This window comes from Loxodonta africana, chromosome 9, assembly GCF_030014295.1.
Source record: "Loxodonta africana isolate mLoxAfr1 chromosome 9, mLoxAfr1.hap2, whole genome shotgun sequence".
NCBI classification, from domain to species: domain Eukaryota; kingdom Metazoa; phylum Chordata; class Mammalia; order Proboscidea; family Elephantidae; genus Loxodonta; species Loxodonta africana.
In genome coordinates, this window is record NC_087350.1 from 82,172,371 (window position 1) to 82,390,917 (window position 218,547).

General features: G+C 41.0%; 2 protein-coding genes and 1 long non-coding RNA gene across 11 annotated transcripts; 2 read left to right on the top strand and 1 right to left on the bottom strand.

Moving 5' to 3' along the window:
- The first annotated feature begins 15,437 nt into the window (after positions 1-15,437).
- On the top strand, positions 15,438-17,943 carry CIMIP2B (ciliary microtubule inner protein 2B). Its single transcript, XM_064291763.1, has 6 exons — positions 15,438-16,202; positions 16,573-16,796; positions 16,886-17,082; positions 17,270-17,321; positions 17,467-17,596; positions 17,834-17,943. Exons 1-5 carry the CDS (start codon positions 16,147-16,149, stop codon positions 17,574-17,576), a joined length of 639 nt encoding a protein of 212 aa, XP_064147833.1. The 5' UTR covers positions 15,438-16,146; the 3' UTR covers positions 17,577-17,596; positions 17,834-17,943.
- Positions 17,944-18,015: 72 nt separating this feature from the next.
- On the bottom strand, positions 18,016-88,161 carry RUSC2 (RUN and SH3 domain containing 2). 9 transcript variants are annotated; one of them, XM_064291761.1, is made up of 16 exons: positions 87,933-88,161; positions 77,338-77,521; positions 72,784-72,915; positions 70,839-70,974; positions 66,972-67,056; positions 28,908-30,998; positions 23,725-24,330; positions 23,266-23,451; positions 22,958-23,098; positions 21,668-21,744; positions 21,282-21,456; positions 21,086-21,191; positions 20,336-20,382; positions 19,053-19,896; positions 18,820-18,957; positions 18,016-18,736 (listed from the first exon to the last, which is right to left on the bottom strand). In XM_064291761.1, the coding sequence occupies exons 6-16, from the start codon at positions 30,928-30,930 to the stop codon at positions 18,535-18,537; spliced, it is 4,545 nt and encodes a 1,514-aa protein (XP_064147831.1). In that variant the 5' UTR covers positions 30,931-30,998; positions 66,972-67,056; positions 70,839-70,974; positions 72,784-72,915; positions 77,338-77,521; positions 87,933-88,161; the 3' UTR covers positions 18,016-18,534. The 9 variants fall into 9 exon arrangements, with proteins under 9 accessions (XP_064147831.1, XP_064147824.1, XP_064147825.1 ...); XM_064291754.1 differs by having other exon boundaries at positions 23,689-24,330; XM_064291755.1 differs by lacking the exon at positions 77,338-77,521 and having other exon boundaries at positions 23,689-24,330.
- Positions 88,162-88,345: 184 nt separating this feature from the next.
- Positions 88,346-159,608, top strand: LOC135232463 (uncharacterized). Its single transcript, XR_010323068.1, has 3 exons — positions 88,346-88,465; positions 158,827-158,880; positions 159,342-159,608. It is a non-coding gene; the product is annotated as an uncharacterized LOC135232463 (long non-coding RNA).
- Positions 159,609-218,547: the final 58,939 nt, after the last annotated feature.

Consider the following 218,547-nt stretch of genomic DNA (forward strand, 5'->3'; position numbering starts at 1 on the left):
CCAGAGCCAACAGAGAGAGAAAGTCTTCCTCTGGAGCTGACGCCCTGAATTTGGACTTTTAGCCTACTTTACTGTGTGGAAATAAGTTTCTCTTTGTTAATCCCATCCATTTGTGGTATTTCTGTTATAGTGGTACTAGATGACTAAAACAGCTACTAACCTAAAGGTTGGTGGTTTGAACCCTTCCAGTGGTGCCACAGAAGAAAGGCCTGGCAATCTGCTTCTATAAAGATTATAGCCAAGAAAACCCTATGGAGCTCAGTTTTATTCCATAATTACTCTATAATACGTCGGGTCACTGAGTCAGAATTGACTTGATGGCAGTGGTTTAAGGCTGTTTCACTTCCTGGAACTCCCTGTTTAGTCTGGTGGGCAGATGTTTGCCCCAAACAGGCCCATAGTCTCGAGCTAGCAGAGCCACTGGTTCTCCTTGCTCTCTTGTCACTGAGATAGCCAGTTTAACTGACAGTGCTTCAAATCAAGTGAGTACCTTTCAGCAGCAGCAGCAGCAAAGTACTTTTGAGGCTATCTTAGTAGGTACACATACATACAGAATTGCTTTTTGTTCCTCGTGAATTGAGTCTTTTATCATTATGAAGCAATCACTTTATCTTTAACCATGCTTTTGCCTTAAAGTTTATTTTGGCTAATAGTGTATTTTACCAGTTCTACAGCACACTTTTTTTTTTTCTTCACATTTCCCATCTCTGAATTTGGGATATGTCTTATAGTTGAAGTAACGTCATAGATTAATTACTGGCATTTTTTTTCTCTTAATGGTTCACAAAACAATGGGACATCTTATAGTTAATGGTGTATTGAATTTGAAGAAATACAGTATCAATGTAGCTACATTAGTTTTACTGTTTTCTTTTGGTTAGTATTAGTTTGGTATATCTTTTTCATCCTTTCTCTTTCAATTCTCTGTAGCCTTAGTTTTGAGATGTATCCCTTGTAAACAGCATATAGCTGAATTTTGTTTTTGTATTCAAATTCGATCATCTTTTTCTTTTAACTGGAGCATTTAGTCTATTTACAATTATTACAATTACTTTTATATTTGGTTATATTTCTACTGCTTTATTTTGTGGATTCTATTTGTCCGCCCTATTCCTGTTTCCTTTTCATTTTATTTTTTCTTCTACATTTGAAAATTGTAGTTATTTTCCCCTTTACACTGGAATTGCATATTTTGTTTCCTTTCTTTCAGTTGTTACTATAGAAATTTTAACATGACAACTTCTTTACTTTCACTTTTGGAACCCAGCTGCCACCGTGTAAGAAAATCCAGATGATCTATTGTAGAGAAAGGACATGTGGAGAGGCCCTGGAGGATGAGATGCCAAGTGGTGAGAGACCACAAGGAACAGAGCTGTGGCACCTTAGCCAAGAGTCAGCACCAAAACCCCAGAGATGTGAGAGAGGCTTTCTTGTATTTGAGACCACTGGAAGTGCTTTAGGGGTACTTACTCAGTGTCATGGCGGGCAGCAATGTCCTGTGGGCTATTATAGCCTCCAGTTAGACCCTGTGGATTGGGGGTACTCCCCTTGCTTTAGAGCAGTTGCCACCACTGCCTGGCTAGTGGAAGCTACTTCAGAAATAATACTTGGAAATTTTCTTAATGTGTATGTAGACCCTGTGGATTGGGGGTACTCCCCTTGCTTTAGAGCAGTTGCCACCACTGCCTGGCTAGTGGAAGCTACTTCAGAAATAATACTTGGAAATTTTCTTAATGTGTATGTCCCCCATGCAGTCTCAGCTATTTTGAATTCCATGTTAATACAGCACCTGTCAGCCAGTAGGCTAACCTCTTATAAGGTCCTTCTGCTAGCTGCCTCAAATATTCAGTTGCGTACAGTGACCTTCTTAAACTCTGTTACCTTGTTGCCCTTTCCTGGAGATATTGAAACTACCTCTCATGACTGCCTTGACCTAACTGATTAGCCGTGAACTCCCAGACAGGATTTGCAAGAGACCTCTCCCTAACCCTTCTTTAATCCTTTTTTTCAGTGGGTCTCACCTTAAACCAAACCCTTCTAGTCTTCATTACCAGGGAGGATATGCTGTCACTACTTCTACTGAAGTTTTGGAGAGCAGCACCCTTCTTAAAATTAATTCAGCTCAACAGCCTGAGTTAATCTGCTTACCAGTGTTTGCAGACTGGCCTCAGGACAGTCAGTAACCATTTATACAGATTTGAGGTGTGGATTCGAGGTTGTTCATGATTTTGGAATGCTAAAAAAAAAAAAAAAAAATTTTTTTTTTTTTTTTTTTATAGAAACAAGGGGGTTCCTCACATCTTCTGGAACCCAGATTAAAAATAGTCATTTGGTCTCTGACCTCCTAGAGGCCCTTTTGCTCCCTTCTGAGACCGCTGTACTTAAGATACAAGCCCATCAGCCTAAAGGAGTCCCTCAAACAGAAGAAATTAAAGGAAACAACTTAGCTGATCAAGCAGCCAAACTGGCTGCCTCTCAACTTCCCCCTCTCATTCATGATCGTGGTAATTCTATACACAGACATGATGAAAAGGAGGGAATTAATGAGAAGGAAACAGATTCACAGCCAATAGTTAGGACACTCGCGCAGTGTGGCACCAAATTAGGCAAAAGAATAGATTTATAGACAGCTGTAAAATTTCTGCATACCTACCAGAAGGTGGCATCCGAGACAGATTCAAGTGTGGAAGGATTCAGGTTGCCAGCTGGATACCGTAGCCAATTTTTGGTTTGGACCAGATGGTAGTGTTACCACAATCTTTGCACTGTTTTATAATTAAAAATTAGTATCGGGATATTCACTTGAAACCAAAAGAGTTGGTGACACCTACAGAAAGATAATGGTGGAGTGGCTTTCTGGAAGCAGCCAGGTTCGACCTGTTCAGCTTCCTTGTTTTCTTTTGTTGTTTTTGGCCATTAATGAAGAAAACCTCTTCCACAATAGGAATGGTAGTCATTGCCACATTTGTGACAGCTGTGGCATCCGCAATCCTAAAGCAGCAGATAACTTACTAGTTGAGGAAAAAACTGTTCATGGAATTTTTTTTTATAATTTGATTAGTCACCAAATTTTGGCTTCCAAAGAGGAAAAGAAAGCTTGGAGAAAGGAAGAGTGCAGGCTAAATTGGGACACTGATCTTTGGAAGGCTCTTAACTGGAAGCCTGTCCTTTCCAGATCCCTACATGTTCCTCTTGCCTGAGCTTTACATTCACATAATCATCTAGGAAGATACAAAGTAATAGCAGTGATGTCCAAAATTGGTGGTGATATTTCTGGAGCACTGCTGACTATGCCACCAGGCATTGTTCAGTGTGCTCCAAGGTCAATCCAAGCAAGGCAGTTCAAGCTCCCTCCCAGAGATGCCTTTTGCCCATAGGCCCTATGCCTGAATGGCAAATGAATTTCATGCAGCTACCACCCTTCCATGGGTATAAATTTGCACTGATAATGATCTGCAAGTTTTCATGTTGGGTTGAGGCTTTCCCCAGCCATCACACCATGGCCAGTTTTATGGCTAAAACACTTTTGGAAAACATCCTTACCACCTGGGGAGCCCCTAAGACCCTTTGTAGTGACAGAGGTACTCATTTCACTGGACAATTTTTCAAAGACTTCACTGTCCTTAACGTCCCCAATTGTCTGGATTGATGGAAAGGACAAATGGAATCATCAAGAACCAGCTGGTTAAACTTTCATCTTCCTTGAATTTGCCATGGCCCCAATTCCTTCTCTTTCATTGATGAATCTAAGATCTCTGCCCTCTGGGCTGAATAAATCAACCCCACATGGAGTAATTACTGGATGGCCGACGACTGTACCTTACTGGTCAGCTTTGGCTGACTTTAATTTGATTCATACCAGCATATTGAAGTATCATCAGGCCTTGATCCAATATTCTAAAGAGCATCCCTCCTTAATAAGAAACACCTACAACTCTCAGAAGTCAGATAATTCCAAATTGCTTTCCATTTTGCCTGGTGATTATGTCTATTGGAGAAGGCATCAATTAAAACAGCCTCCTGAGCTTCAGTGGAAAGGACTTTACCTGTTCCTTCTCACTAATCCATGTGCCAATAAACTACAGGGGGTTAAAACTTGGATCCGCCTTTCCCAGTTGAAGAAAGCTGCTGGTTCTGTTTGGAGAGTTCAACTGACCGGAGGACTCAAACTGAAATAAAAAAAACACCACCAGGACAAGAAGCAGACAAAATCTGGTGTAGATAGCTCCTCCCAAGATTCAGGACCAGGTCCTGTAAACCCTTTATTCGTAAACACTGGACCATGTGAATAGAGATAAAATTCTCAGACTTTGCATATTTCTTTTTCTAGTATTTGCTATCCTTTTGTCTTACATGCCTTTAAGGACTGTGGACTAATATCTTTCTCTTGGTGAACTGACTTTTTTGAAGTTGTTGCTTTGTGCCTAATCCCCATTATTTTTGAAGTAGGTTTGTTCTATCAACTAGAAGTTATCGATTGGTAAGACAAATTTATATAGGTGAATCTTTCCATATCTTTTAACCTTTATAGTTTTCTTATTAGTATTTTGATAATTGTTGGGTCATTTGCCGTATCCATCCTCGTTTACTTATACATGCCCTTGTTTGAGGAATTCTATTTCATTTTCTTGGTCATTTGTATGCTAATTGCTCTTGTTTATTTCTTCTGAGCAATTTTCTTCCATTATGAAGCCTTTCTTTTTTTTTTTATTAACTTTTATTGAGCTTCAAGTGAACGTTTACAAATCAAGTCAGACTGTCACATATAAGTTTATATACACCTTACTCCATACTCCCACTTGCTCTCCCCCTAATGAGTCAACTCTTCCAGTCTTTCCTTTCATGACAATTTTGCCAGCTTCCAACTCTCTCTATCCTCCCATCCCCCCTCCAGACAGGAGATGCCAACACAGTCTCAAGTGACCACTTGATATAATTAGCTCACTCTTCATCAGCATCTCTCACCTACCCACTGTCCAGTCCCTTTCATGTCTGATGAGTTGTCTTCGGGGATGGTTCCTGTCCTGTGCCAACAGAAGGTTTGGGGACCATGACCGCCGGGATTCCTCTAGTCTCAGTCAGACCATTAAGTATGGTCTTTTTATGCGAATTTGGGGTCTGCATCCCAGTGATCTCCTGCTCCCTCAGGGGTTCTCTGCTGTGCTCCCTGTCAGGGCAGTTGTCGATTGTGGCTGGGCACCAAATAGTTCTTCTGGTCTCAGGATGATGTAGGTCTCTGGTTCATGTGGCCCTTTCTGTCTCTTGGGCTCTTAGTTGTCATGTGACCTTGGTGTTCTTCATTCTCCTTTGCTCCAGGCGGGTTGAGACCAATTGATGCATCTTAGATGGCCGCTTGTTAGCATTTAAGACCCCAGACGCCACATTTCAAAGTGGGATGCAGAATGTTTTCATAATAGAATTATTTTGCCAATTGACTTAGAAGTCCCCTTAAACCATGGTCCCCAAACCTCCGCCCTTGCTCCGCTGACCTTTGAAGCATTCATTTTATCCCGGAAACTTCTTTGCTTTTGGTCCAGTCCAATTGAGCTGACCTTCCATGTATTGAGTATTGTCCTTCCCTTCACCTAAAGCAGTTCTTATCTACTAATTAATCAGTAAAAAACCCTCTCCCACCCTCCCTCCCTCCCCCCCTTGTAACCACAAAAGTATGTGTTCTTCTCAGTTTATACTATTTCTCAAGATCTTATAATAGTGGTCTTATACAGTATTTGTCCTTTTGCCTCTGACTAATTTCGCTCAGCATAATGCCTTCCAGGTTCCTCCATGTTATGAAATGTTTCATAGATTTGTCACTGTTCTTTATCGATGCGTAGTATTCCATTGTGTGAATATACCACAATTTATTTAACTATTCATCCGTTGATGGACACCTTGGTTGCTTCCAGCTTTTTGGTATTGTAAACAGAGCTGCAATAAACATGGGTGTGCATATATCTGTTTGTGTGAAGGCTCTTATTTCTCTAGGGTATATTCCGAGGAGTGGGATTTCTGGGTTGTATGGTAGTTCTATTTCTAACTGTTTAAGATAACGCCAGATAGATTTCCAAAGTGGTTGTACCATTTTACATTCCCACCAGCAGTGTGTAAGAGTTCTAATCTCTCTGCAGCCTCTCCAACATTTATTATTTTGCGTTTTTTGGATTAATGCCAGCCTTGTTGGAGTGAGATGGAATCTCATCATGGTTTTAATTTGCATTTCTCTAATTTTTTAATGGCTAATGATCAAGAGCATTTTCTCATGTATCTGTTAGCTGCCTGAATATCTTCTTTAGTGAAGTGTGTGTTCATATCCTTTGCCCACTTCTTGATTGGGTTGTTTGTCTTTTTGTGGTTGAGTTTTGACAGAATCATATAGATTTTAGAGATAAGGCGCTGGTCGGAGGTGTCATAGCTGAAAATTCTTTCCCAATCTGTAGGTGGTCTTTTTACTCTTTTGGTGAAGTCTTTAGATGAGCATAGGTGTTTGATTTTTAGGAGCTCCCAGTTATCAGGTTTCTCTTCGTCATTTTTGGTAATGTTTTGTATTCTGTTTATGCCTTGTATTAGGGCTCCTAAGGTTGTCCCTATTTTTTCTTCCATGATCTTTATCGTTTTAGTCTTTATGTTTAGGTCTTTGATCCACTTGGAGTTAGTTTTTGTGCTTGGTGTGAGGTATGGGTCCTGTTTCATTTTTTTGCAAATGGATATCTAGTTATGCCAGCACCATTTGTTAAAAAGACTATCTTTTCCCCGATTAACTGACTCTGAACCTTTGTCAAATATCAGCTGCTCGTATGTGGATGGATTTATATCTGGGTTCTCAATTCTGTTCCACTGGTCTGTGTGCCTGTAGTTGTACCAATACCAGGCTGTTTTGACTACTGTGGCTGTATGAAGCCTTTCTTAAGTTGTTTGTTACTATGCCTGATAAAACTATAGGGTTGCTATGAGTTGGAATCAACTTGAGGGCACTGGGTGGGTTTTATGCCTCATAAAAACTACTGAGGCCTAGAAGGATAATGGCTTTTGCCAGATTGGCTCAGTCAGTAGCAAGTGCCAGTAAGTTAACTGAATGCTGGATCTGTCACCTTTCTCCACAAACTGCACATGAAAATTCTGATTCATTAGCATTGCCCATTTTCAGCTATAACCTTATACCTTCCACCGCTGTTAATGTCAGTACTATTGCCAGATGAGGCATCCATGTTAGGTATGGCATCTTTCTAATTCCCCCTTGCCATGGTTAAGATTGTGTGTCAACTTGGCTGGGTCATGATTCTCAGTGTTTTGGCAGTTGTATAATCACTTCTCTGTTGAAATTTGATATGTGATCACCCCCATGATGGAATCTGAGTGGTATTGGCAGGGGTAGGGCCTGTAGTGGCTCACTGGCCCCTCAGCCTTTATCTCTCTGCCTTCCTCCGCCTACTTTCTTGCTCGCCTTGCAAAGGTTGTTGGCATGTTGACCCAGCAGCTGTCTTTTGTCTAACTTCTGGTTCTTGGGACTTGAGCTAGCAGCTTACCTGTCTATCTTGGGATTTGTCCATCTTCATGGGCTGCAAGCAAGAATCCTGCTCCCCAACCTGCCTATCTTGGGTTCGTGAGCCCCTGCAGGTATGTGAATTAGGAGATACCTTCCAGTCTTGCCTGCCGACCTTGGGGGTTCCTTGACCTTCACAGTCTGTGAGCGGGATCCTTGCTTTCCTACCTGCTCATCTTGGATTTACCAGCTTCTGTGGCTCTGTGAATTGGAAAAGGCCTCTATGCTAATCCAAGGACTTGGGACATCCCAACCCCTATAATCGTGTGAGCTATTTCCTTGATATAAATCTCTTTATATATATTTATATGCTTTACTCGTTTTGCCTCTCTAGAGAACCCAGCCTAAGACACCCCTGTTTATCCTTCAGTACCTTGCTTTTATCTTTCCCATGTATTCACCTGTCTCGGTCTTGTTTATGATCATGGATGTCCCATTCCTTTTGTCATCAACAACAGGTTTTATACTGCTTTAGTAGATTTTTGTAGTTATCAGAATTCAAAGGCTCCACTTTGCTCCCATGTTAAAAAATCAAAATTAGGAAGGTTGTCTATTTGTAATGACTCTCTTACTGAAAAATTGCTTGTAAAAGCAAACCAGACTATTCCTTTTACTTCTACTCGAAATGGAATGGGAGTGTATGTGCCCGTCATGGGTACATGTTGTTATGTGGAGAGGAAAATTTGTTTAGATGGGTAGGGTATGAATGGTCAGTGCACCCTGAGAATCCTCGGAGTCCCATTAACCCTTCATTCCTATAATGAAAGTATACGTTGGACAAATGATTTAAAACTCTTCTCCCAATCCCATAGAGAAATTGTTGGATCTGATAAAAATACTACAATGGAAAAGTCAGGAGATGGATGGGTGTTCCTCCAAGCCCTTCTACCAGCCTATGGCTTTCTTGAAAGAGCTATTCGCAATTTATCTGTTACCATGGAAAATGTAGCCACCAACATTGGAAATGGAATGGCAGCTCAAGATAAGTCTTTAAACTCCCTTACTAAGGTAGTATTAGATAGCAGACTAACTCTGGACTTTTTGTTGGCACAGCAGGGTGAAGCCTGTGCCATTGCCAACACTTCTTGTTGTATTTGGATAAACACCTCATGAGAGGTAGAACAGGATATCAAGCAGATTTACCAGAAGGTAACCTGGCTTCACATTCCTAAGCAAGCAAGCTCCCCATTTTTTTTTTTTTTTAAACATTTTTTATTTTTTAGCTGGTTACCTAGTGGAATAGGTTCCTGGATAAGATCTGTATTGCTTATTGGAATATTAATACTCATTATTGTAGTTGTCATCTTTGGAATAATCAAATGTACTATGAAATGTGTCATTAAAACTGTTACATAACCTACCAGTTTAATGTCTATGAAAAGAATAATGCACATAGATTCTGCCCATTTATATAACAAGAGGGAGGGGGCTCACACCCCGGATTAGGCTTTTGAAAAGATTAATTTGTTTCCTCAATGTGGCCCTGCTTCATTTGTTTCTCCAAGATCACTGAAACAGGATTCTAGAGCTATGGCGTGGTGAAGAAGACTGGTAGTGTCCAACTGTGATGTCAGAAGCCTTAAAATACTAATATGCATGCCACTAAAGTCCTAAAGAGAGTCCATGCAGAAGAAAGCATGCCTTTAGGTGTGACCAGAGGATGGTCTTTGAAATCCTTGATCAAAAGGAGGGAATGTCATGGAGCCCCCAAAATTTATAGGACACTTGACCAAAATAAAATGGCTGATCCAGAGCCTGGTCTCATATCCCATCTTAACTCTGCTTTTTGCTAACAGGCTGTTAATCTTTTACACAGATTCAACCTTATCACTAAGGAACCAACCTTATCACTAAGGAACCAACCCTGTCACCAAGGAACATAAATGAGCAGAATCTCATTTATATAAATGAGCAGAATCTACCACTAAGGGACAGTTTTTCTTTGTGGTTAAGCTAAACAGTGTAGGGTTGGGGGGTCTTGACTCAAATGGTAATCGAAACCCATTGTGTAAAATGTCCTCAGAATATTTTCACAATCTGTTCTCAGAACATGTGCTTTGTAATCATCCTGTGAGTACCTAATGACCCCTCCCCAGCACTAACTTCTGCAATTTGCTCTGTACAATTATGCTTTGTATCCAATCTCTAAAAGCCAGCTATAATATGTAACCCAGGGCATGCAAAGTGCCCAGTGTAACCAACGGCATGCAAAGTGCGGCTTCTCAATGTCCTGCCTTTGATTTTCTTACCTCATTGTCCACCAATCAGTTTATTGTGAGTCGTGCCTTCTAATTTTGTACTGTAACTGTTACAGTCCCACCTTGGATTCATGGGCTTCATGTGCTGAGGTTTCCATGACTTCCCATTTGAATGATTCTTGGCTTTCAATAAATGCTTTTGTTTTGCTTCAACAGAGTCTGAGAGTTTTTACTCTACAGCAAAACTAATAGTGAATTGGTGGGGGGATGGAGAGAGAGAGACACACACACATAGATATTGATTGAGCTGATGCATAAAGAAAAGCACGTGGCCCTAGGGAGAAAGAAAGAGTGCAAATAGTTCCCTTAGCTCTTGTTGGTTTTCAGGTTCTCAATTAGAGTTTCCATGAGGCCTGGCCATACAGCAGGCTATTCAGTTCTTTCCTTGGATACCCATGAAATCTACTCATCTTTAAGATATCCTCTCTACCTCTCATTCTTGACCCTGGTCCTCTATTTAGGCCAGACAGTTGTTCCTTGTTAACACAAATAGCCCCCACTAGAACACTTGTATAATAATAATAATTATTATTATTATTGACAATTTATTTTACAATATTACCATTCGCATTTCATACATGAGGGAAAAAGATATACCAATTTGCCCAATGTTGTATGGCTAGTAAGTGATGGAACCAGGATCGAGTGTCCACTTTCTTAATCATGATGCCAGTACGCATTCGAGGCTAAAAATTGCCTCTGAATTCAGCTTTGGCTGATTGTCAAACTTTTCAAGATAATGGTATTCTTATTTTTCTACTTGTTTCTATATGGTGTGTAATTGCAGTTTTTTTCCTTTGCCCCAAGAGTTATTTAAGAGGGTATTTAAAAAATGTCTAAGTGTTTTTTTGTTTCCTAACTTTTATTTATATATTTATTGTGTTTATGTGAGAAAATGTGGTGTGTTTATTTCTGGTTGTTGGAATTTTTGTGTGTGTGTGTGTGGCCAATTGTGGCATTTATTTTATTCTGCCTTTTGCTGTACCCCTGTCTCTTCTTTAAAATTATAAAATCTTTGTCTTTTTGTTGTAGAGGTGTTGGATTTTCTTGTAGATTTTAGAGATTAGATCTTTGTCTGATTTGTAATAGCCAATCTTTTTTTTCCCAGCCTGTATTTTCTCTTTTTACTCTTTGGTGAAGTCTTTTGATGAGCGTAAGTGTTTAATTTTTACACTTTATGCTCATCAAAAGATGAATGGATAAACAAACTGTGGTACGTACACTTAATGGAGTATTATACAATGATAAAGAACAATGATGAATCTGTGAAGCATCTCATAACATGGATGAATCTGGAGGCATAATGCTGAGTGAAATAAGTCAATCACAAAAGAACAAATATTGTATGAGACCACTACTGTAAATACTCATGAAAAGGCTTACATACAAAAAGAAACAATTTCTGGTGGTTATGAGGGACGGGAGGGTAGGGATGGAAAAACACTTAATAGATAAGTGGAAACTTTGGTGAAGGGTAAAAGAGTACACGATACTGGGGAAGCCAGCACAGTCTGTGCAAGGCAAAGTCATGGTAAGCTCCATAGACACATCCAAACTCCCTGACAGACCAAATCACTGGGCTGAGGGCTATGGGGACCATGATCTCTGGGAATATCTAGATCAACTGGCACAACAGTTTATAAACAGTATGTTCTACATTTTACTTTGGTGAGTAGCATCTGGGTTCTTAAAAGCCTGTGAATGGCCACCTAGGATACTCCACTGGTCTCACCCCTTTGGGAGCAAGAAAGAATGAAGAAAACTAAAGATACAATGGAAAGATTAGTCCAAAGGACTAATGGACCACATCTACCATGGCCTCCACCAGACTGAGTCCAGTACAATGAGATGGTGCCCGGCTACCACCACTGACTGCTCTGACAGTGATTACAATAGAGGGTTCCAGACAGAGCTGGAGAAAAATGGAGAACAAAATTCTAACTCAAAAAGAAAGACCAGACTTGCTGGCCTGACAGAGACCGGAGAAACCCTGACAGTATGGCCCCCAGCACAATTTCAGCTCAGTAATTAGGTCACTCCTGAGGTTCAGCCTTCAGCCAAAGATGGAACAGACCCATGGAACAAAACAAGACTAAAGGGGCACACCAGCCCTGGGGCAGGGACAGGAAGGCAGGAGAGAATAGGAAAGCTGGTAATAGGGAACCCAGGGTTAAGACAAGAGAGTGTTGCCATGTCGTGAAGTTGTTAACCAATGTCATAGAACAATGTGTGTACTAACTGTTGGATAAGAAACTAGTTCTGTAAACCTTCATCTAAAGTACAATAAAAAAGAAAAAAATATATTAATGATGGGTATATAAAAAAATTATAAAATCTTTGAGGTCAGGGATTATGCATTATTCATCTATTCACCTCTGTATCGACCATAAGGTAATTGAATAGCAGAGATATTTAAGCAAAGTAGACTAGATAAATGAATATTGATCCTTGTGAATTTGAAGACTGTTAAAAAGGAGCCCTGGTACATCTAGCTCAATTGGCATAACATAGTTTATAAAGGAAATGTTCTACATCCTACCTGGTGAGTAGCATCTGGGGTTTTAAAAGCTTGTGAGCAGCCATCTAAAATACTTCACTGGCCCCAGCCCATCTAGAACAAGGGAGAATGAAGAAAACCAAAGACACAGGGGTAAGATTAGTCCAAAGGACTAATGGACCACAACTACCACAGCCTCCACCAGACAGTCCAGCACAACTAGATGGTACTCAACTACCTCCACTGACTGCTCTGACAGATATCGCAATAGCGGGGTGTCAGACAGAGCTGGAGAAAAATGTACAACGAAATTCTAACTCACAAGAAAAGACTAGACTTATTGGTCTGACAGAGACGAGAAACCTGGAGGGTATGGCCCCTGGACACCCTTTTAACTCAGCAGTGAAGTCACTCCTGAGGTTCACCCTTCAGCCAAAGATTAGACAGGCCCATAAAACAAAATGAGACTAAATGGGCACAGCAGCTCAGGGGCAAGGATGAGAAGCCAGGAGAGGACAGGAAAGCTGCTACCAGGTAACCCAAGGCTGAGACGGGGAGAGTGTTGACCTGTTGTGGGGTTGGCAACAAATGTCACAAAACAATATGTGTATTAATTGTCCAATGAGAAACTAATTTGCTCTGTAAGCCTTCATCTAAAGTACAATTAAAAAAAAAAAAAAAAAAGAGGTGCCATGGTGGTGCAGTGGTTAAGCTGCTAACTGAAAAATTGGTGGTTCGAATCCACCTGTTTCCTAACTTATATTATAACTCATACCCTGATTCTAACTGCACAATCTTTTTTGCTGTGGTTCAGATCTCCTGGGGAGAAAAGACCTGGTGATCTGCTTCTCTAAAGATTACAGCCTAGGAAACCCTATGGGGAAGTTCCACTCTGTCACAGAGGGTCGCTATGAGTTGGAATTGGCTTGACAGCACCCAACGACAACATACATGTAAAAAAGGCCGAAATAGAGACTGCGACATTTTCTTTGCTATGATGCCTCTTCTATGCACACAGCAGTGATATCCAGATAGTGGCCTATGTTTAGGAAAACTTACAGTTGAATAAGGCACTTTTGGAGTTGCATCCTAGCAGGAAAAATACATATTTTAAAGACCTTTAGAAACAATATAAAAGTCTTTAAGTATAGTTGCATTTTGAAATGACTCTGAAAGCATGTCAAATTTACTTTGTTTTTAAAAATTTGTAATTTTTTTGGCCCATACATTTTTATTGGTTGACAGAGAAGGGAGTTAGATCTTTCATTTTACAAATGTAGACACTGAAGCTCAAAAAGAAAACACCTTAGGTCATTTGTCCAAGCTTGTTAGTCCATCCATGCTCTAGTCAGGGCTAGACTATATGGTCAGTTTTTAAAGTTCTCTGTGAACTCTGGAAAGGAATGGTATATAGCCAATAAATGATCCATATTCATATTGTTTTTTAATTTTTTGACTTCTTGAGCTATTGAAAACAAAATTACATTAAAGTCTACCAATACCACTCTTTTTGATAATTTCCACTTGGATTTCTCCCATTTCCACCCACTCCTTTGGACCTCAAATGCAAGATTATAATTCTTGGCTTACGACACACTCATCATTGGTCCATGAATGGGCTGCTTTGTTTATTATAACATGTAATAATAAGCACTTATGAAACTATCAACCCAAACAAAAACTGAAACCTTGATAATAATATACGTCTAACTTATGGTTTCCCCCCCTTTCCGATCCATTTCATCTTACTCCATCCAGGGTAAGCATCTGAAACACATATTAATCATTCCTTTGCTTCCCTTTTTATACAGTTTTTTTAGTCCCATGATTTTCTCTTTTTTATGCATCTTTATGAGGGAAATTATGCTTGTCCAATGTTGGCTTATAATTAAGTAATTGATCTGAGATCCATATGAAATTTTATAGCAATTCCTGGTCAGGATCAAAGGCAGAACAACAGAAGGTTGTAGGCTGCCATTTTGGAGGCCCAGTAGGCTGTGTGGGTGGTCAGGGTGCTGTTGTGGCATTCCTAACTGGACCTTCATCTTGATGTAGATGGCTGTAATCTCCAGTTAGACATTTCGCTCTGCTGTCACATCCAACACTGGCCACTCACTGGGTGCGGCAGCTCCCATCAGGGGCAAGTTGTGGTTGGGTTGTCATGATGATTGTCCCCTGGAAGGAGGCACAGAGGCAACGAGCACGGGCCCCTCAGCTAGCTCTGTCACCCTTTTCCCAGGTAAGAACACCTTTCTGACCTCGAGGAATTTAGAATAAAAACATTCTTTACGCAGATGGAAACAGTAATAGTAACAGGGCATTCCCACCAATAGGAGTGGACTGTTTGTTCACAAACCATGAATCTAAAACTAATCCTGTTTCCTAACTTGTATTATAACTCATACCCTGATTCTAACTGCATGATCTTTTCTGCAGAATTTCTTGTAGTCCCTACATCTTAATCTATATCCCAACTTCAATTTTTAACCTTTCCATTGTAGTTGAAACTTCGCTGACTCCCCTGAACCTCCTTCTTGTTCCCGCCCTTAATTAATTCTTTTCCTTTCTCCCATTTCCACCAAATTCCAACCAAACACTAGGAATTGCTTTTTGGTTAGCACTTACCATAAACTAGACACTAGGCATCCTCTCATCTACCTTATCCTACTCCATAAGTAATGACATTAGTTTCCCTGTTTTACAGATGAGAAAACAGGTTTGGTGAGACAAATCTGGCCAAGGCCCTATCTCTAGTGAAGCTAGGATTTGAGCCCCCCCCAAAAATTGTTTGTAAAAAATTTTTTTAGTTATGATACCTTTGGCTCTAAGAAAAAGAAAACTTCAAGTGGCCTTAACAATAATCAGGTTAAGGTCTGCTCAAGGCAACAAACTATTATGAGCCTGTGACTGACAGACCTCATGCCCACGTCCTCCCTTACACTACCATTTTGCCTTCATAGTCTTTAGTTACAAAACACATTTGCATACATTATTCAATATGTGTACCTGGTGGTCATCACTCTACTGCCCCCTCCTCTCTCACCTCCCTTAGCCCTGCCTCCTTCCTCTGGCTCTGCTCCACAGCCTGGGACATAGTACACACAGCCCCAGTGTATGTGTATAATAGTAGCAGGGTGAGGAATAGTATCTGCATTTGATAAATAAGGCAGTGGGGTTCAGAGATGTTAAATGACTTGCCCAAAGTCATGTGGAACTTAGCTTTTCTGACTCCTAAAGTGTGTACATTCTGCCACACTGTAGAATGTACCTAGCAGAGCTTAGTATATTTGTTAAATGGATGATTCAGATTATTGTACGTATTCAATAAATAATTCTTGTCATATTATTGAAAATAAACTTAATGTCACTGCCAGAAGTCTCTAGGTTCCTTTTTTCCTATCACTTTTCCTCCATCTCCTCCTTTCTGGGCTCTGGCCAGTCCTCTCAGAGATCCTCTTCCCAGGAACTCCATTGTCCTGGACCAAGACTTACAAAGAGCAGACTCCACATCTCCTCAGGTGAGGTGCGAAGGCAGGAAGTCTTTTGAGCTAGAACTGAATGGATGGGCTAACAGTATTTTCTCTCCCACCTCACACTTCAGGACTTCCTTAGGTCCTGAAGTGGGGAGGCTGTACTCCTCGGACTTTTGGAACTGAGTTTATCCTGGGGTAGATCAACCAGCGAGCCTCTGCTCTCCAGTTCTGCTAGTTTGTGCTAGTACCCCCTCCCCTACCTCCTTCCTTAGCCCCGCCTCCTTCCTCTGGCTCTGCCCTACTGCCCTGGACACAGTACACACAGCCCAGAGCCTTGGCTCAAAGGAAACAAAAGGAACTGCCTGGGTTCCCAGGGCTATGGCCAGCACCTTCATACCGGGGCTGAATCCTCAGAACCCGCATTATATCCCTGGGTAAGACTTCTACCCAGAGTACTCTCCTGCTCATTTCAGGGAACAAGGGTATAGGGATATAGGACTTTTGCTGCCTACACCTTGGGGGCTTGCTGGTTTGGGAGGTCCAGGGCTGGAGTATTTATGGTGTTGGATGAAAAATAGCACAGGAATAGTGATAGCTGGGCCAGCCAAGAAGCTTTGTGTTATCTTCTGTATGGTAACAACAAAGAGAAAGGATTGAAGGCCCAGGCAGAGAACTTAGAAATGCCTGCTCCACATACACACACGAGTCCAGGAAAGATCAGGGCTTTACAGGTCTCTGTTTCTGTCTCAGGGGATGGTGGGGAGAGGGGGCTCTGGGGATGAGTGGTTGAGTACTATGCTACAGGTACACTGGACACTGTCCACTACTTCGGTTCAGCATGGGCCAGACCTATGGCCAGGTGACTGGTCAGCTACTTCGAGGCCCTCCTGGTCTAGCCTGGCCACCTGCCCGCCGCACACTTCTGCCTCCCATTCGGCCTCCAAGATCTCCTGAGGTTCCCAGGGGGAGCCTACCTCTCAGGTGTGGGCATGAAAGGCTCAGCTCCAACATGATCCCTGGATACACAGGTATGTACACAGGCATGAACAGGTGCCACCATCCCAGAACAAGTGTTCCAAATATTAATACGAATCTTCCATGCTCTCTTCCCGCCCAGGTTTTGTACCTCGGGCACAGTTCATCTTTGCCAAGAACTGCAGCCAGATCTGGGCTGAGGCTCTGAATGATTTTACTCCGTGGCACGAGGGGCAACAGAGTCAAGAACTGCCAAGTGAGGCCCAGGGAGAAAAAGATGCGGAGAAAGACCAAGAGCCAAAGCCACAGCTAGAGGTGGAGGCAAAGGAGACAGAGCAAGTGAGACCAAGAAGGCTGATGGGGAGTGAGTGTTGGTGGGAGTGCAGAGCTTTGTCTTTTCTGTTCAGACCTGGGGGTGGCCATGAGTCCAGGGGTACGGGGGATATGGCCTTGACTGCCAGCTGCACCTCCCTGGGAGCTTGTGTCTGATAGCCCTATTTTTCTTCTGTCGACTTCCCTTCTCAAGGCTTCTCCCTATTCCATGGATGACAGAGACCCTGGGAAGTTCTTCATGTCAGGTGAGAGGAGGTGGGTAAAGACCAAAGGTGTGGGAAAGCCCCCCCGGATGTTTTGACTCAGTATCCCCATCCCCCAGGCTTCACTGGTTATGTGCCTCGTGCCCGCTTCCTCTTTGGCTCCAGCTTTCCTGTGCTCACCAACCAGGCACTGCAGGAATTTGGGCAGAAGTACTCAAGGGGCAGAGGTCAGAAGAATCCCAAACATCTCCCCCCACTTTCCGGGACCTACTCTCAGAACTTGTAACTTTTGCCTAACTATGGGGGCTATGTGCCAGGTGAGGACAGCCCCGGAGGGAGGCAGCTTTGGGGACTGGGTGTTTGTGTGTGGGTGGTGCTGGTCTCAAATATTAGATGTGGTGCATCATCAGGCAAAAAGGGAATTGAGGTGGCTTATGGTCAGCAGTTAGGGCCAGATTTTGGAGGGCAGCTTGGAGGATCTAGGCAACTGGCTGAGAAATAAATGGCTTTTCCATGCTACTGGCTATACATGACAGATTCTCTTGGCCACACAGGGTCCAAGTTCCAGTTTGGACACACATATGGGCATCTCACTCGTGATGCACTGGGCCTCAGCACCGTCCAGAAGCAGCTCCTGGTGTAGGTACCTGGACTTCAAGTTATCCCTTTCTTTTGCATCCTATCCCAGCCATCGTTTTTGAAGGGAGAGAGGTGGACGGGCATAAAGAGAAACCGGTTTGGAGGCCGAGCACCTTTTTTATTAATAGGTATAATAAATAAATAAATAAATAGATAAACAGAAGCCTGGGCTCCTCCTCCCTCTTCTGATGACCAGGGCACTGGCCACAGCCTATTTACAGCTGGGGGGCTTAGGGATCTGGCCCCAATACTGTTCTCCACCCTTATCACTGTCAGGCCTAGGGAACCCTGCAAGTGGGCCTTCTAGGCCACCTCCCTCCATAGGGGCTTGTCTGTACCCATGGAAGGGTTGGCCCAGGTGGTCTGGGGGAATCCTGGTGGCCCAGTGCTGTGTCCCTTCCCTCCTTTCCTGGGTGGAGGTCTGGACGAGGTCACTGGGTCAGTTAGGAGGGAGTCATTAATACTGAGCACAGCGAGCAGGTGCCAGCACAGGGATATGTGGCCCCTCACTCTCAGTCTACTCTTTGTAGCCCAGCCAGATGGGCTTGGGAAGGGCTCTCAGGCTCTGAGTCTGGGGGTTATGAGGGCCCCTGAGGCCACCAGCATGCACAGGGCCTCAGTTTTGGCTGCTTCCAGGGGTTGGACTTGGAGTTGGGGTCAAGGTCACATAGGCCAGAGGCACCAGGCCAGTGTCGGGGCCACGGCTGCAGCGCAACCAATCTCCTTTGGCTGGCCCCAGTACACGTAGGATATCTCCCTTGTGGAAGCTCAGCTGTCCAGGGCCTGTGGCCAGATGGTGGCACAGTGCCTGCACCTCGCTGGGAAAATAACAAACAGAGGTCAGAAAACCCCATCTAAAGCCAAACCCAGCCCCCTAATGCCACCATAGCCCAGGGCTCACCATGGAGGCTTGGAGGGCAGGGCTACAGAGTGTGGTTCCTGCAGGCTCTCCTTAGGCTCTGGCTCCCAGCGGGCACCCACTGTCTGCGCCACTAGTTGGAACATGGACTTGTCCAGGCTCAGCCAGTCCGAGGGCAGCCTAGGGGAGAGCAGCCAGGGCACTGACTCTGTCCATGCCCTGGCCTAGATCAGATTCCTCCACTCCCTCCATCTACATCATGGGGTAGCTCTCACCTGTTTGTGGGTCGGGCCTCCCGCTGAGCTTTTCGGGAACCAAAGAGATGTCCCCACTTGATGCCCCCAGGTGAAGGCTCTGAGGCTCCTTCCTCATTTTCTGCTGGAGGGGCAGTGGGCCCCTCCCTCTCCCGACTGCGCCTCAACTCAGCCAGCACAGAGTCAGGGGGGCTTCCCATCCAGAAAGGCCAGCCCCTGTCCCGGCCAAGGGCTTCCTCAGGGGCAGGGCAGGCCTCAGCTCCCTCCACGACTCCCTCTCGGGGGGGTGGAGCCTGGGGAGGCCCCCCGCCTCCTGCCCCTTTCTTTTTCTCACTGCTGCTGCTGCTGCTGCTGCTGCCGCCACTGCTGCTGTTGCTGCCACCACGAGGGAACCTAGAACCTTCGGTGGAGCCATCGATATAGACCTGGGAACTCTGCATGAGCTGGTACCACCAGCCAGCCTGCCCACCTCGGGCCCACCTGCCCTGCCCTGAGCCTTGAGCTGCCTCTGCCACCTCTTCTGTCTCCTCCTCCTCTTCTCCACCTTCTGGGGCACCCACACCCTTTACTCGCTCCCCATGGGCTGTTCTGTCCAAATCTCCAGGGCCTTCCTGGCCCCGGGCCCGGGCCAACTGTAGTGTTGAGTGGGCAGACAGCAGCAGGTCCTGGGACACCCGCAGCAGTTCCTTGTGCTGCCGCTGCTGCTGCCCACTTTGCAGCAGCCGGTGCTGGAACAGTAAGTCGAGGTTGAAGGGCAGCAGGGCCAGGGGCTGTAGCAGCAGCAGCAGCTCCTCAAAGAGGCCAGGGCACACGGTATGAGCTGCACTCAGGAAACCCCATGGCTGATAGTGGGTCTGGATGATATCTAGGGGAGAAAGAGAAAGGTTCTGATTCACACAGACCAGCACCGTCTGGCCTGCGTGTTCAACCCTGAAAGGCATTCTGGGCAGAGCCACTGCATACTGCTATACAGGCTGTGTGCTACGTAACTTCTGAGCGTTAGAATGTACACAATGCCTCCTGAAGTTGTGTAGTGCATAAATTCTACAGCCACAGTGCTGGCCCTGGGCTCACAGGAACTGAATTCCAGATTGCCTGAGTATCCTGTTGACTCCAAGGTTCTAACTCAAGCAGGAGCTGGGAAGGATTTGGGTAGAAGCCCAAAGCTTTGAGGACAAAGCTTGTGTGGTCCCCTCCCCTCAACCTCTAGCATCCGAAAAGAGAGCTATGGCTCCCCCTCTTTTGAACCTCTAAGGTTTGGCCTATACAGAGTTTGCAAAATAGGGCTGGGCTCTGGGTATTACCTTCATGGTTATAGAGGTGATTAAACCAGAACTCCAGGGACCGGATGCTGTAGGGAGACAGGGGAGGAGAGTTGAGTCTTGCGTAGTGTGGATATAGCCAGATAATGAGGTACAAAGGAGACAGATGCAGGGGGTCAGACACAGGGCAGAGGTATAGATGAACACCTCCCTTTTATGGCAAGGATGCTACCTGTTTCATTTCGTGTAATATAATTCTAGAAAGTCAATAGGGATGTTGGTGGGGGAAGGTGGTGAACATGCGATTCACAGACCAAGCACTTCTTCCTAGAATGGAGCCAGCTTGCACAAGACCCAAGAAGTCAGGGCAGCTACTCAGTGAGAATATGGGGCAGCTCAGGGCCAAAGAGAATGACCTGGGCCTGGACTTGAGAAGAATATTACGATGTGGGTCCCAAGATGGATTTAGGGTCAAGCAGGATCTGGAAGCAGTGCTGGAGTTGAGGATCAGTGTTTACAATACCCAGAGAAATTGAGAAACCAGATTCATTTCCAAATAAGCCAGATTACGGGTCTGTAAAAGCAGAGGACCATGTTGACGATCAGTGCCAGAGGGCTCTGAGGGCAGTCGGAAATGAGTGATCTACTGAGAATGTAGCTAGGTGGGGAGAAAGTATGCCTGAGCCCTGGCCACAGGTCCTACAGATCTACCACTGCTGTCTCAGTCTAGGGAGTTGGTTCCTCAGAGGAGTTAGGGCCCAGGGTAGAAAGTCAGCTGATTCACACACTCACTTGAGCAGGCCGAGGATGAAGGCATTGAAGCGCATGGTATGACTGGTGAGCTCCGGGAATTGACTGACTTTGTTGCAGAGGCCGTGTAGGACCTTGGTGGATGGGCCTGGGGGGAAGCCAGGGTTGAAGGTCACATGACCAATCTCTGGAATCCTAAAATTCAGCCAGAATCTCCATCTTGCCATCCAGCACTTACCCAGCTGTGTGGAAGCCTCAACCACACTCCACGGCATGTTCTTACGCTGCCCAATGATGACATCTAGCACGAAGGCCTTGAGCCCATCCTCCAGCACAGCCCGGACCGCAGGACACAAGTACTTCAGAACCAGGTGGCCTACATTGGGGCTCACAGAACTGTTCCCCAGCTTTGCCTGTGGATGCAGATAGGGAAGTGCAAGAAATCATTTGAAGCCTTATCTTGGTCCTCTCTGACTCTCAGTCCTCATGGATCCCCTCCTCTTGCCATCCCCATCACTCAGTATCCCACTCTGGGGTCCAAGTACAACAGAGCAAGAGAAGGTGGTAGCACAGAATAGATAAGGATCTCAGGGTGGGCTTCAGCTCTCCACATTTCTTGCCTACCTTTACCCCAGGATCCCGGCTTGTCCCAAAATGGGCAACAATGAGGTCCACAGCAGTGTTAACAGCTTTTACCAGTCCTGCAAGCAAGAATTTGATGTGTCAGGTCCCCAAGCATGTTCCTAGCCAACTCGGCTGGGGCTGAAGCCTCTGTGGGGGAGGGGAAGGGTTTTCACACTTACTCTCTGTGCCTGCACATGGGTCTCATCAAGACGTCCAGGCCCTGGACCTTTTTCTAGTTTTCAAGCCCCTCTGGTGAAAACTAGACCCATCTCCCAGCCTGGACCCATCTCAGTGATACCCTTGTAAAGACCCTCAATGTCCTCATTTCCTTGCCCTCTTATTTTAATCCTAGATCAATACAACTACCAGTCTTCTCCACTGTGGGAAACCAGGCCACTAACTGCTATTGGAGAAAATCCAGGGTCACTCACACCAATGCAGAAAAGGGCAGTTCTTTGATATGTGCCTTGTCAGCATCTTCTCCTATGCCCCCAGTTGCCATGCCAAAGCTATACTCCTCCTCTCAAATCCTTGGTTCTACCACTTCCCTCCTCATTCGCCACAGATTATCTTACCTCCTCCTTCACACAGAGAACAGAGGCTACCCATCAAGAATTCCATCAGTTTCCCTATCCCTCCTAAAAATATACCTATATTACATCCATCCTCCTTCCCTCCCTTTCTGCCTTCTCTCACTTTCTTCTCATCTTGGAGGAAAGTGGGTATTCCTTTTCCTGATCAAGGGTCTTCCCTCTCCCCAAGCTTTGATCTCCCCTTTGCCTCTGCAAGGAACTTCAGCTTCATCTTTCAACCTTTTCACAGGCTCCTTCCCTTTAGCCACAATTTTGCTCAGTTCTTTTGCCATCAACTCACTGAAACTACCCTCTTAGTTCAATGGTAGCTTATTTGCTAAATAGAGCATTTCCTTGTCAGTCCTCATTTTACTAGATGTTATCATCACATTTACCCAAGTCACTATGTCCTCTAGCACCTTGAGCTACTCCTACTAGGGCACTTAGGCATTTATCTGTTACACAGCACCCCCCTCTTATATTTAGCTCACTGAGAGAGGTAAGGAGAAGGGATTGAGACCTGATTCTTAAGCATCTGATAAATGACCCCTGCTCATTATACATACTCACAACACTCAGTACAAAGATTTCTACCTTTTTCCCCAATGTCTAAGCTCTTCAACTCCTTCCCAACACCTTGTAGGGCTAGATAGTAGGGCTACAGGTGCAAACAGATAGTGAGAGCAGAATCCCTGGCCTAAGCTGGGACTACATTCACCTTTTTTCTGAAGCAGGTCGATAGAAATGGCCTCTGAGTTACCATCTGGGGATAGACAAAACTCAGCTGGAGGTTTCTCAGTTAAGGAAAAGGCGTCTTGGAAGTCAGGGCAGGTCAGTGGTAACGGCTTTACTACTTGACCTAGAGAGGAGAGAAAAATCAATCTGGAGCAACTCTTTCCAAAAGTTCCAGTCAGTTCTGTGCCTCATACCCTCTGAGACACGTTCCTTCGGGACTGACCCCTTCTCTAGCCCTTCCTAGCTGTGGCACAGCCCACCCTGGGTGTACTGGGGACCTTGCTCACACACCATTTAGCCGGCAGTTCAGATGGCTAGCAGCACTGAGGGAACCAGGGAACTCAAAGATGGGGTTTCTTCGGGATAGCCGGGCCTCCTGCGGCCTTCGGTCTAGGCTCCCTGCCAAACCAGGTGGCCCCAGTGGGTTCTTCCTCCTGTATTCCCGCCACTTGAGTGCTTGAGGGGACAGGTGGTTGGCTGGAAGCAGGACAGATAAGTAGAAGTGACAGACAAGCAAGAGTTAGCAGGAGACAGCATATCATATCCACCCAATGGGCCCATATAAAACACTAGGGTTGTGAGTGCAGGATATTATCTACAGATGCCGGGGGAAGAGATGCAAACATTTTGACCTCTGACCCCCCACTAGAGTATAAACCATTCAAAGGAAAGGTAGAAGTGGTTGAGGAGAGGGGTAGGGGATGAAACTCATACCATTACTGGGCCTGGAAGCCATGCTACCCTCACTACCTCCCCGGGTCAGGCTCTCTGCTCGGCTAAGGCCAGATCTCCAGGAGCCCAGAGGTGGCAAGCTTCCTGTTCCATGGAGTCGATACTCAGCCAAGGTCAGTATCTTCTGATCCTCCTTCTGTGGCTGCTGGAAGGTAGCAGGTCGGGCAGCAGGAGGACAAGAGTGGCTCCATAGGGGTGGGCTTTCTATGGCTGTGGCCTGCTCTGGGGGAGGGGAGCACGAAGTGGAGGCAGAAGAGTCAGTGCTGGGCCCAAAGGGGCCAGCACTCCGGATGGGAGAGTAGCTGCCCAGGGGTGATGGCCTTGAGGTCTCTGGCTCAGGCCCAGCTTTCTTGGCACCTCTGTCAGTGGTTCGGGAAGTAGATCCCAGGGGTTCCCCTGAGGGAGCTGGGGCTGGGACTTGAGCAGTGGAGGCAGCCAGCGGGGCAGGCTGCTGTGCACGGCTGCAGCCCGAGAGGCTGTAGAGCTGGGAAAGGCCGTGGAGGGCCCGGGCCTTGGCCAGTTGCTTGGGGAAGTGGTGCTGGAACACGAAAGGCTGGATGGGCAGCGTGGTAGGTCTCTGCTCCTTGCTGTAGCGAAGGACTGGTCGGCTCTCAGCACCACCCCCTGTGGCAACAGGGATGGAGAAGGAATCAGACAGACAGACACTGAAACCCATGGGAAGCAAAGAGGCAGAGACAGGAAATGATGCCCACAGGGGAAAGGAAAGAGAGGGGGGCCGGACCTACAAAGGTCTGAATGGGTAGGGATAATCCAAGTATGTGGAATGTGACACTGCTCTCCCTCCTTCTTTTATAAAACGTTCCCTTATGTAATGATACTGTCTTATACCTCCTGGTTTTTAGGCCGTCTTCATTTTCTTGACTCCCAAGGGGGTGTATCTTAAGGGTCAATTCTTATATTTCACTTTGCACTTCCTCCCTTGCGTAGCTTAAGTTCAGACTTTGATACAGTTGATTTCCAAACCCACAGCTCAGTCCTGACCTGCCTCTTGATCTCTAGATCACTCTGCTTTAGGCTTCTGCTTTCACTTAAATTTGCTATTTTAAACAGTTCATCCATAGTCTTTCTCATTTTTCCCAATGACTTCCATTTCTGTCAATGGCAGGATCACCATTTTCTTTGTTTCTAAGACCTAAAGACTTGAAGTCAGAGTCACAGACTTTCAGTGCCAAGAGCTTTTGCCCATCTTCCTCTGCCTCCACTCAAGCCAGTACATTTTCACTCTTGAGCAAATATAACCATGGTAAACTATTTGCTCGAAGCTAGTCTCAGCTTTCCTATTATCCTTACCTTCCCCCGCCCTTCAGCCCTTTCATGACTCTGGCCCTTGAACCTCTGAATCCACATTTCCTCCCTGTGCACAGGGATGTGTTCCCCAACATTATCCCTCTCTTGTTCTTTCAGGTTATTTTCAGATCACTGTCCCTCAAACTAAGGGGCTCAGAGCTAAACACAAAGCTCCTGGACACAGTGGGACTGGCTTTGTATATGCATTGTGCTTCTAATCAAACATTGTGCATACTGTTGATAGCCGAATGAACAGGAGGCGGCGCTATACGCATACACATGGCCTCAAACCCTGGGTGTGGTACCAATCGCTCAACTATGTGAGGCAAGAATTAATATCCTTACCTGACTGATAAGGAAGTTTGAAATTTAGAGAGATTAAGGAATTTGCCCAAGGTCATGCAACCCAGAAGTATCTAAGCCTGAATCCTGTCTAACCCAGAGTCTGACTTTGGGGCCAATGTTCTTTTTACACTGCAGTATACATGAAATGGTATCAGGCCAGGTTCCCCAGTCCCTCATCTTTTTCCATCAGTGAGTCTTAAGGGGATGGGGGACCACAACTCCATTAGGGAGGTGTTTTCAGAATCACTTCCAGGGAACATTTTCAAACTATACCCTCCTGCCATCCCCAGTCAGTGCAAAAACAGCAACCTGTATCATTTCTTGTCATTTTCCCTTGCTCACTCACTATGCTGCAGCCATACTTCCTTCTGTCCTTATACACTGGTATCAGCTCAAATGTCACCTCCTCAGTAAGAACTTCTGACCACCCCATCTAATATGGTGTTCACTCCAGCCCCTCTGGCAAGTCACTCTCTATCCCATTACCCAGCTTTATTTTCTTCCTAGTTTTTTTTTTTTTAACCAGCATAAATTATCTTCCTTATGTGTTTATTGTCTATTTCTCCTCCTAAGAGCTCCAGAAAGCAGAGATCGTATATTGCTTTTTTTTCTTTTGCTGTATCCCCAGTGCTTAGAACAGAGACTGGTACATAGTAGGTACTTGATAAAGGGACTTGTTAAATTCCCACTGTTACCTCTGGCTCAGGCTAGTTTCACTACATCCAGAATCAACTGACTTCCTAAAATACCAGTTATATTTAGTCCCCTGTAATCCCTACTGTCCTCAGAATAAAGTCTAATCTTTCCAGGTAGGTGCCCACACCTGCCACAAATTAGGCTGCTGTCCCTTCAAACTTCTCCACCTGCCATCCACATTTACTCCGCTTTCCCTACCCCACCCCAATCTTTCAACACACTGCTTTTTCTGCTGGGAATATCTTCTTACCGTCCACTTATTTAAATATCAGTCACTTTACAAGGCTTAGATGATCCTGGCTGTTAGATTAGGTCCTCCCAACCACAGCTTTATAATATCCCCTATATATAAAATATGTCTGAATTAGAATATTTATTCCCTCTTTTTAAAATCCTCCCTGCTAAATTCCCAGAACAGGGATTGAGGCAGAGGAATAAGATCAGGGAAGAGGAGAGGGTCACTGTGGAGAACGTGTCTTAATTCTGCTCTCAGGGAATATATAGAGAATAAGGTTTTTCACTTTTTCTATTCGACAGCTCTTCAGAAAGCTGGACATACCGATCCCATTCACCTGAGTCTGCTGTGCTCTAGGTGGGATAGCTCCAGTTCCCCAATTCCTTCTTAAAATGGTGTGCCCAGAGCAGGACACTATATTCCAGGTGAGCACTAACTGGTTCAGAGGAGTGGGGACTATCGACTTCTTCCTTCCAGATTCCATGAATGAATCCGGTTATTTTAACTTTTTGGAAGCCCTTCCAAACTGCTGACTCATTCTGAGCTTGAAATCAATTAAATAACTAAAAGCAACCCAAGTACAGCGCACATATCAAACTTCACATTGGTCCATTGCTTTATTAGTTTTGTTCCTTCCAGATTTGGTAAGATCCTTTTAAATCTTTATTCTGCCATCCAGGATCACAAATAACCTTCTCAGCTTCTTATTGTCACTCCCAGATTGGATCAACCTAAGTGTCTTCTTTTTCATTCAATTTTTATTAGAAAAATCGTTGTACAGAATCAAGATAAGAGCCCTGAGGAGTCTTGAGACTTAGGAAACTGAGCAGCATCTCAGTATGCAAAGTCTTGTCTGACAGAAAAAACCTTTAAGGCTTCTCCCACTTCTGAGCAGGATTGTTTTTGCCTTCAGAATGCCAGCCACAGCATCCCTGTGCCTAGATATACCCACTAGATACTGCCATCTAAGGAAGTGAGATACCAAAGGGTTCTGGCCGATCCCTGCTATTTCTGACTCCACCTTTTCCCTAGAAGTTTCCCTCCACCTGCCCCAATGGGCAGCTCTTCTCTTTATGTTTCAGAGTGTGAAGTCTTCTGAAGAACTGTGATTCCCTAAAACAGGGATAATACCATTTATGTTTTTTTAAAAACCCATTTCCTTGGAGGAGACAAGAGACCCAACCTAAAGTAGCCGTGGAGGAATTTGCTGCCCGTGCTTCTGCCCTCACTGCTTCCAGCTATTGCTTTCAGGACTCTTCAGTCTTAGGTGATTTCTCTTCAAAATTCATTTGGTTGAATCTAACTCTTTTTTTAAAAAAAAAAGTTCTAAGTTCTTGTGATTTCGCTCTCTGCTGTTTTTTCTTCTATTTTTCTGGCTTTCTTCTCAGTCTCCTTCAAGGGTGGCTCTGCTTACCCCTTAAGTGATAGTAGGCCCTGGGCTCTGTCCTTGGTCTTTTTATAACTCCACACATTCTCCCTGGATGCTTTCATCCACTCATATGGCTTCAACTACTACTTTTATTCATATGACTCTCATATCTATATAGTGGTCTCCTGACTTCCAGGGAGATACCCCTTCTAACCCATCCTCCACCCAAACAAATGAGTGATCTTTCTAAAATGCAAATCAAAGCATGCCACTAAGCTGTTATAAACAAACCAAAATGCCACTTCCCTGACTAAAATCCTTAAATAGTTCCATCCCCATCCCACTATAGCTATATCAAATTATTTACAGGTCCTGGATAGCATCAAGCTATTCTGTGCTTTAGTGGTTTTGTATAGTCTATTCTATGAGCCTAGAATGCTCTTCTCCCAAGTCTCTGCAAAGCCTATTCCTAATCATGTTTCTAGGCTGTATTTATATTTAAGCTGTGTTAGCAGTCCTTCCACAATATTTCAGTTTGAGTTAGATATTCCTACCAAAGTACGATATACTACCATTTCTGCATTTTTATTATGTTTCCGTCTTTAGTCTTAACTTCTTGCGGACAGTGTCCCTCTCATCTCTCCATCACCAGTACCCACTTAACATATGGCCTGGTGTAAGATATACTTAAAATTACTTACAAATTAATAAAGTAAATAGAGAAAGAGCTGGCCTACAGAAGCTTCTTGGAGCTTAAAGGCCAAGTGTCAAGTCTCAGGCTCTTTGGAGTGTGGTCACAATCACTGATCAAAGAATAACTTCATAGACTCTCAGTGTGGTTTGCCCGTTGGATATATCTCTTGGCTCTCCCTGAAGCACTGCAAATTCCTAAATGTTCAAAACTGAACTCATGACTTGTTTCTCTTCCAATAAATCTACCCCTGTGTTCACAGTTCCTAACCATGGTATCATCATCTTTCCAGGCAATCGGACTGAGAATCATAATCTTCTGAATACTTCCTTTCCCAACACACCAGTCTCTATGTTCTGTTGATTTCACCTCCTTGGTATATTTTTTATTCTCTACCCTCTTCCCCTCATTTTAACTACAGGGCATACTCTGGATTGGAAAGGTGATAGCTCTAGACTGAGAAACCTCTAGTGGTACGGATAGGGTGGTTGGCAGGGACCTATCACTGAGGAGGCCATGCACAGATCCTGGTATTCTCCAGCCCCTAGGTTCCTTACCGTCAGCTCTAGCTCTTGCATCCCTCTGGGTATGGCTGTTGGTTGGGGTCCCTGGAAGAGCCGGCCCTGGATCCATCAGCTGAGCTACAGGGTCTTGCCCAGCAGCTCTCAGGCCAGCAGGTGGCATCTCGCTGGACTGGGGACCCTGGCAGACCTGGGTGGACCAGGACTCTGGGCCAACTAGGTCCACGCTTGGCCCCAAGGGGATGGGTGGTAGGCTATGGCTACAGCGAGTACCCTCATCTGGTGGGCCCACTCTATCTTGTTGGGCTTCTTGGATGGGTGAGAACTCCTGGGAGGAGTCTCCAACGCTCACCCGAAGTGGGGGAGACCCAGAGCCTGCAGCTTTCTTCCGGCCCTTGGCCAGCTCAGCAAAGGAGGTGACCCGCTTGGGTAGGGAGCTAGGCCCAGCCAGGGCTGCAGGGCCCTCACTCAGACGCACTGGGCAACTCAACATGCGTTCCAGTGAGCCCAGGCGGACAGGAGGGCTGCGCTCGAGGCTGCGATCATAGCTGCGAGAGCGCTGACGTCCAGTGCTAAGGTTGGGGGGTGAAGTATTAGTGTACACTTGTCCCTCCATCACAGTGGGGCCCACAGCAGCCACTGCTTCTGCTGAGGAACCCAATGCTTCTTGTTCTTCTGGCTGGATTTCTGGCTTCTGAAATAGGTAATACTCAGAGGGCTGGCTGGGGCCTGGTTCTGGGCCAGGACCTGGTGTGGGACTTATCTTTGTGGGTTCTTCTGAGCAGCTGGTGACGGAAGAGCCAGCTGGGCTTGGGGATGACTGGGAGGACAGGTCACAGGTGACAAGTTTATAGTAATTCTGTGTGGCTACAACAAGACGGGCCTGGCTCTGAAAGCAGGCTGTGAGGTCAGCCATAGCTGGGCAGGGCTCACAGTGTGGGTGGTAGGAGTTGCAGTTGGCATCAAGCTCAGGAGATGAGGCATGAGGACAACCATAGCCCCCTTCTCTTCCTCCACTGTCAGGGAGGTGGGACTCACAAGACATCTTAGATTCAGCTGGAGAGGGTTGTAGGTCCAGGTAGAAGGTGCCAGGGTCTGAGTGGCTACAGAAGGAAGAGTCGCTGTAGGTCTGTGGGGCAGAGTTGAGATTGGCACGGGAGTTGCCATGCATTTTGTTGTAGAGGGTGCTGAAGGTGACCAACACACCATCTGAGCTGTTGCAGGAGGAGTCACTCACATAGCCCATGGATTGGTCAGCCGCCTCAGACTGACTAGATGTGCTACTGCAGCGGCAGTGCTGGCGTACTGACCCTGAGCATCGAGGGTTCCTTGGGGATTCATCTGAACTGAGCTTCCATTCCTGGTCAAAGGAAAATCCAGAGGTATCACTGGCTCCACCCCCACTGCCACCAGGTCCCCCACACTCATCTAGCTCCATGGTCTCTGCTTCCAGCTCTGGCCTGCAGCAGTGGCGAATGCTGCAGTGTTGGGTATCCAAGGTTGTCACTGGCTCCTGTTCCTGCCCCTCCACCACTCCAGCTCGACTGCGTGTTGTCCCCCATGGCCTGCCCACTCCAGGGCCAGTTGGTGGTAGCTGAAAAGATGACAGATGGAAGGGGGGCTGGCCAACTCCATGAAGGTGGAAGGACTGCTGGGTGGTACTGTCACCAATGCTGTCATCATATAGGTCACCAAGTCCTGGCTCACCCACACCTTCCTGCAGCAAGAAGGGATTGCGTCTCTTAGGGGCCCCGGAGCCTCGTCCATCCCGACCCCTACTCTTGGTGCTATCTGTAGACCTTGCCAATCCCCCTGGAGCAGAGTGCAGACTGTTGTATAGTAGGGAGTCTGCTTGTACTAAGTCTTGATCAGGCTGGGTGATGCCCAGCTCAGATGGGCAGAAGGGGTTGGGTCTTGTGCTCCCACCACCTCCACTTGCCCCAACACAGCACTGCCTGTCTGGGACTTGACAGTGCACCAGGGGAATGTGGTGGACGATGAGGGTCTCTCCAGTCAGCTTTGGGGGACTATCCATTCTGGAAAGTTCGAACAAGGGCATCAACAGCACCAGACACTGCCCCAGGAGCCCAGTGGGGTAAAACACATTTCATCAGGAGAGCTTGGCACCTGGAGAGAGAGGGAAAGAAAGGGAACCTAGTGTCACCTCCCTGGAAGTCAGAGACACGCCCTTTGGCATATAATTTTCGCACGGAGAAGAGCCCAAGAGGAGAAAAGGCTTAGTCAAGATGGCGCTCTGGTAAGGTGGTAGCCCACCACAACTTTCTGCATTGCACAGGTCCAGCTCTTGATCTCCCCCTTCATTTTAAGTTCACCACTTATCCATTTGTGATAAAAGGCCAAGCCCCTTTTCATGCCACATATGAAGGTCCGAGGACCTGAGGGACAGCACTTTTCTCTTTCAAGGACCCCGTCCTCACCAGTAAGCAATGACTAGCCCCGAGTATAAGAAAACTATGAACAGTGACATCACTAAGATAGAAACATCTAGGATTTTTGAAAGTGTGCTGGCACTGAAGGGATACACAGAAATGTCTTAGACATAGCTATAGCACACAGGTTTATAGACTAAAGAAAAATCATGAGTAGTATATCATGTCCTCAAAGCAATAAGCTATAATTTTTCAAGAAAAGTATTTTTAAATATACTATTATCACTTGACCAAGTGACTGGCACCTCTGACCCCCTTTCTCCTCCTCTGAGCCCCAGAATATATGTTCCTCTCTGATTGGCTGTGAGCTAAGTATTGTTACTATCTCCATTACTACACTAGAGCTTCTTGAATGAAGGATGACTGATAGTATGGCTGATGTCAACCTCATCCTACTCAATGGATGTGGGGGTCTATTTTTATCTCTTTTGTATCACTCTAGCATAACATCATATAAAGCCTGGCAAACATGAGAGGCATAATACATGCTTACTATTTATCTGGCTCAGGATATAGACCTCCTGATGAGGCAGAGCTCACAGTGTTGCATTAAAAATCCTGTTTCCTTTGTTTGGCTTCTCCCCCACAGTGCTGCATTAAAAATCCTGTTTCCTAGGATAGCTGATAATAGGGAACCCAAGGTTGAGAAGGGTGAGTGTTGACACTGGTTGTTAACCAGTGTCATAGAACAATGTGTGTACTGACTGTTTAATGAGAAACTAGTTTGTTCAGTAAACCTTCATCTAAAGCACAATAAAAAATTAAAACAAAACAAAATAAAAAGAATATTTGTAAGAAAAAAAAAATCCTGTTTCCTTTGCTAGGCCTCCTCCCCACTAGCTTTGCATTTGAGTCCTGCCTTTTCTTGGAGGTTATATGTAAACCCCATTGCACCTGCGTAAAAGGATTAAGGATGTTGCTGATGTAACCTGTATGAACCCCCTATCTGTAAACCCCTTTAAAAGAAACTTGTCTCCTCACCTGTGGGGAGCAGTCTTGGCAGCAGCATCTCCGACTAACTCCTTTTCTTTGTGCAACCAAATAAAGGTGACTTTCCTGTTCTCCCACCTCAGTCTCTCATTTATTGGTTAATACGAGTCATGCTGAGCAAGAACCTGGGGTTTCCACCCTCTTAACACTGAGGTACCCAAATCTGCCCAGTTCTGGCCTAGAGCCTTTACTACTGGGATCCTCTAGAAATAGTCTTCTCTTCCCAGTTTTACCTCTGATAGGCTAAAGTTCTCTCTTTTTCAAGGTCTCCTAGCCCCAAGGATACAGAGACCATTTTAGCCTCTCTGGTCTCTTGGCTAGTTTGTGGCAGAATGGCCTCCTCAAGTTCTAGTCTCCTGTGCTTCCAAGCTCAGGTTCCAACAGTCTTCACTCCCTTAGACTCTCACATCTACTAATTTCTCCTAATTAATTCATTTATCTTCCTTCCCTTTTTATTCCTGTCATTTCCCTTACACCCACCCTGAGCTTAAATTCCATATTAAAAACCAAACCAAACCCAGAGCCATCGAGTTGATTCCAACTCATAGCGACCCTATAGGACAGAGTAGAACTGCCCCATAGAGTTTCCAAGGAGCGCCTGGTGGATTTGAACTGCCGATCCTTTGGTTAGCAGTCGTAGCAGTTAACCACTACACCACCAGGGTTTCCAAATTCCATATTACCTTTCTCTTATCCATCATTTAGTTGAGCCCTCGATATCCCAATTTCTTAAAATTTAACTCATTTAGAACATAGGATCATAGCTATTAACATAAATAGCTAAGCAAGTCACATATGCTCAAGGACATGGACAATACATAAAAGAAAAAATTAAAATGGCTAATTAAATACATGTGTGAGGGACAAAGTATTAAAACAAAATTATTTACATTAAATTAAAAAAGCAAACAGGAACAATCTTTCTTCCTCCTCCTCTTTCTGAGAGGGAGGCTCCTTTACTGGATTTCTAAGACTTAGTGTGTTGACTGGAGTAATGGGTGGAGATGGAGAGAGGCAGAAAACTAGAGAGGCTAAATGGAGCTACAAGATTAAGGGTTAAAGAAAAAAACATAGGAGTAAATCTTTGTGATCTTGGATTAGGCAATGGTTTCTTAGCTATGACACCAAAAGCACAGCGACAAAAGAAAAAATAGATAAATTAGACATCATCTAAATTAAAAACTTTTGTACTTCAAAGGATAAGATCAAGAAAGGGAAAAGACGACCCCTATCATGGGAGAAAAGATTTGCAAATCATATATCTGATAAAGGACTTCTATCCAGAATATATAAATAAAACTCACAACTCAATAATAAAAAGACAAATAACTGAATTAAAAAATGGGCACAGGATTTGAACACATATTTCTCCAAAAAAGATATACAAATGGCAAAAAGCATATGAGAAGATGCTCAATATTATTAGTCATCAGCAAAATGCAGATCAAAACCACAATGAGAAACTTCACGCCCACTAGGATAGCTAGAACCAAAACATCAGATAACAACAGGTATTGGTGAGGATATGGAGAAACTGGAGTCTTCATACATTGCTGGTGGGATTGTAAAAGGTATAGCTCCTCTGGAAAACAGTCTGGCAGTTTCTCAAAATGTTAAACATAGAGTTACTGTATGATCCAGCAATTCCACTCCTGGGTGTATACTCAAGAGAAATGAAAACACATGTCCAAGCAAAACTTGTATAGGAATGTTCATAGCAGCAATATTTACAAGTAGCCAAAAAGCGTATGCAACCCAAATGTCCACCAACTACTAAATGAATAAACAAAACATATAATATTGAAACTATGGAATATTATTCAGCAATAAAAATGTAGAAGTAATGATACATACTACAACATGACTGAACCTAAGAAAGATTATGCTAAGTGGAGGAAGCCAGTCACAAAAGATTTCTTTTTGTGTAATACTGTATGAGTCCATTTATATGAAATGTCCAGAATAGGCAATTCCATAGAAACAGAAAGTTGTCAGGGGGCTGGGGGCCTGAATAAATAGGGAGTTACTGCTAATGGGTATGAGGTGATAAAAATGTTCTCATATCAGACAATGATAATGGTTACACAATTCTGAATATAATAAAACTATGGACTTACACACTTTAAAAGGGTGAATTTTATGGCATGCGAATTTTATCTCAATAAAAGTGTTATTAAAAAAATTTTTTTAAACAGGAAGAAAAAAGGATTACGGTTTATGGGAAGAGGAAAGAGGGGTGAGGAAGAGATCCAGTTTTGCGCAGTGGAGAGAATTAGGTATTTGCAGAGACAAGGTGAGAAAGAGAAAAGACAGGAGCAGCTGCATTTAAGCGTGGGATTCTGTGGAGAGGGATAAGGGATTTTCAAGAAGTTTTGCTTCAAGGTACATGAGATAATTTTCCCTTCACTCTTTCTTCCCATCTCTTCACCTCTTTAACCAAGAAAACTATGGGCTCAAATAAAGATGCTACAAGGATAGCAGAAAGTGGAAAGCTGGTAACACCCTAAAATTCCAATAATCAGACTGTTATTTTATTTATTGGTCAACCAACAGAGTATCATTAAAAAGTTTTGTGTTAGAAGTCAGCACAACTGGACTAAACCAAAAGCTAAGAAGCTTCCTGAATACAACCAAACACTTCGAGGGACAGAGTAACAGGGGCAGGGATATGGGGACTATGGTTTCAGGGGACATCTAGGTCAACTGGCATAACAAAGTTTATTAAGAAAACGTTCAGCATCCCACTTTGGTGAGTTGAGTCTGGGGTCTTAAAAGCTTACAAGCAGCCATCTGAGATACATCAGTTGGTCCCAAACCACCTGGAGTAAAGGAGAATGAAGAACACCAAAGCCACAAGGAAAATATTAGCCAAGAAACAAAAAAGACCACATAAACCAGAGACTCCATCAGCCTGAGACCAAAACAACTAAATGGTGCCTGGCCACCACCAATGGCTGCCCTGACAGGAAACACAACAGAAAGTCCCTGACAGAGCAGGAGAAAAGTGGGGTGCAGAACTCAAATTCTAGTAAAAAGACCAGACTTAATGGACTGACTGAGACTGGAGAAACCCCAGGAGACATGGCTCCCGGACTCTCTGTTAAGCCAGAACTAAAATCATTCCCGAAGCCAACTCTTCAGACAAAGATTAGGCTGGACTATAGGACATAAAATGATACTCATGAAGAGTGTGCTTTTTAGTTCAAGTAGATACATGAGACTAAACGGGCAGCTCAGGAGGCGAGGTGAGAAGGCAGAAAGGGAAAGGAGCTGGCTGAATGGACACGGGAAATCCAGGGTGGAAAGAAGGAATGTACAGTCACATTATAGGGATAGCAACTAGGGTCACATAACAATGTGTGTATAAATTTTTGTATGAGAAGCTAACTTGAGCTGTAAGCTTTCACTTATAGCACCCAAAAACCAAACCAAACCCAGTGCCGTCGAGTTGATTCTGACTCATAGCGACCCTGTAGGACAGAGTAGAACTGCCCCATAGAGTTTCCAAGGAGCGTTTGGTGGATTTGAACTGCCGACCCTTTGGTTAGCAGTCGAAGCACTTAACCACTATGCCACCAGGGTTTCCCACTTAAAGCAGAATTAAAAAAAATTGAAAACCAGTTGTGTTAATATGATTATTGACTTGGAAAGATGCTCACAAAAAGGATTCAAGTAGGAGGGGATGTAATATCATCTAACACTAATTTCAGGAGTATCTATGGGTCATCACTTGATCTTCAATTGGTACTACTTTTTTTCCCCTTTTTGGATCACCATTTTCAAGAGACATTCACAAATATACACACATAAGAATTTATGATTCTGATCTATGAAACCGTTACTGGAATATATATGCATGCATATGGAAAAACAGTGACACAGACAGTTTGGAATGCTGATCCTCTAAACCAAGGATGAAGAACCAATGGACATGAGAGGTAAAGAAGCAGCCTTTGGCTGAAGGGCACCCACAGTTGTTTTATAATGTTATGTTTATATATCTCATCTCCCAGACTAGAATGCAGTTCTTTGAGGTCAGAAACTGTGACACAGTCAACTCTATGTTCCTAAAGCCCATTACAGACAACTCCTATCTAGCCTTCACTTACTTAGAAGACAGTCCTTGGAACACAATACCCACTCAGTTTTTTGTTGATCTCTATTTTACAAATTGGGTTGTTTGTCTTTTTATTATTTAGTTGTAGGATTTCTTTATATATTCTGGATACAAGTCCTTTGTTAGATATATGTATTGCAAGTATTTTCTCCCAGTCTGTGGCTTGCCCATTTGTTTTCTTAAAAGGGGTTTTAATGACTAGAGGATTTAAATTTTGATAAAGTCCAATTTAAGTGTAAAGCTCTTCCACGAATTGATTTCATTTCCTTTCATATTTTTGTATCTCAGAAGAGGTCTTATTCCTACCTGATCTCCACACATCTAAGGGAAATGCCCGCCAATAGTTCCGTCACAGACAATTCTAATTCAGTCAACTAAAGGGATGTTCTGCAGGCATCTCATGAAGTTTTGTATTTATGCCTTGCTCCTGATACCTTCACATTTTTTACAAAGTATTTTTTTGGTCTGTTATCTCATTGATCCTCATAGCAATTCACCAAAGCAGGCAGAACCACCTTAATTTAGCAAAATAAGAAAATCGACACCTAGAAAAATGAAATGGCTTGCCCAAGATCACTCAGTGAATAAATGACAGAGTTAAGATGGGACTCAGGAATTCTAATTTTTTATCTTTTTTTTGACCAGTTAAGAATGTAATGAGAGTATATTGCACGCAGCTTGATTTCAAACACCACAGAGAACATTTAGTGAAAGCATAAAAACAAACAAACAAACAAAAAACCCATTGCCATTGAGTCGATTCCGACTCATAGTGACCCTATAGGACAGAACAGAACTGCCCCTTAGGATTTCCAAGGAGCGGCTGGTGGATTCAAACTACCGACCTTTTGGTTAGCAGCCATAGCTCTTAACCACTGTGCCACCAGGCTTCAGTGAAAGCACAGCTCAGACTTTCTCCCGGGAGTGACTTGTTCTATATCAAGACAGATTAATGCTGTGGCTCATAAGCTCAAAGAAAGATAAGAAAACACTGAGGTGGAAGAGCTCATTTCAGACTATTTTCTACCACGATTAAATGGAGAGACATGGGAGATGAAGACGAGGAAGAAATGGGGGATCCAGAATGAGAAGTGGAGGAAAGCTCTTTCAGAGGATGGACTCTCTAGCTATGCCTACCAGATAGATTGTGGAGTGGGGAGGCTCAGTCAGTATAAAGTTATGAAGTTTAGCTCTCCAAGAACCAGAGAAGGCTTTCTATGAGAGCCCTTTTCCTGGCCCTAGTCCAAAATGGATGTCTCTTGACCTATCGTAATAACAGCACTCATTAATGATCATTTATGGAGTACTTACATGCCAGAAGATTTACACATACCCGTAGCCACTGAGTTGATTCTGATCCTATAGCGACCCTATAGGACAGAGCAGAACTGCCCCATAGGGTTTCCAAGGCTGTAATCTGTACACTGCCTCGTTTCTCCCTTGGAATGGCTGGTGGGTTCAAACCTTTGACCTTTAGGTTAGCAGCTGAGTGTTTAACCACTGCACCATCATGGCTCCTCTGTACCAGCAGGGCTCCTTGATCTACATATTCTACGTCTAATTCCACTATAAACCTTTAAAGTAGACATAATCACCCCATTTTACAGATGAGAAAATGAAGCTTAGCGTATATAAGTAGTTTGCCCACAATTTTACAGCTGAGATGGGATTCAAAGCCAGAGCTGCCCAATTTTAACTCTTTTTACCACAATAACTGCCTCCCAAAAGAAAACAGTCAGGGCCACACCCTTTTCCTAAAGTCCCTGCATTTACCCTGCTACCAGAGCAGCTGCTTCCTATCTTTACTGGGTAGGCCTCCACTTACATAGTTTCTATCTACCCACCACTCTATTCTCTGAATCTACAGTCCCTATCATACTACCGTCCCCATGCTCTAAGAACACTCTTCAATCCCATCTTCTGCCCCAGTTCCCAGGCTCATTTTTCTGTTCTATTCACAGACCCCAAGCCCCTTTTCCCTGCTTCGGTGTTTACATTCCTAGATGTTTCCTGGGAACTAATACTCTGTCACAACTTCCCAGCGTATTCCCCAACCACCTATTTGCACAACGTGGAACTACATACTGCCTTTTATTATCATATGTTTTTGAATCTTCCACCAGTGTGGTTAGTGGAAATGGGAATTTAAGGAACTCTTTTTTCCCCGCTCATCAAAAGGGAAACTCTGGACAGGAAAATGTTCTAAACTCAGGAAGAAAGGTTTTCCCCCTGTCATTGGTCATTGGTGTCTTTCTGCCAGCGATACAACCCTTTCTCTCTTTTTTGGCCTCCTTTTTTTTTTAAATGAGGATGGAGCAATCTTACCTTGACCTGAGGTCCTGATAAGGAGCATCTATAGGACTGATAATCTTTCCTGTCTGGGTCCTCTCTCAGATAGGACTAAAGGGAAGAGGACAGTCAGAGGAATTCAGAAATATTAGTTTAAGCTTAGGTTTTTTTCTGCCAATAATCTAAGTCTGTATAAGAAGACTAATTATAATAAGTCAGGTGCCCTAGGCATTATGATGACCTTCTTCACTGCTAAATACTGTGGCACCACTTGGTCAACATTTTTCTTACTCCATCCTTTCCTGCAACCTTTATATAGCACCACAAGATATGGTATGTATGTCTACGTGCCTGTGTGGAGAGAAAGGATGGGCTTGATTCTTGCCAGCCCCTCCTCTTAAAAGCTGTGTGGACCCCTGCATGTTTTCCATCATAAACTTATAGCAGCTTTAGGACTGTCCTCTCCAATTAAGCCTTTGTCTCTTAATGTGACCCCTTCCACGCTGACCCACACTATATATCAGCTTCATTAGAGATGCCCAGCACGGATCTTTAAACCAAAACAAGAACAAGGGTTCTGGAGAAAGGAGGGAGGGACCTTCAGCTTCTTGACAAAAGCGCATGAAGACCAAGCCTCTGCTTGTCCCCCTCTCTGCACCACAGCATGTCTAATGTTCCCTTTCTCTCTCTTTCTGTCTCCGAAAGACAAAGCCAACCATCATAAACCAGGGCCCAAACGTGCTGACCAGTTATTCTGGCGTTTCTGCCCTTCCCCTCCCCCCAGCTCTGCTGAGCCATACCTCTGTAAGGAGCCTTGAGCTGTACCTGGAGGCTTCGGTTTCTTTTTGCACTCCTACGAGCTCTACCTTGACAGTTCCAGCTGAGGCACTGTTCCACAGGACCACACAGGGGCAACTGGGCTGATTTCCTAAGATCTGATTTCTGCTAAATACAATGGCATCGTTGCTGATGCAGGGAGGCTGCGCAATCCCAGCCCCAGTATCCTTGCCACTGCCGCTTGTGCTGCGGTGACGTTGCTGCTAAGGGAAGGGGGAAGGGAAAAGAGCCGGCATGCCCACAGTACAGACTCTCAGCCTCCCTCCCTGCCAGTCCCTGCGGGCCCTTTAGCCTAGGGAAGGGGGAGGGTAGAGAAAGGAGTCAGCCACAGAAGGCAGTCAGAGCTGGAAGATGGGGAACTCTCAAAGCAGCAGAGGGAAAACAGGTAGCGCTGGGCCTAGCTCCTCTCATCTTTGAGAATCTCAGGGAGAAAGAAAGTCTGGGCAGAGGCTTAGAGCTTCCTTCCTTTCTTAAGCCCCTCCTTTTAGATCTTAGCCAGAAACCTCGCCCTCCTCTACTCACCCGCTCTGAATGACTCCTTGTTTTCCCATTTTTTTCCTCTCAATAGGATTCCAGACTAGCCTCAGGGTGGAGCAGCCAACCTGGGAGGGGGTTCCTGAAGCCCTAAAGGGAGGCTGCAGGGGCCAGTCATCACTCTACCTGCAGGACACCAAGCTAGTCCTGTGGATGCCCAACTAAGGGCTAGGCTTCCCAGGGTGTGCCTCCTCAGGGAAGCGGGTATGTCTCAGAAAAAAAGAGAGACTGGGCCATAGGCAGTCTTCTGTATACAAGGTGGCAGTGAGTCTTAGGACCACACTGGCTGCAAGCCCCGTTCCTAACACAGGGTCCAAGTCCTAACAGATCCAAGAAGTCTGAATCTTCAGAGGGTCTGCTAGCTGTAACTGTAGCAGAACCTGCCCGCTCACATAAATCAATTATTGGTCAGTGCTGAATGGAGTCCAGGTGAAACTGTGGAAAGGCACAGTCCCTTTAGCCAGTCTGAGAGGCCAGGAAGTCTATCTTCCTAGGGAAAGGAGGGGTAAGGAAAGGGAGTTGGTTCTCCTAGGCTAGAGAAAAATCTCAGCCATCCTGGAAAGCCTACTGAGCCCTCTGCCTCTTCCTCACACCATTCTTCCCAGGTTCTAGGCCAATTCTGTAGTAGTAAGTAAACAGTGGAGAAGCCACAGCCAGAGCAGAAGCCAGTTGTATTGTACAGCAAGTAACAGCACTGTCCCTGTCCACTTCATGCCACTGCTCCCTGATGTCACCCTTCAACACAGAGATCATCTCAAGCTAGGCTTGGCTCCCGTCACAGATTCAATTGTGGCCCCTAAAAATATGTGTCAACTTGGCTAGGCCATGATTCCCAGTATTGTGTGATTGTTCACCATTTTGCCATCTGATATGATTTTCCTGTGTTGTAAATCCTACCTCTATCATGTTAATGAGGCAGGATTAGAGGCAGTTATGTTAATGAGGCAGGACTCAATCTACAAGATTAGGTTGTGTCTTAAATCAACCTCTTTCGAGATATGAAAGCAGTGAGTAGAGAGACAGGGGGACCTCATACCACCAAAAAAGCAGTGCAAGGAGCAGAGTGCATCCTTTGGATCCAGGGTTCCTGTGTTGAGAATCTTCTAGATCAGGGAAAGATTAATGACAAGGACCTTCCCACAGAGCTGACAGAGAGAGGCTTCCCATGGAGCTGGCACCCTGAATTCACACTTATAGCCTCCTAGGCTGTGAGAGAAAAAATTTCTCTTTGTTAAAGCCATCCACTTGTGGTATTTCTGTTATAGCAGCATTAGATAATTAAGATAGCCCCCAAGAACTAACACTGCCTGAGGCTCCTCCCAGTGTCAACTACTATGTGGACTCCATAGTCCAGCCCTTGGATTTCAGGCCCCTAGAAAGAAGCCTTGTGGAAAACACTGGCCAGGACCACAGCAGCTAACTCTCAGGGTCTCGAAGAGATGTAGTCCCTTTCCCTTCATTGTTTCTTCTATTCCCTGTGAGACCCATGTGCCCACTGATGCCATGCTAAGATGAGTTTAACTGTGGAGAGAGCAGAAGTGGCTAAAGACCTCAAAGCTCTATATTCAACACTGGCTTGTTGGAGGGACCGTGGCCTCTTGACCCCACAAAGCAGGGAACAATGAGGACAGGAAGCAGGGAAGAAGGCTGTTCATAAAACTAACCAACACTAGTATAAGTCCTTTCAGGGAGAGTGAAAGGAACAGAAATGGTATCACTGTACTTTCCTCTCTGTTGCTGATACAGACCACAAACGGGATTGGATAAATGGCTGTAGGATAGGGCAAAATCATTCTCCATGACCAAGTACATGGAATTCGAGCTTCTCATTGTGAGAGCTCTAGGTCTTTTGTCTGTGAAATTTCTGTGAGGCTAAGCCATGTATTGCACCTGGCGAGCTAGTAGTTAGGAAATGTTTCCAGTTGCCTACGGAAGGCGGTCACTTTTATACTTTTAGTGCTTAGCTACTTTACCACATCTGTCTTAGGCTGGGTTCTCTAGAAAAGCAAAAACATAAGCAATATATATATTTCACTGGTGATATATATTTATATCAAGGAATGGTTCACATGGTTGTAGAGGCTGGCAAGTCCGAAGTCTGTGGGTCAGGTGTCAGGCTGGAGGGTCCTCCTGACTCATGTAGCTGCAGGGGCTGATGACCCCAGGATCAGAAGGTCAGACAGCAGGCTGCTGGTTCACAGACTGTGGAGGCTGACAAATCCCCAAATCGGTAGGCACTATGGCAGGCAGCTGGCTCAAGTCCCAAGAACTGGAGGTCAGATGATGATGAGCCAGATACAGTATCCAGAGCAAGCAAGTGAGCTTTGCCAGAACCTCCATATATGTATTGGATGCAGGCCACACTCCCAAAGAAACTCCCCTTATAACTGAGTGGCTGGTCACATCAGATCACATCATGGAAGATGACTACATCATTACATAACTGCCAAACCACATCATTACATAACTGCCAGACCACTGAGAATCATGGCCCAGCCAAGCTGACATACAAACCTTAATGATTACTACATTATAGACCACATCATCACCTACTTCCCAAACATCACTGTCAAAGGCCTATATGGATTTTGATGAAAGATCAAATTATTTTCTGGCCAGAAACAAAATACAAATACTGACACATTATAAACCTCAACTGCCTCCTAACTAATCTCTCCACCTGTAATTTACCTTACATGACTACCAGATCCATCTCCTTAAGTACCATCAATCTGCATCATGTGACTCCTTCTGCTCCTTTTAGAGGCCTCCCATCACTCAGAGAATCAAGTTCAAACTACTCATTTTGGCTTTCGAGTCCCTTTATCTTGGTTGTCTACTCCCTCACCACCCAACTTCACCTCCCAGACTCCATCATGCAATCCTTCAAACTTGTTTCACCAGCTCATTTCTACTTTGCTGCCTTAGTTCATTCAGATTCTCCTGTCTGTTGCACTTGGTCATATTCAGGATTATCCAAAACCTGTAAGGTCCAAATCAACTCTTGCACCAAGTCTTCCTTGATTGTTCCAGAGCCAGAAATGATCTCTTTGCCCTCTGAACCAGTGATTCTAGGTTGTAGATTTTATGAACAAGATATCCCACAAAAACTAGGGGACCAACATAGGATTTCCAACCTCTTATACTGCTGAGTAGCATCATTAAAAGAAAAAAATTCACTTACATCATCTACTATCATCAGTTTATAAAAGGAAGCATACTGTCATTATTTTTCTCATTTCATTGCATACTGATCAGAAAATAGCATTAGTCCATGAGAGTTTTGATTAAGTAAATCATGCCACTTAACATGGTTATTATTATTATTTTTTGCATATCTGCCTTAATGTTTCTTCTAGACTGCAAAGTCCAAGCTAAATCTATCTTTTTATCCCCAATATCCAGGATATAAAACAGTATCATTTTAATTTCGTGTTGCTTGGCTTCTAATTTCGTGTGCTGCCTTCGAGCTGATTCCGGCTCATGGTAATTCCATGTATGTCAAAGTAGAAGTGTGCTCTGTAGGGTTTTCAGTGGCTGATTTTTTAGAAGAAGATCACCAGGTCTTTCTTCTGAGGCACCTCTGGGTGGACTTGAATCTCCAACCTACTGTGTAGCAGCTGAGTTGGTTAACCATTGCACCACCCAGGGACTCCTTTGGGAAACAGAAGGTGTTTAATCAAAGTCTTGTTGAACTGAAGCAGACTACAAAGAGATGTTCCTTGAGTGTAAATAACTGACTCAATAGGCTGGGAAGAGAAGACCCCTGTTGCTCACATGAGAAAAAGTTTTATTAAAAAGAAGCTTAGAAAACAAAGGAGTAACTCTTCATGACCTTGGGTTAGGCAAAGCCTTCTTAGACAGGCCACCGAAAGTATAAGCAACAAAATAAAATGTTAATAATTTGGATTTATCAATACTAAAAACATTAGTGCTTCAAATGATACCATCAAGATAGTGAAGACAACCCACAGGATGGAAGAAAATATTTGAAAATCATATATCTGATAAGGGAATTCTATCCACAATATATAAAAAACTATTACAACTCAACAATAAAAAGACATATAGCCCAATTAAAAAATGAGCAGACTATGAATAGATATTTCTTCAAAGAAGACATTTAAATGGCCAACAAGCACATGAAAAGGTACTCAACAATATTAGTCATTAGGTAAATGCAAGTCAAAACCACAATGAAACACCACTTTGCACTCACTAAATCCATTGGCATCAAGTTGATTCTGACTCAAAGTGACCCCAAAGGACAGAGTAGAACTGCCCCATAGGGTTTCCAAGGCTGTAAAGCTTTATGGAAGCAGACTGCTACATCTTTCTCCCATGGAGTGGCTGGTAGGTTTGAACCTCAAACCTTTCAGTTAGCAGCCAAGTGCTTAACCACTATGTCACCAGGGCTCCTTACACACCCACTAGGAGAAATATAATAAAAAATATGTCAGCCAATAATAACTGTTGACAAGGATGAGGAGAAATTAGGACTCTCATACATTGTTGATGGAAATGTAAAATGGTGCAGCTGCTTTGGAAAACAGTCTGGCAGTTCTTCAAAATGTTAAACAGAGAGTCACCATGTGACTCAGTAATTCCACTTTTAGGTGTATACCCTAGAGAACTGAAGACTTTATGTTCACCGAAAACTTGTACACAAATGTGCACAACAGCATCATTATTCATAATAGCCAAAAAGTGGAAACAACCCAAATGTCCATCAGCTGATGAATGGATAAAGAAAATGTGGTATATCCATACAATGAAATATTATTGGGCAATAAAAAGAAATGAAGTACTGATATATGCTACAATATGGACAGATCTTGAAAATAGTGTGCTAAGTTAAAGAAACCAGACATAAAAGGCACATATTGTATAATTCCATTTATATAAAATGTCCAGAATAGGCAAATCTGTAGACACAGAAAGTAGACTAGTGGTTGCCAGGGATTGGAGGGAAGGGGATTAGGGAGTTACTATTAATGGATATGGGGGGCTTTCTTTTCAGGATGATGAAAAGATTCGAAAATTAGACTGTGGTGACAGAAGCACAACTCTGTGAATATACTAAAAACAACTGAATTGTACACTTTAAATGGGTGAACTGTATGGTATATGAATTATATCTCAAAAAAGCTATTAAGAAAAGGAGAGAAAGAAGCTTGAATGGTGTTGCTCAGCTCCACAGAGGCAGAAGTCTTTGAATGCCCTGTAACTGGGTGAGTTGGAGGGTCTCAGGCATACCAGAAAGTGGAAGAAAGCACTGGCACGTCAATCCAAAAAAAAAAAAAAAGACCTCAGAAATCCCCTTTCTTCTTCTACCTGTCAACCAAAATTCTTAAATGGACTATGTTAACTTTCTCTGTTTTCCTTAACCATTTCTTAGCCACCAGAAATCTGCCTTCTCCCTTAATTATTATTCTTAAGTTATTATCTTTAGGTCATCAATAACCCGCTTTCTCTGTCCTTAAAATACTTGAACTGTCTGAAGCAGTTATAACATTTTAACTTACAATATGTGAATTGTCTACACTATTAGCCATCCGCTCCTACTTGAAACCCTCTTCTTCCTTTGGCTTCTATAATACCAACCCTCATGGTTCTACTTCTTAGATCATTCTTTCTTCACTGTTTAATAAAACAATACCTGGCCCATATTTAAATGCAGATTTATAGCAAGGTACAGATCTGAAGACTTTTCAACCATTTCTGAGAAGTGCTTAGCCCTTTCCATTATCTATGCTGTTGATTTCCAAAGCTTAATTCTTCCTGAACTTCCAGAATCACATATCCAATAGCCTAGTAAATACTTTTTGCTATTACCTTAAATTCAACACATATAAAGCCAAATGCATTTTTCTATTCCAAATCAGTTCCTCCTTAGGACTACCAGTAAAAAAGCTTGAAAATGTAAGAGGCATCCAGATTCCTCTCTTTTTCCCCCCTCACATTCAGCCAATCACCAAATCATGCTGGGTCTTCCTTCCAATGTTTTAGGCACTGATCACTCTAAAAATAATTTATTACGCTTTTACTATAAGGTGATGGAGCCCTGGTGTCCCAGCAGTTAAGCACTTGACTGCTAATAGGAAAATTGGCAGTTCAAACCCACCACCTGCTCTGCAGGAGAAAGATGTGGCAGTCTTTTTCCATAAACATTACAGCCTTGGAAACTCTATGGGACAGTTCTACTCTGTCCTATAGACACGCTATGAGTCAAAATGAATTGATGGCCAAAGGTTTAGGTTTTGGGTTACTATATGCCAAGCATTATGCTAAGCACTTCAGTCACATTATCTCATTTAGTTCATATAACTATTCTCTAAACCAGTTATCCCTATGTTATGGATGAGAAATCTGAGGCTCATGGATAGTAAATAATCTATCCAAAGTAACACAGCCAGTAAGTGTGCTGGGATTCAGCTATAGGTCCACCAGATTCCAAAGTCAATGTTCTTAACTACTTGCTATACGGCCTCTGAATTATTATAGTCTTTTAACTAGTTTTCTTGCTTTCATTATGGCTCTTTCCTCCTCTATCCTATATATCGGAGCCCTGATGGCACAGTGGTTAAGAGCTCAGCTGCTAACCAAACGGTCGGCGTTAGAATTCACTAGCTGCTCCTTGGACACTCTATGGGGCAGTTCTACTCTGTCTGATAGGGTTGCTTTGAGTTGCAATCAACTCTACAACAATGTTTTTTTTTTTTATCCTATATATTGACAAAAGATTAATCTCCCTAAAATGCTGCCTTCGGTATGTCACTCTACTACTAAAAAGTCCTCGGTGGCTCCCTACTGCCTACAGGATAAAGTAAAAATTCTTTAATGTGGCATTCAACATTCCTTCCTACCTATCCAACCATGTTTCAAATTCTGAGTTTTGGCTCACTCCACCGGGAAGATATCTAGATTGCTTCCCCCTATATTTCTCTCTTTTAGGATCTAGTGCAAATTCTACCACCTGTGGAAGCTTTTCTCTATCATGGAAGTCTTTTTTCTGAACTTCTTCAATATCAGTTGTTTGTACAACTCATTTGGCACCAAGCCTTGGGCATTTTATTTTGTCATGTATCTCTCGATGACAGTACACTTTTGAAGGGTAGGACTATGTCTTATACCTTTATAAGTAATTCTGAACACAGGGCCTTGGTACATAGTAGGGCACCAATGATGTTGTCTGATAAAGCTACTAAATGGCAAGTCCAACAGGCTACCTAGACCCAAGCCTAGGAAAAGAGGCAGGCAGGTAGGAGGAGGAGGAGGGGGAGAGGAGAAGAAAATCTGAGGCGTAGTAGAGTGCTTAGTAATAAATTTTCAAGCCAAGATCTTAAACTCTCTTTTTCTTTTAATTTTTATTGTGCTTTAAGTGAAAGTTTACAAATCAAGTCGGTTTCTCACACTAAAACTTATATACACCTTGCTACGTACTCCCAATTGCTTTCTCCCTAATGAGACAGCCCACTCTCTCCCTCCACTCTTTCTTTTCATGTCCATTTCGCCAGCCTCTAACCCCCTCTACCCTCTCATCTCCCCTCCAGACAGGAGATGCCAACAAAGTCTCAAGTGTCGACCTGATTCAAGAAGTTCACTCCTCACCAGCATCCCTCTCCATCCCATTGTCCAGTCCAATCTCTGTCTGAAGAGCTGGCTTTGGGAATGCTTCCTATCCTGGGCCAACAGAAGGTCTGGGGACCATGACCATGGGGGTCCTTTTAGTCTCAGTCAGACCATTAAGTCTAGTAAGATCGTAAACCCTTGATCTCTCATTTTTCTTCATTTTCATAATGAGGATGGAAAGATGACTGAGCAGCTGTGTCTTCAGTCAGTACATTCCCTACTATTTATTCCCAAGTCATGCCATAAAGCAAAGGTTAAAAAGTGACACACTGATGGTCACATCTAGTGTGTTAACAGATTTTATATGGCTTATACAGTATTTTTTTTTTATACAGTATTGGTCCATGCACTGTTTAAAATTTTTTTTTCTAGTTCGTATACTTTACTTTTCTTTTTTAAATAATTTTTATTGCGCTTTAAGTGAAAGTTTACAAATCAAATCAGTCTCTCACATATAAACTTATATACACCTTACTACATACTCCCACTTACTCTCCCCCTAACGAGTCAGCCCACTCCCTCCTTCCAGTCTCTCCTTTCGTGACCGTTTTGCCAGTTTCTAATCCCTTCTACCCTCCCATCTCCCCTCCAGACAGGAGATGCCAACATAGTCTCAAGTGTCGACCTGATTCAAGAAGTTCACACCTCACCAGCATCCCTCTCCATCCCATTGTCCAGTCCAATCTCTGTCTGAAGAGCTGGCTTTGGGAATGCTTCCTATCCTGGGCCAACAGAAGGTCTGGGGACCATGACCATGGGGGTCCTTCTAGTCTCAGTCAGACCATTAAGTCTAGTAAGATCTTAAACCCTTGATCTCTCATTTTTCCCCATTTTCATAATGAGGATGGAAAGATGACTGAGAAGCTGTGTCTTCAGTCAGTACATTCCCCACTATTTATTCCCACAGTCATACCATATAGCAAAGGTTGAAAAGTGACACACTGATGGTCACATCTACTGTGTTAACAGGTTTTACGTGGCTTATACAGTATTGGTCCATGAACTGTTTAAAATTTTTAAAAATAAGTTGCCATCATAAAAATTTTAGATATTTCTTTAAAAAAAAAATCTGGATTTCCAGCTTGTCTTGCTTGAAAAATCAGAAGAACTGACCCCACTGGGCCCTCATTCTTAGATGATAATAATCAGCTGGAGCTGAGAAGTAGCTGCTCTCATAAGATGGATATATGCCCTTCAGTTTGACATGCTTCCACTATTCCTTATGGTCTCTTATACCTGGCCAGCTTCATTTGTTCAATTTATTTGTTTGTATTATTTGCCTGGCTCCTACAAGGCATTTGAATTTGCAACTCTTACCCAGAGTAACAGCTGTGCTTTTTTTTTTTTTAATGCCTCTAGCCCCCCTATTTTACCTCACATTTCCACAAAGACGTTCACAGCAGCCTTGGTTGTAACAGCAAAAATGGAAAATATTCCAAATGTTCAACAATAGAAAACAGCTAATTAAACTGTAGTCTAGCCATGCAATGGAATATAATGGAACCATAAAAAATTATGTTTACAAGGAACATTTAATGGCATGGAAAAGGCTTACATGTTAATTAAAAAAACTAGGATGGCAAATTGTATAGAGAGACTTCTGTCGCCTGCGTTATGGTGAACAAAATATTAAGGGGTCCCTTCTAGATCCTGTATAGCATACACTTTAAAAAACATCTCAGGGCTTTAAGTATGTAGGGGAAATCTCCAAGGCTACTCCCTTTCCAGCTCCCTAGCCCCAAAGGGGATTAAACCATGAGTGGTGGAGTAAGCAAGGGGGAGGACCAAGGTTCCTTGTGCGCCAATTCCCAAAGCATCCCTGCAGTCAGGATGACAAACCATGCACCACTAGAAAGGTGAGGGAGATAAACCTGAGACTCCTGTATTAAGTAAGGATTCTTGAAGGAATCACTTGAATCAAGTGATTCAAGGCTGGTGGTGCCCTCGCCAACCCCACCAGCTTTTGGCAGAAGCAGATACAAATCTCTGGAGGAAGATATCCTCCAACTTAATTCAATGGGATACTCAGATTAAAAAACAAGCAAATATTAGTTTACAATTAAAGATCACAAATACTCATGGAGACACCATGAGTGAATGACAGAGAAAACAAACAACAGATTTAGTCTGCAAGGATTTCAGATATTAAAAAATGTCAGATATACATTTCTGATCAACGCCTGATCTCTAAAATCTACATGATACTACAAAAACTCAACTGCAAAAAGACAAATAACCCAATTAAAAAATGGGCAAAAGATATGAACAGACACTTCACTAAAGAAGACATTCAGGTAGCTTACAGATATATGAGGAAATGTTCACAATCATTAGCCATTAGAGAAATGCTGATCAAAATTTCATCTCACTCCAACAAGGCCGGCATTAATTCAAAAAACACAAAATAATAAATGTTGGAGAGGCTGTGGAGAGATTGGAACTCTTATACACTGCTGGTGGGAATGTCAAATGGTACAACCACTTTGGAAATCGATTTGGTGCTTAAAAAAGCTAGAAATAGAACTACCATACGATCCAGCAATCCCACTTCTTGGAATATATCCTAGAGAAATAAGAGCCTTTACACAAACAGATATATGCACACCCATGTTTACTGCAGCACTGTTTACAATAGCAAAAAGATGGAAGCAACCAAGATGTCCATTAACAGATGAATGGATAAATAAATTATGGTATGTTCACACAATGGAATACTACGCATCGATAAAGAACAGTGAGGAATCTGTGAAACATTTCATAACATGGAAGAACCTGGAAGGCATTATGCTGAGAGAAATTAGTTAGTTGCAAAAGGACAAATATTGTATAAGACCACTATTATAAGAAATTGAGAAATAGTTTAAACTGAGAAGAAAACATTCTTTTGTGGTTACGCGGAGAGGGGGCGAGGGAGGGTGGGAAAGGGGCATTCGCTAATTAGATAGTAGCTAAGATCTACTTTAGGTGAAGGGAAAGACAGCACACAGTACAGGGGAGGTCAGCATAATTGGACTAAACCAAAAGCAAAGAAGTTTCCTGAATAAACTGAATGCTTCAAAGGCCAGCGTAGCAGGGGCAGGGGTCTGGGGACCAGGGTTTCAGGGGACATCTAAGTCAATTGGCATAATAAAATCTATTAAGAAAACATTCTGCATCCCACTCTGAAGAGTGGCATCTGGGGTCTTAAACGCCAGCAAGCAGCCATCTAATCTAAGATGCATCAACTGGTCTCAACCCACCTGGATCAAAGGAGCATGAAGAACACCAAAGACACAAGGTGATTACCAGCCCAAGAGACAGTAAGGGCCACATGAACCAGAGACTACATCATCCTGAGACCAGAAGAACTAGATGGTGCCCGGCTACAACTGATGATTGCCCTGACAGGGAACACAACAGAGAACCCCCAAGGGAGCAGGAGAGCAGTGGGATGCAGACCCCAAATTCTCATAAGACCAGACTTAATGGTCTGACTGCGACTGGAAGAACCCCGGTGGTCATCCCCCCAGATCTTCTGTTGGCCCAGGATAGGAACCATTCCCGAAGCCAACTCTTCAGACATGGATTGGACTGGACAATGGGGTTGGAGAGGGATGCTGGTGAGGAGTGAGCTTCTTGGATCAGGTGGATACTTGAGACTATGTTTGCATCTCCTGCCTGGAGGGGAGGTGAGAGGGTGGAGGGGGTTAGAAGCTGGGGAAATGGACACGAAAAGAGAGAGTGAAGGGAGAGAGCGGGCTGTCTCATTAAAAGGGGGAGAGTAATTGGGAGTATGTAGCAAGGTGTATATGGGTTTTTGTGTGAGAGACTGACTTGATTTGTAAACTTTCACTTAAAGAACAATAAAAATTATAAAAAAAGTGTCAGATATAGAATACAAAATAGCTATATGTGAAATGTTTTAAATAAAGAACAGAATCTGTAAGATATGCGAGTAGCAAAAGTTTATCAGAAAACGACCTGACAGATCTGAAAAAAGCCAAACAGAACTTTCAGAAATTAGAGACATAATTATTGAAATAAAAATTCAAGGATGACTTCATTAGTAGTTTAGGCAAAGTTGAAGTGAGAATTAGTGAACCGGAAGACAGATCTGAAGGAATTACACAGAACATAACACAGAAAGAAAAGGAAACAAACAAAAGAGATAAGATGGAATGAGAAGACCTAACATACTCCTGATGAGAGTCCCAGAGTAAGAGCAAAGAGAATAAAGGAGAGAAAATATTTGAAGAGATGTTGTTGTTGTTAGTTGCCATCAAGTTGATTCTGGCTCATGATGACCCCATGTGTTACAGAGTAGAACTTCTCTATAGGGTTTTCTTGGCTGTAATCTTAATGGAAGCAGATTGCCAGGGCTATATTCCCAGGTACTGGTGGGTGGGTTTGAACTGTCAACCTTTAGGTTAACAGTTGAATATAAGTTGTTTATGCCACCTAGATCCCTTTGAAGAGATAATGGCAGATAATTTTCCAGAAGTGATAGAAAACATGAATCCATGGATTGAGGAAGTACAACATATGCCAATCAGGAGTTTGAAAAAATCAGTAACAAGTAATGATTTAGACTGTATACCAGTAAAACTGTTTTGTGAGGATTGCACAGGACTGGGCAGCATGTTCTTCTATTGTTGCTATGAGTCAGAACAGACTTGACAGCACCTAACAAGTATAACAAAATTGTTTGAATATAATAAACTTAGTTACTAGATGAGTGTCTCGGTCATCTAGTGCTGCTATAACAGAAATACCAAAAGTGGATGGCTTTAACAAGGAGAAATTTATTTCCTCACAATAAAGTAGGCTAAAAGTCCAAATTCAGGGCCTCAGCTCCAGGCTAGGGCTTCTCTCTGTCAGCCTTTTCATCAATCTTCCCCCAGGCTAGGAGCTTCTCTGCACAGGGACCCAGGGTCCAAAGGACATGCTCTGCTCCAGCACTGCATTCTTGGTGGTATGAGGTCTTCCCATCTCTTTGCTCACTTCTCTCTTTTATATCTCAAGAGATTGCCTCAAGACACAATCCAATCTTGTAGACTGAGTCCTGCCTCACTAACACAACTGCCGCCCATCCTCCCTTATTAACATCATAGAGGCAGGATTTACAACATATAGGAAAATCAGGCAATACGCAGAATCATGGTCCAGCCAAACTGATACACACATTTTTTTAAAAAATGATTTTTATTGCGCTTTAAGTGAAAGTTTACAAATCAAGTCAGTCTCTCACACAAAATCCATATACACCTTGCTACATACTCCCAATTACTCTCCCCCTAATGAGACAGCCCACTCTCTCCCTTCACTCTCTCTTTTTGTGTCCTTTTCGCCAGCTTCTAACCCTCTCCACACTCTCATCTCCCCTCCAGGCAGGAGATGCAAACATAGTCTCAAGTGTCCACCTGATCCAAGAAGCTCACTCCTCACCAGCATCCCTCTCCAACCCCATTGTCCAGTCCAATCCATGTCTGAAGAGTTGGCTTTGGGAATGGTTCCTGTCCTGTGCCAACAGAAGGTCTGGGGGCCATGACCACTGGGGTCCTTCCAGTCGCAGTCAGACCATTAAGTCTGGTCTTATGAGAATTTGGGGTCTGCATCCCACTGCTCTCCTGCTCCCTCAGGGGTTCTCTGTCGTGTTCCCTGTCAGGGCAGTCATCGGTTGTAGCCGGTTGTAGTTCTTCTGGTCTCAGCATGATGTAGTCTCTAGTTCATGTGGCCCTTTCTGTCTCTTGGGCTCATAATCACCTTGTGTCCTTGGCGTTCTTCATTCTCCTTTGATCCAGGTGGGTTGAGACCAATTGATGCACCTTAGATGGCTGCTTGCTAGCGTTTAAGACCCCAGATGCCACTCTTCAAAGTGGGATGCAGAATGTTTTCTCAATAGATTTTATTATGTCAATGGACTTAGATGTCCCCTGAAACCCTGGTCCCCAGACCCCTGCCCCTGCTACGCTGGCCTTTGAAGCATTCAGTTTATTCAGGAAACTTCTTTGCTTTTGGTTTAGTCCAATTGTGATACACACATTTTTGGGGGGACTTAATTCAATCCGTGAAAATCATGTAATATCTGTTGGTATGTTGTGTGATCCTGGGCCAATTACCTAGTTCTTCCCTGCCTCTAAATAACAACAAAAAAATCTGTTGCTGTTGAGTCGATTCTGACTCACAGTGACCCTATAGGACAGAACAGAACTGCCCCATAGAGTTTCCAAGGAGCACCTGGCAGATCTGAACTACCATTCTTTTTGGTTAGCAGCCATAGCTCTTAACCACTATGCCACCTGGGTTTCCTCCCTGACTCTATTCCCTGTAAAATGGGGATGACAATAATACCTACCACAGTAAATGAATTAATACTATAAAGTAGTTAAAATTTTGCCTGACACATACCAAATATTTAGTAAAAATAAAATTTTTTTATTGTCAAGTGATAACTTGTTGATTAATACTTAAAAATTCCACAAAAGAGGCTACACCTATGATCAAAATGGGAGAGTAGCCTTTGACAAGTCTGAAAAGACTGGATGTGTACCTTCCTCCACTCCTTAATTCTAGCATTCCTGAGAACCCAGTGACTGCCTGTACAACTTCCCTGAGCTATATGGGAGAATCTAGGGGTGCCGAAAATAAAATATATGGGAATATAACCATTATCTAGTGAGCATTCCTGTGCCTGGACCAGGTTATTTTATAGGGAGTCATTTGGTAAAAAAAAGGATCTAGAGGTTGGGAGACACAGTATACCTCTTGCTACAGATTTGAGTAGTAGCCTACTTAAAATAGTGTGTGAATGTGCTCTATAAACTAGTAATTTTTTATAGAAATGTAAAGTATTGTTATTACTCTAAAAATTCTAGGGGTACATTTTTAAGAGTTATATATGAATAGGACTCTGTAGTTCTATTGTTAGAGGCTGGTTTCATAAGTTAGGAGAGCCAAAGAGTCAGTGAAAGGGAAAGGGCTCAAGACGAAGCAACAGGTATTGAATAGACATGCCACAAATCTTTAGAGAGCTGGGCACTAAATTAATTAGAAATTTACACTCTCATAAGGAGACTGAGAAAAGAGGGAGAGAGAAATACATATTCAATAACTCGCTGGACATGTCCATTTGAATATTCCAGTGATATCTCCAATCATCAAGGCCCAAAATAAACTGATCATCTCCCCAACCTTCACTCTCCTCATCTTCATCCTCACTGTCCACTGTTACCCGAAGAAGGGATCTGGAAGTCATCCTTAATTCCTCTTCCTTCCCCACCCCTGATTAACAATCAGCTCTGAACACTTAATCCATATTACCTCCTAAATTTGTCCTAGAACTTTACAGTCTTCTAAAACATAAATCTAATCGTATTGCTCTGCTGTGTAAAATTCTTCAGTAGTTCCTCCTCACCATCGGGATAAAAACCCAAATTTTTGAAGGAAGCATATAAAGGTCTTCATTGTGTGGGCCTTAACTATGTTTCAAGCTTCATCTTCTTTTACTACCTAACCTCTAGCCATATATAAAATTACCGTGTGTATGAATTCTCAAATTTACCATGTTCTCTTCCATCTCTATGCCTATGTACATTCAGGGTTAGATTTTATTCTACGTGCCCATATGACTCAGTGAAAGTCACTACCACCAAATTTATATTGTATTAATTTACTTGTCTGCTTCACTCAAACAGAATTTGAGCCATTTAGGATCAAGAACCATGTCTTTCATTTCTGTATTCTCAGTGCTTTGCATATATCTAATTGAGTGTAATAGTTGTTCAGTAAGTGCTTATGGAATGAAATTATACATTCTAAAGAAATTTTGAAGCAATAGGAAAGACTAGTGAATAAACTTTAAAAGAATTAAGAAAGGATTTTACAGTATTAACTTTCTCAAGAAAATAATCAAGGGATACTGGTGTAAATAGAGGTGGCTGGTGCTAACAGGCAGCACCTAGGCAGTACAGTGTATAGGAAGACACATGGGGTCTGCTGTGCATGCAGTTTGCTGGCTGGCCAAGTTATAACTTGTTAACATACAAGCTCACCTTTGGTGACATCCTGCCCTGTAAAAATATCAAAGCATCTCTACTAGTTGGGACTGAGTAACATCTTTTCTCTATTATATGGGCTAGGCTAATTGTTGGTAATATTAAAAAGTCTCTATGCCATAGGACTAGACTGATTTGCTAAAATATGTTCAGAATAAGAAATTTCGTGTATTTGTGAAAATAGGGGAAGGACAAGAGTAAAAGAAAGATTAAAGAAAAAGAATTCTAGATGTCTGAAAAAAATGCTGTGCTTGGGACTTGAGTAGTCTGCAGTGGCAGCAGAATCAGAATCTTACATGGAATTTTCCAAGATAAGGTATCACTCTTTCTTAATAAAAACGACAAAAGAGAACAAAGATTAGCAACAAAAAACTTAAGTGCCTACAGAGAGGGTTATCATCAAAGAAGCAGCAGATTTACCCTGTGTAGAATTCCAGAACGGCTTAACAATTGGAGATCAAAGCACCTCTGAAAGTAGGGGTGGAGTACTAAACCCTGTTGCCGTTGGGTTGATTCTGACTCATAGCGACCCTGTAGGGCAGAGTAGAACCGCCCCATAGGATTTCCAAGGCTATAATCTTTACAGAAGCAGACGTGCCACACCATTCTCCCACAGAGTGTCTGGTGGGTTTGAACCACTGACCCTTCAGTTAGAAGCCAAGTGCCTAACCACAGAGCTACCAGGGCTCCTCAGTGGAGTACTAGACAGTTAAAAACAGGGATGTTGTTTTAAGTCTATAGAAGAAGCAGTTAGACTCCTACTCTCTGCCACAAACCCCATACTGCCAGGAGACTATACTTCTACTCCTTCTCCAGAGAAACTGACATGGAACTGCATCAGATTCAGAAAAACAAGGCACTGGAGAAAGTAGGATGAGGGGCCAGTCTGAAACACTGGGAAAGTAAAAGAAAATCTCCAAAAAAGAATCCCTGGATTCCTTCCTTCTCCTATTTCAGGAGAATACTAACGGCCAGACTTAATCACCCCTGCCCCATCTGGCAGATTACTTCTCTGCAGAAGCTGAACTACCCCAGAAAAAAGACTCTCAGATACAGACATTTGGGGGTTCCCCACAAAAAAGTCAGCTTGCTGCAACTGCCCACTAGAAAGTTCACCAGCTGATATGCCTATCCGCTCTCACAGAATTTCCATTGGCTTTTTAATGCCTCATTCCAAAATACAAGTCAGTAGCCAAGGACTTTTGAGGATAGTTTCTAACACGAAGAACAGTGACCAGAACAAAAGCAGAAAAAAGGAGTCTGAGAGAAACAAAATGCAGAGAAAGAAAAAAACAAAACAAAAACAACCAAAAAACCCAACCTATGAGGTCATTTTGCTGCTTTATTGATGATGCTAACTTTGAACTCTTGGTTCAGATGGCATCTGCCAGTTTTCTCCACTTTAAAGTTACGCTTTTATCTTTTGTAAATAATAAGAAATCTATGGACAGATACTTTTAGACTGTGTAAATATCCTGCTCCCTATCAAACTTTCATCTAATCTTTTTAGCATCCACTGATGATTTTTGTCTGAATAAGTTATTTACTATCATAGTTGCAAAATAGTGATTTTCTATTATTCCTTCTACATTTACTAGTTGGGATTCTAATGTAAGGGAAAGCTTTCCCCTTTTCTTCCTTTCTTCATTTGTTTATTTGGTTTCAGTATGGACTCACGGATTAATCTTTTTTTTTTTTTAATTCAGTGGGTCATAATCCATTTTTGTTATTGATTTTGAGGCTCATATTGTCCCAGACTTGGCATTTTTTTTCAATGTGAAGCTCTTTATTATCATGTATATAAAAAAAAATTGTATATATTTTTTAAATTAACTTTTTCTTTTGGAATAAATTTAGATTTATAGGGAAGTTGCAAAGATAGTTCAGAGGAAAAAAAAAAAAAAAAACCTGTTGCCGTCAAGTCGACCCTATAGGACAGAGTAGAACCGCCCCATAGGGTTTCCAAGGAGCACCTGGAACTGCCAACCTTCTGATCAGCAGCGGTAGCTCTTAACCAATATGTTACCAGGGTTTCCACAGTTGAGGAGCCGTGGTGGCGCAGTGGTTGAAAGCTTGGCTGCTACCCAAAAGGTCAGCAGTTTGAATCCACCACTCCCTCCTTGGAAATCCTATGGGGCAGTTTTATTCTGTCCTATAGGGTGGCTAAGAGTTAGAATTGACTTGACAGCAAGGGTATAGTTCAGAAAAAAAAATAATAAATTAAAAAAAAAATAGTTCAGAGAGTTCCCTTATATCCTTCAACCAGCTTCCCTAACATTAACATCCTACATACCTATGGTACATTTTATCAAAACAAAGAAATTAACATTAGTACATAGCTAAACTACAGACAATTTGGATTTTACCAGTTTTTCCACTAATATCATTTTTCTGTTATTTCGCTTTTAAAAAAATTAAATGTGTATATCTACCATCTGTCAGCTTGTCATACTGTGGTGACTTGCATTTTGCACCGATGCTGGAAGCTATGCTACCAGTATTTCAAATACCAGCAGGTTCCCCCATGGCGGACATGTGTCAGTGAAGCTACCAGACTAAGACGGACTAGGAACAAAGGCCTGGCAATCTACTTTTGAAAATTAACCAGTGAAAAACTTAGCGATCACAACAGAACATTGTCCGACTTGCTTGCTTTGGAGATGTTATCAGGAGGGACCAACTGTTAGAAGAGAACATCATGTTTGGTGAAGTAGAGGGCCAACAAGGAAACATGAGACCCTTGGTGAGATGGATTGACACAACAGCCGCAACGATGAACTCAAGCATGCTGGCGATTGTGAGAATGTCACAGACTTGGCAACATTTTGTATATAAGGTCACAATGAGTCGGAGTTGACTCCACGGCAGCTAACAACAAAAACAAATGCTTAGGAGGCGGAGCCAAGATGGCAGAATAGAGAGACGCTCCCGTGGAGCCCTCTTTACAACAAAGACCTGAAAAAACAAGTGAAAGGAGTATATTTGTGACACGCTGGGAGCCCTGAGCATCAAAGGCAAGCTTAGACAATGAACTGAGGGGCAGGGGGAGGAAGAGACCGTTCAGAAGCGGAGAGGAGTTACCGGACCTGAATCGCGGGGAGCCCTCAGACACCATTCCCTGAGTGGCTGTGGCGGCAGCAGCAGCAGCGGCCTGCTGGTCCTAGCGTTCCACCGCAGTTTCCTCAGGGAGAAGCAGCCAGCTGCGCAGCCCACTCACACCTCTGGAACCTGAGCAGAAGGGCGCTCTTGGCAAAAGCTAAGTACTTGCGTATATTTTACCGCACCCCCCCACCCCCAAGCTGGCTTCAGCAGCTGAATCCCCAGGCCTGAGATAGACCCTGGTGAGCACCTGGAGCCGTCTTCCCGGCCTTGGGGAAGGAAAAAATTTGCAACTGGGGGGAAAAGATAATTTGCCAGCTCCATTAACTGGGGGAGCTCAGGACAGAAGCGGCTCCTGTCCAGGCATAAACCGTCCGTGGACCTTGAGCACCTTTCCTTTCTGCATGGACCTGTGTGGGCCTATTTCGGAAGAATAGGCCCTTGTTGGCAAACTCCAACCATTTCAGCTGTGCTGTGGAGAGGTGGGTGTTTGAAGTTTGACATTGCTTTGCCTATTAAACAAGGTCCTCACCTACCCACAACAGGGACCTAAGAACTGGTGGCTCCACTTGGGTCGCCCAGCCACCCACGACAAGGGCCCAGGGATAACTGGTACCTCCCAGTCCTTACAACAAAATCTTTGGGTGCCCATGGTCCCTCTGCAGAGCCCACCCACCAGCATGCTCTAAGGAACAGAGACGCGTTTTCCTCAGAGACACTTGGGGGTCGGTTCTCAGCCCCCTGCCTTGTTCAGAGCGTGACCCCCTGCTGCAATCAGATATGGTATACACGCCAATCACCCCTGCCCCTCTAAGACTGTAGGACAGAGCCTGTACCACACACTTGATGATCAGCTACCTGGACACCTGAGCTGAACTCATACAAGAAAACTGAATGGACTCCTAGATTGATATACCTGATAACAGCTCTAGCCAGCTGGGGACAGGACACCAGAGCTCCAAAAGTAAAAATAATCAAGCTAGCTCACTCAAGCAACCCATAGGGGTATACCAAAACAAAACAAAGCAAGCAGCTATGACACAGTAAGCAAGCATAAACTGATACAATAACTTATAGATGGCTTGGAGACAACAGTCAATATCAAGTCACATAAAGAAACAGGCCATGATCACCTCAACATGCTCTCAAAACAAAGAATCCAGGGATCTTTTAGATGAAAGTGCATTCCTGGAATTACCAGAGGCAGAATACAAAAGTTTAATATACAGAACTCTTCAAGGCATCAGGAAGGAAATGAGGCAATACACAGAACAAGCCAAGGAACACACAGATAAAGCAACTGAAGAACTCAGAAAGATTATTCAGGAACATAATGAAAAGTTCAATAAGCTGGAAAAATCCATAGACAGACAGCAATCAGAAATTCAGAAGATTAACAATAAAATTACAGAATTAGATAACTCAATAGAAAGTCAGAGGAGCAGAATTGAGCAAGTAGAAGCTAGAATTTCTTAACTTGAAGATAAATCACTTGGCACTAATATATTTGAAGAAAAATCAGATAAAAGAATTAAAAAAAATGAAGAAACCTTAAGAATCATGTGGGACTCTATGAAGAGAAATAACCTATGAACAATTGGAGTACCAGAACAGGGAGGGATAACACAAAATACAGAGAAAATTGTTGAGGATTTGTTGGCAGAAAACTTCCCTGATATTGTGAAAGATGAGAAGATATCTATCCAAGATGCTCATCGAACTCCACATAAGGTAGACTTGAAAAGAAAGTCACCAAAACATATTATAATCAAGCTTGCCAAAACCAAAGATAAAGAGACAATTATAAGAGCAGCGAGGGATAAAAGAAAAGTCACCTACAAGGGAGAGCTAATAAGAATAATCTCAGACTACTCGGCAGAAACTATGCAGGCAAGAAGGCAATGGGATGACATATTTAAAAAACTGAAGGAAAAAAACTGCCTGCCAAGAATCACATATCCATCAAAACTGTCTCTTAAACATGAAGGTGAAATTAAGACATTTCCAGATAAACACAAGTTGAGGGAATTTGTAAAACCCAAACCAAAACTACAAGAAACACTAAAGGGAGTTCTTTGGTTAGAAAATCAATAATATCAGGTATTGACCCAAGACTAGAACACTGGGCAGAGCAACCAGAAGTCAACCCAGACAGGGAAATAAAAAATAAAATAAAATAAATAAAGCAAGATTAAAAAAAAAAAAAAAAAAAGCCCAACACAGGGTAACGGCGATGTTATTATATAAAAGAAGACAACATTAAAATAATAAAGAGCAACTAAGAAATGTAATCATACACCTTCCATATGGAGGGGAAGATATAGCGATACAAAGAAATAAAAATTAGTTATAAATTTAGAAAAATAAGGGTAAATAATAAGGTAACCACAAAGGAGGCAAACTATCCTACTCATCAAAATAAAATACAAGGGAAAAATACAGACTTAGCAGAAACAAAATCAACAACAACAAATATGAGGAAAGGACAATATATAAAGAAAATCTACTCAGCACATAAAATCAAGTGGGAAAAAGAAGCTGTCAACACACAAAAAAAGACATCAAAATGATTGCTCTAAATTCATACCTATCCATAATTACCCTGAATATAAATGGACTAAATGCACCAATAAAGAGACAGAGAGTGGCAGAATGGATTAAAAAACAAGATCCGTCTATATGCTACCTACAAGAGACACACCTTAGACTTAGAGACATAAACAAACTAAAACTCAAAGGTTGGAATAAAACATATCAAGCAAACAACAATCAAAAAAGAGCAAGAGTGGCAATATTAATTTCTGAAAAAATAGACTTTAAAGTTAAATCCATCAGAAAGGATAAGGAAGGACACTATAGAATGATTAAAGGGACAATATACCAAGAAGATATAACCATATTAAATATTTATGCACCCAATGACAGGGCTGCAAGATACATAAAACAAACTCTATCAGCATTGAAAAGTGAGAGAGAGAGCTCCACAATAAGAGTAGGAGACTTCAACACACCACTTTTGGTGAAGGACAGAACATCCAGAAAGAAGCTGAATAAAGACACGGAAGATCTAAATGCCACAATGAACCAACTTGACCTCGTAGACATATTCAGAACACTCCACCCAACAGCAACCAACTATACTTTCTTTTCTAGTGCACATGGAACATTCTCTAGAAGAGACCACATATTAGGTCATAAAGCAAGCCTTAGCAGAATCTAAAACAGTGAAATATTACAAAGCATCTTCTCTGACCATAAGGCCATAAAGTGGAAATCAATAACTGGAAAAGCAGGGAAAAGAAATCAAACACTTGGAAACTGAACAATACCCTGCTCAAAAAAGACTGGATTATAGAAGGCATTAAGGATGGAATAAAGAAATTCATAGAATCCAATGAGAATGAAAACACTTCCCATCAGAACCTTTGGGACACAGCAAAAGCGGTGCTCAGAGGCCAAATTATATCAGTAAATGCACACATCCAAAAAGAAGAAAGGGCCAAAATCAAAGAACTACCCCTAAAACTTGAACAAATAGAAAGAGAGCAACAAAGGAAACCCACAGGCACCAGAAGAAAACAATAAAAATTAGAGCTGAACTAAATGAATTAGAGAACAGAAAAACAATTGAAAGAATTAACAAAGCCAAAAGCTGGTTCTTTGGAAAAATTAACAAAATTGATAAACCATTGGCCAGACTGACTAAAGAAATACAGGAAAGGAAACAAATAACCCGAATAAGAAACGAGATGGGCCACATCACAACAGACCCAACTGAAATTAAAAGAATCATATCAGATTATGATGAAAAATTGTACTCTAACAAATTTGCAAACCTAGAAGAAATGGATGAATTCCTAGAAAAACACTACCTACCTAAACTAACACAATCAGAAGTAGAACAACTAAATAGACCCGTAACAAAAAAAGAGATTGAAAAGGTAATCAAAAAACTCCCAACAAAAAAAAGCCCTGGCCCGGACAGCTTCACTGCAGAGTTCTACCAAACTTTCAGAGAAGAGTTAACACCACTACTACTAAAGGTATTTCAAAGCATAGAAAATGACAGAATACGACCTAACTCATTCTATGAAGCCACCATATCCCTGATACCAAAACCAGGTAAAGACACCAAAAAAAAAAAAAGAAAATTACAGACCTTTATCCCTCATGAATGTAGATGCAAAAATTCTCAACAAAATTCTAGCCAATAGAATTCAACAACATATCAAAAAAATAATTCACCATGACCAAGTGGGATTCATGCCAGGTATGCAGGGATGGTTCAACATTAGAAAAACAATTAATGTAATCCACCACATAAATAAAACAAAAGAGAAGAATCACATGATTTTATCAATTGATGCAGAAAAGGCATTTGACAAAGTTCAACACTCGTTCATGATAAAAACTCTCAGCAAAATAGGAATAGAAGGAAAATTTCTCAACATAAAAAAGGGCATTTATACAAAGCCAACATCACCCTAAATGGAGAGAGCCTGAAAACATTCCCATTGAGATCGGGAATCAGACAAGGATGCCCTTTATCACCGCTCTTATTCAACATTGTGCTGGAAGTCCTAGCCAGAGCAATTAGGCTAGACAAAGAAATAAAGAGCATCCAGATTGGCAAGGAAGAAGTAAAAGTATCTCTATTTGCAGATGACATGATCTTAGACACAGAAAACTCTAAGGAATCCTCCAGGATACCACTGAAACTATTAGAAGAGTTCAGCAGAGTATCTGGATATAAGATAAACATACAAAAATCAGTTGGATTCCTCTACACCAACAAAAAGAACATCGAAGAGGAAATCACCAAATCACTGCCATTTACAGTAGCCCCCAAGAAGATAAAATACTTAGGAGTAAATGTTACCAGAGATGTAAAAGACTTATACAAAGAAAACTACAGTACGCTTCTGCAAGAAACCAAACGAGACATAAGTGGAAGAACATACCTTGCTCATGGATAGGAACACTTCACATTATAAAAATGTCTATTCTACCAAAAGCGATCTATACATTTAATGCAATCCTGATCCAAATCCCAAGGACATTCTTTAATGAGATGGAGAAACAAATCACCAAGTTCATATGGAAGGGAAAGAGGCACCGGATAAATAAGGCATTACTGAAAAAGAAGAACAAAGTGGGAGGCCTTACTTTACCTGATTTTAGAACCTATTATACTGCCACAGTAGTCAAAAACACCCTGGTACTGGTACAACAACAGATACATGGACCAATGGAACAGAATTGAGAATCCAGACATAAATCCATCCATATATGAGCAGCTGATATTTGACAAAGGCCCCAAAACAGTTAAATGGGGAAAAGACAGTCTTTTTAACAAATGGTGCTGGCATAACTGGATATCCACCTGCAAAAAAATGAAACAAGACCCATACCTCACTCCATGCACAAAAACTAACTCAAAATGGATCAAAGACCTAAATATAAAATCTAAAACGATAAAGATCATGGAAGAAAAAATAGGGACAATGTTAGGAGCCCTAATACATGGCATAAACAGTAACAAAACATTATAAAGAATGCAGAAGAAAAACTAGATAACTGGCAGCTCCTAAAAATTCTACACCTATGCTCATCCAAAGACTTCACCAAAAGAGTAAAAAGACTACTTACAGGCTGAGAAAAAGCTTTTAGCTATGACATTTCCGATCAGTGCCTGATCTCTAAAATCTACATGATACTACAAAAACTCAACTGCAAAAAGACAAATAACCCAATTAAAAAACGGGGAAAAGGTCACACGACAACTAAGAACCCAAGAGACAGAAAGGGCCACATGAACCAGAGACCTACATTATCCTGAGACCAGAAGAACTAGTTGGTGCCTGGCCACAATCGATGTCTGCCCTGTCAGGGAGCACAACAGACAACTCCTGAGGGAGCAGGAGACCAATGGGATACAGACCCCAAATTCTCATAAAAAGACCATACTTAATGGTATGACTGCGACTAGAGGAATCCCGGAGGCAATGCTCCCCAGAGCTTCTGATGGCACAGGACAGGAACCATCCCCGAAGACAACTCATCAGACATGAAAAGGACTGGTCAGCGGGGGGAAGAGAGATGCTGATGAAGAGTGAGCTAATTAAATCAGGTGGACACTGAAGAGTGTGTTGGCAACTCTTGACTGGAGGGGGGATGGGAAGATAGAGAGAGAGGGAAAATGGCAAAATTGGCACGAAACGAGAGACTGAAAGGGCTGACACAATAGGGGGAGAGCAAGTGGGAGAAGGGAGTAAGATGTATGTAAACTTACATGTGACAGACTGATTGGAATGGTAAATGTTCACTTGAAGCTTAATAAAAATTAATTAAAAAAAAACAACGGGCAAAAGATATGAATAGACACTTCACTAAAGAAGACATTCAGGTACCTATCAGATATATGAGGAAATTTTCACGATCATTAGCTATTAGAATGTAGATCAAAACTACAATGAGATTTCATCTAACTCCAACAAGGCTGGCATTAATCCAAAAAACACAAAACAATAAATGTTGGAGAGGCTGTGGAGAGATTGGAACACTTCTGCACTGCTGGTGGGAATGTCAAATGGTACAACCACTTTGGAAATCAATTTGGCGCTTCCTTAAAAAGCTAGAAATTAAAAACCTAGAAATAGAACTACCATACGATCCAGCAATCCCACTCCTTGGAATATATCCTAGAGAAATAAGAGCCTTTAAACCAACAGATATATGTACACCCATGTTTATTGCAGCACTGTTTACAATAGCAAAAACATGGAAGCAACCAAGGTACCCATCAATGGATGAATGGATAAATAAATTATGGTATAGTCACACAATGGAATACTACACATCGGTAAAGAACAGTGAGGAATCTGTGAAACATTTCATAACATGGAGGAATCTGGAAGGCATTATACTGAGTGAAATTAGTCAGTTGCAAAAGGACAAATATTGTATAAGACCACTATTATAAGAACTTGAGAAATAGTTTAAACTGAGAGGAAAATATTCTTTTGTGGTTACGAGAGGAGGGAGGGATGGAGGGTGGGAGAGGGGTACTCACTAATTAGATAGTAGTTAGAAATACTTTAGGTGAAGGGAAAGACAGCACACAGTACAGGGGAGGTCAGCATAATTGGACTAAACCAAAAGCAAAGAAGTTTCCTGAATAAACTGAATGCTTTGAAGGCCAGCGTAGCAGGGGCAGGGGTCTGGGGACCAGGGTTTCAGGGGACATCTAAGTCAATTGGCATAATAAAATCTATTAAGAAAACATTCTGCATCCCACTTTGAAGAGTGGCGTCTGGGGTCTTAAATGCCAGCAAGCAGCCATCTAAGATGCATCAATTGGTCTCAACCCACCTGGATCAAAGGAGAAGGAAGAACACCAAGGACACAAGGTGAATCCAAGCCCAAGAGTCAGAAAGGGCCACATGAACCAGCGACTACATCATCCTGGGACCAGAAGAACTAGATGGTGCCCAGCTACAACCAATGACTGCCCTGACAGGGAACACAACAGAGAACCCCTAAGGGAGCAGGAGAGCAGTGGGATGCAGACCCCAAATTCTCATAAGACCAGACTTAATGGTCTGACTGAGACTGGAAGGACCTCGGTGGTCATGGCCCCCAGACCTTCTGTTGGTCCAGGAGAGGAACTATTCCCAAAGCCAACTCTTCAGACATGGATTGGACTGGACAATGGGTTGGAGAGGGATGCTGGTGAGGAGTGAGCTTCTTGGATCAGGTGGACACTCGAGACTATGTTGGCATCTCCTGCCTCGAGGGGAGATGAGAGTGTGGAGGGGGTTAGAAGCTGGTGAAAAGGACACGAAAAGAGAGAGTGGAGGGAGAGAGCGGGCTGTCTCATTACGGGGAGAGTAATTAGGAGTATGTAGCAAGGTGTATATGGATTTTGTGTGAGAGAGTGACTTGATTTGTAAACTTTCACTTAAAGGACAATAAAAATTTAAAAACAAAGGTGCTTATACAGTAAAACCTGGGAAAGCTGGAACCTGTCTAAGGTGGAAACCTATCAGGGAAGGAAAATTAAAATATTTTCCACTAATAGACAAAAAAAGACAGCAAGAAAAAAGTGGTAAGCCTGTACCTTGGTAAAGGTGGAAAGCTTTCAAGCCCCAGAAAAACAAGGCAGTCTCGTCCAGTTCTGGCTCTCAAGGTTTCACTCTATAATTCTTATAAAACATAAGTTAATTAGAAATAAAATAACAACAAAAAAGACACAAAGATGTGTACTGGAGGCTGCAGATAAACAGTTTAGATAGTGCTGTAAGTATAGTTTAACAGAGAAAAAGACCTGTATTTCCCATAATCAAGACACCAATTAGTTTTAGAAACTATCCAGGCAGGTAATTTTTAGCAAAAACCAACAGTACTAAAAAATAGATTTAAACTATGTGACTTGGATACTTCTGTTTCTGATTTTATCTAATAATCACTCTGCTTACCTTTCACCTCAGGACACTCTTCTTTGGAAATCAACAGAAAGTACTTTAGCTTTTATTGATCTAGTCAGGTATGTTTTCGGTCAGCAACAGCCTGCGTTGGGTAACTCCTTTTGGCTGTGTTTTCACCTCAGACTGCATGACTGATTCCAGTAGCAAAGGGCAGAAATGCTCAAATCATAACAAATCAAAATAAACTGTGATATATTGTACTCTCTGATCGAGAAGCATCTTGAGGCCATTAACTAATATCATCTCATGAGTCCATTACGCAAGCAAGTGAGCAAGCAAGCAATCCTCAGGCATCTACTGCACTCTTATACTCCACAGTGCCAGAGTGTGTACAAGGCACTGTGCTGGCTAACAGGCCAGCCTGAGGAGCTTATAATTTTGTTGAAATCATTGCCAGTATGCCTCTGGAGAGGTCCAAGACAGCAAGAAGAATGTTTTAGGGTGTGAGATAAGAGTTAGAACAATGGTTTCAAACTTTTTTTTTCAGTCCCAATACATAAAATGGAGCTAATCTGGTTGAAGCAGGGAGGCCTAAAGCTCTGTACACTCCAACTCCTTCGCCCTACTGTGGGAGCCCCCAGAGGCACTTCCAGTGGACCTTAGGGCTCAGAGGAAGAAATTATGAAACCTATGGGGAAAGGCAAAAGCAGGACTGAGTAGGGCTCGATGGGGGCAAGGGGGAGTGGTGAGTGAAACAAACGATTATCTGACAGAAATCATTTCTCTTGACTCCAAAATCAAATATGTTTAGAAAGTGATATTGATTAACTGCAGTAGCATCAGACTTACTTCGCAGTATAGAAATGAATTCAGGAAAGTCAATGACCAGTTTGTATAACTACCTTCCATCCCCTCTTAAGGTTCAATGTCTTTATAGGCCGTGAGATTAGACGGAAACTCTGAGTTTCCTAAAACACAAGCACTTCTCCCTGAAATGTGCAAGGCATGCTGAAAGAATTTGGAGATTTGAGAACTGGTGGTAATAGTGACTCCTGTAAGAGTCTGGGGCTGAGTTGCAAGGAGAGAATAAACAAGCTCTTAGATGCCGAGAGCACCTGGCTATGGCATCAGGAATCTGATTCCACAAATGGAATAGCAGCCAACGCCCAGGAGGTCATCTGTTTTTCCCTCTGGGTAGAGTTAGCTGCTCCCAGCTGAGGAAGCTGCTGTTCCTAACTGGTATGTTATCTGGGCTCCAAGTAAGGACAGCTAGCATTCTGGGAAGAGGTTTAGCCTGAAGGACTGTCCCAGACACACCCAGCTGCTTCCTTAATTAGGCCTCCCAAATAAGAGTCCTCTTTCGAAGCACAGGCTTTGCTTTTGGCCTCCCAAATCGTTGCAGAAAAGCTTAGCCAAAAGTCCACCCTCAAAAATCAAATTCAAACACTCTAGAATTAGCCTGGTTCTGAAGCAGAATGGGCTCTTTCCTTCGACCACCCGGTGTGGGCATAAATTTCTTTTCCCTAAGTCTATGCCCTCCCTTATAAGCTGTGCCTCAAGTGCCCAAGGCCCCAAGTCAGTGGATAGAGACTGCAACACTGGAAATTATGCCCAGGAAAAGAATAAGCTAGAAGCCACTGAGCCTCACTGAGCCATAAAGGGTTGCTTTCCTTTATTCCATAAAAATCTCAATAAACCCAGCCTGGGCCCAGTAGAGATTACATCTAGAAAAAAACTCTTCTCTTCTACTTATCCAGCCAGCAAGTTTATGCCTTTCTCCATTAGGCCAACCATTTGATTATTCCCTCCTTAGCTCAACTCATAGCACCTGTTTGGAGGCTGAGGCCCGAATCAGGTGACCTCTTAAGGTCCCTTTCAGCTCTAATTACAAACGAAGTCAAATTAAAACTTGGGGCCCAAAGGAAAATTCCTATGCAAGGTGCTAATAAATACCCTCCCTCTTACCCTCCTGACTTGCAACATAAATACACATACACACCTATACTCCCACATGCCCAGCTTCTAACTGCTACTGTTAGAAGTCTCTACAGATTGAGAATATGCTGTAAACCCTATGTCTTTTAACAGTGTGGTGTAGGGGAAAAGAGGAAGACCATAGGGAATTTTAACAAAACAAAAAATTGTTGTGTTTTTTGTTATAGGGAATTAGGAAAGATTTAGTTCCTACCTTGACAGACTGAATTCTTCAGATGAGGGGATGGAGAATATAAGAGTGGACGAGGCCCATGGGATAAAGAGATGGAAGGATAGAGCCTCCCAAAGCTAGGTGCAGGTGAGCAGCAAGACAGCAGGAAACCAAGACCAGAGACAATGTATCAGGGGTAGATGCTGAAAGCAGCAGCATGGCTCTCCTTGGAGGACAACTCTCAAGCTTGTCCTTGCAGGAGCAAGTCAGCTGGAACAAAAAAGCCCCTGTGCTTTTCTCCTTGACTGTTCAGTGTGGTCAGTCCTTGCTTTCCCTTTGTTCCTTTTGGCTCCTAGGCTCCAGGAAGCAAGACCAAAATATTCTCTGTCCCCTACCCCTACTAGGCAATGGACTGAAGAGTGCAGATTGATAAACCGTTATCCAATCAGTTTGTTAAAAGCTGTAAATAAAAGGCTACATATGTACAGTCAAGTAGGCTATGAAAAGAATCTAGATTGAATTACACAAACCAGTTGTGGGGCCAGGGTCGGGGAGGTGGGAGAAAGAGAGGAGAGGAGCTGGCTGCTCTTTAAGGAAATATTTTCATTCAAGCCCACTCCTCTCTAAGTATGACTGCCAGAAGCCCATCAAAGACTTGTTGCCCAAGGGGCCCAAGGGGACCCCCATCACAGGGGTCATAGTTCCTGAGACTCCTCGGTCAGATGACAGTCTCCTGAGCGCGGCACACCATGTTTAGTAAGAGCACAGGGACCGCCTTAGTAGCAGGTGGCAGCAAAGACCATTTCTGTATACCAGTAACTGTATTTAGTTATAAGACTAAAGTGGGAGTAAATTGATGTTTATGTAAATAAAAATTTTAAAAAGCAGGTGGCTGGAGTCTGTCCTGGGTCCTAAGCATTCAGGAGTCTAGGTTCTGTAATGATTCTCAGGATGAATTTTGGTGTTAAGACAGGTCTGGGATCAAATATGACACACTACTTGCCAGCTGTAGAACTCTGGAAAGTTATTGAGTCTCACTGAATCTTAGTTTTCTTATTTGCAAGATTGTAATGATAATATTTTCCCTCAAAGACTGGGGGTGAAATTAAGTAAGATATTGTACGTAAAGTGCCTGACACATGGTAAGTGTTCAGTCGTGGTTACTATTATTATTATCTTTGGCACATGACCAATGGGGTCCTTTCCTGTCTCCTACCCAGAAAACCAAAAGGCTCTAGGTCCAGGGAACTGACAAAAACCTTTACAAGAGCCAAAAGAAATGGAAAGAAAGGCATTTTCCTTTTTTCCCTCTCCTGTATTCGGATTGAATCTGTCATTCTGAGCCCATTACACTCTGGACTGGCAGGCTCACGGCTCTCCCAAACCAAAGATACTGATCCATCTCTAGTATTACCTGTTGCAGGGCATGCTCCCAGGCTGATGGTGCTTCTCCTGGGCCCCAGATCAGATCCCAGTAGATGTAGGGAAGAAGCAGTCTGATCCCAGGTCTGTCCAGGCTGCTGTCTGCCCATCACAGCTGCCTATGAGGCCTATGGGTTAATAATAGCAACTCTGATGCCTATGGATTAAGACAGCACTGTAGGAGGTGTTTATTTTTACACTCTGGCGTCAGTATCAAGTTCTACTGGTTACTGCCCAAATCTAGGGCAGTTTCCTGCTACAAGAGTGGCCCAAGCTCCTTCAGGTTGCTAAGTTGGATTCTGGAGGAAGCAAGCCCTGTTGAAAATAGTTCGGCATTAACCGGGACAGAGAAGGGGAAGGGGTATAACTGAGCTACCATATGTCCAGTTGCCTGAAGCAGGATAGAGGCCTAGGATCAAGCCCTAAATCTCTGAGACCAGGTAGACCTCAGACTGAGAGCTGTTGCTTATAGGATTCTCCTGAGTCAGGCAGATCCTGGACAAGAGACCTAACATGTTGTTTTGGGCAGGGCACACATACACAAAAACTGGTTGTATTAAAATGATTGGAACAATCAAGGGAAGACTGCTGCTCAACTAACCGAAGCTCACCCTTGTCAGCTGAAACTCCCAGATTAGTGCAGTAAATGTTGATGTTGTAAAGAAAAAGAAAAAGCTTGTCTGGAGAGTTTTATATTTGAGACAAAGGATGGGCTACACTGGTTCTCAACTGATCTGCATAGTTTTTAGCAGGTATTTCAAATTTCTTGAAAATATGTTTCTAGACATGGCATGATAGGGACAGGAACACCAAGAAACAAGCCCGCATTTGGCCAGGAGCCAGTGCCCAGATAAATATTCCCAGAAAGCCTCTTTATCCCCCAAGGCCTGGAGACTGGGGTCCCAGGGCCTTATACTTTGACCACAGTATCTGGAACTCTTTGGATATCTCACTCATGCCCCTGGAAGGCAGCTCTTGACACAGATTTCTTCTTCCCCATCAGGCAGACAGGAGTGTGAGGAGACTGACAGCTGGAAAGCTGACGTATATAGATGTAGGCTGACTTACTGAGGGGCCACATGCAAAGCAGACTGCTGTGGAATGACAAAAATGTAACATACACCAGGTAGGAATGTTGAAATGCAAAGAAAACAACCAGGCACATAGTAACAGTGACTCCAGCATCTTCCTGCCTGTGGCTGACTCATAACCATCTTCAGTAATACAACATAACAATATCTTAAGGAGTCAGAGTGCTGGCAAGAAGGCAGGTCAGCAGATCACTCATTCAATATATATATTTTTTCTTTGTTATTCCAGGTTTATCCACCTGGTCATCAGAGCAACAATGCAGCCTCAGAAACAACCAGATTTGATCACTGGAGATATGGGGTTTGACCTCAGCTCCATTTGGAAGCTACTCATGCCTAAGATAGTGGCAGGGTGCCCAAGGATAGGAACACTGCTTTCATTATTGGCTTTTCCTCAGACTTGCTGGGTCATCTGGGGCAAGGTACCTGTCCTCTAATAGCTCTAGGTTTACCATCTGGAAAAGGGGCTAAATATATCCACACTCTGGTGTTGTGGCAAGGAAAAATATTTGAACAATAAAAATAATAAGTAGCAGAAAATGTAAATTCTATAAATCCTTTAGGCCAAGTATTTAAAAAATACAGTTGTCATCCATACATATAGGTAGAAAACTCTGGCCTTCTGGGTTTTCTATCTTCTAGGTCACAGAGGTCACGTTGGGAAGTGGGTCAGGTCTGTGCCTAGAAGTGCAGTGCCCTTATTTCAGGCCTATAATCCTTACCTTTGGTTTGAAGGATAGTTGAAATAGTTAGGACTCTGCTTACCTAGACATAAAGTATTAATTTCCACTAACATATAATACAGAAGGTAGGAATATGCAAGCAAAAAGAAACACTTTCACTTACCTGCTTGCTCTATCTAGGAGTTGCAAGCCTAATTCTCCCCTAGGCCTGGGTCCAGGACACTGATCTGAGGCTTGTATCCCACTGAAACAGCATTCAGCAGCGGGACTTACCAACTGGACCCAGCCTAAAGGCCTGAGAAAGCAAAGTTAATGAAGGGATGTATTTCACTGCCCCATTAGAACAATGGCAATACTGTATTCTAAACCCAATACAAGCCTCTACTCTTCCTAGCCAGCAATCCCTCAGATTGGGGTTAGTTTGCCGAGTCTCCAGAACTCTCGGAGAGGAGAAATAGAAATCTACCCTTTATTGATCTGATACCTCTTTTTCTGCAAGTGTGTCTACCCTGGAATTCAAAACAGATGTTCCTACCTCCTGTAGTCCCTTTCAAAGAAGGGAAAAGATAGTAAATATTTACACTTTGTGGTACATAGGTGTGTCACGTGTTCTTTATTTTTTAACAACTCCTAAAAAATGTAAAAACCATTCTTAGTTTGTAGGCTGTACAAAAGCTCTGGCATGGGCCATAGTTTGCTGACCCCTACTCCAGACCTTAAAGGCCTCTCTATTCAAGGTCTATATCCCAAAATTCTGACTCTGTTGGGGTTGCCTAACATTTTAGAGGCAGCTCCCCTCTAAGGAGCCATGGAGGAATGTAAAGAGAGAATTCTGAGGTTATTTGTCTTTGAGTTGACAGACTGGCTAATTTCCCTCCTATAAAGTGCTTCAAAAGGCATCTGTGGAATTTAGCTTATTGCATTATCATTCTGGAGTGCAGACTGAGCCCTATACTATCTTTATCTTTCTATTTCTGCTTAATATACTACCCCATGCGTCTACAAGGCCGTTTTCCCCCCTGCTCTCAGGTTCCAAATTCACACTTGAATTGGCTCAGGCCCCAACTCCCTCTCTCCTCCCTACAATGTCTATATGTGGTATGGTTGTGGATAGCAAGGAAATAGTATCAACAGACAGATGGGTTTGGACACAGTAAATATGGATGGAAAGGTGTGAGGACAGGGGTGAGCTCAATGAGCAAAGGTTTAGGTCCAGGCATTATCACAAATAGTTACAGGCTTTGTAAACCGGGGCCAAACTGCTAGAGAAGGAACATGAGAATAATATGCAAAGGGCTAGGGATCATTGGAGTTAGACCTCTTCACATACCATGAACTAGAAGGAAACTTATAACTTGTTGTTGTTGCTAGGTGCTGTTGAGTCAGCTCTGAGTCATAGCAAACTTATAGATAACAGAATGAAATCTGGCCAGTCCTGTGCCATTTTTTTTCTTCTCCTTAAATAATATTTTATCACGTTTTCGGTGAAATTTTACACAGAAAATTAGGTTCCCATTTGACAACTTCTACACAAATTGTTCAGTGACGTTAGTTACATTTTTCATAAAGTGTCAACATTCTCTTCAATTCCGTTCTGGTGTTTTGTTTCCAGTACTCTAGTTTCTCTGCCCCCTTATCTTCCTATCTTTGTTTTAGGGTAATTATTGGTCTTTTGGTCTCATATAGACGGTTTTTTAATGGAGCACCATACTCACGGGTAATATCCTTTCATTTTGTATGCCAATCCTGTGCCATCTTCACAATTGTTACTATGTTTGAGTCCACTGCTTTGTTTATCGTGCCAATCCATCTCATTGAGGTTTTCCCTCGTTTGCACTGATCTTCTACTCTACCAACCACAGCTAAAGACTAAAACTTGTAATAATAGCTATTATTTATTATCTACCATTGTTAAACATGGATCCCTGATGGCACAGTGGCTCCTTGGGAGCCCTATAGGGCAGTTCTATTCTGTACTGTAGGGTTGCTTGACAGCAAGGGGTATGGTTAAACACTTGGCTGTTAACCGAAAGGTTGATGATTTGAAACCACCCAGCAACTCCATGGAAGAAAGACCTGACGATCTGCTCCCACAAAGATTACAGTCTAGAAAACATTATGAGGCAGTTCTACTCTGTTGTATGGGGTTGCTATGAGTTAAAACTGGCTTGATGTTTCCTAACAACAGTGCTACTCACTGTGCTAGATGTTTGTCATAAATGCATTTTCTAACCTTCACAATAACCTTGCAAAGTGGATATTATTATTATCCCTATTTTGTAGATCAGGAAACTGAGGCTGTTATAGAAATTAACTTTATCCAAGATCGCAAAGCTAGAAAGTGGGAGAGTTGGGCTTGTGACTCTGGTCTGACTCACTCTTTACACTATAATACACTGCTAATATCCTTGGTAGAGAACAGCAAGCAAAAGCCTTAATTTGGGGCCTGTTTAGACTTTGTTCTAAATGTCAGCCATCTATTGGTCTGCCTTTCTGTATAGTCTGAATGTTAATGAATGAATGTGTACTTAAAATCACAAGCATGGCAATTTCATGTGGTAGAGATTCAGATCAAATCAATACAGCTATATTCACACTTAAGGTAGGGTGTTATTTGAGCTAACACCTGTTTATTCTTTACAACAAGAATAAAACAGGATCTTCATATGTTAAATCTTTAACATATTTAATGTATTATTTAAATCTAAACATGTATACCTTTTTGTAATTTATGTTATCTTGTAAACTTTTTGGCTTTACTCTGAATAAAACTGTAGTTTTGCATTTTCCCAGGCCCCAGATTATTAGTTGCCAATCAAATATATATTCTCCCTTTCTCTTTCAAATGAATTGCCTCACAGAGTTTCCAAAGAATGCCTGGTGGATTTGAACTGCCGACCTTCTGGTTAGCAGTCGCAGCACTTAACCACTATGCCACCAGGGTTTCCTTCAAATGAACAGAACCCTAATATTCAGCTGCACACAAGGTTCCCCAACTAAAATTCTACATTTCACCTTCTTTGTCACTAGGTGTGGCCGTTTGACTAGGTTATGGTAGAGATGTGGTGTAGAGCTTCTGAAAGTCTCCTTATAGTAAGCAAGCATCCTTCTTCCATCTTGCTGCTAGGAAGATAGATGCAATGACTAAAGCTAGAGTAGCCATCTCGGACTATACAAACATGGCCTAGGGATGGCAGAGCAAAAAACTCATTAGGGACTCTGAATTTGTTGTTGTTGTTGTTGAGAAAGAAATAAACTTTCATCTTATTTAGTCATTATTTTTGGGTTTCTGTTACTCATATTTATTTTTACCTATACATCTCACCCTGGTGGCGTAGTGGTTAAGAGCTACAGCTGCTAACCAAAAGGTCAGCAGTTCAAATCCATCAGGTGCTTCTTAGAAACCCTATGGGGCAGTTCTATTCTGTCCCATAGGGTCACTATAAGTTGGAATCGACTTGAAGGCAATGGGTTTGGTTTTTTGGTGTTATACATCTCACCAAATCCAAATAATCACCAAGTCTTACTCTACCCATTCCTCTCCATTCCCACTGTTACTACCCAAACGAAGCTATACTATCATTTGTCTGAATTCCTACATCAACTTCCCTCTGGTCTCCCTCTCTTCCTTTTCTGTAAGCACCTAGAGTCATCTTTTGAAAATGCAAACCCATTCACATCCTCTTGCTTAAAAATCTTTCAAAGGCTTTCCATAAAATCCAGATTCCTTTAAGGGTATAGTCTGCCCTTCACGATTTATCTCTCTAGCCTCATCTCTTGCCACTCCCTCCTTGCCCTGTAATTATACCATCACTTCTGTACTGATTGGAACACTGCTCCTCCATTTATCCAGCTAACTCCTAGCCATCCTTCAGGTTTTCAGCTAAAACATTACAAGTTCAATGGCTCTTCCTACATTAGATTATGTGCCAGCACATTAGTCGACCTAAGGCTGATGGTTACCTTTATACGTGAGTTAAGAATGCATGAATTACATAAAGCAAAAAGGACTATAAAGCAAGGAAGTGTATCATAACTACTTATACACATTTTCTCTTTCCTTCTTGGTTGCATGTTAAGGACAGAGATTGTGTCTTGTTCATCTTTGTCGTCACTTAACCTAGCTCAGAACCTGGTACATGGTGGATGCTTAAAATGTTTACTGAACTGAACTTAAAAAACCAGTTGACTCCAACTCATGACAACAATCTTCACTAAGCCAAATTGGAAAAATTTCTTTCCTCAGAGCAGAATTTGCCTCTTTATATCTGTGGACATGTTTACACACACTCACTTAGCTCTTGTCCTCCTTGTTGTGGCATGGGGTGCTGAATAGGTTAAAGGAGTAAGGTGGTTCGCTTCTAGAACATACAGGAGGAGCTGTAACTCTTTTCCCAGTGTTCCTGCCACACCTGGTACTGCTCTCCATTTATTGCTAGAACTCAAGAGGGAGTTGCAGCATGAGAAACAGGACAGTATGTTCCAACCAGAATGATAGACGTCCCCTTTTCCCCTCTTTCTTCATATCTCCCCCCCACCACCCCCTTAACCTCATCAGTCTTCAACTCTGTCTTGTTAGCTGTTTCCAAAGGGGCTGCTGAGCAGCTAGGAAAGAATGCAGGATGTATCTCAAAAAGTTCAGCACTAGCTGAAGAACAGTTTGTTTTTCCCTAAAACGGGCAGTCTATAAAGTTACGTAAGACCCAGCCTTACTTACTGGGAGCTTTTCCAGCTCCATCTGGAGAGACTCCTCAAGCTGCTTGGAGTTTCAGGAAAAGGGTTTGGAATTTCCTGCTTGGCTAACCTAGATGACAGTCATCTCTGGGTAGAGGTGGGAGGTTCCAGCAGAGAGAGCAGTAGCTTTATGCTCCCTTTTCCATTCGAGGCCCCTCTGAGTTAACCTAGGGACAGGAAATAACATGAACCTGGTGGTGCGGTGGTTAAGAGCTACAGCTGCTCGGTTAAGAGCTAAGGTCTGCAGTTTGATTCCACCAGGCACTCCTTGGAAACCCTATGGGGCAGTTCTAGTCTGTCTTATAGAGTTGCTATAAGTCGGAATTGACTTGATGGCATTTTTTTTTTTTTTTTAATAGTCAAAGCACAAGCACAAGCCCCTCTGCCAAAACCAAAGTCCATCTGGCATCAAACTTTTGGGGTTCCACCCAAAGGAGGCAGGACCTGGGAAATCTAATAGCCCAGCCCAGAGGCATATCAATAGGGCTCTGGAAGGTCCTTCTTTCCCGCCTTAGATGCCACAGTCTTGCCCAAGGACTGGATGAATCAGTCAGTACATATTAACTGAGCACCTATGATGTGCCAGGCACTGCACTATGCGAACAAAATAGATCTACCATATTTTTAAGCAAATAACGTGTACGTTATATGTTTTTGCCAACCGCGCAACCCCCAGCACGTTATTTTCCTAAGTGTGCTATGTGCGTTGTGTGTGTGCATTACCTGTGAAAAATACGGTAGTCCCTGCCTTCATGGAGCTTACAGTCCACCTGGAAATATTATACAAATAATTAAGTGACTACAACTACACAAACTATTAAGTAGTCCTGGTGGCATGGGTGGTTGAGTGGTTGCTAACCAAAAGGTCAGTGGTTTAACCCACAAGTCGCTCCATGGGAGAAAGAAGTGGCGGTCTGCTTCAGTAAAGATTTACAGCCTCAGAAACCCTATGGGGCAGTTTTACTTTGTCCTATAGGGTTGCTGTGAGTTGGAATTGACTTGATGACAGTGGGTTTTATACAAACTATTAAGCAGGCCTTTGGAATGTGTTACATATCATGAAAGACAGCTCTGTCTGGGGAGGCAATTAGCATATTTATTAATCAGGGTTCACTTTAGATTGTATTGGTAACAAAAACTATCTGTATTTGAAAAATCTGACCCTTGAAGAATCATTAGCATATTTATTAGTTAGGGTGCAGTGGTTATGTGCTCTGCTGCAAACTGAATGGTTGGTAGTTTGAACCCACGAGCCACTCTACGGGAGAAAGGTATGGCAGTATGCTTCTGTAAAGATTTAGAGCCTTGGAAATGCTATGGGGCAGTTCTACCATCCTACAGGGTGGCTATGAGTTAGAATTGACTCAACGGCAGTGGGTTATAATGTACTGGCAACTAAAATTATCTATACTTGAACTGAAAACTTCGGCCCTTGAAGAATCACTAGAATCTATTAATAGCCTGCTCTCAGTTGAGCTCCACTTTTATTCCCAATCATTTTGCTGTAGTTCAGTACCTATTTACACTGTTGTTGTTGTTGTTAGGAGCCATCAAGTCAGTTCCGACTCATTGTGACACTATATGACAGGGCAGAACTGCCCCATAGGGTTTCCAAGGAGTGGCAGGCGGAACTGGACTGCTGACCTTTTGTTAACAGCTGAGCTCTTAACCACTGTGCCACCAGGGCTCCCTATTTACATCACACACTTTTATTTGAAGCACAGGAACTCACTTCAGCTAACAAATTACTGTCCATTAAAATGAAGAAATAAAACACAGATATGCTCTTCCTAGCTTCAGGCAATTCATTTTTCTTTGTTTCTGGTCAACACAGAGAGTTAAGAAAAGGTTGGTATATAACTCTGCTGTTAAGGACTAATTCTGTAGCACCAGGCAAGTTATTTGATCCCACCAGCCTCAGTTTCTTTATCTGTAGAGATAATAGCACCTCTCTTATAGGGTGGTGGTGGGAGCTAGGGTTCAGTATATGGCAACTGTAACTGTGAATTAGGAATTGTCTCCTCTTTTCTTGAACCTAAATCTCTCCTATCCCCTTTTGAGACTGTGCTACTGCTCAGTTTACAAAGAACATAGTCACTGCCACATACCGTGTTTCTCTTTTCAAGGTGGGTATACCACCTCAAATTCTTTAAATTATCTTCATGGCTTTGTTCTTTTTTCTCCTGTAAGTGGTAAAATAAGTGACTCTGGCCCAGGAAATATACCAAGGGAATACATATGAAGAAGGCTAGAGAGAATTTTCAAGTTATCTGTGAATCAAGAAAGAATTTCCCAACCAGTGAACATGGTGACTACTTAAAGTCCTCATTGTCAACAGAACATACCTTTTTCAAAGGGTATTTAATCTTTGGGCAAAGATTCCTATGGGCCAGGAATTGCTAGGAATATATGATGAACAAAATAGATATTATGTAAGCCCTCATGGAGTATACAATCTAGTGGGAGAAAGCAAACAAGCACACAAATAAAAATATAATTACAAATTGTAATAAGGGGTGACCCTGGTGGCATAGTGGTTAAGTGCTACGGCTGCTAACCAAAAGGTCAGCAGTTCGAATACACCATGTGCTCCTTGGAAACTCTATGGGGCAGTTCTACCCTGCCCTTTAGGGTCGCTACGAGTCGGAATCTACCTGATGGCAATGGGTTTGGTTTTCGGTTTGGGTAAGGGGATTAAGAGGACATGATTAAGACTGGGTGAGTCAGGAAAGGCTTCTCTGGTAAAATGATGTGTGAGCTAAGACTTAAAAGGTGAGAGGAAATTAAATAGGTGAGGAGTGGGGAACAACATTCCCAGAAGAGGGAATAACATGTGTGAAAAGCCCTGAGGCAGAAAAGTGGTTGGTATCTCAGAAAAACTGAATGAAAGCCAGTGAGGCTGAAAGTGTCCATCATATATGATTACCTGAATTTCAGTGGTGACCTTGAAATAAACAATTTCAGGGGTGTGTTAAGAACTGAAGCGAGATAGGAGAGGGTTCAAGGGTGAATGGAAAGCTGAGTAAGCAGGAATAAGATGGGTGACCAATGAATGATGGCTGTTAAACGGAGCACAGAAGTGGGACGGTACCCAGAAGGTGATGTGGGGTCAGAGGATTTATTTTTAAATTAACATTTAATTTATCAAATTAGTTACAAAGTCAAAGAGTACTATAGAGTTTATGATGAAAAATAGTATTCCCTAGTTCCACCCTTTCCATCTCTGTGCAGCTCTGCAGAGACCACTGCTTTAAAATCTTTTAGCTGTTTCCTCTGGCATTTATGTCAATGTCTCTAAATAATATGCTTCTTTAGTTATTTCTTAATTTTAAACATGATCTTTTGACTTCCCAGTATCGAAGACAAAAACTTAGCATTTTTATACCCACCTTTCTCACAATTTCTCATTAAATTAATATCTAGTGTTCACTCTGACTTGGTAGTTTGTGGGCCCTTATTATTACTATAAAACAAAACAAAAAAACCCACTGCCATCGAGACAATTCCGACTCATAGAGGCCCTATTACTATATAATTTATAACATAACTTTTAATACATGGCTGTCTTTTGTTTTGTTTAGTTTTCTGTATATACTTTCCCTAATGCTTCCAAATTCCCTAACAGAGCTGTAATAATTTCAATACATTTTTCTAAATGGTCAAACATGGCTCCATTTTTTTTTTTTTTTTCCTGTAAAACACCTCCTTCTGGAGCTTTCTGTCCTTCTGCTCCATCCTGAACTGACTTCTCTCTGGACTTCCTATACCATTATCATGCTGGGCTTGTCTCTTTATCATCATCATAGGAATTTATTTGCCTCTCTCCTATGTTAGGTTGCCTGTGTTCTAGATTCCATGATTTCCTCATTCTTGTTCACTCTCATTTTGCTGAAGCATATCCTCTAGTAGCTTCCTAAGAAAGGATACACAGGACGAACATTTTTGAAATGCATGATCTAAGTTATATTCATTTGAACTTTCACAATTGATACTTTGGCTCATATAAAATCCTCTGCTACAAATCAATTTCTCTCAGAAATTTGAAAGCACGGCTACACGGTTTACTAGTTGGATTCCAGTATTAAGGTCACTGCCATTCTGATTCCTGATATTTGTATATACAGTACTAACTTTTTCTTGATCAAATCTGAAAACTATCAATTAAGATACTGGTATTTGGGTTTGGGTCTAAGAAGAGTGGTGCTACTCCAAGTGTGGTCCATGGATGAGTAGTACCAGTCTCACTGGGAGCTTATTAGAATGGTAAATATTTGGGCCCCATCTTGGACTTATTGAATCAGAATTTCTTGGGGTAATCTAGGTATTTCTATGCATGGTTAAGTTTAAAAAGCACTAGTCTATACGGCAGTGGTTTTTTTGTGGTAGTCTATGGAATGGGGTGGAGGCCAATGGTACTCAAAGGGGAAAGGTGCAGTGCTCCCCCAATTTTCAGGAAGCCCAAAGTATGTATACTTTTTAAAAGCATGTACCTTATTATAAAATATTCTAAAAATGATTGCTTTCATATTATAAACTAGAAAGTATGCTTAGAAAAAATTTTCTTGGCTGTGGACTTAAAAAAAATGTTGATAAACTAGCATAGGTCTTAAGACTAAAAAGGCAAAAGGGATTTATTGATATTTCATTCCTGGTCCCCTCAGTTCACTAAATTAAGGTTAATAGTTTCACACAGGAATCTGGGGACTATATACTATATGTATAAAGTGTGGTGCTTCGTGGCACAGTGGTTAAGAGCTACAGAGAGCTACAGCTGCTAACCAAAAAAAGTCAGCAGTTCGAATCCAATAGCTGCTCCTTGGAAACCCTATGGGGCAGTTCTGCTCTGTCCTATACGGTCGCTATGAGTCGGAATTGACTCGATGACAACAGGTTTGGTTTTTTGGTTTTATGTGTGAAGTCCACTACTTGACTGTCAGTTTGTCATGCTGTGGTGGCTTTGGTGGCTTATGTGTTGCTATGATGCTAGAAGCTATGCCACTGGTATTTCAAATACCAGCAGGGTTACCCATGGTGGACAGATTCCAGCAGAGCTTCCAGACTAAGACAGGCAAGTAAGAAAGGCCTGGTGATCTACTTACAAAAATTGGCCAATGAGATTCCTATGGATCACAGCAGAAAATTATTCAATATACAGCTAGAAGATGAGCCCCCTAGGCCGGAAGGCAACAATGGACTCAAGCACGCTAGTGATCATGTAGTTGGTACAGGACTGTTTTCTTGTACATGGGGTCACCAAAACAAACAAACAAACAAACAAACAAAAAAAACCATTGCCATTGAGTCGATTCTGACTCATAGTGACCCTATAGGACAGAGTAGAACTGCCCTATAGAGCTTCCAAGGAGCGCCTGGTGGATATGAACTGCTGACCTTTTGGTTAGCAGCTGTAGCACTAAACCACTACACCACTAGCATTTCTAGGGTCGCCATTAGTTGGAGCCAATTCAACAGCAACTAACAACAACAACAACATACATGCAATACATATTTTGGTTACATTTTTCTTGAACCTTGGTTGCCTACTTGACGGGTAGTAAATTGAAGATTACGGGATCCCATAATCCCAACCATTTCTCTTAACCTCTTTCTATGGGGGAGTCAAGACTCAGTAGGAGAATCATCTTTATCAGTAGCTTTCAAACTGTACTTTACAGAGCTCCTTCAGGGGCCTGTAACAGTTAATGGGGGGACAGAGAGGAAAGCAGGAAGAGGAATAAACAGGTTAGACCCTACTTTCCCCAACTCTGTGCCTTCAGGCAAAAACAGCTCAGCTTTTATCTCTTGTGTCTACGTTCCTGTAGAAAATATTTAAACAAACAGCTCTTCTCTAAAAAAAAACAAGTTGAGATTCTCTGTTCTCTGCTACAGATTCTCACAATTCAATAAAAAGTCTTTAATTGACTCACCACTACTGGTCGTCAGCAAGGACTCACAAATGTATAATAGGGGCATGTGGCCCTGCTTCCAGGCCTTCTTCTCCAACCGCTATCATTAGGGATGAATAAACTAACAATGTTGTATGCAAGGTACATTATATAATTCAGCATATAAACTAAAATAGATACCATGACACCTAAGAAGTCAACTATACTTACGAACAGAATAATTTTTTTAAAGAAGTAGAACAGCTCTTGTATGACCAATAAGAGACAGTCTTCAAGTAGTCATTTTAGGAGACTTTTTCATTCTAATAGTGCTTCTATTATTCAAAACATTTCTAGAACTTCTTCTGGAACTGCAAAAAACCCCGCCCAGGCAACCTACTGAATCATGAGAAATAATAAATCATTGTTTTAAGCCCTAAGTTTTGGGGTGTTTTGTTATACAGTAATAAATAAGAAAGGCAGCAATGTTTAAATCATTATTCTTTAGGGGAATTTTTAAAAGGAAATCATTAGCCTTACAGAAAAACTCTAGCTATCTGGAATCCTCAGAGAATAACTTGTTCTGAATAATGAAGTTGTGCTGCATCCTTATATAAACAGAATATAACATCCTTCAAACAACAAATAAAGAACATTTTGGAAGAGAACTAACTCCAGGATGAATGGGACTAGCAATAGGGCCTCAACTTTCTCCTCCTGAGTTTTTGTTTTTTCCCTTAAAAAAAATTTTTTTTCCTTAGGGTCATCTAAATCCTATCCATGCTGCCTTTAGGGGTACTCTGCTCTCTCTTTTTCCTTTATCTAAGCATAGGTAAAAATAACTTCCCATTTTTTCCTAAGTACACTAAATACTAGGCTGGGTTTTCTTTTTTTTAAAGAATTATACATGAAAGGAAAGGAAGTACAAAAGTAAAAAAACAGATAAACAAGTTAAATATAGATTTTTTAATGTAAGCTAAACGAGTTAAATACAGATTTTGGATCCTAAGATAACTAAAAGGAGCCTTGGTGGCGCAGTGGTTAAACAGCTGGCTGCTAACCAAAAGGTTGGTGGTTCCAACCCACCAGCTGCTCGTGGGAGAAAAACGTGGCAGTCTGCTTCCATAAAGACTACAGCATTGGAAGCCGCATGGGACAGTTCTACTCTGTCCTATAGGGTTGCTATGAGTGGTATCGACTCAACAGCAATGAGTTTGGTTTGGATTTTATGATAACTAAATTCTAGCCAGAGGTTGGCTGACCCTGTTTTTCTCTCTACTTCGCTATCAATCTGTTGTCCTTGTCTACAGGACCTCACACAAAAAACCAAAACACAATAGACATTTCAGAACTCACCTCTCATCTTCCTGAAGAAGATAAAATACTTCCTTATTAAACTAAGAATTCCAGAGAACAGGGTTTTTCTCCTTTAAGTATCAAAATTAAATTTTAAAAACTTTGTGTTGTGATAGAATTCTTTCTAAAATACATTACACATTCTTGTCTTACATGCAATACGTGGGCTGTAACAACTTTTTCTTGATGATTCACTGTTAATATACTAGGCTAAAATACAGTCTTGTTCTCAGTGCCTATGAAGGACTTGCATACAAAATCATCAAACCTATTAAGGATTGAGTGTTAAAAGTAAATGTAGCGCAAGGGAGGTTCTGCTATGAGCTATACTTTTTTTGTTTGTTTTGTTAAAATTCTCTCTCTTTCAGAGCAATGCTGACATCTGGAAATAATGCTCTCATTTTTGCATGATGGATTCATTTGACAGGAACTACAATCTGTTTGAGTGGGTGTTTTTCTGGGTAACCTTAACACTGATCAATCAGACCTTCTCTCCAGACCCTGTCCCTCCACTAACATGCAGTGAGCCATCTCTTTAGTCAAGTGACTCTTAACAAGGCGCTCAGTCAGTATGTATGAGTAACAGGAAGAAAACGATGAGTTATTTTCCTAAATTTAAAGGCAGGTCCTAGAGAGAAAAACAGAACACATAAGCCTCCACCCTGAACTAGAGTTGCCAGATTTTGCAAATAAAAATACAGGACAACCAGTTATTTATCTGAAATTCAAATTTAACCAGGTGTTCCGTATTTTATACGGTAATGCCCTGAAGTAGTAGAAGTGAGGAGAAATAAATCAAATAATCCAGGGTGTCCTGGGGTTACTGATATCTTAACCACACTAAAGCCTAGACAAGGAAAAGTAGAAAAGCCCATTAAAAATATATTGGTTACAAACAACCCAAAAAGGTATTGGTCTCCAAACACCATGCCCATGTTTAATCCAGCCAAAGAGCCCCTTCTCACCATGAGGTTCTGTGATTCAAAATTTACTTTACAAAGGCAGGTCAGAGGGTGGGAAAAAGATAAAAGTAAAGAAGAAGAAATCATAGCTAGAATGGGTGAGTGAGAACATACCCAGCTTCCAGTTAGGTAGGTTGGGCTTCAAACAGGGAGGAAATTGGCTTTTGACCTGGCTCAAGCAGCGAAGAAACAATGGTGCCCCATGGCCAAAGAACAGAAGTAGGGGCACAGGCAAAAGAATAAGACAGCTAGTGGCTGGATTTGCTTCTTCCACTAAGCTCTATCACTGCTTAATTTCCAAGGAGGCTCCTAAGAAACTCCATTCACTATTTTTACTTGAGAACACTCTGAGCCCCAGTTACAATAAGGCCACTAATAGTCAGGCAACTACTTCTTAGTTTATATACTCCTACAGCTTTCCAACCACTATTTCACTACTGAGTAATACCACCCACTTCCACCCAGACCTCGTGCTAATACTAAGATCTCTGAACCCTGTCTTACTCTAAGCAAATTAAATCTGCTCAGATCATCCTCCTAGGAATCAACAAAAACAGCTTCCAGCCTCTCTGTTCTTTGAGAATTCATCTTTAAAAGGTTTGTGTTCTTATTTATTAATGACACTGTTCATACTGTTCACAAAATAATCCTTGCCTGACTGTAGTCTAAAGAGATATAAATGGGGGTGCAGTGCTTAAGTACTTGGCTGCTGACCTAAAAGTTGACAGTTCAAACCCACCAGCCACTCCACTCACTGGAGAAACAAGTGGCAGTCTGCTTCCGTAAAGATTTACAGCCTGGAAATCCTATGGGGCAGTTCTACCCTGTCCTATAGGGTCACTCACTATGAGTCGGAATCAACTTGATGGCAATGGCTGGTGGGTGATGGCTTGATAATACTACAGTAGCATTTAGGAATTTTTTAGATCTCTATCACACTATGGCTGCCTGTGATGTGTACCCTTCCAGTCTCTGAGAGAAGTGGGTTATCCAGGAGCTAAAGTTCCCATGGGTAAAATAACTAAGGTCATTCATTCCTCCAACCTGTCCTGAACCTCCAGGTGACCAGCCACACTAAGTCAGCTTTAAAGGCTGTATGTGGCCTACATAATTCTTCCCCAGAGGGAGCAGTTACTACCTAAGGGAGAAGGAGTGGTCACCTGGGCAAAGCTCTTTCGGCTATCTGAAGCCTCTAAAGCACTAATCCATAAGAACTTCTGCAGCCCTGTGTTTTCCTGTCCGGTGCGATGAGTCAGTTCTCACTCACAGTGACCTGATAGGAAAGGGTAGAACTGCCCCATAGGGTTTCCAAGGAGAGGCTGTTGGATTTGAACTGCCGACCTTTTGGTTAGCTGCCAAGTGTTTTTTTTTTGGTAAAAAGAATATAAACAAAAAAAAACAGCTGATACATAGACGCTCCTATGTAAATAAAACTAGATGAATGACTTTAAAGACTGAATATATTCCATTTTATGCCCCTAATATGAACACCACAAATAATCTCACAGATTTTTTTTCCTTCGTATAACTAGACTTCTTTCCACTAAAGCAGTCTGCATTGAGCTCATTTATTCATTCATCCACCCATCAAATATTTACTGAGTGCTACCATGTGCCAGGAACTGTGCTAGGCACTGGGAATACAAACATGATCAGTGTATGATCCTTGCCTCCAGGGCAGTCTCCCGATGTGTGCAGGGCCGGCCGGGGTGGGGGGGATCCTCAGCCAGCCTTGGGCAACGAGATAGGGGTGCCCTTCGGAGCAGATGCGTGCAATGGCAAGGTATGGGCAAACTGCCAGGCTAAAGGTTTTTCCAAGATAAAACGGAATACCAAGGAAAGATCCAATCCCCGCGGGCAGATGCTAACTTGGAAACCAGGGGTCGTCGGGGCGGAGGGCGCAGAGCACCCAGGGTTGGATCTGGCAGAGTGGAGGCCCCCGCTGCAGTAGCGGGCCTGGGTCTGGCCGCGCTCCCCCAGGGACGTCACAGGAGATTTGGGTACAACGATGACTCCTGGGTGCGAATCAGTTAGGAAGGGCGGATGTCTCCGAGGGGACAGTTTGGGGAGACGGTTGAGGGTGGGTCTGGGGTGGCGCCCAAAGGTGTTTAAAGGTTCAGTGAACGATCGAGTTGAAGGGTCAGGAGAAGGACGAGGATGAGGTCGGTCCAGAGGGTGGGTGCGGACCGGGAAGGTGGGGCTGAGGGGACAAGCGGGAATGGCTGTGGCGACTCGAACCTGAGGGGATAGGCGGGGGAGGGGGCACCGAGGGCTCGCTAGGTGGTCAAGCGGAGGGCCTTCTCCAAAGGGCTCCTTTGGAACGTGGAGCCAATAGGTTTCTGGGACCCCGTCAGGCTCGGAAGAGGAGCTCCTACCTGGTTTCTCGCCTCAGTCTCGTCCTTCCGTGCAGGCGACCGAGGAGGCGGTGTTGTCTCGCGTCCTCCAGAGGTCGCGCTGCCGCGGGGATAGGCCGGCGCTCCCCTCCTCTTCAGACTGGTTGGTAATGCCGGTCCTCCCTGCAACCGTGGCGCTGATGGTCCAGTCTGAGTTGTCCTCGGGCCGCCCCTCCGGAGCAGCGCGTTGGTTCGGCTCGTGGGGTTTGCTGACTTCCCCCGCTTCGGCAGCGATGGCGCAGCCGGAGTCACGCGCAGTGCTTTCCCGCGAAGGAAGTGGCGAGGCTTCGGCCCGGGCCCAGGCTTCTGCAGGCCGTGCTCCGCCCCTGCGGGATGATCCTCGGTGACAGACCACGCGGCTCATTGTGTGCTGGGACCGAGAGAACCCTACTGGCCTTGAAGGCAGGTGCATTTGGGCTCCTAGCTTCGCCTAAAGCTGAGATTCTCAACCGTTGCTCCACAATAGAACAACTTGGGGAAATTAAAAAGACAAAAACAAACAAAAAAACCCTAAGGTCTGCCTCACCTGAGACCAATTGAATCAGAATCACTGGGGTGGAGGTTGGCTTTGGTATTTTTTAAAAAGTGCCCTTGTATAGCCAGGATTAGGCAGCTCTGGTAAAGCCTGGAATCCCTGCGCCTCCTCTCCTCACGGTAGGGTGTGGAGAGGATACCGAAGCTGCCTATTGTCTTTTGATTCTTCTAGCCAAAGAGGTGGTACCTCCCTCTGAAGCGCAAGGAGGGTGGGGGCAGGCGGTCAACCGGCAAACAATTATTGGAAGCCCACTACGGAGAGTCAGCTCTAGGTTTCGTGCTTGGTGAAGGAGGCGCTCCCGTCTTGTCAGGTCACAGTCAAGGAAGCAAATGTCATACTGTGTATCTAATGCATCCTCAGGCTTCACAGAAGTGGTGTGAACTGAGTTTTGAGGGATAAGTGAAAGGTAAAGAAGACAAGGATGTGGGGGGAATCAGCACATGCAAAAGAACAGAGGGACAAAATAAAACAAAAAAAAAATTTTTTTTTTATTGTCCTGTGGGACACAATGTGGAGAGCACAGGAGAGATGGTCAGGAGTTTGGTGATGAAGCTCGTCCAATGACATACTAAGAAACTCGGCCTCATTCTGTAAGCTGTGGAGAGACACCGAAGGGCTTTAAGCCGGGAGCAGGAATGGCCAAATGGGTTCAGTCCAGTTGATTGCTACTCATAGTGACTTTATAGCACAGAGTGGAACGGCCCCATAGGGTTTCCAAAAGCAGACTGCCACATCTTTCACCCACAGAGCATCTGGTGGGTTCAAACTACCCATTGGTTAGCAGCTGAGCACTTAACCACTGCATCACCAGGCTCCTTGGTGGGAATGGCCAAAAAACCCAAAACCAAACCCACTGCTCATTGATTTCTGACTTACAGTGACCCTACAGAACAGAGTGGAGCCCTGATGGCTCAGTTGTTAAGAGCTTGGTTGCTAACCAAAAGGTCAGCAGTTGGAATCCACCAGCTGCTCCTTAGAAACTATATGGGGCAGTTCTACTCTGACCTGTAGGGTTGTTATGAGTCTGAATAGACTCCACGGCATCGGATTTTTTTTTTTTTTTTTTTAATAGAACAGAGTAGAATTGTTCCATAGGGTTTCCAAGCTGAAAAGCTTCAGGGAAGCAGACTGCCACATCATTTTCCTGCAGAGTGGCTGGTGGGTTTGAATTATAAAATTTGTATTTGAATTTCCAAGACAGGAAATTCAAATACGAATTTTATAAATAAAATTCTGGGGGCTGACAGTGGAGAGGGCTAGGATGGCCAGCAGGGGGACCCACGAAGAGATCCATGTTTGTACAGTGTGATCCCTCAGTTAAATGGTCCAGGGTGGGGACTTAACCCAATCTAGGCCAACCAGAATCCCTTCCCTGAGAACTTGGAATTGAGAGAGAGAGAGCAATCCGTCCTCCTCATGGTTGGACTTAACCAGAAGTGAGTGGCCATCTTCTACCTGCCCCATGGCCTGAGTAGCAAAGAAAACCAGTTTGCTGAGAAAGAAGAATCAACCTGTTGCACAAATAGGCCAAGCCTAGACACAAAGAGACTACTCCCTGGGTTCCTGGGGCCTTCCAGCAGCTGGTTTCACTTTTTACTGAGGCCCAGTTTCATTCCTGCCCTGGGTTTACTCATTCATATAGTCTTCTTTTCATTCCTGCCCTGGGTTTACTCATTCATAGTCTTCTTTTTGGCTTCAGCAAGTGCGGATTACTTCCTGTTGTGTTCAAGGATAATTTTCAAAAAGATAAAATCATGAATCTCACACAAATATAAAATGAACATGTTTCAAAGATTTTATTAAACTCACTAATTAAGGAACCAGTAAAATATTAAAACTTAAAATGAGTTCCAATGAGAATTTGACTTGTAGGAATTTATATTTTCTATAGGTAATAGGTAAAATTCATTTACATTGCCATAAACAGTAATTGTGTGCACTGTTATAGGAACATTTTGCATTATTATCAGTTCTACACGTTAACTTCTAACTCTAAAGAGTTGTAAAATAACCTAGTCAAAGACACCAAAGACTCATACCTCTAATAGAATCAAATAATCCCAAGGGTTCTTAAGACAGTACTCAACATTCCACTGAAGGGAGACCCAAAATATCTTTTGCCCATTTAAAAGTCTTTCACAGTTTTTCTTGACACTTGCAAATCAAAGCATATTTAAAAATAGACACGAAACAACAGGATGCATTAGAGAAACTGCAAGTAGTTAAGGATGGGTGAACTGTAGGGGAGGAAGACGGGTGAGTTTTTGAATGTTTAGCAGTTTAGATTTTATTCTGAAGGCTATGGGCACTATTATTTAAAGCAGGTAAGTGAATCGATCAGATCTTCACTTCAGAAAGTTCACTCTAGTAGAGTGTGGATATTGAATTAGAGGAAAATAAGGAGACCAGTTAGGAGGTGCTTTGGTAATCATGGTGAGAAGCAAGAAGGGTTTGGATTAGGGCAGTGCCAGAAGGGCTAAATAAAAGGGGATGGGTTTAAGAGAGATTTAGGGGATAGAATCTACAAGATTTAGTGATTAATTAAATGTGTGCATCTACATGTGGACACTTGAGACTCTGTTGGCATCTCCTTCCTGGAGGGGAGATGAGAGGGTGGAGGGGGTTAGAAGTTGGCGAAGAGGACATGAAAAGAGAGAGTGGAGGGAGAGAGCAGGCTGTCTCATTGGGGGAGAGTAACTGGGAGTGTGTAGCAAGGTGTACATAGGTATTTGTGTGAGAGACTGACTTGATTTGTAAACTTTCACTTAAAGCACAATAAAAATTATTTAAAAAAATGTGTGCATCTAGAAGAGCGCACAGAAGATGGTAGATGCTCAATAAATATTTGTATGTATGGGTAAATGGAATGAAAAGGAGTGAATGAACTTTCCAGAAGGACCTGGAAAGTTCTATCCAAATTGTGCTTTGAAGCAAACAGGTCTGAAGTAGCTCAAATAGTGCTGATTTCTAGATCTAATCAAACAAAAAACAAACTTGTTGCCGTTGAGTCGATCCTGACTCATAGCGACCCTATAGAACAGAGTAGAACTGCCCCATAGGGTTTCCAAGGAGTGCTTCGTGGATTCAAACTGCTGACCTTTTGGTTATCAGCTGTAGCTCTTAACCACTCTGCCACCAGGGTTTTCAAATTGTAAATGTGTGTGTAAAACTGGAATCTTGAAAGTGGAATTTTGGGGGGTGAGGTATAATTTAGTTTGTCTTGCACTGTTCGTTTAAACCCACTCCATAAGACTGTACTTCTGTGAACTTTCTTGTCATTTTTAGGTAGCAACTCATACTCATCTCTTTAAGTTTCATTTTTATAATTAAAACATCCAACTTCATCTATGAGACCAAATGGACAACAGTTACTCTAAAGCATGGATGAGAAGTTTAGGAGACAGACTAAGTTTATGGGAATGGAACAACTAGAACAGAAAAAATGAAAATTTTGACATAATATGAAGAATGTAACCAATGTCACTGAACATTATATATAGAAATTGTTGAATGGGAACCTGTTTTGCTGTGTATATTTTCACTAAAAATACAATATTTTTAAAATTAATTAAAGGCAAAAAACAAACAACCCCCCAAAACAACAACAAAAAACAAACCTCAGACTTTCAGGTGATTTCCCATCTGTCAGCTTGACACTATTGAAGGTGGCAATGATCAGTGGGTAAAGAGGATAGGGCTTAGTAGAGTCTGTCTTTGCTCACTTATTTCTCCTTCCCAGCTTTCTAATTCTGCTTTCTCCAGGGCTTGAGCAGGGAGCGGGTAGGGAAAAGAGATGAAAAAAGTTCTGACTTAACTAATACTGTCATGAACTAGTGTTAGTGCTTGGCAGGTATCTAAAGCTGAATCTTTCTCAAGAAGCCCTTTTGCAGGTACTTTGGAGATTTCCTCCCCATTGTTGGCAATATCTCTCCTATAGCTAGTTACTTTAATGTAGGTGAATCCAGCTCCCCTAGTTTGTCACTTACAACTCCTTTAGAAAATCTTCAGGCATTTTAAAAATCAACTTTATTGAGGTATAATTTATATACAATAAAAATTTTTTTTTAAAATGCACAGATTTTAAGTGTACAGTTTGATGAGATTTGACAAATGTATATACCCATATAACCACATCCAAAATCAAGATATAGAATATTTACCTCATTCTCCTTCACAGGTAATCCCACCCTCAGGCAACCTATCTAATTAGAAATCCCTAAGCATTTGACAGAGCCCCGGTGGCACAGTGGTTAAGAGCTTGGGCATTTGACAGCATATCTCGCGCTTCCTTCTGCTGAGGTCTCCTCAACCTTTCAGATGGCCTCCTTGTAAGATAAAGAAACCCCCATTATGCCTTTTTCTTACATGGCCCCTATCCGGTCCATGGGGAGCACCTGTGCATCCCATGCCCCGAAAAACTATAGAATTACAGGCTCATCTCACCACAGCTGCCTCTTCTTGCTCTGGCTAAAACAGATAACTAATTGTTCTACACTTTTTAGATTTTCCAGGTATGAGTCAGGCATCAATCTTCTGTGTCCCACAAACACAGTAATTATATTAATCTCTCCAAGTAGTTTCCTTAAAGCCCCTCTCTCAGCTTGAAATAACTGGGAGTTGGAATAGGACTCAAAGCCCACTAACAATTTTCTCCAAAGATCCCTTTATAGTATTTGGATTTCTGGCCCCTTTCTCAAGATGGGCAAGGGAGTTAAGACTTGCAAACTTGTTTTTCACTACCCCTTTTTTGCTAGTTTTGCATGGTCATCTTGCACCTCACTTCTGAATGTGGCAGCTATCTAAAGTTTTGGATCCTCAGCAGACACTAAGAGGCTGAGACTCATACCTCCCAGGATGCATAAAAACCACCCAGAGAGGATTGTGATTATTCAGGAGCTTTGGGGGAATATTACTGGTCAAAGTGGTATTTTACAAATGTCTCAGGTGACCACGTTTCATAAAAAAGCCTTAAAGTACAACCGGAAATTAGAGACAGAAGGGTAAGAATCATTTTGAAAGGATAGGGTAAGAAGTAAGTTTAAGAGAAATAAAAGGTAATAGATTGCATTCATTCACTCGCTCATCGAAAAACATTAATAATCGAAGTGCCAGCACTCTGCTGGGTGATAGGAATACAAAAATGAGACAAAGATCTTGCCTTCAAGGAAATGGCTCATTGCCTAGCAGAGAAGGCAGGGAAGTAAACCAGTTAGAATGGGTGTGTGAGTGATAATGCATTCAGATCCTGGAAACTGAAAACAAGAGATAATTACAAGGTACTCTATCTAGTGCAAGGGGAAACCCTGGTGGCGTAGTGGTTAAGTGCTATGGCTGCTAACCAAAGGGTCGGCAGTTTGAATCCACCAGGCGCTCCTTGGAAGCTCTATGGGGCAGTTCTACTCTGTTCTGTAGGGTTGCTATGAGTCGGAATCGACTCGATGGCACTGGGTGGGTCTACTGCAAGGAAGAGGCACCCAACTCAGAATGGGAGGTTGTGGTGTCAGTGAAGGCTCCCATAAGAAGTGACACAAGCTGAGAAGAAGAGAAGATAGACATCAGCTAGGCAAAGGAAAGAGGGAAGGGAAGGGTACTCTCAGAAGAGAGAATATAAAGATCCAAGGCTTCTGAAGATAATGGAACCTTCAGGGAACTACAAATAATTTGGTATGGCAGGAATGCCGATGTATGCATCAGAGAGTGGTCAATAAAGCTGGAAAGGTGAGCAATACCAAGGTAGGGAAGCCATCACAGCCACTAAAGGATTTTAAACTGGCAAATGACATGACCTGATTTGTATTTTGGAAGGTTATTCTCTGTGGTGTGGATAATGGATTGGAAAGAAGCAGAACTGGAGGCAGGGAGACCACAGGGGAGGAGGTTGGCATAATCTAGGCAAGAAGCGCTGAGAGCAGTGGCACTGGGGATGAATAGGAAGGGAAAGATTTGAAGACACTTCTGAGACAGAGTATCGAACTTGGTAACTGAATAGATTGTTAGAGCAGTGAAAGAGAGGAGTCTAAAAGACTTCCAGGTTTCTGGCTTGAGCTATTAGGTGGTCATGCTACTACTTATGGAAATAAGTAGTATAGGCAGAGAAACAGATTTCAGTATTCTTTCATTTGTTCATTTATTTGACAGACATTTATTTAAGACCTATTATATTCTGGGAATAGACAAATCAATGATTAGTATAATGCCCTGTGACAAGTGTCATTGATAGAAGTGTATGAACAGGGGTGCAAATGAACAAACAGAACAGGTATATAAATCACACTGAGGGGATCAGGGAGGTTTCCTAGAAGAAGACAATGCCTGATATGAGTTTTTTTTTTAACTGAAGTGACATTCACATTACATAATATTAACCATTTTAAAGTATACAATTCTGTGGCATTTAATACATTCACAATGTTTTGCAACCATCATCTTATCTAGTTTCAACCTAATCTGAGTGTTTCAGGATGACCAGGAGTTAGCTAGATGAAGAAGGGAGTGGGGGGAAGCATTTTAGAATATGAGAACAGCATATTTGAGAGGACATAAAGATCAGAAATAGCATGACTGGAGTGAATGCAGATGGAGTAGGAGGAGACAAGACTAGAGAGGGCCCAGTAATAAAGTGTCTGCATTTTAACTTGATCCAATAGGCTTGGGAAGCACCTAAAGCATGCTAAGCTGGCCTGACATGATGAAACTTGCCATTCAGAAAGATTACTCTGGAAGCAGTGTCAGTGATACTTTAGAAAGAGAAGAACCCAGGAGATGAGTTGGAACATTTTATGCAGTAATCCAAGTGAGAGGCGATGAAAGTCTGAACAAGGGCAATGGTAGTAATAATGGAGGGAACTGAAAACAAGAAAGAATGAGGATGCAGAATTTACATGAGTTAGTGACTGATTGGAAATTAGGCTAGGGGAAGAAGTACGGTAATTCTGCCTTGGGTGACTAGGATGATGGTGGTGGCATCTGTGGTGAAATTTCGGTAAAAGTGATTAGTACAGTTGGATCGGTTGAGTTTGAGTTTCTTGAGCTTCAATATGTGAAGTGTCTCAGAATCAGTTTGGTATATGAGATAGAGTTCAGAATCTTCTTTCTGTTGGTAAATAAAGTCATGAGTTTGGACGAAGTCATTTTGGGAAAATGCACAGAGATGAGCAGAGAACCTAGCAGTGAGCTTTAGGAATCAGTTTTAAGTTTTTTTTTTTTTTTTTTAAGAGGATAGAACTATATGGTTAAAAAGAGATGGTCACACTGAGGCCAAGATGAGTTTAGCAGGAGGGGGCAAAAAGTGGGATGGAGCTGAAAAAGGAGAGAAGGGCAGGGATATTGGTCTGATTTGAAGGGGTAGAATATTGGGGATCTGTGGGCCAATGATATTGCTTGGAGTATATTGTCACTGGGGCCCCAACAGATCATACGAATCTCTTCACTCCAAAATAAACAATTTATTACTCCATAAACAATTTCCCAAGTACATATAATTCTTTTATTAAAATAATTTTTTTTTGGTGAAAATAAATGTTCACAAATTATGGCTTACGTCTCCTCAAAAAAAGATTTAAAAATCCCTTGCAGTTTTCCCCTCTCAGTTCTGAGGCCCGGACAGATGTTAGTTTTTGGGTCAAAGGGGTCAAAGAGAAGGGAAGAAGGCAAAACCTTAGCTGTCCTATCCAGGCAGGAATCACCTCCATTTTTTTTTGGTCCAGAAACTCTCCTTCGGCTTCTTAAGACCAACTCTTCATAGCTGCCTTTTCCTGTTGCTACCCAGGGCTGGCGAAAAACTCACCCTGAATCCCCAGATAAACCTGAGAAGGGTGCCTGGGTAGGAGCATGGTCAGGTGGGGCTCTGGGAGGACTATGGCTGCCCTGGGTTTGGGAAATAAGGCCCAAATTAAGATTTTTTTTTTATCTTCTTTACCCTTCTCCATCTTCTCCTCTTCACCCTCTACTTCCACATTTGCTTATCTGGATTAAAACTGGGAAGGATTGGTGGAAGGGAGGCCTGAGGTTGTTTTTTCTTGATATGCTGAAACTCTGGCAGATATCTAGGGGCTCTTTCTTTACCTTTCCTTACTTCTGAGGAATGAAGAGGCTGAGCCCCTGTAGCGAGAGTGGAGGAGGAGGTTTATGCTGCTTCCTCAGGGACTCTAATGCCTCCTTACGAAGTTGCATGAAACAAGGAGGAAGAGCAATGACTGACTCCTTTGGAGTTTCCCTAAGGGCCTTTATTTTTTAAGGAAGTGTTGCTTTTCTTGGGTAACTTGAACTTCATGGTCTTGCCAGAGGTGATGAGGGCTCCAAAGCCCTGCTTGTGGGAGAACGCATAGGCAGAACGTCGTCGACAGTGTGTGTGTCTCATTTTGGCCTGGGCTGGGGGTGGCAGTGGATGTTTCATGCATTCACGAATTCTAGATAAAGCCTACAGTCAGAGCAGGGGAACAGGGTTTTCATTCACAGGGGCAAAGGCAAAGAGGGTCATGAATTATATGTGGTTAGATACTCTGTTCCTCTTACCTTGTCCACGCTGATGGGGCAGAACAGCGGTTTGAGAAATTGGTACCCAATCACAGGCAACACACAGAGGGCCACAGTGAGGGTAACATTCAGCCACATCTGCGGCTGGTTTAGAGTGTTTCTGGCCACTCCTGAAAACAATCAGCCAGAAGAGAAAAGGCTGAAACATAGTGGGAGTGGGGTGGGGTAATGGGTGGGTGGGGGGGATGGGGCTAGGAGTAGGGGTACAAGCCAGAACTTAAATACCATTCTGGTCCAAAGAAAACAGTTATTGATTTGGAGATAATCTAGTCTCCTGGGACATAATATAAATGCACAAGAATTGCGGTTGGGTGCTTTTTGGAGCCAAAGTCACTATGGATTTAGATGCCTTTGTCTCCCCCTAAAGGCAGGGCAGGGGATTGGGGGTAGGTTATGGGGGAATTCTAGAGCACTGGCCTGGACATAAAAATGAGATGCAGGGCTTTGGAGGAGGAAAATGATTTAGCGGCCTGGCAAGAGGTAGGAGCCAGTTACATCTACATCTCTAATCCCTATGCATCTTGTCCTCAGAAGAGTGGAGATGGGAGAGAGGGAAATTAATATGGGAGACAATAGACAGTATGCCACAGTGTAAAGCACATTGTACTGGGAGTCAGGACACCTAGATTTGAGTTATTTAATTTTGAAAACTCTGTCTTCAGTCTCTAGAATGGTGCTAATAACTCTAATCCTGCCTACATCATAAAAATGCTGTAAAGATCAAATTAGGTAAGAAATCTGAAAATATCTTGTAAATACTAATAAGGTAAAATATTTCCCCTAGCTAGGTTTTTGAGTCCTTTGAATCCAGAGGCCATGACTTATTCATATCTTTATCTACAAAGCCTAGCACATAGTAATAGCTGCTCAATAAACATTAAACAAATATACTTGGTTAAAAACTCCCATCTTACCGCTTTTACCTCCTGCACATACCCTCACTGGGTAGGGCCTTACCTAGGAATTGGAAGACGTTGGGAAACAATAGGCACAGGCCATCACTATACAGGAAGAATATGATGCAGAAGTAGAAGCCCAGGCTACCCCAGATGAAGAAGTGGTTTATAAGCGTCCAGTAGGTTGTCTCCACGGCAATCTGAAAATTATCCTCTTATGTGTAGTACTCTGTGTCCTGGGACCTAGCAGCCACCTCCCTTCTCCTCCTCCACAATGAAGGATGCTCCCTTCTTACCCTCCTTCCCTTTTTCCCCCTCTTCCAGCCAGGCTCCCCACCCAGTTCCCTTACCCCCATCTGCACTAGTCACACCTGCATTGTGACCACGCAGAGTAAGGAGGTCTGCACCATCATGGAGAAGGACTGGTAGTCAGAGATTTCTGTCCCATCATTGCGCACTGAATTATAAATGGTCTCCATGGAAACAAAGAATAGCACAAGGGAACTGTAGATCCCATGCATTAAACACTTCACAAATTCCTTCTTGTTGAAATAGAGGTTGTGCTGGCCTGGCTCATACAGCTCTGGGCAACGTAGGCTCCATGTTTCATTCACATCCTGGAAATAGCAGAAGTAAGGAAGAAGGCTCAGGGTTTCTCCATAGAAGGTCCCGTCGGCAACAGAGGAGAGGCTTTTCCCCTCAGTGAATCCTAGATTATCTGCTGCCAGCTCCCTGGGAACCTCATGGATTACGTGAGAAGTAGAACCAGAGAACAGAGCAGAGACCACAGACTCTTCCTGAAATCCTACTCTTTAGTGAAGGACATAGGCAGTTGAGGAACACTAAGAGAGGGTAAAGATGGGGGGAGGACTTGGAGTCAATTAGGATTAGAGGGTTAAATAAGAAGGGAGCAATTAGGATTGGGGTAGCTGGAAGGGAAGGCTGGAGCTTGATTTGTGGCAGGCATCTGGGACATGAGTTTCCAGGTTTAGGTATTCCTTTAGTTGAATGTTCTGTATGTCAAAAGTCAGGGGTAAGAGTGAGCCAGTAGGGACCGGTCAGTCCCTTGTAAGTATCCACGTTCTGTGATTTTCCCTCCATTTCCATACTGGTGAACTCAAGTGGGAGGATTCTGTGTGGGTAACACAGGATCATGTTTATCTCTGAAGTCTGAAACTTCAGATAACAAAGATTGGGGCTTGGCTTCAGAGATTATAGATCCCTAGAATTAGACCACTGAGGCTGGTTAGTACTGTTGAGTGACATAACCCTTCCCTCTTGCTGCTCTTAGGTTGGCAACTACTTCATGGAGAAATTTCTTCAGAGTCACTACCCTGATGAAGACCAGGAACCCTGTTCCCATGATTTTTCTTTTAGCTACTTTATTCCTCTTTGGAGGCTCCTTTTCTACTCCATGTGCTCAGGATGGGAGGTAGGGGTAGAAGAGAAGTGAGAGGTGGGGCATCGGGACCCTCAATGCCCAGGGGAATTTCTAGTGGGGACAGATGGTATCACCTAGGCTGGCTCCCTGTGACTCACAGTATCATAGCCACACTCCCATGCTTGGCCTTCAAGATCTCACCTAGGCCTCCCTGCATAGGTTTATTACATCCTCATTATTTTTACATTGGTCTCTCCTTCCTTGAAGGCCCTTGCTTTACTCAGTCTAGCCTCAGTAACTCTGTGTCTTTTCAATATTTTGTACACAATTTACCATATAGTACAATTTCCATATGCCTCTCTACAAGGATAAAACTGACATGGGAAAACTTGGGAAATGGGATTTTAAAAACTGATGATTCTTCTCTGTGGAGAAAGATTCTTTATAATACCCATCTAGGGTAATGAGCTCTCTTCCCTGCTCTAGAAATTATTCCATTTACACTTGACTTTGTAGACATCAGCTCTTGCTGAACTTCTCACTTTTGGGAATACTCCTCAAGGGACTAGGGGCTTCAGCAGTGACTGATAGGCTTTCGCCTGGTCTTACCTGATCAAACAGACTCAGGCCCAGAACAGGGAGGGAGGTGTAGACCAGGTTGTAGAAGGTAATGAACCAGTCATCATACACTGTCTGGAAGGACAACAAGGAGATTTCTTAGGTTCCTCTCTTCTCCTAAACTCTAGCTCCACCTCCCAGGCCCAAAGACAGCCCCATCCTCCCACCACTGCTACCACACTAACCTAGAGCAGCATTTTGATTTCAGAAACTTGACTCAGAAGGTTGACTCCCAGGCTGGGGCAAGGCCACATCAAACTTTCAAGGTTGATCTGAACCAACCCTACCATGACCTGCCTTGACCCTTTCTGTACAGAAAGGACCCAGAGTGCCTGCTAGGGAATGCTGGCTGTACTCCTACACTTCCAGGCATGTAAGCCTTTGGACTCTTCTTTGTGGCATGCAGTAGTTTCTGTAGTACTGGCTACCTCCTGATGTTGGCAAGGAGAATAGACCAAATGACCCTTCCCCAATTGGGTGTTCCATCCTGGAGCCTTGAGAGGACCCCTTTCCTTAACAGCCATAAGAGTTAAGTAGGCAGACAGACCAGACACACACACACACAGCCAACAAACCCGACTGGTTTGTTTTCCCTGGAGCCATGGCAACAAGGGTAGTAGGGATCTCCCAAGGTAATCGTCCCTGCCTTTGCTTCTCTTGGGAATCCTTAAGAGACTCCTGAAATTCTTCTTATAGGAAAAAGGATTCCTCTTAGAACATCAAAATCCAGGTGTACCCTTCCCCCACTATGGTGGGAGAGATTTCATATTCAAATGTGGAATTAATTCCTCAGAGCAAGAATTGTGTATGGGGGCAGTGGGGGTGGGGAAGACATAGTAAAAGGAAGCTGTGTTTCCAAGTATGATTACAGATGAACATCATAACTGGCCTGGCTGGCATGGCCCAGAGGCTCCTTGAGGCTTAACCTGTCCCATAAAGATTACTTGGGATGCTATGAAAACTCGCACATCCAAGAATTTTCCCACATAAGTTTGGAAGCTCTAGGTCTCAATGTCAGGGGAGAAGGTAAAAATAGCTAATGGGAGAGTTCTAAAATAAGGGTCGTGGTCAAGTCAGAGCCAGGCCAGAAAAGTTAGGGTGGGAGATGGGATCAGCCTGGAGCCAGGAACTTGATGGATGGATGGCAGCACATCATACACTGGTCTGTAGAGAAGAAAAAGGGTCTGAGCTGGCTGAAGTGGTGGGTGACTAGAGAAGACCCAGTTGAACAGAGTGGGGATTGTCACCTGTCCTCCTACCTGTGCAGAGAACCCGCTGAAGAAGGCATACCAGAAGTGCACCAGGGTGAAGGCAAAGTTTTTGTAAAAGAAGTAGCTGAGAAACTTGCACATGCGATTATAGGACCAGCGGCCATGGACCAAGAGCAGACGCTGGAGATAGTGGAACTGGGAAAAGGTGAAGTCACTGCTGAGCATGGCCTGCATTCCCTCCTGGCCACTGATGCCGACCCCAACATGGGCAGCTGCAATGAAATCCCAGAAGCTTCTCAGCCACAGAGCTCATTTATTAGGCTCCCAGCCTGGAGAGAAGGCTGAGCTCATGTTATACAAACCCCTTATTTATAGTTGGAAAATACTGTTAGGCCCACCTCAAAAAAATTTTTTTTTTTGATGGGGTATTTTCTCCTTAGTGGATTGTCCCTTCCCTGCAAGTCAGAAAATAACTCCTTCATTTGCATTTTGGTTTGGATACTGCCACTCAAGAATGCCTGGCTGGGCCAGGACTAGAAGGCTGTCCTGGATTGTCTTTGCCCTTACTCCAGCCTTCTAGGTGCTTTCCTACTGTCCAGATGCTAACATTTTATTGTTATCCCTGGAAACCACTTAAATCAATTAAAGATGCAGGATGGATGTAAGTCTAACAAAATATTTAATTACCTGAGTTTATCTAAGGGGCTGACATCCAAATGTTGGGAGGAGTATGTGATATACATACTTTGTTAGTGAGAAACAAGTTCTTCAGGAGGTCTATGGTGACTTTTTTCTGGGTAAAGCAAAGGTCACACTTGATGGGAGGTAAGACTGAAGTTTCTAAAGGCTTTAATTAGTTTTATTGTAGTGAAGATTCATTGATCTTCTGGTATATACTTATTATACTGCTTAATGGGATAACTGAAGCCTCTAAGGGCCTAAAAAACCGAGAAATTCTATGAACTGGAGCAGAGAGCAAGACCACTTCTCAATATTGAGGCTGAGGCTAGAATATTGGCCAGTGTTTCCTGTGTGGGGAGAGAGGTTGGAGTAGAGGACAGCTAGATTTTGTTCATATTTCACAGAATCACTAGTTACTGGAGGCTACCACATTCAGCTGAAATGAAAACTGGTAAATTTCAGCCATTTGCCTCTATTGGTTCGAAGCTATCGGTAAGTCCCCTGCTCTCCTCCAGCCAGCAGAGTCCCGGCAAGTTCTTGGAACACTGCCTCAGGGAGGAAAAGATCCCTGCATTGGGCCTTACAGATAACTCCCTGGCTGGGCAGTTCTGTCTTCTGCCTACATTGCTCAGGCCTATAGCCTTCAAAAAGGAAACAGATTAATATCCCAGGGATCCTTTCTGTGGGATTTGGTACCATCTCAGAAAGATGGTGCCGGTTGTTCTGTGAATGTTTGCATGTGTTCTTGTGGGAGCCAGCTCTATGTGTGTACAAGTATAAATGCATGAACCTGAATATGTGTGCAAGCCTGTGGATATGGGATGATGTATGCATGTGCAAATAAATGTGAGTGCAGGTATAGGGGAGCATGAATGTAGCTGCAAAACAGTATAAATGTATAACACATTCGATATGCAGGAGTGTGAGCCAGAAGCACAGTGCCACCTCAAGCAGTTTTGCCCATGAAAGAAGGGGTCAGCTTATGGCTGGGGGCTCCTCTCCCATTCCCTCACATGCCTTTGATCATGCCAACGTCATTGGCCCCATCCCCGATGGCCAGTGTCACCACTTTCTTGTACTTCTTCACCAGGTCTACCACTTGGGCCTTCTGAAGAGGTGTCATCCGGCAGCAGATCACCCCCTTGCACATGCACGCTGTTCGTAGCAGTTCCAATTCCAGGTTCCCTTCTAGAGCACAGGCCTGCAGCACCAGAACACACCCACTCTTCAGGTTGCCCAAGAAGACCCTTGGGGCAGGACATCCCCAGGACCTTCCCCTCCCCTCTGTACTCTTCTGTCCTTTATAGGACAGGCACAGTTGTGCGCAAGGCTTTCTACCCCCAAGTGAGGACAAGCCCCCCAAATTGGGTCTGGGTATCCTAACATGTGACTTAGCCTCTGGTGGGAAACTGTTCAGGGCCCCTCACTAGGTCAAATCAGTTGACTGCCTATGAGGGCAAGTGACTTCTTAGAGGACTTGCTTCTGCTTGTTTCCTCCCTTCCCATAAGCGACAGTCTACCATAATTAGTGAGTAATTTGGATAAGAAAGAAAAATGCCCTTGGCTTCTCTTTTCTCATTTACTCCTGTCTATAGAAGCTTGGGGATAGGTGTCTGTTACAAAAGGGCACCTGAAGGGAGGGGGAATAGGGTGACTCATGGGATATGGGGAAGAGGTCTAGTAATTTCCCTAAAGTAGGTTAGGTTGGACCTAGGAAGAAAGTTCCTTGCAAGAAGAGAACAGAATTGCAGCTCTGTGTTGCCCACCAAACTGCAGCCATTGATGACCAAGCCATAGCTGCCGCTGGGCTCCTCCTCAGGTATTCTGAAGGGCTTTTTGGGCTTCAGAGTGAGAGAAATGTTTACTGGATCTGTTTCCAGTAGAGACTCGGGTTTCATCCGGTTCCTTGCTGCCCTGAAAACCAAGAGTAGTTGATCAGAGTCTGATCTGAAACTCCCTAACTTAGGAAAGAAAATGTGTCCCAAACTGACAGTGGACAAGGTGGGTATAGGGCCTCTGTAAAGCAGCAGCCAGGAGCTCGGACTTGACTGCCTCCTGAGACCTGCCACTTCCTTGGGTCCCTGACCATCCACACATTGTACTACTCCACCCCCCCACACTCCAACTTCTTTAGCCCTAATGTTTCTTAACAAAGTTCTCTCAAATATTTTAGGTTTCTTGTTTTCTTCTCCTCCATTTCTTCTTTGCTCCTTCTGGTACTGTGGGGGCCACACTGGGTGAAGAGATGGTTGAGAAGTCTTGGGTCCAGTGACTGGCTATGGCAGCGCTCTCATCTGTACCTGAGTTCCTTCTGAACAGTCTCATCATCCCTGCCCTCCACGATGAACACCCCATCCATTTCTTCATTGAATATGTTACAGGAGTACGCAATGTTCACAGCAGTCTCTGCAGGGAAAGTGGAACACAGGTCTTACTTTGGCTGCAGCTATGTACTGGAGCAGGGTCTTCACAGTATACAGGTATACAGAAAAAATCTCCAAATTTTCCCACTTCTTATCAGTAATAGACTGGTATCATAGACTCTAACAGTGGGCTGCAGAGGCTATTTGTCTAGATTTTCCATGGATGCAGCCAAAGTGTAGTTTTTACTAGTCAGTGGCGACAACAGTCACATATCTGCAGATGACTGTCTACTGGGTATAGACTCTCAAGTTATTTATCAATAGCTAGGATTGTTCTGGCTAAGCCTTCCCAACAAAGCCTTCACCTGTTTCTTAAGGCAATTCCAGCCTGTATTCACTTCTCTAGGCACATAGGATGTATTCCCTTAATAGCACTGTGCCCATTTCTATGCTAGATTTTATGGGGGACTGATCTGAAAGTTTAGGTTGTAGCGCTTCCTTTATATCAAGAAATCTAGAGTTTGAAGTAAATTCACACTAAGAAAAAAAAATTAAGTCCTGAACCCTGGATGCAAATAGTATCAGAATTCAGAGGGAAGATTGCAATGGTCATAGAAACCTCTTGGAGGAAGGCTTTGAAGGATGAGTAAGCCTTGTTTAGGGCAAAGAAGAAAGCATTTCAAATGGGGAAGCAACATGAACAGAGGCCCTAGAGTAGGACATACTGAAGATAATGGTCACATTAAAACGGAGATAAGAATGTATAGACAGCAACAGATTATTAGGGTTTTGAAGGCCAGACAGAAGAGTCTGACCTTTACAACGTGTAGTCACTATAGATCCCTAAGCAGGAGATTAACATCATGAAAGTAGTATATTTTAGGAAAATTAAACTAATTTGGTTGTGTGGGCTGTGCTGAAATCAATAAGGGCAAGAGACACACAGACCAGTTGAGAAGTTTTTGCAGAAGTACAGGGAAGAGGAGATGAAGGCTGAACTAAGGTGGCAAGCATAGTCAAGAGGATTTACAGAATAACTGGCAGGATGTGGTGAGAGAAGCAATCTTTGGGACAAGAGAAAGGGTGTAGTCAGAGGCAACTCTAAAGTGTTTAGCTTGTGAGTTCTTAGATGACAGGGACCATGTCTGATTGATTCATGTCTACGTCCCCAGTGCCTAACACAGCATCTGGCATAAAGTTTATGCTCAGCAAAGTGTATACAAGACTGAGAATGAAGGTGTCCTTTAAGGACTTGTTGTCCTGAGTTATAAAATATTTGTCAAGAAATGGCGGAGGTGCGCAGCGAAGAGGATTGGTTAGGCTAGGAGCTCCTCTTTACCTTGCTTATCTCCAGTTAAAACCCACACTTTAATTCTAGCTTTGTTCAGGGCGATGATTGTTTCAGGTACTCCATCCTGCAGCTTGTCTTCTATGGCTGTGGCCCCTAACAGCTTCGAACAAAGATAGCAGGTGAGTGAGGAAAAGGGAGGGAGTCAAAGCATTTAGTGCTACCCAGCAAAGGAACTGGCATCAGCATCCCCTTTAATAAGCTGACTCTATCCTGATATAAGGACCCCAATGATAAAAAACTCAGCACAATCTACCTCTCAACACATGCAGATTTTCAACCATACACTGAAATCAAATTTAGAAACACAGAATATTAGGATCAGAAAGGGGAAAGGGGCTTGTTCAAGTTATGCACAAAGCTATGTGTCACTTCTAAACTTTAAGTCTCTGTTTCTCAACGCACCTTCACTTCAGCACTCCCTTGCTTCATAGCACGCTTCCTGGCTTTGGTCTCCAAAAGTAGTGAGCCCCAGACAAGGGGTCCCTTTGTCCCATTCTAGTTCCTTCAACCCCACAAGGGCTTGGGTGTACTTGATTCGTTTATACTCACTGGGGCCCTCTAAGGTTTTCAAGGCCTTTTCCTACAGTAAATTAAAAGCATCTTGGTCCAATATCATACCTCTCTATAGCATCCTAATGGTGCCAACCACAGGGATGGGCATCACAACCGAAAGACTGAGGAACTGACAGACAAACCACATCTCTGCTAGGCCTCTAGAAGGACAGTCTAGAAATACACCACAAACTATGGGAGGAGATTTGTGACCTTTGGGATCTCCAAATTTTCCCACTTGGTATCAGCAATTTATCTTTTTATAGTAGAGCCAGCTTGGATCAGTCTGGTAAAAGACATGGATCATCCTTCTCTTTCTCTCATACTTTATAATCCAATCCATCAGCCAATTATGTTGGGTCTACATTTTTAAAATATACAGACTAACCATTCTTCACCACCTTCACTACAGACCCAGACTGGCTCTGGACCAAGCCATCATCATCTCTCACCTGTACTATTGCAATAACCTTCTAATTGGTTTCCCTGGGTGTTCCACTGCAGCCAGTATAATCTCAACACAGCAACCCGAGTGATTATTTTTAAAAGCCATCACATCACTTCTCTGGTTAAATGCTTCAATGGTTTCCTATCTCAACATAAATCTTTAGAGTGGCCTATGAGGACCCCTTACTACTTCTCTGTCTCATCTCCTATTATTCACTCTTCCTCACTGTTCCAGCCACACTGGCTGCCTTGCTGTTCAACTAACAGGTTAGGCATGTGCCTGTCTCAGGGCATTTGCACTTACCATTCCTTTTGTCTGGAAAGCTAATGCCCCAGAGATCTGCCTGGCTTTCTACCTCCTTGAGATCTCTTCTCATGTGTCTCCCTCATAGTAAAGACTAACCACCCCATTTAAAAGAGCAGCTATGCCTCTGACCTCTCCAAAATGTGCGCGTGCACGTGCACACACACAGGCACACACTCACACACCCCAGCTTTATTTATCTTTCTCCATAGCACTCTCACCATCTGATATACTACAGGTCCCCCACTGCCTTCCGTGAGGGCAGGGATTTTTGTCTGTTTTGTCCACTGCTACTTGCCCAGGGCTTAGAACAGTGCCTGGCACATGGGAGGCACTTAATATGTTGAATGAATGTGTGAATGTTTTTTTGTCTTGAGTACTCGATCAATTATCTCTGAATTATCTAATCTGTGCATGATTCACATCCTGATTTCTGCTAGATTACTGAGTTTCTGGCGAGCAGTTTTGAGAAAAGAAACACTGCCCGAAAGATAAAAATTACATCCAGTGCATTTTTCATTATTTATTAATTTTGAAGGTCCAGGATATCCTGAATCAGCTTGGATTCTAGCATCCAGCCTCTAGCCCAAAGTTTGGTGCTTTCCTGCCTTCCCTGCCTCTCAGAGAAAGCCTGCATCTACCTTCTGCTAAGCCACTCTCAAGAGCCCTTCCTGAGTCTGCTGGCTGACACCCCTGTCCCTAACCTCTGTCTGTTCTTGGCTTCCTCACACTAACCATCAAGTCCTTTTCTATTTCTTCATATACATTTGATAATTTATCTTCCCTATTCTCCAAAGACAGGCAGGCTGCAGAATGCTTCTTGCTCCAGTCCCGGAAGAATGCATCGTCCAGCTCTCGGTAGGCCACCATGAGTGTGCGAAGGCCTTCCCTGGCAAACTCCTGGAAGACATGTATGTGCTTTTAGTAGGCCTGGGCTGAGTTAAGGCTGAGTTAAGGGAATGGCAGCCCCATCTATCATGGGGCTAGTTCCTAGCCTAAGCAAAAAGCAACTGTTGAGCTTTCTCAGCAAAATGTCCCAAGGATGGGACCAGCATAGCTGGGGAGAGAGTTGGAGAGCTTGACTCTTGTAGGTTTGTCATCAGTGGTCAACAGATTGGCCCTACCCTAGGTGTCTGTTAAGGCTGGTAGCAGGAAGCAGGAAGCAAGGTCAAAATATCTGAAACAGTTTTATGATCCTTTTTGAAGCCAGTCTGTGGAAATGCTAAGAAGATACCCTAATTCATGTGTTCTGAATGGTTAAAAGATAAGAGAAGTTTTCAGATTAGCTCATAGAATACTGCAGCCTCTGGGAACCTGCACGAGACTAACAGCTGTTCCACGTCAGACTCTTCTCTGACTTCTGCTTTTTTTAAAAAATTGAGATATAATTCACATACCATAAAATTCACCCTTTTTTAGAATTCAGTGTTTTTTTTTTTTTAGTATATTCACAAAATTGTGCAACTATCACTACTATCTAATTATAGAACATTTTCATTACTCCAAAAAGACATCCTGTACCCATTAGCAGTCATTCCCTATTCCTTCTTCCCCAGGTCCTGGCAACCACTAATCTAGTTTCTGTATCTAGAGATTTGCCTACCCTGGATATTTGATATAAATGGAATCATACAATATGTGGCCTTTTGTGACTGGCTTCTTTCACTTTGCATAACATTTTCAAAGTTCATCCATATTGCAGCATGTATCAGTACTTCAATTCTTTTTTTTTTTCCAAATAATATTTCATTATATGGCTATGCAATATTTTGTTTATCTATTCATTTGCTGATAGACATTTTGATGGTTTTCACTTTTTTTTAATTAATTTTTATTGTGCTTCAAGTGAAAGTTTACAAATCAGGTCAGTTTCTCATACAAAAATTTACATACGCCTTGCTATACACTCCTAATTGCTCTCCCTCTAATGAGATAGCACAGTTCCCTCCATTCTCTCTCCTCATGCCCATTTGGGTAGCTTCTGGCCCCCTCTGCCCTCCAGATAGGAGATGCCAACATAGTCTCATGTGTCTACTTGATCCAAGAAGCTCACTTTTCACCAGTATCATTTTCCATCCCATAGTCCAGTCTAATCCCTGTATGAGGAGCTGGCTTTGGGAATGGTTCCTGTCTTGGGCTAACAGAAGGTCTGGGGATCATGGCCTACGGGGTCCTTCTAGTCCCAGTCTGACCATTAAGTCTGGTCTTTTTATGAGAAATTGGGGTCTGCATCCCACTGCTCTCCTGCTCCCTCAGAGGTTCTCTGTTGTGTTCCTTGTCTGTTTCCGCTTTTTGACTATTGTGAGTAATGCTGCTATAAACATTCAGTGGGCATAGGTTATCAATTCTCTGAGGCACATACCTAAAAGTGGAGCTTCTGGGTCACATGGTAACCCTAAGGAGCCCTGGTCGCCCAGTGGTTAAAGCGATTGACTGCTAACCAAAGGGTTGGCGGTCTGCTTCCGTACAGATTTACAGCCCTGGAAACCGTATGAGGTTGCTATGAGTTGGAATCAACTCAACAGCAGTAGGTTTTGGTTTGAGGTATGGTAAATCTATGTTTAACATTTTGAACATCTTAAAAAAAGAATTGAAGTACTGATACATGCTGCAATATGGATGAACTTTGAAAATGTTATGCAAAGTGAAAGAAGCCAGTCACAAAAGGCCACATATTGTATGATTCCATTTATATCAAATATCCAGTACAGTTTTTCCAAAGTGGCTGCACCATTTTATATTTCCTCCAGTAATAGATGAGGGTTCCAATCTCTCTTCATCCTGTCAACACTTATTATTGTGTGACATCTTTTTGATTGCAATCATCCCAGTGAGTGTAAAGTGTTATTTCATGGTGGTTTTGATTTGCATTTCCCTAATGACTAATGATGGTGAGCATCTTTTCATGCACCTGCTGGCCACTTGCACTCCAACTTCTGACTATGCGTTAATGTAGAGTCAAGCCAAAATGGTCTAGTAAAATTTCATTTTTTCCCATCTATTTCTTTTATGAAATCTTCTTTTCTGATCTGTCCGCTACCTCTTCCTGGTCCTCCAACCCTTTGTATATCCAGGTTTATGGCTAGAAACACCAGAGAGTATGGATCTTGTTTTCCATTTTCGTGCCAGCTGGCTAGAGTCTCTTTCTGATATATCCTAAATCCTAGAGGGTGGAAGAAAGGTGTGGTAGAGAGGGGGAAGTGCCCTTGGGGATTCTAATCCTGATGACAGCAGAGGGAGGTATCAAGCAGCCCCCTACTCCATACCCTGAAAGCAGTCTGTTCTCATTATGGCTGGTAGGACAGTGCCTCTCACATCAGCAAGCCCCATTCTGAAGCAAATTTTAGGTCTGACTTAGATCTCTTGACCCAGGAATCATAAAGACAACTATTTTGGTTGTAGTAAGTGTTCCCACAAACATAATCCTCATCATTCCTCTGGGGTCCTGTTGCATTCAACTCTTTTGACACAGAAGTTGGCAATGTGGTCAGTGAGGATCCCACAGAATAGGGTAGTTTTTATTCTTCTACCGGTTAAAGAGACACGGACACCAATATACACCCATACAGAAACACATGATAGAGACACACATGTGGACACACCCCCAGATACACAGAACTACCCACAGTCTCCCTCCCCTGCAGCTCAAAACACTCACATCTAAATGTTCCATGGTGATATCTCTGAGGGATCTACAGGATGGATGAAGCAGCTGACAGAGGATGGTGTCAGCACCCTTGCAGAACAACATTACCCGATTTTCAGGTGTCCGCACTGAGGATAAGCAAATTAAGCAAAGTAACTGTATAGGTCTATTGTTATAAGAACTTGTCTAGGCCTATGAGGGATGGTAGGAGGCTGTTCCCCATGGCATTTGTTTCTTCTACTTTGGGGGCTAAGCACTCAATGAGTGGTCAAACAGGGCAAGTGAAGTGGTGAGGACTGGTGAGAGTGAGGGATAAGCAGTTCTTCCGTAGGTTCAATATCACCTGTGGAAGACTCTGATGCAGAATCACATTTTGTTTCTTAATTTCAAGTCCCAGACCAAGGCCCACACCTAACTAAGGACCAGTGATAATTACCTTCTTTCTCTTCAGTCTGAGGCCCAAACTAATTGGGAGCAAGACAGCATGAATTTCAGCTGCCCCCGACCCCTCTCTCATTCCATGTTCATCCCATATTCTGTCTTTGTCTTGGCTTTGAGTGCTGAGAAACCACTACCAGGAACGCTAAAGTAGGTCCCTCTCATTTGGTAGCAAGCCTCCGTATATGTATAAGAGAAAACATAAAGCATATGTGAAAGAGAAAGTGGGAATGGCTGTGGTTTGTATTTGAGGCATAGTACCTGTGAGGAGGCACGTGGGTGGGAGAAAGCTTATTTGTGTAGATAAAAAAAGTTAACACGTGAATGTGCATGAAGGAGAAAGAAGGGGAGAGGGATGAGTAGGACGGGTACCCACCAATAACAGACATCCGCTTGCGCACGTTGTTGAAGTCCAAAATAGCCAGCAGTTCGTAGACTTTGGTTTTCCCCATTTCGACCATCATGATTGTCTCAGACGTGCGAGAACGGAACACAAAGCCAAAGTTCCTGGCAGCAGTGACCAGGGCACCTTCATCTGGGGACTGAGCCTGGTATACCAGCTCACCTGACAGGAGAGAAGAGGGCGGCCAGAGCCCACAGAGATGAGCAGCTGAAGTCCACCCAGAAGTGACACTATCTTCCAAGTGGCTTCCATAAAAATGGAGCCCAGGAGGGGACATCTTTCTTCAAAACTTCCTCACAAGTCTGACTCTAAAAGGCCAGGTTGCATAGAATATCTCACTCTCTTTTCTTTCAACTCATTTCACAGACCTGATTTACTATTACAGAGGTACATGGTACATGCAGTGTATATAAAGAAATAAAACATAGTTACTCTCAAACTTTAGTGGGTAAAGATGCCTTAGGGATCTTGTTAAAAATGAAAGTTCCTGGGCCCCACTTATACTTACGGAATCCAGAATCACAAAATTTGGGAGGGGGCCCCAGGAAACTGAATTTTTAACAAGTCTCCAGGGTTATTCTCATGCAGGTGGTCCTGCATAAGGTAGTCCTGCATAAGACTGGCCACACTTTGATAAACATTGCTACAAGATAATGACACTGATGGTTTAGTATACAGTTAAAAATATATACATGAATGAGTGTCGTCACCTTTGAAACTCACTCTGGGACACTAAATAACTCACTCTGTTGAATCAGCCTTTTAATCTGATATTACTCAAGACATTTCTAGAACTCTTCTTTTGGAATGTCATCACTAGCTGAGGTGTATTTTGGAATATTTCCCTTGTGAAGGTCAATTTGATTTTTTTTTTAATTGTGCTCTAAGTGAAAGTTTACAGTTCAAGTTAGTTTCTCATACAAAAATTTATACATATATTGTTATGTGACCCTAGATGTTCTCCCTGTAATGTGACAGCACGCTCCTCCTTTCCAGCCTGTATTTCCCGTGTCCATTCAACCAGCTCCTGTCCCTCTCTGCCTTCTCATCTCATCTCTGGACAGGAGCTGCCCATCTGGTATCATGTATCTACTTGAGCTAAAAAGCACACTCTTCACAAGTATTATTTTATGTCTTATAGTCCAGTCTAATCTTTCTCTGAAGAGTTGACTTTGGGAATGGTTTCAGTTTTGGACTAATAGAGAATCCACGGCCATGTCTTCTGGGGTCCCTCCAGTCACAGTCAGACCATTAAGTCTGGTCTTTTTACTAAAATTTGAGTTCTACACCCCACTTTTCTCCTGCTCTGTTAGGGACTCTCTGCTGTGTTCCCTGTCAGGGCGGTCATTAGTGATAGCCGAGCACCATCTAGTTCTTCTGGTCTCAGGCTGACGGAGTCTCTGGTTTATGTGGCCCTTTCTGTCTCTTGGGCTCATATTTTCCTTGTGTTTTTGGTGTTCTTCATTTTCCTAGGCTCCAGGTGGGTTGGGACCAATTGATGCATCTTAGATGGCTGCTTGCTAGCTTTTAAGACCCCAGATGCCACTCACCAAAGTGGGATGCAGAACATTTTCTTAATTAACTTTGTTATGCCAGTGGACCTAGATGTCACCTGAAATCAGGGTCCCCAGGCCCCCGCGCCTGCTACTCTGTCCCTCGAAGTGTTTGACTGTATTCACAAAACTTCTTAGCTTTTGGTTTAGTCCAGTTGTGCTGACATCCCTGGTATTGTGTGTTGTCCTTCCCTTCACCTAAGATAATTCGTGTCTACTATCTAGTTAGTAAATACCCTTCTCCCTCCCTCCCCACCCTTGTAATGATCAAAGAATGTTTTCTTCTGTGTTTAAACCTTTTCTTGAGTTCTTATAATAGTGGTCTCATACAATATTTGCTCTTTTGTGACTGACTAATTTCACTCAGTATAATGCCTTCCAGATTCATCCATGTTGTGAGATGTTTTGTGGATTCATCATTGTTATAGATGCATAGTATTCCATTGTGTGAATATACCACAATTTGTTTATCCATTCATCCGTTGATGGGCACCTTGGTTGCTATTGTGAACAGTGCTACAATGAACATGGGTGTGCATATATCTATTCATGTGATGGCTCTTATTTCTCTAGGATATATTCCAAGGAGTGGGATTGCTGGATCATATGGTAGTTCTATTTCTAGCTTTTTAAGGAAGCGCCAAATTGATTTCCAAAGTGGTTGTACCATTTTACATTCCCACCAGCAGTGTGTAAGTGTTCCAGTCTCTCTACAACCTCTCCAACATTTACCGTGTTCTTTGGATTAATGCTAGTCTTGTTGGGGTGAGACGGTATTTCATTGTAGTTTTGATTTGCATTTCTCTAACGGGGAATGATCATGAGCATTTCCTTGTGTATCTGGTATCTGGTAGCCACGTGAATGTCTTCTTTGTCTGAATGTCTATGAAGTGCCTGTTCATATCCTTTGCCCATTTTTTAATTGGGTTACTTGTCTTTTTGTGGTTGAAGTTTTGCAGTATCTTGTAGATTTTAGAGATTAGATGCTGACTGGATTCGTCATAGTCAATTTTTTTTTCCCAGTCTGTAGGTTGTCTTTTAACTCTTTTGGTGAAGTCTTCTGATGAGCATAAGTGTTTGATTTTTAGGTGCTCCCAGTTATCTAGTGTCATGGATTTAATTGTGTCCCTCCAAAATATGTGTCAACTTGGTTAGGCCATGATTCTTGGTATTGTGTGGTTGTCCTCCATTTTGTGATTGTAATTTTATGTTAAAGAGGATCAGGGTGGGATGTAACACTCTTACTAAGGTCACATCCCTGATCCAATGTAAAGGAAGTCTTCCTGGGGTATGGCCTGCACCACCTTTTATCTTACAGGAGATAAAAGGAAAGGGATGCAAGCAGAGAGTTGGGGACTTCATACCACCAAGAAAGCAGTGCAGGTAGCAGAGCTTGTCCTATGGACCCAGGGCCCCTGTGCGGAAAAGCTCCTAGTCTGGGGGAAGATTGATGAGAAAGCTGACAGTGAGAAAGCCTTCCCCTGGAGCTGGCGCCGTGAATTTAGACTTTTAGCCTACTTTACAGTGAGGAAATAAACTTCTCTTTGTTAAAGCCATCCACTTGTGATATTTCTGTTATAGCAGCACTAGATAACTAGACCTCTAGTTTCTCTTCTGATGCTTGTGCATTGTTAGTAATGTTTTGTCAATTTGATTTTTAAAACAGCCAAGCATTATTAGAGTCTTACTCTTGGTAATAAGGTGTAAGGGAGTATCTAATTTTAGGTCAGACATAAGATGTATTTACCAGACAATGAGAGAATTTTTCTTGTCAATTTCCAACCTTGTGACTAAATAAAGATGAAGCCAAACATACTTCAAGTAGTAGCACCGTTGGAATGGTAGGCTCAGAGAGGCATGTGGTGGGGTAGGATATTATAGGATCAGGAGACATGAAACTTAACTTCTTACCTAATTTCTGCCCTTCTTAGCTATAGGATTTTAGGCAAGTCAATCTCTTTTAGCTTTAGTTTCCTTCTCTAGGAGCGCTGGTTAAGCATCTGGCTGCTAACCAAAAAAGGTTGGCAGTTTGAATGTACCAGCTGTCCTTGGAGACCCTAGGGTACAGTTCTACTCTGTCCTATAGGGTTGCTATGAATCAGAATTGACTCAACTACAGTGGGTTTAGTTTGGTTTTGGTTCCCTCTCTGTAAAAACGGAATCATTTTTCTTGTTCTGCCTACATTAGAGGGTTGTTAAGAAGATTGTGGGAAACAATATAAATAAAATCAATTGTAAAACTGTAAAGTGATATACAAATATGAGGTGTTGCTACTGGTAGTATTAAGAGTATATTGACTGTAAAGGACATGATTCATTTGGTTTTCTAAATTCCTGTTTGTTTAAAAAAAAAGTCTTAAGTTTATAGTCAGTCATTTTTCATTCACTGTTTCTAAAAAGGCTTGGATAAATTCATGGATGAAGTAGCCATATTTGGTTACTAAAGAAATTTGGATATATGGGGATATCTTTAAATTATGAAGCTACAAGAGGACATCTCAACTCATCCTTCAGGAAGTCCTGTCAGAGATAGTGGGGCTGATCTTGGGGACAATTCAGATGGACTCAGTGTCAGAACATCACAGAGTCCCAGGATGAGAAGCCCTTTAGATAACATCAAATTTGACCCCTATTCAATGACTGTATCATCTTTAAAACCAAGAGGTTGTTTTCCACTTGAATATTTCCAGTGACTGGGAGCTCACTACTTATCTTAACCATTTATTCCATTGCTGGCCAATGCTCCCTATTAGAAAGTTTTTTCTTAGATTAAAGCCATTACAAATCATATCAAAAAAACCCCACCTTCAACCAGCCTAAACTGTATGACATATTCTCAGTCATGTGGCCTTGGGCCCTCCTTACCTTCCACTCTCTCCTCTGACATCACGGTATGGCACAATGAGAGTGAGAGGAAAAACAAGCGCACCCAGCGATCTCCCTTTTTCACTGCCTCCACCAAAGTCTTGTCATAAAATGAAAACTTAGGATCAGCGAGTTTGTTGTAGGAGAAGTCGACTTTTTCTGTTTTCTGGAACACAAAAATCAAGATAAACTTCTAAGCAGCAGCCTGACATTTAACAGAAGGTCAATTTGGGGACAATTTCCAGAATATGACAGCAACCCTCAAGGAAGGTAGGAAGAGAAAAGTAAGATAAATGGAGGAGAGTCTGCTGGTCTCTAAGGCCTTTGTAGCTCTGACCTGGACCATCTACTCACTTGGGCCAAAAAAGATCCATCCCACAGGGGACAAGCTAAGCACATCTTTGCAGACCCTTCTTGCCCCCTTTGTACCCTTGGCATCTTGAGTGGCATCTTTAGGTTCTACTCTTCCAAGTCCTAAATCCGTGAGACTAAAAACTGGAAGGATATGAAGAGGTAACTACTCTGTATTAATAACTGCAGTCTGGAAATTGTCTTGCCTCTGGCTGTCCTCTGTCTGATTTTGTGAGCTGAAAAGGGAACGCAGTCCTAGGTACAGTGGTTAATAGGGGGCTGGAGAAGAATTTGTAAGACAGAGGCAAGCCCATATAGCAAGGCAGTTTCAGTACCTATTTGCTGTTCACAGACTTAATTTTGAATCATTATATTTGACCTGTCAGCATACCTAATTCCTTCCTCTGATAAGCCTCATGGTTAGTGACCTTAGTGACCTTGCTGCTTGTGTTCTTATTTCAGTCCTTGCCTCAATCTAATCAAATTACATCTTAGGGCCTAATACTCATTACTGTTTTTCCTGTCCATGATCTTTAGACATTGACTTTTATTCTACAGTTCATCCAGGCTACTTGCAGTCATCTTGGGTAAATACTTTTTTTCTGGCTGAATTAGGCCATGGGACTTTCTTATCCTTGTCCTGGAGTGTGATGTTATTAACAGTTTCACACCCATACCAAAACAATCAAGGATCTTTCTACAGTTTTCTGTAGTTGTAGTTGGGCTGAGCCCCAATATGTCAAGTACAGACATAACTGTCCTGTTTGGGGCAATGCTGAGGAAAGGGACATTTATAATGAGCTATATTGGTTCTTTTCTATATTCCATCTAGAGGAGTCTTGTCATAGCAGGGAGGAAGTACACTCAAGTCTAGGGCCAAGCCTTGAACCTGACCAACCACAGATTTATGAGCTCTGAGAAGTGTGTAAGTTCCATAACTTAAGATAACTCATTGCATATCCTCTCCTGAGGCATTTCTAGAATTGAGCTGTTGTACTGGTACATTCTCTGAAATCAGGGGCTGGTGAGTGATGAGAGACAGGGTTGAGGAGGTAGGCATGAGCCAGATCCTGAATTACCATCCTATATGTAATGGAGAATCACAGAATTTTCCAGCTAGAAGTCATACAAGCTAATTTGTATTTCAGAGAAAGTTCTCTGGTAGCAGCACAGAGGATATATTGTAACTAGCATGACAAGAAGCAAGGAGACCAGTTAGGAAGTCACTGCAGTGATCCACAAGAGAACTGATTCAGTAGTGGCAATGGATATTTCGAATGTATTTAGAAAATTAAGGGACTAGAATTGATAGGATGTGGATATACAGAGTGAAAGAGAGAAAGAGCTAAGAATAATTTTATATTTCCTAGTTAGGACCCTGGGTAGATATGTGAGACCATTTACTGAAATAGGATACTAAGAAGGAAGAAGACCTTTTTGACAGACTGAGTTTTGAAGCTCAGGAAAGAGAGCTGAGCTAGTTTCTGATCCCCCTTTCCAGAAAAGTAATGTTCAAGAACACTGAACCTGGCTGGGTATAGGACTGAGGCAGGGTTGGACTGGAGCTGTATGTAGTACAGTATGCTCTGACAGGGATAAATCTGAAATTAAAGCCAAATAATCAGTTAAGGTTGAAAGGCAAAATCCAGGTACTAGATGAAAGGATGGAAACTGGGGATATCAGATGACAAGAAGTGGATTCAGAATGGAGGGTAGAAGGTGGCAACTGAGGAAACTCTTTGAGATGCTGTGTCATAGTTATAGACAGTTTTTATAGAATGTCTTTAGCCTTGGCTGTGGATGAGGAGGGAGCTATCAAGGCTTCTCTCTTCATCAGTGAGTAAGTGGCAGTTAAAGCCACACAGATACATGAGGTTATCCAGGGAGACTATATAGACAGAGAAGAGGTACAATGATAGAGCCCTGGGGAACATCAGCACCTATGGCAAAGAGATGAAAAAAAAGCAATCAAACGGGAAGAAAAAAACAAGAAGAAAGTTATTTAACAGAAGCCAAGGGACAGGAGAGCTTTAAGAAAAAAAAAAAAAGGTGTTTAAGAGTATCAAAATCTGCAAAGGTAGTCATTAATGACCTTGACTAGGATAGTTTCAGTGGACACGACAGGACAGTCTGACTACATAGAAGAAACTGAAGAATGAGTGAAAAGTGAGGAATTAGAGACTGCTGTAATTGCCTGTTTAACTTACATGGATTCTCTTCTAGTCTTCCAACTGTTGAAGGTAGGAATCAAGTCTATTTTGTTTTCCCTGAACCTTTAGCACTTGCTCAGAGCCTGACATATGGCAGACACTCAATAAATATTTTGAATTGACTGACAGAGACAGATAATGGCTAGAGGGGGATATGGGATCAAGGAAAATTCCAAGTGTTTTTTGAAGAAAGGAAAGAGTTGAGCTGAGAGGAAAGAATCACATAAGAAATAAATTTTAGATATATAAGAAAGAGAAAATACAGGATTGACTGAAGTTCCTGAGGAAGTAGGAAAGGATGGAATTTAGAATATAAAAATTCAATATATTGTACTGAAAGAAAAAGTGATACCTTTTTTGAGACTGAAGGAAAGGAGGTAAAGGTGGATTCTGATATATGTATACCAAAAACACCAAGCCAGTTGCTGTTGAGTTTATTCTAACTCATGGCTACCCCATGTCTGTCAGAGTAGAATTATGCTCCATAGGGTTTTCTATGGCTGATTTTTCAGAAGTAGATCACCAGGCCTTTCTTCTTAGATGCCTCTGAGTGGACTGGAACCTCCAACCTTTTGGTTAGCAACCAAGTACAGTAACTGAATCATTGAGGAATGACAATATATAGAGGGAGATATTAGCTGATAGTTGGATTTTTTCTCAGAAAGTATAAGACAACATCATCTGCTGTACGCTGGGGAGAGAGGAATGTGGCAGAGGGCCTGAGAATGGTTAATGTTTGGAATAGTTGATATGGGGACTAAAGGATAAAGCAGACCAAAGGCACATAAAAAATGTGCCAAGTGGCACTGGGGGCCCAGCAGAGGATAGAGTCTTGAATTTGTAATGGTTTTGTGACCTGCAAAATAGTGCTTGGAACTCTGAGATTAGAAACAGAGAAGGGTAGATGGTTTGGTTAATTTAAGACTGAGGTTTGTTGGGTGATTAGAGAGAAAAAAGGAGGACTAGCTAAGGTATTCAGGATGCTTGTGATCCTAGGTTACAGGCTAGGGAGGAAAGAAGTGAAGCCATAAGGATTAATAGGCCCTGGAAAAAGGAAAGCTGAGAGTTTGTAAATCTTGATGAGATAAGAAAGCAGGCATCATAGCAGTCAAGTAGTGTGAGAGGTAGAGGATAAGGTTTGTGATCAGCTATCGTGACAAGGGAGTTTACAATTTTAGAGTAGTACAATTTTGGATGATGACAGGGTGACATAGAAATGGGTGGTATAGACTTTTGGAATATAGGAAGTCATGAACCTTAGAGTCTAAGGTGATAGATCATCCACAAAGATGCCAGTACCACCCAAGATGGTAGCAGGGGTTGGATAGAGAGGGAGAATATGTGCTAAGTTTCAAAGTCCTCAGTCAATGAAGTGAAGAAGACAGACAATTCATAGATGGCAAACACAAGAAGGATTAAAGAGGAGTATAGCCAGAAGTTATAAGCATCACAGGAAAAAGAATGTATGAGGGAGAAAAAGTAATGACATATTGGAACAGAATAATGAGGAAATACGTTTGGGCTTATGGTATGCAGAGTAGGAGAGAGGTGGAGGGAAAGGAATGTTCTCAGGGAGAGTCATATTTCAATTACGGCAGGGAGGAGAAGAAAGCATTTTTATAAGGCTGTAGTAAATTTGTTTACAAAAAACAAAAATTCCAGTGATTCAGTGGAAAATGTGTTATGGTCTCAATCAGTATTGGAAGGAAGAAGGGGAAAGAAACTCCAGGGTAACAATTTACTCCCTAGGCATAGGGAGAAGCCATAACTTTGTTTATATTTCTAAGGTCATTAGCAGAGCCCCTGGAAGAGGATCTAAGGCAAGACACTGATTTTCTTTCCCCTTTCCAATCTCTTTGGGTAGATGGGGGAAAAGTGGTGAGTGGGAGCTTGAGTCGGTGGTCTGGCACATAAGTCAAGTAGCTAAAGGCTGGAAATTGGGTCTAGCAGGATAGGATGAGGGTAAGGATGCAGAGCACCCTGAGGGCAATGAATAATGCTCTATGAAAGGATGCTTAAAATCAAATCCATAAACAAAAGCTGAGGTCCAGTACTGGAGAAGACAGTGAAAACAAACCAGCTAGACATAGGAAGGACATATATAAAGATATTTTTATAATTATGGGGTGGGTAAGGACTGTTGAGTATGTCACAAATTCTGAGGCTATAAAGGAAAAAATCGACAGATTTGATTACATAAATCAAAAACTTCTACACAGAAAAATTTCTACATTCAGTTGGATCACCTTTCCAACTGATCCAACTGAATATGGAAATCATTGAACAATATCATTAATACCATACACAAGTAAAACTTTGTTGATCATTCAAAAGCAGTTGCAGCAGTATATCAACAGGGAACTGCCAGATATTCAAGCCAGGTATAGAAGTGGATGTGGAACCAGGGGTATCATTGCTAATGTCAGATGGATCCTGGCTGAAAGCAGAGAATACCAGAAAGATGTTTACCTGTGTTTTAATGACTATGCAAAGGCATTCAACTGTATGGATCATAACAAACTATGGATAACAATGAGAAGAATGGGAGTTCCAGGACACTTAATTGTGCTCATGAAGAACCTGTACACAGATCAAGAGGTAGTCGTTTGAACAGAACAAGGGGATACTGCACGATTTAAAGTCAGGAAAGGTATGTGTCAGGGTTGTATCTTTTCACCATACCTATTCAATCTGTATGCTGGGCAAATAATCAGAGAAGCTGGACTATATGAAGAACAATGGGACATCAAGATTGGAGGAAGATGCATTAAGAACCTGCGTTATGCAGATGACACAACCTTGCTTCTGAAAGTGAAGAGGATTTAAAGCACTTACTGATGAAGATCAAAGACCACAGCCTTCAGTATGGATTATACCTCAACATAAAAGAAAACAAAAATCCTCACAACTGGACCAATAAGCAACACCATGATAAACAGAGAAAAGACTGAAGTTGTCAAGGATTTCATTTTACTTGGATCCACAATCAACTTTTACTTGGATCCACAATCAACACCCATGGGAGCAGCACTCAAGAAGAAATCAAACGACGCATTGCATTGGGAAAATCCGCTGCAAAAGACCTCTTTAAAGTGTTGAAAAGCAAAGATGTCACCTTGAAGACTAAGGTGTGCCTGACCCAAGCTATGGTGTTTTCAATTGCCTCATATGCTTGCCAAAGGTGGTCAATGAATAAGGAAGACCAAAGAAGAACTGACATATTTAAACTGTGGTGCTGGTGAAGAATATTGAATACACCAAGGACTGCCAGAAGAACAAACAAATCTGTCTTGGAAGAAGTACAGCCAGAATGCTCCTTAGAAGCAAGGATGGCGAGACTACGTCTCATATACTTTGGACATGTTGTCAGGAGGGAACAGTCCCAGTCCCTGGAGAAGGACATCATGCTTGGTAAAGTAGAAGGTTAGCAAAAAAGAAGAAGACCCTCAAGGAGATGGACTGACACGGTGGCTGCAAAAGTGGGCTCAAGCATAACAATGATTGTGAGGCTGGCACAGGACCAGGCAATGTTTTATTCTGTTGTACATGGGGTCGCTATGAGTTATAACAGACTCAATGGCACCTAACAATGACAACACAGAAAAAAATCATAAGCCAGATTAAAAACCAAAAGACAAAATGGTAAAAATAATTGTAACAGATGTTCCAGACAAAGAAAGAATTGTTATTTTTACTACATAAAAAGCACTTTCAAGTAAGAACAGAGGGCAAAGAATGTGAACAGGCAACTCACCAAATAAGTGTAAATGGGAAATGAAAACATGAAAAATGATTGAACCTAATTAGTAATCAAAGAAGGGTAAATTAAATAATAAGAGAATAAGTTTTCACTAAGTTTCCAAAGATTAAAAAATTGCTAATACCCAGTATTGACATGGATATAGAGGGGAAAAAAAAAAAAAATGGGAATTCTCATATACTTTTGGTGGGATTATAAATTGATGCAATCTATCAGGAGGGCAATTTGGCAATATTAAATGCATTAAAAATGTGGCTATCAATTGACCAAGACATTTTACTTTTAGGAGTTTATCCTAAGGAAATAATTATTAGAAAAGTAGACAAAAATGTATGTACCAGGATGCTTACCATAATGTCATTTATAATAGCAAAAATTAGAATAAAAAGAGGGAATTGATTAAACAAATTAAGGTACATTAACACAATTGGATACCATGTTGTTGTTGTTGTTAGGTGCTGTTGAGCCGGTTCTGACTCATAACGACCCTATGCGCAACAGAACGAAACACTGCCGGGTCCTGAGCCATCCTCACAATTGTTGTTATGCTTGAGCTCATTGCTGCAGCCACTGTGTCAATCCACCTTGTTGAGGGTCTTCATCTTTTCCGCTGACCCTGTACTCTGCCAAGCATGATGTCCTTGTCCAGGGACTGATCCCTCCTGACAACATGTCCAAAGTATGTAAGACGCAGTCTTGCCATCCTTGCTTCTAAGGAGCATGTACTTCTTCCAAGACAGATTTGTTCATTCTTTTGGCAGTCCATGGAATATTCAATATTCTTCACCAACACCACAATTCAAAGGCGACAGTTCTTCTTTGGTCTTCCTTATTCATTGTCCAGCTTTCACATGCATATGATGCGATTGAAAATACCATGGCTTGGGTCAGGCGCACCTTAGTCTTCAAGGTGACATCTTTGCTCTTCAACACTTTAAAGAGGTCCTTTGCAGCAGGTTTACCCAGTGCAATGCGTCTTTTGATTTCTTGACTGCTGCTTCCATGGCTGTTGATTGTGGATCCAAGTAAAATGAAATCCTTAACAACTTCAATCTTTTCTCCGTTTATCATGATGTTGCTCATTGGTCCAGTTGTGAGGATTTTTGTTTTCTTTATGTTGAGGTGTAATCTATACTGAAGGCTGTGGTTTTTGATCTTCATTAGTAAGTGCTTCAAGTCCTCTTCACTTTTAGCAAGCAAGGTTGTGTCATCTGCATAACGCAGGTTGTTAATGAGTCTTCCTCCAATCCTGATGCCCCGTTCTTCTTCATATAGTCCAGCTTCTCGGCTTATTTGCTCAGCATACAGATTGAATAGGTATGGTGAAAGACTACAATATCAAGGACATCATCCATGAAGAAAGCAAGAGGTCATTGAAAAGATAGGAAAGAAAGAAAAGAGCAAGATGGATGTCAGAGGAGACTCTGAAACTTGCTCTTGAATGTCGAGCAGCTAAAGCAAAAGGAAGAACTGATGAAGTAAAAGAACTGAACAGAAGATTTCAAAGGATGGCTCGGGAAGACAAAGTGAAGTATTATAATGACATGTGCAAAGAGCTGGAGATGGAAAACCAAAAGGGAAGAACACGCTCAGCGTTTCTCAAGCTGAAAGAACTGAAGAAAAAATTCAAGCCTTGAGTTGCAAAAGTGAAGGATTCTATGGGGAAAATATTAAACGACTCAGGAAGCATCAAAAGGAGATGGAAGGAATACAATTGGATACCATACACTCATTCAAAATGATGATGTAGACCTAGTTCACTGACATGGAAAGATGAGCACATTATATTGTCAAGTTAACAAAAGGAGGCTGAAAATAGCATGCATACAATGATCTTATCCATCAGTCCATCTATCTACCTACCTACCTACCTATTTAACTAGATCTAGATGTATGTGTATGTATACATACGAAAAATATCTGAAAGAATATACACCCAAATTTTACGTTGTTATCTAAATGAGGAATTGGATCATTTGAACTTTCTTCTTCATACATTTCTGTATTGTTGGGATTTTTTTACAATAAGCATGGATTTTTAAAAAATAATTTATCTCATTTTTGTTGTTCTTGAGAATATACACAGCAGAAATACACGAATTCAACAATTTCTACATGTACAATTCAGTTACACTGATTACATTCTTTGAGTTTTATAACTATTCTTACCCTCCTTTTCTGATTTGTTCCTCCTCCATTAACATAAACTCACTGCCCCCAAATTTCCGATCTAATCTTCTAAGTTGATGTTGTCAACTTCATCCTACATAGATAAATCTTAAAAGAACATAGTGCTCAAGGCAAACATTCTTTACTACTTAAACTAAGCTATTCTTGAAGAAGACTTCAGGGAATATTTTTGGTTTAAGGTTTAAAGATTATCTCAGAGCAACAGTTTCAGGGGCTCATCCAGCTTCCATGCTCCAGAAAGTCTGGATTCCATGAGAATATGAAATTCTGTTCTGCATTTAGCATGGATTATTTTTAACAGAAAAATGCCAATAAAGCTATTTTCATTTTATAAAACAAACCAAACCCCTCAAATAAATATAGGTCATTAATATAATACTTTGGAAACCCTGGTGGCATAGTGGTTAAGTGCTGTATCTGCTAACCAAGAGGTCAGCAGTTTGAATCTGCCAGGCACTCCTTGCACACTCTATGGGGCAGTTCTACTCTGTCCTATACGGTCGCTATGAGTCGGAATCGACTTGATAACAGTAGGTTTGAATTTTTTCAATTGACTCAAAGATACCAATGATTACGAAGATGGCACAGGCCCAGGCAACGTTTCATTCTGTTATACATAAAGTTACCATGAGTTCTACTATACATAAGCCAATTCGATGGCAACTAACACCAAGAGCTTTTAATATTTCAGGTACTAAGGGAGCCCAATTTGTGTTAAAAGATGATGCTGTGCAGCATAGCTGCACGCAGCTCCCACGTGCACTTCAAAGGGAGCTGTAATCACTCACCTCAGAGATTTTAACTGTCTGTCCATTCTTGTCGTAGACAGCACCTGTTGATAAGTAAACAGAGCATAGACTTGGCAAAGGATTTAAAGGAGGGTTTTTAAAAGCTCATTTATTCTGATTCCTTCATCCTAAACTTGCAGTCAAGCTATCCCAAATTCCCTCAGGCCACCTGTCAGTGCCTCAATAAGCTCCTTTCCCCAAGCCAATGGCAAGATGAGATCATCTGCTAGGCCCCAGCCCTTCTCCCTTAGGTAAGAGTGAGGGGAGGCTGGAAGATTAGTCACTGGATCTATGAGAGACTTTATAGCTCAAAAGGCTCCAGTCAGAAAAGGCACCTAGAGGAGATGTGAAAATAGCACTAAGGGTGTTTACGATTCCTGACCAATGTAGTACAGACCATATGGGATGGAAAACAGTCTGATGCCAAAGCCAGAAACACCCGTGACACTTTTCAACCTTACCCAGTGCATGGTTAGGTCTACACGATGAGTCAGAGAATTAAGATCTTCACCCAAATCAACTCATCCAAAAATAAGCCTTCAGAGTTTATACTTATGAAAAATTGTTTGGCAGGAGTTATAGGAAATAGAATGCTTTAACCTTCTTTTTTTAAACTGAGGTGAAATTCACATAACATACAATTAACGATTTTAAAGTGGACATATTCAGTGGCATTTAGTGTACTCACAATGTTGAGCAGCCACCACTGCTTTCTAGTTTCAAAACTTTTTCATTACCCCAAAAGAACACTCTCTGTGCTCTAGCTTTTTACATGTGAATATCCTCCTCTGCTAGGACACTGGGCAATGAATGATCACACACATAGGACTTAACACTATCACGAAAATGAGCTTCTGCTTACGGTATAAAATATGTGAGGGACTGGGCCTGGGAGACACTGATCAAAGCCTACCATTTGATGGCTTCTCTCAAGACTACTGGCCTGAGGGGGAATCAGGAGATTTCAGCTTCTGTCATAGACTGACTGCTCCATCTGATTTAATATAATTTTTCCTCAAGACACTGGGGACAAAGATGAAGTCTTGTACATATTGGTATTCCCAATGCCCAACACAATGGATTGCATCTATAACATGCAAAATAAATGCTTTTTGGTTAGTACTGAATGTGCTGGGTGTTCTTTGCATCGTGAATAGGGATAGTTGTGAGAATAGGAGGTAAATGTGAGTTCCAGAGGCTTACAGATTTAGAAAGGAGCCCTGGTGGTGTAATGGTTAAGAGCTTGGCTGCTAACTGAAAGGATGACAGCTCAAACTCATACAGTGGCTCTGTGGGAGAAAGACCTGGTGATCTGCTCCCTTGAAGATTACAGCCTAGGAAATCCTAAATTCTACTCTGTTACATGGGGTCGCTATGAGTCAAAATTAACAATAACAACATAGATTTAGAGCTAGATCATTCTTGAAAACAATCTACAAAGTGGAATCTCCCCAGAACTCAGGGAAAGCAGGATATGCATACCATAGAACTTCCCATTAATAGAACACTTGTTAAAAATCATGATGTTCTGTGTCAGGGTCCCCGTTTTGTCGGAGAATACGTATTTGACCTGGCCGAGCTCCTCATTAAGGGTGGTGACACGAGCCTGTGCTGGTGTATTCCTTGGTGCATAAAACATCTCCCGATCCCAGTTGATATAGTAACTGCTGCCCAATCTTATTATCTCAACACTAAGGAAAAGCAAGAAGAGAAGGGCCCTCGGTTAGAGCAGGACAAGCAAATACATTATTCTGGTTTCCTTCTTACCAGTTACATGGTAGGTCAGGGCCAGCATCTAAAAATTACAGCATCTACCTTATGAGGAACCTACCTATTTAAAGGGCCCCTCCACCAGCCAACCCATTATAACCCTGACTTTGATCGTTATCACTTAAGGCTATACCTCCTGGACCCAGATATACCTGATGAACTTTTCTGAGGCATACTTCCTTTTTAGTCTTTCTTCATCTGAAATGTGTTTAGGGAAAGTCACAATTTTTGAACTTCTGCAGCAATGCAAAGTCTGATAGAGTAATATCTTACTTATAAATGGCTGCCTTGGACTAAAGGATTATCGCTGCTATCATGTAAATCATTGGTGGGAAAGAGGGAAACCTGAAAAACTGAGAGCTTTTCTGTTTAAGAAGAAGGGAAGAAGCTGTGAAAATCAGAAACAGCTATGGGAGCTGATCCTCTGGTAAATTTCTGGGTAGAGCCAGCCTGCCTGTGGGGTGACTCCCACCTGCAACAGCCTGCTCTCCATTTTATCTGAATTGCCTTTGTCATGTTCCTCATCTGCACCAAATAACACGCATTATCCATTCTTTAGGGCTAACAAACATCTTCATTTTAAAAAAGTGATGACTTTAAAGGGGCCTGCTTCCTATCATTATTCCTACTTAACGTGTAGTAATTTAAATTGCTTTACTTGTAATGCCTGTCTGAGACAGCCACATTGAATGACAAGGATTTTTTGTTTGAGGTGAGGGAGGAGGTACTCAGGCCCTCCTCATCTACTCCTAACTAGTCCCCATCCTGGAGTATTGATCCCTCCCATCCTCTGCCATCTCTAAACTCTTACGCCTAATCACATTTCTTTCATTAGAAAGATCTTTGCTGGCTCTTCACCACTTTTAGGATACAATCCAAACTCCTTGGCCTGGCATTTAAGACTTCCCTGGATCTACTCTAAATTACCATCCAACACCATAGTCTAGCTACTCATTATTCTATGCACAGACCAAACTTTTAAAAACCTCCAATATTTGTACATATTGATCTTTTTGCTTGTAATGTTCATTTCTTCTTTTCTGCTTGGTGAATCCTACTCTTTCCTCAAATATCAGTTTTACTGTTACCTTTTCAGTAAAATTCCTAAACCTCCCCAGGCAAAACTAATCCTTTTCTTCTCAAGACTCCCATAGCACTCATTTATATATTTCTGTTAACGTCATTTTTTATATTTTATGATAATTATTTTTATATATCTGTTTCCATAGCTACACTGTGAGCTTCTCTAGAGAAAGGACTGTGTCTTATTGGTTATTCATATTTCTATCCCTAACATCGGAGCCCTGATTACACAGTAGTTAAGCACTTGGCTACTAAGCTAAATGTTGGCAGTTTAAATCCATCAGCTGAAACCCCATGGGACAGTTCTACTCTGGAACTGACTCGACGGCAATGGGTTTGATTTGGTTTTATCCCTAGTACCTGGTGTAGTGCTTGGCACATAGTAGATGCTCAATAAATACTTATTAAATTAATAAGGTAATTTAGTTATGAAGGGTGTTTTTCAGGATGGAATGCCACAGTGCAGGGTTTAGGACACCTGGAAAGAAGGATGCTAACATGTGTTTGGGTGTGTGTATGTGGAAGGGAAGGCAGAACCTAGAAAAAGGAGATCAGAGTATGGTAAAGACTTATTTCATCTATTTCAATTTTTTTTCCAAGGTGTTCATGAAAAGAGGAGGAAATACCCTTTGTCTTTTCTTCTCCTACTTTTAAGAACCACAACTTAGACCACAATCACACCAACTCACCATTTGCCACATTTTTTATGTGGGAAAATGCATTCTGAGTTCTGATGAACTGACATACAAGTGAATGTGTGGAGCCTACCTCATTGGTAAACTAGAAGCTGCCTGGCCTGTGCTTCAAAATCACCAAATTTGTGTGCATTTTCTTCATATTGTTTCATGTATTTGTACATCTTGTTTAGTCACTTACATTGTAAGTTATTTGAGGGCAAGGACAATTTTCTTTTTGTATAACCCACATAGTATCTAGCACTTGGACCCACAATGTCCATGGTAACGGCAGTCAGGAAATCAAACGACATACTGCATTGGGCAAATCTGATGCAGAAGACCTCTTTAAAGTGTTAAAAAGCAAAGATGTCACTTTGAGGACTAAGGTGCACCTGACCCAAGCCATGGTATTTTCAATCGCCTCAAACACATGTGGAAGCTGGACAATGAATAAGACCGAAGAAGAACTGATGCCTTTGAATTGTGGTGTTGGTGAAGAATACTGAATATACCATGGACTGCAGAAGAACAAACAAATCTGTCTTGGAAGAAGTATAGCCAGAATGCTCCTTAGAAGCAAAGATGGCGAGACTTCGTCTCACATACTTTGGACATGTTGTCAGGAAGGATCAGTCCCTGGAGAAGGACATCCATACTTTTTACATACTTGGTAAAGCAGAGGGTCAGCAAAAAAGAGGAAGACCCTCAAGGAGATGGACTGACACAGTGGCTGCAACAATGGGCTCAAGTATAACAACGATTGTGAGGATGGCTCAGGACTGGGCAGTGTTTTGTTCTGTTGTACAAAGGGTTGCTATGAGTCAGAACCAACTCGATGGCACCTAACAACAACAACAACATTTATCACAGTGTTCTGGACATGGAAAATATTTATGCAGTCTCTATATATTTCTTAGTAGTATTCTATATACAGCCACTGTACGAGGTAAAGAGTTAAAGGGCACACATGTAGTCTGTGCTTTCTAAAAGTTCACACTCTAGTTGGGGAAATACAGGAAGTATGAAGTCAGTTCCTCTTCCCATAACCCAGTGTGACCAAAGAAACCTACCTGACATAGAGGGAAATTGGCACTACAGTGTTGAGAATAATGAAGTAGGACCAGAATATGAGGAGGGCAGAGACAAATGATGAAGAAACATATTCTTCCCATGGCAGAAAAGTCTGGAAGTAGTAGCCTTTCTTATATTCCCAAATGCCATGTCCAATGGCTAGGACGATACACATGCTGGCTAAAAACAAGAAAATCTATTAAAAAAAAAAAAGAATTAAATTAACATTTCGTCTAAGCCTTATCTCTCAACAAAGCTTTTCCCTCTCTTTGGAGGCCAAGGAAGCCTTATAGTTCACAGGCTCTAGGCAGTAGTATAGAATAGCAAAGAAAGCCCAGCAGAAGCCATCTTAGGGATGTGAAAGGAAGATAATAACTAAAATATATTAATATTAAAATTAAATGCCTTTCCCCCAAAAACTTCACTGGATTGCCACATGAGCAAGAAATTATACTCTACTGTCACTGAGACTGTGAGGTTGTTATATTAATCATCTTACTTTGACTAACACAACTATACTACTTGTAGTTCCTGATTAATCTGATACCGTCTATGTTTAATTTTTTAGCTTTGAATTTAAGTATAATGCACAAAGAAAATCACGAATATATAAATTGACGAATTTTCCCAAAGTAATCACACTAATGGAACTAGTACTCATCTGAAGAAACAGAACATTTTCAGTACCCCAGAAGCCACCCTCATGTCCCCTTCAAGTCACTATCCTTTGTAATTCCTCCTTCCACATTTCCCTTCTCCTGGTTTCCAGGAAACCACTAATCTGTTTTCTGTCACTATAGATTAGTTTGCATCTTTTAGAATTTTATTTAAATGGGATCATATGGTGTATATACTTTTTTGTCTGCCTTCTTTCACTCAGCATAATTATTTTAGGATTCATCAATGTTTTTGTATCTATACATAGTTCATTCCTTTTTATTGCTGAGCAGCATTCTGTTGTACGAATATACCACAATTTGTTTACTCATTTACCTTCTGTAGGACATCCAGGTTGGTGCCAGTATTTGGCTATTACAAATAAAGCTACATTGTAAGTCCCCGCATGGGCATATGCTTTCACTTCCTTTACGTAGATATCTAGGAGTGGAATTACTGGGTTGTATCGCAAATTCACGTGTAACTTTTTAAGAAACTGCCAAACTGTTTTCAAAATGGTTGTACCATTTTACATTCCCACTAGCCGTGTATTCTCACATGCCTCTAGAGAAGACATGCATGATGTTACTGTGAACCACCTCTACTCTACCCAACTGTCTACAGACTTGTGCCCTTGGTTACAAAGTGTAGTTAGCTCGAGGCAACTCATCCCCTCTGCTAGAGATTATGCAAATTGCCTGCCCTGTTGATGGGGAGAGATGATGACCAGAAGTCTCATCTTTGTTTGTGAGTAGGCAGAAGGTCATCGGCTCAGGCACTAAGCCCTGAGTCTTCACTGCTGGAGCCCTAGTTAAGAACTTGGCTGCTAGCCAAAAGGTTGGTAGTTTGCATCCACCCAGCCACTCCTTGGAAACCCTATAGGGGCAGTTCTACTCTGTCCTACAGGATTGCTATGAGTTGAAATTGATGGCAGTGGGCTTGGGCTTCACTAATAGGGAAGTTTTTGAAGAGCAGAAATGCAGGAGGAGCTGATCTGATTGGGACCATTTCTCAGAAATTGAGAATTTAAAAAACTTTTTATTATAAAAAATTTCAAACACATATAAAACTATATAAACAGTACAGTGGACCCCCATGTCCATATCACCCAGCTTCAACAGTTATGAACTCATGGCCACTCTTATTTCATCTAAACCTCTTCTCCCCTACCATCTAACATTTTTAAGCAAATCTCTGATATTGTATCATTTCCTCTGTAAACAGTTTAAAATATAGTTCTAAAAGATAATCTTATTTAACAACAACCACAATACCTTTATCACTTTAAAACAATTAATGATAAATCCTTAATGTTATTCAATATAAAAAACTGAGATTTGAGAGTTGAATGAAGGAAGAACGAACAAAACAGAGAAGGATCAGGATAGAGCAGAATAAAATCTGTTTTTACTCCTAGTCCAGGGCCAATTCACACTGAGTAGCTCAACTCTTTGTGATAAAGATCTCTCTGGGCCGTACAACCCTTCCTTATCAATCTTATTCCCACTTCCCCATCCTTTTCTTCAATGAGTCATGTGAAAGCAGATCTAGTCTCATGGTTCATATCAAGTGTCAATGATGAGTTCTACTGACCCTGCTTTCATTTTTGGATAGTCTGTGTGGCCAATATTTAACTTGAGACCATATTCCTCTACCTGCCACTTCTCTGGCCCTGCTTCATCAGTTCTAGTGGGAAAAAAATGGTGAAGCTAAAATGATTAGAATAAATAATTTGATACCCTCCAAAGCTGTGGGGGAAACACAGGGTGACCTTCAAAACCCCTGCTTACTCACTGTTGCCTGGATAACTGAAAATTGCCCATGGCTTTCAGTGATGTGGTCTGCTTCCACTGTCAGACCATGAGTCCCCCGGAACCAGATCTTTCTGCTCATACTGAACTATGAGAAAGCAAGACCACCTCTATTAGACTAAACCCCAGAAGGCAGGGCTTCCTGTCACCCTGAGCCCTGCAGGGACAGAGTGTCATACTCTGCTCTCTCCTCATTCCTAGAGCTTTCCCTGCCATCCTGAAGCTTTCTAAGCCCTTGGGAATGTTCTGTCTTTCTTATTATTGTGGTGTGGTTTATTGGTAAACCACTTTAAAATAGGAAGAAAGAAACAAGAAATCATTAGTTTGGTTACTATAAACTTTAGAGGCTGTTTATTACCAGAGCCAAGGTTAGACTCAAGAAGAGTAGACAGTCTTCCATTTAGAAAACAGTGGTCCTAGTAAAGGCTGAAACAGACTCAACTCAGATCACTAAGAACTAAGGCCACTCACTGGCTGTCACAGTGAAGCTCCCAGGCCTCACAAAGTGGCCTTTCACATTTATGCTTAACACTGTGTCTTCCCCCACAACTATATCCTGGATTTCTGGCATCATTCAAATTTCAAGCACTCTGCTTATTTGCTTTACAAATATACTCCTACTTAACAGCCCAGGATTCAGAAAGCCTTGCCACTGTTGAGTTCAGGTCACTGGGGAGAGGAAAGGGCTCAAACTCCCAGATCAGCTGTGGGTTCACCTGCAAGCAGCTTTGCTAAACATGCTTCCTGTGTCTGGCAGGTTTTCCCCCCTAAGAAACATTTCCAAAAATGGAAAAAAAACGAAGTGTTTAAATCACGAAGGATTTCTCCTTCAGCTTACTTTAAGAACTGAGCATTTATTACAACTGACTACATTGACAATGTTCTGGGAAAAACATCTCACTCACACACACACACACAAACACACACACACACACACAACTGCTAAGCTGATAAGAACCTAGCTAATTCAAGAACACTTCTTCATTCAACAGATATTTCCTGAGCACTACTTTGTGCAAGACACTGTCACGGTTATAGAGATGATTTCTACCCAATCTGGTAGCTAAGATATTCATTCATTTATTCATTCACTCAACAAATAATAATGGAGTTTCCATTGTAAACCTCAGAGAGTTTACAATCCTGTGGAGAGAAGTGGACAATAAACAAGTTAAGAAGTGACCACATACAATTTAACTAGTGATAAGTGCCAAAAAGAAAATAAAATAGGTTAATAGAATAAAGAGAGCCTCGGAGGGTGGCTACTTTAGACAGGCAGAGAAGGCGTCTCTGAAAAGGTAGCACTGAATGATAAAAGGAAGCAAACCATGCACAGACCTGGGGACAAACGTTGTCAGCAAGTGTAAAGGTCCTAAGGCAGGAACGAGTTTGCTTTCTCACTTGATTTGTAGTTTGCCTGGGTATAGATTTCTAGGTCAAAATAATTCTTACTAGAAACCTTAAAGGTATCACCCCACCGGTTACTAGGATCCAGTGGTGCTGGTGAAAAATCTGATGCTAATCTATTTCTTATTTTTTTGTCGCTATTTTATTCTTATCCCTATGGAAAATTTTGAAGGTCTTCTCTATACCCTTGGAGCTCTCAAATTTGACGATGCTTAAACCAAAAAACCCAAAATCAAACCCACTGCCTTCAAGTTGATTCCGACTCATAGCAACCCTGATGCTTAGTGAGTGTTATAAATCTGGAACTCATACCCTTCTTCAATTCTACGAAATATTTTCCTACTATTTCTTTGACAATGTTGTCCCCTCCATTTTTTTCTTTCTCATACTTTTGGTAGATAGATTTGGGACCTCCTGATCTAGTCCTCCATTAAGAAAAAAGTATTTCTCTCGTACTTTCTCTTTGTCTTTTTGAGAGTTGACATTTTATTTCAGCGCTTTTATTGGCTTTTTAATTTCAGCAATCTCATTTTTATTTTCCAATAAATTTTGTTGTTATTGTTCTTAAACTGCTTTACTTTCTTAGCAACCTATTCTTATTTTACGTATGCAATTGCTTCTCTCTGAGGATAGTAATAGAAACTTTTAAAAAGTTCTTTTCTTTTCTCTTTCCTGATTTATAACCTGTTTCTTCCAGGGTCAGTTATTCTACTTGTTCATCTTCATCCTCCTCTTTTGTGCTACTGATTTCCTTCTAGTCCACTTAAAAAGCGTGTGTAAAAGAATAGTTTGATCATTATAGGTGGCTGGAATGGGTTTCATTTTCTTTGGTTTATTCTGTTTCCCAAACAGGCTGCTCCCCTGAATGAGAAGACTCTATGAGTTCTGTGTAGGTAGGTAGTATGTGCTGTTTGATAACCTTCACTCTAAGGTTCACAAGGAGCTTGCAGGCAAACTTAAGCCCCCCAAATTTAAAATTCAGTGGACTTTACTCTGGAGTGCTAAGACCCACTTTTGAGGCCCTAGTCTTCCCCCAGATAGGTTGTTAAATTTCTTTAGAAAGGCGTTCTCTTGTTTGGGATTGGATGGCAAATACATGTTTTCATTTCTCTTTGGTGTATACCTAGGAGTAGGATTGCTGGGTCATGTTGTAACTGTATATTTAATTGTTGGAGGAAGTGCTAGACTGTTTTCCAAAGTGGCTGGACCATTTTATGTTCCCACCAGCAGTGTATAAGGGTCCTGACTTCTATACATTCTCACCAGTACTTGTTCTTATCTTACTTTTTGATTCTAGCCATCCTAATGGATTTGAAATGGTCTCCTGTGGTTTTGATTTGGATTTCCCTGATGACTAATGATGCTGAGCATCTTTTTCATATGCTTATTAGCCATTTGTATACCTTCTTTGGAGAAATGTCTATTCAGATCTATTGCCCATTTTTAACTGGATTTTTTTTTTTATTATTAAGTTGTAAGAGTACTTTATATAGTGGACTTACAAACATTTTCTCCCATTGTGTGGGTTGTCTTTTCACTTAGAACCCTCTATTTTTCCAACTGAAATCTTATAGAACAGATAATGTTCTTTCTAAGAAGAAACTATAGAATAGGAAGGCCAGAACAAAACCCACTTGACCGCCTCTATTTTCTTTGCAAGAGACCTTAATACTCCTCTGAAGAAATACAATTTGAAAATCATTAGTTTGCATAAGGCGTTCTAAGTAGTCTAAGTAAGGTTTTATTTATTAAGGTAGTCATCAGTAAAACTGGCTCTGAGTAAATAAAAATGAGTTTTAATTTTTAGAGCTGGATTCTTGATCCATTCTGGTACCGCTAATCAAAGATAAAAATCTACTTAAACAAATTGTGACTGTCCTCCATCACAGCCCTTGTAAACTGGCTTTCTTGTTTTCTGCTTCAGACATTAGTCTTTGGGGTCCTGAAACTGTTTGAGACTTTCAAACAACTAAATTCTGAGTTGGAAATACCAGTTACTCCTGGGGAAGGAAGGGAAGTAAGTCTATTTGTAAAGAAACTGAGAAAAAGTCTTTAACTCACCCAGATCACAAGGACATTCATGAGATGATCTATGTGTGTCCGTTTAAAGGTGGACTTTCCACTGTTCTGCATTAATTTGGTGTCTGGCCCTAAGTGAAACAGGGAGACATCAGCTCTTAGAATCACTGAAAACACTTAGAGGCCTGAAATTGGAATGAAATGCACCTTCGTGATCACCTAGTCTAACCTCCTATCCAATACCAGGGGTTAAGGCCCTAGGAAAAGGTTCACAGTTGGTGCCAGTAACTCAAAGAATCTGCTTCTTTACAGTGCACCAATGTTGACTCCTCTCTGCAGCACATTAGTCTAATCTTTCATAGATGAGTTAAGTCAGAACAGGAGCCACAAGCTTCTCTCCCATCTACCATCTGATTTATTTAGCTTAAAGAAGGGATTTTCTGATAAAGAGATCCCTGTCTTCTTTCGAGTTTCTAACTGGGAAAATGAGAAAGGAAAAGGCAATGGCAGTGATTTCTTCTGAGATGGAGGCTGGAGAGAGGAGACTTCTCCGGGACTGAGAGACAGAGACTCCCATGTTTCTTTATGACAAAGAAGTCATTAATTAGAAGCAAAGAGTTTTTAATAGCCACAATGAACTGGACATTACTGATCAGAGATATGGCTGTAGAGAAAACACAAAAGACTTAGAAGAAACTGTAAGTAGCAATTTCTCTGGCCTTTTATGATCTTAATGTTATTCTTACATGTGCTCTAATGAAGGAATTTCATCAATGTTTACACATGGAGGAGCTGTAACTTCTCTGATATGTGGGCAGAAACCGAGAATGCAAGACATAAGATATGCCATTCTTTCCTCTTAAGCATTCTCTGAAGGGTGTGAAGTCATTAGAAGTTTGGCTCAGAGCCTAGAAACTACAAGACATCATATCTTCTAAGGATTCTCAGACTGACCCTACACTATGTTTCAAAAGGAGGTAGAGAGGTGGAGCCAAGATGGCGGAATAGACAGACACTTCCGGCGAGCACTCTTTACAACAAAGACTGGAAAAAACAAGTGAAATGAGTATATTTGTGACAAGCTGGGGGCCCTGAGCTTCAAAGGCAAGCTTAGAAAATGAACTGAGGGGCAGGGGGAGGAAGAGAACGTTCAGAAGCGGAGAGGAGTTACTGGACCTGAATCGCGGGGAGCCCTCAGGCACTATTCCCGGAGCCGAGGCGGCGGTGTTCTGGTACTAGCATTCAGCTGCAGTTTCCTCAGGGAGAAGCAGCCAGCCACACAGCCTACTCACACCTCCGAAATCTGAGAAGAACGGCGCCCTTGGCAAAAGCTAAGTACTTGCATATATTTTACCATATACCCCCACCCCCAAGCTGGCTTCAGCAGGAGAATTCCCTGGGCCCGAGATAGGCCCTGTTGAGCGCCTAGAGCCATGCTTCTGGCCTTGGAGAAGGAAAAAATTTGTAATTGGGGGAAAAGATAATTTGCCAGCTCCACTAACCGGGGGAGCTCAGGACAGAAGCAGCTACTGTCCAGGCATAAACGGTCTGTGGACTTTGAGCACGTTTCCCTTCCGCATGGACCTGTGTGGTCCTATTTTGGGAGAACAGGCCCTTGTTGGCAGACTCCAACTGTTTCAGCTGTGCGGTGGAGAGGTGGGTGTCTGATGTCTGACATTGCTTTGCCTATTAAACAAGGTCCTCACCTACCCACAACAGGGACCTAAGAACTGGTGGCTCCACTTGGGTTGCCCAGCCACCCACGACAGGGGCCCAGGGATAACTGGTACCTCCCAGTCCTTACAACAAAATCTTTGGGTGCCCATGGTCCCTCTGCAGAGCCCACCCACCAGCATGCTCTAAGGAACAGAGACACGTTTTCCTCAGAGACACTTGGGGGTCGGTTCTCAGCCCCCTGCCTTGTTCAGAGCGTGACCCCCTGCTGCAATCAGATGTGGTATACACGCCAATCACCCCTGCCCCTCTAAGACTGTAGGACAGAGCCTGTACCACACACTTGATGATCAGCTACCTGGACACCTGAGCTGAACTCATACAAGAAAACTGAATGGACTCCTAGATTGATATACCTGATAACAGCTCTAGCCAGCTGGGGACAGGACACCAGAGCTCCAAAAGCAAAAATAGTCAAGCTAGCTCACTCAAGCAACCCATAGGGGTATACCAAAACAAAACAAAGCAAGCAGCTATGACACAGTAAGCAAGCATAAACTAATACAATAACTTATAGGTGGCTCGGAGACAACAGTCAATATCAAGTCACATAACGAAACGAACAATGATCACCTCAACATGCTCTCAAAACAAAGAATCCAGGGATCTTCTAGATGAAAGTGCATTCCTGGAATTACCAAAGCCAGAATACAAAAGATTAATGTACAGAACCCTTCAAGGCATCAGGAAGGAAATGAGGTAATACGCAGAACAAGCCAAGGAACACACAGATAAGCAACTGAAGAAATTAGAAAGATTATTCAGGAACATATTGAAAAATTTAATAAGCTGGAAAAATCCATAGACAGCAATCAGAAATTCAGAAGATTAACAATAAAATTACAGAAGTAGACAACTCAATAGAAAGTCAGAGGAGCAGAATTGAGCAAGTAGAAGCCAGAATTTCTTAACTTGAAGATAAATCACTTGGCACTAATATATTTGAAGAAAAATCAGATAAAAGAGTTAAAAAAAAATGAAGAAACCTTAGGAATTATGTGGGACTCTATCAACAGAAATAGCCTACGAGTGATTGGAGAATCAGAACAGGGAGGGATAACAGAAAATACACAGAGAATTGTTGAAGATTTGTTGGCAGAAAAATTCCCTGATATCGTGAAAGATGAGAAGATATCTATCTAAGACACTCATCAAACTCCACATAACGTAGATGTTAAAAGAAAGTCATCAAGACATATTATAATCAAACTTGCCAAAACCAAAGATAAAGAGAGAATTACAAAAGCAGCGAGGGATAAACGAAAAGTCACCTACAAAGGACAGCCAATAAGAATAAGCTTGGACTACTCGGCAGAAACCATGCAGGCAAGAAGGCGATGGGATGACATATTTAAAAAATTGAAGGAGAAAAATTGCCATCCAAGAATCATATATCCATCAAAACTGTCTCTTAAATATGAAGGTGAAATTAGGACATTTCCAGATAAACAGAAGTTTAAGGAATTTGTAAAAACCAAACCAAAACTACAAGAAATACTAAAGGGAGTTCTTTGGCTAGAAAATCAATAATATCAGGTATCAACCCAAGACTAAAACACTGGGCAGAGGAATCAGAAGTCAACCTAGACAGCGAAATCAAAAAAACAAAGCAAGATTATAAGAAAAAAGCTCAATACAGGGTAAAGCGATGTTATTATATAAAAGAAGACAACATTACAACAATAAAGAGGGACTAAGAAATGTAATCATAGATCTTCCATACGTAGAGGAAGATACAGGGATACAAAGAAATAAAAGTTAGGTTTAAATTTAGAAAAATAGGGGTAAATAATAAGGTAACCACAAAGGAGACAAACTATCCTACTCATCAAAATAAAATACAAGAAAAAAATAGAGACTCGGCAGAAACAAAATCAACAACAACGAATATGAGGAAAGGACAATATACAAAGATAACCTACTCAGCATGTAAAATTAAGTGGGAAAAAGAAACTGTCAACAACACACAAAAAAAGACATCAAAATGATAGCACTAAATTCATATCTATCCATAATTACCCTGAATGTAAATGGACTAAATATACCAATAAAGAGACAGAGAGTGGCAGAATGGATTAAAAAACAAGATCCGTCTATACGCTGCCTATAAGAGACACACCTTAGACTTAGAGACACAAACAAACTAAAACTCAAAGGATGGAAAAAAATGTATCAAGCAAACAACAATCAAAAAAGAGCAGGAGTAGCAATATTAATTTCTGACGAAATAGACTTTAAAGTTAAATCCATCATAAAGGATAACGAAGGGCACTATAGAATGATTAAAGGGACAATATACCAAGGAGAAATAACCATATTAAATATTTATGCACTCAATGACAGGGCGCCAAGATACATAAAACAAACTCTACCAGCATTGAAAAGTGAGATAGACAGCTCCACAATAATAGTAGAAGACTTCAACACACCACTTTCAGTGAAGGACAGGACATCCAGAAAGAGGCTCAAAAAAGACACGGAAGATCTAAATGCTACAATCAACCAACTTGACTTTGTAGACATATACAGAACACTCCACCCAACAGCAATCAACTATACTTTCTTTTCTAGTGCACATGGAACATTCTCTAGAATAGACCACATATTAGGTCATAAAGCAAGCCTTAGCAGAATCCAAAACATTGAAATATTACAAAGCATCTTCTCTGACCATAAGGCCATAAAAGTGGATATCAATAACAGAAAAAGCAGGGAAAAGAAATCAAACACTTGGAAACTGAACAATACCCTGCTCAAAAAAGACTGCATTATAGAAGACATTAAGGATGGAATAAAGAAATTCAGAGAATGCAATGAGAATTAAAACACTTCCTATCAGAGCCTTTGGGACACAGTGAAAGCAGTACTCAGGGGTCAGTTTATATCAGTACATGCACACATCCCAAAAGAAGAAAGGTCCAAAATCAAAGAATTATCCCTACAACTTGAACAAATAGAAAAAGAGCAAGAAAAGAAACCCTCAGGCACCAGAAGAAAACAAATAATAAAAATTAGAGCACAACTAAATGAAAGAGAAAACAGAAAAACAATTGAAAGAATTAAAAAGACCAAAAGCTGGTTCTTTGAAAAAAATTAACAAAATTGATAAACCATTGGCCAAACTGACAAAAGAAAAACAGGAGAGGAAGCAAATAACCTGAATAAGAAATGAGATGGGCGATATTACAACAGACCAAACTGAAATTAAAAGAATCATATCAGATTACTATGAAAAACTGTACTCTAACAAATTTGAAAACATAGACGAAATGGATAATTTCCTAGAAACACACTACCTACCTAAACTAACACAAACAGAGGTAGAACAACTAAATAGACCCATAACAAAAGAAGAGATTGAAAAGGTAACAAAAAAAAACTCCCAACAAAAAAAAAACTCTGGCCCTAACGGCTTCAATGGAGAATTCTACCAAACTTTCAGAGAAGAGTTAACACCACTACTACTAAAGGTACTTCAGAGCGCAGAAAAGGATGGCATACTCCCAAACTCATTCTATGAAGCCAGCATATCCCTGATACCAAAACCAGGTAAAGACACCACAAAAAAAGAAAATTACAGACCTTTATCCCTCATGAATGTAGATGCAAAAATCCTCAACAAAATTCTAGCCAATAAAATTCAACAACATATCAAAAAATAATTCACCATGACCAAGTGGGGTTCGTACCAGGTATGCATGGATGGTTCAACATTAGAAAAACAATTAATGTAATTAACCACATAAATAAAACAAAAGACAAGAATCACATGATTTACCAATTGATGCAGAAAAGGCATTTGACAAAGTTCAACACCTATTCAAGATAAAAACGCTCAGCAAAATAAGAATAGAAGGAAAATTCCTCAACATAATGAAGGGCATTTATACAAACCTGACAGCCAACATCATCCTAAGTGGAGAGAGCCTGAAAGCATTTCCCTTGAAAACGGGAACCAGACAAGGATGCCCTTTATCACCAATCTTATTCAACATTGTGCTGGAGGTCCTAGCCAGAGCAATTAGGCTAGACAAAGAAATAAAGGGCATCCAGACTGGCAAGGAAGAAGTAAAATTATCTCTATCTGCAGACGACATGATGTTATACACAGAAAACCCTAAGGAATCCTCCAGAAAACTACTGAAACTAATAGTTCAGCAGAGTATCCGGATATAAGATAAACATACAAAAATCAGTTGGATTCCTCTACACCAACAAAAAGAACATCGAAGAGGAAATTGCCAAATCAATACCATTTACACTAGCCCCCAAGAAGATAAAATACTTAGGAATAAATCTTATCAGAGATGTAAAAGACTTATACAAAGAAAACTACAACACACTTCTGCAAGAAACCAAAAGAGGCCTACATAAGTGGAAAAACATACCTTGCTCATGGACAGGAAGACTTAACATTATAAAAATGTCTAATCTACCAAAAGCGACCTATACATTTAACGCAATTCTGATCCAAATCCCAACGGCATTCTTTAATGAGATGGAGAAACAAATCACCAACTTCATATGGAAGGGAAAGAGGCCCCGGATAAGTAAAGCATTACTGAAAAAGAAGAACAAAGTGGGAGGCCTCACTCTACCTGATTTTAGAACCTATTATACCGCCACAGTAGTCAAAACAGCCTGGTATTGGAACAACAACAGATACATAGACCAATGAAACAGAATTGAGAATCCAGACATAAATCCATCCACATATGAGCAGTTGATATTTGAGAAAGGCCCCCAAAACAGTTAAATGGGGAAAAGACAGTCTTTTTAACAAATGGTGCTGGCATAACTGGATATCCATCTGCAAAAAAAAGAAACAAGACCTATACCTCACTCCATGCACAAAAATGAGCTCAAAATGAATCAAAGACCTAAATATAAAATCTAAAACGATAAAGATCATGGAAGAAAAAATAGGGACAATGTTAGGAGCCCTAATACATGGCATAAACAGTATACAAAATATTACTAAATGCAGAAGAAAAACTAGATAACTGGGAGCTCCTAAAAATCAAACACCTATGCTCATCCAAAGACTTCAGCAAAAGAGTAAAAAGACTACCTACAGGCTGAGAAAAAGCTTTTAGCTATGACATTTCCGATCAGTGCCTGATCTCTAAAATCTACATGATACTGCAAAAATTCAACTACAAAAAGACAAATAACTGAATTAAAAAATGGGCAAAAGATATGAATAGACACTTCACTAAAGAAGACATTCAGGTAGTTAACAGATACATGAGGAAATGCTCACAATCATTAGCCATTAGAGAAATGCAAATCAAAACTACAATGAGATTCCATCTCACTCCAACAAGGCTGGCATTAATCCAAAAGACACAAAATAATAAATGTTGGAGAGGCTGTGGAGACATTGGAGCACTTATACACTGCTGGTGGGAATGTAACATGGTACAACCAGTTTGGAAATCGATTTGGTGCTTCCCTAAAAAGCTAGAAATAGAACTAGCATACAATCCATCAATCCCACTCCTCGGAATATATCCTAGAGAAATAAGAGCCTTTACACGAACAGATATGCACACCCATGTTCACTGCAGCACTGTTTACAATAGCAAAAAGATGGAAGCAACCAAGGTGCCCTTCATCAGATGAATGGATAAATAAATGATGGTATGTTCACACAATGGAATACTATGCATCGATGAAGAACAGTGATGAATCTGTGAAACATTTCATAACATGGAAGAACCTGGAAGGCATTATACTGAGTGAAATCAGTCAGTTACAAAAGGACAAATATTGTATAAGACCACTATTATAAGACCTTGAGAAATAGTTTAAACTGAGAAGAAAACATTCTTTTGTGGTTACGAGAAGGGGGAGGGAAGGAGAGTGTGAGAGGGGTATTCACTAATTAGATAGTAGATAAGAACTACTTTAGGTGAAGGGAAAGACAGCACACAATACAGGGAAGGTCTGCAAAACTGGACTAAACCAAAAGCAAAGAAGTTTCCTGAATAAACTGAATGCTTTGAAGGCCAGCGTAGTAGGGGCAGGGGTTTGGGGACCATGGTTTCAGGGGACATCTAATTCAATTGGCATAACAAAATCTATTAAGAAAACATTCTGCCTCCCACTTTGAAGAGTGGCGTCTGAGATCTTAAACGCTAGCAAGCAGCCATCTAAGATGCATCAATGAGTCTCAACCCACCTGGATCAAAGGAGAATGAAGAACACCAAGGACACAAAGTAACTATGAGCCCAAGAGACAGAAAGGGTCACATGAACCAGAGACTATATCAGCCTGAGACCAGAAGAAGTAGATGGTGCCCGGCTACAACCGATGACTGCCCTGACAGGGAACACAACAGAGAACCCCTGAGGGAGCAGGAGAACAGTGGGATGCAGACCCCACATTCTCATAAAAAGACCAGACTTAATGGTCTGACTGAGACTGGAAGGACCCCGTGGTCTTGGACCCCAGACCTTCTGTTGGCCCAGGACAGGAACCATTCCCGAAGCCAACTCTTCAGACATGGATTGGACTGGACAGTGGGTTGGAGAGGGATGCTGGTGAGGAGTGAGCTTCTTGGATCAGGTGGACACTTGAGACTAAGTTGGCATCTCCTGCCTGGAGGGGAGATGAGAGGGTAGAGGAGGTTAGAAGCTGGCGAAATGGACACAAAAAGAGAGAGTCGAGGGAGGGAGCGGGCTGTCTTATTAGGGGGAGAGTAATTGGGAGTATGTAGTAAGGTGTATATGGGTTTTTGTGTGAGAGACTGACTTGATTTGTAAACTTTCACTTAAAGCACAACAAAAATGATTAAAAAAATAATAAAAATTTATTTTATCTTGTAAAAAAAAAAAAAAAAGGAGGTGGAAATCATGGTAGAACTTGGGCATCATGTTAGCAGAAACAGCAACTCCATTCTGTATGGAATACCTCAGGATGGTTTTAGTTGTCATCAGCTCTCCTCTGCTCTGAGCCTCCCAGCCCCAGCATCCCAAAAGGTTTCTCACTACCATGTAATCAAGAATCAGAGGAAACCTTAACTAAATTTGTGCTGGTTGGCAATCTTACTACTATTGCTGTAAAGGAAAAAGCCTTTGGCTGAAAAATGAGCTTTCTCTGTGTGACAATGTGTGGGGATGGTTGCTGAAGAGCAATGAAGGAAATAAGTCTATTCAAATCATTTGAGTTTGGGCACTAGGCAGTCTGGAAGGTGCCACTATAAGCCAAGAACCAATGAAAAAGTTCCACCAAGATTTTTATGGACTCTTAAGCTTCTCCCTAGGGCTTTGGTCATATTATTTTCCATATACATGAAGAATATGGGACCCCAACCTCTGCGGAGTGGAGGGGAGCTCCGGGAACCTGAATCGAGTAGTATTCACTGTGGTAAATCCTCCTCAAAAAAAAAAAAAAAATTTTTTTTTTTTTATGCTAACTCCAGTGTCCTCATCTTCCCACTATGGTTGGTGTCATCAATATCGATTGTCATTGATGGCCTGGGTTAAGTAGGAACTTCCTTCATTGTCCTGAACCACAACTTAATCCAAGAAAATCTCTCACTAAATATAACTGATTGTGGACCAAGTGATTTCTCAAGAGGGGCCACTGCTAATAAGCCATATGTGCCTTTTCTTTGGCATGAACTTTTGACATTATATTTTATATTCTTCTCCATAATGAACACTGTGTCTGTTCTTTCCTCATGGGAATAATCTACAAGCAGATACTCTCATGTATACTCTCCAATACTACATGTTCCCCTTTCGCACGCTCATTCTGTGTGTACTTACTCTATTTGTACGCTTTCCCCTGTGTCCAGACATGCTTAGAAAGGTTCATGAGGGTCCTATGGTCTTGAAACACAAAGAAATGATATGCTGGCAGCTCATTTCTTTGTTTGGAAAAAAAGCCGCTTTTTTTTCTAAAAGAAATAAGCTTTAACCCCCCTACATTTTTTTCCTGTCTGTCCATCTGTCTGTCATCCATCTGTCCATCCATCCATCTAATCTCAAAGCCATGGTGTTCTCGTCTAAGAACCAATATCCAAATCCTGAAATCTTAAGAGTGTACAACCTGGCCATGAATGGGATCCAGGAGGCTGGGGGTCTGGCTGTGACTCCAGGGAAACATACCAGTATAAATCACCAAGCCATAGCACCAATCTGTATTCCTGATGGTACAGCCTCGGAGCAGCAGCTTGTCATGGTCCAAGAGGTACTTATTCCCCTTATATGTCAGTATTCCTGTGAATTTGTCCAACTTGTTATTGGGAGGCTCACAGTTTACTTTTCCTGCAGAAAAATTAAGGGGTAAGAGTCCTGGCTCTGTAATCTTAGGCCTTTCCTAACAGGATGGAGGAGGCTTAACAGAAAAGAGGAAAGAAAATCCCTCTTTCAAAATATACACATCTTTTTCCTGTCCTCTCATCTGCTGCTCATTTCTCCCAGCTCCCTGCAGAAAGGCAAGCAAAGGATTCTGGGCATCAAAAAAGAGAATTCTGCATGTGACATGGATCATCCAAGAGAGAAAAAAACCTACATGACAACTGATCACAATAAGCACTGGAAAATCATATAAGCTCTGAATCTGAAAAAAACAAAAAGACTACTTAACAAAGAAAGCCTAGTGTTTTTCTTTTTTCAAATGGAAATAACTGAACTTTTTTGTAATTAGTAATGTAAAATATGCCCTTTGTAAAAATTTATTCAATACTAAAAGTATCAAGAGACACCATTGTGTAGAGATAAGTGATATTAATCTTTTGGAGTACACTGTATAGACATACCATACTTTAACCAGTACTTTACTGATGAATTTGGGTGGGGAAACCTATTTCCTAACTCACCATCAAAGGCAGACAGTAGCTCCAGGTTATCTTCCATGTTGCTGGTAACCGAGATGGCCTGCTTCACTTTCAGGTTGGTTTCACTAGAGTAAAGAACACACAGTCACCAGAGTGCAGGACATACATACAACAGCAGCACAGGTCCAATGACTCTGACTCCTTTACAGGGTTTTAGAAAATAGGTATTTCTAGGAGAGCTTGGGCTATAAGTCTGAGTCCTAAGAGTCACTCCCATTGTTTCCCTTTCTCATGGATGATATTGAGGTGGGATGGCTCTGTAAGGAAGCAGAGTGTTAGCCCACTCACTCCTTTCTCTCTGCCACTTGCTCTGTGACACCCTACCACTACTTTAACCAACCCATGAGATCTTTCTGAACAGATGCTCTAGAGAGGCTGAAGACACATCACAACCTGGAGGAGGCACCTGGTCTCTTCAAGAATAAGTAAAGAACCTACACACATCTCAGTGTATCAATAAATAGGTATCAGACAATGAAGGGACTCCAGTGAACAGTTTCCTGATATAGGAATACACAGAGACAGAAGCAAAAATGGAAGCCACATTTCAAAAAACTTGTGTGCACCAAGAGTAATAATTTTAAAATGCAGATAGACATGAAACACCACAGGACAAGCTTTCTGAAGATGGCCCCTATTCCTCCTAAGACCTTAGCCTTACACATTGTCATGGATTGAATTATGTCCCCCTCAAAATGTGTGTATCAACTTGGTTAAGCTGTGATTCCCAGTATTGTGTGGTTGTCCTCCACTTTGTGATTGTAATTTTATGTTCAGAGGATTAGAGTGGGATTGTAACACTACCCTTACTCAAGTCACCTCCCTGATCCAATGTAAAAAGAGTTTCCTTGGGGTATGGCCTGGACCACCTTTATCTCTCAAGAGATAAAAGGAAAGGGAAGCAAGCAGAGAGTGCGGGACCTCATACCACTAAGACGGCGCTGCCGGGAGCAGAGTGCGCCCTTGGGACCCAGGATCCCTGTGCACAGGAGCTCCTGGTCTGGGGGAAGATTGATGAGAAGGCCAACAGAGAGACAAAGCCTTCCCCTGGAGCTGACACCGTGAATTTGGACTTTTAGCCCACTTTACCATGAGAGAATAAACTTCTGTTTGTTAAAGCCATCCGCTTGTGGTATTTCTGTTATAACAGTACTAGACGACTAAGACACACAGTATGTTATGGTTAAATAGTTACCTCCATACTCAATTTTTTCCCCAGGGAACTTCAGAACTCTATTTTGAAATTTTAGAGTTTTGGTAACCTCTTTCCTACTATGCAGCATTGTTGAATACAGTCAACAGAATGTCTCCATTTTAGAGCTATATAATATGGGGTTGATTTGCCCAGATTATGCACCCAGTGTAGGCTCAATTTTGCTGTCAGGAGCTCAGTCTTAGACTGGAGGGTCCCAAGGGCTTGGCTTCCTGTCTTCTCTCATCTGGATTATTTCCAGCCTCACTGACGCATACACTTCCATCTGAGAACACCTTCCAGCTTCCATGTGAGAACAGCATTCATTGCCTGTATCATGTTCTGCCTCAGTGAGGAACCACCCTAAGCTGACTAAATTTTCTTAATGGAATGACAGGAGGGAACACTTACCCATCCAGTTCTGCAGTTTCTATGTATGTCAGACTGCAGGGCTCACTGCTAGAAAGTAATAATACATCTGCCTGTGGTCAGAAAAGTCAAAAGACAGCAGAAAGGCAGGCTTTTAACATTACAGGATGATAAAAGCAATCATCTCAGGAACTAATGTTCATTCTAAGAATTTTGTGGACATTTGGTTTATTTTCTTTGTCTTGGATCCATCACTACCACCACAGTCTCCCTCCCAAAACTACTTACATTTTACCTGTAGCAATGGTGAGAGAGGGCCAAAGACAGCTTACCACAGGACCTGCTGACCTCCGGATGCAAAGTGAGGCAGATGAAGGTCGCCCGAAGCAGTGGTATCAGAGCTACCACTCATACCAAAAGAGACACTCACCGTGACAGGGTGATTATTTTCTAGTTTTATTATATCTCCCACTTGGACGTTCATCCATCTGTCCTTCTCCACCCTATAAGAAAATGGCCCTTGAATGTCTGCTCTGAGAACTTCCCCAATGCTGTTTTGATAATCAAGAAAGCAAAACAACCAAAAAAACAGACGAAGACAAAGCTCAGAGGAGAACCAAACTGGTTTGTGATGCATCCTTGTTACAATCAGGAGTGGGGCCCAAGTCTCTTGACTTCAGGCTCTAACGCTTGAGGGAGATGGTCCCCTACTTTAAGCAAGTCCAGGTGAGCAGTCTGTGTTTATGGGGAGGAAGATGGCTGTTGATAAGAATTTTCTAAAACTGCATAAAAAGTATATGTAGATATACACATACATAATTATTTTTAAATTAAAAGTAATATATATATATGGTAAAAAATAGTTCAAATAGTAAAGAACTGTGTAAAGGGAAAAATGAAAGTCCCCCTTTGTTCCCCCAAGGTGACCACTGTTAGTAATTTTCTGTATTTCCTTCTAGAAAATATTAATCCATATAATCACATACAACATATGTTTAAAAACTATACACTAGATACACAATTTCTTGCATTTTGCATTTTTCATTTAATAATATATTTTTGAGAGCACATATAGAATATGTTGCTCATTCTTTTTGATAGCTAAAATATATTCTATCATATGCCTGTACAATTTTATTTACTTATGTTGAAATGGGAATACCTTGACCCCTGGAGTCCCCACTTCCCATAAAAGGCAGCCTGGCATTAGGAGCAGATTCTACAATAATGCTGGCTCTCTTCTCTCCTCTTTTTTGAACCTCAATTTCCCCAACTACATAGGGCCAATAAATCCTTCCCTCCTGATTAAGGACTAAGGACAATGTACACATTGCCACAACAAGCATTTTGGAATATGAGCCATCCCCTTGCAATATTTCTATTATGCCAAACATGGAAAGAGCTGGGAAAGAGAGGGCATGGCTAGAGGCCATTGCCCATTTTGCCTTTGAATGCAGCCTGGCTATCTTTAGGGCATGACATATATCACCTCTTTGACAGACACAAAGGCATGGGTATCCCCAGAGCTCCTTTTCTGGAAAGACAGCTGCTTTGAAACAGGTCAAATTTCTTTTATTAAAAAAAAAAAAGTTCTTTTGTATAAATTCACATTTTCCTTCCGAGAATTTTCTGGTCATACTAATGGGTAGCTACAAGCCTTGGAGAAAGACAATCTAAGTATTTGTTTTATTTTGTCTTGTTCACTTTTTCTAGTTCCCTGGCATTCTAACCGCCATGATTTTCACCAGTAAAACACGAAGAGAAAGACCATTACATTCTGGCTTCTCCTAAGATTTAAAAGCTTATATTCTGTTACATAAGAAGAGGACAAACTATTATCAGTTTGTTCCTGAGCATTATAACAAGCGTGTGTCCCTGATTTGGGAGAGGGGTAGACATTCCCTTCTGTTGTGCCATGGTACATTTCTAATTTCCAGGTACTGCATCCTAACTTTTAGTTTAGAAAATATAGTCCAAGAGCTGGAAAAGACAATGCTTTGACTCCATGGGGCACTATTCACATAAGATTCTCTGTTGGGTGTGAATGGTACCTCCTGGAGTTGTGCAACGTACTGTACTGGACTAGATAACCTACAAATTTTTCTACTGCAAATACTTAGAAACTAGATAAATAGAGCCAACATTCTTTAAAAAGCAAGACTGAGCTTGCCACAAAATAAAGTGCCAGGGAAAAAAGGGGGACTGAAATCCAGAAAAGTAAGTATATTTTAAAGCTGTTTTTGTCCTGGGTGAGCAAGGTCACTGTCAGTCTTAATTATCTAGTAACTTGGGTTTTAAGGTCTGCCGAGATGACACCTTATGAGACAGTGAGTTGGAACTAAGAACCCCTCATAAAGCCAGGAACCTTGAAGGACAATGTCATTAGTGAAGGGCGGCGGGGGTGGGGGGGGGTGGTGTCTAGAAGAAAAAGAAATCGACACACTGGCAAGAAAGTATATCTATCTTAGACTGGGGAGTTGGGAAGTAAGGAGTAGGGACCTCTCCTCTGAGAATCTTTAACCTCATGTGGTATCTGGTTCAAATTTATATGTCTTCCAAATTCGGTCTCAGTCAGTGATACCCCTGAGGCACCTGGCAGAAGCAAATACAAAACCCCTCTGGAGGAAGGCAATCTCAACTCAGGCCACTTAGAATTCCCACAAAGAAACACTCCCATAAAGAAAGCTCATCCTCTAAAGATGAGCTTATAACCAAAATTGAGAAAATAAAAACCAAAGAAATCACAACTTGCAAAACACAAACTTCTTCAACAGGAGTTCTGCTCAGACCCATGTGTTCTAGAAAAAGAAGGCTATGAACAGTTTCAACAACCAGCCTCACTGCACATGTTAAACTAGACACTCATTGGCTTACAAAGTCTAAGCAGTTCCTACCAGGGCCCTGTTTGTTGACTCCCACTCTAAAATCACTCCATAACAAATCCTTCTCCAATAGTCTTATAAGACCCAAGTGCTCAAGCTACTTCGGGAATTCATTTAATAAATTCATTTGGTCAGTGACTCCCTAGACTGGCAAGTTTCTAATACACAGTTTTGTCTTTTCCTTTCTTCTTTTCCCCTTTTCCTTTTAATCATAACTAATTATTTTGTTGGTATCCTGTGTTGGGCTTCCAAAACACTTGAGGAAACAATCCACTATGAGTAAGAACCAGAAGACACAATGAATAACAGGATTAGATGCCCAAGAATGCCAGATAATAGAATTATATAATAAAAACTATAACTACTGGTGGTCTGCAAGGCCACCATGGAACTGGCCTTCAATCTTGAATTCCTTCAGGTTTGCATTTCCTTGCCCCTCAGCTTCTGTTCACACTGGTCACTTTTCCTTTCATACAATCGCTACTTGTTTAATTCCTCCCCATATTTTAAGACCTAGCACAAATATTAGCTCCTCCAGGAAGTGTTCCTTGACTCCTTTAGCCAACTACCACCACTCATTTTTATTAATTCCTATATTAATTCCTATTATTTGTATATCTTATGATATTTTTTCATATTTTGCCTTATATTAAAGCTGTGAATTATGCTTACCTTCCTCCATTTCTGCCAAAGGTATGTTGTTCAAATTTTACAGGATCCCACCAAATATAAAAGTTGGCCCAGCCTTTTAAATAGTTATGACCAAACACCACAGCAATGGGGTCAACACCAATACTTTCTTTAGACTGTTAACACAAAAGATGACCTAACCAAAGGCTAAAGTAGAATGCCCAATAGGCCACATTGGAATCGATCAATGTACTAAAGACAGGTGTCTCCTTGTGACCCCTACATTAACAATGATGCCTAGCATATTAATAACATTTTATAATTTATTAATTGTCTTAACATATAATAATTTATTTTTATTTTCATAAGCATCCTCTAGGGTATGAAATATTATCTTCACTTTATAGATAAGAAAATTGAGGCTCAGAAAGGTATGAGGTCATGTGGCAAGTTTAGGACATGCTAGATCTAGAAACACGTTCTTTTGATGTCCAATCTGAGGTTCTTTTCACTGTCCTGAAGTACCCTTCAGGGAACCCTGGTGGCGCAGCTGCTAACCGAAAGGTTGGCCGTTTGAACCTACCGGTCGCTCCGTGGAAGGAAGTTGCGGCATTCTGCTTCTGTAAAGATTTGCAGCCTTGGAACCCCTATGCGGCAGTTCTACTCTGTTCTATAGAGTCATTATGAGTCAGAATCAACTTGACGACAATGGGTTTGGTTGGGTTTCAGAATTACCACTCCAAAGCACCCAGCACTCCAGGCTTTAGCAAGGCAAAGCTTCCCCGGAGACGGTCTTATCTAAATTGGCTTCCCTAGGAAGACTTACTTGCCATTCACCAACAGCAGAACAGGACGGTTGTTTACTTGAGTGTCATTTTGATGTCTTTTCTAAAATTACAAACGAAAATGTTCAGGAAATTGACATGTAGCAATCTGTATGTAAAAAAAAAAAAATGTAGAAGGATAATATTTGAAATACTACCCAATGTACTTTCCCTTTTTTGTAATTCTTTTTTTCTCCCTGAAGCCCTTCTACCATTAAAAATTGATTGCCTCTGGGGAGATGTTTGAAAGGGAGGTCAGAAAAAGAACCCAGGTAAAAGAGAGAGACAAAATCCTGCCTTTGAATATCAAAATCCAAAGCCAGGGGCAAGAGAACAAACAATTTAGGCCAAAAGCCACAGAGGAGAGAATACATGTCAGTAGACAGGACCACAAAGTTCCATATAAGTTGGTAGATATAGGGAAGCTAAGTGTTCTCAAGCATACCCCCACCCCACCCTAACTATGGTTAACATACGAAAGCTTCTACAGTGGATGCAGTAAGGAAAAAAGTCAGTATTCAAAGACCAAATAGAAGGGAGACAAATGCAGGGTATGTCCTGACGCCAGGACTCACATTAATCCCCTCCTTTTTTTTTTTTTTTTTACAGTTGAGAGTACTCCCTGGGAAAAGGGTAGGATTGGGGGAGGGGTTGGGAACAATCCTGAAAATATTAGAATATTTATCCTAAAGACACTGAGTTCTAAACCAGAAATAACTGGGTTACCCTGAATTGGCAAGTTAAGTTTCTAGCCCTTAATGGAAATTGATTGGGAGGCTGTTTATGAGTTAAATTGAGTTCAGCTATAGAGAAAGTTACTACATTTTTATACATCTGAATTGTGTCTGAAATTTAAACTACTACATGTGCTAATTCTGGTTTTAAAGAGTTATAGAGTTAAAGAGCTGATAAAACATCCTGCTTTCAAACTTTGGTCTAAAATTTATCCTGGCAAACTCAGAGGAACTCTCTTAGGGAAGCCAAGCAGATCAACAGGACTGGCTTCCCAAATCCCACTCGTGGGTGTGGTACTAGTCCTCAGCCTCACCTTTCTATGTCAGGTCTGCTGTAAGGAGCAAAGAGGGAGCCATGTAGCACTCGCTGTGAGCCAGTTTCTCCTTTCAAGGCTAGGAAAGGAGCCGACCTCTGTGTATGCCATGAGGTTTTTGAAAACCACAAGGTTCCCAGATGTACACACCTAATAGAATTCAATGTTGGAAAGGAAATAGGGAGAGTTGGGGAGGAAAAGGGGAATGTGGAGAGGATAGAAGGAAGAGGAAGGATAGGAGAAGGAAGGAGGAAGAGAAGATGGAGATAAAAATGGGAAAACAGGGAGAAGGATGAGAACAAAGCTGGAGAAAGCTAAGACGGGAGTAAAGGAACAGATGGGTTATTAAAGAGATGGAAGGAAGTTTGGAAGAGGGGCTAAAAGTGGTGGTGGCAGAAAGACAGAGAAAGGCTTTGTATTGTCCTTTCTAGCCATTATAGACCACCATTCTTGAGCCTAAGGGAATTACATATTCCTCTGGAATAGACAAGCAAACAAGAAAGGGAAATATCTCTTTCCATTCAGCACTTCTTAGCACTACGTAGTTCTAGGAAGTCCTTCTTGCCCCATAGCCTGACTAGGTACAGTGAGGGATTAGAGGTCCAGGAAGCCACTTCACCAGGTCATCGATGGCATCTTTCACTCCTGTGATGGACAGCACCACCATCAGGGGTACCACAGTTGAGTACCATGCCAAGGAAGATATCTGGGGAATCAACTGTGAGAGGGAAAGGAAGAAAATCTTAGGTCAAAAGCTTAAAGGACAATATATTCCCCCTGCTCCCTTACCCCCACCACCATTTTCACCGCTAAAGCTTCATAATAGGCTCAATTATCTGAGTTACTTGCCACTATTGTAGCTTTCATATGACCCCCAAAATATAAATAAACATTTTCCCAAGGGAGGAAGAAAGAGAGGAGGCTGTAAGTTGCCACCTCTCTGTCTTGAACTCCACTACTTTGTCTTGCTGGCAAAGGGCCAGATCTCTCCTAACAATGAAGGGTGCTGGGGGCAGAAGGTTAAGACTGGAGTTGGGAAAACGGCATATACTCCAAATCCCCTTCAGCACAAGGAAAAGTGAGACAATCTGTCCCTCTCTCCCAGTTTGCGTCTACCCTGCCCTGCTTCCTTGCCTTGTGTTCTAAATCATTCTCCTTCCTGAACACTCCTGCATGTTAACTTTCTGTTAGGGAGGCTAGGACAACATGGAGGAGTCAGTGGGTGCTGACAATATAAGACAGGATTACAGTTGTGGTTAGGGTGAAGACTCTGTGGCCTCTTATGGTCAAGTTGAACTGTGGCCAGGCAGCCATGCTGAGGAAGCTCCCCTTCCTTGGAGCCTTATCTCCTTCCTCTTGTAGAGGCTTGTTTTACACTGGCCAATCCTGACCACAGCTACTCTAGGGGATTGTCCTGAGACTCCAGCCATCTTTTTGCCTGTTGTCTAAAGAGGAAAGACATCTCTCAGCTTAGGGAGGAGGAAGGACTGATTACACAACCTGACCCCAGAAAGTTGATAAAATGTTCTGTGATAAAGATCTCAAAATGAAATACCTGTAAAAAAAAAAAAATACCTGTAGGCACAGCAAAATGAGGAAATATGCATTTGCAAGTCTCTGGAACTGTTCAAATAGGTTCAGGGGCAGGAAGTTAAAGAAACTGTATTTTGAGGTCTTGATAGTATTGTTCTGTGAGTAAAAGAAACAAGCACAACAAGAGGAACAAAAGACAGCTCAAAATTGGTTTGATTCACAGCTACCTTCACTTCCCACTCCCATCCTCTAGTCTTAACAAACAGGAACAAACCACTCAGTGAAATGGGTAAAAGCCACCTAAGTTCCTCCCCGCCACCACGGGGAGATAGGAAAGAAGTGTCTGATTTTCCCCTTTTGCCTGAGGCCTAGAGGGGCCTAGAGGATACAAAGACAGCAAGGCTGCTCAATATGGAACTTTCCTTTGGGGCACAAGTATCTTTGTCCTGGATAGAGTTCTTTGTTTATTGATGCTATTGATAATAATGATAATAAAATCAACAGTAATAAAAATTTATACTTACTGAGTACTTACTACGTGCAAAGCTCTGTTCTAAGCATTTTTTTAACTCATTAAATACTTATAACAACCCTAGCAGTGAATACTATTTTGTCACTTTGAAGGATGACAAAATCAAGGCATTGAGGTTATTTGTCCAAGACCACATGGTTAGTTGCAGAGTTGGGATTGTACAGTGCCTAAACCCCAGTTCAGTTGTGCAGCCATCCAAATGCTTTCCTTTCTTAGAATTAGACATCCTTCAGTTTCATCTTACCCTCTGGCCCTTAAGGTCCTTCTCAGCCCTTAATAGTAGATATTTTGCTCAACTCTGTTGCTGTTGTTGTGTGCCCATCAAGTTGATCTCGACTCATAGCTACCCTATAGGACAGGGTAGAACTGCCCCATGGGGTTTCCTAAGCTGTAATCTTTATAGGAGCAGATAGCCAGATCTTTTCTCCTGTGGAGATGCTGGTGTGTTCAAACCACCAACCTTATGGTTAGCAGCCAAATGCTTAACCATTGTGCCACCAGGGCTCCTTAGCTCAATTACTTATTCTGGTGGCATGGTTTTCAAGCTCTGATAAAAAAAAAAAAAAATTTTTTTTTTAAGTAAATCTTAGAATAAGTAACTGAAGACCCAAAGGTAGAAAGTAAGATGGTCCTGTCAATACCTTGAGATCAGGATTAAAGAAGTAGACAAATTCCCATTTTTAACCAGCAAAATAACAGCTTAGATGGGGCCTAAAACTATTCAGATCCTGTCAGGACAATTAGGGGCCAAGTGATTCTTCAATGCTGACAGTGACCAGTGTAGGAACCTTCAGTGGGCTAAGGTTGAAAGACAGTTCTTTGCTTTTAGGATCTGACATCCTTAAACATTGAGAGCAGCATGTGAAGGCCCACCAAACTGAGTTTGCCCGGTTAAAAAAGCTGAATTAGAAAGAGCTAGAGTTGAGCTAAAGAGCCCTGGTGGCACAATGGTTAAGCATTTGGCTGCTAACCATAAGGTTGGTGGTTTGAACACACCAGCATCTCCACAGGAGAAAAGATCTGGCTATCTGCTCCTATAAAGATTACAGCTTAGGAAACCCCATGGGGCAGTTCTACCCTGTCCTATAGGGTAGTTATGAGTCGAGATCAACTTGATGGGCACACAACAACAGCAACAGAGTTGAGCAAAATATCTACTATTAAGGGCTGAGAAGGACCTTAAGGGCCAGAGGGTAAGATGAAACTGAAGGATGTCTAATTCTAAGAAAGGAAAGCATTTGGATGGCTGCACAACTGAACTGGGGTTTAGGCACTGTACAATCCCAACTCTGCAACTAACTGCGTGGTCTTGGATGAATAACCTTAATGCCTTGATTTCTACCTTTGGGTCTTCAATTACTTATTTTAAGATTTACTTGTCCTATCAGAGCTTGGAAACCCTGGTGGCATAGTGGTTAAGAGCTACAGCTGCCAACCAAAAGGTCAGCAGTTTGATTCCACCAGGCGCTCCTTGGAAACCCTATGGGGCAGTTTTACTCTGTCCTATACGGTCCCTATGAGTCAGAATTGACTCAACGGCAATGGGTTTGGTTTGATTTTTAAGCCCAGATGGGGTCTGATAAAGTATCAGACCAGAAGATCTTCCCAGAGGTTACCTTACTGAAGCAGCTGAACCTAACTATTGATTTTCCATTTGATTTTTTAGCTAGTTAAGGTATTTTGGATTTCTTATCACTTGCATAGCGTTTGTTCAGGAAACAAAGACCAAAGTCATGTTGATTCTAGCCCAAGATAGACATACCAGTACTTTTCTACCAACTTGTCAACTACAGTGTTTTTTCTACTCTTAAACGTCAAACCAGAAGCAACAGCTCAACATCTGCTTAACTATGAACTTCCTTGGTGTTTAGTTCTTTAGCAGTAGTGATGAAATTAAAGCATGATAGTGGTGGAGGATTTTGGTTTGGGCTATTTATTTATTTGGGCAGTGAAACCTGACTGAAGGCTAAATGAGGAATAGAAAAGAACAGAAGGTCAAGGATATATTAGGAATTAGTAGTTAGGAGTTGGGAAGAAGAAAAGAAATCAGAGTTGAAGAAATTAGAGAAATATGAGAAAAATGAGAAAAGGGCAGGGCCAGGGAAATGAAATATTTGCTAAATGCATAAGAACCAGTCAAGTCTGTTTATTTACTCATTAACAATTTAGCATATATTTTTGAATGCCAGATATGTGCCAAACACTGTGATAAGAACTGTAGAGATTAACAAGACATGTATCCTTCTTTCAAGGGCGTAGTACTGTCTTTGAGAAAGAACACTAATTTTTAGCCAGTTCCCACAACCACCATGTAAGGTAAACAATACTATACCCATTTTACAGATAAGGGAACCAAAGATCAACAAAGTTAAATAACTTGCCTAAGGTTGCAAGGTTAGTTAGGGTCAGAGTTATTATTCACACTCAGGTCTATCTGATGCCAAACCTAGTTATACTGCACCACAATATGCAGGTCTAGAAGATAGAGAAGGGGGAAAACCTGCTCCCATGGCCACACTCTGAACACTGTTATTATATATAACCTTTCTGCCTCATAAATTTTAAACTGTAATATCCCACAGAGACTATATATATGTTTATATTTGCAGGGTTGCTATGAAACCTGTGACAGTCAGAACTCAAAAGGACTGGCTTGTTTTTCTGGGTCTCACAAGTTTTCCACCTTTAATGGTACAGTCTTACAGCTTTTCTATCTCTCCTTCTGGTGGAAAATATTTGAGCTGTCCTTCTCTGACAGGTTTCTGCCTTACACAGGTTCCGGCGTTTGCAGGTTTTACTGTATACACTTATAGCTATACACACAGATATATATAGCTGCACATGCATGAAATAACATATGTACAAAGGCATTGTTCGTCATTATAAAAGACTGGAAACAACCCAATGTTTATTTATAAGGGACTTATTAAATAAACTGTGCTACATCTGCATTGGAAATACTACGCAGCTGAAAAAAGAAGGAAAAAGCTATGTTCTGATTATGAAAACATCTCCAGGATATACTGTTAAAGTGCAGAAGTATAAAAAAGTAGGAAATTAAGAATATATATTTATATTTGCTTTATTTGCACAAAGAAACACCAATCAATACACAAGGAACTAATAAAAGTGGCACAGTGGCTAAGCACTTGGCTGTTAACCAAAAAGTTGGCAATTTGAACCCACCCAGTGGCTCCACAGGAGAAAAATGTGGCAGTTTGCTTCTGTAAAGGTTATAGGCTTGGAAACCCTATGGGGCAGTTCTACTGTGTTCTAGAAGGTCACCAAGAGTTGGAATTGACTGGACAGCAATGGGTATAGGGAGCAGATGTAGGAAGGATGGAGTGTTACAGCATAACTTTTCAATACATTCCTTTTTATGAGCTACTAATTCATAAAGAGATAAATAAGCAAAAAGTCAAGAATCCAATAGAAAATGGATAAAGATCATTAATAGGTAATTTCCAGAAAAAGAAATTAAAAAGTTAACATGAAAGATTATCAATCTTACTCGAAATTAAGGAATGGCACATAAAATGTCATTTTTCAGCTAAGAGGCCTGGCACATATTAAAAAGATTGATAATACCCAGTTTGGCAGGAATGTGGAGAAATGGAAAGTCTCTACTATAGGTAGAAATATAAATGTGTATAATCTCTTTAGAGGGAAACAGATGTAAAAAATTTAAATGTGTTTTCTTTTTGATTCAGGCAATTCACTTCTAGGAAATTCTCATAAGATACATTCACAGGAATGTGCTGAATGTAAGTATAATGGTATTCATTCAAGACCACTTATCATAGCAAAACACCGGAAACATTTTATATGTTCATCAATAAGAGACTGGCTAAATAAAGGCATACAGATATAAGGGAAAACTATGCTGCTATTAAGTAACTGAGGTAGATCTATATATACTAAGTGAAAAGAGAAAATTGTGGAACTATGCTTTCATTTGTGTAAGAAAAAGCACATATATACATTATATGCAGATAAGATATAAATTTAGCTATATAGATGGATGTCATGGATTGAACTGTATCCCCCAAAAATGTACGTCAACTTGACTAGGCCATGATTCCCAGTATTGTGGTTGTCCCATTTTGTGATCTGATATAATTATCCTACTGTGTGTTGTAAATCCTAACCTCTAATGAAGGCAAGATTACAGGCAGTTATGTTAATGAGGCAGGACACAATCTACATGATTATACTGTATTTTCAGTCAATCTCTTTTAAGATATAAAAGATAGAAGCAAGAAGAGAGGAGAGGGACCTCCTGTCACCAAGAAAGAAGAGCCGGGAGTGGAGCATGTCCTTTGAACCTAGGATTCCTGCGCTGAGAAAATCCTACACCCAGGGGAAGACTGATGATAAGGACCTTCCCCTAGAGCTGAGAAAGAAAGCATTCCCCTGGAGCTGGTGCCCTGAATTCAGACTTCTAGACTCCTAAACTGTGAGAGAATAAACTTCTGTTTGTTAAAGTCATCCACTTGTGGTTTCTGTTACAGCAGCACTAGTAAGACAATGGATAGGCAAACATGCTGGAAAGATGCACACCAAATTGTTAAATGTGGTTACTTGGGGAATAGAATTAGAGCTCTGAGCTCTTGGGCAATGCTATAATATTAAGATTGTAAGCACTAAATGAGGTAATGATTTACAGTTTTAGCCTAGTACGTGACATAGTTATTATAAAAAGTTATTATTGTTATTTTAAAAAAATACTAATAAAATTTCTAAAAATAAATCTTCCCGTCTGGGCTGTGGGTAGGGGATGTATTTTTAATGACGGTGATTAGATTCTATGACTATGATTTTAAGCTTTTCTTCTGTGGCTGAGTAAGATAATTTCCTAGACACTATTTGGTTTATTTATTTGAAGTTGTTGCATATGCTGTGTATAAAGCTGTACTTGTGCTCTCTTTGCACTATTACTTTAGAATTAATTTATTTTCTAGGAGTTCTCTATAAAACCCAACATCTGAGACATATTTTCCCCTGAGTATAGGTCACTGGATTAATTTTGGGTTCTGAGCTCTCACTGCACCAGCCCTCAATGTATAGGAGCCTGAGAGAAAGTAGAATCTATGTTGAAGGATCCATATCTGCAGTAGATTGCCTGTTGTACCAACAAGGTGGAATATTACAGGAGAATACCAACTCCCTTATGAGATGGCTGGGGCCTGATACTCACTGGATATCCAAACATAGTGTTGTATTCTCTGTTGTTGGCTTGCAGTCTTCTCTCTTGTTCTGAAAAAGAGGAGAGAAATGATGAGAGGGATGGCCCTCCGTAGATCAGCCTGGGCCACTGGGTGCTAGTGAAGACTTCATTAGATCCTCACACTTTATCGTTGAGGATAGCTGTCTACGAAGTTTTGTTTTTTTATTCAAAGAATTGAGAAATATAATAAAAATGGAAACTTCCAGGTAGTCAAGCTTCTAGAAGCAAAAGGATAAGAAACTCCTGAGGAGTTCTCCATCCTTAACACTTCTACTGATTCCTAGACTATGTCTCCACAGACCACAGAATGGCCTGTGGTTTATCGCCAAACACAGAAACCCAGCCCTGCCTCATAAGTCAGTTCTAGCACCTTGTCTTAAGAGATCTGAAGTGCTTTTCTAAGCTAGCCGTTCTTTTCTTTTCTTTTTTTACTGTGCTTTAAGTGAAAGTTTACAAATCCAGTCAGTCTCTCATACAAAAACATATATACCTTGCTATGTACTCCTAGTTGTTCTCCCCCTAATGAGATAGCACACTCCTCCTCTCCACTCTGTACTCCCCGTGTCCATTCAGCCAGCTCCTGTCCCCCTCTGCCTTCTCATCCCCTCCAGACAGAAGCTGCCCACATAGTCTCATGTGTCTACTTGAGCCAAGAAGCTCACTCCTCATCAGTATCATTTTCTGTCTTATAGTCCAGTCCAATCCCTGTCTGAAGAGTTGTAAGCCAGCCATTCTTAATCTTGCTTAATGAAATATAAATTAATAAATCATTACTGAGCATCTACTGAATAGACGATAGCAGTTTGCTGGATGCTGTGGGTGGATAAAAAGATGAGTATGACAGAATCTCTGACTTAAAGGGACTTACAATTTGGTAGGAGTGAGCCTGATAACTTCCAGTTAAATCAGTTGCTGTTGAGTTGACTGCAACTCATGGTGACCCCATGTGTGTCAGCGTAGAACTGTGCTCCATAGGGTTTTCAATGACTGATTTTTTTGGAAGTAGATTGCCAGGCCCTTCTTCCTAGGTTCCTCTGGGTGGACTCTAACTTCTAACCTTTCAGTTAGCAGGCAAGCACCTTAACCATATGCGCTACCCAGGGACTCCTCATCACATCAAAACATACAGGCGTTACAAAACTGAGTGTGTTACTGTATTAGAAAAATCTTTAAAAATTTATCACTAGATTTTTCTGTCCTGAATGAAACATTCCTGTAGTATCTTAAATTCTTCCTTGGCTCAACAAGCATTTACCATATATCAAGATTCCATATATCAGGCCTCATGCTAGGTCCTAGGGTTACTGGATGAGGAAGACATCATCCCTGACCATTTTGGAACTCCTATTCCTAGTGGGGAAGACAAACATGAAAGAAAATTTCAATCTTATGTAAGGACAGGGATGGATACAAGTAAGCACTGGGTGTTGGAGGTGCACAGACGAGGGGCAGTTAAGGGATGGGGTGGAAGGCAGGGAAAGAAGAACATGGAAGTGTTTCTGGGGGAGAAGATGCCTGAATTATTCTGCTGATATGGAGCTGAGTGCTACCCAGTTCTCTTAAGCCTGGATCTTATACCAAACAACCTGGAATTTAGCCTGAAGGTTGACCCTTAATACTTTCAATAATTCCTAGACTATGTCTCCAGATAATTTCTCCTCAGAGCATAAAAATAATTTCTCCTCTCAGAGCATAGGCCCAGGTAAATCCTCTGCCTCTGGGTTGTACTGAATGTCTATTTGAAAGCTCTTCTGGCCCTCTAAGGTACTCCTTAGCTCATGGCTCTGGAGATTAGAAAGAAATTTCCTTCCTTGGTCCTCAAAGATTCTCCCCTAGGCTACAAGCTCCTACTCTGATCTAGATCTCACTCCCTTCACAGCTCTTAGAGGAGTCTCTGAATCGAGGTCCTGACAACCCAATCCTGAAATAATTTTCTTTATTTTTTGGAATATAATTCACATAAAATTCACCTCCTAATTGCAGGAAACCCTAGTGGCGTAGTGGTTAAGTGCTCTGGCTGCTAACCAAAGGGTCAGCAGTTCAAATCCACCAGGTGCTCCTTAGAAACTCTGTGGGGCAGTTCTACTCTGTCCTATAGGGTCGCTATGAGTCTAATCGACTCGACAGCACTGGAATTTAATATAATTCAGTGGTTTTTAGTATATTCATAAGGTTGTGCAACCATTACCACTAATTCCAGATTATTTTCATCACTCCAAAAAAGAAGCCCCGCACCAATTCCCACAAAACCCAGCAACCATTAATTTACTTCTGCCTCTATGGACTTGCCTATTATGGACATTTCATATAAACAGAATCATAATATGTGGCTTTTTGTGACTGGCTTCTTTCACTTAGCATAATGTTTTCAAGGTTCGTCCATGTAGCATGTATCAGTAGTTTAGTCCTTTTTTTTTTTATACTGAGAGAAGTTTTTACCCAGCAAATAAGAAATTGGCAGCAAAGACAAGAATCACAGGATTTTATCAATTGATACAGAAAAGGCATTTGACAAAGTTCAACACCCATTCATGATAAAAACTCTCAGCAAAATAGGAATAGAAGGAAAATTTCTCAACATAATAAAGGGCATTTATACAAAGCCAACAGCCAACATCACCCTAAATGGAGAGAGCCTGAAAACATTCCCACTGAGAACGGGAACCAGACAAGGATACCCTTTATCACCATTCTTATTCAACATTGTGCTGCAAGTCCTAGCCAGAGCAATTAGGCTAAAGAAATAAAGCACATCCAGACTGGTAAGGAAGAAGTAAAAGTATCTATATTGGCTGATGACATGATCTTATACGCAGAAAACCCTAAGGAATCCTCCAGAAAACTACTGAAACTAATAGAAAAGTTCAGCAGAGTATCCGGATATAAGATAAACATACAAAAATCAGTTGGATTCCTCTACACCAACAAAAAGAACATCGAAGAGGAAATCACCAAATCAATGCCATTCACAGTAGCCCCCAAGAAGATAAAATACTTAGGAATAAATCTTATCAGAGATGTAAAACACTTATACAAAGAAAGCTACAGTACACTTCTGCAAGAAACCAAAAGAGGCTTACATAAGTAGAAGAACATACCTTGCTCGAGGATAGGAAGACTCAACATTATAAAAATGTCTGTTCTACCAAAAGCAATCTACACATTTTAATGCAATTCTGATCCAAATCCCAATGACATTCTTTAATGAGATGGAGAAACAAATCACCAACTTCATATGGAAGGGAAAGAGGCACCGGATAAATAAGGCAATACTGAAAAAGAAGAAAAAAGTGGGAGGCTTTACTCTACCTGATTTTAGAACCTATTACGCTGCCACAGTAGCCAAAACAGCCTGGTACTGGTACAACAACAGATACATGGACCAATGGAACAGAATTGAGAATCCAGACATAAATCCATCCACATATGAGCAGCTGATATTTGACAAAGGCCCCAAAACAGTTAAATGGGGAAAAGACAGTCTTTTTAACAAATGGTGCTGGCATAACTGGATATCCATCTGCAAAAAAATGAAACAAGACCCATACCTCACTCCATGCACAAAAACTAACTCAAAATGGATCAAAGACCTAAATATAAAATCTAAAACGATAAAGATCATGGAAGAAAAAATAGGGACAATGTTAGGAGCCCTAATACATGGCATAAACAGTATAGAAAACATTATAAAGAATGTAGAAGAAAAACTAGGTAACTGAGAGCTCCTAAAAATCAAACACCTATGCTCATCCAAAGACTTCACCAAAAAAGTAAAAAAGACTACCTACAGACTGGGAAAAAGTTTTTAGCTATGGCATTTCTGATCAGTGCCTGATCTCTAAAATCTACATGATATTGCAAAAACTCAACTGCAAAAAGACAAATAACCCAATTAAAAAATGGGCAAAAGATATGAACAGACACTTCACTAAAGAAGACATTCAGGTAGCTAACAGATATATGAGGAAATGTTCATGATCATTAGCCATTACAGAAATGCAGATCCAAACTACAATGAGATTTCATCTCACTCCAAAAAGGCTGGCATTAATCCAAAAAATACAAAATAATAAATGTTGGAGAGGCTATGGAGACACTGGAACACTTCTACACTGCTGGTGGGAATGTCAAATGGTACAATCACTTTAGAAATCGATTTGGCACGTCCTTAAAAAGCTAGACATAGAACTACCATACGATCCAACAATCCCACTCCTTGGAATATATCCTAGAGAAATAAGACCCTTTACACGAACAGATATACGCACACCCACGTTTACTGCAGCACTGTTTACAATAGCAACAAGATGGAAGCAACCGAGGTGCCCATCAACGGATGAATGGATGAATTATGGTATGTTCACACAATGGAATACTACGCATCGATAAAGAACAGTGAGGACTCTGTGAAACATTTCATAACATGGAGGAACCTGGAGGCATTATGCTGAGTGAAATTAGTCAGCTGCAAAAGGACAAATATTGTATAGGACCACTATTAATAAGAACTTAAGAAATAGTTTAAACTGAGAAGGAAACATTCTTTTGTGGTTACGAGAGAGGGCAGGGAGGGAGGGTGGAAAAGGGCATTCACTAATTAGATAGTAGATAAGAACTACTTTAGGTGACAGGAAAGACAACACACAATACAGGTGAGGTCAGCACAACTGGACTAAACGAAAAGCAAAGAAGTTTCCTGAATAAACTGAATGCTTTGAAGGTCAGCGTGGCAGGAGCAGGGGTCTGGGGACCATGGTTTCAGGGGGCATCTAAGGCAATTGGCATAATAAAACCTGTTAGGAAAACATTCTGCATCCCACTTTGAAGAGTGGCGTCTGGGGTCTTAAACGCTAGCAAGCAGCCATCTAAGATGCATCAATGAGTCTCAACCCACCTGGATCAAAGGAGAATGAAGAATACCAAGGACACAAGGCAATTACAAGCCCAAAGACAGAAAGGGCCACATGAACCAGAGACTACATCATTCTGAGACCAGAAGAACTAGACGGTGCCCGGCTACAACCGATGACTGCCCTGACAGGGAACACAACAGAGAACCCCTGAGGGAGCAGGAGAGCAGTGGGATGCAGACCTCAAATTCTCATAAGACCAGACTTAATGGTCTGACTGAGACTAGAAGGACCCAGGTGGTCATGGCCCCCAGACCTTCTGTTGCCCCAGGACAGGAACCATTCCCGAAGCCAACTCTTCAGACATGGATTGGACTGGACAATGGGTTGGAGAGGGATGCTGGTGAGGAGTGAGCTTCTTGGATCAGGTGGACACTTGAGACTATGTTGGCATCTCCTGCCTGGAGGGGAGATGAGAGGGTAGAGGGGGTTAGAAGGTGGCGAAATGGACATGAAAAGAGAGTGGAGGGAGAGAGCGGGCTGCTTCAGTAGGGAGAGAGTAATTGGGAGTGTGTAGCAAGGTGTATATGGGTTTTTGTGTGAGAGACTGACTTGATTTGTAAACTTTCACTTAAAGCACAATAAAAATTATGTATATATATAAAAAAGAAATTAGCAGCAGAAAAAAATGTAAGCAAAATTATATTAGGTAATAAAAGCCCCCCCCGCCCCCGCCAAAAAAAAAACAAACTCATTGCCGTGGAGTCAATTCTGGCTCATAGCGACCCTATACGACAGAGTAGAACTGCACTCAAAGGGTTTCTAAGGAGCAGCTGGTGGATTCGAACTGCTGACCTTTTGGTTAGCAGCCTGAGCTCTTAACCACTGCACCACCAGGGCTCCAAATTAGGTAATAGGAAGTATAAAAATACACAATCATTACTCTCATAAAACATTGTATTGGTTTTTTTTATCGTGGTGAAATACCCGAAACGTAAAAATTTACTATTTTAAAGTGTACTTTTCGTATATTCACAATGTTGGGTAATCATCACCTCGATGTAGTTCCAGAACATTTTCATCACCCCAGAAGTAAACCTCGTATCTATTAAGCAGTCACTTCCCATCCTCTTCCACCCCTAGCAACTACTAAACCTTTCTGTGTCTATGAATCTGTCTATTCCGGATAGGGACAGATTACCTAATAAGCAAGGTAAACACATGTTTAGGGCATCAACAGGAGTGCCAGTTGTCCAAAGCAAAGACCCATAGATGCCAAGCATACAGGACACAAGGAAAAGCAAGTGCCACAGTGGAAGGGAACTAGAAAGACACTAAATGAAATTAATACCAGCTCCAGTGTGTGAGAAGATGCCAGCTGGAAATAGGATTCACACAGGGTTATGAGGGCACCCATGTGCAAGGCTGTTTAAACTATGCTGAAGGCATCCAAGAAACTAGTGCAGGCTTATCCTGATGACTTAAATACAAACCTTTATGGAGAAGTGCGACATTTTCATTCTCACATGAAAACTAAGTTTACGGATACAGGAAAGACAAATTTTACTCATGTAGGCATGCATGACTCCAAAATACAAGATAAAATACAAAGCATATTTCCCAATGTTGAAATTGCTTTATGCATATTCCTAACTTTAATGATCACAAATTGCACAACAGAATGCCCATTTTTGTCCCTAAAAGAGACTCAAAAACCCTCAGGGTACAACAATTATTCAAGAAAGACTTGACTCATTGTCCTTATTTTGTATGGAAGTAGATATTGTTCAGCAGCTTAATTGTGACGAGATTATTGAATTTGTAAGAGCAAAGAATAGAAAGAAATGTTTTTACTTATGCTAGAGATGAAAGGTTTATCTAAAAATAAAATATAGCAATTTGTTATAATATTTGTTTTCTGGTCATTAACTTTTATGACATCTTTTCATTTGTACATTTATAATTATAGCATTTATTACAAAACAAGCATCAAAACTGAAGTACGAGCTGTTTAAAGCAGAACTGGTGAAAGTCAGTTTTTCATTGTGAGAAAACAACAGATTGACTGTTGAAACAACTAAGTTCACTGACTCATTTTCTTTGTTGTAGAATATGTGGCATATTCTTTTTGTAGAAAATGTTGTGTATAGTAAAAATCTTAGTACCTTCCATCCATTAAAAATTTTATGATCCAGTTCATCTCATTCTGCTAAAATGGCATACGCCACTTTTGCATTCAATCCCTAACACTATAAAAAAAAAAGTCGGATTTAAAAAGAAGTTACATCATGGATAGCTAAGACACACACATACACACACACATATATAACTCATATAACCTGTTTGAATGTGTGAGTAAGCAAAGGAGGGGGCACCACAGATTATCAATGTTTAGGGCCCTAACTTGCCTTAATCTGGCCCTGATTCAGGATTATTTCATATAAATGGAACCATACAATATGTGGTCTTTTGTGATTGGCTTCTTTCACTTAGCATAATGTTTTAACAGTTTATCCATATTGTTGCATCCATCAGTCCTTCACTCCTTTTTTATGGTTGAATAATATTCCACTGATGGATATATCACATTTTGTTTATCCATTCATCAGTCGATAGACATTGGGTTGCTTCTACCTTTTCGCTATTGTGAATAGCGCTGCTACGAGCATTTGTGTATAACTTTTGTGTGAACATATATTTTCATTTCTCTTTGGTATATACCTAGGAGTGGAACTGCTGGATTATATGGTAGTTCTATGTTTAACTTTTTGAGGAACGGCCAAACTTTTCCAAAGTGGCTGCACAATTTTACATTCATACCAGCAATGTATGAGAATCTCAATTTCTCCACATCCTCACCATCACTTGTTATTGTTTGCCCTTTAATTTTAGCCAACCTTTAAAAATTGATTCAAGAAGTCTAGGGTGGAGCCCAGACATCTGCATTTTAATAAACTCCTCAGGTGATTCTGATACATAAGGTTAAAAACAACTGCCTGGCACATTTATCTTGTGGCTGTCATCAGAGAGAAATTCCTACTTTATAGCCTATAGTCTGCATTCCAGTGAGTCACATAAGTATACACAGTATTTGTGTATCCATGTACATGTGTGTGTATTCTGGGTATACAACACATTTAGATATGCGGCATGGATACTGTCATGTACTGAATTATGTCCCCCTGCCCAAATGTATGTATCAATTTGGCTGGGCCCTGATTCCCCCATATTGTGTAGTTGTCCTCCATTTTGAGATTGTAATTTTATGTTAAAGAGGATTAGGGTGGGATTGTAACACCACCCTTACCCAGGTCTCATCCCTGATCCAGTGTAAAGGGAATTTCCCTGGGGTGTGGTCTGTACCACCTTTGATCTTATAAAAGATAAAAGGAAAGGAAAGCAAGCAGAGAGGTGGGAACCACCAAGAAAGCAGTGCTGGGAGCAGAGCGTGTCCTTTGGACCTGAGGCTCTTGCGCGGAGATGCTCCCAGACCAAGGGAAGACTGAAGACAGGGACCTTCCTCCAGACCCAACAGTGAGAAAACGCCTTCCCCTGGAGCTGATGCCCTGAATTTGGACTTTTAGATTACTTTACCGTGAGAAAATAACCTCTTTTTAAAGCCATCCACTTGTGGTATTTCTGTTACAGCAAGACTAGGTGACTAAGACAGATACTTTTATCCTATTTCATTTAGTTAGAGCAGAAACCAAAGCATCAATTCTCTACCAACTTCTGAAGGCTCCTGCTAATGGTGGCTCCGAAGAATGGGGTGGGGATTGAGCTTTCCCATAATCTCCATTAAGGATTCCCCTATTCTTTGATAAGGACAATGAATGGTTTTTCAATCTTATGTAAAGTGAGGAAACCCTGGTGGTGTAGTGGTTAAGTGCTACAGCTACTAACCAAAAGGTCGGCAGTTCGAAGCAACCAGGCGCTCCTTGGAAACTCTACGGGGCAGCTCTACTCTGTCCTCTAGGGTCGCTGTAAGTCGGAATTGACTCTACGGCAGTGGGTTTAGGTTTTAGTGGTTTAGTATGTAAAGTGATATGCAGGTACAACATCACTCTTTCTGTGCCCCAGGCCTTTCTTGTAAAGAAATCCTAGAGATGTTATTGGTTCCAAGTCACCGTTGCCCTGGTAAGAATTGTTTATTTGGTTTCAAATATCATTGCTAACACTTTCCACAAAGAAAGAAACTACAACTGGGAATGAGTAAATTTCTTATTGAAAATATGTAAGGGGTCAAAGTCTGAACACTAGCCAGCGAAAAGGCAGAAGGAACTATGAGGAAGCAACTTCAGGGATTTACACAAATTGTGGGCAAGGTGCTAGGATTGCTCAGGTAATGACATTGTGGTGTTTGGCTAGGTTTACTGAAGGACTTGAGAGTATACAGATTTGGATTATGTATAGATTAATTTGGACAGAGTTGACATTTTTGCATTATTAGTCCCCCCTCCAGGAACATACATCCCTATGGGAGACCACAGCATGAGATGGTATTCTCTTGAGAAGCTGCTCCTTTGTGCATGATGATCATGTCTCTATAATCATCTTGCCAGCAATTCACAAACAAGCTACTACGAGTCTTCCTTGGGCTAGGTTTACAACCCAGTTGTGAAGCTTGTGTTCTTCCGGATTAGTGCATTTCTTTCTCGTTATATTTCTTTCTTGTGATTACTAGGATTAACTGAATAAAGATGAAGAAGTTGTATATAGATATGAGATGACCCTGAAAGATGTTTTATGCCTTGTATTTATTGGTTAGTGGTTTATTTACAACTCTGTGATACAGGAGCTCCTGCTAACCATTGTAGTTAGTTTTCCAAAGCAGTGGTATATAAATGGCTCATATAATTTACCTGCAAATCTAGGATTTAGGCTGCTGCACACCCTAAGCCCTTTGGGAAGTGACATTCTCAGAGGCTCATATAGCTGCTGATTAGGGCAAAGCACCAGGGTACTATTGGTGATTCTACCAGTGTTGAGCTTGTCTAATCCCCGGACAGACTAATTTTCTACTGCGTTCAAACTCAATTTACTATGGCACTGGTAAGTAAAATCAGTCTCTCCCATGCCATTTGCCCCTTCAACCAGACCCAACAGACCAGCACAGTCTCTCTATTTATTCAAAATATTATTTTATGACCCTGGATAAAGTCCTAATATTGTCTAATCAAATTTCATGTTTATTAGTAAATTTAAACCTAGATATCACCGATTAGTTTTTAATTTACCAAAGGTCTAACTCATTTCCTAGCAACTCATCTGCGTATAGCAGGCCATTCTCTCGAAGCCCTCCAGCTCTGAGGGATATGCGGAGTCCAGGCTGTGCACAGCAACTGAACACATGCCTCCCCTGTTTAAGAGTAAAGTAAAGCAGACAGATCCCAAAGCTAGAGCCTGCACCAGTAAAGACAAACTAAGACTCCAAAGTGGGGCAAGATTAACTTTCACCTAGTTCTGGCTCTTTGATGCCAGAACCTGCCATGGAAGAAGAGGGAGGAGAAAGCCAAACAGATTTTCACCAAGAGGGGAAAAGGAATTGAGGGCTAGAAAGTCAGATTTTATAAGAGGCCTCTACAGGAGAAAAAGCAGAGAAAAATGGCTTTTGGCAGACAGAAGGGAAAACTTCAGTTTGCATAACCATCTAGGAGAAGACACTAGAAGTCTGAAAGAGAAAGAAGACAGGCTTCAGAAAAGGAAGGAGACAGTAATGTTTGAGATAATAAAGGCAGGAAGAACGTTTTTGGACCAGATTAAAAAAAAAATTCAAGATTTCATAGGGTTGGTGAATACTGTTTGAATATTGGTAAGTGGAGAACTACATGCTTTCCCCACTACTTGTTAGTTCAAAGTTTATTCAAGTTTGGCTGAAACAAGAGTGACAAAATAAAAATTATGGATGAGGGGTTAGAACTACAGAAGATTAGAAATTATCTTAAATAAGAAAGTCTAGGGAATGGTCTAACTGAAGAGATCCCTGCTATGAAATTCAAGGCAACAAACATCTAGTTCTCTAGCCTCCTGTCTAGGCACCCAGGGTCTAAAGGACACACTCCGCTCCCAGTACTGCTTTCTTGCTGGTATGAGGTCCCCACTCTGCTCATTTCCCTTTCCTTTTATCTCTTGTAAGATAAAAGCTGGTGTAGGCCACACCTCAGGGAAAATCCCTTTACACTGGATCAAGGATGTAACTTTAGTAAGGATGTTACCATCCCACCCTAATCCTCTTTAATATAATCTAATCTTGCCTCATTAACCAACGGCAGAGATTAGGATTTACAACACATAGGAAAATTACAATCACGAAATGGAAGACAACCATGGAATACTAGGAATCATGGCCTAACCAACTTGACATATATTTCCAGGGAACACAATTCAATCCATGACAATTGGGAACTAAGAATTGAGTCTACAGCCTATTCAGTGAGGACCTGGTTTCACAAGCACCTGTGCTGAGAGCTGTCCTGGAGGTAGTAAAATCACTGAACACCTTGATAAAGCAAGGCAACTTGGTGTTATAAGATGTGCAGCAGAGTTAAAACTTAAAAATATGATAGGCTCCCATACTGGCTAAGAACATGGACAATTGAGTCAGGCTGCCAAGTTTCAAATCTCAGTTCTCCACTTAACAGCTCTGTAGCCTTAAGCAAGTTACTTAACCTCTCTGAGGCTCATTTTCTTTATCTGTAAAATGAAAATAATAGTAATATCTACCTCATAAGGTTATTGTGAGGATAACTGAGGTAAGGGTACATAAAGCATTTTAGAACAATTCCTAGTACATAAAAAATGAGATTCTAGACTGGGCTCTGTCACTAAATTGTTAAATGATCTAGGGCAAGTCACTTTCCATTTCTGGGCTTCAGTTTCCTCATGTATAAAATGGGGATAGTAAAACCTACTTTATATGCTGATGTGAGGGCTAAAAGGGATGGTAAATGTAAGGTGGCTACATGATTCCCAGTACATCGAGTGCTTACCGGAAAACCAAAAGGGAAGAACACAATCACCGTTTTTCAAGCTGAAAGAACTGAAGAAAAAATTCAAGCCTTGAGTTACAATAGTGAAGGATTCCATGGGGAAAATATTAAACGACGCAGGAAGCATCAAAAGAAGATGGAAGGAATACATAGAGTCATTATACCAAAAAGAATTAGTTGATGTTCAACCATTTCAAGAGGTGGCATATGATCAGGAACCGATGGTACTGAAGAAAGTAGTCCAAGCTGCTCTGAAGGCATCGGCGAAAAACAAGGCTCCAAGAACTGAGAGAATATCAATTGAGATGTTTTCAACAAACAGATGCAGCACTGGAGGTGCTCACTCGTCTATGCCAAGAAATATGGAAGACAGCTTCCTGGCCAACTGACTGGAAAAGATCCATATTTATGCCTATTCCCAAGAAAGGTGATCCAACCAAATGTGGAAATTATCGAACAATATCATTAATATCACACACAAGCAAAATTTTGCTGAACATCATTCAAAAATGGCTACAGCAGTACATTGACAGGGAACTGCCAGAAATTCAGGCTGGTCTCAGAAGAGGACATTGAACCAGGGATATCATTGCTGATGTCATATGGATCCTGCCTGAAAGCAAAGAATACCAGAAGGATGTTTACCTGTGTTCTATTGACTATGCAAAAGCATTCGAGTGTGGATCATAACAAATTATGGGTAACACTGCAAAGAATGGGAATTCCAGAACACTTAATTGTGCTCATGAGGAACCTTTACATAGATCAAGAGGCAGTTGTTCAGACAGAACAAGGGGATACCGATTGGTTTAAAGTCAGGGAAGGTGTGCGTCAGGGTTGTATTCTTTCACCATACCTATTCAATCTGTATGCTGAACAAATAATCCAAGAAGCTGGACTATATGAAGAAGAACAGGGCATCAGGATTGGAGGAAGACTGATTAACAACCTGCGTTACGCAGATGACACAACCTTGCTTGCTGAAAGTGAGGAGGACTTGAAGCACTTACTAATGAAGATCAAAGACCACAGCCTTCAGCGTGGATTACACCTCAACATAAACAAAACAAAAATCCTCACAACTGGACCAATGAGCAACATCATGATAAACAGAGAAAAGATTGAAGTTGTCAAGGATTTCATTTTACTTGGATCCACAATCAACAGCCATGGAAGCAACAGTTAAGAAATCAAAAGATGCATTGCATTGGGTGAATCTGCTCCAAAGAACCTCTTTAAAGTGTTGAAGAGCAAAGATGTCACCTTGAAGACTAAGGTGTGCCTGACCCAAGCCATGATATTTTCAATCACATCATACGGATGTGAAAGCTGGACCGTGAATAAGGAAGACTGAAGAAGAATTGACGCCTTTGAACTGTGGTGTTGATGAAGAATATTGAATATACCATGGACTGCCAGAAGAATGAACAAATCTGTCCTGGACGAAGTACAACCAGAATGCTCCTTAGAAGCAAGGATGGCAAGACTGCATCTTACATACTTTGGACATGTTGTCGGGAGGGATCAGTCCCTGGAGAAGGACATCATGCTTGGCAGAGTACAGGGTCAGCAGAAAAGAGGAAGATCCTCAACGAGGTGGACTGATAAAGTGGCTGCAACAATGAGCTCAAGCATAATGATTGTTAGGATGGCTCAGCACCGGGCGGTGTTTAGTTCTGCTGTGCATAGCGTCGCTATGAGTCGGAACCAACTCGACGGCACCTAACAACAATGACTTGTCAAGGAGATTCCATAAACATCATTGTTACAGTTATCTGTGCCCCAAAATAGATTTTGAACTCTCAGCTACCTCCTGGGGGTGTACTATGCTGATCTAGCCAGTGGAGAAGAAAAGGTACAAAAACCACAGTCTCATGAGGGGAATTCTCCTCATTCCTTGGTGGGATGGGAGTAGAAGTATCAAAATTGAAAAAAAACTCTATTTAAGGATGTCTTTATAGTTTTGACTCATATGCCAGGGTGAAAATTTAGCTCCTATGTAATCTTGATGCAATCCAATCTCGTTTTTTAGGGGTTAAAGCTACAGAAGATTGGAGATGAGCCTGGACAAGAAAAGCAAATGAGCTTTACAAGAGAGAACTAGATAAAGGACACATTGAAAAATAAGTAGCCATGAAGAAGAAGGAAGGGAGGAGAAAAGGAGGAAGGCCAGTTGGTCAGGTACAATCAGGCTTAGGTAGTTCTGAGCAAATCTCTCCTGGCTCACAGTGGGAAATGGATCATAAACGGGGATTTCCAGCTACAGAAAGAAGAGCAGTGAGATGAACTTTAGAACTGCAAGTCTATAACAAGCAGACTTGTCAAGACCGCCTCTCCTTATAGTACCAGACTTCTAGTTCTCAAGTAAGTCAAGGTGCTGGTAAAGGAAACTCAGCAATGACCCCTTGCTTTCACTCTAGATAAACAGGCCTAGGTGATCTCAAACAAGTCACTTAATGCCTGTGATGGAAATTTCCGCATCTCCAAAAATGAGTGAGGAAACTGCAAGGAAAAGGATAATGGGCCAATTCTTGGACAGCTGCCTGAATTATCATGTGATGACTGCCATACAAATATAACTACATGTTTTAGCATCTCTAGAACAGAATTGTGGGTATTAGTTGGAGTCAATTTGGAGTCAATTTATATTAGGACTACTGGAATTTCTTAGGCAGATTCAAAACGATAGTAATTTATCACACGGTGGTCAAATAGCATAACTTGAAATATTACAGATATCAGTACATTTAACTAACAATATGGCTCATAGTCTTGGGTATATAAGAAATTTTCTATTTTATCTCTCCAGACTTAATCTCTAATATATCTGAAGTGCAACTGCCATATGATATTTCCATTCTAAAGAATGGTAAGAAGAATAGTTAAATGATATAGCAGAGAGTCATCACAGAAAAGACCAGAATTCCTGGCTCTGTAGAAGGGGCAGTAACTAATTTGTTTTCTTACCACCTGTCTTAGGCTGGGTTCTCTAGAGAGACAAAATCAGTGAAGCATATGTGTGTGTGTGTGTGTGTGTGTATATGCACATATATATGTATAAACCATAAAAACCCGTTGCTGTTGAGTCGATTCCAACTCAGGACAGAGTAGAACTGCCCCGTAGAGTTTCCAAGGAGCACCTGGTGGATTCAAACCGCCGACCCTTTGGTTAGCAGCCATAGCACTTAGCCACTATGCCACCAGGGTTTCCAATGTATGTATATATAATGTATATATGTATATATAGAGAGAGAAAGATCAAGGAAATGGCTCACATAGTTGTAGAGGCTGGAAAGTAAAAAGTCCATGGGTTAGGCATCAGGCTGGATGTTTCTCCTGACTCACACAGCTGCAGGGGCTGACAAACCCAAGATCAGTAGGTCAGACAGCACACTGCTGCCTCAGGTTCCAAGAACCAGAGGTCAGATAATGACAAAATGGATGCAGGATCCAGAGTGAGCAAAAGTCAGTGAGCTTTGCTAGAAAATCCATCTATACTGGATGTAGGCCACATGCCCAAGGAAACTCTTTCAACTGACTGGCTGCTCATAGCAGATCTCATCATGGAGGTGATTATATTACATAAGATCCATCATATGGAGGTGATTACATTTTATCAGATCTCATCATGGAGGTGATTACATCATTATTTAACTGCCAAACTACATCATAACTGTCAAACCACTGAGAATCATGGCCCAGCCAAGCTGACACAAAACCTTAACAATCACATTGCCATTTCATTACATTTTTCTGGTTCAGTCTACCCACCGCTATGACTCATGGGTTACATTAAATTCAGTTATGCTACTTAGTTATAATACCATTTTTGTCTCTAAACAAACAGCTCCTTAAAGGTAGAGACCATGTATTTTTTTCCTTTCTTTAAACCTCTGTATCCCACTGATGGACCTGAGCATTAAGCCCTGAATTTAATAAAGATTTGTTGAATGAACAAGTGAACAAATGAATAGATGCTTAGAAATACATTCTGCTAAATTGTGGTAGGATTTCTGTCCAAACTTCTCTAATGGAGGATAATTACATCCTCCTTGTGGTGGGAAGGTCTAAGTAATCACACTAAAAGAGAAACTTCAGGTAAGACTAATTCTTTATTGACCTTTCTATGCTAAGGTCAGCAAATAGGAAGGTATTTAGCATGGCTAAAGAGGGTGTGTAGAGTGCAATGACAAAATGAGCCCCGAGAGGAAGCTCCCCGGACTCCTGAATGTCATGAAAAGTTCAGTTCTCCAGCTACTATAGTTCTCTTGTCACCCCTGTCTCTGATCATTCCCTTTAACTTTACTAATTCTCCTGTTTGAGTTCCGAAGAAACAAGACTATAATTTTTCAAAGGATGAGATACCAAAGAAAATCAATATTGTCTTAAAAGGCAAAAAAATTAACAGAGTACAGTTGAAGACTGGTTTGGCTGCCATAATTCAGGAGGTACTCAAAACCAAAGGCCCCACTCCCTGCTCCCCTTGGAGACCTTTGGTTTCTCCCTTTTCCTCTCTAAAAGAGAAGCTGACAGGAACATAATTCATATCACCCCAGGCAGATGGAAGTTGGGAATTGTGCTTTGCCATTCCGACTTCTTTTGGAATATAGGACCAATGGTCTCTCTCTCATCAGTGTGATAAAGGAAAAATCAGTCATGTTTGACTGAACTGCTGCTAGACATCACTATCAGTGCTTCTCAATCATAAAACTTTCCCTACAATAGGAGATAAAGAATTGGGAAAGTTATATTAAGAGCCACCAGTTAGAAACAAGATGCCATTCACACAAAGCTGGATCTAACAGTAAACTCTGGTGATGCTAAAGAAGCAATTTGACTCTAAGAGATTCAAAAACTCAATCCTTTATGCTTAGGGTTGTCAGGTTTAGCTAATAAAAATACAAGTACAAAATAAGTATGTTGCAAATATTACATAAGACATACTTATACTACAAAATTATTCATTATTTATTTGAAATTCAAATTGAACTGAGAATCCTACATTTTATCTGGCAAAATTCTGTCCTTCCACAGAAACATTAAAAAGCCAGCGACAAATGATCAGAACTAATTTTGTCAGAACTTTGGAAAACAGTCAAAGATTTACAGCAACCAAATGAACCCCGAATCAAGAAAAATACAACTAAGGTAGGAAAACTTTGTAGCATTTTACTTGCCCTTGCCTCAGCTCCCAGCTCTGCAGCAGTCTTGAAGATGGCAGCCTATGTTCCCAATGTGGGGCCCTGGTCCCTGGTTCTGGAGGGAGCAGAGCCGATGTTATTCACAAATTATTGTGTTTGTTCTAACCTGGGCTACCTGAAGGTCTGATGCAATGGCTGAAAAGTGGTAGGCATTGCTTGAGAACACTGTAAGGCATCAGAAATTTCACAGCACCTGGGGCAAAAGATTACAGTTGAAACATATAATAGATGACCTAAATAAAGTATGACAGGAAAAACCAGGGAAAAACTTTCACTGGGAAATTGGGGCATTCAAAAGCGCATGCTCAGAAAAGACCACGATCACAGAAAACCCTAAGCTTTCACCGCTGGCTGACCTATAGAATTCCATATCTGGCAAAACTATCCTTCAAGAATGAAGAAGAAATTAAGAAATTTCCAGACAAACAAAAGCTAAGGAAGTTTTTTACTAGTAGATTTGCCTTACAATAAATGCTAAAGAGAGTCTGTCAGGTTGAAATGAAAGGACACTAGATAGTAACCTGAAGTCATATGAAGAAATAAAGAACATTGGTAAAGGTTAACTACATAGGTAAATATATAAGCTAGTATTACTATTTTTGGTTTGGAACACCTGTTTTTTTCTATATGGTTTAAAAGGCAAATGCATATAATAATAATCATAAATCTATATATAAAGATGTAATCTGATACAATAACTATATAAAGGGGGAAGGACAGAGATGTATACGAGCAGAGTGCCTGTATACCAATGAAACTAAGTTGGATTATTAACACTAGGTTGTTTTAAGTTTTAAATTTTATTGTGGTGAAATATATACAACAAAATTTTGCCATTTTAACCATTTTGAAGTGTATAATTTAGTGGCATTAATTACATTCACAATGTCCAAGCATCACCACTAACCACCTCCAAAAGTCTCCCATCAACCCAAACAGAAACTTAGCACCCCTCAAGCAACAATTCCCCATCAACCCTTCTTGCCAGCCCCTGACAACCACTAAAAAACTCTTGTCTCTATGCATTTGCCTATTCTAGATACATAAGTAAGATCATACAATATTTGTCCTTTGGTGACTGGCTTATTTTCACTCAGTATTTTTTTCAAATCATAGGATATATCAGAACTTCGTTTCTCTTTATGGCTGAATAATACTCCACTCTATGTGTATACCACATTTTGTTTGTCTGCTGATGGAAACATGGGTTGATCGTAGCTTTTGGCTGCTGTAAATAATGCTGCAGTGAACATTGGTATAAAAGTATCTGTTTGGGTCCTTGCTATCAAATATTTTGGGCATATACCTAGGAGTGGAATTGTTGGATCATATGGTAATTCTATGCTTAGCTTTTTGAGGAATCACAAAACTGTTTTCCACAGCAGTTGTACCATTTTACATTCCCAATAGCAACGCATGAAGGTTCCTCATCAACATTTTCTATTTTCCATTTTCTGATAGCAGCAAGGCAGTGAGTTAGACTGTTATAAGTTTAAGATGTTAACTGTAATCCCCAAAGTAATCACACACACACACACACAAATATACATATATAAAAGGAAAGAAGAAGGGAATAAAAATGGCACACTGCAAAAAAATCAATAAAGGACAAAAAAGGGCAGTATTAGAGGAATGAGAAACAGAAAACATATAGCAAAATGGCAAAAGTAAGTCGTTTCTAATCAATAATCCATTTAAATGTAAAAAGACTAAACTCTCCAAGTAAAAGGCAGAGACTGGCAGAATAGATTAAAAAACATGATCCATTACATGATGTTTACAAGAGACTTACTTTAGATACAAAAACACAAAGAGGTTTAAAGTGAAAGGATAGAAAAAGATATTCCATGCAAACAGTAACCAAAAGAGAGCTATATTATCAGACGAAATAGATTTTAAGTCAAAAAGGTTACAAGAAACAAAGGGCATTATATATATTGATAAAAGGTTCAATCCATCAAGAATATATGCAATTATAAACATGCATGCACTGAACAACAGAGCCCCAAAATATATAAAGGATTTACAAAATTGAGGGGAGAAATAGACAATTCTATAATAATAGCTAGAGATTTCAATGCCCCACTTTCAATAATGGATAGGGCAATCAGATCAGCAAGTAAATACAGAACTTGAAGGAAACACTAAACCAATAACAATTAAACAACAAACCAATTAGACCTAGCAGAAATACACAGAACACTCTACTCAACAACAGCAGAAGAAACACTCTTCTCAAGTGCACATGGACTATTCTCCAAAACAGACCACACGTTAGGCCACAGAAAAAGCCTCAATAAATTTTAAAAGCCTGAAATCATACTAAATAACTTCTCTAACCACAATAAAATGAAACTAGGAATTAATAACAGAAGAAAAACTGAAAAACTCACAAACATATGGAAGTTGAATAACACACTCTTAAACATTCTATGAGTTAAAGAAGAAATCACAAGGTAAATCAGAAAATACCTAGAGACAAATGAAACTGAAAACACAATATACAAAAATATACGGGGTGCAGCAAAGACAGTGCTCAGAGGGAAATTTATAGCTTTAAACACCTATGTTAAAAAGTAGAAAGACGTTAAATCAATAACCTAACTATAAATCTTCAGAAACTAGAAAAAGAACAAACTAAATCAAAGCTACCAGAAGGAAGAAAATAATAAAGATTAAAGTGGAGACAAATGAAACAGAAAATAGAAAAACAATAAAGTCAATGAAACCAAAAGCTGGTTCTTTGAAACAATCGACAAAACTGACAAAGCTTTAGCTAAACTAAGAAAAAAATTTGAGAAGACTCAAATCACTAAAATCAGAAATGAAAACGGGGACATTACTATTGACTTTACAGAAATAAAAAAGGATTATAAGACAACACTACGAATAACTGTACACTAACAGATTAGATAACGTAGATGAAATGGAGAAATTCCTAGAAACACATAAACTACCAAAACTTACTCAAGAAGAAATAGAAAATATGCATAGACCTATAATAAGTAAAGAGATTGAATCAGTAATCAAAAACCTCTCAACAAAGAAAAACCCAGGGCCATGTGGCTTCCTGGGAATTCTACCAAACATTTAACAAAGAATTAACACCAGTCCTTTTCAAACTCTTCCAAAAAATAGAAGGGAACAGTTCCTAACTCACTCTGGGCTGCCAGCATTACCCTGATACCAAAGCCCATTAAAGACACTTAAAAAAAATTTTTGGAGCTATATCCTTTATGAACATAGATGTAAAAATCCTTAAAAAAAAAAAAAAGCAAACCAGATACAGCAATGTATTAAAAGAATTATACACCACGACCAAGTGAGATTTGTCCCAGGAATGCAAGGGTAAGTTCAACATATGAAAATCAATCAATGTATTAATCTAGGTTAATAGAAAGAAGAAAAAAAACCATGCTCATCTCAATTGAAGCAGAAAAACACTTGACACAATTCAGTGCACTCTCATGATAAAAACACTCAATAAACTAGGAATAGAAGCGATCTTCCTCAACATAATAAAGGCCATATATAAAGAACTCTCAGTGAACATCATACTCAATGGTGAAAGAAAACTTTTCCTTTAACATCAGGGACAAGACAAGGATCCTTGCTCTCACTACTTCTATTCAACACAGTACTAGAAGTTTTAGCCAGAACAGTTAGGCAAGGAAAAGAAATAAAAGACGACCAAATTGGAAAGGAAGAAGTAAATTTATCCCTATTCACAGATGACATGATCTTACGTGTACAAAACTCTTAAAAAATCCACCAGGAAACTGTTAGAGCTAATAAATGAATTTAACGAAGTTACAGTATACAAAATAAGCACAAATATCAGTTGTATTTCTATATGCAAGCAATGAACAATGCAAGAAGGAAATCAAGAAAGCAATTCCATTTATGACAGCATCTAAAAGAATAAAATGCCTAAGAACAAATTTAACCATGGAGGTGAAAGACTTGTGTACTGAACGCTACAAAATTTTCCTGAAAGAAATTTTAAAAGATCTAAATAAATGGCAAGATAATCCATGTTCATAGATTGGAAGACTTAAGATTATTAAGATGCAATATTCCTCAAAGCAATTTATAGATTTGATCAAATTTTTTGGTTTTTTCAGAAATGGAAAAGTCCGTTCTAAAATTTATATAGAATTTCAAGGGAACCAGAATAGTCAAGACAATACTGGAAAAGAAAAACAATGATATCAAATCTTACTACGAAGGTATAGTAATCAAAACAGTGGGGTGCTGGCATAAAGACAGACATATAGACCAATGAAATAGAATTGAGAGATCAGAAATAAACCCTCACATCTATGGTCAACTGATTTTTGACAAAGGTGTCAACATCATTCAACGGGAAAAGTACACTGTCTTCAACAAGTGGTGCTGAAAAAAACTGGATATGCACAGCAAGTGCACATGGACTATTCTCCAAAACAGACCACACGTTAGGCCACAGAGTTTCTGCCTTAGGTGATGAAAAGTTTTGGAAATAGGTAGTGGCGACGGTAATTAATGCCACTAAATTGTACACTTTAAAATGATTAAATCGGCAAATTTTATGTCATATACATATTTTACCCCAACAAAAAACTTTTTTAAAAAGGAACAAGGATACATGTCACAACATGGATGAACCTTGGAAACATTATTAAGTGAAAGAAGTTGATCACAAAAGGCCACATGATTCTACTTATATGAAATGCCTACAATAGTCAAAACCATAAAGATAGAAAGTAGATTAGTGGTTGCCAGGGGGTGGGGGAAGAGAGAATAGGGAATGACTGTTAACGGGTATGGGGTTTCTTTTTGGGGTGATGAACACATTCTAGAATTTGAATTGTGCATCGTAATTAGAAAAACTCTTTAATATACTAAAAGACTGCAATGTATACTCTAAAAAAGTGAATTTTATGATATGTGAATTATATCTCAATAAGGCTGTTATTTAAAAAAATTAATTGTAGGTAACCCAGTACTATAGGAATTCAAGAAGAAAAGATAATTGTGGACTGGAATTGTTGTTGAAGGCTTCATGGAGAAGGATTTTCACTAAACCTAAAAGATGAATAGAAGTTGATTAGGTAGAGATGCTGGGGATGGGCAGGACAAAGAGCTTAACGAAAGGCACGGAGACTACATTAAGTGTGTGATAGTACAGCAGACAGGAAGAGTCTGAGGGAGGCAGGAAACAAGACTACAAAGGCAGGTCTTTACATCTGTAGCTGACAAAGAATCTCAGAAAGGTTTTTTTAAAGTAATTTTTAAATTTGTATCTTAGATGAGGGTTTAAAGAGCAAATTAGACTCTCATTAAACAGTTAATACACATATTATTTTACAACATTGGTTGCCACCCTCACGACAGGGCAACACTCTCCCCTTCTCAACCTTGGGTTCCCTGTTACCAGCTTTCCTGTCCCCTTCTGCCTTCTTGTCCTTGTCCCTGGGCTGGTGTGCCCATTTAGTCTCCTTTTGTTTTAATCTTTGGCTGAAGGGTGAACTTCAGGAGTGACCAGAAAGATTCTGAGTGGGAAAAATGTGATAAAATTGGAATTTCAGGAAGATTAATACGGCAGGTTTACAGGGGGAGAGACCACAGACATAAACACCACTTAAAAGATTGCTGCCATAGTGAACACTTGAAATGCTGAGAGCCTAAACTAAGAAGGTGGTAGGAAAAGGAGAGGATAGATGAACAAGATGCTAGAACTGGTCAATATTTACTTTATGTGCTCTGCATCCTACCAGAATAGGCCTGATAGGCCAGACAAGGGCAGTGGTAGCTGCCAGATTGCAGGGTTTGCCGCTGTTATTTCCACAACTCAGGCAAATATGCCAAAATCTTGTGTGGACGGGGATTAAGTGTTCATTCTACCAGAGTCCTGGCCTACCTGAGGGATTTAGGCCACAAAAACTGGTTTCCATTATTTTCCTTTGGTAAAACATTTGGCTTTTGAAATAACCCATATTTATAAACATTCAAATTCTTAATTATCTTCCTAAATGAAAGCACCAAATTCTTATGACAGATAATTTTTAAGCAAATATTTACATAGATACTGTCCTAAGTGCTTTACAAATATTACCGAATTTAATCCTCACAGCAATCTTATGAGGTAGCACTATTATTATATCCATTTTATAGATGCAGAACTACAGTATAGACTGATTAAGAGACTTGCCAAGATAAGGCAGTAAATAGTGGGGCTAGGACTCAAATTCAGACAGTCTGTCTCCAGAATCCATGCTCTTGACCACTACGCCTCCCATATGATCTTCGTAGCACTTACTGCAAGGAGTTCTGGTGATGCAGTGATTAAGCGTTCAGCTGCTAACTGAAAGGTCCGCAGTTCAAACCTACCAGCTGCTGCACAGGAATAAGAGGTAACATCTGCCTCCAAAAGATTTACAGCCTTGGAAATCCTATGGGGAAATTCTAGTCCATCCTATAGGGTCCCTATGAGTCAGAATCGACTCAATGGCAATGGGTTAGCATTTAATGAAATTGTGATTTGATATTTATCTGTATTATTATTTAATGTGCTTTTGTACTGAATTAATTATACCATGATCTCCATAACAGCAGGGATTCTGTCTAGTTTTGTTGCCACAGTACTGTCAGCACCTACCACAGTGGCTGACATTCATTTGGTAATCAATAATTATTTGTTGAATAAATGAATGAATCAGTCTTTATTGATGATTACTACATTTTTAATTTGCCTTGAATTTGCTATTCCCCAAAATGTTCTGTTCCCTCTATTTATTGTTTATAATAAGATGCAGGAGAAAACGGCTAATTAGTCTCTGTTTTCATCAGCTTTCTCTCCTTTAGCTCTCCCAAGGGTGGGAGAGGGCTCTCGTTCTGCCTCCAATGGAAGTTCCCTGATTTCCTCTTTTTTTTTAAATTATAACTTATTTTATTTTATTATTGTTATTATTGAGAATATACACAGCAGAACATACACCAACTCAACAATTTCTACTTGTACAATTCAGTGACACTGATTACATTCTTTAAGTTGTGCAACCATCCTCACCCTCCTTTTCCAAATTGTTCCTCCCCCGTCAATATAAACTCACTGCCCCCTAAGGTTCTTATCTAATCTTTCCAGCCACTGTTGTCAGTTTGATCCCATACAGATAGTTCTCAAAAGAGCACAATGCTCAAGGCAGGTATTCTTTACTAGTTAAGCTAAACTATTGCTTGGTTTTAAGAAGATTTCAGGGGATATTTTTGGTTTGAGATTTAAAGATTATCTCAGGGCAATAGTTTCAGGGGTTCATTATGGCTCCAGAAAATCTAGATTCCATGGGAATTTGAAATTTCGTTCTGCATTTTTTTTTTACTTTTGATCAGGATTCTTTTACAGAATCTTTAATCAAAACGTTCACTAATGGAAGCTGGGTACCAACCAGTTCTTCTGATCTCATGGCAAATGAGGCAGTTGTTCATGGAGGCAATGAGCCATACATTTCATTTCTTCCTCTTATTCCTGACTTTTCTTCAATTCTCTGTTGTTCCAGGCGGATAGAGATCAATTTTTGTAACTTGGATGGCTGCTTGCAAGCTTTTAAGACCCCAGGCACTACACAATGAACTAGGAGATAGAACTGTAGCACTAAACACAATATTAGGCCAATTAACTGGCATGTCCCATGAAGCCATGGCCCCTGATTTCCTCTTTATGGAATTAGGGCCTGTGCCCTTGGATGAGCCTACATAAGAAAGAAATTAGACAACTGCCCAATGACAGAAAGTAAGGAAGGTACAGTGTGGCCTTTTATCAGTGAACTAATTTCATTCTCTATGTCTCCTCTATCCCCCCAAATGAAGGTTAAATCTAGTACCATATTCTGGCTTGCCTTTTTGTCATGTCAGGCAGTTCCATTCTGAAAGATGGCATGGGTATGATTACCTCAGCTCCAATCAATACCTAATTTACCTGAGGAAAGCATGAACGTGGTATGGAAGTCCCTAAACACTATAGCTAGATCCATCTGCCCTGTCCACAAATAGGCTGCAAACAAACAAAAAACCTTATCTGCCTCAGCTTCTTTTCACACTGACCATCTCTTTGCCGCTAGAGGCAGTTGAGAAGGATGGGAAGAGAGAAAGGAACACATGCTTTCCTGGTGAGCTTCCAAATGTAGGGAAAGTACAAAAGATGAGAAATTATTAACTACTCAGACTAGAGTTCTGAGATGACAAAACAGTTCTGCATGTACTTATAAGTATAATGTATTTGCTTCTGCAAAACGTATTTCCTTTCCTGGTCAGTTGTTTGGTCAGTTGGTAATTTGATTAGCAGGTTGGTCAGTCTCTTTCTCTGTCTCATATACACACACACACTTGTCAGAAGCAACAATCATGACATACAGACTTAGATACCTCTTACTGAGTTGACCTACCTTCACTTTGTCTGTCATCATTTTGGCTTACAGGTACAGGCATTGCAGAGTAGAACCAACTATAATGCCATGGGATTTCTGTAAAAGAGATCAAAAGATGCAAAATGAGAATTTCTTATGCCAATATTGTTTCCTTCAAACATGTGCTTAAGAAACTTGGAACTTGATCTCTGAAATCCAAAATACTCTACTCATATAAATCTACTCAAAATAAAATATATATGTTAAATTTTAGAATTCATTTCACATATCCTTATCATAAAGTTATGTTTTCAAAACTTGGAAAACAGATTCTACTTCCTGGCAACCAAGTCTAGGTTGATGACTAGAATCTGTCAGAAAAATTATCTGAAACTTGGAAAACAATGGAAAAAAAATCATTGGGTGATCTTTTAGTGCAGTGCTGGGCTTAAATCCTTGATTAATTTTATATTGACTGGACTAGTTTATACTTCTCTAGGGGCAGAGGTTAACATGCAGATTATTATCTAGTGAAGATACAAATATTTTATGGCCTGTGGAAAAGATAATTCCAAAAGTTACAATTTCTTTTTTTTTATTTTGGTAAAATATATATAACAAACAAAAAATTGCCATTTTCCTATAAAACAAAATGATACTAAATGGGCACAGCAGCCCAGGGGCAAGGACAAGAAGTCAGGAAGGGATAGGAAAACTGGTAACAGGGAACCCAAGGTCGAAAAGGGGAGAGTGTTGTTGACATGTTGTGGGGCTGGCAACCACTGTCACAAAACAAGGTGTGTAAACCTTCAACTAAGGTAAAAAAAAAAAGTTGCCATTTAAAAAATTTTTGAGTGTACAATTCAGTGGCATTAATTATATTCACCCCCACCACTATCTATTTCTAAAAGTTTTCATCACTCCAAACAGAAACTCAATACTTCTTAAGCAACAACTCTCCACCACCCCTCCAGCCCTGGTGACATCTAATCTACTTTCTGTCTCTATGAATTTGCCTATTCTATATATTTCATAAAAGTGAAAGCATATAATATTTGTCCTTTTGTTTCAGACTTATTCCACTTAGCATAATGTTTTCAAGGTTCATCCATGTGATAGCATGTATAAGAACTTCATTTCTCTTTATGACTGAATAACATTCCATTGTATATATACACCACATCTTGTTTATCCTTTCATTTGTTGATGGGCGCTTGGGTTGTTTCTACCTTTTTGGCTATTGTGAATAGTGCTACAATAAAATTGGTGTACAAGTAAGTATCTGTTTGAGTCCCTCCATTCAAGGCTTTTAGGTACATACCTAGGAGTGGAAGTGCTGGGTCACAATGGTAATTCTATGTTTAACTTTTTGAGGAGCCGCCACAGTTTTCCACAGTGGCTGTATCATTTTAGATTCCCACCAGCAATGCACGAGGGTTCCAATTTCTCCACATCTTCGCCAATACTTGTTATTTTCTATTTTTTCTGATAACATGCATCCTAGTGTATGTGCAGTGATATCTCATTGTGGTTTTGATTTGCATTTCCCTAGTGAATTTTTCTTTTTTTTTTTAACGAGTAATGGCATCAAGCTTCCACATCTTTTCACGTGCTTATTGGCTATCTGTATACCTTCTTTAGAGAAATGTCTACTCAAATTCTTTGCCTATTTTTAAACTGGGTTATTTGTCTTTTTATTTAGTTATAAGAGTTCTTTCTGTATTCTGGATATTAAACCCTGATCAGATACCTGATTACAAAATATCTTCTCCCATTCTGTAGGATGTCCTTTCACTTTCTTGAAAGGGTCCTTTGATGCACAAAAGTGAGTCTTGTGTTTTAACCTTTTGAAAATTATACTTTATCAAACCCCATGAGATTGCTACACAGAAAATCCCTCTTTCCTGCCCAACCCAAAAAAAGGCCAATAAAGTATGCTTATTTTAGTTAATAAATTTATTTCAGGTCCCCTAAATATGAGTCGGAATCGACTTGACAACAACGCATTTGGTTTGGGGTTTTTCTTAAGTCACTAAGTGTAAATAACTGCCAGAAATTCAAGCTCAGTTTAGAAGAGGACATGGAACCAAGGATATCATTGCTGATGTCAGATGGATCCCAGCTGAAAGCAGAGAATACCAGAAAGATGTTTACCTGTGTTTTACTGACTTTACTAAGGCATTTGACTATGTGGAACAAATTGTGGATAACACTGTGGAGAATGAGAATTTCGGAACACTTAACTGTGCTCATGAGGAATCTATACATTGATCAAGAGGCAGTCATTCGAAACAGAACAAGGGGATACTGCATGGTTTAAAGTCAGGGAAGGTGTATGTCTGTGTTATACAATTTTACCATACCTGTTCAATCTGTATGCTGAGCAAATAATCTGAGAAGCTGGACTATATGAAAAAGAACGCTGCATCAGGATTGGAGGAAGACTCATTAACAGCCTGCATTATGCAAATGTACAGCCTTGCTTGCTGAAAGTGAAGAGGACTTGAAACGCTTACTGATGAAGATCAAAGACCACAGCCTTCAGCAAGGATTACACCTCAACATAAGGAAAAAAAAAAATCCTCACAACTGGACCAATAAGCAGCGTCATGGTAAATGGAGAAAAGACTGAGGTTGTCAAGGATTTCATTTTACTTGGATCCACAATCAACACCCATGGCAGCAGCAGCCAAGAAATCAAAAGACGCATTGCATTGGGCAAATCCGCTGCAAAAGACCTCTTTAAAGTGTTGAAAAGCAAAGGTGTCACCTTGAGTACTAAGGTGTGCCTGACCCACACCAGGTGTTTTCAATCACCTCATATGCATGCAAGAGCTAGACAACCAATAAGGAAGACTGAGGAACTGATGCCTTTGAGTTGTGGTGTTGGCGAGGAATACTGAACATACCCTGGACTGTCAAAAGAATGAAAAAATCTGTCTTGGAAGAAGTACAGCCAGAATGCTCCTTAGAAGCAACGATGGCAAGACTACGTCTCACATACTTTGGACATGTTGTCAAGGAGAGATCAGTCCCTGGAGAAGGACATAATGCTGGGTAAAGCAGAGGGTCAGTGAAAAAGAGGAAGACCCTCAATGAGATGAACTGACACAGTGGCTGCAAAATGGGCTCAAGCACAGCACAATTGTGAAGACAGCGCAGGACTGCATGGTGTTTCATTCTGTTGTGCACAGGGACACTATGAGTTGGAAACAACTTGATAGCACCTAACAACAACAACAACAAGTATAAATGTGCCAAGACTTTACAGATATTTTCACCACGTTGTCATCCCCAACAAGATTTGGAGGGGAAAAAAAATCTAAAATTTTGAGGGAGGTGTAAAGCCTAAATAATAGGGTGTTCCTGGCCTAAAGATACTCAGCTGCCAGAAAAAGAATAACCTGACTTTGGTATGACAATATTCTTTCAGTCTGCCTTCAGTGAATCCCAGATGACCTCATTATGGATATAATTCCTATTTCAATTATCTAGGCAGAGTTGCATCAAATAACTTCAGGGGCCAGGGTGTTAATAGCACTCAGATGTAAAACAATAGGAACTCGTGGGTATTGTAACAAATTGGTGAATGCATGGTTCCTATAAAAGTATTTGAACTAAAAAAATTAAATACTGTGCAAAACCCAATGCTGCTGAGGTGACTCCAACTCATAGTGACCCTACAGGACAGAGCAGAACTGCCCCATAGGGTTTCCAAGGAGCGGCTGGTGGATTTGAACTGCGGACCTTTGGATTAGCAGCCAAGCTCTTAACCACTGCACCACGAGGGCCAGACAAAATTCACTTCTGCTTGTGGGCTACAAGTTTTGCACCCCAACCTAGAGTCTCTTTCTTCTGTCAATAGAATCTGTGTTTTTCTAACCAATTTTACCAGTACCATTTGCCATCGAGTCTATTTTCATGGTGATCCCATGTGTGTCAGAGTAGAACTGTACTTCACAGGGTTTTCAAGGGCTATTTTTTGAGAAGTAGATTGCCAGGCTTTTCTTCTGAGGCACCTCTGGGAGAACTCAACCCACCAACCTTTCAGTTAGCATGCTAGGGCATTATCCATTCACACCACACAGGGACTCCTTATCCAGTGTTAGCAGTTCCAATTAACACCATTGTCTAGGCACTCAGTCCTACTTCCCCATTGCTCACACTCCCACAGTATGCTTGGGGTTCCTACTGCCTCAGGAAAGGACAGCCAAGGGTAGATGGCCTGAAGTTCTGGATTTTCTCCAACCCCTGCAGGGCCATCAGCAGCTTTGACAGAATAGTCTGGCCAAATCCCCATAAGCAACACAGCTTGGAATGTGAAATGGTTATAAGGCACTTAGCAGCCAGCCAGGGACCTGAGTAATAACTGTTTCGGTTGGAACCAGGAGCCTACCCAATCTTGTCACGCTCTCTGCATGCACATTATATCACATAGCAGCCAACTGGAAAGTGCATTTAGCTGTTAAACTCAGAGAAAGAGTGTAAGAATGTGAGTGATGGGAGGAAGTGCACCCAAGGGCCCCTCTGCTCTAGCCTTGAGCCTGAGCTGATACTGCATTCTGAGCGAGTGGCGGACTCACTCAACAGAGACCGGAAGCCAGCGTGTCCCTCCTGTCCCCTGGGGATCTCAGGCCCAGCTTCAGCAACCATGTCACCTTGGGACCCTGCAGTTGCCACCCAGCCCCCACCCCAGTGCCCATCAACACAACTCCCCATCTCCCTGTCACCTCTCCCAGGGGAGGAAAAAGGAAAGAAATGGTGCAAAAACTGAATTAGGAACCAGAGAATTGGGTTTTATTTTAAATTGTGCTACTTATTAGCAACAAAGTAACTTGGGGCAGGTTATTAGCCAGTTCGTGCCTTAATTATTGTCATCAAAATGGGAATGATTTTTTCTAAAAAGGAATAGGAAATAAACTAGGTAGATACAGGATAGAGAAAGGCCCACTAAGAAATAAATTTGTCAGAGAGAGGTTTAGGCGTAATTATGTATTACAAACTAAGCACAGCATCAGTCTCCACTCTGAGCCTGAGATAGAAGAGTTGGTGAGAAGGTTAAATTAATTAATGTATGAAAATGCCTGGCACAGTGCTTGGTACAAAGTAGACAATCGATAAACTGCGACGTTTTAAATTTTTAATATACAAGCTCACCAGATTGGTAAAAATTTTAAAGTCTAACAATATTGTGCTAGAGAGAAAGTAAAACCACTGGAATACTTATACACTACTGGTGGTACAGGTAGTCCCAATTTACAACGTATTCGAGTTACGACGAACCATACTTAGGGCCACTTTTTTTATACATCTTACTGTTAGTAATATGTACTATATATAATGTTGCAGTATGTAATTTGTTGATGTTATCATTCTAAGATGTTCACTCACAGATATTCAAAGATCAGATTTATAAAGATACTAATAATAACAAGCAATAATAATGAAAACCAAAAAAAAAAAAGAGGTATTTGACTTATGTCAGAACCAATTTATGACAGAGTTTTTGGACCAGAACCCCATTGTAAGTCAAGGACTACCTGTGTTATTAATTGGACAACCACTTTGGAAAATAATTTGGCCTTATCTTTTTTTTTTTTTAGTAAAGCTGATGAAGCATTTACTTTATAACTCAGCAAGTTCATTTTTATGTATATGCCCATGGAAACTCTTCAAATATGTCATATACAAGAATGCTTGCAATCGCACTGTTCATAATGACAAAACTGGAAACCAACCAAGTGGCTGTTAATGATAGAATAGAGGCTAACTTATCATATTCACATACAGTGAAAAACTATCTAGCAGTAAGAATGAGTGAACTCTAAAAATACTTATCAGCATTGATAAATCTCATGAATATAATATTTAGGAGAAAAAAACCAACAGCAGAAGAATACATACAGTATTATTCTATTTACATAAAGCTGAAGAACATGCAAACCTGTCATTAGGTATATATACGCCCGAGGTAAAACTACAAAGAAAAACAAGAGAGTGAAAAATATAAAATTTAGGACAGAGGTTGGGGAGGAGATGGGGAATAGGAAGGAGAAAAGCACACCAAGAGCTTCAAGGTACACTTTGTCCTTATAAGTTTACAACTTACACAATTGTTATAAACTTCATATCTATTCAACATATATTAACAAAAACAACTAAAATACCAACTGTAGGAAATATTCTTCCTATCTTATTTAGGAGAGTAGTTTTTCAATAGCCTTTACTGAAAGAGTAGGCCCAATTTGGATCAGTACACTTTAACAAAGTTTTTGAGATAGTTTTAAACTCACAAAAGAGTTGCAAAAATACCATTGTTTCCATATACCCTTCACCCACCTTCCCCTTACGTTAACATTTTACATACCCATAGAAAAATGAACTAAGAAATTAACCTTAGTATATAATACTATTAACTTTTTTTTATAATACTATTAACTTAAGTACAGAATTTACTTATACGTCACCAGTTCTTTCCATTAAGGTTTTGTGTGTGTGTGTGTGTGTGTGTGTGTGTGTGTGTTCCAATATCCAATTAGGATCCCACACTGCATTTAGTTATGTCTTCTTAGTCTCCTCCAACCTTCGTTCCTCATTCTTTACTTGCTTTTTCATGATTTTGACACTTTTGAAGGGTGCCAGTTACTTGTTTGGAAACCCAGGTGGTGTAGTGGTTAAGAGCTATGTCTGCTAACCAAAAGGCTAGCAGTTTGAATCCACAAGGTGCTCCTTGGAAACTGTATGGGGTTCTATAGAGTCACCATGAGTCAGAATCGACTCGATGGCAAAAGGTTTGGCTTTAGTTAGTTGTTTTGTAGAATGTCCCTCAACTTGAGTTTGCCTAATGTGTCGATATATATGCCTGGTGATGTTAACCTAGATCACTTGCCTAAGGTGATGTCTACCAGGACTCTCTGATGTATTTATTAAGTATTTTGGGGGAGGGTCATCGGATTTTAAAAAGGATGTTATAAAACAAAGAGTCATAAAAGAAGCAGTAAAGGGAATAGAACTATTCCCTGTATGATATGGTTATAGGAATTAAAGTTCTTTTTTTAAGAGATGAGACTTCAAAGTAGACATAACAGGTCCTATTTTGAGTTGATATTCTCTAAACTGCCTTGGCCTTGGACTAAATTTTATAACACAGTAAATACAATGACCTTACTGGAACTTGGGGATGGGGTAGGGTACTTAGTCTACTGATGTATCAGCCTAGAGTTTTCCAACGGCACCACACTGCAAACGAACTTCAAATTCCTCCAAGCTACAGGTGTGATTCTGTCTGCCAACATCCATCATCCCCCTACAATTATGTATACACAAAAGACTGGTAAATTCACTAAATACAAAGTTTTGGGGGAGGACTGCATAAGTCTTTAAGTTTACATTTACCACAGTCTAAAGACCTCTTAAAGTATAACAAAGATGATGATGTTGTTGTTGTTAGGTGCCATCGAGTCGGTTCCGACTCATAGCGACCCTATGCATAACAGAATGAAACACTGCCTGGTCCTGTGCCATCCTTACAACCGTTGTTATGCTTGAGCTCATTGTTGCAACCACTGTGTCAACCCACCTCGTTGAGGGTCTTCCACTCTTCTGCTGACCCTGTACTCTGCCAAGCATGATGTCCTTGTCCAGGGACTGATCCCTCCTGACAACATGCCCAAAGCATGTAAGATGCAGTCTTGCCATCCTTGCTTCTAAGGAGCATTCTGGTTGTACTTCTTCTAAGACAGATTTGTTCGTTCTTTTGGCAGTCCGCGGTATATTCAATATTCTTCGCCAACACCACAATTCAAAGGCGTCAACTCTTCTTCAGACTTCCTTATTCATTGTCCAGCTTTCACATGCATATGATGCGACTGAAAATACCATGGCTTGGGCCAGGCGCACCTTAGTCTTCAGGGTGACATCTTTGCTCTTCAACACTTTGAAGAGGTCCTTTGCAGCAGATTTGCCCAATGCAACGTGTCTTTTGATTTCTTGACTGCTGCTTCCATGGCTGTTGATTGTGGATCCAAGTAAAATGAAATCCTTGACAACTTCAATCTTTTCTCCGTTTATCATGATGTTGCTCGTTGGTCCAGTTGTGAGAATTTTTGTTTTCTTTATGTTGAGGTGTAATCCATACTGAAGGCTGTGGTCTTTGATCTTCATTAGTAAGTGCTTCAAGTCCTCTTCACTTTTAGCAAGCAAGGTTGTGTCATCTGCATAACGCAGGTTGTTAATGAGTCTTCCTCCAATCCTGATGCCCTGTTCTTCTTCATATAGTCCAGCTTCTTGGATTATTTGTTCAGCATACAGATTGAACAGGTATGGTGAAAGAATACAACCCTGACGCACACCTTCCCTGACTTTAAACCAATCAGTATCCCCTTGTTCTGTCTGAACAACTGCCTCTTGATCTATGTAAAGGTTCCTCATGAGCACAATTAAGTGTTCTGGAATTCCCATTCTTCGCAGTGTTATCCATAGTTTGTTATGATCCACACAGTCAAATGCCTTTGCATAATCAATAAAACACAGGTAAACATCCTTCTGGTATTCTCTGCTTTCAGCCAGGATCCATCTGACATCAGCAATGATATCCCTGGTTCCACGTCCTCTTCTGAAACCAACCTAAATTTCTGGCAGTTCTCTGTTGATATACTGCTGCAGCCATTTTGAATGATCTTCAGCAGAATTTTGCTTGCGTGTGATATTAATGATATTGTTCTGTAATTTCCACATTCGGTTGGATCACCTTCTTGGGAATAGGCATAAATATGGATCTCTTCTAATCAGTTCGCCAGGAAGCTGTCTTCCATATTTCTCGGCATAGACGAGTGAGCACTTCCAGTGCTGCATCTGTTTGTTGAAACATCTCAATTCATATTCCATCAATTCCTGGAGCCTTGTTTTTTGCCAGTGCCTTCAGAGCAGCTTGGACTACTTCTTCAGTACCATCGGTTCCTGATCATATGCCGCCTCTTGAAATGGTCGAATAGCGACTAATTCTTTTTGGTATAATGACTCTGTGTATTCCTCCCATCTTCTTTTGATGCTTCCTGCATCATTTAATATTTTCCCCATGGAATCCTTCACTACTGCAACTTGAGGCTTGAACTTTTTCTTCTGTTCTTTCAGCTTGAGAAACGCCAAGCCTGTTCTTCCCTTTTGAAGATGATGATAGCAATGGTATATTTGTGATGCTAGTATAGCCAATGACTTTTAGTACTAGAACATCATAGACTTCATCCACAGAAGTCATAATTGGCTTTCTAAATCTTTCTTCCAGGGAAAAGATTTCTTCAACAACAAAGGAACAGCAGAAGAGATTACAAATGAACAAACTCCTGGTTGACTTGAATACTTCTGAGAATGTGAGGAAAGGACTCTCAAAAGAAGCAGATGCACCTATCATCCCCTGGCTAAAATAAGGGCTATATTTTCCCAAAACTGTTGTGTAAAATCATGAAAGTTTCCAGTCTACTCCAAACAGGTTTCTCTGAGTTACCTATTACACCCAATGCACAAAGCCTCAGATACTTCAGAAATCAAGGCTCCTTCTACTCCCATTCCCACTACATGAATCTCAGCAAAGCTAAATAAAGGTTGCTTTTTATGATGTGATGGAAACACATTAAAAAAAGAAGAAAAAAAAAAAGCTAATCTTATCCTGAAATGCTTTAAAAAGGCACAGACCAAAGGCCCCCAGCACTGCACACGACACCTCTCTTCTTTCTCAGTTACAGTCCCTACCTTATCCCCTTCTTATTACAACCACAGCTTGTTTCAGGCAGAAAATGCTCTAAGAAAACAAAGATCTTCTACACTTAAAAAAACTTTAAAACTCTGGGAGTGGAGGGAAGATGTTGAAACATCTGTTACTCTATGATACCATTTCAGTGACTGACTGGATCTCCTGCAGTTTCCTATTTCTAACTGGTTCTGGACTTTTGAGAACTTGGCAAAATTCCTTTGTTGTTTTGTTCCCCCCCCCCCCCCCCCCGTTTCCTCTTGATAGGGAAAACGAAGTGAGTTTCGAAACCCTCATTCAAAATCTGCTTCTTCCAAAGGTGGTTCATGGACCCCTAATAACCTTTCAGTAAACTTTGTTTTGGTTTAGGTGTTTTAAAGCAAAGAGATGAAGATAAATACAAAATGATCTTCCAACACAAAACGGAGTAGAAAGGAGCCTGCAAACACGAGTTTCTTAGCCACTGCGTTTTTCTATTTCCAAACTCAGAGTCTTCCTCAGGAGTTCTCTGCTCAGTCTATAAGGCAGGCTATGTAAGGTAACAATGTGTCACAAAAGTCCTCTTTTCCACCTGGAGCTTTTATTTGGGACTGAACAAACATTGATGTCCACACAGTCTCCTTCTGGATCTTGCATTTTGCCATCTCACAAAGTATGCTCTTTATTAGGTGGCATGATACTGATGCTTTGGGATGGTTTATTTTCCATTTCTTTTTGTCTGTAAAAATAAGCTAGTCTTAACTGTTTTGCACACAGTAGGTAATTAACAAAGGTTTATTGAATGGAATAATAGAAACCAAGTGTTATGTTCTCTTTTAAACAAATCTTATTGGTTTTAAAATTGGAGGCAAGGGCAAGACAATAATGCACTGAGCACAATTTAGAAACCTCAGTTCTACTTTCAGCAATTCCTAAACCATTTGTACCTAAAGCAAATGACTCTTTTACTCAGTTTTCCACCTTTTCTCATCTATAATGAAGGATGAAGTTAGCAAAATATGAGCTCACAATATAAAAAATACTAAACACAGAGAGAAACCAACTACAGTTAGCAAGAAGCAACATACAACGTGATTCAGATTTTCAAAATCTTCAGACATTGACATAATCATAAACCTATGGATCACGATTGACTCGACAGCAAAGGGTTTTTGGTTTGAATATAAAGTGACTATGTATAAAATAAAATATTTAAAAATTAAAACATAGAATAAAAATAAGCAAGCAATAAGAAGCTATTATAAATTACAAATAGATTTTTTAAAATACTGTAATCAAATAAAACCTCTATAAGTGAAGTTATATATATATACAAAATAGTTGAAATTAATAGCTCATTATATGTGTCAAACACAGATTAGATGCAGCTAAAGAGAAAATCAGTAAGCCAGGAAAAAGATCGGAATAAATAAGCCAGAATGCCATAGAAAGATAAGGAAACAAAAAATATAAAAAAGATATGGAAGACAAATGAAAAAGATTACAGGAAGTACAACATTAAGCAGAATTAAACATAAAAAGAAACCTATACTTAGATACACTATTGAAACTATAAAACATGAAAGACAAAGAGCAGCCACAAAAAAGACACATTACCTATAAAGGAAGACAAAAAGACTAAGGATTTTTCTGAAAAGCAGTATTAGAAGACAGTGGAATACTATGTTCAAAACACTGATAGAAAATACTTGTCAATCTGGAATTGTGGACTAAGCAAAATTTTCCTTCAAGGACAAGAATACAAGAGTAAAATAAAGATATTTTCAAATAAAAACTGAGAGAGTATACTACCAACCAACCCTCGCTAAAGGATTTTTAAAGGTTATACTTCACGAAGAAGGAAAATGGTTCCAGAATGGGATTCAAGAGGGATTGGTGAGCAATTACATTAGTAAATATAAAAGTAAATCTAAACAGCAAACAACAACAACAAAAAACCCACCTATACAAACAAAAAGGAGACCTGGTGGTATAAACAGTTAAGTGCTTGGCTGCTAAGGGAAAGGTCAGTGGTTTGAACCCACCCAGCAGCTCCATGAGAGAATGGCTGGGCAATCTGCACCCATACAGATTACAGCCTAGAAAAACCTGTAAGGGAGTTCTTCTTTGTCATGTGGGGTCACTATGAGTCAAAATTGACTTGACGGCATCTAACAACGTACAAACAAAAAGAAAAGTTTTACAAAACTTTCGACATGGAATCCTATTTTAATGCCATATGCAAAAATTACTTTAATTAATAACTCAAATGTAAAAATCAAATATTTTCTGTATAAAGTAACATGATAATGTCTAATTAGCCTTATTAGAATTAAAATACTGGACTATAACAGCATAAAAAAACTAAAAATATAAAAATCGGGAATAATATAATAAACGGACACTTGTAGATAGGAGCTCAGGCTCCAGCTATGTCAGGACAGTTCAAAGTCCTTAACAGGGTTGGTGAGCAATTACATTGCTAAAAATATAAAAATCTGGAAAAATACATGGAGAATTTTTTTTTTTAAACAGTTATCGATTGAGAAGGCATTCCTAAATCTGACGTGAAACCTAAAACAAAACTCGTTGCTGTCAAGTTGATTCTGACTCATAGCGACCATACAGGACAGAGTAAAACTGCCCTATAGGGTTTCCAAGGAGCAGCCAGTGGACTGGAACTGCTGATCTTTTGGTTAAAGCCCTAACATATAACATGCACAGATTTGACTATATAAAAATAAATAAAATTTTGGTTCAGTGAAAGACACAACAGGAAAAGGTAAAAGACAATTTGCAGACCACACAGCAGCAAAGGATTAAGATCCATAATATGTCATGATCATCTATAAATCACTTTAAAAAGACTAATCCAAAAGAAACATGAGCAAAGGGTATGGCAGGCAATTCACATCAGAGGAAACGCAATGACAAATATGTACATGAAAAATTACTTAACCTCGATAGAATCATAGAAATGTAAACATTAAGGACAATGAACTATCACTTTTCATGTATCAGATTGGCAAAGGTTAAAAAGATCTAAATAATCCAATTTTGGTAAGGGTATGGAAAAACTCTGGAGAGATCAGTAATCTTGATTAGCAAACTAGTAAAGAAGGAATCAGGAAGGAAGATTGACCTCGGCTAGGGGATTGGGAGTAGCTGTAATTTTGAATATAGTTGGAAGCTTTGACTAGTACATGGTATTTTAAGTACTTTGAGACTACGTTTTTTGATGTGAAACAACCATAAGATTTTTTTTTTTAATTTCCTAAAATACACAAGAAGGAATTGGGCCTGCTTTTTCTAAGTAGCATGAGAAAAACTACTCCTAATAGACAGGTTTATAGAAACCTTATTTTTGCAGGAGACAAAAATAAGTTGCTCTTATTTTTAGTCCCTATGGGTCCCATTTATTCAGTGTACTGGTTATGTTCATGTTTGGGAGGATTCACAACAAAGTAGTAAAAGTAGTTTCCTCTAGGGAGAGTAAGTACTTTGTTATTGTTGGGTACCCTCCAGTTGATTTCAACTCATAGTGACCCCTCATGGCATAAGGGAAATCTTGGTGGTATAGTGGTTAAGTTCTATGGCTGCTAACCAAAAGGTTGGCAGTTCAAATCCACCAGGCACTCCTTGGAATCTCTATGGGGCAGTTCTACTCTGACGTATAGGGTTGCTATGAGTCGGAATTGACTCCACAGCAACAGTATGGCAGAATAGAATTGCCCCATAGGGTTTTCTAGGTTGTAATCTTTACAGGTGAAGATTGCCAGGTCTTTCTCCTGGGGAGCCACTGGGTGGGTTTGAGTCATCAACCTTTTAGTTAGCAGCGAAGTGCTTAACTGCTGTACCGTGAAGAGTACTTCAGTAATATACTGATGTCATGTTCCCCAGAGGAAGTGGCATGGTTTAAGCAGGACTCTACGAGTTAATTCTGTTTCTTAGAGAATCATTTTTTATCTTAAATATTTTTATTTGAGTATGCTAAAATGTATACTTGTAGATAGCAGCTCAACTTCCAGGTAGGCCAGGTGTAGTTCAAAGACCTTAAATAGCCTCTCTACAGGGTCGCTATGGGCCAGAATTGTAATTGTGAATGTACCTAATCCTGGTATCTATCTACGTGGCCTTGGCAGAAATTCACAACAAAAGCTGGAACTATTGGAGAACCATTTGAAGATATTTTACCTCCTCATCTCAGACTCTTCTTTTCATTAAGAAACTAAGAGTTCATTAAGATAGTAATTAGTCTTTTCTTTCTTGTTCTCATGGTAATGATTGTTTTTTCTCCCATTACACTCTTTGACAGCTTTGCAGTATGATGTAGTGTAGTTAAACCAGAAACCAAACTCGTTGCCATTGAGTTGATTCTAACTCATAGTAGTGTAGTTAGGCAAACCTAAATTTGGACTCTAGAGCTAACACTTATCCAGTGTGTGACCTTGGACTAATGAGATAATCTCTCCGAACTTGAGGTTTCTTATATGCAATATGAAGTTACCTTGGTTGCAAGGATTACATGAGATAAAGTATATCACACATGTTTTATTGTGCCTTGCACATAATAGTTGCTTTTCCCCCAAAGTACTGTTTTTATTCCCATTCTCTTCTCTGGGTGTATGCTTTCCCTGAGTGATGATCTCTTGCATCTTTAGCTATGATTCCTAAATCTCCATATCTAGTACCAAACTCATTCTGTTGGAGATTTCCTCTTAGGTACTTGCTAGCATCTCAAAATAAAGGTGTTCCAAAACGACATTCCTCACCTTCTGTGATTTTAAAAACTACTGCTCTTTTGCCTTACTATTTTGTTACTTGTGCAAGAAATCCAAGAGTCACCTTTAATTCCTCCTCTGATCACCTGCCATGTTCTATACATTCTATCTGAGGGTCGCTTGAAGCTATTACCTCCTTACCATTCCCACCAGCATCAGCTTATACTCTTTATATGTTCCTTCTGGATTGAGTATCCTGTTATTTGCTTCCAAACCTTATAATGTATCCTCTGATGCCCTAAAGAACAACACTGATCATGTCTTCTTACCTACTAGCTCAGAAACCTTCAATGGCTCTCCACAGGCTACTGAATAAACTCCAGATATCACCACCCACACATTTACAGTGCTCTGATTTGAACCCAAACTACTCTTCAGTCTTTCTCTTCCACTACTTATCTTACTGGCCTACACGATTCCCAATGTATGACCCAAGCGTCTGTGCCACTGCTCCCATTGTCCCTTACAAGGGGAATGCCTTCCTCTATCTCAAAAGAATGAATACCAGCAGGAGATAAGTTTATTAAGAATAGCTGCCCAAGGAAAAGCTTTCTGAAAAAAAACTTTTCTGATCTGATGTCTCCTCCTGATAACTCCATCAAGACGATTGCTATGAAGAATACAAATACTTTATCTGGTGATATTTAAAATCAGCTCTGGGATCTGTACATCTGTTAATTGAAATCAATCCAAAGACACATTCCCCTTTGCTGCTCTACTCCATTAGATACAAATGTGGCATCCAGAAAATGGGGAGCTCTCTGACTAATATAATCCCAAATCCTAAACTGGGCCACACATGTCACCTCTCTGCTGGTGGCCTATGCTCCACTATTCTACTTCATAACAGAAGGCAGAACATTTCTAATTCACCAGGGCAACAAGCTGTGGGAGTTTAAGTCATTTCACCTTGAGATTCCCTGTTCCTGGGTGACCCCAGAAAACTCTGGTTTTGAGACCAAAATGAGAACATCCGTAGCTCACGGTGCTAACTGGAGCTGTCAAGTGGTTTTCTCATATCACGTAGGGACTGGGCCAAACCTACCTAAATTAAATGAAGCCCAAGTAAAAAGGATCACTTTCAGAATTGTCTTTCATTCCTACCATGAATCTCTAGGCTGGGCGTTATCCTGGATCTTGCATGGCCTTTCAGGGTCACTCTCATCCTGGGAATTGCAGAATTTCAAACCTACCCAGTGTTTAGCAACACTGGCAGCCTTCCTTAAATATGCTCAGTGAAGAAGCCACTGTCTCTCAAGACGGCATCTCCATTTTCAGACAGTTCTATTCATACATTTCCTTATTCAAACAAGTTCTCCTGACTCCTGTAATCCCTGGAGGTACGCAGGGGCCAACAACAGGGCCTGCCTAAGGTCTACCTTTATCTCTTCCTAGCTGGTGAGCAATGAAAGGAACAAGTACCCAGCACTTAAGCGTGCTTCTTTAGATAGTATCTTCCACCCATCATCACCTTCCATCATGTGGTAATGGATGTGGTCACTGGACTAGGTGCTATGCCCCAGGTCCTGAACCCTAAAGTGTGGCTGCCCTATCTGCCTACTACATGGGCAGCAGCCATTAAAATGAATTATAAGCACTTCTCTCTCAGCACTTGTCTAAGACAGCTTAGCTTTGCTTCTTGCCTTAATTAATTATCAAATGTACTCCACTCCAATTTTATCTAACCTCATGCCCTTTTAGAAATTTCTCTTCCTCAGTTTATCTCTCAGGGATTTCCAATAACCCTCCTGACACTCCCCCTACATATTTCAACTCCAGTCCACCAAATTCAAATCAGTGCTAGCCCAACTGGTTGGGCCCAACCAGACAAATGCTGTCTAAAAGTATCAGTCAGTTCACTGAAGTTCTGACAATAGACTGAGTGGGTGGGCAAGACTATTCACTCTTGCAGGCCTCCTCAGCAACTCCAATCTTTAGAGGAACTTGTGACACTCCCTGAATTTCAGTAACTCCTGATGGACTTCTTCTGAGTCATTCTTAGCGGTCAGCTACATGACTGATCTCAAGAGGCTGTGTGGTACTTGATGGGGAGGCTACACCAACCAAAAAAGGCATAAACAGTAGAATTTGGGAACCAGATTTTAAACACACATACCTACACCCTTGAAAGGAAGTTAACAAAAATCAACATTAATAAATAAGTTTAACCATCTACAGAAATATCCTCTAAGTATACGCTGCCTAACAGATAATTCATGAAGGTGCTGATGAGATTAAAATACAGCCGAAATCTCAAGATGAGGCTCAGAGTTCCTCTTTAAAATGGGAGGCAGGAAGTTAAGCTATAAGTAATCCAAGAGAAGCTCTAATCCTTAAAACTAATACGTTGGTCAAGAAAGAGTAAAGGACAGTTTCTATCTATGGCAAATACTGAACACAAACATTTATCACTGTCTCAACCATTGTCTGGGAAAAGTTTTATTGATTATAATGCCTATCAGAGTTATTTGGAAAGAAATATCCCTAGAACACAGAAGAATAGTATATCAGACTATCAGAACACCAGATCTTAATGTAAATACCACATACAAACATTCAGTTCTCTTTGCTGTAATTCTGGGATCTCTAATTTGGTGTCCTGAGTGGCGTTGGCCACTAGAAGGTGATGCTTTAGGCAAGTGACTGGTACTTAGACTTCCCATGGTAAACTCCTAAATTAACTGCTGTTGATAAATAATTTTTCTCAGAAAGAAAGGAGTGAGTTGATCTTCTAGGACCGGGTCACCCCTAAGACAAGCTGCAAAATGGAAGTTCTGATTTGTAAACCTTGGATTGGCATTGGCCACTTCAAGATACAGATTTGACAGGCCTGCCTTAAGGTAGTGTGTTGTCTCATTCTCGCACCTATTTACAACAATACTGTATTTTGTAAAGTTCAACGAATAAGATATTCAAGAGATTTAAGATTTCAACTCAGCCCTGTTAAGCCTACTCTGAATATCGCTTTCCTCCTCTGTATATAAGAGAGGGTTAAAGAAGATAACCTCTACTGACCTTCCCAGTCTTAGAACTAGGTCATGATTCTAGAAATTACTAGAAATAATAACATTTCAGTAAGGTGTCTAGTTACACAATAAATTTACAACTGCCAGTGGCTTTCCTCGATACTGATAATAACCAATTAGAAAAAAAAATGTGAAAAATGCCATTTAAATGGCAACAAATTTTAAAATATCTAGGAATAAACATAATAATAAATGTACAGATCTATATAAAAAAGCTATGAAATTTTACTGAGGGCCATAGAAAAATACCTGAGTAAATAGAATCACCATGTTCCCAGATAGGGAAACTCCATATTGCAAAGATATAAACTAACTCCCAAAATCAATTTACAAATTTAATGTGATCACAATCAATGAAATTTTTAAACTCAAATAATTTAAAAATGTATATTTAAAGATATATGTAAAAGAATAGCTAGGAATTTTTTTTTTAATGAAGAATAATAGAGTAGGATATTCAGAAATCATCCTACCATACATTTAATATGTACCTTACAGTTACAGTAATCAAAACAGTTTGGTACTAGTGTCAGGATAGATAAATAAAATGGAATAGAAAGTACAGAAATAGACCCAAGAGAATAGAGGATATTAGCATATGAGAAAGCCGCCATTTCAAATTAGGGAAAAAGAATGTTAGTCATTAAAATGATATTAATAAGTTAATCATTTGAGAAAAATAAAGTTATGTACCTTATTTATAACTCATCCCAAAATAAATTCCAGATGAATGAAAAATTTAAATACAAAAAAAGAAATAAAGGTAGTACTAGAAGACAATAAAGACACTATTTAGATAAGTTAGAGGGAAATGGCTTCTCTAAATGTGACACCAAAAGCAAAAACCAAAAAGAATGTGATTGCTAAATTTCACTACATATGTTGCTAAAATTTAGGTATGGATAAAAAATAAAACACTACAAACTAAACTGAATCACAGACTAGAGGAGAAACTGTGATAATGTATAAAGTAAAGGGTTAATATCCTAAAAATATAAACAGCTCTTACAAATCAATTGGAAATAGCTTAATAGGAAAGTGGGCCAACTGTCAATTCACAAAAGAAGAAATGTAAGCTAGCTATAAAAAAAAAAAAGTGATCAAAACATTCAAATTAATCAGCCAAGAGCTATCATTTTTTGGCCAGCAGCCTGACAAAGATAATTACTTTTGTATTTTATCTCCTCTATTTTTATCAGACTAATAAGTGGAACCACATCTAATTTATTTCTATATCTGCTACAGCCCTAGCACAGGGGCTGGCTTCTAAATAGGGGATTAGTAAATAATATGAAGTTTGAATAAAGATAAGTTTATTAAGAATATCTGCCCAAGGAAAGGCTTTCTGGAAAAATGCTTTTCTGATCTGATATGATAATAAAAAAATGATAATACACACCACTGGGAAGGGTATGGGGAAAAGAATGATTCTCTTCATTCTAGCCACACTATGAATTGTTTTAAGCTTTCTGGGGTGCAGTTTATATTCAAAGATTTAAAACTATGCACAATCATTGACCTAGTGGCTTTTATGAATTTATCATAAGGAAATTGTCAGACAAGTACATAGCAATATGTATGAGTGAGTGTGTGTGTGTGTGTGTATAGAGGAACACTGGATCATTGGAACATGATAGTAAAACGTTGGAAATAATCTAAATATTCAACAACATGACAATGTATTAAATTCCATTTTATTGCTTTAAACCTGATAGGTTTCTCATTTTAATAGGAAGTTATTTAGTTCCCTACAGCAGTGACTAAGTGAGCACTTAGAAGCCCTTATTGTTATACATTTTTTTTTGCTACCTGCTCCATCTCTCTTCATTTCACCTCTCACAGATCCTCTTCATTCTTTATACAGAACACTAAGTAATGAGCTTCACATCTGATTATCAGGGATAGGCCAATCAAGCCTTTTTTGTTTTGTTTCTTAAACTCCTTTAAGTCTCTGAACCATGAATAAAGTACAGATACTAACCTTTTGATGACTTTGTTTTTCCTTAGCATAACAACTGTAAGAAGAAATGACAGAGAAGCTCACATTTGCCTTTGTTTAGCTTTTAATTTATAAAAATCATCTCATTAAGCCTGAGACATAGGAAAAGATAATTATTCCACTTACAGTTGAGAAAACTGAGGCTTAGAGAGGTGGTAAATGGAAAAAATCAAAACTGGAAATCATGTCTTTTAATTCTAAGTCCTGAAATCAGAAGGCTCATTCCCATTCTTTGGAGTAGCCAATTTCTTTACTTTAAACATAGGAGTTCTTTTTGCTCTGCTGAGTATCTCCAATTGAACTTTTTCAAGCAAATAAAGATCTAACCTCCTTGGCTACACTCTTGCCTGAGCCACCCCCAGGTTGTGCATTGCGTATCACATCTTCAGGAGTCACCAGGTCAATGATGTCCCTGGGGTTGCACAGTGTGGTGGCCCTGATACTGGCTTTCCAAATACCTACTATAAAGCCTAGACTAGAACCCTATGTTCAGTACTTGGTCATATGGTAGCACCATGGCAAACCCTCATTAGTCACGCTAATAGAGAGAACAGTGATGTGAAGAGTGGATCTGTGATTTTCTTAATAGCGATTTAGTTTTCCTATTTATGTTTGGGTTTGGCTAATGCTAAAAGTGTTTGAAATTCTCTAAGGACTTGTTGATTAACAATTAGAGGAAACAGACTACAGACAAGTTGGCTGTTTGGCAGCCAAAACTAATGACAAGTGTCTATGAATGAAAAGCTTAGGCATTTTACTTATTTAGGCAACAGGAGGAATCTATTATAAGACTTAATAATAAAGAAGGTAACATTAATTCAGAGCTTACTATGCTGTATGCCCTGATATAGCTTTTTTCATTTAACCCTTGCGATAACCTTGTGAGATAGGTAGCACTGTATTATCGTCTATGTATTCAAGTGATGAAACTGAGACATAGGCTAAGTAACTTGAACAAAGGTCACTTGGCTAATATGCGGGAAAGCCAGGATTGGAAACAGACAGTCTTACTCCACAGCATGTATTTTTAACCAGTTTATGTTACGATTAATATAAAATATATATATATATATACCAACAACAAGGGGATAACCAGGAGAAACAGGGGAAATATGGAGAGAAGAATTGGAAGTTTGGAAAAAAGAAAAAAAAAAAGGCAAATCTAGCCTTTATTTTCTTCATGACCTCTAGGGTGTTTTCTTTTTTAAAACAGTCTTTGTAACCTGAAGAGAAGGAGCCCTAGTAGTGTAGTGGTTAAGCACTCAGCTACTAACTGAAAGGTTGACGGTTCAAACCCACTAGTCGCTCTACAGGGGAAAGATGTGGCAGTCTGCTTCTATAAAGGTTTATAGCCTTGGAAACCCTATGCGGTAGTTCTACTCTGTCCTACAAGCTCATTATGAGTTGGAATCAACTCAACAGCAGTGGATTTGGTTTGGGTCACCTGAAGATTATAAATTCTCTCATATTTTTAATATTTTTTAAGTTTTCTTTTTAACATTTAGTTTCATAGTATGCCTGAAATGTGTGTATGTATGTCATATAAAGTAGGAATCTAACTTAATTTTTTTCCCAAATGTAGAGCCAAGCATCCCAACATCGTTAATTTCAGCATGAAATGTTACCTTTACCTATATTGAATTTCCAAGTACACACTAGTCTCTTTTTAGACTCATAAAGAGTCTAATCAATCTTTCCATTGATCTATTTCTATTCCTACACCAATACTACATTGTTTTAATTATTATAGCTTTATAACATGTTTTGATATCTAGTAAGGCAAATCTTCTCCTTATTCTTTAAAAATTTTTTTTTGCTATTCTCTTACATTTTTTCTTTCAGATAAATAATGAAATCAACTTGTCCCGTTCCAAAAATGTCTGTGGGAATTTTTGGTTGAACTGCTGGAATTTGTAGGTTAATTTCAAGAGAATGGGTATATTTTCAACATCAAAATTTTCCATCATTTATTCTATAAATACATATTAAGCACCTATAAAGCACCTGCATTGTTCTGTCCCCAAGCTCAGAATGGCTTTTACTGAACAATGCTTTGGCACAATGCCAACAGCCTACATTGAAGGACATTAAAGGAAACATCCTCAGTCCTAAAAATGTGTTTAAGGAACTAACACAGACTTCCATAAAGACAAAGAAAGCAAGACAAAGATGGGCAAAGATTTGCCTGGCTATCCCAAGACCTTAACTAGATGATATAGTCTGTGAAGGCAGAAATGCACTAGTTCATCATGAGGCAAGAACAGATTATGAACAAAGCCAAGGAAGATGAAATTCCCTGTGGAAGAACTGGAGTCAAACCATATGCCAGCACTAAAGGTTCTTCCTTCATAAACACGAGCATGGGATTTGGACAGCCACAATTGGAGACATTAATGGCAATATTTGGACAAATGTACATAGCATCTTACATTGCATAGATAAGATTTCAAAAAATCAGTACAAACTACATAAGTCATCATGTGACATTTTTAACAGCTTTTCCTTCTCAGTACCAGGATGACTCTCTTTTGTATAATTCTCAAGCTCCTCTGGTTAGCTAAAATCCACCACTCTCCAAAGTTCAGCTTTTAGAATTATAATGACAAATGTAGTAGTTCAAGTGGAACTGATTTGTTTCACTAAAACAAAAATAACCTCCTCCCCAAACAACACGTGTGCACGTGCGTGTGCACGTGCGCACACATGCACTTTGGAAGTCTCATAGCTCTATCATTGCTTTTCAGATGCTTTAAAAGTGTATCCACAAAGAACTAAGCAGAAGGTTTTCCCTCTGTCAGAGAGAATCACTCCCATACAACAATCGCTTGGTCTGAATGATATGGGGAGTTTAGTTGCAGACCTTGGTAGAAAGTTTAAATTTTCTCCAAAATAGCCCCAGCAGAAACTACCTGATATTAATGAAACAAACTGTGATCCTCAGATGCAAACTGTAGGGCCTGGGATTAGAGAAATGGGGCTATTAAGTTAGATCCCTATAGAAAGGGAAACAAATTCAGTGAGACCCTTTTGATAGTCTTATCTTAAGCTCACATGGAAAATGGGGGGTGGATGTCAGGAGGGGAGGAATGTTGAAACTATGGTTCATCTAATTAAAGCACCAATAATCCCAACTAAATCAATAAACCCAGTGAAAGTCTCTGTTAAACCAAAACCAAAGCCGTTGCCACTGAGTCAATTCTGACTTACAGCCACCATACAGGATAGAGTAAAACAGCCCCACAGGGTTTCCAAGGAGTGCCTGGCGGATTCAAACTGCCAATCTTTTGGTTAGCTGCTGTACCTCTTAACCACTACACCACCAGGGTTTCTAAGTCTCTCTTGGGCTATGCTTATTTTCCCCTTGAAAGCTCGTAGATGAGAAACTCTCTCACTGTTAGCTTTTATAAGCAGAATTTTGGCTTTCTGTTTTAAAAAATACCTTCAAAATTAAATCACTTACCTGTCTGCCTCAAATCTTTAGGGAGAACATTCCTCTGATTGCCCCCTAAAAATAACACTTACACACTACGCACTATTCCTAAGGGTGAATTAATACCATCAGTGGTTATAGTCAAGGACTTTCTACAAGAACCTCAAGTTCAACTTTATGAGTTTTTTTCCTCCCACCCTTGCAGCAAAAATAATCTCAGGCCAGTTTAGAAAGAAATCAAGTCTGAGTTCCACACTGAAAACTTTCTTGGTGATCCAAAATTGTAGGCAGCTTCTTGGTGGGCTTCAGTTCAGTCCTTTAATGGGTGCACAGAGAGCACAACCGGTCAATTTCATGGCTTTGTGGGTGGAACATGGCACAGCGTAGTACTAAGTAAATACCATTACTGATTGTTGAACTTGGGAATCTCAGCAGGTAAGAGCTGAGCACTTACCTGAAATAAAAGGTTTTATGTATTTCATCTCAGAAACACCACCTAAGAATAAAACAAAAGCTCCTTGTCAGTTAGTCCAAGCTCTGCTAATAAAATAACTACCATTTATCAAAATTTACTGTGTGCTTGCCTCTACCAGCCTGAGCCCAGAAGAACTAGATGGTGCCCAGCTACCACCAATAACCACTCTGACAGGGATCACAATAGAGGGTCCCGGACAGAGGAGGAGAAAAATATAGAACAAAATTCAAAAATTCACACGCTCAAAAAAGACCAGATTTAACTGGTCTGACGGAGACTGCAAGAACCCCTGAGACTATGGCCCCCGAACACACTTTTTTTTTTTTTTAATAATTTTTATTGTGCTTTAAGTGAAAGTTTACAAATCAAGTCAGTCTCTCACACAAAAACCCATATACACCTTGCTACACACTCCCAATTACTCTCCCCCTAATGAGACAGCCCACTCTCTCCCTTCACTCTCTCTTTTTGTGTCCATTTCGCCAGCTTCTAACCCCCTCACCCTCTCATCTCCCCTCCAGGCAGGAGATGCCAACATAGTCTCAAGTGTCCACCTGATCCAAGAAGCTCACTCCTCACCAGCATCCCTCTCCAACCCATTGTCCAGTCCAATCCATGTCTGAAGAGTTGGCTCCGGGAATGGTTCCTGTCCTGGGCCAACAGAAGGTCTGGGGGCCATGACCACCTGGGTCCTTGTAGTCTCGGTCAGACCGTTAAGTCTGGTGTTATGAGAATTTGGGGTCTGCATTTTTTTTTTTTTTTTATCCCACTGCTCTCCTGCTCCCTCAGGGGTTCTCTGTTGTGTTCCCTGTCAGGGCAGTTATCAGTTGTAGCTGGGCACCACCTAGTTCTTCTAGTCTCAGGATGATGTAGTCTCTGGTTCATGTGGCCCTTTATGTCTCTTGGGCTCGTAATCACATTGTGTCCTTGGTGTTCTTCATTCTCCTTTGATCCAGGTGAGTTGAGACTCATTGATGCAGCTTAGATGGCTGCTTGCTAGCATTTAAGACCCCAGACACCACTCTTCAAAGTAGGATGCAGAATGTTTTCTTAATAGATTTTATTATGCCAATTGCCTTAGATGTCCCCTGAAACCATGGTCCCCAGACCCCTGCCACGCTGGCCTTCGAAGCATTCAGTTTATTCAGGAAATTTCTTTGCTTTTCGTTTAGTCCAATTGTGCTGACCTCTCCTGTATTGTGCTGTCTTTCCCTTCACCTAAAGTAGTTCTTATCTACTAATTAGTGAATGCCCCCTCCCACCCTCCCTCCCCCCCCCTCGCGTAACCACAAAAGAATGTTTTCTTCTCAGTTTAAACTATTTCTCAAGGTCTTATAATAGTGGTCTTATACAATATTTGTCCTTTTGCAACTGACTAATTTCACTCAGCATAATGCCTTCCAGGTTCCTCCATGTTATGAAATGTTTCACAGATTCCTCAGTTTTCTTTATTGATGCGTAGTATTCCATTGTGTGACTATATCATAACTTATTTATCCATTCATCTGTTGATGGGCACCTAGGTTGATTCCATCTTTTTGCTACTGTAAACAGTGCTGCAATAAACATGGGTGTGCATGTATCTGTTCGTGTAAAGGCTCTTATTTCTCTAGGATATATTCCAAGGAGTAGGATCGCTGGATCGTATGGTAGTTCTATTTCCAGCTTTTTAAGGAAGTGCCAAATCGATTTTCAAAGTGGCTGTACCATTTGACATTCCCACCAGCAGTGTAGAAGTGTTGCAGTGTCTCCATAGCCTCTCCAACATTTATTATTTTGTGTTTTTTGGATTAATGCCAGCCTTGTTGAAATCTCATTGTAGTTTTGATCTGCATTTCTCTAACGGCTAATGATCGTGAACATTTCCTCATATACCTGTTAGCTACCTGAATGTCTTCTTTAGTGAAGTGTCTATTCATATATTTTGCCCATTTTTTAATTGGGTTATTTGTCTTTTTGCAGTTGAGTTTTCGCAGTATCATGGAGATTTTAGAGATCAGGCACTGATCAGAAATGTCATAGCTAAAAACTTTTTCCCAGTCTGTAGGTAGTCTTTTTACTCTTTTGGTGAAGTCTTTGGATGAGCATAGGTGTTTGATTTTTAGGAGCTCCCAGTTATCTAGTTTTTCTTCTACATTCTTTATAATGTTTTCTATACTGTTTATGCCATGTATTAGGGCTCCTAACATTGTCCCTATTTTTTCTTCCATGATCTTTATCGTTTTAGATTTTATATTTAGGTCTTTGATCCATTTTGAGTTAGATTTTGTGCATGGAGTGAGGTATGGGTCTTGTTTCATTTTTTTTGCAGATGGATATCCAGTTATGCCAGCACTATTTGTTACAAAGACTGTCTTTTCCCCATTTAACTGTTTTGGGGCCTTTGTCAAATATCAGCTGCTCGTATGTGGATGGATTTATGTCTGGATTCTCAATTCTGTTCCATTGGTCCATGTATCTGTTGTTGTACTAGTACCAGGCTGTTCTGGTACTGTGGTGGTATAATAGGTTCCAAAATCAGGTAAAGTAAGGCCTCCCACTTTTTCCTTCTTTTTCAGTAATGCCTTATTTATCCGGGGCCTCTTTCCCTTCCACGTGAAGTTGGTAATTTGTTTCTCCATCTCATTAAAGAATGTCCTTGGGATTTGGATCAGAATTGCATTAAATGTATAGAACGCTTTTGGTAGAGTAGACATTTTTATAATGTGAAGTCTTCCTATCCATGAGCAAGGTATGTTCTTCCACTTATTTAAGTCTCTTTTGGTTTCTTGCAGAAGTGTACTGTAGTTTTCTTTGTATAAGTCTTTTACATCTCTGGTAAGATTTATTCCTAAGTATTGTATCTTCTTGGGGGTACTATAAATGGTATTGATTTGGTGATTTCCTCTTCAATGTTCTTTTTGTTGGTGAAGAGGAATCCAACTGAGTTTTGTATGTTTATCTTGTATCCCAATACTCTGCTAAACTCTTCTATTAGTTTCAATAGTTTTCTAGAGGATTCCTTAGGGTTTTCTCTGTTATAAGATCATGACCCGGACACACTTTTAACTCACAACTGAAGCCACTTCTGAAGTTCACCCTTCAGCCAAAAATTAGATAGGTGTATAAAACAAACAGTAACACATGTGAGGAACGTGCTTTTTAGAGTTCAGTCATGTACATGAGACCAAAAGGGCAACACTTGCCCAAGTACAACGATGAGAAGGCAGGAAGGGTCAGGAAAAATGGATGGATGGAAACGGGGAATTGGGATATGGAAGGGGAAAGTGTTGATATCTGGAGGGGACTGCAAGCAATGTCAAACTGTTTGTGTATAAATTGTTGAATGAGTAACTAATTTGCTCTGTAAAGTTTCACCTAAAAGGCGCACACACATACAAAAAGTTCATCTTTAAAAAAAAAAATTTACTGTGTGTATTACACTTTACTACGGGCTTTACATATGTTATCTCTTTTAATTTTCACTCAAGCCTGGGTCTAGAGGGAGGATAATATTCATTTTTACAGATGAGAAACTGGAGTCTCAAATCTGTCATGGAAGAAATACAGCCAGAATGCTCCTTAGAAGTAAGGATGGCGAGTCTTCGTCTTACATACTTTGAACATGTTATCCGGAGGAACTGGTCCCTGGGGAAGGACGTTATGCTTGGTAAAGCAGAGGGTCATCAAAAAAGAGGAAGACTTTCAACAAGATGGATTGATGCAGTGGCTGCGACAATGGGTTCAAGCGTAACAACGATGACGAGGATGGTGCAGGACCCAACTGTGTTCCACTCTATTGTATATGGGTTGCTATGAGTTGGAACTGAGTCAACAGCACCTAACAACAACAACAAAAGGGTTAAGAGACTTGCTCAAGATTATACAATCAGAAAGTAGTAGAATCAGGATTCTGTTTGCCTCACTGATCTCAACCACTATTCTATATCATTTCTATTATAGACTTAGCCACAGATAAAGAGATGATTCTGAACTGGTTTTCTAGAACAGTAACTGAGAGCTGTGATCAAATATGAAGGTTCAGAAGGAGCAAAATTAAAAACCTTAAATGGTGAGATGCTCCTCTTGGTGGATCTGGCACTCAGCTCAAGTGGAAATCTGTCATTCTCGCATGCCCCCATATTTCACTATTCCTTAGTTCTTTACTTTTTACCCAGAATCTCTTAAATCAGTGCCTCCCAAAAGTGTGGTACACAGACCACTTGTTTTAAAGACATGAAAAAGTCCTAGTGGAAAATACTGACACCTGGTCCCTACTCCAGATGTACTGAATCAGAATCCCTGGGGAGGGGTGCTAACAAGCAAACCGAGAGGTTCTTATTCCCACTAAATTTTAATGACTACTCACTGTTTTGGGGCAAAAGAGCTAGAGTAATCAGAAGAATACAATCAGAGTAATAATAATTAGTCTGTAATTGGATCAGGTTGGTATTAACAAAAACATAGGACAGAGATTTTGTGAGGGGCATAAGGTTATAACATTGTTTTGGAGCTGGAAAGGATCTTGGAAATCATCTACTCCAATGGCTTTGCAACACTGCTCTGTGAAGCCTTAGGAGTTTTATAGTGGGAAATAAGAGGACTGGCGGTTGGAGTCGCACGTGAAAGCTGGACAATGAATAAAGAAGAATGAAGAAGAATTGATGCCTCTGAATTACGACTGTTGGCAAAGAATATTGAAGATAACAAGGACTGTCGGGAGAATGAACAAATCTGTCTTGGAAGTAGTAAAGCCAGAATGCTCCTTAGAAGCAAAGATGGCAAGACTTCATCTGACAAACTTTGGACATGTTATCAGGAGGGACCAGTCCCTGGAGAAGGATATTATGCTTAGTAAAGTAGGAGGTCAGCAAAAAAGAGGAAGACCCTCAACGAGATGGACTGACACAGTGGCTGCAACAATGCGCTCAAACCTAACAATTGTGAGGATGGTGCAGGACCAGGCGTGTTTCATTTTGTTGTACATAGGGTCGCTATGAGTCAGAACCAACTTAACAGCAACTAACAACAACAACAGTTGAAGCTTAAAGTCCTAAGAAAGCTATTGCAGAAGCTCTGCTGATATCTATTGTAACCTGAGCTTTTATGTAAGCTTTTATTTGAATAAATGGGTTTGCGGATTTAAAAACAAAACAAGACCTTGTCTGCATATGGGGAGTTTAAAAAAAAATCTGAAGGCCAGCCTGTAAAAAGCTCAATTAAATCAAATTTATGGGACTGGATTCCAGGTGTCAGTATTTTCTCAGTACCAGATGATTCTAATGCATAGCCAAGGTTGAGAACCACTGCATCAATTTAATCCATACTTCCACACTTGAGACATAAGGAAATTAAGGCCCAAAGAATTTAAAGATCAGGACTAGAACCAGCATTTCTTGACTTCTAACCTATTATATTCTGTTTTTCTCCCTCCAGAATCCACAAAGAACCAATTATTCCTCTAAGGAAGAGAGCATTTGAATAAAAATTATTATGCTACTTCATACTTACAGAGCACTCTGGATTGTTTAAGAGCACTTCATATATATTCTTTCTTTAGAGTCTTATTAAAGACACTGGGAAGTAGGCAGGGCAAAACTTATCAGATCTATTTTACAGATAAGGAAATCAGGGCTCAATTAAATTAGCTCACTGGCTTATAGGTAGGACCAGAATTAAAATATCTTCTAACTCCCAGATTTAGTAAATTATATTTTGCAAGTATTTACTGAATGCCTAGAAAGTTTGGCAGTTCAAATCCACCCAATCACTCTGTGGGAGAATGACCTGGCGATCTACTCCCATAAAGATTACAGCCTAGAAAATCTTACAGGGCAGTTCTACTCTGTCACACAGGGTCTCTGTGAGATAAAATCACCTTGAGGGCACCTAGAAACAGTGTATGTTAAGACATAGTCAAGGATACAAAAATGAATAAGACATTATCCATGCCCTTAATTAGTGTACAGTCCTCTTGGGAAGACACATACAATTAAAATACTGCACTACCTGATGTATCACGTAGACTAGCAGAAGCTGAAAACCTTCCTTGATTGGCCTTGGTGATCAAGTCTAGTTCTCCTCAAATTCAGTCTGTGGTTTCTAATTTCTTCCTGACCACGGTTACTAATTCTAAGGAATTCAAGAGATTTGTATATAGCTACTACATCTCTAGGCAAGGCTATATTGCTGAATCCTTAGTAGGTGATATGGATTGAGTTGTGGTCCCCCAAAACGTGTTGAAATCCTAACCCCTAGACCTATGGATGCAACCCCATTTTGGAATAGGTTTTTCTTTGTTATGTTAATATTTTAGTTAGGCACTATCACCGTAAGGTGTGTCTTAAACCTACTTACTTTTGAGATATAAAATGATCAGGTTAGGTACAGAAAAGTAAGCTCAAATGGAGGGGAAAGTAGATGCCATGTGGAGATCTCCAAGGAACTCCCAGAAGAAAGAGAAGCTGAGACAAAGATTTTCTCCCAGAGTGGACAGAGCGCCTTCCCCTAGAGATGGTGCCCTGAATTATAACTTCTAGTCTTCTAAACCATGAGAAAATAAATTTATGTTCATTAAAACCACCCACTTAACGGTATTTCTGTTATAGCAACACTAAGAAACTAAGACAGCGGTGGGAGAGGATATGATTCCAAGGATGTGACTTGGCAGAAGTCAGGAAATTTCAGCAAAAGGACTGGATGGCTAAGAAAGGGTATTCATAGAAAAACTAACTATTTCCTTTTCAAAGCATTCTTATAACTGGACACTTTATAATTTATGTTGTTGAAAATGACCATTGTACACCAAACGGTCCTCTTCACATTCAGCAAGCAAGGTTGTGTCATCTGCATAACGCAGGTTGTTAATCAGTCTTCCTCCAATCCTGATGCCCTGTTCTTCTTCATATAGTCCAGCTTCTCGGATTATTTGTTCAGCATACAGATTGAATAGGTATGGTGAAAGAATACAACCCTGACGCACACCTTCCCTGACTTTAAACCAATCAGTATCCCCTTGTTCTGTCTGAACAACTGCCTCTTGATCTATGTAAAGGTTCCTCATGACCACATTAAGTGTTCTGGAATTCCCATTCTTCGCAATATTATCCATAATTTGTTATGATCCACATAGTCGAATGCCTTTGCATAGTCAATAAAACACAGGTAAACATCCTTCTGGTATTCTCTGCTTTCAGCCAGGATCCATCTGACATCACAATGATATCCCTGGTTCCACGTCCTCTTCTGAAACCAGCCTGAATTTCTGGCAGTTCCCTGTTGATATACTGCTGCAGCCGCTTTTGAATGATCTTCAGCAGAATTTTGCTTGCGTGTGATATCAATGATATTGCTCTGTAATTTCCACATTCGGTTGGATCACCTTTCTTGGGAATAGGCATAAATATGGATCTTTTCCAGTCAGTTGGCCAGGAAGCTGTCTTCCATATTTCTTGGCATAGGCAAGTGAACACCCCCAGCGCTGCATCTGTTTGTTGAAACATCTCAATTGATATTCCATCAATTACTGGAGCCTTATTTTTCGCCAATGCCTTCAGAGCAGCTTGGACTACTTCTTCAGTACCATTGGTTCCTGATCATATGCCACCTCTTGAAATGGTTGAATATTGACTAATTCTTTTTGGTATAATGGCTCTGTGTATTCCTTCCATCTTCTTTTGAGGCTTCCTGTGTCGTTTAATATTTTCCCCATAGAATCCTTCACTATGGCAACTTGAGGCTTGAATTTTTTCTTCAGTTCTTTCAGCTTGAGAAATGCTGAGCATGTTTTTCCTTTTTGGTTTTCCATCTCCAGCTCTTTGCACATGTCATTATAATACTTTACTTTGTCTTCTCGAGCCGCCCTTTGAAATCTTCTGCTCAGTTCTTTTACTTCATCAATTCTTCCTTTTGCTTTAGCTGCTCAACTTTCGAGAGCATGTTTTAGAGTCTCCTCTGACATCCATCTTGGTCTTTTCTTTCTTTCCTGTCTTTTCAATGACCTCTTGCTTTCTTCATGGATGACGTCCTTGATGTCATTCCACAACTCATCTGGTCTTCGATCACTAATGTTCAATGTGTCAAATCTATTCTTCAGATGGTCTCTAAATTGAGGTGGGATACACTCAAGGTCATATTTTGGCTCTCGTGGACTTGCTCTGATCTTCTTCAGTTTCAGCTTGAACTTGCATATGCGCAATTGATGGTCTGTTCCACAGTCGGCCCCTGGCCTTGTTCTGAATGATGATACTGAGCTTTTCCATCGTCTCTTTCCACAGATGCAGTCAATTTTATTCCTGTGTGTTCCATCTGGCAAGGTCCATGTGTATAGTTGCCGTATATGTTGGTGAAACAAGGTATTTGCAATGAAGAAGTCGTGGGTCTTGCAAAATTCTATCATTCGATCTCTGGCATTGTTTCTATCACCAAGGCCATATTTTCCAACTATTGATCCTTCTTCTTTGTTTCCAACTTTCGCATTCCAATCACCAGTAATTATCAATGCATCTTGATTGCATGTTCGATCAATTTCAGACTGCAGTAGTTGATAAAAATCTTTTATTTCTTCATCTTTGGCCCTAGTGGTTGGTGTGTAAATTTGAATAATAGTCGTATTAACTGGTCTTCCTTGTAGGCATATGGATATTATCCTATCACTGACAGCACTGTGCTTCAGGATAGATCTTGAAACATTCTTTTTGACGATGAATGCAACACCGTTCCTCTTCAAGCTGTCATTCCCAGCATAGTAGACTATATGATTGTCCAATTCAAAATGGCCAATACCAGTCCATTTCAGCTCACTAATGCCCAGGATATCGATGTTTATGCGTTCCATTTCATTTTTGACGATTTCCAATTTTCCTAGATTCAAACTTTGTACATTCCAGGTTCCGATTATTAGTGGATGTTTGCAGCTGTTTCTTCTCATTTTGAGTCGCACCACTTGAAGCACTTACTAATGAAGATCAAAGACCACAGCCTTCAGTATGGATCGCACCTCAACATAAAGAAAACAACATTTCTCACAACTGGACCCATGAGCAACATCATGATAAATGGAGAAAAGACTGAAGTTGTCAAGGATTTCATTTTACTTGGATCCACAATCAACACCCATGGAAGTGGCAGTCAAGAAACCAAAAGACACATTGCACTGGGTAAATCTGCTGCAAAGGACCTCTTTAAAGTGTTGAAGAGCAAAGATGTCACCTTGAAGACTAAAGTGCGCCTGACCCAAGCCATGGCATTTCCAATTGCATCATATGCATGTGAAAACTGGACAATGAATAAGAAAGACCGAAGAAGAACTGACACCTTTGAACTGTGGTGTCGGCAAAGAATATTGAATATACCATGGACTGCCAA

Bases quoted from the DNA above. Each gene is read 5' to 3' on its own strand.
- RUSC2 (XM_064291759.1), bottom strand. From the start codon at position 30,930: ATGCCCTTGTTCGAACTTTCCAGAATGGATAGTCCCCCAAAGCTGACT. The intron at 21,745-22,957 runs GTGAATGTAGTC...TCTTGCTTGCAG, and splicing joins CGACCTGCTTCAGAAAAAAG to GACTGGTAAAAGCTGTTAAC. The intron at 20,383-21,085 runs GTGAGTGTGTGA...GTCTCCCTACAG, and splicing joins TTCATCCTCGGCCTGCTCAA to CATCCGGTCCCTGGAGTTCT.
- CIMIP2B (XM_064291763.1), top strand. From the start codon at position 16,147: ATGGCCAGCACCTTCATACCGGGGCTGAATCCTCAGAACCCGCATTAT. The intron at 16,797-16,885 runs GTATGTACACAG...CTTCCCGCCCAG, and splicing joins CATGATCCCTGGATACACAG to GTTTTGTACCTCGGGCACAG. The intron at 17,083-17,269 runs GTGAGACCAAGA...TCCCTTCTCAAG, and splicing joins AGGCAAAGGAGACAGAGCAA to GCTTCTCCCTATTCCATGGA.